Source organism: Chiloscyllium punctatum, chromosome 39 (genome assembly GCF_047496795.1).
Source record: "Chiloscyllium punctatum isolate Juve2018m chromosome 39, sChiPun1.3, whole genome shotgun sequence".
Taxonomy (NCBI): Eukaryota; Metazoa; Chordata; class Chondrichthyes; order Orectolobiformes; family Hemiscylliidae; genus Chiloscyllium; species Chiloscyllium punctatum.
In genome coordinates this window covers 7,428,530-7,692,812 of record NC_092777.1, presented here as the reverse complement: position 1 = coordinate 7,692,812, position 264,283 = coordinate 7,428,530, and the positions used below count along the sequence as shown (strand labels likewise).

The following is a 264,283-nucleotide window of genomic DNA, read 5'->3' as shown; positions in this document are numbered from 1 at the left end:
GGGCTTCAATTTAACACTGGCTTGTCCAGCTTACTGCATGGGATCAGAATCTGGCCCACCCTGGAAGTTTATCCATGTTGTGAACTCACTGTTTAAAAGGCGTGTCACCAAAAGTGACTGACAAATCCAGAAGGCACTGCTTCTCCAGTCATAGGCTGTTTCTCTCCCCGTTTGGTGCTGATAGGCTTGCTAATAGCAGCAGCAAAAACAGAAACCGTTTGCTTAATGTCTATCAATTGGGAAATGTTGGAATACATTAAAAAGGATGTAAAAGGACATTTAGAAATACATAACATGACCGAGCAGAGCCAGCATGGCTTCATGAAGGGGAAATCATGTCTGAAAAATTGCTTCGAGTTCTTAAAGGAAGTAAACAATCAGGATAAATAAAGGGGAAACGATGTAATATATTTGAATTTCCATAAAACAATAAAGTTAATGCACACAAGGCTATTTAATAAGATAACCCATGGCATTGAAGGTAGTGCATTAGCACAGATAGAAGATTGACTAATTAAAGACAGTTTGAATAAAGGGAACATGTTCAGGATGGCAACCTGTAACTAGTGGAGTGCCACAGGAATCTGTGCTGGGGCAACAATTATTTATAAAATGTATTTTATGATTTGGACGAGAAAAGTAAATGTGGTATAGCAAAGTTTATGGATGACACAAAATAAAGTGGGAAGGTAAATGGTGAAGATGACAAAAATAGTCTGCAGAGGGATATAGCGGATAAATGAGTGAGCAAAACCTTGGTGCATGGGATATAATGTGGGAAAAGGTGAGGGTAAAATCTTTTAGCAGAAAAAGAAGAGCTGAGTTTCATTTAAATTGGGAGAGCTCGCAGAAAACTGCAGCACAGAATAATTTGGAGGTCCTTGTGCATGAAACACATGTTCAGCATATCCAAGTTCAGCAGGTAATGTGGAAGACTCTTCAGAGTCATCTAGAGTCAAACATTGGCTTGCTCTCTCTCCACCAATGCTGCCTGACCAGCTGTGATTTCCAGCATTTCTTTTTGTTCTTAGTTCAAATCCTTCTCCACAGCTTTACTCAATCTCCTGCAACAGACTAGTGACAGTACTATTGAGACACAGCAGATTTGAATGAGTTCCTCATGCCTCAGAATTGGTCTCACCATCTCACTAACATGAAGTGATACTCCTGCACCATTTCACCAGCCAGACATTACCTTTTTAATCCTCCTATTCCTATATTCACTAGAATGTGGCACTAAGACCAAATATAGTCACTGTTAATTTGCCTTCCCTGCCATAGTCACTTAAATTCCTGACTGCAGGACCATAAACCTTTTCCCCTTCCTGTTTTATTAGTACTTAGGAGGCACATAGCTTCTGACTATTCCTTCTTCAAAAGTCATATACCTTGGATACTTGTTCCCACAATACAAAAAGACCTGGAGATAATGTATTGACATCAACACTATTAATGTTCACTGTTGTTAATCATTTGAAACTGATTGCCTTTTCTGGAGTCTACAGCGCAGTGCAGAAATCCAAAGGATGCTGCTGAGGGATACTATACTTGCCCGTACTTCTCTGTTTTAGGTATCTGTACAATCCTAAACCCATAATCCACACAAACATTTTAATGCTGCAATATTACTTCTATAGCGTGTGACTATTTCAGGCATTTTTGATGTGTAGTTGCGTTTATAACAGTGTCCTGTATTTTGATGACTGATGCAGGCTCTTTGACTCCGGAATTTTATTTTGTGTGAAATATCAGATGTTTCCATTATGACAAAAAGAATCCAATTTTTGAAAAATGTAACAAAACAATTGCCATGATACTTGTTCAAATAGATTTTCTATGAAGAGTTTGAAATGGCAATCAGCATTATTACAGGAAAGCTCAAGCAGGTATGACAAGCTGGATATGGTGGGTCATGTACTTAACCAGCCAACTCTGCAGTACCATGACTGATTATAATTCAGACTTGTACTTACTTGGGGTATATTCCACTGAGAGTAATGGATAACTGCTGCTGTCCTGGAAGAAAGCTGTCTAACTATCTTTATGTCATGAATTTCCTCTTTAATGTTAATTTGAATCTGAAGCAAAATCGAGATCTCCAGGCATCCTGCAACTGTAATGTGATTTAAGCATGGTAAGCAGCCAAACCAATTGATGAATCTCACATGGCAAAACCAGAAAGTAAATATCCTATATTTTTCAAAAATTCAACTGAGTAGGTAAAGATGATGCTGTTGTGTTTTTTTTTTAAAAACTGCATATTCAGAATAAGTGTTAGGTGCGTTTGATTGTTTTGATTCATAACCTCCACCATATTCTGTATGCTTCGTTCAGGAGTAATTCTCAAGATTTCATTTTGTTTGGCATTAACAGCTTTTGAATATTTAGTTGCCTCCTTTACCCAAAGACAGATCTGGTTCTTAACCTTTCAGAATCTCCCCCCGCCCCCCCCCACCACCGACCATCCCAATGTAATTTAGTGTAATACATTACCTACCACACCGAATTGACAGAAGACAATTAAACTTACCCCAGTTTGATCTCAACTATCATTACAGGGTCACTGCTCATGAATTCTAACATGCAACTTATAATAATACTCAGATTTCACAGCCTTTGAGAAATTACTGGTCTGACGCAGGATATCAATGAGAAAGGATCTTGGCTCAGAACAGAAAGTTTAGCAATAAGTCAAAGTGTTGGTGGAATAATTCATTAGTCACCTACCAGTTGTCAAATCATTGACCAAGAGAAGGCTACAGACTAATAATTGTGTAGGTTTTAAAAATATTTGTTTTAACTAATCAATCCAATTAGCAAAGATGGTTTTGAAGAATGTTTTTGTGAGACCTTCCTGGAAAAATACATTGCGCAAGCAGTTAGGCATAAAACTAATTTAGATCTCAAATTGCACAAGGATGCATTGCAAATTTGTAATCGTAAAGTAAAAGATAATCAGGGGACGGGATCTTAATGCAATGAAGTTCAAAAGCAACATTCCAGGCCACAAGATGTTAAAATTAAACAATGTCAGAAGAGCATGTGAAAATAGGATGCAGTCAGCATCAGTCAGGCAAGTGGATGAAAGGGTGATGCAGAGACAGTTCGTGCCTGATAGGAGACTGGGAGAAAGGACAATAAGCAATTGTAAATACCTAAATTAATTAAGCATCTATGTTAATTATTTTGTGATATTGTTAATTAACTCATTAAATTGGTTAGTGAGTATCACTGCTTAGGGATTGATGTTAAACTCCTGGGAGTTTCAAAAGACAAAGTAACTAATACATTGTGAAAAGTGGGTAGTTACTGTGTCTTGTGATTTGCAATAATAGGTAGTCAGTATTGGCAAGGTTTGTTGATCATAAGGACTATGGTTTTGGAAAAGCTTTGTTGGCAGAGGTAACATTAGAAGTAGTAAGTTTAATTAGTCATAAGGAGGTTATTAATTATAAATGGAAAAGTCAGGTTGTTCTAACCTTGGGCGTTCATATCCTATCTGAGCACCAAAGATGTCCATTTGTGCAGAAATTGTCAGTTGCAGCAACTTGAGCTCATTTCAAAACCTGAGCAGCAGCTGGTGTCACAGTGGTGCATCAACGATGCTGACAGCTACAGATCGAACACTTTTATTGAAACTGCTACCTCTATAAATATCGAGAGAGAGGGAATGGGTGCCCAGAATTGCCGGTCAATATTTAGACTCTGTCATAGCTTTAGAGGATCTCACAACGAAGGCTAGAAAAGCCATAGATAGGAGATTCACTAGTTAGGGAACTAGATATTTTTGTTGCTACAGACTTGAATCAAAGATGGTGTTTTGCCTCCCTGGAGACCAGGTCAAGGATGTTGCTGAGGGGCTGCAGAGCTACCCAAGTTGAGAGAATGAAACTGTCACTTTCATACAAAAGATGGGGAGGTATGGTCCAGCAGGCAGAATTCAGGGGGCTAGCTAGGGACTTAACATGAAATTACATTCTTCATGAAGGGCTTATGCCCGCTGTTGATTCTCCTCCTCAGATGCTGCCTGATCTGCTGTGCATTTCCTGTGCCACATTTTTCAACTCTTGACTCTCCAGCATCTGCAGGCCTCACTTTCTCCCAATTAACATGATCAACCTCCAGATTAGTCGTCATCAGAAGATTCAAAGGAAAATCAGGTTTGATTAGCTTGACTAAAGGTTAGCTTAACTAATCTTTTGGAATTCTATGAAGATGTTGCAAGCAAGGTGGACAACGGCGACCCAGTGGATGTCGTGTACCCAGATTTCCAAAAGGCCTTTGACGCTGTGCCACATAACAGGCTGCTGCATAATATATAGATACATGACGTTACAAAGAAAGTATTAGCATAGATAGAAGATTGGATGACCAATAGGAAGCAAAGAGTGGGGCATAAACGTATGCTAGTTCTGGTTGGCAATCAGTTTCTAATGATGTGCCTCAGGAATCAGTGTTGGGACTGCAATCGTTCACAATTTATAGAGATGATTTGGCGTTGGGGACCATGTGTAGTGTGTCAAAGTTTGCAGATGGCACTAAGCTGAGTAGCAGAGCAAAGCATGCAGAGGATTGTGAAAATTTGCAGAGGAATTTTTGTTCAAGGAGGGTTTTCTGACACAGTATGTCGACAGGCCAACAAGGGGTGATGCCATGTTGGATTTGGTACTGGAGAATCAACCCGGCCAGGTATTAGATTTGGAGGTAGGAGAGCACTTTGGTGATATTCTGATATGTTTACAATAGCAATGGGCAGGGATAGGTATATACCACAGGGAAAGAGGTATAACTGGGGGAAAGGCCATTATGATGCGATTAGGCAAGATTTAGGATGCAGAGGGTGGGGAAGGAAACTGCAGTGGATGGACACACTTGAAATGTGGAGCTTATTCAAGGAACAGCTACTGCAGGTTCTTGATAAGTATATACCTATCAGACAGGGAGCCATGTCGAGAGAGGGAGCCATGGTTTAGTAAAGAAGTTGAAGCTCTTGTCAAGAGGAAGAAGAAGGCTTATGTGAGGTTGAGGCGTGAAGGCTCAGTTAGGGAGATTGAGAGTTATAAGTTCCCAGAAAAGATCTAAAGGGAGAGCTAAGAAGAGTCAGGAGGGGACGTGAGAAGTTCTTGGTGGATGGGGTCAAGGGAAAACCCTAAGGCCTTCTAAAGGTATATCAGGAATAAAAGAATGACTGGAGTAAGATTAGGGCCAATCAAAGATAGTAGTGGAAAATTGTGTGTGGAATCTGGGGACATAGGGGAAGCACTTAATGAACTTTTCATCAGTATTCACATTGGAAAAGGGCAATGTTAGTGAGAATATGGAGATACAGGCTACGGGATGAGATGGGATTGAAGTTGACAAAGAGAAGGTTTTAGCAATTTTGGAAGATCTAAAAATAGATAAGACCCCGGGGTCGGATGGGATTTATCTTGGATTCTCTGGGAAGCCAGAGAGGAGAATTTAAGAGCCTTTGGCTTTGATCTTTATGTCATTGTCGACAGGAGTAGTGCCAAAAGACTGGAGGATAGCAAATGTTGTTCCCTTGTTTAAGAAGGGGTGTCAGGACAACTCTGGTAATTATAGGTCAGTGAACCTTACTTCAGTTGTGATAAGGTGTCAGAAAAGGTTATAAGAGATAGGATTTATAATCATCTGGAAAGGAATAATTTGATTTGGGATAGTCAACACGGTTTTGTGAAGGGTGACAAAACAGGTGAATGAAGGTAAAACAGTTGATGTGGTGTATATGGACTTTAGTAAGGTGTTTGATAAGGTTCTACACGGTAGGCTATTGCACAAAATACGTAATTTTGGCATTGAAGGTGATTTAGCGGTTTGGATCAAAAATTGGCTAGCTGAATGAAGACAGAGGTTGGTGGTTGATGGGAAATGTTCATCCTGGAGCTCACTTCCCAATGGTGTGCTGCAAGGATCTGTTTTGGGGCCGCCGGTGTTTATCATTTTTATCAATGATCTGGAGGTGGGCATAGAAGGATGGGTTAGTAAATTTGCAGATGACACTAAGGTAGGCAGATTTGTGGCTGGTGCTGAATGATGCTGTGGGTTACAGAGGGACATAGATAAGATACAGAGCTGGGCTGAGAAGTGGAAATGAATTTAATGCAGAAAAGTGTGAGGTAGTTCACTTTAAAAGAAGTATCAGGAATGCAGAGTGCTGGGCTAATGGTAAAATTCTTGGCAGTGTAGATGAACATAGAGATATCTGTTTTCTGTTGCATAAATCCCTGAAAGTTGCCACCCAGGTTGATAGGGTTGTTATAAAGGCATTATATTAATTGCAATTTAGAAGAATGGTGGGGGGGAGGGGGCGGAAATCTTATAGAAACATAAAAAATTATGAAGGGAAAAGATGTGTTGGCATTTATTGGTAGGAGGATTGGGTTTTGGAACCACGGGGTCATGTTTCAGCTGTACAAGACACCGGTAAGGCCGCACCTGGAGTATTGCATGCAGTTCTGGTCACTGCATTACAGGAAGGATTGAAAGCTTTGGAAAGGGTTCAGAGGAGATTTACTAGAATGTTGCCTGGTATGGAAGGAAGGTCTTACGAGGAAAGGCTGAGGGAACTGAGGCTGTTTTTGTTGGAGAGAAGAAGGTTGAGAGGTGGCTTAATCAGAGGGTTAGATAGGGTGGACAGTGAGAGCCTTTTTCCTCAGATGATGAAGGCTAACATGACGGGACATAGCTTTAAGTTGAGGTGTGATAAATTTAGGACAGTTATTAAGGTTAATTCTTCACTCAGAGTAGTAGGGGCATGGAACGGCCTGCCTGCAACAATAGTAGACTCGTTGACGTTAAGACATTTAAATGGGCATTGGACATATATGTGGATAATAATGTAACGGTGTTGGTTAGATGGGCATCAGATTATTTTCACAGGTCAGCGCAACATCAAGGGCTGAAGGGCCTGTACTGCACTGTAATATTCTATGTTCCATGAATATCGATACTTCAAGTGAACGGCCAAAGGTCTAGCAGATGGAATACAATTTTAATAAATGTGAAGTCATCCACTTTGGTAGGAGTAACAGTAAAAAGGATTATTACTTCAATGGTTAAAAAGTTGCAGAATGCTGCTATGCAGAGGGATCTGGGTGCCCTTGTGCATGACTCTTAGAGGGTTGGTCTGCAGGTACAACAGATAATTAGGAAGGGAGATATAATTTTGTCCTTCATTGCTAAAGGGATTGAGTTTAAAAGCAGGGAGGTTATGTTGCACTGTACAAGGTACTGGTGAGACCACACCTGGAGTACTGTGTTTTGGTCTCAAGAAAAGGTTGTACTGGCATGAGAGGGTGTGCAGAGGAAGTTCACTAGGTTGATTAGAGTTGAGAGAGTTGGCATGTGAGGAAAGACTGACTAAATTGGGATTATATTCATTACAATTTAGAAAAATGAGGGGCAATTTTATAGAAGCATAAAAAATTATGAAGGGGATAGAGAGGATGTTGCCACTGGCAGGTGAAAGACAAGAGGGCATAATCTCAGAATTAGAGGGAGCAGATTTAGGAATGAATTGAAGGAGAAAGTGAAGACTGCAGATCAGAATGGAGAGTGTGGTGCTAAAAAAGCATAGCAGGTCAGGCAGAATTCAAGGAGCAGGAGAATCGACATTTCAGGCATAAGTTCCTTATCAGGAATGAGGCTTGTGGACCGGGAGGCTGAGAGATAAATTGGAGGGGGTGGGGTCGGGGGGAGTTGGTTGAGAAAGCAATACGTGGATGAAGGTGAGGGAGAAGGTGATAGAGGGGCAGTGATGGAAGGGTCTGGAGGGCAGTGCCGAGTTGGAGACTTGGGACTGGGATAATGTGGGGGAAGGGGAAATGAGGCTGTTAAAATCCACATTTTTCCCGTGTGGTTGCAGGGTCCCAAGATAGAATATGAGGCATTCCTCGTCCAGGCGTTGGGTGGTAACAGTTTGGCAGCGGAGATGGCCCAGGACCGGCATGTCGTTGACGGAGTGGGAGGGGTTGGTGGATGCGGGTGTCCCAGAGATGTTCTCTGAAATAATCTGAAAGAAGGGGTTCTGTCTCCCCGATGTAGAGGGGACCACACCAGGTGCAACAGAGGCAGTAGATGACATTGGTAGAGGTACAGGTGAATTTCTGATGGATGTGGAAGGATTCCTTGGGGCCTTGGACAGAGGTGAGGAGAATGGTGTGGGCGCAGGTTTTGCACTTCCTGCAGTGGCAGGGAAAGGTGCCAGGAGTGGGGTGTGGGCTGGTGGGGGATGTGGACCTGATGAATGGTCTTTTTGGAATGTTGATAGGGATGGGGAGGGAAATATATCTCTGGTAGTGGGGTCCGTTTGGAGATGGCGAAAGTGGTGGAGGATGAAGCGTTGTAGGCGGAGGTTGGTGGGATGGAAGGTGAGGACTGGGGGTTCTGTCCTTGTTGTGTTGGGAGGGATGGGGTTCAAGGGCAGTGGTGCGTGAAGTGGAGGAGATGCACTGGACGGCATCGTCAACTACGTGGGAAGGGAAGTTGCAATCGTGGAGGAAGGCTACCTGGGACTTTCTGAAGTGGAATTGGTCATCCTGGGAACAGATATGGTGGAGGTGGAGAAATTGGGAATAAGGGATGGCATTTTTACAGGAGGTAGGGTGGGAAAAGGTGTAGTTTAGGTAGCTGTGGGAGTCATTGGGCTTGTAGTAGATGTCTGTTAGTTGCCAGAGATGGTGATGGAGAAGTCCAGGAAGAGAGGGAAGTTGCTGAGATGGTCCAGGTGAATTTGAGGTTGGGGTGGTAGGTGTTGGTAAAATTGATGTACTGTTCAACCTCCTCGTGGGAGAATGAGGTAGCGCTGATGCAGTCATCAATTTAGCGGAGGAACAGGTGGGGAGTGGTGACGGTGTAACTGTGGAAAATGGACTGTTCCACATATCTGACAAATAGGCAGGCATAGCTGGGGCCCATGGCTACCCCTTTGATTTGGAAGGAGATGTTGCCGAGGTTGAGGACCAGCTCAGCCAGGCAGCTGGGGGTGTCGGTGGAAGGGTACTGGTTGGGACATCGTGAGGTGAAGAAACGGAGGGCTTGGAGACCTTTGTCATGGCGCATCGATGTGTACAGCGACTGGATGTCTATGGTGAAGATGAGGCACTGGGGGCCGTGGAAATGAAAATATTGGAGGAGGTGAAGGGCATGGGTGGAGTCAAGAACATGTGTGGGGAGTTCCTGGACTAGGGGACTGGACTATGTTGATGCAGGAAGAGATGAGTTCAGTGGAACAGGCACAGGCTAAGACAATGGGTCGACAGGGGCAGTCAGGTTTGTGAATATTAGAAAGGAGGTAGAATCAGGCAGTGCGGGGTTCACGGACAATTAGACTGGAGGCTATGGATGGGAGATCCCCAGTGGTGTTGAGGTTGTGGAATATGAGGTGTTCCTCCTCCAGGTGTCAGGTGGTAATGGTTTGGCGGTGGAGGAGGCCCATGACTTGCATGTCCTTGACGGAGTGGGACAGGGAGTTGAAGTGTTCAGCCACGGGCCGGTGGGTGCGGGTATCCCAGAGATGTTCTCTGAAACAATCCGCAAGAAGACATCCTGTCTCCCTGATGTAGAGGAGACTACACCGGGTGCAACGGATGCTGTAGGTAACTTCTTCACTCAGACGATTGTAAATCTATGGAGTTCCCTGCCCAGTGAAGTACTTCAGTAAATGTTTTCAAAGCTAAGATAGACTTTTTTTAACAATAAAAGAATTAAGGGATACAGTGAGAGCGTGACTAAGTAGAGCTGAGTCCACAAAAAGATCAGCCATAATCTTATTGAATGGTGGAGCAAGCTCAAAGGGCCCAAACAGCCTATTCCTGTTCCGAGTTCTGATGTTGACTAACTTGGGAGATTTTTGGAAAGGCAATGGGGGTTGGTCAGGGCAATAATGCTCAAAAAGTGTACAGGGGCCTCCAAAAGGCAATTGCTACTACACAGACTTACAAAGGTAAAGCTTTTGGAATAAAAGGGTCAGCAGTAGCATAGCTGCCAAATTTTGCTGTGACAGGAAATAATAAAAGGGTTTCTTTCCAGCTGAGAACCAACTTGGTAGTTACCAAGGATTAGCGGTGAGACCCTTGTTTTTCCCCATAAATTAAAGCTATAGATCTTGGTGTACAATTTTTAAAAATGTAGAGGCTACAAAACATAGAAGTACTGTAAACTGAGCATAGTGTGGCAATTAAAAGGATAGACATGTTGACTGGCTGGTTGTGCATTGAACTTTGCCTGCTATCCAATGTGTGAGGGAAGAACAGGAGACAGCAAAAAGGGTAATGTCAGGGGAATAAGGCTTCATAGGATTTCACAACGAAGGGTGGAAAAGCCATAGTTAGGAGATTCAACAGCTCTAAAAGCAGTGCAGGAGCAGTCAGCTCTGCGTGTCTTGTGTGAAAGACACTAAAGGTGCAGAGGTTGAGAAGAGTCATGAAGACCATAAGAAATAAGAACACTAGGCCAAATCAACCCATCAAGCCTGATCCATCATTCAATAGAATAACGGTTGATTTGATATTCATGCCAACTTTGCTGCCCTTTCCCCTAAACCCTATCTCACGACAAGGTCTTCACTCTGTAGCGAGGAGTTTCAAAGACTTAATCCTCATTGCATTAATCAGACTAAGTTCTCATTTGTTTTCCCTGCTGGTTTTATCTATTTAATAAATCATTGTCTTGTTTCAGATACAAAACTGGTGTTGAGAAATTAATTATTCACAAAGTCCATTCATTATTGGTCATCCAAAAATCTGGTTAGGAACTACTTGAAGGTTGGGGCGTTCTTCTCTGACTAATTTTCCTGTGTTGCAAATACAGAGGGAGAAAGGTTGATTTTGTTTGGCTGTCTTCCTTTTCAGTGCCAGAGTTGAGAGTGTGATGCTGGAAAAGCACAGAAGTCAACAAGATGCTGCCTGACTTGCTGATTCCTGATGAAGGGCTTATGCCCAAAATGTAATTCATACTGTGCAGGTTTGAATTTATAAAGCTCAGTTCCCTCATCTTGACTGTCCTGGAATGGGAAATGTCTCATGACCTTTACAGGCTAGGAGAACACACAGGCTGAGAGTGGCATAGTAAGGAAGTTGCTTGAGTGAGAGAAAACTCTCTTCTGTAATTCACATTCACTGACTGAAGGGTTCAAGGGTCACGGCGCAAGAGACAGACATGACAAAAGCTGGTGGAAAGTTTAACTAATTATGGTCTGATCTGAGTGAACACTGACTTGTCATGGATTGAATGCTGTTCCCTGGAGCTCAAGATCTGGTGATGTTATAAATTTAATTTGCATTCTGGGATTTTAAAAGCAAAAGCTGTTTTGTAGGACAATGATACTGGACATGTTAGCTGAGCAAGGTTTAACTTCATGACTTTTTCCACATAAGTTTAGACTAGTCCCTCATTATGATGTACTGTTATCTAGCCAAAGCAATCAGCCATTTGGGGCCTGGCTGGATCAAACGTGTCCCATTTTGATGTGCATGTAGCTTTATTAGTCAAGTGTACACAGACCTGTCAATGTGTTTTTCTTCCTCTACAAACTTTTGCCATTTTATGGCAGCTTATCTGATTAAGGACATGTGGGGTTTTTGTAGTTTTAATACCAATTTCAATATAAAGATAGCTTGTTTGCAACAATAAGGGGAGTAGCCAGTGAGAGCTCTTAGGGATAAGAGCTGGTGCCAATACTCAGCTAATGGTTTTAGAACCTTAGCTCAAGCTAAAACATTCCATTAGTGTTCCTGATTTCTTGCTTCAGCTGTGTTCAGTTTGTTACACAATTTTCTGTAAGCACCTTTGAATTGTAGTTTTTCTCTATTTAGATAAATTCTTTTGTACTTCACATTTTCCCATCTTGAGGGAATGGAAAAGCTCAGCTTCTAGAGATGAGGAATTTCAGTTATGAAGATATACGGGAGGAGGTGGGACAATTCCACAAGTTGACAGAGATACCAGTATTCAAAATCAAGGGATGCCCAGTAGGAGACTGTGAAGGAGGCAGGTTCAACTGAAAGGTAATGAGATGGATGTTGAGAAGGAATGGTATGGAAATAATATCATGAGCTACTCATCTGGAGTCAGCACAGGCACACTGTGCTGTACATGAATGACAACTTTGTTTATGTATGCTGTCTTATAAAGATCAAAGGTATTCAATGTACAATAATGTTTCCAGATACCATTCATACTATCAGTTGGTAACAAGATCCCAACAAATCAACTCAATCTTAGAAATCAGACTGTGCTGATTCCATAGTCAGTGTACATCTGATCTATTAGTACAAGATAATGTACATCTGGATCCTGGATGTTGCCAAACTGAACAGCCACTAAGCTATGGTTGCTTTATACAGTTTTCAGTTTTGGTCATTTATTGCATTTAAAATACAGTACATTTTTACTAATAATAACAGTACAGCATTACAGCAAGCCAAAAGGTTGTGGTTTTCATGTACTTTAATGTAATTTTACAATTTTACACCAGCTCCTGTATTGAGTGTAGAACAGCATGTGATCCTTTTACTACAGTGGGCCCTTTTGGACTTCCTAATGTCATTAACAAGACACCCAACGCCGTGCAAGGAAACATCCTCCAATAGCAGAATGCTGACAGCCATCATAAATGCTGCGACAGAATGAACTTACCCTTCCAATCAAACTAATGAATTCCCCATATCAAAACAAATGGAACAGACTATTGCTTGTTCTGTGGAAACTGCACCAAGCCTCCTTTTACTAATAAGTAGACAAGAGCATCAAACGCCATGGACAGCAGATGATCCATTTGTTCACCCCAGCACAATACATATAGATCATAAATTCTCCAGAGCACACTAGATATCCAGAGCACCTTCTCTGTCAAAGTGTTCTGGGTGAGCCAATGATCCAATGTAGCACCGCTATTTTTATTTGGATGAGACTACTCGAGAAAATATGTGACACGGGAATATATATCCCTGTGACACAACTGTATTCGTACCGATGCTTGCCAAAGATCTACACTGGGTGGCCCAATCCCAAATCTTAAATGATCAAGCTAATGGGAACCCCAATTCAGCCTCCTTGGGTAAGGTAAACAGCATTGCTGCTGTGGTTACAGCGTCAGGAGGACAGAACAGCATAAACCTAGATTTGCTGAACTTAATCCTTTGGAACTAGTCTGGGTAAAGCTATTGCCTTTATCTGCTCAAATCTAATAGCAAATGCTCATTGTTGCTACCTGGCTACCAAGATGCCTTCTATCATACAGCATTGTCAGCAACACCAAGGACAGTTAAATATACCTTTGGACACCTAAACAATACTACTGCAATACACCTGGAAATGAGTCTGTGGCAGGAAAACAGACAGACAACTGCACTGTTGCAATCAAAGCAAGGCCCATGGGATATCACCAAGAACTTCATAACTCCCATATGTACAATCAGCCTCCAAGTCTAGGCAGGAAAACATCACAAAGGAGCAGCACTCCACTGTCTCCAACAATGAATGCCATTCAGTAAACTAACAGCTAAACATTCAGTTATGAGAACTGCACAGACTACTTCAATCCAGAATTCAACCTAACCCCTATCTGCATTATCCCAATGTAAAACCACTTGTTTGCATGAGAACAAAAAGCAACGAGTTCATAAACAATTTCATAAAAGATGAATCAATAACTTCCCCCCTCCCCAAAAAACAGATCAATAATGTGAAAAACAATGCATAAATAGGTACATAGCTGCCAAGCTGTATACTCCAGCTTGATGTACAAAAGATCAATGCAATTTACTCGATGTAAGACTGCATCAATTCCTCCTGAGTTACCAACGGAATGACACAATATTTAGGAAGCATTTTTCCCAGTACATTCCTTTCAGTTGACTAGTACAAAATGCTCTAGGAAAGTCTGATAGAAAACCCAAGTATAATACAAAACAAAAACTTAAGTGCTTGAGGAGCAATGGGTATCTTCCACTTGCACCTCATGCAAATAACAAGTGGAAACGCATCTGTTCCAATTTAGCTACGATGTATTTATTTGAAGATAACAGTAAGGGCTCCCCTCCCAATTTTAACCACCCACCCTATTAAACTTTAGAAAATTGAATAAAAACAGTGAATACCACATATTCCATTTGCACATTTTCACTCCTTAAAAGTCCGTATCCTGACAATATCTGTAAAATCTGCAATATTAAAAAAGGTCCCGCTGTCCATTGTTGATGGAACTAGCATGCTCCAAATTAAGCTCTTTCGCCACGTATCCTGCGAGCTAGTTGAATATCCTTTGGCATGATGGTTACTCGCTTGGCATGGATGGCGCACAGGTTCGTGTCTTCAAACAGACCAACCAGATATGCTTCACTTGCCTCCTGTTGAACAAAGGTGTGAAGTTTAAAAGAGAGTAAATGCTTTCACCTTAATATGACTATGTTACACAAACTATTTTTACACAAGTAATCATTAACTTCTGTCACCAACATAGCATCGTAATTTGAACTTATGCTTTCCATCCAAACTCTAACCTTTTCTTATTTCCCTATAAAATTATGCAAAGGATGAACACCCCAATTTGGGACAAACAGACTGATGCTATATATTTTATGCTTAAATGCATGTGGCAAGCACTACATCTCTTGCGCAAAAGGCGATTGCAGCCTCAGATATCTGTCAATAAACAAAAAACACGTGTTGCATTGGATCTCTAGGACAGAAACTCTTGACTATTGTAGGTCAACTACCAAGAGCATTTGGAATTTTAATAAAGACCACAGAAAACTTGTGAGAACACTCATTAATCCAAGATTTCCTGTATATCACCCGAACGTACATTCCCACCACTCACTGTTGTAATGGTAATAATAACTGCACACACCTGCAGGGCACCAATCGCAGCACTCTGAAATCTCAGATCAGTCTTGAAATCCTGTGCTATCTCACGCACCAGACGCTGGAAGGGCAGTTTGCGAATCAGCAACTCTGTTGATTTCTGGTATCGTCGAATTTCTCTTAGAGCAACAGTACCAGGTCTGAGACAAGATAGATTACAAAATCAGACAATGAATCAATGACCCTCAATATCCTTAATATAATTCCCTAAATCAATGGCAGATCACTGAAATCTCAAATCTCAACTGTTTGGAGGGACTACATTTCAAATCAAGACTGAAATGGTCACAACACATGCAACTCTACCCCAACACATGCAACTCTTTGTTGATGATGCTCAACAACTGAGTGTTAACTAATTCATCTCAATTCAAAAAAAGTTGACCTCAAACCCATCTTTATGGATAGCTCGAAACTAAATTAGGCATAGATGTAAAACGTCCAAGTCATTTGTTACTGCGTTTTGACTCGCACTCCCGTCAACAGGCTTACACACACCATTTTAGCCCTACGGCTGTATCAACATAACCAAGGCTCTGAAAGCACAATCAAACGACTTGTCAGGAGAAACTACAATGTTACATGAATCCCAGTGATCAAAAGTTGACCTCAAGAAAAGATGAGAAACATTCTCAGTGGATTAACCGCTGACTTACATTACACACATCTCAATACCTGTAGCGATGGGGTTTCTTCACACCGCCAGTAGATGGTGCGCTCTTTCTTGCTGCTTTAGTTGCCAGCTGTTTCCTGGGCGCTTTGCCTCCTGTGGACTTACGGGCTGTCTGTTTTGTTCGAGCCATCTTGTGTTAAGCTGGGACTAAGACAGTAAGAAGCGCATTAGAACAGTCCACCTTCTGCATCTCTCAAGCAAAACAGTAGTAAAAATTGTAGCAGAGGAAACGGTGGGTTGGAGGGAATACAGTGACGTGGACTAGAAAGAGCTGAAGGGTGAGGAAGTAATAGGATCAGGGATGGGGGGAGACAAATGTGAAATTCGAGAGCGGGAGTAGAAGAGGGAAACAGAGGGGTGGGGTGAACAAACAAGGAAATGGAAGACAAGGCAGTGCGCAGAGGGGAAGTGGGGGAGAGGGAATCAGGGGAAGTGGGGGAAGAGGGAATCAGGGGAAGCGGTTCAAGGCAGAGGTAGAGGGGAAAACGAGAGAGAAGGGTAAATGGGAGTGGGGAAGAAGCTAGGGAGGGAATCGGTCGCAGAACAAGGAAATGGGTGGGAAGAAAAAGGGAAGGGGAATCGGGGGTGGGCAAGAGGGAATCAGGGGAGAACGGAAGCCAATGGAGGTGGGGGGGGGGGGAGAGAGAAGAGAGAACGGGGGCCAATATTTTTTGGGGGGGGAGAGAGAAGAGAGAGAACGGGGGTCAATGGGGGGGGGGGGGGGTGAGAGAACGGGGGCCAATGGGGGGGGGGGGGTGAGAGAACGGGGGCCAATGGGGGGGGGGGGGGGTGAGAGAACGGGGGCCAATGGGGGGGGGGGGTGAGAGAACGGGGGCCAATTTTAGGGGGGGGGGGGGGGGGAAGAGAACGGGGGCCAATGGGGGGGGGGGGACTCAATGAGGGGGGGAACGGGGGGGGGCAACAGAGAACAACGATAGGGGAGCGGGGACAAGAGAGGAAACGGGCGAGGGAGGAAGAAATGTAACGCGGAGACTGGGGAAACAGGAGACAGATAAACGGAGGCGATGGAAGGGACGAACGTTATGGACAGTATATGGCCAGAAAGGGTAATGGGTCACTGGTGGGAAAGGAGGACGGTCTGTTACTCCGTGTTGCCGTTACCTTTGTCCCGAGCGCGTTCGGACAAAGGCTGTCACAGTCTCCCCTCCCCACCCGCCGCCATTTTGTGGCAGCCACACTACAGCCGGCCTGGCCGAAAACCCCCCGGCCCCAATCCACACATCAACCCGACAACCGAAACCACCCCCATCCCCCCGCAACACACTTCAGACAATTCCCACCCCCCCAACCCGACCGAATACCAACGACGGGAAACACATAAAAGTAGACAAGTGGATGGCACACTCCTGGACAGCCTGCCAGCCCGGGCCTTTCTCAAATAAGACTCACCCTGCTTCCCGAAACACTCCCTTCCCCTGACACTCGCTATAGTTCGCGAGCGGCCGCCCACGCCGTTATTTATATCACCACGTGTCGACGCGTTGACGTCACCTCCCCTTTCCCCTTGGGGAAACCACTCGGTTCTGATTGGTCACAATATCCGACGCTGATTGGCCTTTAAAACTCGCCATCCTATAGGCGCATTCTCTCAGAGAGAACCAATCAATTGCAAGAGCAACGGTGAGTGTCTATTGGTTTATTTCATGCGAATTTCGATCCTCCGGCTGGCATCAAGGTCGGGCACACAGAGCGCGGGAAGACATAGTTTGACCAAGCCTGGCACATATTGGAAGTGAGCATAATTTATTTAGGTTTATCAACAGAGCTTCGGATTTGCATTTAGTCAGCATTTTAACAGAGCGATGGAACTTCATATTCACTCCTCCAGCCCTATAAACCAATATGTTTCTCCTCCTATTCCAGTTTAATCCCATCATCCCTCATATCCCAGTATAAATGTCACTCCTTCCTCTTATCACGGTTTAATCTAATTGTTCCCTCAAATTCCATTATAATCCCCATTCCTCCTTCAAATTAAGGATAAACCTACTGACCCCTTTCGTCAGTATGATATCACTGCTCCTTATATCTCAATATTTAATTAGATTAGATTTCCAGTGTGGAAATAGGCCATTTGGCCCAACAAGTCCACACCGACCCTCCGAAGAATAACCCACCCAGACCCATTCCCTGACCCCATATTTCCCTCTCACTAATGCACCTTACACTACGAGCAATTTAGCATGGCCAATTCACCGGACCTGCACATCTTTGGATTGTGGGAGGAAAGCGAAGCACCCAGAGGAAACCTGCACACACACATAGGGAACATGTGCAAACTCCACAGACAGTCACCTGAGGCTGAAATTGAACTTGGGTACCTGGCGCTGTGAGGTAGCAGTGCTAACCACTGAGCCACCGTGCTGCCCTATATGATATACTCTTATTCAAAAAGGGAGGCAGACAAAATAAAAGATTTAACGTGCCATTGGGAATATTTAGCATCCATAGGATTTAATAGTGGATCATTTGGAAATACATGGTATTACCAAGTAGATGCAAACTGGCTTCATGAATGGGAAAACATGCCTAACAAATTTGTTAAAATTCTTTTCAGCAGGTAATAAGCAGGATACAAGGGAACCTGTTGATGCAATATTTCCAAACAAGGATTTCCAAATTATGCAACCAAATAAGAAAACAGTCCATGGCATGAGGGTAGCATATTAGCATGGATGGAGGATTGGCTAACATAGATGACAGATAGTCAGGGATAAGGGAGCATTTTCAGGATGTCTACCTGTAACTAGCAGAGTGCCACAGGGATCAGTGCTGAAACCATAATTATATAAAATATATTAATGACATGGATGATGGAAGTGTTTGTGCCAATATTGCAGGTAACACCAAAAAGATGAGATGTAGAAAGGATGACACAAAGAATCTATAGATAGATATAAACAGATTAAGTGAGTAGGGAAAAACTAAGCAGATAATGTGAGGTGATGCAGTTTGACAGGAAGAATAGAAGGGCTGAACATTATTTAAATGGTAAAGACTGCAGGATTCATAAAGGCTTGCCTTAAAATTCAGCAAGGGATGGTAAATAGACTGTTGGTCTTTAGTTCAAAACAAATGGAGCATAAAAATAGGGAAATCTTGCCAAAACTCGACAAGACACTAGTCAGAGCACGCCTGTGAACAGTTTTGGTTCCCTTATCTAAGGAAACATAAAATGGAATAGGTTGATCCAAGGTAAGGAGGGATTTTCTGATGAGGAGTTGTCCAGTAGGTTGTGTTTGTACTCACTGGTGTTCAAAAGATTGAGAGATGACCTTATTGAAATATAGAAGATTCTTAGCAGGTTTGAGAGGCTGCAGACTGGTAGGTTGCTTTGCCATGTGAGAAAGTCTAGGACTAAAGACTAGGGCTATGTATAGGGCTTTAAACTAAATAGAGGGTAGGGCTAGGGGTTCAGTTGCATGGAATATTATGGAAAAGGTTAAAGGAGTGCCCAGCAGAGGTTATTAAAGCTTCCAGAATAAGTAATAGGACAGTGAGTATGGAAAGTCACAGGAATCTAACTTCAAGCACAGCAGATAAAGGGACAACTATGAGAAGAGGTAATCATCATGTTCAGTACCATTCATGACTCCTCAGATACCGAAGCAGTCCATGTTCAAATCCAACAAGGTCTGGACAATATCCAGGCTTGGACTGGCAGGTAACATTCACGTCACACAAATGCTAGGCAATGACCATCTCCAAGAAGGGACAATCTAACCACCTTGGAGGATAGTCACCCGAAGGTCTGAAGCCGAATGTCCCACATCGCTGAAGTGTTCGCAGACTGGGAGGGAACACCCTTGCCTGGTGATTGTTGTGCAGTGTTCATTCATCCGTTGTCGTATCGTCTGCTCGGTCTCACAAATGTAACATTCCTCAGGGCATTCTTGCCTGCAGCTTATGAGATATACAACATTGGCCGATTCACATGAGTAACCATCACCAGGCAAGAGTATTCCCTCCCTGTCAGCGGTCCAGGACGTTCAGCCTCAATCCTTCAGGTGACCATCCTCCAAGGCAGAATTCGGGACAAGCAACAACTCAAAGTGGCCGAGCAGAGGCTGATAGCCAAGTTCGATACCCATGAGGATGGCCTCAACCAGGACCTTGGGTTCATGTTACACTACAGGTGACCCACTGCACTATACACTCTCTCTCACACACGCATACTCCTACATACTTACATATTAACACAGACCCTCTCTCATACACAAGCTCTCTCTCTCGTAAGCACACACATACACACCCTACCCTCTCACAAGCTTATACTCCATCACACTCATACGCATACTTTACCAAGCTTACACACACACTCTGTTCTCCTGCACGCACACACATATAAGTTTATGGGGTAAATCTGTATTGCAGAATTATATTTTAGTTTGCTCAAAAATGCATAACCTACAGTCAATACCTGTAAGATTCTGTAAATCCCATTTTAGAAATAGAACCAGTCTGACTGGTCTCCCTCCTATAGGAAGGATGTTTTGAAACTTGAAAAGGTTCAGAAAAGATTTACAGGGATGTCGTTAGGGTTGGAGGGCTTGAGCTATAGGGAGAGGTTGAATAGGCTGGGGCTATTTTTCTTGGGGTGTCAGAGACTGAGGGGTGACCTTATAGAGGTTTATGAAATCATGAGGGGCATGGATAGGGTAAATAGACAAAGTCTTTTACCTGAGGTGGGGGAGTCCAGAAATAGATGGCGTAGGTTTAGGGTGAGAGGGGAAAGATTTGAATGGCACCTAAGGGGCAACATTTTCAGGTAGAGTGTGGTGTGTGTATGGAATGAGCTGCCAGAGGAAGTGGTGGAGGTGGTACAATTACAACATTTAAAAGGTATCTGGATGGTACATGATTAGGAAGGGTTTATAGGGATACGGGCCAAATGCTGGCAAATGGGACTAGATCAATTTAGGATATCTGGTCGGCATGGACAAGTTGGACCGAAAGGTCTGTTTCCGTGCTGTACATGTCCGTGACTCTATAACTCTATAAGATTTGGATGCAGACAGACTTTAACCTCACATCTTTAATGCATTGCCTGAGCTGAGATAACACATTTTGCTAGAAAACCTGAAGTTATCTTGAGAATGTTACTTAAAAGAAGTTCTGGGATTTACATATTAACAAACCAAAAATTGGAAAACCATTCTAAAAGATGAAAGAGTTAATCTAAATTTGTTTAATATTTTTCAGCTGCATGACACTGTAACCTTTTGCTATAAATTCTGTGTCTTATGATCCTGCTCCACAACCACCTGCTGAAGAAGCAGCGCTTTGAAAGCTAGTGCTTACAAGTAAAACTGCTGGCCTGTAACCATTGTTGTGTGATTTTTAATTTTGTCCACCCAGTCCAACACCAGTTCTTCCAAATCAATGTATTTAACATAGATAGGTTTTTGATGAATAAGGAGATTAAGGGTAATAGGGAGAAGGCAGGAGAATGGAGTTGAGAAACCTATCAGCCAATGGTGGAGTAGACTCCTTGGGCCAAATGGCCTAATTCTGCTCCTGTATCTTATGGTCCTATAGTGATAGCAGATATAGAGGAGAAGGGGCTGCCCCTAAAGAAGGACAAGCATATACAATATTGGCAAACATGGGAACTAGGAGGGGAAGGTGGGTGCTCAGCAGTATAGTAGTTATAGGGTCAAGGGACCAGGAAGTAGGTCTGTTCGAAAGGATCAATGCACAAAAGAGAGGATAAGAGACAAACTATCAAAGATGCACTTCCAGCTAGAGTGGGTGCTTTACAAGGAGCTTGCTCAGATGGGTTCATGGAAAAGGAACAGGAAAAGGCTCTATCGATTGGGTGGTTTCAGTGTCATGATCTCACTTTAACTTTTGGAGAGGGCAGTGGAGAGGAGGCAGAATGATGGATTTAAGAAGATGGTTTGCAGTAGAGAAAAGCTAGGAGTTACCTTTAAATTCCAGATTATCCCAGAACAGTAAACAATTTTAGCAGGTGAGAGCAGAATAGAAGTCCAACTACAAATGGTGGTGATTGAATCAACCAGTTAGCCTAATACCTCTGTCATTTGGTTCCCATCATCCAGCATCTTGCAAATATTTGTTTAACATACAGATCAATGACAGAAAGATAGATTGCTTAAACTTTACCAAATGATAATCAGGAATTAATCTAGAAGGCTTTCTCTGCATTGAAGGAGACTAATTTCATCACCATCTTTAAAAAGGTTGACAGTTTGGATCTAGGTAATTATAGGTCTTTAAATTTGACATCAGTCATCAGAAGAATGCTTCAGAGAAGCATTAAGGACGTAAACAGGGAGGGAATCCAAGTTGGCAACGATCTGAGTAGATCTGCCTTTCTGAGCTCCACACCCCAGCCCAGCAGTATTTTACACCCCCCCCCCCCCCCCCCCCCCCACCCCACCTTACCTTTTCTCAGAGAAAATTGATGTTAAACGGTTGTGAAACTGTTTAAATCAATTTGCAGTGAAGCTTCGATTGTCTGAGCAAGACGGACGGGGAGTTTGGGTGGCCGGAAACAAGTGGTAATCTATGAGTGCCAGTTGTCCAAGTGTCTCTCAATCATCTGACAATTCTCCCCTTAATTATCCGGCAATGCAGGCCATAATGCCGTGTAACTGATAACTGAATGCTGGGTTGCCTGGTGCCGTTTTCTCAGGTCCTTGGGATCTTGTTCGGATGATCCAGGATTTGGATGGTTAATGTTCGGATAGTCGAAGTTCTACTGTAAATCCTTTTTGAGTGAGAGAGAATGACAAGAGGAAAGCATACAGCCAAGCTCCAACACATGGGACACTCGCCGAAGGCATTGGGCATGCCCGGGACTGTGACTGTGGATGCAGCTACAGCTCCCTCGACAGCTGAGAAAGAGGCACCTGCGCAGTAGAACGATGCTGCACAATTCGTGGCAATCCGAGGGATGATCAAGGAGTTGATGGAAGACAATCTTACTCTGTTGAGCCGATTTCAGTCATGCTACAAAAGCAAGAGAAGGAGTTGGAAGGGCTCAGGAAGCGAATTAAAGAGGTCGAGCGGCAGAACGTGGCGGAGACCGAGGTCGAGTCCTCAGCGGGGGTGGATCCAGGCCTTCGATAAACAGGTCCAGGCCTTGACTGATGATCTGGAAAATCGAGGTAGAAGGAAAAACATCTGGGTCATTGGGCTACCAGAGGGAGTGTAAGATGGGCAGCTAGCAAGTTTTTTCGAAGACTGGCTGCCACAGTTTCTTGGCTGGGATGCCAAGGCAGACCAGGTGAAAACTGACAGAGCTCACCCGGTTGCGGTGCGCAGATCCGGTCTGGATTGGCGCCCCCGCCTGGTCCTGGTATGATTTCAAAGCTACAGGGACAAGCAGAGAGTCCTGGAATCATCTAGAAGGATGGGGAAAGATTCACAGACACTGACATATCAGGGAATTAAGATAATGTTTTTCGAGGAGATTTCTGCAGCGGTGATCAGTAAAAGGAAATCATTTGATGATGTCAAGAGAAAATTAGGGGACCTTGGAATTCAAATTGGATGAGATACCCAGCGGTGCTTTACATTACTCACAATGAGTAATCTTCTCGATTCGGTGGTAACCTGTTCAGTTGGGAATATTGTCATCTCTGATCACGCAGCAGTATATTTAATGGTCGAGATTAAGGATAATGCAATGAGTTCACAGTCCTGGTGAATAGATCCCTTCATCTTCAAGGACAGCAAGTTCGTTGAGTACTTTTCTAGGGGATTTGCAGCATTTTTGGCCACCAACTCAGGTACAGCTAGTAATCTGTCCATTCTTTGGGAGACTGCTAAGGCCTATGCTAGAGGGATAATTATCTCATACTTGGCCAGTCAGAAGTAATGGAAGGGAGACCAGCAGCATCTGCTTGAGGTACGATTGAAGGTAGGTGAGATAGCATATTACAGTAGACCACCAGTGACTGAGCTGCAGCGGATCACAGCCCTTCGATCTGCCTTAAACTCCATGCTCACGCATACAGCCAGGAAGGAACTTTCCTTTGCAAAGCAAAGGTTGTTTGAGCATGTGATAGGCCGGGTAAATATTTGGCATATCTGGTTAGGAAGAAGAATGCCTCCCAATCTATTGCTTCTATTAGGGAAGGGAATCTTACTTGTAATGCTAAAAAGATCAATGTGGCATTTTGGAGGTTCTGTTCTGATCTGGTGGGGCCGAAGGTGTATACGATTATACTATATGCAGATGATGTTCTTATTTTACTTTTGACCCCGGCAGTCTCGCTGCCCTGTTTGTTATGGTGTATTAATTCATTTGGTTCTTTCTCAATTTACAGGATCAATTTTTCAAAGTCGGAGGCTATGCCTATGGGGGGTCTGAGGGGGATACCTGATGTGGAAGCTAAGTTCCCCTTTAAGTGGGCACAGGGAGGGTTTCCTTACTTGGGCTTCTCTGTTACCCCTAGTTTTGATTAGTTATTCAAGGCTAATTTTGTTCATTTGTTTAACAAGATTTTAACAAGACCTTCAAAGATGGGGGTCCTTCTAATATCAGGGTTGGGTCAAGTCGCTGTCATAAAAATGAATGTTGTTCCTCACTTATTACACCCTTTGCAGATGCTCCCTTTGTTCTTTCCTCGGCAAACATTTCGGAAATTGAGTGGCTGGTTTAGTTCTTTTATTTGGCACTATAAGTGGCCCATTATTAAGCTTGCAAAACTGCAACTGCCCCAGGCATTGGGGGCACTGGACCTCTTGGACATTAGAAGATATCAACTGAGCTCCTCCTATCTTTTGTAAGTGACTGGGCCTGTTCGGACTCAGCCTCCACATGGTCGGTCATTAAGGCCTCCCAGACGAAGTATCCTCTTATCAACCTGTTGTTTTTCAACAAAATGAGGACAGTTGTCTAACATTTCCGTAATCCAGTAGTTACTAACACGGTCAAAGCATGGAGGGCAATGAGGTAGATAGAGGGTAATATGCATAAAACATCTTTTCTTGCTCCCATAGTTGGCGTGCCGGGCTTCCAGTCAGGGACATTGGATCCGTGTTTAAACTTTGGGCAGATAGGGGAGTTTCTTGTTTGGGTGATCTATTTGGGTGATCTGTTTGAGGGTGAAACGTTGTTGTCATTTGATTAAATAACTCAGATATATGGATTGTAGAGTAGGGACCTCTTTTGTTTCTTTCAGATTAGAGATTTTATCTGAAAGGAGACCACGCTCTGAGTGTTATAGATCTGATACGGAAAAGAGGATGCTTCAGGCTGACAGCACTCTTTCAGTGAGTATCCTCTATCATTTGTTGGGGAGGGGTTCCTCGGGTGACATTGAGGCCTAAGTGAGGTCTGGGAAAGAGCATTAGGAGTTGAGATCACCTCGGAAACTTGGGAGGATATTTGTTGGAATGCAAGGAGGATTTTGATATGTAATAGGACCCATGCTATGCAGTTAAAGATTCTTCGTAGGGCTCATCTGGCCCCAGATTGTCTTGCGAAATTTCAGCAGGGAACATCTTCAATGTGCTCCAAATGTAAAATAAATACAGGTGCCCTCACTCATTGTCTGTAGTCCTGCCACAGGCTCAATGCGTATTGGAACGCTGTGGCAGGAGTAACAGAGAGGGTCTTGGGGAGCGAAATCAAGGTGGACCCGGTCTCATTGCTCCTGGGTTTGTTAATTTACTTCCCTTAGATGTACATGGGAAAAAGCTTTGTAGCATCCTCACTTTTTGTGCAAGGAAGAACATTCTGATGTGCTGGGTGTCTGAGAACCCCATGGGTCTGTCAGGGTGGCATAAGTTAATCATGGAACATATTCCTTTAGACTTTCTTACAAACATGATGCACCAGAAAACTGACAACTTTTACAAGTCATGGCAGCCCTTTTTAAATTATTTGGAAGCAGATCTGCCCACCATTTTGATTAGGACTTCTGTCTAGCCATGATGATTTGGTGTAATAAACATAATGCCATGAGAGAAAGAATTTCAAACAACTGTGGGTTTAATAATTGATGCTCTCAAAGGTTGAGAGCTATGACATTATTGCGCTGAGTGGTGTTATTTATTTATTTGTAATAAGTGTAATTTTAAATTCTTTCGTAGAGTAGTATAATAGTTGGTTTATTGTTGTTTTTGATTTTATGATACTATATTTTCATATTTTTGAAATTTCCTAATTTTGTAAGGAAGATTTTTCAATAAAAATATTTTTAAGAAAGGATATAGCTAGGGCTTTGAAAGTTTAACTATGTGAGGAACGCGTCCATGCCTAACAGAGTTTCTAAACTGAACTAGTTCTATCTGCCTGCATTTAGCCCACATCCCTCTAAACTTTTCCTATCCGTGTACCTGTCCAAATGTGTTTTAAATGTTGTAACTTTACCTGCCTCTATCACGTCCTCTGACAGCTGATTCTGCATATGCACCACGCTCCTTGTGAAAAGGTTCGCCTTCAAATCAATTTTAAATCTTTTCCTGGGGAAAAGACCTCGACTACTCATCTTGTCAATGCCCCTTATGATTTTATAAATCTCTTTAAAGGTCACCCCTCAGCCTCCCACATTCCAGGGAAAAAGTCCCAGCCTATCCAGCCTCTCCTTACAATTCAAACCTTCCAGTCTCAGTAACATTCTTGTAAATTGTTTTTTGTACCCTTTCAAAATTTAATAACATCCTTCCTATAGCAGGGCAACTAGAATTGCACGCAGTGCACCAAATGTGGCCTAGTTCCATGCTTTATGACTCCAGTTAAGAATTGGGCACAGGATTCCAAGTGAGTCTTACAATCAGTTATCCTGTGAATGCACCCACTACTCTGCATGAACGAGAACAGTCTGTAACTTCAGCATTTATCCTGGCCACACACAAAAATGGATACTGCAAATTAAACATTATCAGTTGCCAGTCAGAGATCAATCTCCAAAACTTATTAAGCATATTAAGATCAGTCTGAAGCACTCCAGCTTCGTATAAAATGTTAACACCCACACAGATCTTTGTATCATCTGTAACTTTGCAGATTCTGCCACCAACACATATCTCTACATCATTATTAAAGCAACAGTCCCAACACTGATCCCTCAGTAACACCACTGATGATCCATCATGGTCTGAATCCACCACTATTACCACTATCCATCTATCACCACTGTGTCTTCACAGCCAGTTCCCAATCCAGATCTATGTGCAATCACATTTGTAATTCTTGACTTTTTCTTATGATGCATACCAGTATTTGGTATCCCTAACCAGGCAATCACTTATTACATCTGTAATGATTCTCTTAAGCAGTTTTTCTGATAACTGATAGCAACCTAGTATTGTCACCCAGGTCCAGATTGTCACCTTTAAGATATTAGCCCCCTTTCAGTGATTGGGAACCAGTCCTGTGGGCAGTCATAAAGAAAAGGGCTAAGAGTTGGAATAGGGTGTATTCAATTTCCCAGAGAACTGTCAGATGGATATCATTATTTCAGTAACACTCAAGTGTAACTTGAACCTATACCCTCTTGATTCAGGGACAATACTGCTGAGTCACAGCAGCTGGTATGAGAACAAATACACCAGAAAGCACAGAGATAAAGGAGGTGCAAAGATTTAATTGCTAAAAATTCCAATTTACTCAATGTTTGTAGTTGGTAGAAGAGAAATTTTAACTGAGGTATGTGTCTTATTTGAGAAATAAAATCTGTCTTGTGAACAGTGATATTAATTCATCCTTAATGCATTCGACACAGAGTGTCCAGGCCTATCTATTAGTCAGATGGCTTTAGAAGGCCATTTTGGAGAACCTAGAGTCCCACCAGGGAGCCGTACCCACGAACAGTTTCCGTGTAGAAATCACAATGTATTCCCCACAATATCTTGTGTACCGGATAAGCACAGGTTACTCAGGAAGCACATATTCGTAAAGTCAACCTTAATGCATAAATAGAACTTCTACAATATGATACATTCAGAAAACCTTCCTGCCCCTTTCAGAATTGTCTCATACAATTTTGCACATAGAAGGGTCCAACAAATAGTAATGAAATACAGACAGATTTGCATTTATATAAAACCTTTCATGATCCAGAATGTCTCAAAGAGATTTACAGTCACTGAAATACTTTTGAAATATAGTCATTGTTGCAAAATTGGACAGGCAACAGTTAGGTTGCATACAAGATCCTACAAAACAGCAAAATGAGCAGATAATCTGTTTTCAGGTATTGGTCCAGGGATAAATATCATCCAGGAAACCAGGGAGAACTCTTGGTCAGAACTCATGGGAATTTTCACATTTTGTATAAAGTGTAACACTGCCAGTATTGGAGCACTTTCTGAGCATTACTGAAATTCAGCCTGAAGTTAGGTGCTCAAGGAGGACAGATTCCACTCAAGGCCAAGCTTTCATAACGTCTGGTACAGGTAGCTGTGGCAAACAAAAGCTGGAGGCAAACACAAATCTTGCATTAAAGAAAATGACAAAAACACAAACTAAACACAAACTGAAGACACTGGTAGTCTGTTGAGTTCCAAAATGGCACAACTGATATCAAATCAGTGAAAGATAACATCTTGATTGATCTCATGATCTCTGCTGGCTCTGCAAACATACAGCTGACATTCACTCTGCACACAAATGTCCTCACCAGTATAGAGTCCAGTACAAGGATCTGTGAATGCACACTTCAGGTGCCATTTCACAGATGACAACACAAAAGCAAGTGCTGACAATCCCAATTTTCACTCCATGAGTCTGAGAAATCAAAAGGAATAGCTCAAGACAAAAAGAAATCAAAGTCTTTTCAGTAAAGAAAGCAATAATAGCATGAAGCTCCAAAAATCTCACAGCAGGAGCTGATTTCACTAACACAGCAAGACTGGTGGGGAGACAGGCTAACTTGATCTGCAGACCCTCATACACACACAATGGTAAATATCTCATTCTTCTCACAATTTTCCATTAAAGCCTAATGCTAAGTTTTAGTCAGTCTCAAGCATTTGTGCATCAATGTTACAGAGCCAAAGAGATGAGGTGCCTGAAAGTCCAGTGTTTGGGATTCCTTCCAGTGTTGGGATGCAAGGTTGCAGCAACTTTTATCTTTCCTTTGACTTCCTTTCTCGTTGTCTTCGTATTTTGGCAAATGCCTGAGCATCTTTATCTCCTTTTCGTGCCTCTAATAACTTCAATATGTTGTCTTCTGCCAAGAAAATAAAGCCAGAGACACATCTCCCAGTTACAAGGCGGTTAAAAGTCTTAATAAATGTAGTGTTTCATTCCACATTCCCTAAAATCACTTTGTGCGGCAGTGTTCCCTCAAGCTCACATCATTGTTCATGCGTCACCCTCAACATATAGAGGTGCTGGGTGTGTTTGATGGAGACAGCATAAAGGAAGCTTTAATTTCAGTTTAAAGGAGTAGACAAAGCTTCATTTTTGGTTTGGGGGAATGTAGGGAGTTTTTGATTTTAGTTTAGAAGAGGAGAGGAAGCTTTAAAACAGTAAGAATAACTTCATTCATTTTGAAAAAACAGGGGCCCAGTCTAAACCACTCTTGAATCTGTCTTGAGATTGGGTTTGATGGGGTTGGTGTACAGGATGCTTTACTTTCAGTTTAAATGAGTAGATGGAGCTTTATTTTCACTTTAAAAAATTAGAGGGAGTTTTATTCTGCATTTAACCCTGTACTGTACAGTCCTGGGAGTGTTTGATAAGGCAATGTAAAGGGTGCTTTACTTTCAGTTTAAAGGAATTAGGGAGGCTTTATTTTCAGGTTAAAAGAATAGATAGAGCTTTACTTTCAATTTAAAAGAGCAGCAAAAACATTACACTATATCTGACCCCGTGGTGTCCCTATCCTGGAGTGTTTGATGAAGCTTTACCTTCAGCTTAAAAGAGTAGAGGTAGCTTCAGTTTGTCTCCAGCCCCATGCTGTACATGTCCTGATAGTGATTGAGACTTGTTAAAATATTTCAGTGCAATAAGACTGTTCCCAGATTGTTCTGTTGTTTACAGAACTCTCTCAAAATTGAAAGAAGTGGAGGATAGACTGCCTTGATGGAGCAGGGCAACAAAGAAAATGCTACCATCTGCAAATTCCCTCAAACTCTCAAATTATGCTAACTGAATATATATCACCAATCCTTCACTATATAAAATCCTAGAAGTACCTCCCTAAATGTATCCACATCAGATGACTGCAGCAGTTTAAGAAGGCAGATCACTACCCTCTTGATCAGGGCACTTGGGGATGGGTACTAATACTGAAATAGCATTGACACCCATATTGATGAAAAGAACTCAACAAATGTCTGGTAAATATAAAAAAAAGTGATGTCTTACCATTTGGTTTTGGATGGCTCAGTGCCAATCGGCTCTGAGGAACTTTGCTAATGTTGAGAGGTTCCTCAGTGTCCAGTCCTGGGATATCTTCCAGAGAGAAGTAAGCTTCCCCTTCTAGATCGTCACTGACCAATGTATCATGATCAAATACAGTAATAAATAGGCAGGCCCCCTCTCTCCGACATTGCTCTGAAGTAACATTGCTGAAAACAAAAAGAAACAGTTATTACCCCCTACTCAGGCTTCTTATAAACTACATTTAACATTTTTGCCTGTAAACTTTGTACATCTAGGACTCTGTAAATGTTCTAATTCAGAACAAGAACTTAAAGGTAACACCAAAATTGGGGGTGTAGTTGAGAGTGAAGGAGGTTACCTCAGAGTACAAAGGGATCTTGATCAGATGGGCCGATGGGCTGAGGAGTGGCATACTCCAGGCGAGTGTTGTTGAACAGAGATCTCGAGTGCAGGTTCATAATTCCTTGAAAGTGAAGTCCCAGGTAAACAGGATGGTGAAGAAGGTGTTTGGTATGTTTACCTTTATTGGTCAGTGCATTGAGTAGAGGAATTGGGAGGTCATGTACAGGACATTGGTTCGGCCACTTTTGGAATACTGCATGCAGTTCTGGTCTCCCTGCTATAGGAAGGATGTTGTGAAACCTGAAAGGGTTCAGAAAAGATTTACAAGACTGTTGCCAGGATTGGAGGGTTTGAGCTATAGAGAGAAGCTGAATAGGCTGGGGCCATTGTCCTTGGAGCATTGGAGGCTGAGGGGTGACCTTATAGAGGTTTATAGAATCATGAGGGGCATGGATAGGGTAAATAGACAAAGTCTTTCCCCAGGGTGGGGGAAACTAGAGGGCATAGGTTCAAGGTAGAGGGGAGAGATTTAAAAGGGACCTAAGGTGCAATGTTTTAACACAAAGGGTGCTGCATGTATGGAATGAGATGCCAGAGGAACTGGTATAATTACAATTTTAAAAGGAATCTGGATTGGTATATGATCAGGAAGGGTTTAGAGGGATATGGGTTGTAAATGCTGGGAAATTTAGATTGATTTAGGATATCTAGATTTATTTAGGATATCTGGTTGGCAAAGACGAGTTGGACTATGTTTGGATGAGTCTGTTTCCATGTTGTATGTCTCTGTGACTCATTGACTCTAATAGCCTCAATATCAAGCCGTCCAAGTATGTGAGAGAGAGAGAGCAAGAGTATGTGTATGTGCAGTCAAAGGCTATGCTTCTGGACTGACAGTCCAAGCTGTCAACTACGCCGTCGGTACATTGCACCTTTCGTGCAGCCCATAATCAAATGCATGCTTGACTTAGTCCTCACAATCAAGCTACTGATGGTTAATTTTGGCTGTGCAACAATGGAGGATGAGTGATAATGAATAATCTCAAATCTCTCCTGATCTTTACTTTCAAGGTTGAAGTATACAGGCCACGAAAGCCACAAGCTTAGTGCTATTCAGTACTCTATGCCCATCACAATTTTCCTTTTCACCCTTGAGTTAGAGAGTAGGCATTCAACCAGCATTACTGCCCCTGATCATCAGTCAATATAGTCTATTAAATGCATATAAATGGATATCGTTCAAAGAACAGATCAGCTTGGCTTTCATAGAGTCCCTACAGTGTGGAAACAGACCATTCAGCCAATCAACACTGAGCTTCTGGACAGCATCCCACACAGACCCACCTATTTCATTAATTTTGCGTTTCCCATTGCTAATCCACCTAGCCTGTACACACCTGGACACTAAGGGCAATTTAGCAATTTAACCTGCACAATTTTGGACTGTGGTAAAAAAAACGGAAGTGGAATCAAACCCAGGTCCCTGGTACTGTGAGGCAGCAGTGCTAACCAGTGACTCAGTGGTTAGCACTGTTGCCTCACAGCGCCAGGGACCCAGGTTCGATTCCAACCTTGGGCGACTGTTTGTGTGGAGTTTGCACACTCTCCCTGTGTCTGCGTGGGTTTCCTCTGGGTGCTCCAGTTTCCTCCAACAGTCCAAAGATGTGCATGTCAGGTGAATTGGCCATGCTAAAGTGCCCATAGTGTTAGGTCCATTCGTCAAAGGGAAACGGGTCTGGGTGGGTTACTCTTCGGAGGGTCTGTGTGGGCTTGTTGGGCCGAAGGGCCTGTTTTCACACTGTAGGGAATCTAATCTAATCAATCACCATGCTGCCCTATGTTACACTGTGGTCAAACAGCCCATCATGAAAACTGGGCAACTGACAAAAAGGATACTATGGAACTATATCCTGGCAGAATAAAGTTATGAAACAATAACAACAATTTATATGTGCTTTTAATGTAATAAAATAGCTGCAGCTCTTCACAAGAACATTATTAAACAAGCAATGGGTGAGCAAAAACTTAGTAGGTTTAAGTAGGGTGACCTTATAGAGGTTTATAAAATAATGATGGGTTTTGGATAGGAGAAATAGACAAGGTCTTTTCCCTGGAATGGGGGAGTCCAGAACTAAACGGCATAGGTTCAGGGTGAGGGGAAAAGATATAAAAAGGACCTAAGGAGCAGCTTTTTCACGCAGAGGGTGGGGTGTGTATGGAGTGAGCTGCAAGAGGAAGTGATGGAGGCTGGTAAAATTACAATATTTAAAAGGCATCTGGATGGGTATATGAATAGGAAGGGTTTGGAAGGATGTGGGCCAAGTGCTGGCAGGTGGGATTAGATTAGGTTATGATATCTGGTCAGCATGGACACGTTGGACCGAAGGATCTGTTTCCGTGCTGTGCATCTCTATGACTCTAAGTACTGTTTGTGAGGAAGACAGAGAGGTTTAGGGAGGCAACCCAATGCTCTTAGCCCAGGCAGCTGACGGCATGGCTGCCTATGATGGAGCAAATTAATCAGTATACACCGGAGGTGGAGACATCTCAAAGGACTTTGATTGGAGAAGATTACAGAGATGGGGTAAAGTCATGGGCATGTTTGAAAACATGGATCAGAATTTTGAAAAGCAAGAAGAGAGCAAGTGGAAGGGTAGCACACTTACAGATCTTAGTTGAACAGGACTTACTGCAAGTTAGGACATAAAGAGTATAGTGTAGATGAACTCCAATTTATGGGAGGTACAAGTGGGGTTGGCCAAGATGCAGGTCAAATGTTAGAGCCTGGAGATAACAAAGGCATAGACAAGGAACAAACAGTGATAGAACTTATTATATTTAATTACATGAGAGCCAATTACAATGTGGGTGAGAATAGACTTGATCCAGTTAAATTAGAATCTTTGAATCCCCTGAGATACAGTGGTAGTGCCTGAGAACTGGAATGTTGTAAACCTTACATGCTTGTTCAAAAAAGGATGCAGAGGATAGTCCAGCAACTACAGGCCAGTAAGATTAATGCTGGTGATGGGAAAGCCTTTCAAAACAATGACCTGAAACATATTCACCAGTTCCTTCGACAAATGTGGATTCATTAAGGAAATCCAGCGCTGTTGAGGGCAATGTGGTTAATGTGGTGTATGTACTACGCAATAGATATAGTGGCCTCTTGACAGGCCTCAGCAAAGTTGAATAAAAGGATCAGCTGCAGTTATGGCTGAGTGGTAGAAGACAGAATACTGGTGGTCAGTAACTGTTTGGAGTAGAGGACAATATAAAGTAGTGTTCCCCAGGGAATCAGGATGAATGTTAGGGTCAGTTTTTCTCTTTACATATTACAGTAATTCTGTAGATTTGGATGAAAAGGGCACAATTTCAAAAAGTGCAAGAGGCACAGAAGTTGAAAGTATTTGTGAGGATGACAATGATAGAGAATGTGGGAAGATTAGTGGAATGGATGGACACATGGCAGATGAAAAATAATGCAGAGAAGTCTGAAGTGATTTATTTTGGAAGCAAGAACAAGAGAAGACAATATGAATTTTTTTAAAGATTAGAAACAGTGTGGAAACAGGCCCTTTGGCCCAACCAGTCCACACCGACCCTCCAAAGAGTAACCCACCCAGACCCATTTCCCTCTGACTAATGCACCTAACACTATAGCAATTTAGCATGGACAATTCACCTGACAATTGTGGGAGGAAACCCACGCAGACACGGGGAGAATGTGCATACTCCACACAGACAGTCGCCCAAGGCTGGAATCGAACCTGGTGCTGTGAGGCAGCAGTGCTAACCACTGAGCCACCGTGCCACCCCAAATAAACAGCACAATTCTAAAAAAAGGGGTGCAAGCACAGAGGGGTCTGGGTGTATATTGTGCTTAAATCATTGAAAGTGGCTGAGAAAACAGCTACTAAGGCCAGTAAGGATCCTTTGCTTTATAGAGAGGCGAGGAGTAAAAAAACAAGGAAGTTATAGGGATGAGTCCTCTGCTTCACAGCTAAGTGTGATGGCAAGTGCATTTCCTGGTGTCTGGTCCACTGGAGCCCGGGACAAATTTTTTCAAACGATCTTTTCACATCATTAATTAAGCAACCAAGCTGTTGGGTGCATTTCTCAAGGAATCATGCAGCCAGACAGGGGCAAGCACTAGTCACTGCCAGAACTTTCTGGCTTCCATTTCTCCGGAGTCATGTTTAAAACCCAGCTGCACATCACTTTAGATTATGCAAGCCAGGAATTGGTACTCACACTGCAGTTCTCAACTCTTCAAATATTGTAGCCGAAATATAAGCTGGCTCCCGACTGCATGGATAGGGTTCTGGAGGGGTTAGTGGATGGGATGGTGAAGAGGAGGGGAGATCTTTTGTAAGTTGATCAAAGGAGTCCACTCAAACAAACTGAGCCAACCGGGATTGAGATTGCAGCACAGGCAGTGGGGCATCCTGCATTTAAAAGGAACTCACAACAGTGCCATATGAAGGTCAATGATCTCCTATACTTCTCTACAGTAAGTGTCACCATCATCTCTCAGCTCCTTTATACCCACGAGGTCACATTCACTCTGACTCTGCAACTCACTAAGGCTGGTGGACTACAATCCTCAGTATTGCACGTATCATGTTCACTCAATGGCTCTCAATCATCTCATTTTCGCAAACGACTAAACCTTCCTTGCCCTGCATATCTTAGTCATTCACTGGGGCACTTCATCCTTTCACCTGTTCAAGGTGTTAAGGACAAAAGGGTAACCAGGGAGAGAATAGGGCCCCTTAAAGATCAGCAAGGTGGCCTTTGTGTGGAGCCGCAGAAAATGGGGGAAATACTAAATGAGTATTTTGCGTCAGTATTTACTGTGGAAAAGGATATGGAAGATATAGACTGTAGGGAAATAGATGGTGACATCTTGCAAAATGTCCATATTACAGAGGAGGAAGTGCTGGATGTCTTGAAATGGGTAAAGGTGGATAAATCCCCAGGATCTGATCAGGTGTAACCTAGAACTCTGTGGGAAGCTAGAGAAGTGATTGCTGGGCCTCTTGCTGAGATATTTGTATCATCGATAGTCACAGGTGAGGTGCCGGAAGACTGGAGGTTGGCAAACATGGTGTCACTGTTTAAGAAGGGTGGTAAGGACAAGCCAGGGAACTATAGGCCAGTGAGCCTGATGTCAGTGGTGGGCAAGTTGTTGGAGGGAATCCTGAGGGACAGGATGTACACATATTTGGAAAGGCAAGGACTGATTAGGGATAGTCAACATGGCTTTATGCGTGGGAAATCATGACTCACAAACTTGATTGAGGTTTTTGAAGAAGTAACAAAGAGGATTGATGAGGGCAGAGCAGTAGATGTGATCTATATGGACTTCAGTAAGGCGTTCGACAAGGTTTCCCATGGGAGACCGACTAGCAAGGTTAGATCTCATGGAATACAGGGAGAACTAGCCATTTGGATACAGAACTGGCTCAAAGGTAGAAGACAGAGGGTGGTGGTGGAGGGTTGTTTTTCAGATTGAAGGCCTGTGACCAGTGGAGTGCCACAAGGATCGGTGCTGGGTCCTCTACTTCTTGTCATTTACATAAATGATTTGGATGCGAGCATAAGAGGTACAGTTAGTAAGTTTGCAGATGGCACCAAAATTGGAGGTGTAGTGGACAGCGAAGAGGGTTACCTCAGATTACAACAAGATCTTGACCAGATGGGCCAATGGGCTGAGATGTGGCAGATGGAATTTAATTCAGATAAATGCGAGATGCTGCATTTTGGGAAAGCAAACCTTAGCAGGACTTATACACTTAATGGTAAGAACCTGGGGAGTGTTGCTGAACAAAGAGACCTCGGAATGCAGGTTCATAGCTCCTTGAAAGTGGAGTCGCAGGTGGATAGGATAGTGAAGAAGGTGTTTGGTATGCTTTCTTTTATTGGTCAGAGTATTGAGTACAGGTGTTGGGAGGTCATGTTGTGGCTGTACAGGACATTGGTTAGGCCACTGTTGGAATATTGCATGCAATTCTGGTCTCCTTCCTATCGGAAAGATGTTGTGAAACTTGAAAGGGTTAAGAAAAGATTTACAAGGATGTTGCCAGGGTTCAAGGATTTGAGCTATAGGGAGAGGCTGAACAGGCTGGGGCTGTTTTCCTTGGAGCGTCGGAGGCTGAGGGGTGACCTTATAGAGGTTTAAAAAATTATGAGGGGCATAGATAGAGTAAATAGGCAAAGTCTTTTCCCTGGGGTCGGGGAGTCCAGAACTAGACAGCATAGGTTTAGGGTGAGAGGGGCAAGATATGTAAGAGACCTCAGGGGCAACGTTTTCACACAGAGGGTGGTACGTGTATGTAATGAGCTACCAGAGGAAGTGGTGGAGGCTCGTATAATTGCAACATTTAAGAGGCATTTGGATGGGTATATGAATAGGAAGGGTTTGGAGGGAAATGGGTTGGGTGCTGGCAGGTGGGACTAGGTTGGGTTGGAATAGCTGTTTGGCATGGACGGGTTGGACCGAAGGGTCTATTTCCGTGCTGTACATCTCTATGACTCTATAACACCTCCATCATCCATTTCATCATACTCATTCCATGATTGATGCAAAAAAGAGCTAATATACCCAGCACCCAGTCTGACCTACCTATAATCCCTGGACTGTCTGAACATGTTCTGCAGGACTGACCATGGCCAAACCCTTGCAATGCATTTAGCCAAATCCCTTGACTGACTGTGGCAGTAACCTCTGACTGTAGTCCCTCTTCACCTTTCTGACTTTCACACATTACTATTTACAATCATTATATCATAGTCATACAGCACAGAAACAGAGTCTTCAGCCCAACTTCTCCATGCCGAACTAGTTTCCTCAACTGAACTAGTCCTATTTGTTTGTGTTTGGCACATAACCCTCTGTAACTTTCCTATCCATGTGCCCATCCAAATGTCTTTTAAATGTTGTAATTGTACTCCTCTCTACCATTTCTTTTGGCAGCTCATTCCATATAAGCACCACTCTCTGTGTGAAAAGGTTATCCTTCAGGTCTCTTTTAAATCTTTCCCCTCTCACTGTAAATCTATGCCCTCCATTTTTGGATTCTGCTACCCCAGGGAAAAGACCTTGTTCACCTTAACTATGCTCCTCATGATTTTATAAACCTCTATGAGGTCACTCCTCAGCCTCCTCCACTCCAGGGAAAGAAATCCCAGTCTGTCCATCCTTTCCTATAACTCAAACCCTCCAGTCTCAGTAACATCCTTGTAAATCGTTTTTGCACCCTTTTCAGTGGAATGATATCCTTCCTTTAGCAGGGTGACCAGAAGAATTATACTTAGGACTCCAAATGTAGCTCACTAATGTCTTGTACAACCATAACATGACTCTTATACTCAGTGCTCTGACCAATTAAGGCAAATGTGCCAAATGCCTTCTTCACCACCCTGTCTATCTGTGACAAAACTTTCAAAGAACTATGTACCTGTACCACTAGGTCTCTCTGTTCAACAACATTCCCCAGGGCCCTACGATTAACTGTGCAAGTTCTGTCCTAGCTTTTCTTATCAAATTCCAACACCTCACATTTATTTAAATTAAACTCCATCTGCCATTCCTCAGCTTACTGATCCAATAAAAAAAAGACACTTTTTGTTCTCATTCTGGACTTTACACTCTGTATTCCCCTCCAACAACTTACCCAATGCTGACGTCAGGCTCACCAGTCTGTAGTTCTCTGGCTTTTCTGTGTAGCCTTTCTTAAATAATGGCACAACATTAGCCACTCTCCAGTCTTCCAGCACCTCATTCGTGCCTGTCGATGATTCAGATATCTCTGCTGGGGGCCCTACAATTTCTTCCCCAGCTTCCCACAACATCCTGGGGTACATTTGATCAAATCCTGGGAAGTTATTTATCTTTATGCATTTTAATACTTATAGTATCTCTTCTTCTACAATATGGACTATTTTCAGGACATCACAATTTATTTCCCAAAGTTCCCTCACTTCCATGTCTTTCTCCACAGTAAATACTGATGCCGAAATATTTGTTTAGGATCTCAACCATCTCTTGTGGTTTCACACATAGTTGACTTCATTGATCTTTAAGGGGCCCTATTCTCTCCCTAGTTACTCTTTTGTCCTTAATATACTTGTAGAATCTCTTTGGATTCTCCTTAACCTCATCTGCCAAAACTATCTCATATTCCCTTTCTGCCCTTCTGATTTCCCTCTTAAGGTGGGCAGCACAGTGGCTCAGTGGTTAGCACTGCTGTCTCACAGCGCGAGGGACCCGGGTTCAATTCCAGCCTCAGACAGACTGTCTGTGTGGAGTTTGCACATTCTCCCAGTGTCTGTGTGGGTTTCCTCTGGGTGCTTCGGTTTCCTCCACAATCTAAAGATGTGCAGGTTAGGTGAATTGGCCATGCTAAATTGGCCACAATGCTCAGGGATGTGTAGGTTAGGTGCATTAGTCCAGGGTAAATGTAGAGTAATAGCGTAGGGAAATGTGTTTGGGTACTCTTCGGAGGGCTTGTTGGGCCGAAGGGCCTGTTTCCACACTGTAGGGATTCTATTCTATGAAGTCTACTTCCATACTCCTCAATGGATTCACTTTATCCTAGCTGTCTATACCTGATATATGCCTACTCCTTTCTCTTGATAGAGCCTCCATATCTCTGGTCATCCAGTGTTTCCTACTCCTGCTGGCCTTGTTTTTCAAATGAACAAGAACTACCCAAGAACATTTGATACCGATCAGGAACTGAGACCTTGGAATGTCCTTTTCTGGATCAACATTTAGTTTTGAAAGAGCCTCAGTCAGTATCTCTGCCCATCAGGTACAAGGTTTTTGTTCCTGGTGTGGACCAGGGCTCAGACTGTAGGGTGGATGATCAAACTGGTCACAGCCATTCCAGAGTGGTCCAGAATGCCATTCTCAAGAGAAATGTGAAATTAGAGATAGCATTATTAAGGGAATAGATATGGTTCTCTGCAGCAAAGACACAGTGTGCCAAAGGCTGTGTTACCTACTTGGTGTCAAGGTTCAGGACATCTCTTCTGGGCTAGAGATGAACTTGGACCGGAAGGAGAAAGATCTAGTTGTTGTGGTCCACATAGGTACCAATGACATATGTAAGACTGGGAAAGAGGTTCTACTGAGAGATTATGAGCAGCTCAGGGTTAAATTAAAAAGCAGAATCACAAAGTAATAATTTCCAGATTATTACCTGAGCCACATGCAAATTGTCACAGGGTAAATAACATTAGAGAGGTAAATGCATGGCTAAAAGACTGGTGTGGGAGAAATAAGCTCTCACTCATAGGCACTGGCACCAGTCTGGGGAGTGAGCTGTTCCACTGGGGCAGCCTTCGTTTGAACCACAGTAGGACCAGTATCCTGGTGGATCATATAATAAGGGTTGTAGATAGGGCTCCAAATTAATTAGTGGGTTGGACATGGGGGTTGGTTAAGGCTGCTCAACTGGAGGGAAGTTTAAACAATGATAGAGCAGAAGTGCAGGATGTTGATGGGGTGACTGATAAAGTGTGACAAAAAGGATGGGAAGTATATAGAACAAAGAAAAAACAAAGAACAAACAAAGAACAAAGAAAATTTATAGCCCAGGAACGGGCCTTTTGGCCCTCCAAGCCTGAGCCGATCCAAATGTACTGTCTAACCTGTCGCCCAATTCCTCAGCATCTGTATCCCTCTGCTCCCCACCTACTCATGCATCTGTCCAGATGCATCTTAAATGAATCTACCATGCCTGCCTCTACCACCTCGGCTGGCAACGTTCCAAATGCCCACCATCCTCTGTGTGAAGTACTTGCCGCGTTTATCCCCCTTAAACTTTCCACCTCTCACCTTAAAAGAGTGACCTCTCGTTACTGAATCCTTCACCCTGGGAAAAAACTGGTCTCTATCCACACTGTCTGTACCCTTCATGATTCTGTAAACCTCAATAGGTCCCCCCTCAATCTCCTTTTTTCTAATGAAAATAAACCTAACCTACTCAACCTCTCTTCATAGCGAGCACCTTCCATACCAGGCAACATCCTCGTAAACCTTCTCTGCACCCTCTCCAAAGCGTCCACATCCTTTTGGTAATGTGGCGACCAGAACTGTACACAGTATTCTAAATGCAGCCAAACCAAAGTCTTGTACAATTTTAATATTACCTGCCAGCTCTTATACTCAATACCCCGTCCAATGAAGGCACGCATTCTATATGCCTTCTTGACCACTCTATCCACATGTGCAGCAACCTTCAGGATACAATGGACCTGCACTCCCAGATCTCTCTGCTCATCAGCTTTTCCCAAGGCTCTTCCGTTCATTGTATAATTCACTCTAGAATCAGTCTTGCCTAAATGCATCACCTCACATTTGCCTGGATTGAACTCCATCTGCCACTTTTCTGCCCAACTCTCCAGTCTATCTATATCCTCCTGTATTTTCTAACAGTCCCTTATGCTTTCTGCTACTCCACCAATCTTCGTGTCATCTGCAAACTTGCTGATCATACCAGCAGTGCCCGCTTCCAGATCATTTATGTATATTACAAACAACAGTGGCCCCAACACTGATCCCTGTGGAACACCACTGGTCACCTTTCTCCATTTCGAGAACCTCCCTTCAACTACTACTCTGTCTCCTGTTGCTCAACCAGTTCTTTATCTCACCTAGTTAGAACACTTTGCACACCATGTGACTTCACTTTCTCCATTAGTCTACCATGGGGAACCTTGTCAAACACCTTACTAAAGTCCATGTATATGACATCAACAGCCCTTCCTTCATCTATCAACTTGGTCACTTCCTCGAAGAACTCTATTAAGTTGATAAGGCACGATCTCCCTCACACAAAACCATGTTGCCTATCACTGATAAGCCCATTCTTTTCTAAATATAAATAGTTTCTTTTCCCTCAGTACCTTGACCAGCAACTTTCCCACCACTGACGTCAAGCTCACTGGTCTGTAGTTACCTGGAATATCCCTACTACCCTTCTTGTACAGGGATACAACATGAGCAACCCTCCAGTTCTCTGGCACCTCACCTGTGTTTAAGGATGCCACAAAGATATCTGTCAGGGCCTCAGCTATTTCCTCTCTCGCCTCCCTCAGCAACATGGGATAGATCCCATCCGGTCCTGGGGATTTGTTCCACCTTAATAACCTCTAGCCTACCCAACACATCTTCCCTACTTATGCCAACGTGATCCAGACTAATCAAACTTTTATCTCTAATCTCAACATTCATCATGTTCCTCTCCTCAGTGAACACTGATGCAAAATAATCATTCCGAATCTCACCCATTCTCTCAGGTTCGACACACAGCCTTCCTTCGTTATCCTTTAGTGGACCAATCCTTTCCCTAGTTACCCACTTGCTTCTTATATAAGAATGAAATGCTTTGGGATTCTCCTTAATTCTGCTAGCTAAAGCTATTTCATAATCCCTTTTAGCCCGCTTGATTCCTTGTTTAAGATTTGTCCTACTCTTCCGATATTCCTCCAGGGCATGTTCTGTCCTTAGCTGCCTAGACTTTATGTACGCTTCCCTTTTCCTCTTGGCTAGTTGTACAATTTCTCCTGTCATCCACAATTCACGAATCTTGCCTTTCCTATCCTTTGCTTTCAATGGGACATGCCTATCCTGCACTATCTTTAACCTATCTTTGAAAGCCTCCCACATCTCAAATGTTGACTTCCCTTCAAATAGCTGTGTCCAATCCAATATGTGCAGGAGTGTAGCAGGACTTAGGACCAGAGTAAGGTATAACAGTAAAACGTTAAAGCTTAAGGTTCTTTATCTGAAAGGATGCAATATATGTAACAAGAGGAGTTGACAACACAAATAGACCTAAGTGAATATAGGAACAGAAGTAGGCCATTCAGCCCCTTGAACCTGTTCCACCATTCAATGAGATCATGTTATGAGATGTGGCTGAAATCCATCGATTGCCTTTGGCTGACATACCTTCATACCTTTGTTTAACAAAAAATTATCGATTTCAGATTTAAAATTAACAACTGATCCAGCATCCTCTGCCATTTGTGAAAGAGAATTCCAAACATTCACACCCTGTATGTGTGGAATTGCTTCCTAAAATCTCTCCTGAACGATCTCGCTTTAATTCTCAGACTATGCCTCATAGTTTCAGAATCTCCAACCACTGGAAATAGTTTATCTTTATCTACTTTGTCTTTTCCTGTTAAGATGTAGAGGTGCCAGTGTTGGACTGGGTTGGACAAGGTCAAAAGTCACATGACACGAGGTTATAATCCGACGGATTTATTTGAAAACACTAGCTTTTGGTGCGCTACTCCTTCATCAGGTGTTAGTGAAAGAGGAAGACCTTAGACACAAAATTTATATGGAAAAGATCAAAGGGTCATACAACTCATGCACTGAATTGCTCTGATCAGCTGAAAATTTTCAAGATGTTCAGTTATCCCATTCTTGATTATAGACTGAAGAATTTCCCCACCACAGTGGTTTGTAATTCATCTGAAGCACATGCCGTGTGTTTGCTGCCTAGGCTACTCATACATATTAGAACTCTAACATTGATGTAGCCTGATGTTGTACAGTAGCGTATCGAACCTGTATCTGACTGATCACTGCTGCCCACCTCTCCCATTCTAAAAAGCAAACTAAACCGCAGAGACTGGCCACCTGTAATTCAGTGCTGAAGTCAGCAAGTATTAAGAAAGAATGCTAAGAGCTATAGGATGGGTTTGTCCATGTCTAAAACATCCTGCACTGATCAATGAAATGTACAGCCACATAGGTGTCTGTCAGCTCCACAAGGCCTGAGTTAGGTGTCAGAGTTAGTCTGAGAGCAGGCATGATGTTGTGGTGAGGCTGGTAGCATGCTGATGTAGAGTTGCGTAGTTAAAGGGTCAAGCAGGAATGTGGCCATGGAGAATGCATGGGTGCTGTCCAGAAATTTGGGAAATTAGAGATAATTTTGTTCATAATGTTGAGAATCTGATTTTTTTCATTCTTGCTTATTTTGTCACCATACTCACCACGACTTGGACCACTAACAGGTTTTGGGTGGGGGAATTCGCTCACTGCTAAATTTTATAAAACTCTGCTTTGGCCTCAGCTGGAGCAATGGGACTAATTCTGGGGCACTGCACAAAAGAAGACAGTTCTGGGGATGAGTAACTTCAGATGCAAAGATGGGCAGGAGAATCCGGAGACAAGAAGGTTGCAAGATGTGCAAGTAGCAAAATAATAAGGGGTCTGCGAAGCAGACGGAGATAGACTGTTACCATTGTCGAAGATTTGAGAACCAGATGACAGGGATTTAAAGTGCTTGACAAATGAACCAGAGGTGGTAAGAGAAAAAACCTTTAGGTAGTGAATTGTTAAGAACTGGAATTCCCTGCCTGAGAGTATGGGGGCAGATTCTGTAACCTGAAGAGAAATGGTAGAATGGATTAGAATATCCTTTATTAGGTTAGATCACATGGTATCCAGGAAGAACTAGCCAATTGGATACAAAATTGGCTTAACAATAGCAGACAGATAGTAGTTGTGGAGGGTTGTTACTCAGACTGGAGGCCTGTGACCTCCTTGTACCACAAGGATCGGCGTTGGATCCACTGTTGTTCATCATTTTATCAATGCTTTGGATGAGAATATAGCAGGCATGGTTAGGAAGTTTGCAGATGCCACCGAAATTGGTAGTGTAGTGGACGGTGAAGGTTATCTCAGAACACAACAGGATTTTGATCAACTGGGCCAGTGGGCCGAGAAATGGCAGGTAGAGTTTAATTTAACAGAAATGTGAGGTGTTGCATTTTAGTAAGACAAAACAGGGCAGGACTTACACAGTTAATGGTAGGGCCCTGGGGATGGTTGTCAAACAGAGAGAACTGGAATGATAGTTCCTTCAAAGTGGCATCATATATAGACATGGTGGTAAAGAAGGCATTTGACATGTTTATCTTCATCGGTCAGAGCACTGAGTACAGGAGTTGGGATGTCATGTTATGGCTGTACAAATGATGGTAAGGCCACATTTGGAGTAATGCATACAATTATGGTTGCCCTGCTATAAGAAGGATATCATTACAATGGAAAGGGCACAAAAAATGATTTACAAGGATGTTACTGAGACCAGAAAGTTAAATTATAAGGAGAGGTTGGAGAGACTGGGACTTTATTTTCTCTGGAGTGTAAGACATTGAGGAGTGACCTTATAGAGGTTTATAAAATTAGAAGGAGCATAGATAAGGTGAATAGTCAAGGTTTTTCCCCAGGGTAGGAGAGTCCAGTACTAAAGGACATAGGTTGAAGGTGCAAGGGGAAAGATTTTAAAAGGATCTGAGGAGTAACTTTTTCATCCAGAGGGTTGTGTGTATTATGGAATGAATGCCAGAGGAAGTGACAAAGGAAAGTACAATTACAACATTTAAAAAAACATTTGGACAAGATACATGGATAGGAAAGGTTTAGAGGGATATGGATCAAATCCAAGGAAATGGGACTCATTCAGATTAGGAAACCTGGTATCCATGGATGAGTTGGGTCAAAGGGCCTGAATCCAGGCTGTACGACTCTGTGGCTTGCAGAATAAGAGGGAAAAGGTTGGGCAACGGGACAAGCTGAGTTGTTATCACAAAGAGATGCCATGGACGAAATTGTTTGAACGGCTCATTCAGTGCTATAAATGACCAATAACTGTATGTACCTGAACTCGAAAACCTCATCAAAGAGCGGGTTGAGGTCGTTATCTATGCGTCTAGTTGTTTTGTTCTCTACCAGTGGAAAGATGTGTTTGGGTTCCAGCGTCAGTTCCACAAAAGGATCACTGGTACCTGTACAAGGAGAGATAGGATGGGAATGAGGAAGAGATTCAGAAAGTGTAATGAGACAAAAACACATCTCCTCAGCCAGCAACACCACTTTCTTTCTTACCATTGGAATCCAGTGGCATGAGATTAACAGCATTTAGGATTTCCACATGGAGCCTTTTCCCTTCAGTGTCGTAGCAGACTTTTATAGTTACAGCACCATACTTGGAATAGTCATCAGCGGTCTTAAACAAAAAAGTGGAGGTGTCATTAGGGAGAAATGCATATTTAATTATTTTTGTTATTCAATGGAAGGAACAATAAAGAAGGGAAAAAAAATCTTTTATATAGCACCATTCAGGTTCTTAGGATTTTAAAAAATTCATTTGTGGGATTCAAAGTTTGTGAGAAGATTTGTAGCTTGGGTGCTCGTTGTTGTGGTTCTGTTCGCCGAGCTGGGAATTTGTGTTGCAGACGTTTCATCCCCTGTCTAAGTGACATCCTCAGTGACATCCTCCTGTGAAGTGCTTCTGTGATCTTTCCTCCGGCATTTGTAGTGGTTTGAATCTGCCGCTTCTGGTTGTCAGTTCCAGCTGTCCGCTGCAGTGGTCGGTATATTGGGACCAGGTCGATGTACTTATTGATTGAATCTGTGGATGAGTGCAATGCCTCTAGGAATTCCCTGGCTGTTCTCTGTTTGGCTTGTCCTATAAGAGTAGTGTTGTCCCAGTCGAATTCATGTTGCTTGTCATCTGCATGTATGGCGACTAAAGATAGCTGGTCGTGTCGTTTCGTGGCTAGTTGGTGTTCATGGATGCGGATCGTTAGCTGTCTTCCTGTTTGTCCTATGTAGTGTTTTGTGCAGTCCTTGCATGGGATTGTGTACAGTACATTGGTTTTGCTCATGCTGGGTATCGGGTCCTTCATTCTGGTGAGTTGTTGTCTGAGAGTGGCTGTTGGTTTGTGTGCTGTTATGAGTCCTAGTGGTCGCAGTAGTCTGGCTGTCAGTTGGGAAATGCTCTTGATCTATGGTAGTGTGGCTAGTGCGGCATGTCCTCGTTCCGTTGTCTTTCCCTCGGCATCTGTTGATGAAATTGCGCAGGTATCCGTTTTTGGTGAATACATTGTATAGGTGTTCCTCTTCCTCTTTTTGCAGTTCTGGTGTACTGCAGTGTGTTGTGGCCCTTTTGAATAGTGTCTTGATGCAACTTTTTTTGTGTGTGTTGGGGTGGTTGCTTTCATAGTTCAGGACTTGGTCTGTGTGTGTGGCTTTCCTGTATACCTTTGTGGTGAATTCTCCGTTTGGTGTTCTCTGTACCATCACGTCTAGGAATGGGAGTTGGTTGTCCTTTTCTTCCTCTCTAGTGAATCGGATTCCTGTGAGTGTGGCGTTGATGATCCAGTGTGTGTTCTCTATTTCTGTGTTTTTAATGATTACAAATGTTTGTACCTTGTACATGTTGCTTGTCATCTGCGTGTATGGCTACAAAGGATAGCTAGTCATGTCGTGATGGTACAGAGAACACCGAACGGAGAATTCACCACAAAGGTATACAGGAAAGCTACACACACAGACCAAGTCCTGAACTACGAAAGCAACCACCCCAACACACACAAAAGAAGTTGCATCAAGACACTGTTCAAAAGGGCCACAACACACTGCAGTACAGCAGAACTGCAAAAAGAGGAAGAAGAACACCTCTACAATGTATTCGCCAAAAACGGATACCTGTGCAATTTCATCAACAGATGCCAAAGGGAAAGACAATGGAACAAGGACATGCCACAACCCAAAGGACTAGCCACACTACCATACCATACATCAAGAGCATTTCCGAACTGACAGCCAGACTACTGCGACCACTAGGACTCATAACAGCACACAAACCAACAGCCACTCTCAGACAACAACTCACTAGAATGAAGAACCCAATACCCAGCCTGAGCAAAACCAATGTAGTGTACAAAATCCCATGCAAAGACTGCACAAAACACTACATAGGACAGACAGGAAGACTGCTAACGATCCGCATCCATGAACACCAACTAGCCACAAAGCGACACGACCAGCTATCCTTAGTAGCCACACACGCAGATGACAAGCAACATGAATTCGACTGGGACAACACTACTCTTATAGGACAAGCCAAACAGAGAACAGCCATGGAATTCCTAGAGGCATGGCACTCATCCACAGATTCAATCAATAAGCACATCGACCTGGTCCCAATATACCGACCACTGCAGCGGACAGCTGGAACTGACAACCAGAAGCAGCAGATTCAAACCACTACAAATGCCGGAGGAAAGATCACAGAAGCGCTTCACAGGACGCTCCCGAGCACTGAGGATGTCACCTAGACAGGGGACGAAACGTCTACAACACAAATTCCCAGCTCGGTGAACAGAACCATCATTTATGGGATGTGGGCAGCACTGGCTAGGCCACCATTTATTTCCCTTCTCTTATTGCTCAGAGGGCAGTTAAGAGTCAAACAAATTGCTGTGGGTCTAGAGTCACATGTAGACTAGATAGGGATGGCAATTTCCTTCCCAACAGGAAATTAGTGAACCAGATGGGGTTTTCCAACAATTGACAATGGACTCATGGTCATGGTTAGACACTTAATTTCAGATTTGTATTGAATTCAAATTCCACCATTTGCCATGCTGGGACTTGAACCTGCGTCCACAGAACTTTTCCTGGATTACCAGTCCAGACATAAAAACCACTAGGCCATTCCTCCCCATAATGTCCCAAAGTGCTTCACAGAAAATTAATTATGTTTGAATATACAATTATAAAATAAAGGAAGTGGGGCAGCCAATTTGTGCATAGTGAGTACTCACCAACTGCAATCAAGGATAGATAAGTGTTAACCACAATATCAGGAATACTTCCTTCATTTTTCAATGAGGTATACTTTATAATGACAGATCAAATGGATCTCAGTTTAGTAGTACACCAGAATGTCAACCTGGAAAATGTTCCATGTACCTGGAGTGAGATTTGAACATGGAAGTTTCAGAGGAAATTCAGTACTGCATCAAACAGCCCCAGAACATCTGCTATCCCTTGAGTTCATTCAATTTCACAGAGCCTTACAGGTTTACAACACAGAAAAGAGCCCTTAGGCCCATCGGGAGTACACCAGTCAAAAACAACCACCTAACTATTCTAATATTTTCCAGCGCTTGGCCCTTAGCCTTGTGTACTTTGGCATCACAAGTGCACATCTAAATACTTCTTAATGTTGTGAGGGTTTCTGCCTGTACCACCCTTACAGGTAGTGATTACAGATTTCAACCTCCCTCTGGGTGAAAACGTTTTCCTCATTTCATCTCAACCTTCTGCCACTTACTTTAAATCTATACCCTCCCTGGTCAATGATTCTCTATCAAGGGGAAATGTTTCTTCCTATCTACCCTCTCCATGGTCCTCAATTTTATACATCTCAACCATGTCCCCTCTCAATCTCCTCTACTCTAAAGAAAACTATCCGGTCTGTCCAATCTAACTTCATAACAAACTCTCTAGCCCAGTAAGTCTCCTCTGCATCCCGTCCAGGGCTAACTACATCGCACCTAAAGTGTGGATTCCAGAACAATACACAATAATCTTGCTGTGGCCTAACCAACATTTTATACAGCTCCAACATAACCTCCCTGCTCTTAAACCCATGCACATGAAAGTCCCTCTGATCCTTGGTAATCCCCAGGGTCCTATGATTCATCATGTATTCCCTTGCCTTGTCCAGGTGCATCACCTCATTCTTATCCAGACTGAATTCCATTTGCCACTGATCAGTCCACCTGACCAGCTCATCTATATCTTCCTATAATCTATGGCTATCTTCCTAACTATTCACTACCCATCAATTTTTGTATCATCTGTGAACTTTCAAATCAACCCCCTATATTCAAGTCTAAATCATTTACAAACAACACTGATCCTTGTGGGTCTCGACTGGACACAGACTTCCAACTGGAAAAAAACCCTTCAACTGTCACCCTTTGCTTCCTCTCATTAAGCCAAATGTGGATTCAATTTACCAAGTCTCCTTGAATCACATGGGCTCTTACTTTTGCTATCAGTCTCCAATACAGGACCTTATCAAAGCCTTACTAAAGTCCATGTAGATTACAACAAAAGCATTGTCCTCATCTCAAGAAGGGGAGTAGAGACAACCCTGGAAATTATAGACCTGTGAGCCTTCCTTTGGTTGTAGGGAAAGTGTTGGAAAGCGTCATGAGAGATAGGATTTATAATCATCAAGAGAGGAATAAGTTAATTGGAGGTAGTCAACACAGTTTTGCGAAGGGTACGTCGTGCGTCGCAAACCTTATTGAGTTCTTTGAGAAGGTGACCAAACAGGTGGATGAGGTTAAAGCCGTTGATGTGGTGTACATGGATTTCAGTAAGGCGTTTGATAAAGTTCCCCACAGTTGGCTATTGCACAAAATACGGAGTCATGGGATTGAGGGTGATTTAGTGGTTTAGATCAGAAATTGGCTAGCTGAAAGGTGGTGGTTGATGGGAAATATTCATCCTAGAGTTCAGTTACTAACGGGGTACCACAAGGATCTGTTTTGGGTTCACTGTTGTTTGTCATTTATAGGAATGACCTGGATGACGGCATGGAAGGATGGGTTAGTAAATTTGTGGATAATACTAAGGTTGGTAGAGTTGTGGATAATGACAAAGGTTATAGGTCACAGAGAGACACAGATAAGCTGCAGAGCTGGGCTAAGAGGTGACAAATGGAGTTTAATGCTGAAACCTGTGAGGTGATTCACTTTGCAATGAGTAACAGGAATGCAGAGTACTGGGCTAATGGTAAGATTCTTGGTAGTGCAGAGAGATCTCGGTGTCCAAATACATAGATCCTTGAAAGTTGCCACCTAGGTTGATAAGTTTGTTAAGAAGACATACGGTGTGTTAGCTTTTATTGGTAAAGGGACTGAGTTTCGGAACCATGAAATCAAGATGTGGATGTACAAAACTCTGGTGTTGGAGTATTGTGTACAGTTCTGGTCACCACGTTATAGGAAGGATGTGGAAGTTTTGTAAAGGATTCAGAGGACATTTACTAGGATGTTGCCTGGTATGGAGGGAAGGTCTTATGAGGAAAGGCTGAGGGACTTGAGGCTGTTTTCGTTAGAAAGAGGAAGTTGAGAGGCGACTTAATTGAGACATATAGGATAATCAGAGGGTTAGATGGCAATGAAAGCCTTTTTCCTCAGATGGTAATGGCTAGTGCAAAGGGACATAGCTTTAAATTGTGGGGTGATAGATCAAGGACAGATGTCAGAGGTAGTTTCTTTACTCAGAGAATAGTAGGGGCATAGAGTGCACTGCCTGCAACAGTAGTAGACTCGGCAACTTTAAGAGCATTTAAATGGTCATTATCATAACTATAGAGATTTACAGCACAGTAGCACCTCACCCATATCCCTCCAAATGCTTCCTATTCATATACCCTTTTAAATGTGGATAGGTATATGGACAAGTGTAGGTTTGATGGGCTTCAGATTGGTTTCACAGGTTGGTGCAACATCGAGGGCCGAAGGGTCTGTACTGCACTGTCATGTTCTATGCTCTGTGTACATATCTGGCCCAATGAAGTCGGTCAGACATGATTTCCCCTTAACAAAACTATGCTGACTGTTTTTGATTAATCCCTGCCTCTCCAAATGCAGATTGATTCTTCCCAAAACACAAGAAAAATTATTTACAACTAGATTAATTTAATACATCAAAGTCAGGGCAGATTCCTGCCTACTATCCTGTCATTGTATCTCAGCTGCATTATCAGAAATGTGTCCACTCACATTTATCCTGGAACAGATTCCCAGTTGTTGCCAAATGTTTCCATGTGGATTTCTCTCCATGAGGAGTTGAGTTGAGACTACCCAAACTAACTTTATTCTATCTTGCCAAAAGGTAAGAGGATCCAAACCCACCATGTAAAAGAAGACAGTGTGTTATATGGCACAGGGGAGGGCCATTTAGCTTATCATGCCGATGCTAGCTCTTTGAAAGACCTCTCCAATCAGTTTCACTCCTCTCTCCTTTTTCCACAGTACCTACAAACTCTTTCTTTGCAAGAATTTATCCGATTACAATATGAAAGTTACCATCTGCACACCACTTCTATAAAAATGAGCATCTTCCCATTAAACCAATACAAATAATTTTTAAAATTGAAAATCTACTGAAAGGATTATTGGCATGCTAAATTTAAATTTCACATCAAAATAGAATGGATAGAGCTTCTTCAGGAAAATCATTCACTGTGGTAAAAAAGGTCAGACGTTAAAACCAAAATAATCCAGATTGAGTGACATGATCATTTTCCCAGAACATTAAAAGGGTACGAACACTGCAAATGAAATCAAAAGTCAACTGAATTGACTTAGATTATCAAGAAAGAGACATGGCAGATGGGGACAGGGGAATATGGCAGGAAATTTTTGTGGGATATGATGGGAAGTATTGAAGGGATATTTGATTAATTTCTACATCCTTGTGTTTGAATCCCTCCATGAACTAGCACCTCCCTTCTATATAGCCTCTTCAAGCTTGACAGCATTCCCTGAAACCTTCATTCCTCTGCTGCACCCACTATTTGCCTCGACATTGGCAGCCACATGTTACACCCACTTGGCTCCTTATGCTAGAATTCCTGCCCTAACCCTCTCCACCTCAACATCTCCCACCTCATCTTTTAAGGCCCTCATTATAAGTCACTTCCATGACCAAATCTGTGGTTCCTTTCCTTTTGTCTGCTTTTGATTAGTATCCATTTTCCTTCTGCTCCTGTCTCTGTGAAGTATATTCCAACATTAATGTTGTGAAGTCAATGTAAATTGTTGCCTGATTGTGATTAATGACAGTCAATGTAATGATATATAATATCAGAGAGTGCATCAACAGAACCTATTCTCAGAGCTTACATAGTCCCTGCTGTATATCAATACTATTATTGATATACAATAGGGACTACGTAAGCTCTGAGAATGGTCAGGATTCACTGAGATCGACAGGACCAACCACACATGCCAGATTCTTAATCTCATTCCAGGGGCTGGCCAGTTTTATTAAAGAGAGTTTTTGGTCTCTGCATGACTCCCTGCACTCTCAAAGGAGCCATCCAATCAGGCTCAGTAGCAGCATCATTAATGACACTGAAGGAGTTAGAATTCAATGTTCCTGTCATCTTTCAGTTTCCCGACAACATGGAACAGTTTAACCACCTGGAGGCAGGCACCCAGTGGAGAATAGTTGAGGGTAAAGCTAAAAGACACATTATTGAGGGATTTTCTGCTCACCCACCAGCCCCAATGCCCCATCCCATTCCCCCAACTACCTTATCCTAAGTTCCAATCTTCCATTCCCAATCTCTGTTTCACCTCCACCCCCACCCATCCCAATGGGGGGACCTGAATATTTCTGCTGCTTTTAAAATCATGCTTAAAAAGACTGCTAAGAGGGTACCTCCATGTTAGCTGGCTGATCCTTTCAGACTGAAGGCCACTGATTTTCCTTTAGCACCTATAATTGGATAGGGAGTTTTTTTCATGTCAATTGATGGGGTACTTCCATGAAAAGGAGAAAGTGAGGACTGCAGATGCTGGAGATCAGAGTTTAAAAATGTGTTGCTGGAAAAGCGCAGCAGGTCAGGCAGCATCAAAGGAATGACCTGAAGAAGGGCTTATGCCCGAAACGTCGATTCTCCTGCTCCTTTGATGCTGCCTAACCTGCTACACTTTTCCAGCAGCTACTTCCATGAAATTCCCATCAATAACTGTTCCTCCTGGGGGCAGGTTCAGAATCTCGAAGTTGTCCTGCTCCTGTTTCCCAGTCCCGATAAACAAAAACTCATCTCATTGTGTTTGATTACTGATCTTTAATGTCCTTTAAATCTATCTAGACTTTCCTAGAGTTTGTGATGCCTCTGCTCCATCAGTTAGACTTTCACACCTCAAATAATACTGCATTAGAAGGCAGTCTATGCTGCAGACCTGTTGCTGGATTTTCTTTGCGTAAAACTTCTGGACTAGCTCGTGAGTGCTTGCTGCATTCAGAGACAGGTGGGCCTTCAGATCCTGAAATAAATTAAAGTAAGTTTACAGCAAAGTGTAGCAGCACATGAAAGGAACTACATTAATATGGTGAGCAAAACGACAAGTCAAAAATGAGAAGTGCAAAGAATTGCAAGTAATGAAAATTTGAAATTAATATTAAAATTAAACATGAAACAGAAAATAAGTGGTTAAAATACACAGCGTGTTTAGTAGAATGTGCAGAATTAACTTTTAAGGCCCACAGAAATAGCTGGAAAAACTCAGCAGGCCTGGCAGCATTTGTGGAAAGAAAACAGATTTAACATTTTGAGTCCAGTAACCCTTCTTCAGAACATTTTTCAAATTCAGCTAGGAAATAGATGATACTTTGGAAAAGAGCAAAAGGAAATTGTTTTCCAAAGTGTTCAGTAGTTACTTCTCCTCTCCCCACACCCCACTATCCAAGAGAAAGGAGACATTGTCCACACTAATACAGGGATAATCATTCTATATCCAGAGGACTGTGAATGCTTAATCATGCAAAATTGAGATTGATAGACTTCTTGACACTGAAGAAATTAAAGGATTTGGGGACTTGCAGGAAGTTGGATTTGAGGTGTATACTGGCTAGAGAGGCACCGCATTCATTAATCAATTAACAATCTCACGTTTCTGGTGCCAGTTGGAGACTTGGCTGAAACAAGGTAGGACCAATTGATTATCCTGTACCCTCTTTGGGCGCAGCTCTCTACTGAGAACATAGGAATAGAGTGAAATTAATAGGGGACTAATGGAACTAAATTTTATACATAAGCAGTGGCACATCCCTGGCTAAAATGTTGTGTGCAAATTCAACACCAAGTGACCAAGAAGCTCCAAAACAATTTTACAGTCCTTGGTGATTCATTGATTTGAAGCTACACCTCCATTTGGGAGCAAGTCCTACCTTCAAGAGGCTATTGACAAAATAAATGGATATTAGTCCTCTAATCCCTGCAGCACCCACAGGAGCTGAAGTCATTGATCTGACTATATTCCTGCAAAATATCAACAATGGAGTTACATGAGGAGGTATGTTGGCAGGTTTCTGCTGAGGCCAGCCTAGCAGGTCTTGGTAAAGGCAGGTGGAGAACTGATGGTGAATACTGATGCCCACAGTGTTGGTGGGTCTAGATCACCATGACATTGTGCTGCAGCACAGATGTCTTTGGGTTCTCTGAGTGATACATTGGTGAATATGCTGGCAATGCCAAATAAGAACATGGACACTGGTGATATCCAACTCCTGTAGGGTATTTGCAAATGTGAAGGAATCCTTCCCTGGCTAAGTGGAAAGTCTGCTGAAAACATGTTGTGGCAATCTATTATTGTTCCAGGTATGTTGTGCCAGACCAGACATAGATAAGGCCTTAACAGACATTTCTTCTGGGTCTTGCGTGAGCTGTGAAGATGAATCAAATCATAATTAGCTCCCAGCAGCTCACTGCTCTTACGTAAGTTCAGCAAATGCTTGTTTAACTTACTTTTGAGGAAGGTTGGCTGGTCATGCTGACCGCCATGTCTAATGGGTACTCATGTGGCCCTGTTGTTAAGAACGACCTGCATTCTTTGCTACAGTCGCACCTGTTCAAGATGAATATGCCAGTCCCTATGGTTGGCTTGACTGATGTGTGTCCAATTTGGCATTGAGACCTCATGATGCTACCAGATATTCCCACTGATGTGGAAATAGGATAATTTATTCAGATTTCCACAACATGTATGTGCTAAATCAGCTCAGCACACCTTCTGTCTTCAGCGTATTTTGGTTCATGATGGGATAGCTGCAAGTAGAGGACATCAAACTCAGCAAGTATCTTTTCGGAAATATGGGATGAAGACAGCAAATTTAAACCATGTGTGAGAACAAATTTGTCATTCTTGTGAATTGTCCTGATAACTGCAAGATGAAAAGCTTTGCCAAAAAGTGCATTATATCTATGTTTCAATAACAAGTTTTGCAATCCTGAGAACTCACCTTGAAACTGGTAGTCTGTAGTTCATTAAGTGACAAACCATTTCCCTCGGCATGGAAACAGTTCAGCAGATTCTGAAAGGGAAGGAACTCAGACAGTGTCAATAACAAAGTAAGGGTCTCTGACCTTAGGTGATATCAGAGTCGTCAAATGTTATTTCCAAAGTCCAATTGACCTCCAAGTAATAGTCTCCAAGCTTTGGAAGATATAGTTAGACTGAAAGTTTGTTAATGAAGGAAAGCGAGCATAGATTTGTCAAGGGCAAAGTGTTTAATTAACTCAATTGAGTTTCTTAATGAGATAACAGAGATGGCCAACATGGTGCTCATCGACATTCAAAAGACATATCATTCAAAGCCACATGATGGGTTTGTCTGCAAATTAAAGCTCAAGGAATAAAACAGATAGCTCGAGAATGGTTACAAGTCTAGTTCAGTGACAGAAAACAGCGTCAGGGAAAATGCTTCTTTTTAAGATTAAAAACTGCTTTATACTGAACATTGAAATATTTGAGCTGGTTCATCATGCACTGAGGAAAGGTCGTAAGCAGAAATCACCAGCTTTCCTTTCTGATGAAAGGAAATACCAATATTGACAATAATAGGAGAATTTCAAAAGTTGAACCAGGTAAATTATTCACTAGGACGGGGTGAATACTTAAAATAGAAAACTGTCTGGGGAAGGGGGAATTGGAGGAATCTTATCAGCAAAAAGAATAACAACAGGTTGATCGGCTTCAGAAACAGGCAAGGACGGAGACAAACAAAAACACAAAGTGCTGGGGAAATTACACATTTCAGGCTGCATCTTAGAGAGAGGAACAGAGGTAATGTTTTGAGTCTAATGAGTCTTCTTCAGAATTAAAGAGAGAGGTGGAAAGGTAAGGGTTTTATGCTGTAGAGACAGCTAGGAGGAGCAAGAGGAACAGAAGGGAGGGGCAGGGGCTGGATTAGAGAGGGAGGGAGATTAGAGATACAGGTGTCACAGTACAAAAGGCATAGAAAATGGTTCTGGGAACAGATTTAGGTCCAGAGTCAGTGGTAATGGTAGAATATTGGTCTATTCTGCTGTAAGAAAACAGAAGGCGGCCAGACATTGGGGCAAAATTGGGAAAAACAAACTGAAGGAAAGAGTTCATGGTCTGAAGTTGAACTCAATGTTGAATCCAGAAGGCTAGAAAGTGCTCAAACAGAAAATGAGTTTGCACTGGATTTCACTGGAGCACTGCAGCAGGCCCAAGATAGTAATGTGAGCATGTGAACAGGATGTTGTATTAAAAATGGTAGATGACCAGATGGTCAGGTCATGCTTGCAGACTGAGTAGAAGTGTTTTGCAAAGCTGTTATACAGCCTGTATTTGGTCTCTGCCCCATAGTGGGAACTGCAGATCTCTGGAGGGAATAGGAAGGAACCTTTTAAAACAATAAGGAATAATACTACAAATTGTCATTACCAACCAGGAACAGATGATTTAATTTGATTTGATTTATTATTGAGAAGTATTGATTTGTGCGCTAACCAGATAAATCACACCTTACATTAGTACATCAGGGTAATAGAATAGAATGCAAAATATAGTGTTACTGCTTCAGAGAAAGATCAACTCTAATATATGAGAGGTCTGTTCGTAAATCTGATATTAGTAGGGAAGAAGCTGTTCTTAAATCTGTTGAATGTGTTTTCAAACTTTTGTATCTTCTGTCCGAAGGAAGATGGTGAAGAGAATATAACCAGGTTGGGAGAGTCTTTGATTATGTTTACTGTTTTCCCAGAGTCAATGGATGTAAGGCTGTTTTTGTGACAGACTGGGTAGCGTTGACAACTTTCTAATTTCTTGCATATTGAGCAGAGAGTTGTCATACCAATCTATGATGTATCTGGATACAACGCTTGTTATGGTGCATCTATCAAAATTAGTAAGTCATTGTGAACATCTGAATTTCCTTAGCCTTATGAGGAAGTAGAGATGTTGGTTTCTTAACTGTAACGTCAATACAGAAGAACAGGACAGATTGTTCATGATATTTACTTCTAAAACTCTTGACCATCTCCACCTCAGCACCATTGATGCAGAAAAGGGCGTGTCCTCCACTCCCCCTTGAAGTCGATGGCAAACTTTAATGTTTTGCTAACATTAAGGGAGAAATTGTTGTCTTTACAGCATTGTGTATCTCTTTCCTGAAGTCTATCTTGTTGTTTGATAATGGAGATGTAGCTGAGCAGCATCAGGATTTCGTTTTAGGACAGTGGAGCTGGTGAAATGGTAAAAACACTGGACTAATAATCCAGAGATCCAGGATATTGGCTCAAATACCACCACAGTAGTTGGTGGAATTTAATGGGGGGAAAGTAGGAACACAGCTTTGAGACAGAGGATCAGACATGATCATACTAAATGGAGCAGCAAGCTTGAATGGCGTACTCTTACTCCTACTTTCTGTGCTTGAATTCCAGCACCACTCTCTTAGCAAGTTTTTATCAGCATTATGCATGGATTCCTGCATGTATTCCCAAAGAACAGGCCTCCCTATTATGAGCATAATTTTGTAAAATTACTTCCTTCAGTCCTTTACCTCATGGGTTTGGGGGAGGTGGTGGTGGCAGTGGTGGAAGGGTACAGAGCCTCCAAGTCAGTTAGAATAAAATATGACAACAGCAGCTCTATATTGGGAAGGAATTTACAGTTTTGGGCACCAGGTATCACATCACATCTACTTCAAATTGGCCAAGTAATCTCACCTCCAAAGTATGGTTCAGCTTCAAATAAAACCTCTGAGAAACACCACCTTGATGTGACGTTGAGTAGATGATGTCAAGTATATCTGTCCAAAGGTAACCTAGAAGGCTGTGAGAATAGTCAGAAAGTCAGAGAATGGCTAATATGATGAACTGCCATATATAACAAAAAACAGAAGTTTCTGGAAAAGATCAGCAGGAGGAAGGATCACCGGATCCGAAGTGTTAACTCTGATTTCTCTTCACAGATGCTGCCAGACCTGCTGAATATTTCCAGCAAGTTTTTGTTTTTGTTTCTGATTTACAGCATCCACAGTGCTTTCGGTTTTTATGAACTGCCATTTATATGCCTCTCAAGGTAAAAACAAGGACTGCAGATGCTGGAAACCAGATTCTAGATTAGAGTGGTGCTGGAAAAGCACAGCAGTTCAGGCAGCAGCCTCTCAAGTTTAGGATCTGGTTTGGGATCCAACCAGGAATATTGGCTAACAGAATCTGAGGAGCTGGATATTTGGAACACTTTCCCTAAAAAAACTGACCAGCTAGATTAATTGAAAATTTCAAAATGAACATTAATTTTTCAGGTATATTAAGGGTGATGGAACCAAATTATCAGTGATTTAAATGAATAGCAGAACAGCTGAGATTGCTGAATGGCCTTTTGCTTCTGTAAGGTCTGGCAAGCCTTATCCATAGAGGTGACAGTGGTGGTGGCTGAAGGAACATAATTTACACTGGTGTGGATAGAAGGTCTTCCTCTACATGGGAGGTAAGGAATCACCTTGGAGTAGACTAGAGAAGCGAACTAAGTTATATTAACATTGTGAGGAAAAGATCAAAACATCTTGTTCAGTGTTCAGATTAATATTTCTGTTGAGAAAGGAGTTATCTCTGACCTGCAGTGTGCAGCAAAGCCTTGGCCCAGACAGAGGACAACACCTGGATCCTTTTTACTCTCCCCAACCTTCACAAATTAAAGCCCCTCCAATAAAGGAGGGTGAAATTAGACAACATCATATCACTGCCAGCAACAACATTCAGCATTAATACAGAAACTCCACCAATCAACATAATCATGGCTGATCATCCAACTCAGCCCCCCTGCTTTTGCCATATGCCCTTTGTTCCTTTTGGCCTCAAGAACTATATCTATCTGTCGTATATGATCTTTAGTACAGTAAAATGTAGTGTGTCAATTCACAGAGACACAGGGAAGTCAGATGAAAAGATATAGGGAAAGATGACCGAAGGCTTCATCAAAAAGGGAGATTTTTAAAGGAGGAGAGAGTAGGAGAAAGGCTGGGAGTTGTTGGAAGGGAATTCCAGAGCACTGGACCTTGGCATGTTTGAACAAGGTCAAAAAGGGATAACCTGAGGCCAGAATGGAACAAAAAGTGACGATATCTTGGGGTTGTAGGATGGAGAAGATTACAGAAAAAGGAAGACGGTGAAGCCTCAGGAGGATTTTCAAAGCAAGGATAACCTGGCCCAAATACTACCAGCTGGACTAACTATGAATCCAACATTAACTAGATAGAGTTGAAATTGGAGCTAGATAATAAGCTGTCATCAAATCAATATCCATACAGTCATACAGCACAGAACCAGACCCTTTGGTTCACTTTGTCTGTGCCGACCAGACATCCTAGTCTGATTTCGTCCCATTTGCCAGCATTTGGCCCATATCCCTCTTATTATATCCTATTGATATACTCCATTAAAACCAAATGAACAGTATACTGTATAGCCTCATCTACAATCACAGCAAGAACAGAATATTACTATGGTTTCCCAAAATATACAGAATGAGATAGTCAACTGGATGCTTCTTTAATACTAGCTCTCAGCTTTCCACAAGTTTTGTATTCACAGCACATCACTCTGGGAGCATGGGCCCCCGTCCTGAAGCCCCATTATATTTAAGGCAAGCTATTTAGACTGCATCTTTTCACCAGAACTAAAGACTGATATGATTTTCCTCTCCACAGCCTTAAAACCCGAACATCTCCTTCCACATCTTTACCCATGCCCAACTCACAGGCCAGGTCATGAAATGGGTTGCTTTCAGCAAAGCTAACCCATTTTCACCCACTCATTGTCCCCTTTATCAGATTTTCTCCTTCCCTGGCTTACTATCCATCATGCTTTTGACTGCCTAACTTTCTTTCTCACTCTCCTGTCATTCGCACACATATCACTTTTTCCGAGATAGTATCAACTCTGAAGAAGGGTCACTGGACTCGAAATGTTAACTCTGCTTTCTCAGGTGCTGTCAGATCTGCTGAGTTTCTCCAGCAGTTTCTATTTTTGTTTATGATCTTTCATTCTGTAGTTCTACTTTAGTTACACACCAAATTGAGCAAGTCAGAGAGTCATAGAGATGTACAGCATGAAAACAGACCCTTCGGTCCAACTTGTCTGTGCCAACCAGATATCCCAACCCAATCTAGTCCCACCTGCCAGCACACGGCCCATATCCCTCCAAACCCTTCCTATTCATATACCCATCCAGCTGCCTTTTAAATGTTGCAATTGTACCAGCCTCCACCACTTCCGCTGGCAGCTCATTCCACACACGCACCACCTCTGGGTGAAAACGTTGCCCCTTAGGTCTCTTTTATATCTTTCCCCTCTCACCCTAAATCTAGGCCCTTTAGTCCTGGACACCCCTACCCCAGTGAAGTGACTTTATCTATTTATCCTATCCATGCCCTTCATGATTTTATAAACCTCTATAAGGTCACCCCTCAGCCTCCGATGCTCCAGGGAAAACAGCCCTAGCTTATTCAACCTCTCCCTATAGCTCAAATCCTCCAACCCTGGCAACATCCTTGTAAATCTTTTCTGAACCATTTCAAGTTTCACAACATCTTTCCAATAGGAAGGAGACCAGAATTGCACGCAACATTCCAACAGTAGCCTAATTAATGTCCTGTACAGCCGCAACATGACCTCCCAACTTCTGTACTCAATACTCTGACCAATAAAGGAAAGCATACCAAATGCATTCTTTACTATCCTATCTACCTGCGTCTCTACTTTCAAGGAGCTATGAACCTGCACTCCAAGGTCTCTTTGTTCAGCAACACTCCCTAGGACCTTACCATTAAGTGTATAAGTCCTGATAAGATTTGCTTTCCCAAAATGCAGCACCTCACATTTATCTAAATTATACTCCATCTGCCACTTCTTAGCCCATTGGCCCATCTGATCAAGATCCTGTTGTAATTTGAGGTAACCTTCTTCGCTGTCCACTATACCTCCAATTTTGGTGTAATCTGCAAATTTACCAACTATGCCTCTCATGCTCACATCCAAATCACTTATATAAATGATGAAAAGAAGTGGACCCAACACTGATCCTTGTGGCACTCCACTGGTCACATGCCTCCAGTCTGAAAAACAACCCTCCGCCACCACCCTCTGTCTTCTCCCTTTGAGCCTGTTCTGTATCCAAATGGCTAGTCCTTCCTGTATTCCATGAGATCTAACCTTGCTAACCAGTCTTCCATGGGGAACCTTGTCAAATACCTGACTGAAATCCAAATAGATCACATCACCGCTCTGCCCTCATCAATCCTCTTTGTTACTTCTTCAAAAAACTCAAACAAGTTTGTGAGACATGATTTCCCACGCCCAAAGCCATGTTGACTGTCCCTAATCAGTCCTTGCCTTTCCAAATACATGTACATCCTGTCCCTTGGATTCCCTCCAACAACTTGACAACCACCGATGTCAGGCAACTGCTCTATAGTTCCCTGGCATGTCCTTACCACCCTTCTTAAACAGTGGCACCATGTTAACCAACCTCCAGTCTTCCAGCACCTCACCTGTGACTATCGATGATGCAAATATCTCAGCAAGAGGCCCCACAATCGCTTCCCTAACTTCCCACAGAAGTCTAGGCTATACCGGATTAGATCCTGGGGATTTATACATTTTTATGTGTTTCAAGACATCCAGCACTTCCTCCCCTGTAATATGGACATTTTCCAAGACATCACCATCTATTTCCTTACATTCTTTATCTTCTTTGTTCTTTTCCACTGTAAATACTGATGCATAATACTAATATAGTATCTCCCCCCTTTTCTACAGCTCCACTCAAAGGCCGCCTTGCTGATCTGTGAGGGGCCCTACTCTCCCCCTAGTTGCCCTTTTGTCCTTAATGTATTTGTAAAAACCCTTTGGATTCTCCTTAACTCTATTTGCCAAAGCTATCTCATGTCCCCTTTTTGCCCTCCTGATTTCCCTCTTAAGTATACTCCTACTGCCTTCATACTCTAAGGATTCACTTGATCTATCCTGTCTATACCTTAGATATGCTTCCTTCTTTTTCTTAACCCAACCCTCGATTTCTTCAGTCATCCAGCATTCCCTATACCTACCAGCCTTTCCTTTCACCCTAACAGGAATATACTTTCTCTGGATTCTTGTTATCTCATTTTTGAAGGCTTCCCATTTTCCAGCCTTCCCTTTACCTGCAAACATCTGCCCCAATCAGCTTTTGAAAGTTCTTGCCTCATGCCTTCAAAATTGGCCTTTCTTTAGTTTAGAACTTCAACTTTTAGATCTGGTCTATCCTTTTCCATCACTATTTTAAATCTAATAGAATTATGGTCGCTGGCCCCAAAGTGCTCCCCCACTGACACCTCAGTCACTGCCCTGCCTTATTTCCCAAGAATAGGTCAAGCTTTGCACCTTCTCTAGTAGGTACATCCACATACTGAATCAGAAAATTGTCTTGTACATACTTAACAAATTCCTCTCCATCTAAACCCTTAACACTATGGCAGTCCCAGTCTATGTTTGGAAAGTTAAAATCCCCCACCATAACCACCCTATTATTCTTACAGACAACTGAGATCTCCTTACAAGTTTGTTTCTCAATTTCCCTCTGACTATTAGGGGGTTTATAATACAATCCCAATAAGGTGATCATCCGTTTCTTACTTCTCAGTTCCACCCAAATAACTTCCCTGGAAGTATTTCAGAGAATATCCTCCCTCAATCCAGCTGTAATGCTATCCCTTGTTAATAATGCCACTCCCCCTCCTCTTTGCCTCCCTTTCTTTTCTCCTTCCAAATACAGTGCGTTCTGTTGTGTATTTCCAACATTTCCAGTGTTCATTTCAGATTTTAAATGATTTTCTTTCTACCGTATAGTTTATTGAATTACTGACCTCTGAAAATTTTCTTGCACTAGGTTGGTGTCCATGTACGCAAACTCATTTTCCAGGAAGCTCATTAAAGGAACAATCATCTAAAGTAGTATAAACAAATTTGTGTAAGTTAGTTTAGCACATCTAAGATGACAAAGGTTTACATTTTAAAGCAAAATTACCCTTAAACATTCTAGGAATTGGGTGCACAGAGTTGGGAGAAATGCCAGCTGTGTGAACCCAACTTTTAAAAATGGCTGCTCCTGGACACCGGATTTTCAGTCCTGGGTGTGCAGACAACATTAGACGTCAGGGTCGGTAACCTCAGAATTATTGAGGAGGACACTGGATTAAGAGACAAGCTGGCCAGAAGCCCTACCTCAGGGGTCCAGAACTGTGTTCACCTCCCTATATCCACCCATCATAACTCCCACATCCTCCAATTCCAAAGTACATCCCTGTGGCCACCTCCACAATCCCTCGTACCCTCATTTCCAAAACATGACCCTGTACACACACCCATGACACTTTATAGCCTACATGCCAACTTAGTGTGCCAACTTGGTGTTAACTCATGGCAACCCATGAAATCCACCCATCGCTGGTTTCTCTTCTATCTATGCTAACTCACCCAGTATCAACCATGGTTTAGATCAGAGTGGTGCTGGAAAAGCACAGCAGGTTAGGCAGCATCCGAGGAGCAGGAAAATCGACGTTTCGGGCAAAAGCCCTTCATCAGGAATAGGTCAAGGTCAGGAATAATGCAAAGGGCCAACATGTTCCTATAAAGGTGCAGGGTGGGACCAACAAGACCCACAGACCGCTATGTCAAGGGCTGTATATGTTTGGGGATAAGGAAAAAGGTAAGATTTTGGCAGATTCCAAGAGCCCAAACAGCTGAAGTCCAAGAGAAGCATAGAAACTCCAGGATGTTACTTAAAAAAATTAATTAGGAGAGTGATGGGGAGGATGAGAAAACACTGGTGGGGAAAATAAAGGAAAGCTCAAAACGTATTTTATAAATATATTTGGCGCCACAGAATTAGGACCATTAGGGACAAAATTAGCAATGGGTGTGGTGCCCCAAGATGTAAGCGAGGTTTTAAATGTGTACTCTGTAATCATTATAGAGAAAGACAATGTAGGACAAATCTCCAAGCCCACATGAAATGTATTCAAAGCTGCTGTGGGAGGCAAGAGAGGAGCACTAACAATCTCTATTTTCGAATTATTAGAATCCCTACAGCCCCTTCAGCCCAAGAAGTCCACACCTACCCTCCAAAGAGTAACCACCCAGACCGTTCCCCTGTCCTATCATCCTATATTTACCCCTGACTAATGCCCCTAACCTACATGTCCCTGAACATAATGGGCGGTTTACCATGGCCAATTCACCTAACCTGCACATCTTTGGATTGTGGGAAGAAACTGGAGCACCTGGAAGAAACCAACACAGACACAGGAGAATGTGCAAACTCCACACAGACTCCACCCAAGGCTGGAATTGAACCCGGGTCCATGGTGCTTCGAGGCAGCGGTGCTAACCACTGAGCCACCATATTATTAAATCCTCTCTGGGCACAGGGCTGAAGGACAGCTAATGTGGTACCATTATTCAAGAAGGGTACTAATGAAAACCAAAAAACTACAAGCCATGAGTCTAACATCAGAAATATGGAAACTACTGGAAAAGATCAAGGGACAGCATTAATTGAGGATAGTCAGTATATCTTTGACTAAAAAAATTGAATTTTTCAAGGCAGTTAGTTGTATAGATTAGGGTAGTGCAGTTGACAATCTCTTCATAAGGACTCACATGGGAGACTGATCAAGAAGGTAAGAGGCCTTGGGATCTAGGTCAATCTGGCAAATTGAATCCTAAAATCAGCTTAGTGGCAGAAAACAGGGTTTGCTTAAGGGTGCTGTTGTGGCTGAAAGTCTGTGCCCAGGGTTCAGTGCTGGGTCCTTTGCTATTTGTAGTGAATATTAATACTTTAGACATGAATGGAGCAGGTATGATCAGTAAGTTCACAAAGAAAACAAAAATTGATGGTATGGTAAATAGCAGGGAGGAAAGCTTTACACAGAAAATATAGATAGGCTGGACAGATGGGCAGAACAGACAAATGGAATTTAATCCTAAAAAGTGCAAGGTGATGCATTTTGGGAGGACTGACAATGCAAGGAGTACACAATGAATAGTAGGACCCTAGGAAGTACAGGGAATCAGAGGGACCTCTGTGTGCATGGTCAACAGGACAGGTAGATAAGATGATTAAAAAGGCATATGGGACACTTCTGAAAATGACAAATGCTGGAGAATACAGCAGTCAGGCAGCATCAATGGAGATAAAACAAGCTAACGTTTTGAGTTTAGATGACACTTCATCAGAGCGGACATGATACTTTATTAGTCAAGGCACTGAATACAAAAGCAGGGAAGTCATGATATAGCTTTCTATAATGCTAATTAGGCCACAACTGGAGTACCGTGGTTATCCCACGATAGGAAGGTTGGGATTGTACAAAAGAGGGTGTAGAGAGATTCACTAGGATGTTGCCTAGGCTGGTGCGATTCCATTGTAAGGAAAGGTTGGGCAGACTAGGTTGCTTTCCTTAGAGCTGAGAAGGCTGACGGGGATCTGACTGAGATGCATAAAGTTATGAGGGGCGGTGATAGGGTAAATGGGAAGAAACATTTCCTCATATACAGTCAGACAGGTCTGTAGCATAGAAAAATGCCCTTCAGCTCATTGCTTCTATGCCAGTCAAAAACAGCCCATTATCTAGTCCAATCTCATTTTCCAACACCTAGCTCATAGTCTTGTATACATTGGCATCACTAGTGCACATCCAAATATTTCTTAAATATTATGAGGGTTTCTGCCTGTACATCCCTTACAGATTGTGTTTCAGATTCTGTATGGACGAAAAATACTTTCCTCACATCTCCTCTAAACCTTCCGTCTCTTACCTTTAATCTATGCCCTGGTCCATGATCCTTTATAAAGAAGAAACGTTTCTTCCTGTCTAGCCTATAGATTTTATACATCTCAATAATGTCCCCTCTCATTTGACAAAGGGTCAGTTAGACTCAAAACGTCAGCTCTTTTCTCTCCTTACAGATGCTGCCAGACCTGCTGAGATTTTCCAGCATTTTCTCTTTTGGTCCCCTCTCATTCTCCCCTACTCTAAGCAAAACAACCTCAGTATCTCCAATCTGTCTTCATAACTGGAACTCTCCAGCCCAGACAGGATCCTGGTAATCTCCTCTACACCCTCTCCAGTGCTATCATGTTTTCCCCCCTAAAAAATGGATTCCTGAACTATATATACTAGCTGTGGCCCAATCAATATAGTTTAATCATGACCCACTGCTCTTAAACTCTATGCCTGACTAATAAAGATGAGTATACCATATGCCTTCTTAACCATTTTATACATCTGTTCTGATACCTTAATGGACCAGTGTACATGCACACCAAGGTTCCTCTGATTTGGTTCCTCTGACTCTTCCCAGAGTCCTGCCTGTCACCATGTATTCCATCGCCTTGTCTGTCCTGCCCAAATGATCGAATTCTATTTGCCACTGATCAGCCCATCTATATCTTCCAAAGTTCTAAGGGTTTCCAAATCAAACCGCCTGCAGTCAAGTCTAAATCATTTCTACAAACCACAGACAGCAGGGGTCCCAATACCTGGGACTCCTGTGGAACCCCACCCTCACTGGACAGACTTCCAATTGGAAAAATTACCCCTCAAACATTCCATCTGCTTCCTGACACTCAGCCAACTGTGGATCCAATTTGTCATTGGTCTTAGGCTACCATGGGCGCTTACATTTGCCATCATTCTCCCACAGAAGACCTTATCAAAAGCCTTGTTGAAGTCCAAGTAGACTACACACCAGGTCACCTCTTCAAAAATCTTCAATCAAATTGGTCAGACACACCCTCCCCTCAATAAGACCAGGCTGTCCCCCTCCAACTCTATTTTGGTTTAATCCCTGCTCTCCCCATCACTGTTTGATCACATAGCATTGCCCTTTGATGTAAAGGGCACTGCTTGTCATTGGTCACTTGGGTGTTTCTTTCCTTACTAGTGGTAGAAATTTAAATAAAGATTCGTGCACCTTGTGTCTTTCACTGAAAAAAAAATAAACAGGGGATTACAAAAAATAAAACCATGCTGACTGTTCTTGACAATCCTTAACTCTCCAAATAGACATTAATTCTATCCCTCAGAATTACTTCCAATTGTTTCCCTACCACTGACTGGTCTGTATCTCTGCTCCATTCTTCGAAATCACTCAAACACCAGGTTATAATCCAACAGGTTTATTTAAAATCACAAGCTTTCGGAGCATAGCCCTTCATCAGATGAAATGAGAGGGAAGATCACAGAATTTATGGGCAGAGAGATCAAAAGATTGTACAATTTTTGTGAGTGGAGTGTTGAATAATAAGTCTCTGCAGGTAACCAAGGGTGTCAGATGGTGTGAGTAAAGTGTCAATAGCTAAGCCACCACCAAAGGCAGGGAGATAATTACAAAATTGAGGCAGGGAGATAATTACAAAAAAACCAAAAATGGTACTGGAGGTAAACCAAATGACTGAATAACATGGAACAAAAACAGGAGTTGCTGGAAAATCCCAGTAGCATCTGTGAAGAAAAACCAGAGGAAGGGTCACCAAATCCAAAACATCAACTCTAATTTTCCTTCACAGATGCTACCAGACCTGCTGAGCACCCACAGCAACCTTTGCCCTTGCTTCTGATAAACAGCATCCATAGTTCTTTTGATTTTTATTTGACTGGAATAACATGATAGGTGTTAGAACTGCATGCCGAGGGTCCAACCCAAAGTAATAATTAAGTTGTACAGTTTTGGATTACTTAATGTAGAGAGGTCATAACAATTTACCAAGATTATGGTGTCAAAACAGGACAGTAAGGAAGATTTTATAGACACAGAACAGTGTGGTGGGGTCACATGTAGTGCAACACAAACCCAAGATCATGGTTGAGGCAGCCTTCATGGGTATGGAACTTGGCTGACAGTTTCTGCTCGGTGATTCTGTGTTGTTGCTTTTCTCGAAGGACGCTTACCCAGAAATTGGAAGCTGATTGTCCTTGACTGCTGAAGTGTTCCCCAACTTGGGGGTACCATTCCTGTCTGGTAATTGTTGTGCAGTGTCCATTGTTGTAGCATCTGCATGGTCTCACCAACATACCATGTCTCAGGACATCCTTGCCTGCAGCGTAAGAGATAGGCAACATTGGCTAAATCATGAGTATCTGTCGTGTACGTGGTGGGTGGTTTTCCCACGTGTGATGGTAGTATCCATATTGGTAATCTGACGTGTCTTGCTGAGATTGCCACAGCAGGGTTATGTGGTGTTGTGGTTGATGTTGCCCTGAAGGCTGGGTAGTTTGCTGTGAATGATGGTGTGGTTAAGATTTGGCAGTCATTTGAAGGAAAGAAGTGGAGGTGTTGGGATAATCTTGTCAGGATGTTAGTCATCATCAATGATATGTTGAAGGCTGCGAAGAACATGGCTTGGTCTCTCCAATCCAGATGGGTCTGTCTTCTGAGGAGGTCATTGCAGTTTTTCCACTGTGGCACATTGGAACTGGCAATCGATGAGCTGAGCACTGTATCGCATTCTTATTAGGGCATCCTTCAAAATCTTCAGGTGTCCATTGCATTCCTCCTCATCTGAGCAGATCCTGTCTATGCATAGGGCTTGTCCAGCTGGGATGGCTTCTTTAAATGTTCAGGGTGGAGAAGTGCAGCTTCATGAGGTTACCTGTGGGCTTGTGATAGATTGAGGTACTGAGGTGTCTGTCCTTAATGTAGATGCGTGTATCCGAGAATGATACAGATTCTGAAGAGTAGTCCATGGTCATGTGCGCCATTCTAGACGAACAGTACAGATTCCTTTCATGTCCCATTTCAGCTCCTCTAATCTCCCTTCTAAGTTCCCTCTTGCATATGCTGACCACCTCTAGGATTTCTGCTGCATTAAGGCCTTGATATCTGCCAAAAATCTTTTTCTTAATCCAATGTTGTATATTCCTTGATATCCAGGAATGACAGGATTTGATGGTTGCATCCTTTTTCTTTATTGGAACACGTTAAAGAGTCATACAGCATGGAAACAGACCCTCTAGTCCAACTCGCTCCTGCCAACCAAGTTTCCCAAACTAAACTAGTCCCACCTATCTCTCTAAACCTTTCATATTCATGTACCTGTCCAAATGTCTTTTAAAATGTTTTAATTGGGCCAGCATTTACCACTTTCTCTAGCAGTTTATTCCACATACAAACCACTACGTGTGAGAAAAAAAATTGTTCCACAGATCCCTATTAAATATTTCCCTTAGTTCTGAACTTCCCCGCACTAGGGAAAAGACCCTTGCTATTCACTATCTAGATTCCTCATGATTTTATATACTTCTATAAGAGGTCGCTCCTCAACTCCCTAGTCTCCAGTGAAATTCCCAGTTTATCCAGCCTCTCTTAAAGCTCAGGCCTTCTAGTCCTGGCAACATCCTTGTAAATCCTTTTTGAACCTTCTCCAATTTAATAATATCCTTTTTATCACAGGATGACTAGAACTGTACACAGTACTCCAAAAGTTGGCAGTGTCTCCATAGTTCTTTCTTGAAAGCATCTTCCAGATCGGACACAGATTTACCTGAAAGTATCTGCTCCTGGTCCACTCTGGTCAAATCACATCTGATTCAATTAAAATCAACCTACCCCCAATTGAGACCAATCCTTGCTCTTTTCCATAGCAGAGGGGCCAATAAATAGGGTCTATAGATTTATGATAAGGGGTATGAGGTTTAGAGGGGATTGAAGGGGAAATAAAGCCACCCAGAGGGTGGGGAGCATCTGATTCTCACTGCTTGACAAGGTGGCAAGGATGGGAACCTCATAACATTTTAGTATTTAGAAAGTGATTGCTGGTCCTCTTGCTGAGATATTTGTATCATTGATAGTCACAGGTGAGGTGCCGGAAGACTGGCGGTTGGCTAAACATGGGGTGCCACTGTTTAAGAAGGGTGGTAAGGACAAGCCAGGGAACTATAGACTGGTGAGCCTGATATCAGTGGTGGGCAAGTTGTTGGAGGGAATCCTGGGGGACAGGATGTACGTGTATTTGGAAAGGCAAGGACTGATTAGGGATAGTCAACATGGTTTTGTGCATGGGAAATCATGTCTCACAAACTTGATTGAGTTTTTTGAGGAAGTAACAAAGAGCATTGATGAGGGCAGAGTGGTAGATGTGATCTATATGGACTTCAGTAAGGCGTTCAACATGGGAGACTGATTAGCAAGGTTAGATCTCATGGAATACAGGGAGAACTAGCCATTTGGATACAGAACTGGCTCAAAGGTAGAAGACAGAGGGTGGTGGTGGAGGGTTGTTTTTCAGATTGAAGGCCTGTGACCAGTGGAGTGCCACAAGGATCGGTGCTGTGTCCTCTACTTTTTGTCATTTATATAAATGATTTGGATGTGGGCATAAGAGGTATAGTTAGTAAGTTTGCAGATGGCACCAAAATTGGAAGTGTAGTGGACAGCGAAGGAGGTTACCTCAGATGACAACAGGATCTTGATCAGATGGGCTAATGGGCTGAGGAGTGGCAGATGGAGTTTAATTCCGATAAATGCAAGGTCCTGCATTTCAGGAAAGCAAAACTTAGCAGGACGTATACATGTAATGGAAAGGACCTAGGGAGTGTTGCTGAACAAAAAGACCTTGGAGTGCAGGTTCATAGCTCCATGAAAGTGGAGTTACAAGTAGATCGGATAGAGAAGGCAGCGTTTGGTATGCTTTCCTTTATTGGTCAGAGTATTGAGTACAGGAGTCGGGAGGTCATGTCGGTTAGGCCACTGTTCGAATATTGCATGCAATTCTGGTCTCCTTCCTATCAGAAAGATGTGAAATCTGAAAGGGTTCAGAAGAGACTTACAAGGATGTTGCCAGGATTGGAGGATTGAGATAGCTTTGGGGGAGGGGGGGCGGGTGGGGGGAAAGAGGTTTAAGGAGAATCCAAAGAGATTCTACAAAACACTAAGGACATAAGAGTAACCAGGCAGAGAATAGGGACCCTCAAAGATCAACAAGGCTGTCTGTGGAACCACAGAAGGTGGGAGAGATACTATCCGAGGATTTCATGTCAGCTTTTACTGAAAGAGGATATGGAACCTAGAGAGTTTGGAGAAATAAGTAGTGATAACTTGACAACTGTCCATATTACAGAGGAGGTTGTACTGGATGTCTTATACATAAAGCTGAATAAATCGGTGGGATCTGATCAGGTGTATCCCAGATGTTTGTGGGAAGTTAAGGAAGTGATTGCTGGACCCCTCGCTGAGATATTTGTATCATCAATAGCCATAGGTGAGGTGCTGCAAGACAGGTGTCATTATTTGAGAAAGGTGGTCAGGAAAGGCCAGGGAACAATACACTGATGTGCCTGAAGTTAGTGGCAGGCAAGCTGTTGGAAGGCATTCTAAAGGACGGGATTTATATGTAATTAGAAAGGCAAGAAATGATTACGGATAGTCAGCATGGCTTTGTACATAAATCACTAACTTGGACTTAAAGACATTCAAAAAGGTTCCACATAACAGACTGGTTAGCAAGATAGACACCATGGGATACAGAGAGAACTAGCTATTTGGATACCAAATTGGCTGGAAGGTTGGAGACGGAGGGTAGTGCTTTTCGGACTGGAGGCCTGTGATGAGCAATATAGTGTAAGGATCGGTGCTAGGTCCACTGCATTTCATCATTTATATCAATGATATCTATGTGAATATATGAGGTATAAGTTAGGTTTACAGTAGACATCAAAATTGGAGGTGCACTGGACAGCGAAGAAGGTTACCTCCGAGTACAATGGAATTTCAATCAAATGGGCTGAGGATTGGCAGATCGAGTTTATTTCAGATAAATGTGAGGTGCTCCATTTTGGAAAAGCAAATGAGGGCAGGAATTATACACTTAATAGGAAGGTCCTGGGGAGTGTTGCTGAACAAAGACCTTGGAGTGCAGGTTCATAGTTCCTTGAAAATGGAATCATAGATAGGCAGAGTAGTGAAGGTGTTTGGTGTACTTGCCTTTACTGATCAGTGCATTGAGTAGTGGACTTGGGACGTCATTTTGCGGCTGCACAGCACATTGATGCAGCTACTTCTGGAATTCTGCTTTCAGTCCTGGTCTCCCCGCTATCGGGATAATATTGTGAAACTTGAAAAGGTTCAGAAAAGATGCGCAAAGAAGTTGCCAGGGTTGAGGGTTTGAGCTATATAGGGAGAGACTGAACAGGCTGGGGCTGTTTTCCCTGGAGCATCGGATGCTGGGAGGTCACCTTAGTGGTTGATATAATCGTGAGGGGCATGGATAGGGTGAAATCCCAGGGTCTTATACCCAGGATAGGTGAATCCAAAGCTTGGGGGCACAGGCTTCAGGTGTGAGGGAAATGATTTAAGAGGAATCTAAGGGACAATATTTTCCAGCTGAACATGGTAAGTGTATGGAATGAGCTGCCAGAGGAAATGTGGAGGCTGGTACAATTATGCTTTTGAAATGTTGTATGTGATTAGCAAAGGTTTAGAAGGATATAGGCCAAGTGCTGGCATATGGGACAAGATTAATTTAGGATATCTGGTCGGCATGGACAAGTTGGACCGAAGAGTCTGTTTCTCTGCTGGACATCACTATGGCGCTATGGCACATTTGAGCTATCGGCAGAGGCTGAACAGGCTGGGGCTGTTTTCCCCGGAGCATTAGAGGCTGAGGGGTGACCTTATAGAGGTTTACAAAATTATGAGGGACATGGATAGGATAAATAGACAAAGTCTTTTACCTGGGGTGGGGGAGTCCAGAACTAGAGGACATAGGTTTAGGGTGAGAGGGGAAAGATAAAGGAGGCCTCAGGGGCAACGTTTTCACAGAGGGTGAGCTGCCAGAGGAAGTGGTGGAAGCTGGTACAATTGCAACATTGAAAAGGCATTTGGATGGGTATATGAATAGGAAGGGTTTGGAGGGATATGGGCCAGGTGCTGGCAGATGGGACTAGATTGGGTTGGGATGTCTGGTCGACAGAAGGTTCTGTTTCCCTACTTTACATCTCTATGACTCTATGAGAGCAGACTGAACTTCTCCAGTCTAAATAACTGAAGTTTCCCATCCCTGGATCCATTCTTGTAAACCTTCTGTACTCTCTCCAATGCTTTCATTCTTCCTATAGTGTGGCTCCTAGAATGTACATTTCAGCTGAGCTCTAAATAGTATTCTTAATAAATTCACCTTATTCTCCCTTCTTTGGTCTTCCAAGCTCCTATAATACTGACAACTTTTTAACTGCACCCTCTACCTGTTGTACCATTTTTAATTAAAATGTACATCAGCACCCCTTTCTGCTCCTACAGAATAGTACCCTCTAAATTTATGCTGTTTCCCAAGTTCTTTTTACCGAAGTGTATCACCTTTCACGCTGAGCTTCATCTGCCTCCTATCCACCCACTCCAACTTGTCAACATGTTTTTGAAGTTCAACACCATCCTTTTCAGTTTATAACTCTTCAACATTTTGTGCTGTCACAAATTATGAAACTGTCCCCTGCACACCAAGATCTCGATCAGTAATAAATATGCGGTTTTGGAAAATGTCGGGGGTGATGGATTCTCAGGGGAACGTAGCCCGAACAGCCAAGTTTCTGGTATTGAGACTGGCTCTAATGCAAAGAGGGGTATATCGGGTTCCATGAGATCAATTGTGTTCAGGGATTCTCTAGTCCGAGGTACAGACAGACGTTTCTGTGACCAGCAGCGAAAAATCAGAATGGTGTGTTGCTTCCCCGGTGCCAGGATCAAGGATGTCTCAGAGAAGGTGCAGAATGTTCTCACGGGGGAGAGGGGCCAGCAAGAGGTCATTGTCCACATTGGAACAAACGACATTGGAAGGGAAAAGGTTGAGATTCTGAAGGGAGATTACAGAGACTTAGGCAGGAATTTAAAAAGGAGGTCCTCGAGAGTAGTAATATCTGGATTACTCCCAGTGCGACAAACTAGTGAGGGCAGGAATAGGAGGACGGAGCAGATGAATGCATGGCTGAGGAGCCGGTGTATGGGAGAAGGATTCACATTTTTGGATCATTGGAATCTCTTTTGGGGTAAAGTGACCTGTACAAGAAGGACGGTTTGCACCCAAATTGGAAGGGGACTAATACACTGGCAGGGAGATTTGCTAGAGCTGCTCAGGAGAATTTAAACTAGTTAGGTGTGGGGGGGTGGGACCCAGGGAGATAGTGAGGAAAGAGATCAATTTGGAGAGAACAGAAGTGAGTCAAACAGTCAGAGCAGACAACGACAAGGTAGGACTAATAAATTAAACTGCATTTATTTCAATGCAAAGGGACTAACAGGGAAGGCAGATGAATTCAGGGAATGGTTAGGAACATGAGACTGGGATATCATAGCCATTACAGAAACATGGCTCAGGGATGGGCAGGATTGGCAGCTTAATGTTCCAGGATACAAATGCTACAGGAAGGATAGAAAGGGAGACAAGAGAGGAGGGGAAGTGGCATTTTTGATTAGGGATAGCATTACAGCTGTGCTGAGGGAGGATATTCCCAGAAATACATCCAGGGAAGTTATTTGGGTGGAACTGAGAAATAAGAAAGGGATGATCACCTTATTGGGATTGTATTATAGACCCCCTAATAGTCAGAGGGAAATTGAGAAACAAACTTGTAAGGAGATCTCAGCTATCTGTCAGCTATAGGGCAGTTATGGTAGGGGATTTTAACTTTCCAAACATTGACTGGGACTGCCATAGTGTTAAGGGTTTAAATAGAGAGAAATTTGTTAAGTGTGTACAAGACAATTTTCTGATTCTTCTGGCACCTCACCTGTGACTATCGATGATACAAATATCTCAGCAAGAGGCCCAGCAATCACTTCTCTAGCTTCCCACAGAGTTCTAGGGTACACCTGATCAGGTCCTGGGGATTTATTCACCTTTATGCGTTTCAAGACATCCAGCACTTCCTCCTCTGTAATATGGACATTTTGCAAGATGTCACCATCTATTTCCCAACATTCTATATCTTCCATATCCTTTTCCACAGTAAATACTGATGCAAAATATTCATTTAGTATCTCCCCCATTTTCTGCGGCTCCACACAAAGGCTGCCTTGCTGATCTTTGAGGGGCCCTATTCTCTCCCTAGTTACCCTTTTGTCCTTAATGTTTGGATTCTCCTTAACTCTATTTGCCAAAGCTATCTCATGTCCCCTTTTTGCCCTCCTGATTTCCCTCTTAAATATACTTCCACTGCCTTTGTACTCTAAGGATTCCCTCGATCTATCCTGTCTATATCGGACATATGCTTCCTTCTTTTTCTTAACCAAACCCTCAATTTCTTTGGTCATCCAGCATTCCCTATACCTACCAGCCTTCCCTTTCACCCTAACAGGAATATACTTTCTCTGGATTCTCGTTATCTCATTTCTGAAGGCTTCCCATTTTCCAGCCGTCCCTTTACCTGCGAACAGAGAGTCGTAAGTCTATGGAATGAGCTGGCGGACAAAGTGGAGGAGGCTGGTACAATTGCAACATTTAAAAAGGCATTTGGATGGGTATATGAATAGGGAGGGTTGAGGGTATGGGCCAGGTGCTGGCAGGTGGGACTAGATTGGGTTGGGATATCTGGTCGGCTTGGATGTGTTGGACCAAAGGGTCTGTTTCCATGCTGTACATATCTATGACTCTATATCAGGAAAAGCAAGGCTCCCAATATTGAAAAAACAACAAATAAACATTCCATTAACTATAACCTGCTTCCTGTCTCTAGACATTTTTACATTCATGTTGCTCCTGCTGTCCCTTTTATTCCATAAACTGTAACCTTTCTCAAGTCTATTCATTTGCACTATATTGAATACCTTCCGGAAGTCTACATAAACCACATCTACAGCCTTGCCCTCAGCAACCCTCTGTCACCACTTCAAAAATCTCCATCAAGCTAGTTATCAATCATGTGGCTTTGTTAAATTATGCTTTATAACAGTACTATTCAATGATTGGTGTCTTTCACTGGAATGAAGGCACCATGTCAATGCAGTTTGCTGTTAGCTCCCTTTATTTTCCCATTAGTCCTTCCTTGCTCGCTCTTCCTTCCATCCTCTCTACCCTCCACACTTCCCTCTTCCAAATTGCACAAGCTTACAGAGAGTGTCATACAGCTTGGAAACAGGCCCTTCAGTCCAACTCATCCACACCGACCAGAATTCCAACCCAATCTAGTCCCATTTACCAGCATTTGCCCAATTACCTATTAAACTCTTCCCATTAATGTAACCATCCAGATGCCTTTTAAATGCTGTAATCATACCAGTCTCCACCACTTCCTCTGACAACTGAATCCATACACCCTCAGCTCCCTTTTAAATCTTTCCCGTTTCACTTTAAACCTATTACCCTCTAGTTTAGACCCCAGGCACCCTCACCATCTGTTCCCCTCGTGCTTACTCCCCCACTGTCTACAGTAATAATAATAATTTTCAAAAACACAGCATTTTCCACCCTTTTTCAGTTCTGAACAAAAGTTAGATCAGACTCTAGACATGAACTATTTTTCTCTCCACGCAACTTTCTGATCTGCTCACTTCTTCCAAACACATTGGATGGTCATTACCCATGCTGCCTTTCCGACCCTGCACTTGCCCAGTGATGGCCGCAGCTTGGCGTTAGACAGAGGGTGTGGTCTGCAGGGCCTGATGGGAGCTGTAGTTCAGATGGTGGCCAACACCTAGAGTTTGAGAGTGCGTGTGAGCCCCCATGCTGAGGTCACATGGTGCGGTTGGAATTGGAGGAGCACCCCTGTAAATACCAGGTCCTTGGGAAGAGGCGGAATTGATAGACCCACCAGTCCACAGCCTTCGTCCACTGACATCCTCCCTGCATAAACTCCCCTGGTCCTCTCCATCAACCCCTTTTCCTGAAGGGTGTCTCCACAGTCAATTGTGGTCATTAATCCTCATCCCCACTGTAAAGTTACAGCGATGGTGGCTGAAAAACTTCTGCATAACAACTATTCACTCAGAGATTCCCAGTTTAGAGAACTGGACCATCCCAGCTGTTCACACCCAGTTAGTGTAACCTCCCACTGCAGTCCTGCAAATAGGCAGGGAGGGGCAGATTGTCAGTTGGTGAGTAGCACTCACCTCCAATTCATCACCATCCCCAAAACTGGGGAAATAAGAGAACATGGTGGGAAACAAGAATTATCTTACATATTGGGCGGCACGGTGGCACAGTGGTTAGCACTGCTGCCTCACAGCGCCAGAGACCCGGGTTCAATTCCCACCTCAGGCGATTAACTGTGGTGTTTGCACATTCTTCTCCGGGTGCTCCGGTTTCCTCCCACAGTCCAAAAATGTGCCGGTTAGGTGAATTGGCCATGCTAAATTGCCCATAGTGTTAGGTAAGGGGTAAATGTAGGGGTATGGGTGGTTTGCGCTTCGGCGGGTCGGTGTGGACTTGTTGGGCCGAAGGGCCTGTTTCCACACTGTAAGTAATCTAATCTAATCTAATATTACAGGGAACATTGGGTACTGTGAGAATAAGGAATTTAAAGATATTGCCATAAATAAAGACAAAGTAAAACAAAATACTGGTGATGACAGAGATCTGAATTAAAAATAAAGTGCTGGTGAAGTTGAGCTGGCCTGGCAGCATCTGTGCACAGACCGGTTTAGAATTCCAAAAGGAGCCAGCTCAATTCTCTGGCAACAGGGTTTTGAATCTTAGTAGGTTTTATGATCGAATAGGAGTGTAACTTTCTCAATCATATGATGAAGAAAAAAATCTAGTTCTAGTAATGATGACTATGAAACAATCATTGAGAGACATAAAAACTAAACAGGTTCATTCATGAACTTTAAGGAGGGAAATTTGCCATCCTCACCTGGTTTGGCCTACATGTGACTCCAGCCACACAGTTACGTGATCAACTCTTTAGAATAAGATGAACAAACATTTTTCTTCTGTCTTCATGATAGAGGAAATTTAAAAAAATCTAGAAACAACTCTAAACCCTGACAATGTTGTACTTTTCCGAGAGGAAGAACAGGAGATGTTCAGACATGTTATCTTTTAGTGATATCTTGGGGAGAGTCCATATTATATTCGAGATGGTGTTGGATGTATTAGAATCTATGAAAATGGATAAATTGCCTGGTCCTGACCAGATGTATCCAAGAACGCTACAAGAGGCTAAAGAAGAAATTGCAGGGGCCCTGGCTGATATTTTTGCATCATTGTTAGCCACAGGTAAGGTCCCAGAAGACTAGAGAATAGTGAATATTGCACCATTATTCAAGAAGGGCAGCAAAGAAAAGCTTGGGAACTATAGACCAGTATGCTTAACATCTGCGGTAGGTAAGTTACTTGAGAAGATTCTGAGATAAAATATACATGCATTTGAAAAGAGAGTTTGATTATGAATAGTCAGCATGGCTCTATGCATGGGACATCATGCCTCACAAATTTATTAGAGTTCTTCGATGAAGTGACCAGCAAGATTGACAAGGGCAGGGTGGTAGACATGGTCTATAATGATTTCAGCAAGGCCTTTGATAAGGTTCCACATGGTAGGCTGCTCTGGAAGGTTAGATCGGATGGAATCCAGGGGAAGCTGGCAAATTGGATACACAATTGGCTTGAGGGAAGGAAGCAGAGGGAAAGAGTGGAAGGATGCTGTCAGACTGGAGGCCTGTGACTGGTGGAGTGCCTTAAGGGTCGGTGCTGGGCCCACTGCTGTTTGTTATCTACATCAATGATTTGAATGAGAATGTGAAAGGCACGATTAGTAAGTTTGCTGATGACACTAAAATAGCCAGTATCATGGATAGTGAGGAAGGTTGTCAGAAATTTGCAGCAGGACCTTGATCAGCTGGGGAAGTGGGTCAAGAAATGGCAGATAGATGGATAATGAGAAGTGTGTGAGGTCTTCCATTTTGGAAAGTCAAATCAAGGTAGGAGTTTCATGGTGAATGGTAGGGCCTTAAGGGGTTTTGTAGAACAGAGGGGCCTTGGAGTTCAGATTCACAGTTCTCTAAAAGTGAATTCACAGGCAGGCAGAGTAGTGAAGATGGCTTTTGGCACACTGGCCTTAAGTAAAGGGATTGATTATAGAAATTGGGAAGTTATGTTGCAGTTGTAAAGGATGTTGGCAAGGCCTTACTTGAAGTATTGTGTTCAGTTTTGTCACCTTGTTATAGGAAGGATGTTACTAAACTGGAAAGAGTGCAGAAGACATTTTCAAGGATGTTGCCTGGACTCAAGAGTCTGAGTTATAGGGAGAGACTGGACAGCCTAGGACCTTTTTCTTTCGAGTGTAGGAGACTGAGGGCGTAACTTAGAGGTGTACAAGACAGTGAAAGGCACGGATTGAGTGTATTCACTCAGTCTTTTCCCCAGGATTGGAGAATTGAAGACTTAGGGGCATCAGTTTAAGTTTAGAGGTGAAAGAATAAAAGACAACCTGATGGACAATTTTAAAAATAAAACAGAGAAGGGCTGTATGCATATGGAATGAGCTGCCAGCAGAAATGGTTGAGGCGGGTACATTAACAACATTTAAAAGGCATTTGGACAAATTCAAGGACAGGAAAGGTTTAGAAGGATATGGGCCAAGTGCAGGGAAATGGGGTTAGCGTGGATGGATGTTTTGGTCAGTATGCACCAGTTTTGAACAAAGACCCTGTCTCCGTGCTGTAAGACTATAACTCTTATTGTTCACTTGCAAGTGGGTGTCACTGGCTGGGACAGCACTTTCTTGCCTGTCCCTAGTTGCATTTGAGAAAGTGAAGATGAGCTGCCACCTTGAACTGCTGCAGTTCAACTTCTGTAGGTAGACCCACTGTGCTGTTAGGGAGGGGAGTCCAGGATACTGAGTCAATACCACTGAAGGAATGGCAATATATTTCCAAGTCAGGATGGTGAGTGGCTTGGAGGCCCCCATGGATGTGCTGCCATTATCTTTCTAGATGGAAGTGGTTGTCAGTTTGAAAGGCACTATCTGAGCAGTTTTGGCGAATTTCACACAGTGCATCTTGTAGATAATACACAGTGCTACTACTGAGCGCTGGTTGTGAACTGACTGCATGTTTCAGGATGTAGTGCCAATCAAGCGGGCTGCTTTGACCTGGATTGTGTTGTTGAAGCTGCACTCATCAAGGCAAGTGGGGAGTATTCCAACATTCTTCTGAATTGTGCATTGTATGTGGTGGACAGGTATTGGGGATTGGCGATTTATGCGATTCAGGATTCCTAACCTCTGACCTACTCTTGTAGCCATTGTACTTATATGGCTAATCCAGTTCAGTTTCTGGTCAATGGTAATCACAGGATAGTGATAGTAACAGATCAAGTGATGGGAAAAATATTAAGGGACATTGGTTAACCAGTCTCTTATTGGAGATGACCATTACCTGGCATCTGTGTGGCATAAATGTTACTTGCCACTTTTCAGCACAAGCCTGTAAATTGTCCAGGTCTTGTTGCATTTGACATGGACTGCTTCAGTATGTGAGAAGTTGTGAATGTTGCTGAATATTGTGTAATCAGTGAACTTCTCATGGAGGGACAAATTGGTTGGGCCTAGGGTAGTAACATGGGGAACTAGGCTCTTGTTATGCAGTGGTAACATCTCTACCTCTGTGTACAAGTCCCATCTGCATCATTTCTGAAGATGTTGATTAAAAACACTTACCCTGAGGAGCTCCTACAGGGATATCCTGGAACTGAGATGACAGACTTCCAACAGCCACAACCAGCTTCCTATGTACATTGTCCTCCAAACCCTGGGTATATGTTCAACTCTAACTAATATATCAATCGGATGACAATTAATCATTTGGGCAACTGCTAACGTACATAGAACAGTAAAGCACAGGAACAGGCCCTTCAGCCCACCTGTGCTGACCATGGTGCCATGCTAAATTAATCCCATCTGCATGTACATGGACTGTCTCCCTCTGTTCCCTGCTCGTTTATGTTTCTGTCTGAAAACCTCAAACTTGATGGTCAATATTCCATGTGGTGGCCTTTACATTTCAAGTATTCACTTTAGTCCCTAATGTTGTAACCCCTTCCCTCTTATTATTTCTCCTCTTTTTGTTTTTAAAAGCACACATTGAGCACCTTCTGATAACTGATCTAAGCCAGCCTTTTTAGGTTAGTCTTGACAAAAAAATAACACCAGACCATTCAACTGTGTTGCTGTGCATGATCCTATAGCTGCCTGATGCAATATACTTTCCAGCAGGTTTCACCACAAATCAATCAGAACCCTTAACTGATCTTTTTCTTTACAACATGGGGAATGAAAGTTTATTACAACATTCAAATATATTGTACCTTCCTAGACTTCAGAATGTCTCAGTAATTATAATGTAGTCTCTGGCATATTGTGGAAAATGCCATAGATAATTTGCAAGTAATCAGCTTCCACAAACAGTAATAAGATAGTGGCTGGATAACTTATTTAATGGTTTGGTTGAGGCCAGTATATAGGTATAGGTATTGGCCAGGATGCTGGCGGTACATCACTGCTTTTCTTTAAAATTGTGCTGCAGCATCTTTTGCCTCCAGAGACAATAGATAAGGTTTAATATCTCAGCTGAAAAAATGACACCTCCAATCATGCAACATATACGGAGTACTACAGTGGGAATGTCTCATTTTGCATTCACCTGTGGGACTTGAACTCTTAATCTTCTGATGTGCAGGAGCAATAAGTGCTACAACTGAGCCACAGTTGACACTTGAACTACAGCTCACTATAGACCAAGATCATACCATATGTCCAGGATCTCCAAGTTTGCAGCTCCATTTAAAAAGCAAGCAATTGGGGAGTTTACTTTTAATAGCAGTCAGTGTGTGTCCTGGCAAAACTAATCAACCTTCCGTTTTCAGTAACTGACTGCTTTGGGTGGTGTTATTGACGTATTACTTACATCATCCAATGGAATGGTATCACTGGATGCTGACAGGTTGTAGATGTGAATCTTTATGTCGGCTTGCAGCTGATAAAAGTCAAGATAAGGATAGACTTAGACTTGATAAGTTCTTTAATCATGTACTTGCATCAATTAGACATCTCCCAACTTTAATTATCATACATTTCAAACTGCAAATCGCAGACTAAAATGGCGATAGAAAAGAATTCGCTATAACAGTAACAGGTGAATAAAACATAATTGTATCAACTGGACATACAAGGAATTGAACCCAAGCCACAGGGGAAACCAAGAATTGCCATTTCTCTATTCCCAAAAATATCTATAGAACTGACTACAGTTAGTCATTCATGAAGCCAAATATTGTGTTCTTGGATTTTATGGCTCAGTCAGCCACAACTGAGGAGGTTAATTTGCTCTTTAACTTGATACCTTCGCAAGGGCTATCTTACATTGGTCTCTCCCATTGTTACTCCAGTTGAAGTAATGTTAGGAATGGCCATTTTGCAGCAGCTTCTGCTGGTCTTCAACAAAAGCAAATGAGGAAAGAACTGTGCAGAAACTCTACGTATGGATGATTAGCCATCACTTAACAATTGAACAGTGACAGAGATCAAGCATAGCATTTAGCTTTGCTACAATCCCTCCTCTGAACAGGTCATACTTTTGTTGTGGAGATGTGTAGGTAAGTAGGGCTCAGTTTGAAGAATGAAGAAAATTTCCTCATTGTTTGGAAAAGGTTCCTTCAGAGAAAACAATGACAGCACCTTTCCCCTTGGCTATCGTTGGAAATTTAAAAATAGTGCTGATACATTGCTAGTGGGGAGCTTAACCTCACTTGAGCTTAGCCAAACAGCATATGTTGAGCTTTCATGAGAGGGCATATCAGAGAACATAGGCACAAACACTACTGATTGTTATAAAAACCTAAACTGATTCAGCAATGACTTACACAGAAGGGAATTTGTCATCTCCATCTGATCTAGTCTACACTCGACACTGCGTAAAACTGTGATGCTGCACACGCTTCTGCCACTTTCCCCTGTTGTTTGGGTTCAAGAAGATTTGTCTCTCAATAACCCCAGTCTCTAGATAACTAGGCAAGAATTAAAAAGGAAATGATCTGTTTTTATACAGTGAAATATTTGCTCTCAGTCAATGAGCTATTTTTGCATAACTGTCTCGAGTCATTGATTATCCAGTAGTGAGAATATTTTCTGCATGGCAGGCTGCCTAAGGCCAGAGGACAGAGTTTAACTTGATGAATCAGTGGCTTAAAGGGGATCTGAAGAAAATGTTTTTCACTCAGGATAGTAGAAATTTGGGATTTGTTGGACGTCATAGACATGCTTGGGCCAAAGATCCTGTTTCTATCTGACCCTATGATAATTTGGAGGATGTAGCTACCTGCTCGACAACTAGAAACAGACGAACAACTCAAACTGTAACTGTGAAGCTCCAAGTCAGACCATCATCCACATATTAAAAAAAGGCAGAAGAGTAGTGTGATCTTGCACCTGCTCTGGTGTTGGAGGATTTTCTTGTAATTTTCCTGTTTTCTTAGAGCAAAAGCAAACACTTTAATTCAAAATTATTTTTGGAACTTCTTTAGTCCAATTGAAAAAGGTGAGGATGGAGGGATTGGTTTATATAGAGTTTGTGGGAGAGGCCTATTCACATGTTTGTTGAGGTGTCAATGGCTCTAGAGAGAGGTTTTTGTTTTAGTGTGCATCGATCTTGGAAGATTGACCTTTTCAACTTCTTAATTGAGAGTTTGTTAGCAGCAGTTTAAATAACGATGGAGGGGCAGGATTCCCGGATCTGTTATTTTTGTAAGACTGAATCCAGGAGGTGGAGGGAATCGACATACCTTTATTCAGAACTGGAGTTGGAGGATGTAAGGAGGAGGTGGTTTTCAGTTGCTGGGAGTTTAAACTAAGTCCTTGATTTTAAGAATTTAACTTATTTTTTTCCCCCTTCTGTATGTTTAATATTAAAAACTGAGTAAGAGAATGGAGGTTTTTTTTTAAAAAGAAGGTCATACTTAGAGTGACTTCTTTTAGGCCTTATAGAATATAGGCAGCATAGTATGTCAGCAGCAATCTACAAACACTTGATTTGAGAAAAGTGTGGATCTTCTTAGGCACATCCATGTTTGCAAATGTTTAAGGGGCAATCATTGTCATCAATGAGTCGCATGCTCCTCCTGCTGGAGGTGGGAGATTAGGGAGCTGTTTACTATCCCTGGAGACTATGACTGCAGGTAGTGTGTTTGGGTCTGTCTAGTATCAGACCACTTGGATCGGCTGGAGATGCTGGAGATGCTGGAGATACAGCTGGCACAGAGTCATGATTGGTAGATTTCAAGGGGTTCAGTCATATAGATGGGTCACTGTCCAGAAGGGGTAGGAAGGTAGTGCAGGAGTCTCTTGTGGCTATTCTTCTTTCAAACACCATTTTGGGTATAGTTTGGGGCTGCAGGGGGCAGGGATGGGAGGAACAAAGATGGCCAGAGCCCAAAATAAGAGATATTAACAGGGATAGGCAAGGAGATGATCCGGGAAAAAAAAACATCTTCTTTAGAGAAGATTAGGAGTTCCCTACATCAGCTAGAGAGAAGAACAAAAACAGCTGTGATGAAAGACTACCTTCAAAGACTTTAAAATGTGTTGTTGGAAAAGCGCAGCAGGTCAGGCAGCAACAAAGGAGAAGGAGAAGGAGAAGGCTATGCCCGAAACGTCGATTCTCCTTCTCCTTTGATGCTGCCTGACCTGCTGCACTTTTCCAGCAACACATTTTTAAGCTCGGATCCCTAGCATCTGCAGTCCTCACTTTCTCCTACCTTCAAAGACTGTATGATATCAGGGACAAATACTCCACCACTTCAAAACCACCACCCCATCTCTTTCATTGGGAGTGGAGAAACATTCTTATCTGTCATGAGCCATATATTTCCTTTTTAAATTATAATATTGTCTCATTAATAGCATATCATATCCAAACTGCTGCTTTTTAAACAAATGTTATAGCTTCCCGAACATTGCTTACAAATAGTCAACTGGGTAACTGAACACACACCCCAAAATTCAACAGTACCGCGAGATGCCTTTATTGTGGGCATTCTGGTTACATTGAATGATCTTCCATACCTTCTGTGCAAGGGTTTGGAGCACACCTTTGATCTTATTGTTGATTGAGCTATTGAATGTTTCCAGTTGAGTGTGCAGTGTGCTTTGGATCTGGTCTGCTGGAATCATATCGGCTGTGTCTTCTTTCAGGCCTTGCCAGTCTAGTTCCTCTGGAAGTTTGGAGATAACCTCCCATAGCTGCTTCATATTATTGAGAACAACACATAATTGTAGTGACCTCACTCCATGGATGTCTGACTGGAATTGAAGGTATTGGACATTTGCATCAATGGAAAGTTCTTTGCCATTCCTTCAGCCTCAACTAACACTCCAAATTGATAAAATTACCATAGTGGACCAAGATCAACACAGTTGATAAGAGTAAAGATACGACATGTTGCTTGATATGATTTTCAACCTCTCCCCTCCCCACCATATCCAAAACCCTTCAATCCACATTTCCAGCAAAAGTGCAGTGAGACTTGGATCTCTGGGGCTGGTCACATACCATGACATGGACAAATGATCATCATCCCTGCCTCATTGCTCCTGAAATTCCTACATCTGCTGTCATTGTGAAAGTTCCATCACCACTCAGCCCACAGCAGGTCTGGAAGGACATGTACCACTTTGAGGCCAATTTGGGTATGTGTAATAAATCTTGGCATTGCTAGTGGTGGCCAAATCTGGGAATTAATATGGTTTTAACTGACTAGCACATCCAATTGTTTCTATCAACAGCTATCTGCAAAGTATCATTTTGTTCATGTGAATGCTTGATAAAATGCTGATCAATGTCTACTACTGATGATACATTGCCTTGATGAGATGCAGATGTTGAAGTTTTGACTACACGTTTAATCAGGTGTGGATCCTGATGTGTTACACTCACATCACGTGTGTTTACTTGATAGTGCTTGACTGATAGCTCTTCTGCCCTCTCTTCAATCAGCCGACAGTACATCAATGCAATCTTGCACATGTCCTGCAATATAAAGAATGCATGAAGATTGTCAACTTTACAGATGTGTGTGCAGTCAAACCAAACAGGCAGAGCTTCAAAGTTATTAGAGCAATTTTTATACTAATCAGATTACCTCTACAAACAGGTGAATTTTTACCTGTCACTGATATTCAATGAGGTTTGAAGATTTGACACAGGATTGTGATTACACTGAAACAGATATTCTACAGGTGAGTAATGGCACAGTGGAGAGTGAAATCAGATTCATTCTCAATATTCTATGTGAACTACAGTTGTGCTTTTATCAAGAATTTTTGATTTTTTTTCTTGTATTTGTTCAAATCTTGTGGCTTTGAAACTCATGAGGATGCAGTTTGAGAGGGAGTGCAACTTGGTTTAACATTATATGAGCCTCTACTAATGACCCCAAGCTACCCAATTCTAAAAATTGTACTGCAGGCACTAAAAACATTGAAGGTACAACTAGGCACATCTCTATGAGGTTCTATGGTGAAAATGCCTACATCAGGATTGAGAGTTGGAGACTATCAAAATTCCCTTGAGAAATTTGTAGCTCCCTCAGTCCTCTTTGGAAGTAGTCAATTATAGAGTGTGAATTGGACCATATGTGTCTTCAGATGACTCAAACCCAGGCCTGCTGGCAACCACTTTCCACGCTCAGCACAGCTCTTTTCACCATGTGCAGCACAGCCAAAGTTACTCCAGGTTACTTGTAATGGTGAAAAAAAATCTCATGGGGGGACAAGCCTGGAAGTGACATGGCCCACCACTGAACATGGCACTGCCCATTTTCACAAGGGAGGAGGCTGACCATTTATATCGACAGCTGCCTTCGTTCAAGTTGGATTATGGTAGTTCAGGATTGTGAAACCCAAAATGCAAAGCATAGACCCGCTCAGAGCAGGACTGAACTTTTTTCCTTTCTTTGGATAGCCAGGGTTGAGAGAGTTAAGGTCCCATTGGATATTGCTGTAGAACATATTGGTACCCTTCGGAAATACTAAAAGCAGGCATGAATGTGTGTAAAAAGTTTTTAAAAAATTAATAGTCAAGCTCATTTAATCTGTCAACAGACCTGAAAAACTCAATAGTTAAAACTAAAAACTGTCAAGTGAATATTATCAAAAGTGTCTAGATGAGCTGTCAGAGGAACGTCAAAATTTAAAGACGACGTTTGAAAAGCAAGTGTCAAGGGATTTAAAAGTCCTCTCCATTAAATCCTTGAAAATATTGCCTGATAGTTTTTTTATATAATGAAACCTGATTGTTATTTCTGTCATATCTTTCTATTAATGGATTGCAGCCACTTGACTGATATCGCAATCATCCATTATTAAATCAAGGTACCTGCCATTTCAGTTTGATTGATAGCTATAAATGGCTATAGATACTTTGGAATTAATTAGAATTCCACTTTAATGCTTTCAGTTATAAGGTTTTATGCACATTAAGATTTGTTATTATTAGGCTTTATTAGTTCAAAGAACAAATTTCAATAAATGGGTTTTATGATCTAGTTTTTTTTAATACAGCAAATTCTGGAAGGCAATTTTCCCCTGGAGTTGTTGGTTGGTTCACTGAGCTGGTTGACTTTTTTTCTCAAGCATTTTGTTCCCTTTCTGGGTGCCATCTTCAGTGCTGTGGAGCCACCAGATGAAGCACTGTTTTTGTGATCTGCCCAGTGTATACAGTTTTGTCTGTCATGACTATTTCCGGTTTTGAGCTGTAGTGGTCTGTAGATCGGGACTATTTCAGTAAGTTTGTTTATGGCACCAGTGGATGAATACTAGGCCTCCAGGAATTCCTGAGCTTGCCTTTGTTTTGCTTGTCCCAGTATCGTAACATTGTCCCAGTTGAATTGGTGTCCTTCATTGTCAGTGCATATTGACATGAGGGAGAACTGATCATGTCATTTTGTTGCAAGCTGATGTTCATGTATTCTGGTGGTGAAATTTTCTGCCCGTTTGTCCGACAATGTTTCTCGCAGTTGCTGCTTGATATTTTGTAGGTGCAAGTAGTAGGTATGGGGTCTTTTGTCTTGGATAGTAGCTGGTGAAATATGGCTATTGGTTTGTGTGCTGTCATTATTCTCAGAGGACATTGGAGTCTTGTAGTCAGTTCTGAGATGTTTCTAATATAAGGTAAGGTGGTAAGTGTTTTGGGACACACAGTATCTTATATTTTGTACGATAGGCATTGGCGAATGATAGAAGGGTGAGGAAATGTTTTGTATTTTAGCGTTTTGTATTTTGGCATTTTAATTTGATTTATTCTCACATGCAGCTAAGTACAGTGAAAAGCTTTGTGAGCAGTACAGGCAGCTTATAGTAAGCAGGGACAAACAGATCATAGGGTGAAAAAGAACTTGGATAGAGTGAGGCAAACAGGTTACACCGCACAAGCCATGCAAGAGGCAAGATCAAATAATGTTAATGTTGTTAATCTTGAAGATATTTGAGGCACTAAAAGGGCAAAGCAGCAAGAGAAAAAAAAAGACTCCTCTCCTTCCCGATCCAAACAAATCACCCGAGTCACCAGTTTCAAAAGTCATGGAGCAAGGAATTCTCATGACTATTTGCGCTTGACTCATGATGAAAGTCTAGGCCAAAGTGCCAAAACAAAGTTCTGTTGGGTAGAGGGGTAATAGAGGGAACCTTACCATCATGGTAAGCCCAATGATATGAATAAAGATTACTTAATATCATAGCCCTGCTGCTTCAGAAGGTTCAAACTCACCTCTGTTAGCTTGACCATGATGACAAAAGCTTCTTCAGGTTCTGGCCAACTCAGCTCTGTCCAAGTGTGTTTGATCTTGGCAAAGCAGGTTCCAATATCCACAACAGAGGTACTGTGTTTATTCTTATCCCCCAGAGACTCCAGCTATAGAAATAATACTGACAGTTAGTTTCTGTTTGAATGTTAGAATCTCCTCAGGGTTACTAAATGTGACTGATATGTTTCTTCCTCTCTACGAATGATTGTCAGAATCATAGAATCCCTGTAGTGTGGAAGCAGGCCATTCAGTCCACCTTCATACCGAAGATGACACCATGTATGGCAACATTGTACACTTTTCACTGTACTCCTATACAGGAGTGCATGTGACAATAAAGCTTAAATCAAAATCAAAAAGAGAGTCCACACTGAACCCCTGAAGAGCATCCCACCCACACCCAGCCCCCTACGCTATAACCCCTACATTTCTCACAACTAATCCACCTAGCCTACACCCCTAGACATTGTCAATTTACCATGTCAATCCACCTAACTTGCACATCTTTGGACTGTGGGAGAAAACCAGAGCACCCGAAGGAAACCCATGCAGATGTGGGGAAAATGTGCAAACTCCACTCAGGCAGTGTCAGAAGCTGAAATCAAACTTGGATCCCTGATGCTGTGAGGTAGCAGTGTTAACCATTGACATGGCATGGTGGCGCAATTAGATCTTGGAGTATGCTGATGGTATGATATTTGAGAATCTTATGAGGAATAACAATTAAAACTAGGAATTCGGTGATGACGTAAAAAAGGTGCAATTTCAATTCTGTCAAACTGAAAGCTATAACCATAAGACATAGGAGCAGAAATAGGCCAATCGGCCCATCAATTGTGCTCCGCCATTCATTGATATCATGGCAGATCTGATAATCCTCAACTCCACTTTCCTGCCAAAGTGTATAACTTCACATTTTCCAACAATATATTCCATCAGCAAAGCTTATGCCCACTTGTTTAACCTGTCTATATCTTCTGCAGATTCTATGTGCCATCCTTAAGTTGCCTTCCCACCTATTTATATATACCACATTGATCCCTGTGGCCCTCCACTAATTACAGATCACAATCCTGAAAATTCCCTCCTTATCCCAACTATTTATCTTCCAGTAGTTAGCCAATCCTTGATCCATGGTCAGAAGTCACAACACCAAGTTATAGTCCAACAGGTTTATTTGAAATCACAAGCTTTCAGAGTATTGCTCCTTTATCAGGTGAAGACTCCTGATGAAGGAACAGAGCTTCAGAAGTTTGTGATTTCTTAGATTAGATTACTTACAGTGTGGAAACAGGCCCTTCGGGGCAACAAGTCCACCCTGACCCGCCGAAGCGCAACCCACCCATACCCCTACATTTACCCCTTACCTAACACTACAGGCAATTTAGCATGGCCAATTCACCTGACCTGCACATCTTTGGAGTGTGGGAGGAAACCCACGCAGACACAGGGAGAACGTGCAAACTCCACACAGTAAGTCGCCTGAGGTAGGAATTGAACCCGCGTCTCTGGCGCTGTGAGGCAGCAGTGCTAACCACTGTGCCACCAAACCTGTTGGACTATAACCTGGTGTTGTGACTTCTGCCTTTATCCACTCCTGTCCAATACTGGCAGCTCCATATCATGGCTTCGAACCAGGCTAATATACCTCCAACACCACGGGCTCCTCTTTCCTGCTCTCATTCAAAGACAATGAGTTGTAGACCTAAGGAGAAAGCCAGTTAATTATGCTGCTCCTGTCAAAATCCATGATGTGGGCATTAAAATTGTTAATAACTACAACTATCTTAGTGTCAAGAAATGTTGAATTGAAGGAATCAATGCACAGATGTATGCATTACATACCTGGTTATATTCAGGAATTTAAAATGTTTTTGATTAGTCTTGCAATCATGAAACTCTTTATGTAGTATGCTAGTAGTTAAACATGTTTTGCTTTGGGAATGCCTTGGCTTGGTATGCCTGTCCTGAGAATTCAAACTCTTTCAGGATAAAGAGCTTTTTGAACCAGGTAGGAAGGGGATTTGATGAGCTCATCTTCCTTGATGAAATCTGTGAGAAAATGGTGATGAAAGGCTGTCCCGAGCAACGAGAATCATCTCTTTCCTAAGGACGACTGTTACATACATTAGAGAAAGAGGCTACAATCCTGCCAATGGAGGACAAATTGGCCCCTAAGCTCACTGCATCCTTTATTCATTCAGATAAGTAACAGGAGCTGATGTAGGAATGAGAATATGCGGACACACTGACTGATTACACTGGAATAGTTTTCATTCATGATTTAGTTAAATTCAGATATCTGATGTAGAGGATCTTTTTGCTTTATTGTTATTACTTGGTTATTTTTTAACCATGTGAACAACATTCCCAAAATGAATTTCATACAGAATTTTCTGATGACAATTAAGTGAAGGTGAAGTGAAACATAATATTGCCTCAAAAATCTATATACTGTGATAGACAAGGTTGACTTGACTCAGCCCTCATTTCATAGGCTGGCTTGTGCTTACAGGACCCCAGTTGGGCTGAATGGTCTATTTCTCTGTGGCAGATTAAGTTCAGCAAATCCCACAGACAAGCACCCACAAGACATTCAGTATCAATCTCCCGACAGCCAGCCAGTCAGCAAACAGTCTTTACCTTCCCATTTACGGAGCAGTTAAACCAAGTTCTCAAAGTAGAAAACACATCAACCCCTCCTGTCCCCTTCCTGTCGTTGCTTTTCTGAAGTAGACAACAGAGGAATGCTACTGCTGAAAATGTGTTGCTGGAAAAGCGCAGGTCAGGCAGCATCCAAGGAAAGGAGAATCGACGTTTCAGGCATAAGCCCTTCTTCAGGAATGAGGAAAGTGTGTCCAGCAGGCTAAGATAAAAGGTAGGGAGGAGGGACTTGGGGGAGGGACATTGGAAATGCAATAGGTGGAAGGAGGTCAAGGTGAGGGTGATAGGCCAGAGTGGGGTGGGGGCAGAGAGGTCAGGAAGAAGACTGCAGGTTAGGAAGGCGGTGCTGAGTTCGAGGGATTTGACTGAGACAAGGTGGGGGGAGTGGAAATGAGGAAACTGGAGAAATCTGAGTTCATCCCTTGTGGTTGGAAGGTTCCTAAAGGAAGAAGAGGCGCTCTTCCTCTAACCGTCGTGTTGATATGGTCTGGCGATGGAGGAGTCCAAGGACCTGCATGTCCTTGGTGGAGTGGGAGGGGGAGTTGAAGTGTTGAGCCATGGGGTGGTTGGGTTGGTTGGTCCGGGTGTCCCAGAGGTGTTCTCTGAAACGTTCCGCAAGTAGGCGGCCTGTCTCCCCGATATAGAGGAGGCCACATCGGGTGCAGCGGATGCAATAGATGGTGTGTGTGGAGGTGCAGGTGAATTTGTGGTGGATATGGAAGTACCCCTTGGGGCCTTGGAGGGAAGTAAGGGGGTAGGTGTGGGCACAAGTTTTGCATTTCTTGCAGTTGCAGGGGAAGGTGCCGGGAGTGGAGGTTGGGTTGGTGGGGGGTGTGAACCTGACGAGGGAGTCACGGATGGAGTGGTCTTTTCAGAACGCTGATAGGGGAGGGGAGGGAAATATATCCCTGGTGGTGGGGTCCGTGTGGAGGTGGCAGAAATGACGGCGGATGATATGGAGGTTGGTGGGGTGGTAGGTGAGGACCAGTGGAGTTCTGTCCTGGTGGCGATTGGAGGGACGGGGCTCAAGGGCAGAGGGGCGGGAAGTGGAAGAGATGTGTGGAGGGCATCGTCGACCACGTCTGGGGAAAATTGCGGTCTTTGAAGAAGGAGGCCATCTGGGTTGTACGGTATTGGAACTGGTCCTCCTGGGAGCAGATGCGGTGGAGACGAAGGAATTGGGAATATGGGATGGTGTTTTTACAGGGGGCAGGGTGGGAGGAGGTGTAGTCTAGGTAGCTGTGGGAATCGGTCGGTTTATAGTAAATGTCCATGTTGATTTGGTTGCCCGAGATAGAAATGGAAAGGTCTAGGAAGGGGAGGGAGGAGTCTGAGACGGTCCAGGTGAATTTGAGGTTGGGGTGGAAGGTGTTGGTAAAGTGGATGAACTGTTCAACCTCCTCATGGGAGCATGAGGCAGCGCCGATACAGTCATCAATGTAGCAGAGGAAAAAGGTGGGGGCGGTGCCAGTGTAGCTGCAGAAGATGGACTGTTCCACGTATCCTATGAAGAGGCAGGCATAGCTGGGGCCCATGTGGGTGCCCATGGCTACTCCTTTGGTTTGGAGGAAGTGGGAGGATTGGAAAGAGAAGTTGTTCAGGGTGAGGACCAGTTCAGTCAGTCGAAGGAGGGTGTCAGTGGAAGGGTACTGGTTGGTACGGCCGGAAAGGAAGAAGTGGAGGGCTTTGAGTCCTTCGTGATGGGGGATGGAGGTGTTCAGGGACTGGATGTCCATGGTGAAGATAAGGCGTTGGGGACCGGGGAAGCGAAAATCATGGAGGAGGTGGAGGGCGTGGGTGGTGTCCTGAACGTAGGTGGGGAGTTCTTGGACTGAGGGGGATAGGACCGTGTCGAGGTATGCAGAGATGAGTTCAGTGGGGCAGGAGCAGGCTGAGACAATGGGTCGGCCGGGCCAGTCAGGTTTGTGGATTTTGGGCAGGAGGTAGAAACGGGCGGTGCGGGGTTGTGGGACTGTGAGGTTGGAGGCGGTGGTTGGGAGATCCCTGAGGTGATGAGGTTATGGATGGTCTGGGAGATGATGGTTGGCTGGTGGGAGGTGGGGTCATGGTCAAGGGGGCAGTAGGAGGAGGTGTCCATGAGCTGGCGTTTAGCCTCAGCAGTGTAAAGATCGGTGCGCCAAACTACTACCACGCCTCCCTTGTCTGCCAGTTTGATAGTGAGGTTGGGGTTGGAACGGAGGGAGTGGAGGGCTGCACGTTCCTCAGGTGAGAGGTTGGAGTGGGTGAGAGGGGTGGAGAGGTTGAGGCGGTTAATGTCGCGGCGGCAGTTGGCTATGAAGAGATTGAGGGCAGGTAAGAGGCCAGCACGGGGTGTCCAGGTGGATGGGGTGTGTTGGAGGCAGGAGAAGGGGTCGTCGGAGGGTAGGCGAGAATCCTGGTTGAAGAAGTAGGCACGGAGGCGAAGGCGGCGGAAGAATTGTTCGATGTCACGCCGCGTGTTGAACTCGTTAATCTCAGAGTGTAGGGGAATGAAGGTGAGGCCTCTGCTGAGGACTGAGAGACGGGTAGTTCTGGAGGGATGGTGAAAACACGGCAGGGCTGGGAGGTAGGACCTGGTGTGGGGCTGGAGCTGGGAATGGGGGCGGGGTTGGGCATGGGGGCGGAGTTGGGCGTGGTGACAGGGATCGGCGTGGGGGCGGGGTTAGGCATGGTGACAGAGATCGGCACAGAGGAATGCTAACCACATAGTCCTGACTGGCAGACATCATACACAAAGCAATTAGCTCACGGGTTATTCATTTCAGAGCTGTGATACCTGGTCTTTCCACACAGCCCGCTGAACCATCTCCACCGAATTCTCATATACCATCTGCAACCACTTGGGTAAAGGTTCACTGAACCATTTGTGGAAGCCATCCAATGGAAGAGGGATGTCACTGAAAAACACAGGGAACCAATCTTCAAACTGTTTGAAACACACAGTGGCTAAAGCACAGAAACAAAAGATTTGGTCACAAATCAGGAGGTTTGATAGATTTAGCAGGTTCACGCTGGTAGAGAAGATGGTGACAGTCCAGGCATTATTGTTCATGTTTCTAAAACTAGGGAAAATACTTAGCAGGTCTAGCTACAGCTGTGCATTGGCAAACTTAACACTACAGGTTGATAATCTTGCATCAGAATTGGGAAAAGCAGGAGATGCAACAGACTTAAAGAGAGTATAGAGACAGGGCAAAGGAGGGGCAAAAAACAAAATGGAAGAGCTGTGAAGACAGAAGTTGAATGAAATAAAGGATGACTGTGCAATCAAAGTAGAAGGAGAGGATAATGGGGATGTGAAGAAACAGAAGCTAAGTCTAGGGAAGGTGCAGCAGAATCATTGTCAACAACTGTCAACCAAATGATGAGAGGCTGGATTTGTGATCTAAAAATCTTAAACTGCATGTTTAGGCTGCAAGACTGTGAAGTGCCTAGTCTTGGTCTGGTTCCTTAGGCCTATACTGAGCTTTATTGAAACAGTGTAGGAAGCCAAGGAAAATTAAATTCAATTGAGATTGTGTTGGAAAATTAAAATGACTTGCTTGGGAAGCTCGGGATCATGCTTGCAGACTGGAGAAGGTGTTCTGCAAAATAGTTGTGCATTGGTCTCCTGGTGAACAGCACTCAATACAGTAAACTGAATTGAAAGAAGCACAAAAAGAACTATTTGGGAACTTGAACAAGTAAGGAAAGGGTACATGCCTCCTATAATGGCATGGGGTAGACTATCCTATGGCACATTTCCATTGCCAGAGATGTAATGTGACTTATTTTATCTCTTCACTCCCCACTATCTACAGCCCAGCATATCATCTGTATTTCTTTCATTTAGTTACTGCATTTACTGCTCACATTGTGGTCAGCATGGATGGGGTGACCACTTTGTGCTCCACAAGCACGACTCCAAGTTTCTGGTTATCTGTCATTTTAATTCTCAACTTCACTCCCACTGTGACATTCTGTCTTCAGAATCTGTTCCAGTGAAGCTCAAAGAAACAATGTCTCATCTTTTGATTTGACAAGTTATAGCCATCTGGATTTGACGCAGAGTTCATAACCAAGGCACCAAATTTTCTCCCTACAGCAGCTAGTAGTCAATTCTGCTACCTGTAGTTACCATTTCAGAATCATCCTGTTTTCTTCTCACATTGCCCTCTCTTTCCATCCTGCACTAAATTTTTTTTTATTATTCTTTAAGCTCTCCTGTCTTCCACCCGATCACAGACTTTCCCTTTTGCGCATTGGCTTCAAACTTGTTATATTGATAACTTGTCTCCTACTGGTACCAGCAAATTATTTCCAGATTTTTAAACGAGTTGGTGGAATGTGGACTCTTGTCCTCTGGATTATGATTCCAGGAACAAAATCTTTAGAGTACTATAAAGGACATTTACAATACATCTACAAGAATATCCTTGAACAGAGTTCCTGAGTGTTAGCTGCAATTTATGTGAATACATATCAGATGTACACAGTAAGAAAATGCACGTTAACAATTAACTATTTTAGTATATGATATAGAGGTATAGTAAATGTGTGTTGAACATGTACTGTGTGAGCACATGAGCATTTTGTGTACCATCAATAACTATTGTATTGCTGGCATGCATTGTGTGACCAGAGATGTATTGGAGGTATATTGCATAAATTTATACATGACAGTGGTTGACTGTGTGAGTACATGTGAATTGGTACACTAAATAAATCAGGACTGTTGGTACATGAGTTTCTTGTATCTACTAGGATATACATACATTCAGAGGTGAACTTTGGTACTTACTTTGGTACTAAGTAAATTTTTTGATGATGTAGCTGTTTGAGCTTCTGGAAGAGTTGGAATAGACCCTCAACAGTTGCCTTGGACTTGCCAGCTCCAATATTTATCACTTGCTCCTGCAGATCCTGAGAAACCTAGCAACAAGCAGATGATACTAGATGATACTACAAATCTGTGGCATCATTCAATTAAGTCATAGCTGAAAAATATCACAACTCTATATGCCTGAATGGAAGACGGATGCTGTGAGAAAATGAAGAAACACCATTTTATTTTTTTTCTCTTTTTTTCTTTCTTTTTTTTCTTTTTTTTGGTGTGTGTGTACAGGTGTGAGACACAGTGAAAGACACAAAGTACACAAATCTTTATTCAATTAGAGACACCATTTTATGCAAATAGGAAGAGGGTGCTGATTGGCTGGACAATGATTAGCCTGGAGATACACCAAAAACAATTAATTGTTGATCTTAATTCTCAGACCAGGCAGTTACACTCTGATTGGTCAGTGCACTGCCATGGGAAAAGTTGTTGTAGGGTCTTTTTTTTGCCAAGTCTGTTTCTCACATTCTTGTTTCCATAAATGCAAGATGAAAGTTTTAATATCTAATTTTTTTTGAGCAATGTTTAAGTTCTGTCCTACCAAAAATTCAGCAGGCAACTAGGTTCAGCTAGATTCCTTATTGTTTTGTGTGATCAGTCGTGGATGACTAAAAGTCAGTAGCCTGATGATAACTCTGATTAGTTCTTTGATTTGACAACTCTGTTATTGACCAGCTTATGGGTGTGAATGAAGTCTTTTGGATATCTGGAAAGGGAAGAAGTACCACCCACTCTAGTGAAAAAACCTGAAGCTAAAGAAAGCCGGTTGTTTTTCACCTACCAGTTGCTGTCAGCTGTTGCTTCTAATCCATAAGGCAGAAACTTTATCATTTGCAAATGAGTCGCTTTGTGCCTCATTTGAAGTAGTGGATCGGTGCTGGGTCCACTACTTTTTGTGACTTACTGTATACAAATGATTTGGATGTGAGCATAAGAGATATAGTTAGTAAATTTGCAGATGACACCAAAATTGGAGGTGTAGTGGACAGCGAAGAAGGTTACCTTAGATTACAACAGGATCTTGATCAGATGGGCCAATGGGCTGATGAGTGGCAGATGGAATTTAATTTAGTTAAATGCAAGGTGCTGTATTTTGGGAAAGCAAATCTTAGCAGGGCTTATACACTTAATGGTAAGGTACTAGGACAAAGAGACCTTGGAGTGCAGGTTCATAGTTCCTTGAAAGCACAGTCACAGGTAGATAGGATAGTGAAGAAGGCATTTAGTATGCTTTCCTTTATTGGTCAGAGTATGGAGTACAGGAGTTGGGAGGTCATGTTGTGGCTGTACAGGACACTGGTTAGGCCACTGTTGGAATACTGTGTGCAATTCGGAAGGATGTTGTGAAACTTGAAAGGGTTCAGAAAAGATTTACAAGGATGTTGCCAGGGTTGGAGGATTTGAGCTATAGGGAGATGTTGAATAGGCTGGGGCTGTTTTCCTGGAGCATCAGATGCTGCAGGGTGACCTTATCAAGATTTATAAAATAATAAGGGGATTGGATAGCATAAATAGACAAAGTCACTTCCCTGGAGTGAGGGAGTCTAGAACTAGAGGGCATAGGTTTAGGGTGAGAGAGGAAAGCTATTAAAGGAACCTAAGGGGCAACCTTTTCACGCAGAGGGTGGTATGTGTATGGAATGAGTTACCAGAGGAAGTGATGGAGGCTAGAACAATTGCAACTGGATGGGTATATGAGTAGGAAGGGCTTGGAGGGATATGGGCCAGGTGCTGGCAGGTGAGACTAGAATTAGGTTTGGATATCTGGTTGGCATGGACAGGTTGGACCAAAGGGTCTGTTTCCGTGTTGTACATCTCTATGACTTTATGAACTTGGGCCTGTTGCCTTCTGTCAATTTAACTCAATGGTGTCTAGGAAGTTAATCCTTTCGTTGTGGTGTATTTTGAAGCTTATTGGAGGGTTAATCATTCTTGAGAACATCAATGAATTTTTCTTTTTTCATTTCTGTGAGATTCCAAATAATCTATAATAACACAAACACTACGCATTTTACTACATGGGCCAATGGGCTGAGGAGTGGCAGATGGAGTTTTAGAATAAATGTGAGGTGAGCATTTTCAAAAGGCAAATCAGGGCAGGCATATACACTTTATGGGAAAGTCCTGGGGCATGTTGCTGAAAAAAGACCTTGGATTGCAAATTCATAGTTCCTTGAAAGTGGAGTCACAGGTAGATAAAGTAGTGAAGAAGGCGTTTGGCATGCTTGCCTCTATTGGTCAGTGCACTGGTTATAGGAGTTGGGAGGTCATGTTGCAGCTATACAGGATATCGATTAGGCCACTTTTGGAATACTATGTACAATTCTGGTCTCCCTACTAAGGATAGGAGTTATGAAATTTGAAAGGGTTCAGAAAAGGTTTACAAAGATGTTGCCAGGGTTGGAGGGTTTGTGCTATAGGGAGAGACTGAACAGGCTGGGCTGTTTTCCCTGGAGAGCTGGAGGATGACATTATTGAGGTGTATAAAATCATGAGGTGCATAATAGGATGAATAGCCAAGGTCTTTGCCCTGGGGTTGGGAAGTCCAAAATTAGACGGCATAGGTGTAGGGTGAGAGGAGGAAGATTCACAAAAGAACAACAGAGAAGTACAGCACTGGAACAGGTCCTTTGGCCCTCCAAGCCCGTGCTGATCATCATGAGCTAACTAAACTATATAAAAAAAACTTTCTGCTCTTATTTGGTCCATTATCCCTCTGTTCCCTCCCTATTCATGTAACCATCCAGATGCATCTTAAATGTCACCAATGTGCCTGCTTCTATCACCTCTTTTAGCAGTACATTCCAGGCTGCTACCACTCTCTGCATGAAAATTTTCCCTCGCATGTCTCCCTTAACCCCCCCCCCCCCACCCTGAACCTGTGCCCCCTTGTAATTGAAAAATCCTCTGACTATCCACCCTACGTACACCTCTCAAAATTTTTAAACCTCTGTCAGGTCTCTTCTCAGCCACTGTCTTTACAGTGAAAACCATCCTAGTCTTTTTAACCTTTTCTCATAGCCAATATCCTCAAGCCCAAGCAACTTTTCTGCACTCTCTCCATAGTTTCCACATCCTTCTGATCGTGTGGGGACCAAAGCTGCACACAATACTCCAAATGTGGCCTAGCAAGGGTTTTATGTAGCTGCAATATGGTTTGCCAACTCTTGTAATCCAAGCCTCAGTCAATGAAAGCAAGCATTCCATATGCCTTCTTAATCACCTTCGCCACCTGTGTTGCCATGTTTAGGGAACTGTGGGCCTGCATGTCCAGATCCATTTGAATGATAACGTTCCTAAGGGTTCTTCCATTTACAGTATAATTCACACCTAAATTTGATCTAAAAGTAATCTAATCTAATCTAATCTAATCACCTCTCATTTGTCTGGATTAAACTCCATCTGTCATTTCTGTGCCCAAGTCACCAAACTATCTACATCCTGTTGTATTCTTTCATAATTGTCAGCAATATCATCAACTCCACCAATCTTCATGTCACCTGCAAACTTACTAATCAGACAACCCACATTTTCCTCAGCTCATTTGTATGTAACACAAACAACAGGGGACCTAAGATGGATCCCTGTGGAACACCACTTTGTTACCAGTCTCCATTTTGAAAAACACCATTCCACTACTACCCTCTGTCTTCTATGTCCAAACCAGTTTTGTATTCATCTAGCCAGCCCACCCTGAATCCCACATGATTTTAGTTTTTGTACCAATCTGCTATGTGGGACTTTATCAAATGCCTTACTAAAGTCCAGATAAATTGCATCCACAGCCCTTCCCTCATCAATTATCTTTGTCACCCCTTCAAAAAATTCAATCAGGTTGGTGAGACATGACCTTTCCTGTACAAAACAATGCTGCCTGTCACTAATTAGTCAATTTTCTTCCAAATATGCATATATCTTGCTCCCCCACCAGACATCAGGCTCACCAGCCTATAATTTCCTGGATTATCCCTACTTCCTTTCTTAAACAAGGGAACAACACTGGCTCTTCTCCAGACCTCTGGAACCTTGCCTGTAGTCACAAAGGATGTGAAGATATCTGCTAATGCCCCTGCTACTGCTTCCCTTGCTTCTCGCAGTAACCTGGGATAGATCCCATTTCCCCCTGGGAACTTGTATACCTTAATGCAATTCAGGATACCCAAAACCTCCTCCTTCAATATACTGACATTCTTTAGAGTATTCACACACTCATTCCTGACCTCAACATCAGTCATGTCCTTCTCCTTGATAAATACCGGTACAAAGTACTCATTAAGGATCTCTCCCACATAACTTCCCTCTTTCGTCCTTGAATGGACCCACTCATTCCCTTGCTACCCTCTTTCTTCTGATAAATGTATAAGAAGCCTTGCGATTCTCCTTGACCCTATTTGCTAAAGACATTTCACGGCCCCTTTTAGCCTCCTAATTCCACATTTAAGTTCCTTCTAATTTCTCTATACTCCTCAAGGACGTTTCAGTTTGTATCTGCATAGACCTTTTTCCTTTTGACTCAGCTTACAATTTCTTTATCATCCATGGTTCCTGAATCCTGCTATTCCTATCCTCCAATTTTGCAAGGACATACACATCCTGTACTTTAATCAACTGGTCTTTAAGAGCCTCCCACATGCCAGATGTACATTTGCTCCCAATCTATATTCCCCAGTCCCTGTCTAATGTGAGTGTAATTGGTCTTTGCCCAATTAAGCATCCTCACCCGAGGGCCATTCTTGACCTTGTCCATGACTACTTGAAATCTTATGGAGTTATGGTCACTAAGCCCAAAATGCTCTCCTACAGAAACATTACTCACCTGTCCTGGTTTATTCCCCAATACCAAGTCTAATATGGCCTCCTCTCTGGTTGGATTGTCAACATACTGTCTCAAAAAGCCCTCTTGGACACATCTAACAAACTGCTCTCCACCTGAGCCCCTGGGTCTAAGGGAGTCCCAGTCAATAAGGGGAAAGTTGAAGTCACCCAAAACAACTACCCTGCTTTTTTCATACCTTTCCAGTATCTGATTACATATCTGCTTCTCTGCCTCCGTGGGCTGTTGGGAGGTCTATAGAAACTCCCAATATTGTGATTTCTCCCTTCCTATTCCTGAGCTCCACCCATAATGCCTCACTGCAAGATCCCTCCACTGTGCCCTCCCTCAACACAGCTGTGAGGTGATCCCTTATCAGCAAGTCAACTCTCTCACCCCTTTTGTCTGATCTAAAACAGCAATATCCTGGAATGTTAAGCTACCAGTCTGTCCCTTCTCCATAATGGCAATAACTTATGATTCTATGCTCTTAGTTCAGCTGTCTTACCTGTTATACTTGTTACATTGAAGTAAATGCACTCCAGACCTACAGTCTCTCTGAGCCCCACAACTTCCCTCTCCCTGCTCTTACTCTGCACTATGCCTTTCTCAGTCTCACTTTTGTCCCCAGTCCCTGCACTTACTGGCCTGTTGTTCTGGTTCCCACACCTCTGCCACATTAGTTTAAACCCTTCCAAAGTGTTCTAGCAAATCTCCCACCCAGGATATTGGTGCCCCTCCAGTTCAGGTGCAACTCGTTCTTCTTATACGGGTCCGACCTTCCCCAGTGATCCATATATCTAAAGCCCTCTCTCCTACATCAGCTCTGTACTTAACTGTACTCTCTCTCTGTTCCTAGCCTCACGAGACCGTGGTACAGGTAGTAATCTTGAAATTAAGAAAGACCTAAGGGGCAAGCTTTTCATGCAGAGGGTGGTACGTGTATGGAAAGGAACTGCTTGAGGAAGAGGTGGAAGCTGGTACAGTTACAACATTTAAAAGGCATCTAGATGGGTACAGGAATATGAAGGGTTTAGAGGGATATGGGGCAAAGACTGGCAACTGGGACTATATTAATTTAGGATATTTGGTTGTAATGGACTAGTTGGACTGAAGGGTCTGTTTCCATGCTGTACTATGACTTGATGACTGCATCACCTAATAACTGATTTAATGAGAATGAAAAAGGAACCCACACAACAAAAATGTAACTATCACTAAAAGCTCTCAGATAAACAAAACTGAGCCCTGCTTCATTCTGTAACCCTGAACTTACAACCTTAACAAATATCTATGTGAGAAATTACTTTCTGACAGCATCCCTGAAATTTTAGTAATTTGTTGCCTTTTTCTAGACTACTTGACTGGAGGTAACAGTTAACACCTTAACTTGACTATCACTTGCTCTTCCCTAATCAAGGGAATACAAATAATCTGTGCAACCATGCTTCATATTTGACCTGTTTAGCTCTAGTACCATTCTGGTGCATATGTAAATCGATGGACTATATTGTGCAGATAATTTAAAAGTGACACTCTATCCATTCATAAGTAATACATAAAAGTACTGCACAAAACTTCCAATCGTTTGTCCTGAGTTTTGTTAATTGAATGTTCTACCCTCCTGTTTGTAACTAAAGAAAGAAAAGCTTTGTGATGAGTTGAATTTGTGGCTGTATTGAAAAGTGAAACATTTTTGTGACTGAAATTGGAGTTTACTGAATTGCCCAAGTGGGCCAAGGAGTGGGGGATATCTTTGGATACTCTTTATTTGCCAAAGAGATTCCATTAGTACATTAAGGGCAAAAGAATAACTAGGGAGAGAATAGGGCTCCTTAAAGATCAACAAGGCTGTCTATAATGTGGAATCACAGGAGATGTGCATGATGCTAAACAGGTATTTCAGATCAGTTTTAATGTGGAGAAGGATATGAAAGCTAGAGATCTAGGGGAAATAAGTTGTGATATCATCAAAAGTCTCCGTATTACAGAAGAGGAGATGCCGCATGTCTTAAAATGGATAAAGATGGAGAAATCACCAGGACCTAATCAGCTAAAGCCCAGAATTTTGTGGGAAGTGAGGGAAGGGATTGCAGGGCCTCTTGCTGCGCTATTACTATAGTGATAGTCACAGGTGAGATTCCGGAACACTGCAGGGTGGTTAATGTGGTGCCATTATTTAAGAAAGGTGGTAAGGAAAAGGCAGGGAACTAAAGATCGGTGAGCCTGACATGAGTGGTGGTTAAATTGTTCGAGACAATTCTGAGGGACAGGATTTACATGCATTGGGAAAGGCAAGGACTAATTAGAGAGAATCAACATGGCTTTGAGTGTGAAAAATCGTGTTTCACTAACTTAATTGAGTTTTATTTGCAGAAGTGACAAAGAAGACTGAAGGCAGACATTGTCTATATGACTTCAGCAAGGTGTTCAACAAGGTTCCACACAGTCAACTCGTTACCAAGGTTAGATCACATGGAATCCAGGAGGAGCTAGCAATTGGATACAAAATTGGCTTGATGGTAGCAGACAGAGGATGGTTTTCAGGGTTGTTTTTCAGACTGGAGGCCTGTGAGCAGTGCTGTACTGCAAAGATCGATGCTGGGTCCACTGCTTTTTCTCATTTATACAAAGTGTGAATATAGGAGGTACAGTTTGCAGGCAACACCAACATTGGAGGTGTAATTGATAGTGAAGAAAATTATCTCAGTGTACAATAGGATCTTGATCAGATCAGCCGATAGGTGAAGGAGTGGCAGGTGGAGTTTAATTTAGATAAATGTGAGGTGCTGCATTTTGGTAAGGCAAATCATTAAGGTCACCCCTCAGCCTCCGACGCTCCAGGGAAAATAGCCCCAGCCCATTCAGCCTCCCCATATAGCTCAAACTCTCCAACTCTGGCAACATCCTTGTAAATCTTTTCTGAACCCTTTTAAGTTTCACAACATCCTTCCTGTAGCAGGGAGACCAGAATTACACACAGTATTCCAAAAGTGGCTTAACCAATGTCCTGTACAGCTGCAACATGACCTTCCAACTCCTACTCAATGTACTGACTAATAAAGGAAAGCGTACCAAATGCCTTCTTCACTACCCTCTGAACCTGTGCTATCTAGACAGAAATTTAATCTCCACAGTATACTAAACTACATGATTTCAGCTGAGATCCTTCAAGCAATAAGTTGAATGAGGAAAAATCATAGAATCCATACAATGTGGAAACAGGCCATTTGGCCCATTAAGTCCACACTGACCCTCCAAAGAGCATCCAACCCAGAGCCAGATCCCCCATCTCATCCCTGTAACCCTGCATTTTCCATAGTTGACCCACCTAGCCTGCCCATCCCTGAACACAATGGGCAGTTTAACATGGCCAATGTGGGAGGAAATGGGAGCATCTGGAGGAAACCCACGCACATCCGGGGAGACTGTGCAAACTCCACACAGACAGTCGCAAGGGAGTGGAATTAAGTGAAAGAGTCAATAGGGATAAACACAGTTTCCAAAGTCTTAACAACCAGTAACCAGAGGATTCGGATTGAAGATAATTGGTTAAAAAAAGCTCAGAGAAGCATTACAGAATTGTTCCAGCATCGCAGTCATCATAAACGATTTTGCACCTTAACATATCTACTTGTGATCCCAGACCCACCCCGACGCCCACGCAGAGGGTATGACAGGAACCCACCAGAATGCAAAGCTTCTGAACTCAAAGCCTCTACACAAACAAGAGACTCGAATGTGAACTGAAAATGTAGCTCTGCTCACCCACACCTGAAGCCACTATGAGAAGAAGACTCCGATTCCAAGCCAGACACCCGCCCACATGTGAATGCACCAAAAAACATTCCCGGAGTCTGCAAAACTGGTTCAATGCAGGCTCTCTGTAAGAACAATTCAACTAGTGCCACTCATTAATCTTTTCATGAGAATGAAGAGTCACCAGACTCGAAATGTTAACACTGCTCTCTTGCTACAGATTCTGCCAGACCTGTTCAGTCTGCCAGCAATTTCTGTCTTTGTTTTTGACTCTCCCTAGTTTGAATGCATTATTAAAGGATTAGTCTTCATCATTTCAGCTGTGCTCTAGCAATGGGCAAGCTCACCAATTACGAATGCTGACTCTACAAGATGAAAAATAAGACATTTTCATTTCATGGGGCTGGCAGCTGGAGGTGAAGCAGTCCTGTGGAACCTGGTTAAAAATCGCACAACAGGTTATAGTCCAACAGGTTTATTTGGAAGCACTAGCTTTCTGAGCGCTGCTCCTTCATCAGGATGCACTAGTTTTCGGAGCGCTTCATCAGCAGAGCTGATGCTGATGCTAGTGCTTCGAAATAAACTATTTGGACTATAACCTGGTGTTGTGTGATTTTTAACTTGATCCACTCCAGTCCAACACTGGCTCCTCCACATTGTGGAACCTGGAGAATTTATAAAAAGCAGGAAAGTTAACATCGTATGGCAAACATGAGGAAAGTAAATGTCGTTGGGTTTTGCCTCACATAATTTGTGATTAAATGTCTCAAAGTCATCTGCAACAGGTTAATTGTTCCCAATCCTAACAAGAAATTTCCAGTTGCTCTGATCATCACCACAACATAGAACTTGGGAAATAAATTGCTAGATAATCAAACACATCTCCTTGGATATATTACTGAACTTGATGGCATTATATGAACTCAGGAGCATTAATGCTGTGCATAATCAGTATGTGAGAGTGCTACTGCTGTTATAATTATGTGGTTTATAAGGTTATTATGTTTTGACACTATATCTTTAAATTTGGGATAAATGAAGATTATGTGACCTGTTTTGAAATCTCCATGCAAGGCAGTTTAATGATAAGATTAAAAAAAGACCAAGATTGTTTTACTGAGAAGAGGATACAAGTTATTTACATTTGCAAACAATTGTTGCAGTTCTGAGTTCACAAGGAGTGAATTTGGAGTCTCCAAAATCCCAGAAAAGTGTTAAAGGAATCAGATATTTACAGCCTCTGGTGTCCTGTCTTTCTAGATTTCCTAAGTATTGTGTGTGTGAATGCAGTAGCAAAGCAATTTCCTTGTGCTCTGGAAGGTTTATTAACATCATGTATCTTTGATTTTATCTTAAAGACATTTGCTGTGCGCTTATTTCAAAACTGGAATCTTAAAAACTATGGGCCATTCAACCCAACAAGTTCACACCAACTCTCTAAAGATCATCCCACCCAGACCCATCTGCCTACCTTATCCATGAAGCCCTGCATTTCCCATGGCTAACGCACCTAACCTACAAACCAGGGAACACTATAGGCAATTTAACAAGGCCTTTCCATCTAACTTGCACATCTTTGGACTATAGGAGGAAACCGGAGTACCTGGCCAAAACCCACACAGGCATGGGGAGAATGTGCAAATTCCCCACAGACAGCCATTGAAGGCTGGAATCGAACAGGAGTCCCTGCCGCTGTGAGGCAGCAAGTGCTAACCACATGTTCCTGTCAGGGTTGTTGATTCCAGTATTCTTACATTCACCCATGGTCTCTGAAAAGAGTGTTGTCAGAGATGATCACAGTTTAATTTACAACCTGGATTGGTGTAACTGAATTGATACTTACCAATTCCTGGAACTGCAAGTAGGTGATATTGAACAGATTCACTTTGATAGTGCTATAAAAAGAGAAATAAAACAGTCAGTACAATTTTGGCTAAACTGAGTCAGGACATGGTCTGAAGACAAGTCCAGTTAATTTCTATTTACTATTCTAACTTTCTCAGTTTTGATTTTGTCATAGTCAGCTCCGATGGCTCAACAACACAACAGCACTGAGGGCATATACAATCTAATTTACTAGAGCACAGGGAGAGAGATAACAAGGTTCTTTTGATAATAGGTAACTATTGGAAAGCACGAAGAGAAATAACAGATTAATTATTCATGAGCACCCAAGAATGATAGTGGATTAATTGCACATGAGTATAGAGATTGTTGTCAGGTTATTTACATGTGACAACACTAAGAGCATTAACGGGTTAGCTACACAAGGGTACTGCAGCCCTAAAGGGTTAATTACACAAGTCAGAGTTGTAGCTCTCTTGCCCCAATTCATTAACCAGCAGCTGAGACCAGTGAATTTCCATATCAGAAAGAGGGCCTAATATTCACAGGCTTTGGAGGACAACTGGAGTTAGACAATGACATGCCAGTGTGATTTTGAATGCAAAGAGTTTACAGGGTCCTACCCCATGAAAATCTTCATCCGCTTTTTCCGGTCATTCAATAGGTCATTATTTAGGTGGTCTATGAACGTCACCAGCGATTTCACAATTTCTTCCTCAGTCTGTGAAGATGGTAAATGATGAAGGTCAAAACCGAAAATGATCATTCATACCACACTTGAATAAAAGTAGTCTGAGATCTACATTCTATGAAATGAGCTTGTGGAAAACATAAAAACTGACTGCAAAAGCTTGCAGAGGCATATGAAGAGAAAAAGATTGGTGAAGACAAATGTAGATCCCTTGCAGTTAGAATAGGGTGAATTCATAATGGACAACCAAAAGATGACAGACCAATTGAACAAATACTTTGGATCTGTCTGCACCAAGACACCTTCCGGAAATGCTTGGTGACAGAGGGTCAAGCGTGTAGGAGGAACAGAAGGAAATCCTTATTAGTTGGGAGATGGTATTGGGGAAATTGACAGGATTAAAACCTGATAAGTCCCCAAGACCTGATATCTGTATCCCAAAGTACGTAAGGAAGTGGCCCTTGAAATAGCAGACGCATTGGTGATCATTTTCTAGCATTCTATAGACTCTGGAAGATTTCCAATGGATTGGAGGGTAGCTACGGTAACCCCACTTTTTAAAAAAGGAGGGAGAGAAAACACGGGGAATTGGAGGCCGCTTCGCCTGTCATCAGTGGTGCAGAAAATGCTGGAGTCAATTATTAAGGATGTAATAACTATGCATTTGGAAAGTGATAACAGAATTGGTTGAAGTCAGCATTGATTCACTAAAGGGAAATCATGCTTGACAAATCTTCTGGAGTTATTTGATGATGTGACCAGTCGTGTGGATAAGGGAGAATCAGAAGGTGTTGTTTATCTTGACTTTCAAAAAGCTTTTGACAAGGTTCTATATGAGATTAGTAAGGAAAATTAAAGCTCATGGTATCAGAGGTAATGTCTTGATGTGTTTAGAAAACTGGTTGGCAGAGAAGAAGCAGCGAGTTGGAATAAACAGATCCTTTTCAGAGTGGCAGGCAGTAATGAGTGGGGTGCCGCAGGGTTTAGTGCTGGAACCCCATCTGTTCACAATATACATTAACAATTTGGATGAAGGAACTGAATGCAATATCTCCAAATTTGCAGAGGACACTAAGCTGAGTTGTTGTGTCCTTCGAGGAAGATGCTAAGAGGCTGCAGGGTGACCTGGACAGGCTGGCTGAGTGGGCAAATACTTGGCAAATGCAATATAATGTGGATAAATGTGAAAAAGAAAAGACAGATTATTATCTAAATGGCATTGTAGGGAAAGGTTAGGTGCAACAAGACCCAAGTGTCATGGTGGAACATTCACTGGAAGTTGGCATACAGGTACAGCAAGCAGTGAGGAAAGCTAATGGCATACTCGCCTTCATAGCAAGAGGATTTAAGTGTAGAAGAAGTCTTGCTGCAGTTATACAGGGCCTTAGTGAGGCCAAACCTTGAGTATTGTGTGCAGTTTTGTCCTCCTAATCTGAAGAATGACATTCTTTCCATTGAGTGAGTCCAGCGAAGGACCACGAGACTGATTCCCAGGTTCGCAGGACTGACATGAAAGACAAACTAGATCGACTAGGATTGTACTTGCTGGAGTTTAGAAGAATGCAGGGAGGTCTCAGAAACATATAAAATCTTGATGGGACTGGAAAGGTTGGATGCAGGAAGAATGTTCCCAATGTTGGGGGAAGTCCAGAACTAGGGGTGACAGTCTAAGATGAAGAGGTAAGCCATTCAGGACTGAGATGAGGAGGAATATCTTCACTCAGAGTTATGAACCAGTGGAATTCTATCCCATAGAAAGCTGTTGGGGCTAGTTTGTTTGAGATAGTCAACAGGCAGCTGGACATGACCCTTGATGCCAAAGGGATCAAGGGGTATGGAGAGAAAGTGGGAATGGGATAATGAAACTACATGATCAGACATGATCATACTGAATGATGGTGTGGAATCGGAGTCAAATGGCCTACTCCTGCACCTATTTTCTATATTATTCCAGGTATTAGTCTAGGGATCCAGAATTACTAGGCATGTTGGATCTAAATATTGGCTTAGTGCTAGGAGACAGAGGATGGTGGTAGAGGCTGTTTATGTGACTGGAGCTCAGTGTGCAGTGGCATACCATGAGGATGAACACTGGGTCCTTTATTGCTTGATAATCATAAATGATGCAGATGAGAAGGTGGGAGGGATGATAATTCAGTTTGCAGATGATAAAGATTGGTCAGGTGGTTGACATTGAAGAAGAAAGTGTTAGGTTACAGGAGGATGTAAATGGATTAGTCAGATGGGAAGATTGCTAGCAGATGGAACTTAAACGTGATTCATATTGGTAGAAGAAACAAGATATCTAAGTACAGAACAACCTCGGTTATCCAAAATCAGTTATCTGAATTTTGGATTATCCAAACAAGATCTCAAGGTCACGTAAATGCTTCTTTTGTTTATGATCAGATCAGGTATCTGAACAATTAGTTATCTAAACAAAATACTCCCCGCCGTCTTGTTCAGATGATCGAGGTTGTTCTGTATTCAATAAATGGCAGGACACTAGGAAGTTCAGAGGAGTCTTGGGGTACTGTTCAGATTCTTGAAGGTGGCAGGACATGTTAAGAGGGTAGATGAGAAAGAATACAGGACACTTGCCTTTATCAGTTCTGGCGTTTTGGAGTGCTACTCCTTCAGGTGACTTCACCTGATGAAGGAGCAGTGCTCTGAAAGCCTGTGCTTTCAAATAAACCTAGTGTTATGTGTCTTCCGACTCTGTGGCATAGATTATGAGAGCAGGGAAATTATATTGGAACTGCACAGGACTTTTGTTAGGCCTTACTTAGAGTACTGTTGTAGTTCTGGTCACCACACTATAGGAAGGATGTGGTTGCACTGGACAGGATGCGGATTAGATTCACCAGGAGGTAAATTGCTCCATCCCAGGTAATCTATGAACAGAAGCTGGATAAACTTGGGTTGCTTTTCTTAGAGCAGAGAAACCTGAGAGACAGTATAAGATTCTGATGGGAATGGACAGGGTGGATAGGAAGCAGCCAATCCCCTTAGTTGAAGAGTCAATACAAGGGGATATAATTTTGAGGTAAAAGTCAGGAGGTTTAGAGGGGATTTGAGAAAACTGTTTTCACCTAGATGATGGGTGGGAATCTGGAATGCACAGGGAGGGTTGTTGAGATGGAAAATCCAAAGTCTGTGAAAAGTACATGAACATGGTGGCTCAGTGGTTAGCACTGCTGCCTCACAGCGCCATGGACCTGGGTTCAATTCTAGCCTCGGGTGACTGTGTGGAGTTTACACAATCTCCCTGTGTCTGCTTGGGGTTTCCTCTGAGTGCTCTGGTTTCCTCCCGCAATTCAAAGATGTGCAGGTTAGGTGAATTGACCATGCTAAATTGTCCATAGTGTTCAGGGTTATTTGGGTTAGGTGCAATAGTCAGGGGAAATGTAAAGTAATTAGGTAGGGGAATGGGTCTGGGATACTCTTCAAAGGGTCAGTGTGGACTTGTTGGGCCAAATGGCCTGTTTCCACATTACAGGCATTCTATGATACGATGAATAAACACTTGAAGTGTCGTAATTTTCAAAGCTATAGGCTAAGTGGTAGATAATGGTTCGAATGTAGATTTAGATTAATTTAGAGCCCCAATGGGCTGAAGGACCTCTTCTGTGCTGTATGATTCTACAAATTCTCTGAACTGTTTCCAACACCACAACATCCTGCTGTAAGCACAGTGACCAGAACTTGACACAGTTCTCTAGATGCGGTGTCACCAATGCTTTCTGTAACTGAGCATAACCTCTTTACACTTGCAGTAAAATGTAACATTAGCTCTCCTGATTATTTGCTGTACCTGCACACTAACCTTCTATGATTCATGCATGTGGACACCCAGATCTCTCTGCATCTGAGCTCTGCAATGTCTCACCATTTAGATAATCTGCTTCATTTTTATTCTTCCTGCCAAAATTGACAAATTCCTATTCTCCCACTTGGTATTCCATTTGCCAGATCTTTGCCCACTCATTTAACCTATCTAGATCATTTTGTAGGCTCTTTATTTCTTCTTCACAACTCACTTTACCTCTCTTTGTGTCATTAGCAAATTTAGCTATCATACCTTTGATCCCTTCATCCAAATCATTTCTATAAATTGTAAAGAGTTGAGGCCACAATACCAACTCCAGTGGCACACCACTTATGACATCTTGCCAGCCTGAAATAAAGACCCATTTATTCCTTTCTCTGCTTCTCTGTTAGCCAGCCAATCTTCTATCCATGATAATCTGTTACCCACTAAACTATGAGCATTTATCTTCTGCAATGTCCTTTTGATGTGGCATCTTGTAAAATGCCTTCTAGAAATCTAAACACAATATATCCACTGGTTTCCCTTTATCCACAGGACACATGACATCTTCAGAGAACTCCTATAAATCAGTTAAAATGATTTCCTTTTAACAGAATCACATTGCTTCTACCAGAATACCTTGAACTTTTTTATTAGTGCCCTGCTATAATGTCATTAATAATAGCTTCTAACATCTTCCGTATGATAGATGTTAAGCTAACTTACCTGTAGTTTCCTGCTTTCTGTCTCTCTCTCCCTTTTTGAATAAAGGAATTTAACTATTTTTCAATCTAAAGCAACCTTCCCCAAGTCTAATGAGTCTTGGAAAATTAAAACTAACCAATTAACTATCTCACTGGCTATTTCTTTTAAGTCCCTAGGGTGAAATCCATCAGGACTTGGGAGAGCACAGTGGCTCAACAGTTAGCATTGCTGTCTCATTGCTCCAGGAACCAAGTATAATTCCATCTTCGGGTGACTGCCTGTGTGGAGTTTGCATATTCTCCCCGTGCCTCTGTGGGCTTCCTCTGGTTCCTTCCCACAATTCAAGGTTAGGTGGATTGGCAATGTTAAATTGTCCATAGTGGACAGGAATGTGTAGGCTGGATGGATTAGCCATGGTGAATGCAGAGTTACAGGGATAGGGTAGGGGGTGGATCTGGGTGGGAGGTTCCTCAAAGGATTGCTGTGGAAGCAATGGGCCAAATGGCCTACTTCCACACTCTAGGGATTCTATGACTCTAGGACCTGGGGACTTACCAACTTGCAGTTCCAACAATTTACTTAGTACCACTTGCAACTTGTAATTTTTCCTGAGTTCCTCCCTCCCTTTCACAATTCCTCATTTAGTTACTTATGGGATGCTACTTGTATCATCTCAAGTGAAAACTGACAAAATATCTGTTCAATTAATCTCCAATCCCTTTATCCTCCGCTACCAAATTCCCAGACTCATTTTCTATAGGACCAATATGTACTTTCCTAACTCTTTTTTTTAAATATATCTGAAGAAACTTTTCCTATTTGTTTTTATATTTTTGGTTATCTTTCTCTTGTACTCCAACCTTTCCCTCCTCATTAATCTTGTTGTAATTCTTTGGTTTTTTAAAAATGTTCTGTCCAATCTTTTGATCTGCCATCCATTTTTGCACAACTGTACTTCTTCTGGAGTATGGTATTATTTTTGACTTTTTTTAGATAACAACAGATGGCAGGTCCATCCCTTAAAATTTATATTATTTGTTGGAATGTATCTATTCTGTGCTTTCTGAAATGACCCCTTAAATGTTTGCCTCAGCATCTCTATTGAACTACCTCTTAACCTAAATTGCCAGTTCACTTTTACTAGCTCTGCATTTAAGCCTTCCTAATTGCTCCTGTTTAAATATAAAAGTAGTAGTCTTGGACCCGCTTCTCTCCCTTAAGCTGTATGTAAAATTCAAAAGCATTACTGTTGCTACAACTCGGTGCTTTCATTATAGAGTGAGAAATTAAACTCATATCATTGTTCAAACAAGTTCTAAAATAGCCTGCTCGGTGGTTAATACCATAACAGTTTGGTCTAAAAACATTCAATGAATCCCTCATCTACACTATTCTTTTCTCATCTTATTTTTTTACACAAGATGTATGGTCTGCTTGAAATCACAATGATAATTACCAAATCTGTTACCTGTTTATTTCTTCCTTGTACTCTGTAGTTACTGTTGGGAGGCTTGTACACAACTCTAACAAATATCCTCTTGCCTTTATCATTCCTCATCTCTACTCACACTGCTTCTGATCCTGATTTCCTGAATTTAGGTCATTCCTTCCTATTGTGCTAATGTAATTTTCAATGAACAGATTCTCTATAATTCAGTAACTATTGTACCTTTATCATGGGTTCCAATAACTGTTTATGGACTTGATACCAGTCCCTGGTGCCACTCTGTAGTGGAAAAAAAAGATATTCATAACAGAATGTTCAAAACATACAATCCAATCTCACAGTCTAATTTCACATTCGTGATACGTTCCTGAGTCAATATACAGTGCAACCTCCCAGTCATGACACCAGCCCTCCAGCGTATCTCCTCCACTTCATGCACCACTGCCCTTGAACCCCATCCCTCCCAACGCAACAAGGACAGAACCCTACTGATCCTCACCTTCCACCCCACCAACCTCCACATACAACACATCATCCTCTGCCACTTCCACCACCTCCAAATGGACTGTACCACCAGAGATATATTTCCCTCCCCACCCCTATCAGCATTTCGAAAAGCCCATTCCCTCTGCAACTCTCTTATTAAGTCCATACCCCCTACCAGCCCACTTTTGGCACCTTTCCCTGCTACCGCAGGAAGTACAAAACCTACGCCCACATCACTCCCCTCACCTCAGTCCAAGGCCCCAAGGGATCCTTCCACATCTGTCAGAAATTCACCTATATCTCTACAAATGTCATCTACTGCATCCATTTTGGCTCCTCTACATCGGGGAGACAGAACACCTTCTTGCGGATCATTTCAGAGAACATCTCTGGGACACCCGCACCCCACACTAACCCCACTGTCCTGTGGCTGAACACTTCAACTTCCCCTCCCTCTCCATCAAAGACATGCAGGTCCTGGGCCTCCTCCAACGCCAAACCATTACCACTTAATGCCTGGAGGAAGAACGCCTTGGGACCCTGCAACCACATGGGATAAATGTGGATTTCAACAGCTTCCTCATTTCCCCTTCCCTCCACATTATCTCAGTTCCCAAGCCTTCAACTCAGCTCTGCCCTCTGGACCCTCCATCACTGCCTCCTCTGATCTATCACCGTCTCCCTCACCTTCATCCACCTATTGCTTTCCCAGTTATCTCCCCCCACCCCCACTCCCCTCCCATTTATCTCTCAGCCCTGACCCACAAGCCTTAGGGTTTATGCCCGAAACGTCGATTCTCCTGCTCCTCGGATGCTGTCTGACCTGCTGTGCTTTTCCAGAACCACACTCTGATCTCCAGCAATCTGCAGTCCTCATTTTCTCCCAGTCATGATAGCAACCAATTTCCCATTAACTACACAATCAAAACTCTGATTCATTGAACAATCCAATCTTCCAATCACTACACAATCCAAACTCCCATTATAATTTAACCTCCCAACAATCTAATCTCCCGTTCACAACACAATCCAATTGCCCAGTCACAATACATTCAATCTTGCAATCACTGCACAATCCAAATCCCAGTCACATTACAATCTTGTCTCTCAAATACCAAACAATTCAGTCTCATTCAATACACAATCCAATTTCCCAGTCACAGTACAATCTAATCTCACAATTCAATCTTTCATTCAATAGACAATCCAATCTCTGATTCATGAATGATTCAATCTCACAATTACTACACAATCCAAACTCCCAGTCAATCCAATTTATCATTTACATTACAATCCAGTCTCCCAGGCACTCCACAATCCAACCTCATATTCGTAACCGAATCAAATCTCCCTTCACCAGACAATGTAATTGCCAAGAATACTTATAAAGACGTAGTCATACGCCAGGGGCAGCTTTTAGGATTACTGTGAATCAAGTACTGTTTTTGCACAAAATCATGTCTATTAGTAAAAGTTGCAAGTATCTTTTTGGGGTGAACTGTACCTTAATCACTCCCACAACTCTGTCATGGAGACCTGGAACTGAAGGGCAGAGTTTCAGAAAAGCCTTCATCTTGCAGATCTGCACCAGGACCCTGTGATGGAAGGACAGATTTTGTGAAAGAAACTCAGAAGTATATATCACATTAACAAGAATATTAGGCAATGCAGATTGTCTATTCCTATCATTCACCATGGTAATTTGGGACTACATGACTGTTGCTGGGTTAAAATTCTGGAACTCTATTCCTAATAACATTGTGAGTGTGTCTTCATCACAAAGACTGCAGTGGTTGAAGAAAGTGTCTCACCAGGTCATTAAGGATGGCTAACACATACAGTCATACACCATAGAAACAGACCCTTCGGTCCAACTAGTCCATGTTGAACATAATCCCAGCCCATCTGTCTGAACATACCGGAACTGCCATTGTTGCACACATTCCAGTTACCATGATCACTACTTTGCTCCATTAACCTTTTAATCAAAATACCTCTAATCTGTTCTTCAATGTAGACCCAATTTCAACCTCAATCATTAGTCTTGGAATAAGGTTTCTCCTGCTCTCTGTTCTAACTCTTACTTTGAATCTTGAATCTATGATAACTCCTAATAAAAAATAAATAGAAACCGATTGCTTCTAGCCACACTAGCCAAGCCTTTCTTCATTTTAAACATTCTTATCATAATGCCCTGTACAGTAAGTCCTCACTTAAAGTTGTAGTTGCATTTCTGAAAGTTGTGACTTAATGCAAAATGATTTTGAGCGAATCATATGTTCTTATGGAATCAATGCTAAAGCTAGATTCCTTCAGATATTCCTCACCCAGAAAAAAATAAGTTGAAATACTGTACCACAGATGTGCAGCATTGTGCATTTTTAGCAGAAATGACTTGCAAATTAAAATATATTACCAAATATAAAATTAATACTTAAATAATAATTACAACACTACTGAAAATGGATTATCAATACTCACATGTCATTTTTGATTTTAATACCTGAGACTTCCATGTACACTGTTGACTTAAAATGGCTGCTGTGATCTCCTGACATACCCAAAAATAATACATGAAGCCAGCTGCTTCAGAATGATCAGTTTATCCAAGAGGCACTGAAACTCAATAAGGCATCAAGAAATTTGCATCTCTTGTTTCATTCGGACATGGATGCATATATTGAGGGATGAAAAGTTACCTACAACTTTCCAGCTTGGAATGAAACAACGATACAGATGCCAGTATCCATAAAGGAATGGTTATCAACAGCAGCCTTTGAGTAAGAGAGGTCTGAGATAACAACATGGACTGATAACAGCTGACAATCTTTCACTCCCTCTTGCTTTCAATCTCTTTCAAAAAGCAACAAATTGCAGGCTTCGCCACTCCCTAGGAAAGACTACAACAGGGAAACTGTTGGGACTCAGCATTCACTCTTAAAAATTTTAATCTGCAACTGCCCTGTCTGCATAGACAACCTCCTTCTCCCCACCCCCCATCTACTTTTTAATTTTATTACTTGTATTGTGCGCATGTGTTACAGTAAGCAAATTCTGCTATCTGTCACTCAAGGAAGCATTAGAATTGGCTCTCCTACATTTTTGACTTGATTTAACTAGGTTTAATTCAAGTATAATAGCTATGTGCTAAAGGAAAAATTTGATGTGATTGATCAAGGGAGATTAAAAGAAGGGGAATCAATCACTCCTTTTCAATGATCATAATATAATAGAACATACACTCACCACACTCCACTGTATGTTTACCCTGACCAGACTCTACCTAGTGGCAGATGTTGGTCAGTGCAAGTAATAGCTGGGATGACCAACATGCTGCAGCTTCTGCCATTAGATGGAGTGCAGGACGATAGAATGAGTTCAGGTGTGAAGCAAAAACCAGAAGAGCTCCAGGACTCTTTACCCAGTCTGGTTATTCTTTACCCAGAGAGTGGTGGGGGCATGGAATGCACTGCCTGTGGGAGTGGCGGAGTCAGAATCATTGGTGACCTTTAAGCATCAATTCGATAGGTACATGGATGGGTGATTAAGCTAGGACAAATGTTTGGCACAACATCGTGGGCCGAAGGGCCTGTTCTGTGCTGTATTGTTCTATGTTCTATGTAGGACTCAAGAGAGCAATGCCTGAGGGAGAGGCAAAGCCAGAGAATGAAAAACATGAAAGAACATTCACCAGGATGATGTTAGGGGAAGGCATTCTTGAAATAGCTCCACACAGGCTGGTATCCCGTCGCCAAGTTACCCTTTACTTATACATGGAAAATCATTGACACTGATCTAGCTTCCACAACATTTGAAGTCTTTCTTTGCACTTATGTTTCCTCCTAATGGACAGCATCCTACTGAGGTTGTGCTGTCCTCTCTCTCTTAGCTCAATATCTTCCTGTTGTGTGAGACTCAAAACTGCATTGTGGTCTCAATGAGGTTCTCTTTTGGCTTCTTACCACCTTTTGGTTCTCATATTCTACACCTTCTGATAAAGCTGAGAATTCCATCATCTATTTTATAGCCTTTCATGTTCTCTGAACTATTACCTACAAATCCTGCTACTCTTCATAGTAACACACCCCTGTTCCATTCAGAATATAATTACTGCTTTAGGCATTGACATGGATCTTCTCCATAGCCTATATGTGTTTCACCCTGCTGTAGATTTCCAGTCCATTAGGTTTGCTTGCACTACCTCCATACAAATGAACATGTTATAAATGCTGCCAAGTTTGATGTCCTGAGATTACTGGCAGATATACACAGTGATCCACATAATTTTGTTTCCAGAACTTCAGAACAGTTACCTGCGTCCCCAGTACGTCTCCACTAAACATTGTGGTCATTGTTAAAGTGAAGAGATTTGGGAATGGTCAGTGTGACCGCGTGTGAGGCTTGGGAATGGTCAGTGATACAGCGTGTGGGGTCTGGGAATGGACGTGCTCTCCTGTGACAGGGGACCAAAGTGCAGAACAACAGTTGGAAATAACTAACCTGAGCAGAGATTGCTGGCGTTCTGTAGACTTGTTGTCAAACATTGGAAAGACATCCCTGTACTTCTGGATAAGAGAAATTCCATAATCCAGGAATGACTTGAAAGACTCAGCTAGTTCATCTTGCTGTTAGGAAATTGGAATTCAGCATTTAATTTACTGGTCACCACAACATTTGTTAAACAACACCACACTCAAACACACAACACCATCCATGATAATCGATTGACTGTAATCTACCACCTTCAATCATGTCCAGGAGATGACTGTCAAATCTGCAGGAAAGTTACTTTTTCTTCATTATTTTTAACACTCATGGTCAGTCATTTTAACACAGGAGTATCATGCGAATCAATATTTCAAAAATCAGTGTCAGTAATAACAGGACAGCTACAGCACAGGGCTAGGTACAGATTGAAACTCCCTCTACACTGTCCCCATCAACACTCCCAGGACAGGGACAGCACGCATTTGATACAGTGTAAAGCTCTCTCTAATCTTTTAAACTGAAAGTAAAGCTTCACTGCTATTTAAAATTGCAATTAAAGATACCTCAACAATGTATCCATCAAACAATCCCAGGACAGGGACAGCATGTTAGATATTGAGTAAAGCAACCTCTACTCATTTAAACTGAAATTAAAGCTCCCTCCACACTGGGCCCCTCAATCACTCCAAGGTCAGAAACAACACAGGGGGTTGGACACTAGTAGGATTCTCACAACCCTTTTAAACTGAAAGGTATGCGTCCTCTACTCTTTTAAACTGAGAGTAAAACTCACTCAACATCCTCTCTATTAGGACAGGGACAGCATTGGGGTACGTACAGAGTAAAGCTCTCACTACCTTTTTCAGCTTCATCTATTCTTTTTTGAACTGAAATTAAACTCCCTCCACATTGTCCCAATCAAAACAGTCCCAGGACTGGATCTGCACAGTATTAAAGCAAACTCTCACAAACCAAAAGTAAAGATTCCCACGGAACTGTCCCCATCAACTCTTACTAGGACTGGTAAAGCATGGGATTAGGTACAGAGTAAAACTTGCTCTACTCTTTTAACTATAATTACAACAGCCTCCACACTACTCTCACTAAACACTAACAGGATGGACAGCATACAAAATAACTCTCCTTCTACATTGTCTTCAGAAAACACATTCAGCACATGTGCAGGATGGGGTTAAAAATGGAATAGAGCATTCTCTACTCTCTTAAACTGTAATTTAAAACACCCTTCACAATATTCTCACGATACAATCCGAGGACAGAGACAGCACGGGGTTAGATAGAATAAAGTTTCCTTAAATCCAGAGGGCCTCTAATCTTTTCACCTGCAAATAAAGCTGCCTCTACACCACCCATAAGAAAATCCCAGTACAGGGGCAGCATGTGGGTCGACACAGAGTGAAGCTCCCTCTAGACTGACCTCATCAAACACTTGCAGGACAAGCACGGCATGGGCTTAGATACAGAATAAAGGTCCCTCTACTCTTTTAAACTGAAAATAAAGCTTCCTTTATTCTTTTAAACTGAAAGCAAAATTCTCTCAACCCTTCACACGTTACCAAGTCTGAGACAGCACAGGATTAAATACAGAATAAAACTCCCTCTACTCTTTTAAACTGAAAGCAATGCTGTCTCAACACTATCTCCATCAAACTCTCCCAGGACAGGTACAACATGGATTTAGATTTATATACAGAGTGAAGTCTCTGAACATTCTCACAATCAAGTGCTATATTTTCTACAGTTTCTGACTTCTCATCCGTGACTCTTAAGGTTAGAATCTCGAGCTCAGGTTTTCCAACTCTAGTTAATGCAGAAAGGATAGTCTAGATTCATAGATCATTTCAAGTACAGAAGGTGGCCTTTTGGCCCATGCAGCCTATCCAAAGATGTGCATGTTAAGTGAATTGGCTGTGCCAAATTGCCCATAGTGTTCAGGGATGTGTAGGTTAGGGGTAAATGTAGAGTAATAGGATAGGGGAATAGGTCTGGATGAGAAACTCTTTGGAGGGTCGGTGTGGACTTGTTGGGCCGAAGGGCCTGTTTCCACACTGTACAGATTCTCTGATTATTTGATAATTCTATGTCAGGTTTCTGTAGAGCAATCCAGTGAGTGCCATCTCCCAATTGTCACTCTGTAGCCCTGCAACTTTATCGATCATGTGTCTTTTCAGATAATCATGTTAGTGCTTTCATCACTCTCTACAGTTCTAGATTATTACCATGTACTGCATAACAATGTTTATCCTTACATTCCCCCTATATATTTTGCCAAATCTTAAATCTTGACTCCACCCTTCTTGACCTTGCACCAACAGCTTATGACAACAACTTTTCTTCATCTACCTTAGCTAAACCTGATGTAATCCCGTATCCCTCAATCTTCTTGGCTGTAAGGAGAAGCCCAGTTTCTCTACCCTAACCTGTGGTTAAAGTCCCTTTTCAGTAGAAACATTCCAGAACACCACCTCTGCACTCTCTCAGGGACACATCTTTCCTAATGAATGGTAATCTCCCCATTAACAGTTTTTGTATGTTCCTTGTTCACATTCTTGGACTGTACAACTCCACCCCCATCCCCCTCCAAACTTCTGATTTACACTCTCAGTGAGTCCTCCCAGTTCACATTTCCAGATGTGCCCCCAATTTGCAGTCTCTGTGTGTCTCCTGGTTCACACTCTCCGACTGTATCCTTTAATTTATAACCTCTGTGTGTACAACTGCCACCCCACCCCATCCAGTTCACAATCTTGATCTGTATCCCCTGATTTACAGTCTCTGTGTGTCCCCCTTGAAGACCCCACAGCTTGCAGTTCATACATACGGCCTCTTGCTGCAGTGTGACCTGTGCCAATCCCCACTGGTACTCAATGCTGGTGAGATGTTGGAGCAAGGAGATGAAGCTGACTTCCACATGGCGGTACAGTTTGCTATAGGCCAACCACTTCCTGTAATGAACAAGCCAATACACTAGGGTCAGGGTACAAAAGGAAATCCAAGGTCATAACCGAGGGCTGATAGAAGGAAGCTTAGATTGCCTTAGAGGCACACTAGATAAACGCTTACTATAAATGTCCCCATCTGTACAATATAGAAGAAAGACATATATTTAACTGGTACTTTTGTCACCTCTGGAAATCCCATAGCTCTTCATAACCAACGAAATGCTTGTTGAAATGCAGTGACAAGTTCTTTCTGTCAGCAGTAGATAATATTTCAATATTTTAAAGTTGTAATGTGTTTTAATTTTTTACTCTGTTTTAGTGATTGTTAATTGTAGGGTAGGTTTTGAGTCAGGATGCTGGAAGCACTCTCTGTTCTTTCAGTAGACTCTTTTTGAGAGGGCCCTCAGCTAAAGTTTGATCCAAACAAGAGCACTTCGTGTCTCATGAGTGCTACCCCTTGTGTAATGTCCCATGGTTAATATATCAGTGCAATTTTCAGAGAAATTCTGTAAAGACAATGGATATTTTGTTTGGAATATAAACTTAAAATTGGAAGTTTAGACAGTGCTGTGTTACTCAGGACAAACCAGTTGCTCCATCTTTTCTGCTGTAATCACAATCAGATACTCACGCCAGATCTTGGTGGAAGGGTGAGAGGTCATTCTGTGTAGCATGAAGTGACAAGATGGTGACGGCTGATGTACTGAGTTCCATTTCCCCTTGGATAGCCTCGGTCTGCAAAGTAAACAGTGAACAGTCACATCAAGCCAATCGCTAATGGAAATTCAATTTTTCAGAACTGGGATGAATTTTGTAATACATTTCATTTCTATACTCCCAATAGGGCCCCCTTTCCAATTTGGCCTCTAATATTGACCCTGAGTAACCCCAGGCAGCCTTCCAAAGAGAACAGCAAATGTCCCAATCTGCCTTTCATTTCTCACTCTCAGGATAGAACCATCACCTCAAGCCTCCATTCTGAGACAGGATGAAGATTTGCATTTTCCCACTGTGTGAACTGGGTATTGTCGCTTTTACCTGATTTTCTTCTCTAGATCTATACCCATTTAGCAGTAGGCTATTCTCCTCCAGGAATGGTATGGGTATGGGGTCAGGATGTTTATATGAATAAGGATAAGCTGGACTCTGCATAGAAAGAATATTCAGGGATATCTGTGAAGATTAGTAGTGTGTTGATGTGTCTTTACACAAAGTGACAAATCTTCATCTACACAACCTGAATTAAAAATGCAATTGTTCACTTTGGCAAAAGGATTAAATTTAATCTAAAAATCAAAAAATGGAAGAATTGCGGCAGAAATTCTGTTTATGATGTGTGTCAATCTCACTGAAGGCAGACTTTTCCATTATGTTTATCAGTGTTAATATTCTGCAGGTGAATTTGGACTCCGTGGGCTAATTTTTGAATTAATTTATGGGATGGAATGGGCTGGAGACTGAGTGGTTTGAAAATTGGGAAGAAGGGTTAAAAGAGGATTTGGGGATGGACTGCCCCACTGACATGACATTCTGGACACCCTGGGAATGGAGTGAAACTGTGCCTGAAGACCTATTCCTTTCAATGCTGGCTTTTTACTAGGCTCCACATCGTGGGGAGGATGCCTTGTGAACCCTGGCAGCCTCCCTGCAAACTCAGAGTTGAGGTGGGTTGTCAGGGGGCTCGTATTCAGGCGTTATGTGGTCTCGAAAGTGCTCCCATGTAGCAGTGGCCACATCTTTGGGAACCTTCTCAACTCCATACTAACCAACCATGCACATCATCACTGTGACCTTGTTGACTGGTACCAGAAACCCCGACTCCACTTTCCATGCTGCCTGTTCTGGCTGGTGTAGTCCCAGCAGTGACCACCCCTCTTGGGGGCACTGCTGAGCATAAAGGGCTGTTGATCCTCTGATCAATTGGCAGACCTTGCTCGTTAGACCTAGTCCCATAAAGGAATGAGTGCCCAACAGCAGCTTGGGATAGAGCCTGTTTGGGGCTTTTCGGGAGGATTAACCAGGTTCATAAGCTGGCCTGAAAAAAATCCAGCCCCTTTTGTATGTTTAATTGGGATAAAAACCATCAGGTTCACAGGATTATGTCTCATGCCCTAGCAGCACTAGACAGATGCCCAATGTCAGGTAATCATATATAATTGTTCAAGGCATATGCCTGATAAATGTTTCAATCCATTCAGTAATAGATCCAACATCTGTTTCACATCAGTGGTCCACATTTTACCAGGCAGCTGTGCCAGGCCTGTTCCATTCAGCTTTTAGTTTTGTCCTTTCCTGCTCTCTGCAAACACCATTCCAGTACACACACACTCACGTTATATACTTTTCTATATGTTAGGCCACAGAAACTTAGGTCTTATTGAGACAGATAACTGAAAGTTTATTAACGACTAACTATGTTGAGTAATATGACTTGCATATGTAGTCTGGGTTATGAGCTTACTTAGGTCTTACTTACATGACATATTTAGTTGACTGACTGCCTAGCTGGTTGGCCAGCTGCTCACTGGCTTCTAATAGACTCGCTGATTGTCCAGAGAGTAAAATGGAGACCCTTTGTCCAAAATCATCACAAGTGATGGTGCTATCTAGCTGTTTTAACGATATCATGCCTTTCTGAGATCTGAGCAATAATACAATACCAGCTGCTAGGCCAACTCTACAATGACCCTCCCATTCAACTCTCTCTCCGAAATTACCCACATGCTCACTCCTACTTGTTCCATTGCCAGCCATGTACCATCTCACCCATCATCACAAATATCTGTACCTGCTTCTGCAGTCGATCATACTGTACAAACTGTTGCAGCAGATTGCGATGGATGCGGAACACTGGCTCTTGTTTGCTCAGTGAGGTGTCCCTCTGTGAACAGAAACATAGTGTATACATCCTCCTTCTGTTAGATTCTTCAGTAAGTTACGCATAGTGTGAGAATCAGCCTCCACTAAATTCACTTCACGAAAAAGACAGAGGATGAGAACCTCTTGTAGCATTTAGTTTAATGCTCTCTTTTACTCAATAGCATACTGTGTTTGTATATGGCATGGTCTATACTATCTCTACCTCTTCATGGATAAGTTTTAGCTGGAGATGGCATTTCCCGCGATCAGGATATGTCTCAGTACAAGGTCCTAGAGAATACCATTTATCTTCAGGAGTATATGGCAGATCCTGTAAAATACAACAGTAAAACATAAGCGAGAACAAACAAAACATTAAATCCATAACTTTCACACACACTATACATCCTATTCAATCCTCTCCTTCAGTTCTGGTGTTTGGGCTGAGACATTCAATCCTCAAAAAACAGCATCAATAAACAATAACTGATTAATTTAGACTCAGCTAATGGAACAAGACATTTGAATATATTTCAGCTTCTTACTAACAAATGAGATGCAAAACTGCAGATTGAGTGGTCAAATAGACTGTAAGTATCCCGTCTGAAAATATTACTATCAAAATAATACCTGCTGGAAATCATCTTTTCTTCAGTACAGCTGCATTTCATTGGCTTTAGAGCACTTTAAGTTGTCCGGTGGTCATGAAAAGTGTGATAGAAACCACTCTGCCCTGGTTTGTATAATTCTCTGCAGTGTTAAAAGGCTGCACTTTGTGCCTAGACCGGAGGGTTTTGGGGTTTTGTTATCAGTGTTTCCTGTGTTTCCTGAAACACTCTGATTGGATCTAGTAGGTCTGATTCAGCATGTGCTGGTATGGACACAGGACAATCAAGTCAGGCATCAGCCACTTGGTGTGTCTGTATAAACATCTGATGAAGACTCATGTGTGAAGCGCCTTGATCCTACCGAATAGTGGAGCAGGCTCAAGGGGCTGAATGGCCTACTCCTGTTCCTACTTCTTCTGGTCTTGTCGACTCTCAGTTAAAGTCCACCCATACTGTCTCACCTGTAGTTTAATGATCACATTTCCCAGAAAATCGTCCTGTTCATGCTTTCGAGCAGCCTTCTTCACATCTTTGAAAATCCTGTACCATGAATCATAATTGGTATTAGGCACCAAGAATCCATCAGACAGTAAGTTACAGACACATCCAGCAGCCAAATCACAGACACCAGAATCATCATTGAGTTTCAGGCTGAATAGTCAAGGCAGATACAATTGACCTGTGGTGGGATAGTGGGAGGTCCTTCATGTATGGAGTAAATGGAGAGGGTATCAGGTTGGAGACTGCTTAGAGAAGGGAATATGGATTGGCACTGAAAGAATGATGGACTAGTGATGAGATTGGGACATGTAGGGTAACGGTTAGGGGAAAATAACATTGTTGGATTGGCATAGATTATTCAGTGAAAGGTGGCATCTACGGAAGTTAGGGAGTATAGGATTTGGGAATCTGGGATATGAAGGTAGTTGTGAACTGTAGATGGGAATGATGGGGAATACTGAGCTGGAGACAAGTGTTTCACTGATGTGTGTACCCTAGAACTCTGTGGGAAGCTAGGAAAGTGATTGCTGGGCCTCTTACTGAGATATATGGATCATTGATAGTCGCATGTGAGATGCCAGAAGACTGGAGGTTGGCGAACACGCTGCCACTGTTTAAGAAAGGTGGTAAGGACAAGCCAGGGAAATATAGACCAGAGCCTGATGTCGGTGGTGGGCAAGTTTCTGGAGGGAATCTTGAGGAACAGGATGTATATGTATTTGGAAAGGCAAGGACTGATTAGGGATAGTCAACATGGCTTTATGCATGGGAAATCATGTCTCACAAACTTAATTGAGTTTTTTGAAGAAGTAACAAAGAGGATTGATGAGGGCAGAGCGGTAGACGTGATCTATCTGGACTTCAGTAAGGCGTTCGACAAGGTTCCCCATGGGAGACTGGTGAGCAAGATTAGATCTCATGGAATACAGGGAAAACTCACCATTTGGATACAGAGCTGGCTCAAAGGTAGAAGATAGAGGGTGGTGGTGGAGGGTTGTTTTTCAGAGTGGAAGCCTGTGACCACTGGAGTGCCACAAGGATTAGTGCTGGGTCCACTACTTTTCATCATTTATATAATATTCCAAGTGTGGTCTCACCAGGGATTTATAAAGCTGTAGCAAAACCTCACAGATCTTAAACTCAATCCCTCTGTTAATGAAAGCCAAAATATCATATGCTTTCTTAACAACCCTATCCACTTGGCTGGCAACTTTGAGGGACTTGACACTTGTATTTGAATTAGGGTCATAATCTGACAATTAGGGTCAGACCGTTCAGGAGAGATGTAAGAAAGCACCTCTACCCACAAAGGGTGGTAGCTGTTGAGAACTCTCTTCCATAATTGGCAGTGAATGCTGATCAGTTTATTTTAAATCCGGGATAAATAAATGTTTGTTAAGCCAAGGTATTAAGGGACACGTGGCAAGTATGTAGAGTTAGGCCACAGATCAGCCACGATCTCCCTCAATGGTAGAACAAGCTCAAAGGGGCTGAATGACTTATTCCTGGTCCTATGAAAGACAATTAAAACATGTATCTGACATGCAGGTATAGAAGTATTTGGGAAGACAATAGTTTATTAAATTCTCTTGCAGAGCGTTTGGAAGAGAACAGTAAGAAAGTATTGCTACAAAAGACTAGTGGGATCACACCTGGTGTATTGAGTATTGTTTTGATTTCTTTACTGAAGGAAGGATACAGTTGACTTAAAGGGAAACAACAAAGGTTCATTAGAATGATTCCTGGGATGATACCACTGTTTTGAAGTTAAAAATCACACAACACCAGATTTTTAACTTTGTACCCCTCAGGCCAAAAATGGCATCTCCAGATCATTGTCTTTTGAGGAGAGATAGATAAAGGGGGCCCATATTTTTTGGAGCTTAGAAGAATGTGAGGTAATCTAATTGAAACTCATTTTTAAAAAATGCGAAAGATTGACAGGGTAGATACTGGGAGGTTATTGCCCTTGGCTGAGAGATTAAATACACTGTCTCAGGAGAAGGAATTGGATATTTAAAACCTGAGATGAGGAGAAATGTCTTCATTTTTAAAAAATATTAATTTGTGGGACATTGGTGTCACTGGCATTGTCCATCCTTAATTGCCCCAGAGGGCAATTAAGAGTCAAGTACATTGCTGTGGGTCTGGGGTCACATGTAGGCCAGACCAGGTTAGGATGGTAGATTTCCTTCCTCAAAGGACCTGAGAGAACCAGGTGGGTTTTTACAACAATTAATAACGATTACATAGTCACTGTTGGGCTAGCTTTTTTATTACAGAATTGAAATTCCACTACCTGCAATGGTGCGACTTGAACTCATGCCCAGAATATTATCTTGGATTTTGGATTAGAAATCCAAGATATTTATTTCACACACATACTGTACAGACATTGAGATTAAGAGATTTCTCAACACAAAGGAAATCAAAATGGAGAGGGTGGGCAGGGTTCATGAGAGGCAGAGCAGGATCGAGGGCCTTTGTGACCTACTCCTGGCCCTACACTTGATCTTCAATAATAGGGCTTTTGAAGTGGCCCTTTGCGTATAGAACTCCTGTTTTCACACACACAGGTGAACAAGCCCTTCACCTTCCAATACCTGGCCACAGCCTCCACAGCCTCCTAACCATTACCTCCACCAACTCCTTGTGTACTTCTAGAGATGGAAGACTGTGCTCAGAGGAAAAACTGACCAAAGCAACCATTAGCAACTCATCAGCAAATCTCAAGGGAGGGTGAGCGATTGTGTGGCGAGTGCAATAAACAGAGAGACCAAAATGGGAGGTCTGCAATCAGGTGGAGAGCTGAAGTGGTTAACAACAAAAGTGATTATGAAAAAAGGAATAGTGATGGGACAAGTAAAGGTACAAGAAGATGTATCCAGGGGAGGTGTAAGTTGTTGAATCGGAACCAGTACCAGTACCTGCTGTCGAAGAATAAAGGTAGGGGACCCCATCCCAAATGGTCATCATCTAAAAATCAATGTACAGCTAAAATAACAAGAATTTCAGGCACTGTATATTCTGTGATGGATCCATCAGTATCTGTCACCATCACAAGGCAATCAGATCTCACAAATCAGACAGAAGTGAGTCACTCACTCACCTCTTCAGTCCAACAATGCCTTGGATCTCTCCCAGTCGGTGTTTCACAGATTCATCATTATCCAGGTCCCTGAAAACAAACAACCTCTTAAACAAGAGAAAAGTATTCAACATCAAACTTACAAAAACTTACATGAACATAGCATCTGCAGTGTAGAAAATTATCCTAAGGCCCCTCATAGGAATGCACATGAAGGATGAAGAGCCTTTTTCTGTGCTGTAGGTCACTATGACTCTGAGCCAAATGTGGAGATATTAGGAAGTGATACAAAAGCTTGGTCAAGGGAGTATGATTGAATTTATATCTTAAATGAGAAAGGCAGAATGGTTTAGGGAGGGAATTCCAGAAGTCAGTCAGCTGAAGGCAAGCTGCCAATGGAGGGGCAGAAAAATTCAAGGGCACTCATGGAGCCACAGATGGAGGAATGCAGGTTATTCAGAAGATCAAGAGTCTGAGAATGTTAAAGAGACAAAGAAGATTGAGACCACATACAGATTTGAGTGTAAGGTTGTGAATCTTTTAAGTTGACGAGTTCACAGGTGAGGGTAAACAGGAGCTGATATCCAGAGTAAGATATTGGATGATTGCTTGTTGGTTGATAGGTTGTGTGAACTGCAGAATCTAGAGTAATCTGTGTGTGAGACATAGTGTTTGACTCTTCTTCTGACTTCTTTAACTGGGTAACTATGAGCTCTCTGAGGTTAGACAGTATGTGCCATATATTTGATGTATAAAAGTCTCTGGAGAATGTACCCTAGCCTGTTTGGTATTTCTTCAGCCTTAGGATGTTTGTCTAGAATGTATCCCTGATCACCCATATGCTCATTGACCTAGACTAATGCCTTGTCTTAATTTTAAGATTCTTATCCTAGTTTTCAAATTTCCTCTTGCCCTCCTTCTTCCCTATCTCTGTAATCTTCACAATCCTCTGAGATATCTGCATTCCACTAGTTCTGGTCTATTGTTCATTCTGAGTTTAAGTGCGTTCAGTTGCCTAAGCCCCAAGTTCTAGAATTCCCTCCTTGAACCTCTTCCTCTCTAGCTCTCTTTCCTTGTTTTAAGATGCTCCTTAAAACCACTCTCTCCTTGACCAAGACTTTGGACACATAATCTAATATCTCCTATCTGGCTCAATATTTGTGAATATCCTTGGGACATTAGGACAAAGATGTTACATAAATGTAAACTTGTTGTTGTAGTATAGTTTTACATAGAGGAAGACTGTATATGATTTCCAGGGTGACACAACCCTGGTGTGGCAATGTTTTCCCCAGCTGCCTCTTATGGCTCTGTTTAAACCAAGATTGTCGAAGAGTGTTGTTCTGGAAAAGCACAGCCGGTCAGTCAGCATCCAAGGAGCAGGACAGTCGATGTTTCGAACATGAACTCTTCATCAGGAATGAGGGGGTGACCCAAGGGGGCTGAGATATGGAGGGAGGAAGTAGCTGGGAATACGATAGGTAGATGAAGGTGGGGGATGATGGTGATAGGTCGGAGCGCAAGGTGGAGCAAATAGGTGGGAAGGAAGATGGATAGGTAGGACAGTTCAAGAGGGCAGTGCCAAGTTGGAAGGTTGGATCTGGGATAAGATGCGGGAAAGGGAAATGAGAGGAAATCTAGAGTATATGGAAGTACAGAACTATGGAGAGACAACAGGGCAGTGAAATTAGCTTAGGATTGCTCACATGCAATGGATTAAATGACCTTCTCCTCTATTGGTTCAATGTCATTTCAGACATATTCCGAAAAGCTGACATGTCCTAGTGTACCCTCAACACCCTCCCAGCAAAACAGCACCAAGTGGGATCACTTACCACATGTCCATGTGCAATTCAGTATGATGGACATCCTTGACTTGACTGCAACAAAAGAGACAGTAATTATTAACAGAGATTTTTGGAATGAGGACAGTGATAATAGATTCCTGTCAATGCATTTGAATGAATGCTATGGCCAAGATGGTTAGTATAATGGCTTATGCTGCAGGGTTACAGCAAGTTTCTAGTGTCAGGGACGTCGATCTTTTGTCTTTTTGTAACAGAGCTGACCCCGTCCTCTGTCTGTGCCTCAATTAGCCAAAACCCGGAAGGAATATCCTGCCATTTGCTGAATCCTTCACACTGCCTCCCTAGCTGATCCTGATAATTTTGTGTCTGTCCCCAGATAGAGCAAAAGATCATACAGGTCTGACACTATTCAGATCTGACCTAATCCAGGTCAGTGCTGAATTAGCTGATGTTAGGGTTTAGGATGGAGAGGCAAGAGAAGGATTCCTTGAGGAGTTCCAAGAAAAACAAGGTGGACAGGAGAATATCGTGGCTATGAGAGCTACTCTTGGTTTTAAGGTTTTTTCAGCACTTATCTGGATTTACTCACTTCATTACAGTTTTTATAAGTTTTGCATTGTTTTTTGAACTTTTAAATAAATCAAAATCAAAGATACAGTACTTTAAAAGGAGAAAGGAGAGAGAGTCTCAGGACAGTAACCATGTAGCAAGGTCTAAAACTGAGGAATTGCATAAGACTCTGAGATCAGCTCCTTATGAAGAAGCTAACAAGTGTTGTTTCATAGCTGTCAGAGAAATTGTAACAGCTCTGGAAATCGGGTCTCACTGAAACAACAAACCAGTAGTGCAGTTTCATAGCTGACATGGGAGGTCTAATGTCCAGCTTCACATGCAGCTGCACAGGTATCTGATTTTTTTTTGTTAAAAACCACTGCCTGAAACTACAGGAGAAGAGGACAACCTTGATTTTTCAGCTTGATCAATTAAGTGTTTGATTTTTAAGACTTATAAAACTTGTGGAGTTGAAATGCCTATAAGCCATGATTGAATGGCAGAGTGGACTGGATGGGCTGAATGGCCTTACTTCCACTCCTATGTCTTATGGCTTAAACTTCTAAGTTAATCTGTTTTCATTTTGTAACTATAACAGTGAGTAAGGTGAGGGCATTTTTTTAAGATTCTGTGTGTCCTGAGATCTGTCTCTTGGTTGACTTTTAATTTTTAATGGGGGACTGGTAGCTCAGTGGTTAGCACTGCTGCCTCACGGCACCAGGGACTGCTGTTCAATTCCAGCCTTGGGCGACTGTCAGTGTGGAGTTTGCACATTTTACCCATGTCTGGGTAGGTTTGCTCTAGTTAGTCCAAAGGTGTATAAGTTAAGTGGATCAGCCATGCTCAATTGTCTATAGTGTCCAGGGATGTGCAGGCTACGTGGATTAGCCATGGTCAAAAAGTGTAAGTGCTGCAAAAGCACAGCCAGGTCAGGCAGCATCTGAGGAGCAGGAGAGTCGACGTTTCAAGCATAAGCTCTTCATCAGGAATGTGCTGCATCATCAGGAATGTAGTGGATTAACCATGGGAAATGCAAGATTTCAGGGTTGGGTAGCAGTTGGGTCTGGGTGGGATGCTCTTTGGTGGGCTGGAGTGAACCCGATGGGCCGAGTGGCCTGCTTCTATATTGTAGGATTCAATGGTCAAGGATTGGTATTATTTTGCCAGATCGGTGTATTTGAGCAGTAAGACTGTGCTAAACTGTATTTTTGTACGAAGTATGTTGTGTTTATTTTTAGATAATTTCTGTAGATTGTTAAGGAGGCAGAAATGGTTTTTAGTCGGGTTGTAGAATCAGAGATGCACAGCACGGAAACAGACCCTTTGTTCCAACTCGTCCATGCTCCTAATCTAGTCCCATTTGCCATCAGTTGGCCCATATCCCTCTAAATCCTTCCTATTCTTGTACATATCCAGATGGCTTTTAAATGTTGTAATTGTACCAGCCTCCACCACTTCCTCTGGCAGCTCATTCCATACATGCACCACCCTCTGTGTAAAAGGCTACCCTTTAGGTCGCTTTTATACCTTTCCCCTCTCACCCTAAACTTCACTATCCACCCCGACCTTAAGTTCACCTGGACCATCTTGGACACCTCCTTCCCCTTCCTGGACCTCTCCATCTCCACTAATGGTGACTGACTCAACATGGACATCTACTACAAACCCACCGACTCCCACTCTGCCTCCTGTAAAATTGCTATCTCTTATTCCCAATTCCCCTGCCTCCGCCACATCTGCTCCCAGGAAGACCAGTTCCACCACAGAACATACCAGATTACCTCCTTCGTCAAAGAAGGCAATTTCCCCTCCCACATGGTCGAAGATGCCCTCCAGCACATCTCATCCGCTTCCCATACCTTGCCTTCTAACCCCACCCCTCCAACCTCAACAAGGACAGAATCCCCTGGTCCTCACCTTCCACCCCACCCAACGTCCAGATACACCACATCATCCTCCGCCATTTCCGCCACCTACAAACAAACCCTACCACCAGGGATATATTTCCCTCCCCCCCCCCCCCCCATCCATGTTCTGTAAAGACCATTCCCTCCATGACTTTCTTGTCAGGTCCACACCAGCCACCAACCCACCCTCCTCTCCCAGCACCTTCCCCTCCTACTACAAAAATTGCAAAATCTGCACCCACACTTTCCCCCTTACCTCCGTCCAAGGCCCAAAAGGAGCCTTCCACATCCGTCAGAGATTTACCTGCACTTCCATGCATGTCATTTACTGTGTCCGTTGCTCCAGATGTGGTCCCCTCTACAGTGGGGAGTCAGGATGCCTATTTGCGGAATGCTTCAGAGAACATCTCTTGGACACACACATGAAAAATTCCTCACTGCCCTGTGGCTGAACACTTTAACACCCCCTCCCACTCCCCAAAGACATGCATATCCTGGGCCTCCTCCATCACCCAACCCTTACCACCTGACACCTGGAGGAAGAACTGCCTCATCTTCCGCCTTGGGACCCTCCAACCCCACGGCATCAACCTCGATTTCACCAGTTTCCTCATTTCCCCTCCTCGTACCTGATCCCAAATCCAATCATCCAACTTGGCACTGCCCTTTTCACTTGTCCTACCTGTCCATTTTCCTTCTCATCTATCCACTCCCCCCTCCTCTCGCCTTCACCTACCTATCTTCACCCCCACCTTCATCTACCTATCGCATTCTCATCTACTTCCCCCCCACCCCACTCCCCACCCCATTTATCTCTCAGCCCCCCAGCCCACAGCCTCATTTCTGATTAAGAGCATCCTGTTCCTTGGATGCGGCCTGACTAGCTGTGCTTTTCCAGCACCACACTCTTGACACTGATCTCCAGCATCTGCAGTCCTTACTTTCTCCCTTAAACTTATGCCCTCAAGTTCTGGATGTCCCCACCCTAGGGAAAAGAGCTTGTCTACTTATCCTATCCATGCCCCAATTCCTATACTCAATACTCTGACCAATAAAGGAAAGCATACCAAACACCTTCTTCACTATCCTATTTAACTTTCAAGGAGTCCACTTTTAAGGAACTGTGAACCTCCCCTCTTTATTCAGCAACACTCCCCACGACCTTACCATTAAGTGTATAAGTCCTGTTCTGATTTGCTTTTCCAAAATGCAGCACCTCACATTTATCTATATTAAACTCCACCTGCCACTCCTCAGCCCATTGGCCCATCTGATCAAGATCCCATTGTAATCTGAGGTATCCTTCTCTGTCCACTACACCTCCAAGTTTGGTGTCCTCTGCAAACTTACTAACTATACCTCCTATGTTCACATCCAAAACATTTATATAAAGGACGAAATATATTGGACCCAGCACCGATCCTTGTGGCACTCCACTGGTCACAGGCCTCCAGTCTGAAAAATAACCCTCCATCACCATCCTCTGTCTTCTACCTTTGAGCCAGTTCTGTATCCAAATGGCTAGTTCTCCCTGTATTCCGTGAGATCTAACCTTGCTAACCAGTCTCCCATGAAGAATTTTGTTGAACACCTTACTGAAGTCCAGATAGATCATGTCTACCGCTCTGCCCTCATCAATCATAGAACATAGAACATTACAGCGCAGTACAGGCCCTTCGGCCCTCGATGTTGCGCCGCCCTGTCATACTAATCTGAAGCCCATCCCTCCTACACTATTCCATGTATGTCCATACATGTGCCTTTACAATCCTCTTTGTTACTTCTTCAAAAAGCTCAATCAAGTTTGTAAGAAATGATTTCCCATGCATAAAGGCATGCTGACTATCCCTAATGAGTCCTTGCCTTTCCAAATACATGTAAAGTCTATCCCTCAGGATTCCCTCCAACAACTTGCCTACCACTGAGGTCAGGCTCACCGGTCTATGGTTCCCTGGCTTTTTCTTACCACTTTTCTTAAACAGTGGCACCACATTGGCCAACCTCCAGTCTTCCAGCACCTCACCTGTGACTATCAATCTTACAAATATCTCAGCAAGTGGCCCAGCAATCACTTCCCTAGCTTCCCACACAGAGTTTTTGGGTACACCTGTTCAGGTCTTGGGGATTTATCTACTTTTATGCATTTCAAGACATCCAGCACCATCTCCTCTGTAATATGGACATTTTTCAAGCTGTCACCATTTATTTCCCCACATTCTATATCTTCCATGTCCAGCTCCACAGTAACACTGATGCAAAATATTCGTTTAGTATCTCCACCATCTCCTATGGCTCCAAACAAAGGCCGTCTTGCTGCTTTTTGAGGGGCCCTATTCTCTCCCTGGTTATACTTTTGTCCTTAATGTATTTATAGAATCCCTTTGGATTCTCCTTAACCCTATTTGCCGAAGCTATCTCATGTCCTCGTTTTGCCCTCCTGATTTCCCTCTTAAGTATACTCCTACTGCCTTTACACTCTTCTAAGGATTTACTTGATCTCTCCTGTCTATACCTTACATATGCTTCCTCCTTTTTCTGAACCAAAACCTCAGTTTCTTTAGTCATCCAGCATTCCCTATACCTACCAGCTTTTCCTTTCACCTAACAGGAATATACAGTCTCTGGACTCATTATCTCATTTCTGAAGGCTTCCCATTTTCCAACTGTCCCTTTACCTGCAAACATCTACCCCCAATCACCTTTGAAAGTTCATAGGCTGAGGTGGGTACTGCAGATGCTGGAGATTAGAGTCAAGATTATAGTGCTGGAAAAGCACAGCAGGTCAGGCAGCATCTGAGGAGCAGGAAAATCGACATTTTGGGCAAAAGCCCTTCATCAGGAATGATGCCGATAACCATCAAAATTAGCTTTCCTCCAATTTAGAACTTCAACTTTTAGATCCAATCTATCCTCTTCCATTGCTGTTTTAAAACTAATTGAACTATGATTGCTGGCCCCAAAGTGCTCACCCACTGACACCTCAGTCACCCACCCTGCCATATTCCCCAAGAGTAGGTCATGTTTTGCACCTTCTCCAGTAGGAACATCCACACACTGAATCGGAAAATTTTCTTGCACACATCTAAACCCTTGACACTATGGCAGTCCCAGTCTATATTTGGAAAGTTAAAACCCCATACCATAACCACCCTATTATTCTTATAGATAACTGCAATCTTCCTACAAATTTGTTTCTCAATTTTCCGCTGACTATTAGGGGGTCTCTAATAGAATCCCAATAAGGTGATCATCCCTTTTTTATCTCTTAGCTCCACCCAAATAACTTCCCTGGATGTATTCTCCCTCAGGACAGCTGTAATGCTATCCCTTATTAAAAATGCCACTCCCCCTCCTCTCTTGCCCCCTTTCTATCCTTCCTACAGCATTTGTATCCTGGAACATTAAGCTGCCAGTCCTGTCCATCTCTGAGTCACTTTTCTATAATTGCTATTATATCCCAGTTCTAACCATGACCTGAGTTCATCTGCTTTCCCTGTCAGGCCTCTTACATTGAAGTAAATGCAGTTTAATTGATCAATCCTACCTTGTTCTCTGCAATGTCCCTGCCTGCCCTGACTGTTTGACTTGCTTCTGTTCTCAACCGTACCAGTCTCAGATTGATCTCTTTCCTCACTATCTCCCAAGCTCCCTCCCCCACCTTAATAGTTTAAATCCTCCCAAGTAGCTCTAACAAATCTCCCTGCCAGTATATTATCCCCTTACTACAGGTGCAATCCATCCTTCTTGTACAGATCACTTCTACCCCAAAAAAGATTCCAATGGTCCAAAAACGTGAACCCTTCTGCCATGCACCAGCTTCTCAGCCACGCATTCATCTGCTCTATCCTCCTATTCTTACCCTCAGTAGCTTGTAGCACCAGGAGTAATCCAGATATTACTACCCCTGAGGACTTCCTTTTTAAAATCCTGCCTAACTTTCTATATTCTCCCTTCAGAATATCATCCTTTTCCCTTCCTATGTCATTGGTTCCAATGTGTACAATGACCTCCTGGTCCCTCTCCCCTTTGAGAATATTCTGCACCCTCTGTGGGAGATGAGGTAGAATTGAATGTTCCTGGATACTATGTCTGCAGGAAGTGTTTGGTTGCAAATCCTAATGGACTGCATGGATCGACTGGAGTGTAATTGAAGCAATAAGGAGTTTACAGGAGCTAGGAGTCTGGTGGATGGCAATTTCAGGAAGTTGTACACACCGTAGATATATTCAGTTGGATGGTTGACTGCTAGGAATGGTAGGAGAGGTAGTCAGGTAGTGAGGAGTTTCCCCTGGCTATCCTCATCTCAAACAGGTATGCCATTTTAAATACTATAAGTGGGGAATGACCACTCAAGGAAATATAGCACTAACAACCAGGTTTGGTACCATGACTGGTACCATGAGGGGTATGTCATGTTCCAGCAATTGGTTATTATAGGGGACTGTATAGTCTGGGGCACGGACAAACATTTCAGCAGCCATCAGTGAGACATCAGATGGTGTGTTGCCTCCCTGGTGCCAGAGTCAAGGATGTGTCAGAGAGGATGCAGAATATTCTGAAAGGGAGAATGACCAGCAGATCATTATGGACATTGGTACCAGCGACATGGGTAGGGAAAGGGATGCAGTTCTGAAGAGACAATGTAGGAACCTAGGTAGGCAGTTGAAAAGTAGGTCCTCAAATTCGTAATATCTGGACTATTACCAATGCCACCTGCTAGTGAGTGTAGGAATAAGAGGATAGAACAGATGAACGTGAGGCTGAGGAGCTGGGCAAGGATTCATATTTTTGGACTATTGGGATCTCTCTTGGGGTAGAAATGACCTGTATAAAAAGGACGGGTTCCATCTGATTTGCAAGGAGACTTAGGATGCTTTAAACCAGTAAGGTGAGTGGGGCAGGGGGGAACCACAGCAATAGTGAGAAAAGGCTGAGGCTGGTACAGTAGACAAGGGCAGCAAGTCAAATAGTCATGGCAGACAAGAGCTCAGCAGAGAACAAGATAAGACTGATAAATTTAACTACATTTCCTTCAACGCAAGAGGTCTGATAAGAAAGAGAGGCGAACTTAGGGCATCGTTGGAAAATGGGATTGGGGTATCATAGCTATTACAGAGATGTAGCTCAGGCATGGACAGAACTGGCAGTTTTAATGTTCTGGGGTATACGTGCTACAGGAAAGATAGAAAGGGGAGCAAGAGACGAAGGCAAGTGGCATTTTTGTTTAGGGATAACATTACAGCTGTACTTAGGATATTCTTGGGAGATCATCCAGTGAAGTTATGAGTGGAACTGAGAAATAAGAAAGGGATGATCACTTTGTTGGGATTGTATTATAGGCTCCACAATAGTCAGTGGGAAATTGAGAAGCAAATATGTAAGGAGATCTCAATTAACTATCAAAACAATAGGGTTGAAATGGTAGGGGATTTTAACTGCTAGAGAAAGAGCAATATTTGACCTTCTCTTGGGAAATAAGGCAGGGCAAGTGACTGAGGTGTCAGTGAGGGAGTACTTTGTGGTAAGTGATCCTAATTCTATTAATTTTAAAATAGTTATGGAAAAAATTAGAACTGATCAGAAAGTTAAAGTTCTAAATTGGATTAAGGCCAGTTTTGACATATTAGACAGGGACTTTCAAAAGTTGATTGGGGGAGGCCATTTGTAGATAGAGAGATGGTTGGGAAGCTTTTAAAAATGAGATAATGAGAGTTCAGGGACAATATGACAATAGACAATAGGTGCAGGAGTAGGCCATTCAGCCCTTCAAGTCTGCACCGCCATTCATTATATGTTCCTGTTAATATGAAGGACAAGGCTGGTAGGTGTAAGGAAATGCTCAAAGACTGAAGAAATTGAGGCTTTGGTCAAGAAAAACATATGTCAGGTGTTTGAGTGTAAGGGTATAAGAGCAGTATGAGTATACTTTAGAGGGAAATCAGGAGGGCAAAAAAGGAACATGAGATAGCCTTGGAAAATAGAGTTAATAAAAAGAGATTCCATATATACATTAAGAGGAAATGAGTAACTATGGACAGATTATAGACCCTTAAAAATCAACATGGCCATCTTTGTGTGGAATCACAGGAGAGTGGTGAGATACTAAATGAATATTTCACGTCAGTATTTACTGTGGAGAAGGACATGAAAGCTAGGGAATTTGGGAAAATAAATAGTGATGTCTTGAAAGAGTTCATATTGCAGAATGAGAGATGCTGGAGGTGTTAAAGGTAGATAAATCCCCAGGACCTGATTAGGTGTATCTCAGAACTTTGTGAAAAGCAAGGAACAAATTGCTGGACCCCTTGCTGAGATATTTGTGTTATCGACAGCTACAGGTTAGATGCCGAAAGACTGGAGGTTGGCTAATGTGATGCCATTATTTAAGAAAGGCTATAAGGAAAAGCCAGGGAAGTATAGATCAGTGAGTTGTTGGAGGAGATTCTGAGGGAGAGGATGTACATGCCTTTGGAAAGATAAGGACTGATTAGGGTTAGCCAACATGGTTTTGTGCAAGGGAAATTATGTCTCATTAACTTGATTGATTTTGTTTTGAAGAGGTGACAGAGAAGATTGATGAAGGCAGAGTGTAAATGTTGATGAAATTCCACATGGTAGGCTGGTGAATAAGGTTATATTACGGGTTTAAACAATGACTGCAGATGCTGGAAACCAGATTCTGGATTAGTGGTGGTGGAAGAGCACAGCAGTTCAGGCAGCATCCGAGGAGCAGTAAAATCGACATTTTGGCAAAAGCCCTTCATCAGGAATACAGGCAGAGTGCCTGAAGGGTGGAGAGATAAATGAGAGGAGGGTGGGGGTGGGGGTGGGGAGAAAGTAGCATAGAGTACAATAGGTGAGTGGGGGAGGGGATGAAGGTGATAGGTCAGGGAGGAGGATGGAGTGGATAGGTGGAAAAGGAGATAGGCAGGTAGGACAAGTCATGGGGACAGTGCTGAGCTGGAAGTTTGAAACTAGGGTGAGGTGGGGGAAGGGGAAATGAGGAAACTGTTGAAGTCCACATTGATGCCCTGGGGTTGAAGTGTTCCGAGGCGGAAGATGAGGCGTTCTTCCTCCAGGCGTCGGGTGGTGAGGGAGCGGCGGTGAAGGAGGCCCAGGACCTCCATGTCCTCGGCAGAGTGGGAGGGGGAGTTGAAATGTTGGGCCACAGCACCTCTGCCCTCAGACCCCACCCCTCCAACCATAACAAGGACAGAACGCTCCTGGTGCTCACCATCCACCCTACCAACCTTCGCATAAACCAAATCATCCACTGACATTTCTGGCAACTCCAAACAGACCCAACCACCAGGGATATATTTCCCTCCCCACCCCTTTCCGCCTTCCGCAAAGACCGTTTCCTCCATGACTACCTGGTCAGGCCCACGTCCCCCTTCAATCCACCCTCTCATCCTGGCACCTTCCCTTGCCACCGCAGGAACTGTAAAACCTGCGCCCACACCTCCTCCCTCACCTCCATCCAAGGCCCTTAAGGAGTCTTCCACATCCATCAAAGTTTTACTTGCACATCCACCAATATCATTTATTGTAGCCGTTGCTCCCGATGCGGTCTCCTCTACATTGGGGAGACTGGACGCCTCCTAGCAGAGCGCTTTAGGGAACATCTCCGGGACACCCGCACCAATCAACCACACCGTCCCGTGGCCCAACATTTCAACTCCCCCTCCCACTCTGCCGAGGACATGTCCTGGGCCTCCTTCACCGCCGCTCCCTCACCACCAGACGCCTGGAGGAAGAACGCCTCATCTTCCGCCTCAGAACACTTCAACCCCAGGGCATCAATGTGGACTTCACCAGTTTCCTCATTTCCCCTTCGCCCACCTCACCCCAGTTCCAAACTTCCAGCTCAGCACTGTCCCCATGACCTGTCCTACATGCCTATCTTCTTTTCCATCTATCCACTCCACCCTCCTCTCTGACCTATCACCTTCATCCCCTCCCCCACTCACCTATTGTATTCTATACTACTTTCTCCCCACCCCCACCCTCCTCTCATTTATCTCTCCACCCTTCAGGCTCTCTACCCGTATTCCTGATGAAGGGACTTTGCCCAAAACATCAATTTTACTGCTCCTTGGATGCTGCCTGAACTGCTGTGCTTTTCCAGCACCACTAATCCAGAATAAGGTTAGATTACGGGTTTCATGGAGTTAGCCAACTAGATACAAAATTGGCTTGAAGGTAGGAGACAGAGGGTGGTAGCGGTTTGTTTTTCAGATTGGAGACCTGTGACCATTGGTGTGCCACAAGCATCAGTGCTGGGTCCACTTCTTTTTGTCACTTTTATGGATGTGAATACAGGAGGCATGGTTACTAAGTTTGCAGATGGCACCAAAGTAGGTGGTGTCGTGGACAGTGAGGAAGATTCTCTCAGAGTACAACAGAACCTTGGTTAGATGGGCCAATGGGCCAGCAAGTAGAGAGTGAAATTTGATTTCGATGAATGTGAGGTGTTGCATATTGATAAGGCAAACTAGGGTATCTGAACTGGAAGGGGATTAATGTCCTGGGTGGAAGGTTTGCTCGAGTAGTTCGAGAGGGTTTAAACTAGTATGGCAGGGGGTTGGGAACCTGAGCTGTATACCGGAGGTGAGAGTTGATGCAGATGAGGCAATAGCAAGAGGTAGACCAGCTAGTGGGGAGGATTTTCCTGGGAAGGAACCATGGGATCAGTTAAAGTGTGTTTGCTTTAACGCAAGGAGTATCAGGAATAAAAGTGATGAGCTTAGAGCATGGATCAGTACCTGGTGCTATGATGTTGTGGCCATAACAGAGACATGGGTTTCTCAGGGGCAGGAATGGTTGCTGGATGTTCCAGGGTTTAGATCATTTAAAAAGAATAGGGAGGGGGGGGGGGGGGGGGAAATAAGAGGAAGGGGTGTAGCACTACTAATCAGAGAGGGTTTCACAGATACAGAAGCTTCCATTGTCGAGGAAGATCTGCCTACCGAGTCAGTATGGGTGGAAATTAGGAACAGCAAGGGAGCAGTCACCTCGTTAGGGGTTTACTACAGGCCCCCCAATTGCAGCAGGGAGACGGAAGAAAGCATAGGTCGGCAGATTTTGGAAAAGTGTGGACGTAGTAGGGTTGTTGTAATGGGTGGCTTTAACTTTCCCAATATTGATTGGAACCTCCTTCAAGCAGAAGAATTGAATGGAACTGTTTTTTGCAAGGTGTGTTCAGAGGGTTTCCTAATTCAGTATGTTGACAGGCCGACGAGGGGAGAGGCCATTCTAGACTTTGTGCTCGGAAACGAGCCGGGGCAGGTATCAGATCTTGTGGTGGGAGAGCATTTTGGTGATAGTGACCACAACTGCCTCACATTCTACATAGCTATGGAGAAAGAGAGGATTAGGCAAAATGGGAGGATATTTAATTGGGGAAGAGGAAACTATGATGCGATTAGACATGAGTTAGGAAGCATGGACTGGGAGCAATTGTTCCATGGTAAAGGCACTATAGACATGTGGAGACTGTTTAAGGAACAGTTGTTGCGAGTGATGAATAAATATGTCCCTCTGAGACAGGCAAGAAGGGGTAAGATAAAGGAACCTTGGATGACGGGAGCGGTGGAGCTTCTCGTCAAAAGGAAGAAGGTAGCTTACATAAGGTGGAGGAAGCTAGGGTCAAGCTCAGCTCTACAGGATTACAGGCAGGCGAGGAGGAGAGCCAGGAGGGGGCACGAGAGAGGCTTGGCAGAACGGATTAGGGACAACACAAAGGCATTTTACACTTACATGAGGAATAAGAGAATGGTCAAAGGAAGAGTAGGGCCAATCAGGGATAGCATAGGGAACTTGTGGATAGAGTCTGAGGAGGTAGGGGAAGCCCTAAATGAGTTTTTTGCTTCTGTCTTTATGAAAGAAACGAACTTTGTAGTGAATGAAACCTTTGAAGAGCAGGTGTGCATGCTGGATTGGATAGAGATTGAGGAAACTGATGTGCTGAAGATTTTGTCAAACATTAAGATTGACAAGTTGCCAGGTTCGGACCAGATTTGTCCTTGGCTGCTTTGGGAAACGAGAAATGCAATTGCTTTGCGACTTGCGAAGATCTTTGCATCCTCGCACTCCACTCGAGTTGTACCTGAGGACTGGAGAGAGGCAAGTGTAATTCCTCTCTTCAAGAAAGGAAATAGGGAAATCCTCGGCAATTACAGACCAGTAAGTCTCACGTCTGTCGTCTGCAAGGTGTTAGAAAGGATTCTGAGGGATAGGATTTATGACCATCTGGAAGAGCATGGCTTGATTAAATGCAGTCAACACGGCTTTGTGAGGGGCAGGTCACGCCTCACAAACCTTATCGAGTTCTTTGAGGATGTGACTAGAAAAGTTGATGAGGGTCGAGCTGTGGATGTGGTGTATATGGACTTCAGCAAGGCATTTGATAAGGTTCCCCATGGTAGGCTCATTCAGAAGGTCAGGAGGAATGGGATACAGGGGAACTTAGCTGTCTGGATACAGAATTGGCTGGCCAACAGAAGACAGCGAGTGGTAGTAGAAGGAAAATATTCTGCCTGGAAGTCAGTGGTAAGTGGTGTTCCACAGGGCTCTGTCCTTGGGCCTCTACTCTTTGTAATTTTTATTAATGACTTGGATGAGGGGATTGAAGGATGGGTCAGCAAGTTTGCTGACGACACAAAGGTTGGAGGTGTCGTTGACAGTATAGAGGGCTGTTGTAGGCTGCAGCAGGACATTGACAGGATGCAGAGATGGGCTGAGAGGTGGCAGATGGAGTTCAACCTGGATAAGTACGAGGTGATGCATTTTGGAAGGTCAAATTTGAAAGCTGAGTACAGGATTAAGGATAGGATTCTTGGCAGTGTGGAGGAACAGAGGGATCTTGGTGTGCAGGTATATAGATCCCTTAAAATGGACGCCGAAGTGGATAGGGTTGTTAAGAAAGCATATGGTATTGTGGTTCTGTTCGCCGAGCTGGGAATTTGTGTTGCAGACGTTTCGTCCCCTCTCTAGGTGACATCCTCAGTGCTTGGGAGCCTCCTGTGAAGTGCTTCTGTGATGTTTCCTCCTGCATTTATAGTGATTTGTACCTGCCGCTTCCGGTTGTCAGTTCCAGCTGTCCGTTGCAGTGGCCGGTATATTGGGTCCAGGTCGATGTGCTTATTGATTGAATCTGTGGATGAGTGCCATGCCTCTAGGAATTCCCTGGCTGTTCTCTGTTTGGCTTGTCCTATAATAGTAGTGTTGTCCCAGTCGAACTCATGTTGCTTGTCATCTGAGTGTGTGGCTACTAAGGATAGCTGGTCGTGTCGTTTCGTGGCCAGTTGGTGTTCATGGATACGGATCGTTAGCTGTCTTCCTGTTTGTCCTATGTAGTGTTTTGTGCAGTCCTTGCATGGGAGTTTGTACACTACATTGGTTTTGCTCATGCTGGGTATCGGGTCCTTCGTCCTGGTGAGTTGTTGTCTGAGAGTGGCTGTTGGTTTGTGTGCTGTTATAAGTCCGAGTGCTGTCAGTTCAGAAATGCTCCGGATGTATGGTAGTGTGGCTAGTCCTTTGGGTTGTGGCATGTCTTCATTCCATTGTCTTTCCCTTAGGCATCTGTTGATGAAATTGCGGGGGTATCCGTTTTTGGTGAATACATTGTATAGGTGTTCTTCTTCCTCTTTTTGCAGTTCTGGTGTACTGCAGTGTGTTGTGGCCCTTTTGAATAGTGTCTTGATGCAACTTCGTTTGTGTGTGTTGGGATGGTTGCTTTCGTAGGTTAGGACTTGGTCTGTGTGTGTGGCTTTCCTGTAAACCTTTGTGGTGAATTCTCCGTTCAGTGTTCTCTTTATCATCACATCTAGGAATGGGAGTTGGTTGTCCTTTTCTTTCTCTCCCGTGAATCGGATTCCTGTGAGTGTGGCGTTGATGATCCGATGTGTGTTCTCTATTTCTGTGTTTTTAATGATTACAAAGGTGCCATCCACATATCTGACCCAGAGTTTGGGTTGAATTTGCAGTAAGATTGTTTGTTCTAATCTTTGCATTACTGCTTCTGTTATGAGTCCAGAGATGGGTGAGCCCATGGGTGTGCCGTTGATTTGTTCGTATATCTGGTTGTTGAATGTGAAGTGTTTTGTGAGGCACAGGTCCAGTAGTTTGAGTATGCCGTCTTTGTTGATAGGTTCCCCGTCTTGTTGTCTGTTCTGTATGTCCAGCAGGTTGGCTATTGTTTCTCTGGCTAGGGTTTTGTCGATAGAGGTGAACAGTGCCGTTACATCGAATGAGACCATCGTTTCTTCCTTGTCTATGTGTATATTCCTGATGATGTCCAAAGAATTCCTGTGTTGACTGTATAGAGTGTCTGGATCCGCTGATCAGGTGTTTGAGTTTCTGCTGTAGTTCTTTAGCCAGTTTGTGTGATGGTGTCCCTGGTAGTGATACTATGAGTCTGAGTGGGATGTCTGGTTTGTGCACTTTGGGTAGTCCATAGAATCTGGGGGTGTTGTTGCTTTCAGGTTTCATTCTTTGTAGGTCAGACCTGGTTATCTGTCCGTTTTTTTGTAGGTTCCTCAGTGTGTTGTTTATCTTATTGGTGAGCTGTGGGGTGGGGGTCAAATTCCCTCTTTTGGTAGGTGTTGGTATCTGCAAGTAGTTGTTGTGCTTTTTGCATGTACTCTGCTTTGTCCAGGATGACCGTCATTCTGCCTTTGTCTGCTGGTAGTATGATTATGTTCTTATCGTTTCTTAGTGCTTTTAGTGCTTCCCTCTCCTTGGTGTTGAGGTTGTGTGCTTGTTTTTTTCTTGTTATCAGTGGTACGATACTTTGTCTCACTGTTTGTTGTGTCTCTTCTGTCAGTCCATTGTTCCTGAGTGTGCATTCTAGTGCTCCTAGGAAGTCTGCTGTCTTGGCGTCCCTGTGGTTGGAGTTGAGTCCCTTGGCCAGTATTGTTCTTTCCGTGTCTGTGAGCTGTCTGTGGGAGAGGTTTCTAACCCTGGTGTGTGTTGTGGTGTCCTCTCTGTTGTGTGTTAGTTTGGCCTTTTTTTTTCAGTGCCGTTTTTTTGCGGTGTGTGGTCCTGTTCTGTCCTATGGTGATGGCCTGTTATATGGTCCGGGTCCATTCCTGATTGGTGGTTTTTGAAATTAACGATTTTGGTGTTTTGGCTTTCATTAACAAGGGTATTGAGTTTAAGAGTCGTGAGATCTTGTTGCAGCTCTATAAAACTTTGGTTAGACCTCACTTGGAATACTGCGTCCAGTTCTGGTCGCCCTTTTATAGGAAAGATGTGGATGCTTTGGAGAGGGTTCAGAGGAGGTTTACCAGGATGCTGCCTGGACTGGAGGGCTTATCTTATGAAGAGAGGTTGACTGAGCTCGAACTTTTTTCATTGGAGGAAAGGAGGAGGAGAGGGGACCTAATTGAGGTATACAAGGTAATGAGAGGCATAGATAGAGTCGATAGCCAGAGAGTATTTCCCAGGGCAGAAATGGCTAACACGAGGGGTCATAGTTTTAAGCTGGACGGAGGAGAGTATAGAGGAGATGTCAGAGGTGGGTTCTTTACACAGAGAGTTGTGAGAGCATGGAATGCGTTGCCAGTAGCAGTTATGGAAGCAAGGTCATTGGGGACATTTAAGAGACTGCTGGACATGCATATGGTCACAGAAATTTGAGGGTGCATACATGGGGATCAATGGTCGGCACAACATCGTGGGCTGAAGGGCCTGTTCTGTGCTGTACTGTTCTATGTTCTATGTTCTAGGGCAGGACTTATACGCTTAATGGTAAGGTCCTGGGGAGTATTGCTGAACAAAGCAACTTAGGGGCGCACATGCAGTTTCTGGAAAATGGAGTCGCAGGTAGACAGGGTTGTGAAGAAGGCACTTGGAACGCTTGCCTTCATTGGTCAGAATACTGAGATAGGAGTTGGGGTGTCATGTTGCAGCTGTACAAGATATTGGTGAGGCCAGTTTTAGAGTACTGCATACAATTCTGGTCGCCTTTCTATAGGAAGGATGTTGTTAAACTTGACAGTGTGCAGGAAAGATTTACAAGGACTTTGCTGGGATTGGAGGGTTTGAGTTATAGGGAGAGACTGAAAAGGCTGGGGCTTTTTCCCTGCAGCATCGAAGGCTGAGGGGTGACCTTACAGAGGTTTAAAAAATCATGAAGGGCATGGATTAGGTGAATAGTCAAGGTCATTTCCCTAGGATGGGGGAGTCCAAAACTAGACAGCATAGATTTAAGGTAAAAGGGGAAAGATTTAAAAAGGACCTGAGGGGTAACTTTGTCACATAGAGGGAGGTGTGTGTATGGAATAAGCTACCAGAGGAATTGATGGAGTTGGGTATAATTACAACATTTAAATGGCACGTGGATGCGTACATGAATAGGAAGAATTTAGAGCAATATGTACCAAATGCTGGCAAATGGGACTAGGTCGGATTAGGATGTCTGGTCAGTGCGGACGTGTTGGACTGAAGGGTCTGTTTTGATGCTGTATGACTGTGTCTATCAGCCAGGGTTGCAGATTCCCTGGATTTGCAATGAGCCAGCAAGTCTTAAGGCGGGGAGTAAGATCAGGACTAAATGCAGCAGTCAAAAAAGCTACTGACAAAGAAAAGGGTGGCCTTTGAAATATTGACACAGACCAAGCCACCCACCAGCCAAAAGAAACGAAGAAATAAACAGAAAAGCAGAGAGGGAAGAAAGAGAAAAAAATATAGAGAGAAGTAGAAGAAATGAGAAAGAAGAACAAGAGGAGAGAGTAAACCAGCAATTAAATGACATTGAACAGGGAAGACAGCGAGTATAATCTTTGACCTCCCACTTAAAACACCATGGAAGACTGACAAGGGCACTGTGCACTGACTTGATGTGGTCATTAAGGATGAGATTATGAAGTGCTTGGAAGCTGGAGGTAAAATAGGGCTAAGTAAGCATAGCTTCGTCAAGGGGAGGTCAAGCCTGTCAAATCTGTTAAGAGATTTTTGAAGAGGTAATGAACAAGTTAGACAAAGGAGAGGCAGTGTACAAGATGATTAGGGGTTTAGATAGGGTTGACCATGAGAACCTTTTTCCATGTATGGAGTCAGCTATTACGAGGGGGCATAGCTTTAAATTAAGGGGTGGTAGGTATAGGACAGATGTTAGGGGTAGATTCTTTACTCAGCGAGTCGTGAGTTCATGGAATGCCCTGCCAGTAGCAGTTGTGGACTCTCCCTCTTTATGGGCATTTAAACGGGCATTGGATAGGCATATGGAGGATAGTGGGCTTGGATCAGCGCAATATCAAAGGCCAAAGGGCCTGTACTGCGCTGTATTTTTCTATGTTCTATGTTCTATGGAAGTGATCTATTTGGATTTCCAGAAGGCCTTTAACAAGGTGCTGCATAGGACGCTGCTAAATAAGATGAACCCATGGTGTTAGGGGCAAGGTACTAGTGCGGATAGAGGCTTAGCTGATTGGCAGAAGGAAGAGAGCGGGGCTAAAGGGGGTCTTTGTCATGTTGGCAGCCAGTGACGTGGAATTCCGCAGACCAGAACTATTCGTGTTAAATATTAATGATCTAGAGGAAGGAATTGAGGGCATTGTTGCTAAGTTTGCAAATGACACAAAGATAGGTTGAGGAAGCAGGAGGCTGAACAAGAAATTGGACAGACCAGCAGAATGGGCAAAGAAGAGGCAGATGGAATACAGTGTGGGGAAAATGTGAGGCTATGTACTTCATATGAAGAAAGGAGGTGTAGACAATTGTCTAACAGGGAAGAGTTTTGGAAATCTGAAGCACAAAGGGTGTTAGGAGTCCTAGTTCAGGATTCTTTTAAAGTTAACATGCAGGAAGACAAATGCAATATTAGCATTCATTTTCAAGAGGCTGTAAATACAACAGCAGGGATATACTCCTGAGGCTGTATAAGGCTCTGGTCAAAAGGCATTTAGAATATTGTGAGCTCTTTTGGGCCATGTATCTAAGGAAGAATATACTAGCATTGGAGGGGGTTCACAAGAATGATCCTGGGGATGAAGAGCTTGTCATATGAGGAGCGGTTGAGGAATCCATGGAGCTTAGAAGAGAGCAATCTCATTTGAAACTTACAGATAGCTGAGAGGCTTGGATAGGATGATGTAAAGAATATGTTTCCACTAGTAAGACAGACAAGGACCAGAGGGCACAGCCTTGTGGTGAAGGGATGATCCTTTTAAACTGAGATGAGGATGAATCTTTTCAGCTAGAAGGCAGTTAAGCTGTGGAACTCATTGCTGCAGAAAGCTGTGGTAATCAAGATATTGACTATACTTAAGACAGAGATAGATAGGTTCTTGATTTGTAAAGGGATCAAGGTTTATGGGGAGAAGGCAGGAGAATGAGGTTGAGAAACATGTCAGTAATGATTGAATTTAGAGCAGACTCGATGAACTGAATGACCTGATTCTGCTCCTATATCTGTGGTCATATTGATACTCACAGGAGAAATGTTTCATTCCAAATGGGATTCAGGGTCTGTTTCTTGACTTCTGTTCTCTGAATTTTATCCTGAGGAATTGAATCTTTTACAATAGCTTTCTGTCGTCTCCTGGGCAGGGGACTGTCTGCTTTGCTGGCCTCTTCTTCTTGGTGCTCTTCAGGTACCATCACCCCCAACAAACAATAAGGATCACTGTAGCCTAGAGAAGAGATTGAATGAGAACACTTGTTAGAAGGGGTCAAGTACAAATTGATCATTTGTTAACTTGACACTCCAAGTGGAAAGACTGACTGCACTCCAGAATCTCCTATAATCTCATACACATACTTCTCACATGTATAAGGTAGCTGAAAAGGCTTCTCATTTAGCATGAATGGTCAACATTTACCTTTATCACCTGGTGGCAGAGGGAACTGGCTTCCTATAGCTTACTGCCTAGTTAGTGGATGTAACAATTCTCTCCCTTCACTGTCTTTCCCTCAGTCACCTTATATCATCAATCCTCTAAGCACCCTCTTTATTTGTCTGAAGACAACACCCTGCAATGATTCTCTGACTAGCATCTCATTTAGTTGAAATCAAGGGCATAATTTTACCTTTTGGGTGATCATGAACAGTATTGGACTGGTTACCTATTACACAGCTCCCCAGTTCTTCCTTCCATCTGGAGACCTGACAGGAGGTTAGGGAGATGTTATGTGACTTGAATCAGGCTTCATCGTTCAAGGGTATACTTCTGGGCAACATGTCAACAACTCCTATGTTACAGTGAAGCTGAGGCTAATTTGCACAAATAACAGATAACTGTAAGAACAAGGCAACAATCATGTTATTTGTGGCAGACACCTATTGTTAAATACTTGTAGTGCTGCTCATAAGGGTTTTTGTGTACAAGACAAGGTCCTGAAAAGGATAATGTTGAAGTTTCATTGGACTCCACCCAACTTGATGATGCCACATTTTTTTGGGTTGTGGTGAAGTTTTCAATGTGTACAAGTGTGACAAACAGCAAACCAAACTGAGAGTGTAATCTTCACAGTGGGGGGAGGGGGGGGGGGGGGGGGCGGTCACAGTGGCTCAGTGGTTAGCACTGCTACCTCACAGTGCTAGGGACCTGGGTTCGATTCCACCCTTGGGTGACTGTCTGTGTGGAGTTTGCACATTCTCTCAGCATCTGCGTGGGTTTTCCCTGGGTGCTCTGGTTTCCTCCCACAATCCAAAATTGATGACACATTTTTCTGTTAGGGATATAACTTTTGCTATAACTATAACTATTATGATATAACTATAACTATTGCTCTCATGCAATAACTTACATTTTGTTGTTACAATTAGAGCATCTTCTCATTAAGATGGTGGTTTTCAATGGTGGTTTATCCTCTACGATAGCTAATTATACAAACTCTTGCACTTAACCTAGATAGGAGGAGTGGGGCACTTATGGTATGGTGGTTATAGTGATTGTAATGAGGTCAGTCATGTGGACCTCATTGAATATGAGTTCCCTGATTAAGGCTGTTAATCTGGTCTGATTAAGAAGTCCTTGCTGACAGATCTAAACAGTTAGAGGTTCTGTTCACTCTGAGAGCTGGCTCTAAGGGAGCTGGATCAGTGTCAAGGACCCTCCACATGGAAATAAAGGGTGACTTAGTGACAGGATACCAGCCTCTGTGGCGTTATTTCAGTGGTAGTGTCACCTGGTTACAAGTCCCACTTGTTCCAGAGGTGTTTGGTAACATCACTGAAAAGATTTACTACAAAGTATCCAGGAAAGGACAATTGATGGCAGCACTCTAATTCAACCATAAGCTGCCACATAGACAAGGACAATAGAAACCACTACATGCAACAGTGTTGTACTCTTGGGTGCCTTCAATTTTCTCAAGGAATAGTCCCAGGCCACCATGAGGGAGAGATTCTGAATTCATAAAGACTGTCCACACTTCCAACTCTAAAGAGGCCAATGAGCATCACGTTGAGACATATCATTTGTTTCTGAGTAGCACCTGAAGGACTATCCTGCCGATGTCAGTTCTGTGCCTTCACATTCTTGCACACATGACAGAAGGCACCACTTTTGAAAGTATCATTTCCTCTTCAAACAGGGGGAGTGACCTTAAGATGGGCGTATGGATGGCACACAAAGGGTAAGAGCAGAAGCATATGTTGTGGAGCTGGAGTTTTAGCTGGTTTGTGGGTTTTTTTAGGTCACAGCGAATGGCATAATTTTAAATGAAAATTATTTCTATTGCAAATCAAGTTTTCTGTGATCTTTTGTGTTAGTTTCATGAAAACAGCACTAACAACAAATCCTCCCACAAAACCGGCCACCGCATTAAGATGGATTCATTGCCACTGGATGTTTCTGGCAGTTTCAGTTTTTGCAGAGGTTGGAGAAAGCTCATCACGTGAAAGGAATGACTCACTAATAGGTAACAATAGAAAAGTTTCATATAATTCTTTAACCAACATTTATTGAGTATCTAATTACTGTACACTAATACAACTGGAAAAGAATTCAGTATACTTTCTAAAATATATTCTTAGTAATTTAAAATCAGGTTACTCGCATCATGATTTGACACTGTAATTTAAAATGTGTTTTTTTGTGTGGTTTCACCATTTCAGTTGTATTATTGAAACTTTACTGACTTCTCACTCTTTGAATATATCAAGGAATACTGAAGTGATTTTCAAAAATATTTTTGTTTTAAAGTGTTTTCTGACAATGCTGGACCATGGCTATAGGCAAATAGGTTTGAACTGAAACTCCTTGTTAGTGGGAGCGGCCAAACATACACTTTTCAAAAGGACAGTATTTTGGCACCGATTTCACTCAAATCAGAGATTCCATCCATTGAGGGTGATCTTGAGACCTTTATTCAAGTGACATATCTAGCCCGTACTATGTATTAATCAGTTCCATAACAATGACTCATGTTATTGTTCCAAACATATTACTAACCTGTGTAACATGATGTTCATCAAATACCAACAGGTCAGTCCTTCAAACCTTCTTCAGAGACTTACTTTGGAGGATGACACATTATCGAACTGATTCTTTTTAGCCTGAAGATTATCACAGAACTCTTGCTGCCTATTGCAGATCACACAAAGCAATAATATATACTCACCAGTTGCATCTTTGGCCAAGATTCCCTGGGCTTCCTTCACTGTTAACTTCAGGAAGACAGTGGGTGGCTGTGGAAGTGACAATAGAAAGCAAGAGAAGTCTCAGCAATACTGCCACAGCCAAATTACCTTTGAATTACAGCAGGCAATTCCCAGTATTGTTTCTCACACAGTGTTACAATCTGGAATGCCCCAAATCTCTTATCATGATTGCATCTTCAAAAGCCCAAGTGTAAACACACCAACAATCTCACACTCCTCAGGATAAACCCACTGACATACTCTACATCTCCGACTCGCTCAACCTGATGCAGCTTGCATGTCTCACCATATCCTCCCACATTTCCCACATTGTAGACACAAAACTTTCTAGGTGCCCTTTTTGGGAAATCATAATACATGTTACAACAAACACCCCTGAAATTGTACTCCTTTCCATAAACAAAGTATTTGAGACTACTCAGCTCACCTTTAGCTGCTTGATCTGCTCCAGAATACCTCTGTGCTCTTCTTGATCCATCTGGAAAGCCTAGAAATTGAGAGAAGCAAGAAATAGTCAAGCAGGTCATTGTGGGACCATATGCTCATACATTAATAGAACATAGAACAATACGGCACATGAACTGGCCCTTTGGCCCATAATATTGTGCCAAACATGATGCCACATTAAACTAATCTCTGCAGCCTGCCCTTGGTCCATATCCCACTATTCCTTGCATATTCATGTGCTTCTCTGAAAATCTTTTAAACAGCCCTATCGTACCTGCCTCTGTCACCACCCCTGGCAGCGTGTTCCAGACTCACAGCACTCCCCGGGTAAAAAAACTTGCCCCTCATATCTCCTTTGAACTTTTCCCCTCTCACCTTAAATGCATGCTCCCTAGTATTAGATATCTCACCTCTGGAGAAAAAGATTCTGACTGTCAACTATTTATGTGTCTCATAATTTAATAAACTTCTGTCAAATCTCCCCTCAACCTCCACCACTCAAGAGAAAACAACCTGAGTTTTTCTACCATCTCCTTTATAGCTCATACCCTCTAATCCAGGCAGCATCTTGGTAAATTTTTTCTGCTCCCTCTCCAAAGCCTCCACATCCTTCCTGTAATGTGATGACTAGAATTGAATGCAATATCTAAGTGTGGCCTAATCAAAGTCTTGTGGAGGTGCAACATGACATCTTGACTCTATTCCCTGACCAATAAAGGCAAGCATGCCGTATACTTTCTTTACCACAGTTCAAGAACTAGGACAATACACCAGAAATCTGTTGCCTTATGGTATTAAGAAACAGGGTTTCCATTATGAGAAAGATGTAATTTGAATATACATTCAGTCATAGAGTCATAGAGATGTACAGCATGGAAACAGACCCTTTGGTCCAACCTTATGTCTTCTGTTATGACAAGGGACAGACAGCCATATCAAATCTGTCTCCCTATCGTATTTCATAATGCTCTAAAATTGAAAAAATCAACGACCATCAAAGATGACCCCAATGGTTCCTAAACCGACTTTTTGAATACCCAGTATCAGACTTTATAAATAATTCATACGAGGCATCAAGTTTATAGTTGAAACAAAAGAATCTTAGAACAAAGTTAAACATGGAAATCTTATTAAGTCTATGATTTAAACCCAATCCTCTTTAATCCTAGGTTCCACTTTAACATACAGATAGACAGGCAGACACAATTAAGGGATAAATGAAAAGGAAAAGAATAAATAAAATGTAACTTGACAGTTACAAAGTCATAGTCATAAAGATGTACAGTACAGAAACAGACCCTTTGATCTAACTCGTCCATGCAGACTAGATAGCTTAAATTAATCTAGTCCCATTTACTGGTATTTGCACCATACCCTCTCAACCCTTCCTATACATATACCCATCATGCTGCCTTTTAAACATAATTGTACCAGCCTCCACCACCTCCTCTGGTATCTCTTGCAATACATGCACCACCCTCTACATGAAGAAGTTGCCCTTTCGGTATCTTTTAAATCTTTCTCCTCTCACCTTACACTTATGCCCTCTAGTTCTGGACTACCCCACCCCAGGGAAAAGACTTTGTCTAAATATCCTATCAATGCCCCTCATGATTTTATAAACCTCTATAAAGTCACACCTCAGCCTCTGATGCTCCAGGGAAAATTGCCCTAGCCTATTCAGCTTCTCCCTATAGCTCAAACCTCTAATCCTGGCAACATGCTTGCAAATCTTTTCTGAATCCTTGCAAGTTTCCCAATATTTTTCCGATAGCAAGGAGACCAGATGGATTATTCCAAAAGTGGCGGAACCAATGTCCTGTACAGCCGCAACATGACCTCCCAAACTCTTATACTCAAATGCACTGACCAATAAAGGCAAGCATACCAAACACCTTCTTCACTAGCCTGCCTACCTGCAATTTCACTTTCAAGGAACTATGAAGATTAGATTAGATTCCCCTACAGTGTGGAAACTGGCCCTTCGGCCCAAACAGTCCACACTGACCCTCCGAAGAGTAACCCACCCAGACCCACTTCCCTCTGACTAAAGCACTTCACACTATGGGCAATTTAGTAGGTCACCTGACCTGCACATCTTTGGACTGTGGGAGGAAACCGGAGCACCTGGAGGAAACCCACGCAGATACAGGGTGAATGTGCAAACTCCAACAAACAGTTGCCTGAGGCCAGAATCAAACCTGGGACCCTGGTGCTGTGAGGCAACAGTGCTAACCACTGAGCTACCGCCCCACCTAATAGATGAACATGCATGAACGCGCACCCCAAGATCTCTTTGTTCAGCAATATTCCCCAGGACCCTACCATTCAGTGTATAGGTCCTGCTCTGATTTGCCCTACCAAAATGCAGTATCTCACATTATTCTGAATATGATTCTAAACTCCATCTGCCATCTGTCGGCCCAGCTGATCAAGGTCCCATTGTACTCTGAGGCAACCTTCTTCACTGTTTTCTACACCACTAATTTTGGTGTCACCTGCAAATTTACTAACCATATCTGCAATGTTCACATCCAAATTATTTATATAAATGACTAAAGTTCATTTAAGCTGTCTCCGCAATCAGTAACACAGGCACATGGGATTATATCTTGCTTGGTTTTTGAAGACACTGATGCATGCAAATATCTTCCTGTAGCCACCCAGTCATACTCACTTAATTATTGTAACTGAGGTACTATTCATAGAACTTTCAGTAAACTGATAATGACAGGAAACAATCAAACCCCTATCCTGTCACTTTCACAGAGACAATCCTTCCGACTAAACACCTTTCCAAAGAACCAGTTCAAACTTCAACCTTTCTACTCAAGTTAAAAATCACACAACACCAGGTTATAGTCCAATAACTCTGCATTGCTGCATATCCCAAAGCCCGCTGGAGAATGGTCACCTGAAGATCCAAGGCTGAATGTCCCTGACCGCTGAAGTGTTCCCTGACTGGGAGGGAACATCCCTGTCTGGTGATTGTTGTGTGGTGTCATTCATCTGTTGTTGTAGCATCTGCTTGGTCTCGCCAATATATCATGTCTTGGCCGGGTCACATGAGTATCTGCCACATGCGTGGTGGGGTGTGTACGCACATGTAATAGTAGTATCCATGTTGACATTCTGACATGTCTTGCAGTGGTTGTCATGACAGGGTTGTATGGTGTTGTGGACAATGTTGTCCTGAAGGCTGGGCAGTTTGCTGTGAACAATGGTCTGTTTAAGATTTGGCAGTTGTTTAAAGACACGAAGTGGAGATGTAGAGGAGGTCTTGGCGAGGTGCTCATCCTCATCAATAATGTGCTGCAGGCTGCGAAGAACATGGCGTTGTTTCTCTACTTCTGGGAAATACTGAATAATAAAGGGTACCCTATCGGTCATATCCCGTGTCTGCTCCTGAAGGTGTCATTACGGTGTCTCGTTGTGGCACGTCGGAACTGACGATCGATGAGTTGAGCATCATACCCTGTTCTAAAGAGGGTTTCCTTCAGCATCTTCAAGTGTCCGTCACATTCATCCTCAACTGAACAGATCCTGCATATACGTACAGCTTGTTCATTGGGGATGGCTGTTTTCATATGTTTAGGGTGAAAGCAAGAGAAGTGCAGCATTGTGAGGTTCTCCTTGGGCTTACAAACAAGCTGCTGCTCACAGTTCAAAGGTTACCTTTAGCTCTTTGCTCACAATTCCAAACCAAAAAAATGATAAATAAAATTAAATAAAGAGAAAACAATGAGAGTTCTAACACATCGGATAACAAGAGGTTACATTGAAATTGCAGTGGGCCATGAACAGGTCAGAGTTGGAAATGCAGTGTACCTGACACTAATTATAAATAAGTTGTTTCTGTGCCTTGACATTCATGTAACTGTAGTACCAATACTTTTCAGCATTGCATCCAAAATGCAAAGTGCAGTTTGTAGCGATAATGAATTTAGAGATTACCAACAGAATATTGTTCAGGGTGTAATATATACTTAATGGTAGTGTCCTGGATGCATTGCCAAACAAAGAGACCTGGGGATGCAGGTTCATAGTTCCTTTGAAGGTGGAGTTGCAGGTAGACAGGGCAGTGAAGGCAGTGTTTGGTGCACTTATCTTTATTGGTCAGTGCATTAAGTAGAAGAAAGTGATGACTGCAGACAGGTTTAAGGTGAGAGGGGAAAGATTTAAAAGGGGCCTAAGGGGCAACATTTTCAAGCAGAGGGTAGTGTGTGCATGGAATGAGCTTCCAGAGGAGGTGGTGGAGTCTGATACAATTACAACATTTAAAAGGCATCTGGATGGGTACATGATAAGAAAGGTTTAGAAGGATATGGGCCAAATGCTGGCAAATGGGACTAGATTAATTTAGTCTAGATTAATCTGATTGGTATGGACGAATTGAACCAAAGGGTCTATTTCCATGCTGGACAATCTATGATTCTCTGAGTCTAATTGATTTTCTATGCGTTCTGGGAGCCTTTGGGAATCCAATCATTGGGTCGTACACAGTGGCACGGCCCCAGGTTCGATTCCAGCCTTGAGTGATTTTTTTGTCTGGAATTTGCACATTGTCTGTGTGGGTTTCCTCCGGGTACTCTGATTTCCTCCCAGTTCAAAGATGTGCAGGTTAGGTGGATTGGCCATGGTAAATTGCCCCATAGTGTCAAGGGATATACAAGCTAGATTAATTAGTCATGGTAAACACGGGGTTACAGGGATAGGGTGGGGTGGTCAGTTTGATTGGAATGTTCTTTGTATGTTCAGTGCATGCTCAATGGGCTGAATGGCTGTCTTCATTGTAGAATTTCTATGATTCTAAGATATACTTGATCTTTGCCTTCTCTAGTGATTCACTAAGGAAGTGAAGTCTTCATCTACCTTAAATAAATTTTTTTTCGAAAAAGACTTCTCTGCTGGATAGGACCTCCAGCCAATACTATACACCAGCTACATTGATGACATTTTCTTCCTCTGGACCCATGATGAGGACTCACTGAAACAACTACGCAGTGATATCAACACGTTTCATCCCACCATCAGACTTACCACAGACTACTCTTTAGAATCAGTCCCATTCTTGGACACATGCATCTCCATCAAGGACGGTCACCTCAGTATCTCACTCTACTGCAAGCCCATGGATAATCTCACAATGCTGCACTTCTCTAGCTTCCACCCTAAACAAATTGAAACAGCCATCCTCTACAGACATGCCCTACCCACACACAAGATCTGTTCAAATGAGGAGGAACCTTACAAACACCTGAAGGTGCTGAAGGACGCCCTCATTAGAACAGGATATGATGCTCAACTTATTGTTCACCAGTTCTGACATGCCACAGCAAGAAACACCTAATGAAGGAGCAGCACTCTGAAAGCTAGTGCTTCCAAATACCCTGGAGTTGTGATTTTTAACTTTACCTTAAATAAGGTCAGTGATGTGACAGACAACACAGCTGGAGTAGGAAATTGCTTATGGTGATCATCACTCCTCATCTCATTTAATAGCTCCTGACTGGATTATTTCCACATCAGTTGGAGGTCCCTTAACCCTTTGAACCTCAGCTCAAGAAATATGTGCACCTCTTTATCCAGAAACATTTGGTTGTAAACACAAGGATCGGTGAAAGTGAACCTTTCATTTGGAGACAATTTCTGGTAATTTCATCGTTACAGTGATGGAACGTCCACTGCTAAGACAGAATTCTCTTTACCTCAAAAACAAATGTGCAAGTCTCAAAGAAAATAAACTATAATTAAGGACAACAGCCAGCCTGCCTCAGAAAATAACCCTGTCAAAATTAATGATTTTGGAAAGTTGAATTTTCAGTGTATTTGTTGTATATGTTAAGTTAAATATTTGGGAGTATTCTGAAATTGCCAGAAACCATGTTATCAAGTCCTTATTCGTTGAGTCATAGAGTCCTACAGCACAGAGACAGGTCGACCAAAATGTTCATCAACGCTAACCCCATTTCCCTGCACTTGGCCCATATCCTTCTAAACATTTCCTATCTATGTATTTGTCTAAATGCCTTTTAAATGTCGTTAATGTACCCGCCTCAACCACTTCCACTTGTAGCTCATTCCATGTGTGTAACACCCTCTGTGTAAAAAAGTTGCCCCTTAGGTTCCTTTTTATTCTTTCCCCTCTAACCTTAAACTGATGCTCTCTAGTCCTTGCTTCATCAACTGCAAATTTACTAATCATACCTTGTACGTTCTCATTCAAATCATTGATATAGATAACAAATAGCAATGGGCCGAACACTGACCCCTGAGGCACTCCACTAATTACAGGCCTCCAGTCTGATAGCATCCTTCCACTCTTACCCACTGCTTCCTACCATCAAGCCAATTGTATATCCAGTTTGCCAGCTCCCCCTGGATTCCATGTGATCTAACCTTCCAGAGCAGCCTACCATGTGGAACCTTATCAAAGACCTTACTGAAACCCATATCGACCTTGTCTACCTCCCTGCCCTTGTCAAATTTGCTGGTCACTTCATCAAAGAACTATAATAAATTTGTGAGGCATGATCTCCCACACACAAAGCCATGCTGACCATTCCTAATCAAATCCTGTCTTTACAAATGCATGTATATCTTATCTCAGAATCTTCTCTAGTAACTTCTAGTAACTGTGGTCGTTCCCCTAAAAAATAAGTATACAGCTTTGGAAACTGTTGGGGGGGACAGCCTTGCATGCGTAAGCTGCAGTGAAGGGGTCTGTGGCTCTGAGACTCAGAAGGGAAAGGGGGAGAGGAGGAGAGCGCTAGTTATAGGGGACTCTCTAGTTAGAGGGACGGACAGGCGGTTCTGTGGACATGGGCGAGACTCTCGGATGGTTTGTTGCCTCCCGGGTGCCAGGGTCCGAGACGTCTCGGACCGTGTCTTCAGAATCCTTAAGGGGGAGGGTGTGTAGCCAGAAGTCGTGGTACACATTGGCACCAACGACATAGGTAGGAAGAGGGGTGGGGAGGTCATTCAAGAGCTCAGGGAGTTAAGCTGGAAGCTAAAAGCTAGGACAGACAGAGTCATCATCTCTGGGTTGTTGCCGGTGCCACGTGACAGTGAGGCAAAGAATAGGGAGAGAGTGCAGTTGAACACGTGGCTGCAAGGATGGTGTAGGAGGGAGGGCTTCAGATATTTGGACAATTGGACTGCATTTTGGGGAAGGTGGGACCCGTACAAACAGGACGGGTTGCACCTGAACCAGAAGGGCACCAATATCCTGGGGGGTAGGTTTGCTAGCACTCTTCGGGGGGGTTTAAACTAATTTGGCAGGGGGGTGGGATCCGGACTTGTAGTCCAGCAAGTAAGCTAGCTGTGTGTCAGGATGCCCAAGACTGTAGGGAGGCTGTGGAGAAGGTAGCACTGACAGGGAATACTTGCGGACACAGAGATGGGCTCAAGTGTGTATACTTCAACGCAAGGAGTATCAGAAATAAGGTGGGTGAACTTAAGGCGTGGATCGGTACCTGGGACTACGATGTTGTGGCCATCACGGAAACGTGGATAGATGAGGGACAGGAATGGCTGTTGGAGGTTCCTGGTTACAGATGTTTCAATAAGATTAGGGAGGGTGGTAAAAAAGGAGGGGGGGTGGCATTGCTTTAGAAATGGTATAACGGCTGCAGAAAGGCAGTTCGAGGGGGATCTGCCTCTGGAGGTAGTATGGGCTGAAGTCAGAAATAGGAAAGGAGCAGTCACCTTGTTGGGTGTTTACTATAGGCCCCCCAATAGCAGCAGAGATGTGGAGAAACAGATTGGGAAACAGATTTTGGAAAGGTGCAGAAGCCACAGGGTCGTAGTCATGGGCGACTTCAACTTCCCAAATATTGATTGGAAGCTCTTTAGATCAAGTAGATTGGATGGGGCGGTGTTTGTGCAGTGTGTCCAGGAAGCTTTTCTAACGCAGTGTGTAGATTGTCCAACCAGAGGGGAGGCCATATTGGATTTGGTAATCGGTAATGAACCGGGACAAGTGATGAGCTTGTTAGTGGGGGAACATTTTGGTGATGGTGACCACAATTCTGTGACTTTCACCTTGGTTATGGAGAGAGATAGGTGTGCACAACAAGGTAGATTTTACAATTGGGGGAAGGAAATTACGATGCTGTAAGACAGGATTTGAGGAGCATAAGTTGGGAGCATAGGCTGTCAGGGAAGGATGTGGTGGAAATGTGGAACTTTTTCAAGGAGCAGATACGACGTGTCCTTGATATGTATGTACCTATCAGGCAGGAAAGAAATGGTCGTGTGAGGGAGCCTTGGTTGACGAGGGAGGTTGAATGTCTAGTAAAGAGGAAGAGGGAGGCTTACATAAGGTTGAGGAAACAGGGTTCAGACAGAGCAGTGGAGGGATACAGGATAGCCAGAAGGGACCTGAAGAAAGGGATTAGGAGAGCTAAGAGAGGGCATGAAAAATCCTTGGCAGATAGGATCAAGGATAACCCCAAGGCATTTTATGCGTATGTGAGAAACCTGAGAATGACGAGAACGAGGGTAGGTCCGATCAAGGACAGTAGTGGGAGCCTGTGTATTGAGTCGGAAGAGATAGGAGAGGTCTTGAACAAGTACTTCTCTTCAGTATTTACGAACGAGAGGGACCGTATTGTTGAAGAGGAGAGTGTGAAACGGACTGGTAAGCTAGAAGAGATACTTGTTAGGAAGGAAGATGTGTTGGACATTTTGAACAACTTGAGGATAGACAAGTCCCCCGGGCCTGACGGGATATATCCTAGGATTATGTGGGAAGCAAGAGAGGAAATTGCAGTACCGTTGGCAATGATCTTCTCGTCTTCACTGTCAATGGGGGTGGTACCAGGGGACTGGAGAGTAGCGAATGTTGTGCCCCTGTTCAAAAAAGGGAATAGGGATAACCCCGGGAATTGCAGGCCAGTTAGTCTTACTTCTGTGGTAGGCAAAGTAATGGAAAGGGTACTGCGGGATAGGATTTATGAGTATCTGGAAAGATACTGCTTGATTAGGGACAGCCAGCACGGATTTGTGAAGGGTAGGTCTTGCCTTACAAGTCTTATTGAATTCTTCGAGGAGGTGACCAAGCATGTGGATGAGGGTAGAGCAGTGGATGTAGTGTACATGGATTTTAGTAAGGCATTTGATAAGGTTCCCCATGGTAGGCTTATGCGGAAAGTCAGGAGGCATGGGATAGAGGGAAATTTGGCCAATTGGATAGAAAACTGGCTAACCGGTCGAAGTCAGAGAGTGGTGGTAGATTGTAAATATTCAACCTGGAGCCCAGTTACAAGTGGAGTTCCGCAGGGATCAGTTCTGGGTCCTCTGCTGTTTGTTTGTAATTTTTATTAATGACTTGGATGAGGGAGTCGAAGGGTGGGTCAGTAAATTTGCAGATGATACGAAGATAGGTGGAGTTGTGGACAGTGAGGAGGGCATTTGTCGTTTGCAAAGGGACTTAGATATGATGCAGAGCTGGGCTGAGGAGTGGCAGATGGAGTTCAACCCTGCCAAGTGTGAGGTTGTCCATTTTGGAAGAACAAATAAGAATGCGGAATACAGGGTTAATGGTAGGGTTCTTAGTCAGGTGGAGGAGCAGAGGGATCTTGGGGTCTATGTACATAGACCTTTGAAGGTTGCCACTCAGGTGGATAGAGTTTGTAAGAAGGCCTATGGTGTATTATCGTTCATTAGCAGAGGGATTGAATTCAAGAGTCGTGAAGTGATGTTGCAGCTGTACAGGACTTTGGTTAGGCCACAGTTGGAGTACTGTGTGCAGTTCTGGTCGCCTCACTTTAGGAAAGATGTGGAAGCTTTGGAGAGGGTGCAGAGAAGATTTACCAGGATGTTGCCTGGAATGGAGAATAGGTCGTACGAGGATAGGTTGAGAGTTCTCAGCCTTTTCTCGTTGGAACGGCGAAGGATGAGGGGTGACTTGATAGAGGTTTATAAGATGATCAGAGGAATAGATAGAGTAGACAGTCAGAAACTTTTTCCCCGGGTACAACAGAGTGTTACAAGGGGACATAAATTTAAGGTGAAGGGTGGAAGGTATAGGGGAGATGTCAGGGGTGGGTTCTTTACCCAGAGAGTGGTGGGGGCATGGAATGCCCTGCCCGTGGGAGTGGTAGAGTCAGAATCATTGGCGACCTTTAAGCGGCATTTGGATAGGTACATGGATGGGTGCTTAATCTAGGTTAGAAGTTCAGCACAACATCGTGGGCCGAAGGGCCTGTTCTGTGCTGTATTGTTCTATGTTCTATGTTCTATGTTCTATAACTTAACTACCACAGGCTTACTGGTCTATAGTTCCCAGGTTTTTCTTTGCAGCCCTTCTTGAAAAAGGATACAACATTCGCTACCCTCTAGTGTTTCGGGATCTCATCCATGGTTAATGATGATGGAAAAATATTAGCCACGGCCCCTGCAATGTCTTCTCTCAACTCTTGCAATTTCATACATTCTAAAACACACAACAGCGCTTCTCCTGTGATATGGACTGTCCCCAAGATATGATCACTAACTTCCCCAAGTTCCCAAGTCTTTACGTCTTTCTCCATGGTAAACACAGAGGAGAAACATTCATTGAGGACCTCGCCCATCCCCTGTGGTTCAATACATACATGTCCACTTTGGTCCTTGAGGGAGTCCTATTCTCTCTCTAGTTATTCTTTTGCCTTTAATATACTTAAAGAACCTCCTTACATGTTGATGTTTTCTCAGACAAGGCCAGTGAATCTGTATTGTATCCTCTCTAAAGTTGTTATGTTCTTCCTATGGTGTGGAGCCCAGTGCAGCATACAATGCTGACCTCTTCAGCATGTACATAGATGACTGGCTCTGGTGGCTTTCCAATAGATCTGCCAAACAACCCATTTAGTTTATGTTGCCCACTTCTGATCAGTGAGAAAAGCAAACATTTCTGGTGAATCTGATAAGCTGGCACCTGAGTTACAACCAAGTTTTTGGCACATGTATGTATAGTGTTGGTTCAACAGGTGTGGCTCAGGAGCTTCTCTGTGGGTAGCCCTCTCATGGAATCACTGAGGTGGTGCAAAACTGTATGAGAGGTCATCTTTCAGATGAGGCATTGATTAAGGTCTGGTCTATCCTCTCTGGTGGATGTGCATTCTCTCAGTGCTTGGCTAATATTTATTTCTCACAAAAGAACCAGCCATTTATTTCATTGCTGTTTATGGATTGCTGCTGTGTGCCATGTTTCCGAGAACAATGATGAACCTCCAATTAGCTGTAAAGTGCATGAGACATCCTGAAGTTCATGAACAGCAAAATATGAATGCAATTCTTTCTCTTTTCACCCATTGAATCTGCAGGAAACCATGTTAATGTATTTCAGTATCATTCTGCTGAGAAGGTAAAATATATTGAGTTAGTTTACTCACATTCTGCAGGTAATGAAGGAGCTCTTTCTCGTCTGCATTGTGGGATGCTGAAGCTTTACCATTGCGATGAATAAAGGTATACAAGGCTTCTTCATATAACAAATGTAACTGAATGGAACAAAAGGAAAATTACTGTCAGCTTCTGAAGAACAATCAAGCAGCAGTATTGCAAAATATCTAGTGTCCAGGGTTCTCGTGTTCAGTATTATCATGTTCAGTGCTCTCGTGCTATGTTCTCCTGTTCAGTGTCCCCATGATCAGTGTTCAGTATTTTCACGTTAAGTATTCGCCTGCCCAGTGTTCTTGTAGTCAGTGTTTTTTGTGATCGAGGTTCAATATTCTTACGCTCAGTGTTGTGTTCCTTGCACAGTGTCTTTGTGCTCAGTGCTCCACATTCAGTGGATTTTTCAGATCTTCAAACAAGCTCAGGCCAGAACTCTTGGTTACTGTTAAGCAATGTTTATGAACGCACTGTGTATGATGGTAAGGGTACAGAACAGCACACTTTGAAGTGTACAGGCTACAACCTTTTAGGAGAGTACCAGCACAGTACAGGGGTCACAGTTACATACAACTTACCTCAGAGGGTCACACCATATTTATTAAACCCTATCTCTAAACATTTAGTTGGAGAGCAGGGCAAATTCTGCAATTGGCGTATTAGAAAATCCTGGGCAAATCATTTCATCATTTAGTGGCTCTGTTGGAAGGTGATTGTGTGAATGTCTTATTTCATCAGGCCAGAAATACAACTATTACTGTTACAACTGATCAGGGAAAGTGCGGGTAAGTGGCGTTGAAATGCCCAGCAGCCATGATTGAATGGCGGGGTGGACTTAATGGGCCAATTGGCCTTACTTCCACTCCTACATCTTATGGTTTTATGGTTATTGAAAATAAACAGCAAAGATGTGGCAAGGTGGGTGGAATGCAGGTAAGCATGGGATGGGAGAAGATGATGGAATGTGAGACTTCGAGGGGACAGTAGGGATTTCCTATTCCTTCCTCCCAAAAAGCTGATATATAGAGGTGAGCTGAGACAGTGACTGTCTTTGGCATCAAGGCTGTATTTGACCAAGTGTGGCATCAAAGAGCTCTAGCAAAACTGGTATCAATGGGATTCAGGGACAAGCTTTCCGCTGTTTAGAATCATACCTCACAAATACGAAGATGGTTGTGATTGCTGGACATCAATGACCTCAGTCGAGAGTGTGGTGCTGGAAAAGCACAGGAGTGCTGGTGATTCCTGATGAAGGGCTTATGTCTGAAACATCAATTCTCCTGCCCCTCGGATGCTGTTTGACCTGCTGTGCTTTTCCAGCACCACACTTTCGACTTTGATCTCCAGCATCTGCAGTCCTCACTTTCTAGTACGTCAATGATCTCAGCTCCAGGACATCACTACAGGAGTTCTTAAGGGTATCATATCAGGCCCAACCATCTTCAGCTGCTTCATCAGTGACATTCCCATCATAAGGTCAGAGGTGTGAAAGTTCAGCATCATTAGTGACTCTTCAGCTACTCTTCACAAGCAGTCCGTGTCTATATGCCAGGCTTGAGCTGTAGAGTGGCAAGTAACAAGCACACCACATAAATGTCAGGCAATGACCATCTCCAATCAGAGACAATCTAATCACCGCCCTTGATATTCAACAGCATTAGCATCAGTGAATCCCCCACTATCAACATCCTGGGGGTCAACATTGACCAGAAATGAATCTAGATCAATGATGCAAATAATATGGATACAAGAGGAGCTTGCAACGAGTAAATCGCCTCATGACTCCCTAATGTCTGCCCACGACCTACAAAGCACAAGTGAGCGGATTTGGTGGTACTCTGGTTATGTCACTAGATTAGGTCTAACAGTCTGGGAGAGTGCGCTTGAATCATGGCAAATCTTGCAAATAGATTTCAATTTCAGAAAAAATCTAGAATTAAAAGCTACCCAGTGGTAACCATTGTGGTAAAATCCCTTATTGTATGCTAATATCTTTTAGGGAATAAAATGACTGTCTTTACCTGGTCTGACCTACAAGTGATTGCCCTCTGAAATGGCCCTAGTCAGCCACTCAGTTCAAGGGTGAATAGGGATAGGTGTCAAATGCTGGCCCAGCCAGAAATGTGCACATCCCATGAGAACATTTTTAAAACATCAGCAGTGTGATGGAATACACTCCACTTGCCTGGATGAGTGCAGCTCCAACACCACTCAAGAAGCACAACATCATCCAGGTCATGTATCACAAAATATTAGTATATAGGTACAGTAAGTAATTAGGAAGGCAAAAGGAATGGTACCACTTTGTGAGGGGAATTCAATACAAAGGAAGGACAAATTGATATGACTAGTCCAGTTCTATTTCTGGTGATTGGTAAGCCCCAAGATGTTGCCAGTATAGGTTCAATGATGGCAATGCCATTGAATGTCAAGGAGTGACAGTTTGATTCTCTTGTTGGAAATTATCATTGCCTGACATTTGTGTGGCATGAATACTCCTTGCCACTTCTCAGCCCAAACCTGGACATCCCCACTTCTGACCTTATGAAGGTGAAGCAGCTGAAGCTGGTTGGCCTAGGACACTCCACTGAAGAACTCCTGCAGAGACAGAACATAGAACAGGACAGCACAGTACAAGCCCTTCAGCCCTCAATATTGTGTCGACCTTCTATCCTACTCTAAGATCAAACTAATCTACATACCCTTAATTTTATTATCATCCATGTGCCTATCCAAGAATTGCTTAAATGTCCCTAATGTATCTGACTCTACTACCACTGCTGGCAGTGCATTCCACGCACCCACCACATCTCTATCAAGTCATCTCTTACCCTTCTTTGCTCCAATGAGAAAAGCTCTAGCTCCCTCAACCTTTCTTCATAAGACATGCCTTCCAGTTCAGGCAGCATCCTGGTAAATCTCCTCTGCCCACATCCTTCCTATAATGAGGTGACCAGAACTGAACACAATATGACAAGTATGGTCTAACCAGGGCTGTATAGAGCTGCAGCCTAACCTCTTGGCTCTTAAACTCAATCACCCTGCTAATGAAAGCCAACACACTATACGCTTTCTTAACAACCCTCTCAACTTAGGTGGCAACTTTGAGGGATCTATTGAGGGACATGGACCCCAAGATCGCTCTGTTCCTCCACACTGCCAAAAATCCTGCCTTTATCCCTATAATCTGCAATTAAATTCCACCTTCCAAAATGAATCACACTTTTCCAAGTTGAATTCCATCTGCCACTTTTCAGTTCAGCTCTGCATCCTGTCAATGTCCCATTGCAACCTACAACAGCCCTCCACACCATCCAAAACTCCACCAACCTTCATGTTATCAGCAAACTTACTAATCCACTCTTTCACATCCTCATCCAAGTCATTTATAAAAATCACAAAGAGCAGAGGTCCCAGAACAGAGGAACACCACTGGTCACTGAGCTCCAGGCTGAATACTTACCATCTAGTACCACCCTCTATGTTCTATGGATGTCTTGGAGCTGAGATGATTGACCTCCAAGAGGTCAATCATCTTCCTTTTTGTGAGGTAAGTCTCCAACCAGCAGAGAGTTTTGTCCTTGATCCACCACCCATTTCCCTGACAGTTATTAACTTTTTCCTGAAAGCTTTCCCAGCCCTGCGAATGAACTGATTGGCCTGTGACTGACATATCTGTCCTTCTTCTTCCCTTTTGATCAAGGATGTAATACATGCAATTCTCCAGTCTTCCGGCAGCACCCCTGAATCTAATTCAAATTCATTGTCCATAAATAGTAATAAATTCACTCATTCATCAAGATAATACACAAGCAACATTTGATAGTATTGTGCTGAGGAATCAATAAACAATTAAATAGTCACTTGAAAATGAAAGAAAAGAGGGTGTCTGCAAGGTTCTTAGGAAAAAGCTGGATGGTGTGTATTAAGCTGGTTGTTTTTTTTATCCAGTTTCAGAAAGTGGATTGTAAAGAAGATCTGGTTGCTGAGTTGGAACAACATGTGACCAATGTCATTTCTGGTTAAAAACTGAGACATTGGAGATGTGAAAAGATAGACGGAAGTACAGAAGTTGTCAGTGTCAGAATGCAAGCATCAGTTTAACAAAATATTTCACAGCCAAAAGCACTCCTGTGGAGACTGTTATTGCAGCCAGTCAGTAACCAGTGTTCACCCTACAATTGTGCATTATCAAAGCTAGTTGTCGCTTGACTATGAGACAAAATTGTTGCTTCAACCATTGCAAAATTGAGTCAAATAATTCATTGTGGACAGACAAAATGAGAAAGCTCAATGGAAAATGTCCTGGTGCCCTATACAGTTGAGCTACTATAATCATCTGAAAGGCACTTTCTGTAGCCACTAACCCCTCAACTCAGGGTAAGATGAAGAACCAATACCCACAAACGGAGCTGAATCAGGACATTATTTAAATGAGCCATAACACACTGCATCACCCAGGAACTACAAGAGGCTGAGGTAAAACACCTATATAACGTATTCAGGAACAGCGGGTACCCAATAAGCGCAGTCCGCTAATTCCTAAACGACAGACCTAAACAAGAATACACGACACACCCAGAGACTCTAGCTACCCTGCCATATATTAAAGACATCTTGAAGATGATGACTACTCCGGCCCTTAGGCATCATGGTAGCCCACAAACCTACCACCACACTGAAACAGCTCCTGATGAATTTAAAGGAACCCATACCCACAGCCAGAAGAACAAACGTCATATACAAAATACCCTGCAAAGACTGCAACAAACATTTCGTTGGACAGACGGACAGGAAACTAGCCACCAGGATACATGAGCACCAACTATCCACCAGAAGACATGACCAACTGTCACGTGTATCCATACACACTGACGAAGAGGGACACCAGTTCGACTGGGACAATACATTTATCCTGGGACAGGCTAAACAAAGACATGCACGGGATTTCCTAGAGGCCTAGCATTCAAACCGGAACTCCATAAATAAATGTATTGATTAGGGCCTCATTTACCAACCTCTCAAAAAAAGAACTGGAAGTTATATCACCCTCAACCTCAGAGCAAGACGCATAAACAGCAAGTGGGACAGTACACCAGCTTCATCGCAGGCTCACTGATGATGTTACTGAGCATGGTGACAAAACATCTGAAAGCAAATTACCAGCTCAGTGAGCAAACTTACAACCTGAAGGAAAAACATTTGGTGATACAATACATCCCCACATCTACTGGTGTAAGGTTTGCATCTGTTTTCTGTAGAAAATTATACAGAACAGACAACACAGATTTAGGCCATTCAGCTCATATTATTGTTAATATTCCGAACAATCTTCACCCACATCCTATATTTCAGCATATCAACATATTCCATGCCAACATTGGAAACCTCAATATCCTTTTATGACCGATGAAAAATCAGCTGATTGTATGAAAATCTTTCCATATTTTACCATTACAAACATTGTGACTTAACTTGCTGTAAGGAAAATACAGTTGTCATGCAGACCATAATGCAAGGCTGCATGCAGGTCTACAATGGCCACGGACCATACACCATATTAGATACGAGCACAGTTAGGCAATTCGGCCCATCAAGTCTACTCTACCATTCAATCATGACTGGTATATTTCTCAACCCTATTCTCCTGGATTCTCCCCATAACTAGGGTGGCATGGTGGCTCAGTGGTTAGCACTGCTGCCTCACAGCACCAGGGACCCAGGTTCGATTCCAGCCTTGGGCAACTATCTGTGTGGAATTTGCACATTCTCCCCATGTCTGCGTGGGTTTCCTCCGGGTGCTCCAGTTTCCTCTCACAATCCAAAGATGTGCAGGTTAGGTGAATTGGGCATGCTAAATTGCCCAAAGTGTTCAGGGACGTGTAGATGAGGTGCATTAGTCAGGAGTAAAAAGAGGTTGGGGATGGGTTACTCTTCGGAGGGTCGGTGTGGACTTGTTGAGCCGAAGGGCCTGTTTCCACATTGTAGGGATTCGAAAATAACCCTTGATCCCCTTACCAATCAAGAACCTATCTCTATCTTAAATACGCTCAATGACTTGGTCTCCACAGCCCTCTATGTCCATGAATTCCACAGATTAATCACTTCTGGCTGAAGAAATCTGTCCTCATCTCAGTTCTTAAGGATCATCCCTTCACTTGAGGCTGTGCCCTCAGGCCTTAGTCTCGTCTACTAGTGGAAAGATCTTCTCCACATCCAATCTATCCAGTTCTCTCAGTATTCTATAGGTTTTAATGAGATTTCCACCATCCATCCTTCTAAACTCCATCGAGTATAGACACAAAGTCCTCAACCATGTCTTATCTGACAAGCCCTTCAACTCCAGAAGCATTCTTGTAAACCTTTTCTAGACCTCCTCCCACACCAGCACATCCTTTCTTAGGTACAGGACCCAAAAGTTCAAAACCAATCTGACCAGAGCATTATACAGGCTCAGCAGTACATCTCTGCTCTTGTATTCCAGCCCTCTTGAAATGAATGCAAACATTGCATTTGCCTTCCTAACTGCCAACTAAACCTCCATGTTAATCTTCAGAGAATCCTGAGGTAGGTCTCTCAAGTCCCTTTGTGCTTCAGATTTCTTAAGTCTTTGCCCATTTAGAAAATAGTCTTTACCTTGATTCTTCCTACAAAAGTGCATAATCTCACATTTTTCCATATTGTATTCCATCTGCCACTTCTTTGCCCACACTTCTAGCCTGTCCAAGTTCTTCTGCCGCTTCCCCACTTCCTCAATACTACCTGTCCCTCCCCCTATCTTCGTGTCATCTGCAAACTCAGCAATAATGCCTTCAGTTCCTTCATCCAGATTGTCAACGTAAAACGTGAATATTCTTCCCTGTGTCTGCATGGGTTTCCTCCAGGTGCTCCAGTTTCCTTCCACAATCCAAAGATGTGCAGGTTAGGTGAATTGCCATACTACATTGCCCATAGTGTTCAGGGATGTGAGGTTAGGTGCATTAGTCAGGAGTAAATGTAGAGAAATAGGATATGGGAATGGGTCTGAAACTGTTCAGAGGGCCGTGCGGACTTGTTGGGCCAAATGGCCTGTTTCCACACCATAGGGATTTTATGATTCTATGAATAGTTGTGGTCCCAACATGGATCCCTGTAGAACTCCACTAATCACTGGTTGCCATCCTAAAAAAAAACCTTTATTCATACCATTTGCCTTCCACCAGTCAGCCAATCCTTTTTCTATCCCAGTACCTTGTCCCTAATACCATGTGCTCTCATCTTATTTAGCAGTCTCCTGTGTGGCATCAAAGGCCTTCTAGAAATCCAAATAGATCATGTCCACTGGCTCTCCTTTGTCTAACTTGTTTGTTACCTCAAAGAATTTTAACAAAGTTGTCAGGCATGACCTCTCCTTGACAAAGCTGTACTGACTCCTCTCTATCTTATCATGCACTTCCAAGTATTCCACAATCTCATTCTTAATAATGGACTCTAAAATCTTACCCATTTTAGTCTGATTACCGAAATCAGGCTAACTAATCTCCTGTCTTGTGCCTCTCTCCTTCCTAAACAGGAGGATTACATTACCTATTTTACAGTCCTCTGGGACCCTCCCTGGCTCCAGTGATTCTTGAAAGATCACCATCAATACCTCTACAATTTCTTCAGCTCTCCCCTTCAGAGCACTGGGGTATATTCCATTTGATCCAGGTGATTTATCCACCTTCAGCCCTTTCAGTTACCCCAGTACCTTCAACTTAGTGATGGCCACTACACTCACCTCTGCCCCCTGACAGTCTTAAAGTTCTGGTGTCTTCCACCTTGAAGACTGATGAAAAATACCTATTCAATTCCTCTGGCATTTCTTTGTCCCCATTACTACTTTTCCAGTCATCCAATATTTACTCTTGCCTCTCTCTTAATATTTAGATGTCTAAATAAAAACTGTTGCAATACTAGCTAGCTTAATCTTGTATTTCATCCTCTCTCTCTCTCTCCTTATTGCTTTTCAGTTATCCTCTTTTTAAAGGCTTCCCAATCCTCTGCTTCCCACCAATTGTCATCTTATTTTTTGCTTTTGTGCTGTCCCTGACTTCTGTCATCAACCACAGTTGCCTCATTCTCCCCTTAGTATGTACTTTCTTCCTTTGGATGAATTTCTGCTGTGCATCGAATTACCCCCAGAAACTCCTGCCATTGCTGCTCCACCATCTTCCCTGCTAGGCTCCCCTTTCCAATCCAATCTGGCCACTTGGTCTCTCATGTCTTTTTACCTACCTTTACTCAATTGTAATAGTATTATATTTGATTCCAGCTTCTCCCTCTCAAACTGCAGGGTAAATTCTATCATATTATGATTACTGCTCCTAGGTGTTCCTTCACCTTAAGCTCTCAAATAAAATCTGCCACATTACACATCACCATCAAATCTGGAAATGCCTATTCCCGACTGGGCTCTCCAACAATCTGCTTCATAAAACCACCTTGTAGACATTTTAAAAGTTCTTTTTCTTGAGATCTGCTACCAATTAAATTTTCCCAGTCCACCTGCGTATTGAAGACTCCCATAAGTACTGTAATATTTATATGTCTTTTCTCTCTCCTGATTTATCTTCCTCCCCACATCCTGGCTACTGCTCGGAGGACTGCCGTGCAGAGCATGTTGCAGCCCTGCACGATGGTTTACAACAGTCATGGAAAGCATAATGTAGGGCTGCATACATTTCTACAGCAATTATGCACAGCATAATGCAGGCCTGCATACAGGTCCACAATAGCCATGCACAGCATAATGCAACCCTGCAGCCAGGTCATGCAAAAGTCACACACAGCATAATGCAGTCCTGCGTGCAGATCTGATTGAGGAGGGTTTGAGATTTCGAATCAATTTGGAAATCTTGCTAAGAAGGACAAAACTTGAAACTCCAGGAATGTTTTCAGTCAGATGAGGAGACATGCAATAACCATCTGTATCATATTCCAGTGAGCTGTCCATTGCCCCATTCATTCCTGGCAGTTAATGACCACAGCTGAAAATGTTGCTGGAAAAGGTCAGGCAGGTCAGGCAGCATCTAAGAAGCAGGAGAATCGACGTTTCGGGCATGAGCCCTTCTTCAGGAATGAGGAAAGTGTGCCAAGCAGGCTAAGATAAAAGGTAAGGAGGAGGGACTTGGGGGAGGGGCGTTGGAAATGCGATAGGTGGAAGGAGGTTAAGGAGAGGGTGATAAGGTGAGGGTGATAGGCCAGAGTGGGAGTGGGGATGGGGGCGGAGAGGTCAGGAAGAAGATTGCAGGTCCACCTCAAACAAGATAGAATTGAACCATCTCCACTTCACATTCAACAGCATCACCATCACTGAATCGCTCACTATCAAAATCCTTTTGTTATTCATTCAGAGACATATGTGCTTTGCTTGAGGAGTTAGCATTTCTTTCCCTTTCCTATTTACTCCTGAGAAGGAGGTGGTGAGCTGCCTTCCTGAACCGTTGTGGTCAATGTCCTGTAGGTAGACTCATAATGCTTTTATAAACAGAGCTCTGGGATTTTGACCCAGAAGGAATGACCATATATTTTCAAGTCAGGATAATAAGTGACTTGGAAGGGAACTTGCAGGTGGTGGTGTTCCTATGTATCTGCTGATCTTGTCTTTCTTGGTGGTGTGTGGTCATGGATTTGGAAAATGCTGAGTAAGCAGACTTGGTGAAAGGGGGAGTGATTAGATGTTTATGAATGTAGCCCCAATCAACTGGGCTGCTTTGTCTTGGATGGTGTCACGCATGTCGAATGTTGTTTGAGCTGCACCCAACCAGGCAATAGGGGAATATTCTGTCACACTCCTGACTTGTGCCTTGTGGATGGTGGACAGGCTTTGGAGAGTTAGATGACTTATTCATTACAGGATTCCTCACCTCTGGCCTGGGAACTTTCCATTGACTGTAAGAAGAGGTCAGAGGCAGGGAATTCTGCAGCAAGTAGCTGACTCCCATCTCCCCCATGGCTGTATGTCACCCACAAGGCACATTAAAGGTTTGATGGATGGCTGCAGTTCCAACAGCACTTAAGAAGCTCAACATCATTCAGGATAAAGTACCCTGTTTGATTGGTATCCCATCCAGCTCTTTAAACAATCAGTTTCTATACCATCAAGGTCCATTGAGAAGGTGAACTGCAGTAATTTGCTATTGTTCCTTCAAAAGCACTTTCCAAATATGGAAAGTCCAACAATGTGAATTCCAGAAGGTCAAGGACAGCAGAGAACATCACTCCCTGCATGATACCCTTCACACACAGCCATTTCTGGGAAATATATCTCTGTCTCTCCATTATTTCTGGGTCAAAATCATTCCCTCCACCTCATCGGATGCAGTGCTTCAAGAAACCAAACCATGACTACCTTCTCAAATGCAACATTCACATCAATTGACCAATAAAAAATACATCCAGAGACTTTATCAGTACTGGAAACCATGCAAGTGTCCTTCATTTTATATTCTTTTAGTGTTTGTATGATGATCTCCAAAGAGATTCACAGCCAAGAAGGTAAATTTTCAGTGCAGTCACTATTGTAATCCAATGAAATATGACAGGTAGATTGTCCAGATCATCTGTTTTGGTGAGGTCAGTTGAGGAATCAATATTGGCCAAGACACTGGGATGCAGTCCCTCTGCTATGTTTCAAAATTACATCATGGGATGGTTTATGCCCACCCAAGAAGGCAAATAGTTGCCTCTTCTTAATAGTTCATCTAACAGCTGGTAGTGCCACCATTGCTGAACTTCCTTGGGCCTGTGTTAGGAATAGCAGCCACATTATGTGCTCAAGTCTTTGGAGTCAGACTTTGGCCAATGATTCAGAGATGGTAGTATTTACTTCAAGCCTTGGCTGACATATTAGTGTCATTTTTATCTTGCAGAAGTTTGTGAATGTTCTTCACAAGTAACAGAACATGACCCAATTCCGGTCACCAACTTCCCTGATGGTCTAATGGTTAGGATTAGGTGCTCTCACTATCATGGCCAGGCTTTGATTCTCCATCAGAGATTGGAACTTTTGTTTAATAAAGAGGTGATGGTGTCATAGTGTTGTCACTGGATTATTAATCCAGAGACCCAAGTAATGTTCTGGGGACCTGCATTTGAATCCCCCCTTCACCCCCACCACAACTATAGCAAATGGTGTAATTTCAATTTAATAAATCCTGGAATTAAAAGTCTAATGATGACAATGAAACATTTGCCATAAAAACCCATCTGGCACATCAAGAAATCTGCCATCCTCACCTGTCTGCCCTACATGGAACTCCAGACCCACAGCAACGTGGTTGAGTCTTAACTCATTCTGAAATGACCTAGCAAACCACTCAGTTGTATCAAACAATAGAAAGTCTCAAAACAAAAGAATGAAACTTGAAACAACAACAGCAGAAACAACCCTGTCAACAACTCAAAATCTTCCATACTACATCTGGGGGCCAGTGCCAAAATTTGGACAGCTGTCTCACAAACTAGTCAAGCAACATAGTCATACTCATGGAATCATACCTAGCAGACAGTGTCTCAAATACCACCATCACCATCCCCATTCCACCAGCAGGACAAACCCAGCAGAGGTGGCACCACAGTGGCATACATCTGGGAGAGAATTGCCCTGGCAATCCTCAAAATTGACTCCGGATTCCATGAAGTCTCATAGTATCAGGTCAAACACGGGCAAGGAAACCTCTTGCCGATTACCGCATACCACTAATGTCCATCACCAAGAGTGGCTCGGCAGCAGCAATTACTGATTGAGTTGGTCAGGTCCTAATGGATGTAGCTGCTAGACCCCATCTGCAGCAGATGGTGAGGAAGCCAACAAGACGGTAAAACATACTTGACTTCATCCTTACCAATCTGCCGGCTGCAGAGCTGTCTGTTTGTGGCAGCATTGGTAAAAGTGATCACCTCACAGTCCTTGTGGAAACAAAGTTCCTTCTGCACAAAACTGAAGAAGAGTCAGACCAAATTACAAATGTTAACTCTCTTTCTCTCTTCACAGATGCTGCCGGACCTGCTTTCCAGTATTATCTGTGTTTGTTCCAACTAATAAATGGCTTTCCTGTCAGGCTTGCATATACCATACACATATCAATACATGTCCACACACAGTCACCATAACTTACAAACAGGTGTCGACTCACACCCTTGAACATGTTTTTACCTCTTCCTTTGTGAACTGAGCAAGTTTGGTTTGTCCTTTCAGGGCCTGTGGCTCCATCTGTGGAATAATATTAACAACACACTTAGATCATTATTTAATCAATACCTGATTGATCGCAAGAATATATGAGCCAATATAGAATTATATTACAGATAATAGAAGACAGAAAGAAGCATTAGCAAAATCATTTGCATGCAGGTCTAAGCTCTTAATTAGTTTTGGGCCTCAGCTTAAACACTTACCTGACCTGGGCTTTTAAATACTGCCAATTAATTGCAGGATTATAACAGAATGTCTGAATTCTATACTTTATATTCAAGTAACTTTTGTGTGGAGCCGCAGGAGATGGGGGAGATACTAAATGAGTATTTTGCATCAGTGTTTACTGTGGAGTGAAATGGAAGATAGAAAATGTGGGGAAATAGATGGTGACATAGAAGAAGAAGAAGAAGAAGAAGAAGAATACAGCGCAGTACAGGCCCTTCGGCCCTCGATGTTGCGCCGATGAATGCCCACCTAACCTACACTAACCCACTATCCTCCATATACCTATCCAATGCCCGCTTAAATACCCATAAAGAGGGAGAGTCCACTACTGCTACTGGTAGGGCATTCCATGAACTTACGACTTGCTGAGTGAAGAACCTACCCCTAACATCAGTCCTATATCTACCCCCCCTTAATTTAAAGCTATGCCCCCTTGTAACAGCTGACTCCATACGTGGAAAAAGGTTCTCACTGTCAACCCTATCTAACCCCCTAATCATCTTGTACACCTCTATCAAGTCACCCCAAACCTTCTTTTCTCCAATGAAAACAACCCCAAGTGCCTCAGCCTTTCCTCATAGGATCTTCCTACCATACCAGGCAACATCCTGGTAAACGTTCTCTGCACCCGTTCCAGTGCCTCCACATCCTTCCTATAGTATGGCGACCAAAACTGCACACAATATTCCAGATGCGGCCGCACCAGAGTCCTATACAACTGCAGCATGACCTCAGGACTCCGGAACTCAATTCCTCTACCAATAAAAGCCAGTACGCCATATGCCTTCTTCACTGCACTATTTACCTGGGTGGCAACTTTCAGAGATCTGTGTACATGGACACCAAGATCCCTCTGCTCTTCCACACTACCAAGTATCCGACCATTAGCCCAGTATCCCTTCTTTTTGTTACTCTTACCAAAGTGAATCACCTCACACTTAGCTACATTGAACTCCATTTGCCACCTTTCTGCCCAGCTCTGCAGCTTCTCAATATCCCGCTGTAACCTGCCACATCCTTCCTCACTGTCTACAACTTCTCCGACTTTCGTATCATCCGCAAACTTGCTCACCCAACCTTCTAACCCTTCCTCCAGGTCATTTATAAAAATGACAAACAGCAATGGTCCCAAAACAGATCCTTGCGGAACACCGCTAGTGACGGCACTCCAAGATGAACCTTTGCCATCAACTACTACCCTCTGTCTTCTTCCAGCCAGCCAATTCCTAATCCAAACCTCCAACTCACCCTCAATGCCATATCTCTGTATTTTCTGCAGTAGCCTACCATGGGGGACCTTATCAAACGCCTTACTAAAATCCATATATACCACATCTATGAGGGCAGAGCAGTAGATGTGGCCTATATGGACTTCAGTAAGGCGTTCGACTTGGTTCCCGTGGGAGACTGGTTAGCAAGGTTAGATCTCATGGAATACAGGGAGAGCTAGCCATTTGGATACAGAACTGGCTCAAAGGTAGAAGACAGAGGGTGGTGGTGGAGGGTTGGTTTTCAGACTGGAGGCCTGCGACCCTCCTTTTGCTGTGCCACAAGGATCGGTGCTGGGACCACTACTTTTCATCATTTATATAAATGATTTGGATGTGAATATAGGAGGTAAAGTTAGTAAGTTTGCAGGAGGTGTAATGGACAGCGAAGAAAGTTCCTCAATGGGATCTTGATCAGGTGGGCCAATGGGCTGAGTAGTGGCAGATGGAGTTTAATTTAGATAAATGCAAGGTGCTGCGTTTTGAGGAAGCAAATGTTAGCAGGACTTATACACTTAATGGTAAGGTCATGGGGAGTGTTGCTGAACAAAGAGACCTTGGAGTGCAGGTTCATAACTCCTTGAAAGTAGAGTCACAGGTAGATAAGATAGAGAAGAACGTGTTTGGTATGCTTTTCTTTATTGGTCAGAATATTGAGTACAGGAGTTGGGAGGTCATGCTGTGGCTGTACAGGACGTTGGTTCAGCCACTTTTGGAATATTGTGTGCTATTCCGGTAAGCTTCCTATTGGAAGGAACTTAAGAGGGTTCAGAAAAGATTTACAAGGATGTTGCCAGGGTTGGAGGATTTGAGCTATAGAGAGATGCTGAATAGGCTGGGTGCTTTTTCCCTGGAGTGTCAGAGGCTGTGGGGTGACCTCATAGAGGTTTATAAAATCATGAGAGGTATGGATAGGATAAATAGACAAAAGTCTTTTCCCTGGGGTGGAGGAGTCCAGAACTAGAGGGCGTAGGCTTAGGGTGAGAGGGGAAAGATATAACAGGGACCTAATGAGCAACTTTTTCACACAGAGGGTGGTGTGTGTATGGAATGAGCTGCCAGAGGAAGTGGTGGAGGCTGGTACAATTGCAACATTTTAAAGGCATTTGAATGGGTATATGAATAGGAAGGGTTTAGAGGGATATGGGCCAAGTGCTGGCAAATGGGACTAGATTAGATTGGGATATCTAGTCAGCATGGACAAATTGGACCAAAGGATCTGTTTCCGTGTTGTACATCTCTATGACTCTAACTTAAATTTTGGAATGGTCGAAATCATTTGATCACATTTCCATCTTGTTCAATCTCAAACAGCTGAGACCAATCTTGTAAGATAGTGACAGGCTGAAAAGAACAGGAAAGGCAGTCGTGCATATCAGGAAGTAGTAATGTTTGGAGAGGGTTTAAACTAACTTAATAGAATTGTGTGACTGAGGAGGTAATAACAGAGAGGTGAACTGGGAGCTGGAAGAGACAGGTAGTACCAAAGTAACAAGTAGTATGTTAATTACGTGGGTTCAGTATAAGGCTGGGGTAGAATGAAGTCTAAATTAGGGTATGTGAATGTGTAGAGTGTGGTAAAAAGGATTGGTCAGTTTCAGGCCCAGATAACTGAGAAAATATGCAATGATAATGGAGACCTAGCTCAAAGAAGTGGGTTATAAATACAGAAAATAAATTGCAGAACTCTAGAGTACAGAAGGATCTGGATGCTCTGGAACATGAATCACACAACAGTGGTATGCAAGTACAGCAAATGATTAGAAAGACAAATTATACACGGACATTTATTGCTAGGGAAGGGAACATAAAAGCAGGGAAATTTTATTGCAGCTGTACAGAGCTTTGGTGAGACGACATCTGGAATAGTGCATACAGTTATGGAGTCCTCATTTCATAGAGTGCAGAGAAGACCCTTCAACCATCAAGTCTGCAGCAATATAACCACTATTAGAAGTGCGCTAATCCCAATTTCCTACACTTGTCCCATATCCTTGAATGCTATGATATTTGAAGAGCTCATCCAAATTTTTTAAAGGTTGTAAGGTTTCTGGCCTTCACTACCTTCCCAAGCACTGCATTCCAGATTCCCACCGCTTGCTGAGTGAAAAGGTTCTCTCCCAAATCCCTTATGAATTTCCCACCCCTTTCTCTTTTGGAGAGAGATATACAGGGGGTCCCCAATTTGCAAATATGTGGTTTACCAATGCCCATGTTTACAAACTTGATCCTATATGGGGATGCAATTTTAAACATCCTACATATGATTGTTTCCTGTACTTATGAATTACAATCCTGCATTGTGTTCTGAATCGACTTGCAAACAGACACAGGAACGGAACCCATTCACAACTTGGTGACTGCTTTCATTTGAAAATTGCTTTGAAAACCATTCAGAGAAGGTTCATTTGAATAATTTCTGGCACAAAGGGGTTTATCTTGAAGAAAGGTTGAACAGGCTAGGCCCAATTCATTTGGAGTTCAAAATATAAGGGGTGATCTTATTGAAACGTACAAGATCCTGAGGAGACTTGATAGTTGAATACTGGAAGGATGGTTCCTCTTGTGAGGAAGGCTAGAATTAGGGCACACATGTTAGACACAGATATATTTATAGACTATGAGAAACTGGAGGAACTGAAATTATGAAGAACTATTCTTTGGTTGAAGGAGGTGTTTCAATGATTTCTTTGAAGGTCAAAAGATTAAAAAAGGACTGTTGATTATTTGCAAGGATTTTTCAGAAAATAGTCCAGTAAAGCTTTTAAGTGGTAGAGGTAGATTTAATGGCCCTTAATTCTGGACGAACAGATTTGGAAATGCCTTATGAACTGTGCTAAGCGAAAGTGAGGACTGCAGATGTTGGAGATTAGATTCGAGAGTGAGGCGCTGGAAAAGCACAGCAGGTCAGCAGCATCCGAGGATCAGGAAAATCGACATTTCGGGCAAAAGCCCTTCATCAGGAATACTAACTGTGCTGTTCATTATCCAACAACAACTGGATTGAAGTTTGCGTGTGTTTTCACATACCTAGATGTGGGTGGTTGGAGAAGCTTACAGGGAAGAGCTCTCTAGCTCTGGCTCGCTCTCTCTGTCTCTTAGTAAGAATCAAAGTGAAACAAACTGAAAGAGTGTTCAGTGAATTATTTGTGAAACCTGTATTGGGCAAGGGATTTTCACACATTAAAACAACAGTTTGTGAACTAAGTTACCCAAGCCCCAGCTATTGTCTTGTGCTGGCCAGAACCAGTTCAAGCCAGGTCAGCTCAGAGGAATGACAGCGGGCATAAATCTTATTTGGTGGAAGAGTAATGAGACAATGTTATCAGTGTCCTTGGGCCAGAACCAATAACAAAAAGACACAGGCTCGCCAGAACAACTAGAACCAATGAGGAAAAGACACCACATGCAGGAAGAAAAGGAAATGGATAAAAGTGGAGGATTTTGGGCATTCCAGCAGTGAAAACTCAGGAGATCAACCTTTACTGAAGTAAAGGACTCTATGCTTGGAAGCATAGAGACTATATCATGACCTTGAGAGATCGCCTGGCCAGCATGAACTCTTTTCTCAGGTATTAGTCTTTAAATTCCTTGACTGTTCAGGGAACATCAGAGAAACATGGTGGCTGCGCACATAGATTATAGTCTTGTATGAATAGCATGTCTGTTTTAACACACAAAAAAGTTGGTGGTTAGATGATACAGATTTAACTTTCTTTCTCTTTGTGCCAAGCCAATAACTGTTGCCAAGGGTGGTAACCGGGCAACACCCGATATAATTTCAAATATCAGAGTTCATAGATCTGAAATCTAGTCAGAGGATCTTCCATCATTCTGTGATTGTCAACAATTTGATCTCATTGAAGAAACTGTGAAAAGTTAACCTATTCTATCTTCTGCATTCATACTTTTGATATGTTGTCTGTATAGTGTTGTGTATTTTGAGATTAAGGGAAGATTGTTTAATTCTGCATGGTAGCTCAGTTAGCCAATTTGCCATATTTTAAAGGATATATCTTGATCATAACAAAAAAGGTATTTTATTCAAGGTTGAGTTTGATAGATTTTTGATTGACAAGGGAGACAAGAGTTATGGGGTGCACACAGGAAAAATGAAACTCAGGCCACAACCAGAGATAAGCCATGATCTTATTAAATGATGAAGTCAATCTAAATGCCAAATGGCTTAAACCTATTCCCAAATTCAATGTTCCCTCCGTGATAATATCCTACCACATTGAAAATGTTCTACAACAGTGAGGCTACAACAACACAGTACAGATACTCCATCACACTCAGATGGGCACTGGTAATCAATCTCCACTATTCCATGAACTGTACCAATACGACAGCACAATATGTTAATGGTGTTAATACTTCAAAACAGTGTTACTCCAACACAATGCTCTACCACCACAAAATTCTACAACAGTGAGAATATAACATCATGGTGATATGTCAACACAATTATAGCATTCTATTACAGGGAAATTATTCCAATAGCATTAATATTCTACAATGTTATGATACTTTATTACAGTGAGAATAGGACGACATGATGATGATATTCCAATAAATCTCCACCATTTATTCAACTGGGACAACACAACGATCACAGGACAAGCTAAACAGAGGACAGCCAGGGAATTTCTAGCAGCATGGCACTCATCCATGGACTTCATCAATAAACGCATTGACCTAGACTCAATTTACCGGCCACTACAAAACTGGCAACCGAAAGTGGCAGGAATGGAACCAAGTAACTTCCAGAAAACCCAGTATAGCAGCGCTTCACTGGAGACTCCACAGCACTGAAGATGTCACCTAGACAGGGGACAAACCGTCTGCAAATCAACTTCCCAGCTTGGCGAACATATCCACAACTATGACAACCAGTATTCGAGCTACAAATCTTTATGGAAACCTTGAACACCAGTTAGAACACTCAAGTACAGTTATCATAGAGAAACATCGTGATATTATGACAACTCTATGATAATACACCGATTATGTAACTTGTACATAATTACACCAGGACAACACATTCAATAATAAGACAGCAATATTGTAGCAACACAGTAGAAAGTGATAATTCTTCAACAAACACATAAAACAATGTCTCATTACACCATTTGGCATACACCACAGTATCATTTGGCACAGACAAGGTTGACACCAATACAAGTAATAATACAAGAATAAAACACAAGGGCTAAAAAATCTACCTGTGCCATCAAAAATCTAGTGCATCTATCCATGTCAGTTTTGGTAGGAGAGACAAGGTTCCACTTTCACAGTGAAAATATCCTCTATCACGTTACATGGCATGATCACTGTGCTAAATGGGACAGATTTGAATAGATCTAGCAACTCAAGACTGAGCATCCATGAGGCACTGTTGGCCATCAGCAGCAAAATTACATTCAATCACATGAACCTCATTGCTCGGCATATACTCACTCCATCAATACCACCAAGCCAGGCGATTAATCCTGGTTCCACTGGCTAGAAACTAAAAATCAGATGCTGAACTAGAATGATGCTGTAACACAGGACTACATGCATACCATATAGTGGAATCAGCAGGTGAGCTAAGTAATGCAACATCGATGGATCAGCTCTATGCTCTGCAGTCCTGCAACATCCATGATTCAACAGAATACCCATCCTGTGACATTTGGAAATCACAAACGCTTAGGCAATCCCATGTACAGGAAATGTCACCGGTTGCAAAAGTCTGGTTTTGGAGCTGGAACAGCAGTTTGGGTAATGGGGTGCTTCCACAAAGCAGCCTATTATGTGGACTGTATGTTCAGAGATTGCCACAATGCAGGTTTGGGGAAAACAGTCAGAAAGGATTTGGGAGGCCACCAAGCAGTCCCTAAGAGAAACAGCAGCAGGTGCACGAATCCCAAGAGGTCCTGCTCACAAACTGATTTTCCATTCTGGGTATGGTAAGGAGATAGATCCTTGAAGCAAGGCTGCCCTCTCCTGTATAGTAAAAACCAGCCCATATTGCCACGGGAGGCCGAACTATAATGGAGAGGAGGGGAGAAAGCAAAGCAAAAGTAGAACACTGAAAGGCAATTCATTAGCTACAGGACAGGCAGGCATTTCTGCAGCCATCAATATGACTCCAGAATAATACCCTAACACCACCTCCCTGGTGTTAGGGTCAAGGATGTCACAGAGCAGTTACAGAATATTCTTCTGGGGAGGGTGAATGGTCATGGTCCACATTGGTTCTAATGGCACAGATAGGAAGAGGGATGTGGTCTTACAATCAGAATTCAGAGAGTAGGTAAAAAATGAACAAGAAGTAAAGTAGAAATCCCAGAATATTAGATTCATTGATAGAACTTGAAAGAAGGTTCTGGTAAAAGATTTTTTAACAGTTAGAACTAAATTAGAAAGAACCTCCAGAATGATAATCAGCTGAGTGGGCTGGATGCCTGCTTTGTGATGCTAACTGTGGGTTCAATTTGCACATCGGTTGAGGTTACCATGAAGGTCTCACCTTCTTGACCTTGCCACTTGCCTGAATAACCTTGATCCTCAGGTCAAATCACTACGAGTTATCTCTCTCGAAGGAGAGAGAGCACCCCTTTGGTCTGCTAGAACTATGACACATATTATTACTAATCTCCAGATAACTCCTAGTACCAAGTTCAAGTGAGTTCAGAAATAGGAGGATAAGGCAGATGTGGCAATCATCGTTCAACCTTACCTAGATTCTGGGATGATGTTGAAGGATTGAATAATTACAAACATTATGCCCTTATTCAAAAAAAGTAATAAAGGTAGATCTAGTGATTACAGACCAGTCACTTTCACTACAGTGGTAGGGAAACTTTGAGAAACAATTAATCAGGGTAATTTTAATATTCACATGGAAAATGGTGGGTTAATACATAAGAGTCAGCATAGATTTGCTAAGGGAAAATTATGTCTAACTAACTTGCTGAAAGAAAGGAAGTTGCATGAATTTATATAAGACACTGCTTAGACCTCAGCTAGAGTACTATATAAAGTTCCAGATGCCACACATTATTTGATTCATTTGTGGGATGTAGGCATTGCTGCTGGCCAGCATTTATAGACCATCCCTAGTTGTCCTTGACAAAGTGTTGGTGAGCTGCCTTCTTTAATCGCTGCAGTCTACCTGTTATAGGTTGACTCACAATGCCATTAGGGCGGGAATTTCAGGATTTTGACTCATCGACAGTGAAGGAATAGCAATATATTTCCAAGTCAGGAAGGTGTGTGGTTTGGGGGTGAATTTGCAGGTGGTGGTGTTCCCATGTATCCCCTGCCCTTGTCCTCCGAGTTGGAAGTGGTCGTGGATATGAAAGGTCCTATCTAAGAATCTGTGGTGAATTTCTGTAGTGCATCTTGTAGATAGTATACACTGCAGCTGCTGAGCATCAGTGGTAGAGGGAGTGGATACTTGTGGATGTGGTGCCAATCAAGTGGGCTGCTTTGTCCCCAGTAAAGTTAAGCTTCTTGAGTTTTATTGAAGCTGCATCTTTCCAGGCAAGTGGGGAGTATTCCATCACACTCCTGACTTATGCCTTGTAGATGATGGAAAGGTTTGGGAGTCAGGAGGTGAGTTACTCAGCACAGTATTCCTAGCCTCTGACTTCTTTTGTAGCCACTGTGTTTCTGTGGTGAGTTCAGTTGAATTTCTGATCAACAGTAACCTCCAGGATGTTGATAGTGAAGGATTCAGTGATGGCAATACCATTGAATGTCAAGGGCAGTGCTTAGATGGTCATAGCCTGACAATTGTGTGGCGCGAACGTTACTTAACACTTGTCAGCCCAAGCCTGGATATTGTCCAGATATTGTTGCATTTGAATATGAACTGCTTCAGTATCTGAGGAGTTGCATATGTGCTTAACATTGTGCAATCATCAGTGAACTTCCCCACTTCTGATCTGAGGATGGAGAGAAGGTTGTTGATGAAGCAGCTGAAGATGGTTGGACCTAGGACACTATCCTGAGAAACTCCTGCAGAAGTGTCCTGGAGCTGAGATGACTGACCTCCAACAATCATAATCATCTTTCTAAGTGTCAGATATGACTCCGACCAAGAGCGAGAAGTGGAGGAGATGCGGTGGAGAGCATCGTCAACCATGTCTGAGGGGAAATTGCGGTCTTTGAAGAAGGAGGCCATCTGGGTTGTTCGGTATTGGAATTGGTCCTCCTGGGAGCAGATGCGACGGAGGCAAAGGAATTGGGAATATGGGATGGTGTTTTTACGGGGTGGGAGGAGGTGTAATCTAGGTAGCTGTGGGAGTCGGTCGGTTTATAGTAAATGTCTGTGTTGAGTCGGTCGCCCGAGATAGAAATGGAGAGGTCTAGGAAGGGGAGGGAGGAGTCTGAGACGGTCCAGGTAAATTTGAGATCAGGGTGGAAGGTTTTAGTAAAGTGGATGAACTGTTCAACCTCCTCGTGGGAGCACGAGGTAGCGCCGATACAGTCATCAATGTAGCGGAGGAAAAGGTGGGGGGTGGTGCCAGTGTAGCTGCAGAAGATGGACTGTTCCACATATCCTACGAAGAGGCAGGCATAGCTGGGGCCCATGCGGGTGCCCATGGCTACTCCTTTGGTTTGGAGGAAGTGGGAGGATTGGAAAGAGAAGTTGTTCAGAGTGAGGACCAGTTCAGTCAGCCAAAGGAGGGTGTCAGTGGAAGGGTACTGGTTGGTATGGCAGGAAAGGAAGAAGCAGAGGGTTTTGAGGCCTTCGTGATGGGGAATGGAGGTGTATAGGGACTGGATGTCCATGGTGAAGATAAGGCGTTGGGGGCCGGGGAAGCAAAAATCATGGAGGAGGTGGAGGGCATGGGTGGTGTCCCGAACGTAGATGGGGAGTTCTTGGACTAAGATTTCTCCAGCTTCCTCATTTCCCTTACCCCCACCTTATCTCAGTCCCAACCCTCAGACTCACCACCGTCTTCTTGACCTGCAATCTTCTTCCCGACCTCTCCGCCCCCACCCCCTCTCTGGCCTATCACACTCACCTTAATCTCCTTCCACCTATCGCATTTCCAACACCCCTCCCCCAAGTCCCTCCTCCCTACCTTTTATCTTAGCCTGCTTGGCACACCTTCCTCATTCCTGAAGAAGGGCTTATGCCCGAAACGTCGATTCTCCTGCTCCTTGGATGCTGCCTGACCTGCTGTGCTTTTCCAGCAACACATTTTTTAGCATTATTATTTCCTAGCCTCATTCTTGAAGGGGCCTATGTTCACTTTGGCATCTCTCTTTCTTTTCATATATTTAAAGAAGCTCTTGCTGTACATCTTGACATTACTTGCAAGTTTACTCTCAAAGCTTATTTTCACCCACTTCATTATTTTTGGTCATATTTTAATGGTTTTTAGAACTTCCTTAATCTTCTAACTTACTATTAATCTTTATCACACTGTATATTTACTTTTAATGCACTCCTTAACTTGCCTGGTTAACCATGGTTGACTTATCTCTTTCCTAGAATCCTTCTTCACTGGAATATATCTTTATTGTAATGTACGAACTATTTTCTTAAACATCTACCATTGTTCCTCAACTGTGTAAACTTCTTGCTCAGTCCACTCCAGCTAGCACTGCACTAATTGCTTTGTAATCATCCTGATTTAAGCTTAGAATGGTTGAATGTGACCAAAATTACTGTCTCTCAATTGAATGCAAAATTTTGCCTTCTTATGGTTACTGTTACATGGGGAGATAGTCATACCACACAGACACAGACCCTTTAGTCCACCTCACCCACGTTGACCAGATTTCCTAAACTGAACTAGTCCCATTTGCTTGCATTTGACCTATTCCCTTTAAACATTTCCCATCCATGTATCAGTCTAAATGTCTGTTAAATGTTATAATTGTACCCACCTCTACCACTTACTCTGGCAGTTTGTTCAATTAACGGACCACCTTCTGTGTGAAAAAGTTGTCCCTCAGGTCCCTTTTAAATCTTTCCCCTCTCACCTTAAATCTATGTCCTCTAATTTTGGACTCCCCTATCCTGGGAAAAGGCCTTGGCTATTCACTGTATCTAAACTTCTATAAGGTCTCTTCTCAGCCTCCTCCTGAGTAAAAAGTCCCAAGCTATCCTTATAAATTAAGCCTTCCAGTTTCGATAACAATCTTGTAAATGTTTTGTACCCTTTCCAGTTTAATAACATTCTTCTGTAGCAGTGCAATCAGAATTGTGCACAGTACTCCAAATATGGCTTTACCAATGTTTTGTATAGCCAATAACATGATATCTCAACTGCTGCACTCAATGGTCTGATGATGAAGGCAAGCATGTCAAACGTCTTCACGACCTTGTCTACTTGTGACGCCACTTTCAAGAAGCTATGAACCTGCACTCCTAGGTCTCTCTGTTTGACAACACTCCTCAGTGCCCTACCATTAGTTGTGTAAGTTGTGCCCTGCTCTGTCTTACCAAAATGCAACATTTACCTCTCCCTGGATCTCTTGTCATCTAACCTTATTAACCAGCCTACCATGCAGTAGCATGGTGGCTCAGTGGTTAGCATTGTTGCGTCACAGCGCTAGGTTTGCCTTGGGCAACTGTCTGTGTGGAGTTTGCACATTCTCCCAGTGTCTGCTTCGGTTTCCTCCAGATGCTCCGGTTTCCTCCCACAGTCCAAAGATGTGCAAGTTAGCTGTGCAAGAATGGTTTCAGGAATGAGAAATTTCTGTAATGAGGATAGATTGAAGAAGCTGGGACTGTTCTCAGAAAGAAGAAGCCTGAGAGGCAATTTGATAAAGGTTTTCAAAATCATGACCACACCAGACAGAGTAGGAAGAAGCTCTTTCCGCTCATAAAAGGAAAAGCAAATGAGAGGGCATAGATTTGAAGTGATGTACAAACAAAGCAAGTGGGTAATGAGAAAAAACTTTTTTTTTACACAGTGAGTAGTTAGAGTATGGAATGCACTGCCTGGAAATGTGACGAATACGGCTCTACTGAAGCATTCAAGAAAGACATTGGATGAAAATTTGGATAGAAATGGTGTGCAAAGATATGGGGAAAAGACAGGAGTCTGGCATTAGAAAATAGACCCAATGCAGGCACAATGGGCTGAACAGCCTCCTTATATTACTCACCTATTGTACTCTATGCTACTTTCTCCCCACCCCCACCCTCCTCTAGCTTATCTCTCCACCCTTCAGCCTCTCTACCTTTATTCCTGATGAAGGGCTTTTGCCCGAAATGTCGATCTTACTGCTCCTCGGATGCTGCCTGAACTGCTGTGCTCTTCCAGCACCACTAATCCAGAATCAGAATCCAAGCAGCCAAGTCACTGTGGATTGCATGCATCTTAATCTTCTGGATCAGCCTGCCATGAAGAAACATAGTGAAAGCCTTACTAAAATCCATGTAGGCAACATCCATTGCTCTATCATCATCAATCACCTTTGTCACCTCCTCAAAAGTTTCAATCAAGTTAATAAGACATGACCTACCCTGCACAAAGCCATGCTGACTGTCCCTAATTAGGCCATGCTTTTCCAAATGCACTTAAATCCTATTCCAAAGAATTCTCTCCAATAGCTTCCCAACCATCAATATGAAACTTACTGGTCTATGGTTTCTTGTGGAACTTTTAAGTCAGACAACAATCACTTTTGTCTTGATGTTTATATCATTCACTTCAACTTATTGTAATTTTGTTTTTCTTTTAATCTTTTGTGTTCTATTTTGATCTGTTACTTGTTATATTTGACCATGCTATTCTGCTCCTGAATAACTTTTATTATCTTTAAAGCTATTGATAATCTGGGGTTTCGTGTTGTTTCTTTTCCTTATAGAGTCATACAGCATAGAAACAGACCCTTTGGTCCAACTCGTCCATGTTAACCATGTTCCCAAACAAAATTAGTCTCACTTGCCTGTGTTTCCCCATATTCCTCAAACCTTGCCTATTCATGTACTTATTCAAATGTCTTTTGAATGTTGTAACTGCATCTGCATCCACCACTTTCTCATTCCACACACTGACCACTCTGTAAAAATGTTGCCTTTCATGTCCTTTTTAAATCTTTCTCCTTTCACTTTAAAAATATGCCCCCTAGTTTTGAACTCCCTCACTTTAGGGAAAAGACTTTGCTATTCACCTTATCTGTGCTCTTCATGGTTTTCTTGTATGCTCCAGTGAAAAAAGTTCCAGCCTATCCAGCCTATTTTTACAACTTAAACCCTCCATTCCCAGCAACATCTTGGTAAATATTTTCTGATATTTTGGTGTCATCCACTAACTTACTCACTTAAATTCTCATTCAAATAGTTTATATAAATGACAAATTAAAGTGGGCCCAGTACTCATCCCTGTGGATCACCACTGGTCACAGGCCTCCAGTCCAAAAAACAAATCCTCCCCCACCACCCTTTTGTCACCTACCGTCAAGACAATTTTGTATCCAATTAGCAAGCTCACCCTGAATCCCATGTGATCTAAATTTACCAGTCAGTCTGCCATGCAAAACCTTATCAAAAGCTTTACTAAAGTCCAAGTACACAATGTCTACCCCTCTTCCTTCAATCTCTTTGGCTACTTCCTCCAAGAAACTCAATTAAGTTTGAGAGACATGAATTCCCTCACACAAAACCATGCTAACTAATCATTCCTTGCCTCTCCAAATGGATGTAAATCCTATCTTTCAGAATCCCCTCCAACAACTTACCCACCGCCGATGTCAGACTCACAGGTCTATAGCTCCCAGGCTTCTCCTCACAGTCTTTCTTAAGTAAAGGCACAACATCAGCCATCCTCCCATCCTCTGGCACCTTGCCCATGGCTATAGATGATACAAATATTTCTGCAAGGCACCCCACAATTTTCTCGCTAACTTCCCACAACATCTTGGGATACACTTGATCAGGTCCTGGAGATTTATCCACCTTTATGTTTTCGAAGACCTCCAGCATTTTCTCTTTTGTAATTTGAACTTTTACAAAACATCAATATTTATTTCCATGAGTTCTCTAGCCTCCATTTCTTTCTTCACAGTAAAAGCTGACACAAAACATTCATTTAATATTGTTCCCATCTCCTGAGGTTCAACACAAAGACAACTTCGTTGATCCTAAAGAGGTTGTATTCTGTCTAGTTGCTCTTTTGCTCTTAATGTACTTATAGATTCTCTTTGGATTATCCTGTACCTTAACTGTCAAGACTATCTCATAGCCCCCTCTTTGCCTTCCAGATTTCCCTCTTAAGAATGCCCCTACACTATATTCTTCGAGAGTTATATTTGATCCCAGTTGTCTACATCTAATATATGATTCCTTTGTAATATTGTGTGGAACCTCAATCCTTATTCATCCATTGTTCCCTAATTTTACCAGGCTTACCTTTCACTGTAATAGGAACATAATACCTCTGAACTTTTGAAAGCCTTTTACTTCTCAGTTGTCCCTTTACCTGCAAACAGTCCCTTCAAGTTTCCTGTTCCAGTAGTACAGGTCCTTCAAGCCTCAGTACTCTTGCCAATGTCAATAAAAAACGTAAACCCTTTCTCACATCACTCATTGTAGGAAAGTTGAATGTTTTTCAACTTATTAGAGGCAGCAAATAGACTTTGGCTGCTGCAGGTAAGCCTGTTTATCAAGACTAAGCACGACAGAAATACTACAGAAGGGCTTTGTTCCATGGGTCAGAGACTTCAGAAACTCTCTCAATGTCAATGTTAGCTACCTTTCCTTTGTTGGGAGGATATAGAATGGATTTACACTTTATATATTGTTGAAGCTCTGAGTTCAGGTTTGTCCTCAAGGATGAGTTTGACTGGTTCTCAATGGTAAGATATGCTTCCCTGACGCCCTCCCAATGAGACTAATGTTCCTTAATATAACCTTGACATACCAATCCACCTTGTGTTATTATTACTTCAATTACTAAAATCCTTGACCAATATTAAACATTTAAATGAGACTTAGTAATCATCTCATAGGCAGACATTGGCCTCTAGATGAGATACCATGCCCTGACTAATGGTGTTACTTTTATATCTTTAGCTCCTGTATTTCTAGCAATGCTGCATTACAATCAGAATACATTAGGAAGCAAGGGGCTCTCCTAGTGTAGTGGTAGCACCCCGACCAGAAGGCTAGGGTTCAAGTCCCACCTGTCCCAGAGATGTGCAATAACAGATTGATTAAATATATCTAAATTTGGAAGCACAATCCTTCTTGTGGGTGGAGTAATTCTGAACAATATTTGGTTTGGTGCCCAAACCTATCACTTGTGAGATCAAAGACTGCTCCTCTTCAGAACTCCCTCAGGTGAGAGTTCCGAGAGCACCCCAGCTTACCCTGCACGCAATGCATGTCTTGCAGTACTGTATATTCTCCACTAGCCCCACACTCTTTCACAGCTTTGTGAAGTTTAACAATCAAGATCATTCTCTTTGCAGATGAAAACACTCCTCCTGAATCATAGGTATCATTTGATTTGTAAACTGCTTATTCTGTGATAGAGTGTTTAATTCATTAATTACTCCTTCACCATTTGAAATCCCTAGCTTACCCTCTCCTAAAGCCAGCACTGCTGCCCATTCTCTATGATATTTTGATAGCAATCTCTTTGGAAAATCAGGAACAGAAGGAATAAAAACACTGGAGATATTCAACAGGTCTGGCAGTATATGTGGCAGGGAAACAGTTTAAATCTTTAAACTCCAATATGATTCATCTTCAGAATTTAAAGGAGCTGGAAAATGATACTGACAGAGGAAGTGGTTTTTATGATACTGACAGAGGAAGAGGAGTGAGTGAGTGGAACAGGTTGTGAGGGTGCCTGGAGCAAAAGACAAAGGGAATGTGAATGATAGCAAAGGCATGATAAAGATTTAAAATAGGTGAAAATATGAGGTAAGAAAAGGAGAAAATGGGTCCATTCTGCTGACAGCAAAGTCAGCAAGACACACAAGACGGCTGGAGCATATAATAAAAATGTCATACTCTGAAGTTGTGAAACTGAATATCAAATCCTAAAGGCTGTAAGGGCCTATGTGGAAAATGTGATGCTATTCCTCCAGCTTGGGTTGAGTTTCATTGGAAGATCTCAACAGGCCTAAGACAGAAACTTCTCATGGAAGTGATATGGTTTATTAAAATGGCAAGCTACTGGAAGGTTGGTGCCACACATTATCCCAACAAAACTCCACTGAAGCTGGAGCAACATGATCTCATTTTCTGTTTAGGCACTTTATAGACTCTAGAGCTCAATATTGAGTTTCACAACTCCAGACTCTATCCTCCATTTTGACCCCCTCTCCCAAAAGAACTGCACTGACCATGGTTTTGTTTGCATCATGTTGACTTTGCTTTCTGCAGAGTGGACCCATTTTCTCATTTTCATAACTATTATTTATGATTATTTTACATCTCTATCACTTCTTTACCATCATTCACACTCCCTTTGTCTTTTACTCTGGGCACTCTCACTCCTCTGTCAACAGCATGAAAACCACTATTTTCCAGTCCCTTGCAAGTTCTAAAGAAGGCATATCAGATTCAAAACATTAACCCTTTCTTTTTCCACAGATACTGCCAGAACTAACGACTTCTCCAGCACTTTCTGTCTTTATTTCAGATATCTGCCATGGTCAGTATTTTGCTTTTATAGGAACTGGAGGCCATTCAGCACCTCAGGTCTGTTCTGTCATTCAATTACTTAACTGTACTTCAGCCTCGTTTAATTGCCTTAGCTCTGAATTCAGTGATACTCTTACTTAAAGGTCTATTTACCTTAGATTTAAAAGTATTCCTCGCAATCTTTTATGGACAAGAAACACAATGGTTCGCGGTCAGCCATTACACTGAGTGATATCAACTTGTGGCACGAGTACAGAGAATATTACACCCTACCTGTTTCTCCCAGGTCAAGAGGTACTACCAGAATGAGAGAGAAAGAGACAAAGCAATTTGCTTCATTCACTTCATAACCTGGAAATTACAACAGCTCAGACACAAAGATCTAACACGTACTGAAATAAGCAACAGCCCTGAGAAACAGTGTTCAATCTAAAAACCAATCAGCTCGTTTATTACAGCGAGTGCAACGGAAGATTGTCAGTAACTTGTGACTTACAATGAGGAGATTGCGTTCTTAGAAGAGTTCTCAGAATCCACTCAATAGCCAAGCCAGATAGTCAAACTGATACCTTGGCTGATCCAGCAATGTGGGATTATTTACCGGGGTAGAAAACATGATTCATTTTCTCAAGTGACGAATGGTTCCCTTGTAGTTCTGAGCTGCAATCAGCTAGTTGAGCTCTCCAGCTTGCGACATACTTTCCAACGTCAGAGGAAACCACAAACTTATCTTTGCTTAACCATTCAACAGCACAGGAAATGTTCACTGTCCAACTCTCCTGGCCCAGCAATACAGCTAACACATCACACATTAGGCCCCAGTGATGCTGGGAGGACAAATATTATTTCCTGATGATTATAGAACTTAGAGGAGAATACCTTTATTCACTATTCCTTTCTGCTCCAACCCCCATGTACTCCCTAACTCAGGCTGCCTTGGTGCCTGCTGGGGTAAAGGTCGCTGGGTATTACCTCTTGCCTTCATGAAAATCTCTCCTATGGGAAGGTAGATCATGAATATCACCAGGTAGTTCTTCCACAATCAACATCAAGGCAGCTGGTTAATCAAAAATTGTTAGCATCACCACTTGCCTTCACCCAATATCACCCAGGAATCATTTGATTGTGATCAGGAACTTGGAACATCTTTTTCTGGATCAAAATTTAGCTTTGAAAGAGCCTCAGTGTCCAATAGGTTCTTATTCCTGTTGTGGGTAAGAGAAAAGATTGCAGGGAGGGTGAGCAAACTGACCATATCAAGATGGTCTAGAGTGCCATTCAAGTTGGAGGACAGAAGAGAAAAATAGTGGTAATTAGAGATAGTATTACTAAAGAAATAGATACAATTCTCTGCAGCAAAGACAGAATGCTAAAGACACTGTATTGCTTACCTGGTCCAAGATTCAGGACATCTCTTCTGGGCTGGAGACAAACTTAGACTGGAAGGAGAAAGATCTAGTTGTTAGGTATCAATGGCATATGTAAGACTAGCAAAGAGGTTCTTCTGAGAGATTATGAGCAGCTCGGGGCTAAATTAAAAGAGCAGAATCACAAAGGGAATAATTTCCAGACAACTACCTGAGCCATATGCAAATTGTCATAGGGTAAATAAGATTAGAGAGGTAATTGTGTGGCTCAAAGATTGGTGTGGGAGAAATCGGCTCTGACTGATGGGCACTGGCACCAGTCTAGGCAAAGAGTAAGCTGTTCCTTTGGGACGGGCTTCATTTGGACCATGATAGGACCAGTGTCTTGGTGGATCATATAATTTGGGTTATAGACAGAGCTTTAAACTAATTGGTTCGATGTGGTGGTGGTGGTGGTACAGCTCAATTATATGGAAATTTAAATGATCAGAAAGAAATGAGGTAGCAGGGGTACAGGGTAATAATGGAGTGACTGATAACATGTGACAGCAAGAGTAGAAATTATATGCACAAGTGTGCAGCAGGAATTAGAACTAGAACAAGTTATACTAATACAAGATACACTAATGCAAAATAATGGTGTGTCAGAAATCAGTACACTAGCTCATACAGGCCTTCTAAAATCAGATAAGGTTGGCAAAAAGTCAGTAGCTAGGAAAGAAACCATTACTATTCTGTTAAGATAAAGATAGCTGACAAAGTCAAATATTGCATATAATAAGCTTGAAGTATTCTTATTTTCTAAATGAACCTAGAGAGTTTAGTTTTGTTTCGGACAGCACTGTAAACTGTGTCAGGATCAAAGGTATCACCAAAGCCTGGACTAGTAGGAAATTGGTTTGGATAGCAGAATTCCTTTGAGCTAGAGCAGCCAGATCCAGCATTGTATGTTCCTCTTTCACCATTTTCAGAAAAATTAAGGTTTGTTTTGATCGTTGTGGCCGTTTTATTTCCTTGGTCACTGAATGGCTATCAGTCTCATGTCCCACATAGAGAGATTAAGGTGTTCTACCCTTAAGATATTCCATGGACTGGATTTACAAGATATTGGAGGGAGCATACTCCAGGTCAGAAAGACTGCCCCCAAATGATTCAATGTTAATAAGCTGGAGATGGGACTCGCAGTTGTCAATGGCAGGAAGTCCTGGCACAGAAAGCACTTCAGTGCTGCAGGCCACTTGAATGCTTGTAGTGCCAGTTGATAGCAGTGGCTGCTGCTGGGATTACAGGCAATCCCAAGCATAGAGGGTAAGGGAGCTCGGTTTGAAAGTGGAGGGCAGGGATAAACAGTGATGTGTGATCTTGGATGTGTAAGTGTAGTCTCTGACATACACAACAACAGTAACTAGTGCACCCTATGGTTTAGGTCAGCTATGGAAAAGGACAAGGAACAATTCAGAGTAATAGAAATGTTAACTGGGGGAGATAATGTGTCTGGGAATCAATCAGTATCAAAGGATGGCATGCAGAACGGTAGCTGACCAGTGGGCTGCCTTTAAAGAGACAGTTCAGACATAAACAGGGTATATTACCAAGAAGTGGAAAAGGCAGTACAAACACATCCAGAGTTCCCTGGATGAGAAAAGGAAGTGAAGAAGAAACTAAGTATGCTGCTGAAAGTTCTCAGGTGGACAATACAACTGAGAATAACTAAAGAGGCTGCACTTCCAGGCTAAGGACCAGTTCGCCATTTTGTCACAGACAGATTTCTGCTTTGAATGCCCATGTGTCCACTGTCCAATTAAGGACAGCAGTCTCTTCTGGTCAAATTCAGGCCTGGTAGTCCAGAGGCCTCGAGAAGAGGTGCTCAATGCTGAGGAACACAAGGGATCTTGGAAGGTAAAGTTCAATAAAAATTTTAGAAACTCACAAGGCTGAATGTCAGACATTAAACCACAGTGGGGAGATTGTTAGCACCAGGGTGATGCCTCCTGTTTTGGCTCTTCTGACCTTGGACCCACCCTGAGACTACTGCTGGAAGACTGCTTCCACTTAGCTGATAGCAGCAAATCACCTGCCATTGGCAAAAATCCAATGGCCAGTAATGTTAAGTGCCTTCACCTGCATAATTTGGCTGTCTAGCATTGTCTCTCCCTTGGTAAAATGTCCCAGTAGTGGGACTGTGCTGGGGTGTCCATTCCATCCTGAACCAGTAAATTGCAGTTCAGTTTTGCTCCAGGCTCTCCCATGGCTAGTCAGATTCCTATTAGAAAACCCTAAGTAATGAGAGGCTGATGTCCCATCTAGTAGAGGAAAAGAACTTGGGAAGAAGGGAAAATTGAGAGCAATATTCATCTTAAAACTCCAGAAAGAGATGAAATGAGAAGTGAAGAGAGAAAGGAGTGAGAAGGGATGGTAAGAAGAGGTTGTGAAAGAGGGTAAGGTGATGAAAAAGAGATGAGATGGCAGCAGGAGATAAGGGAAATACCACCCGTTACTTGATGCTTTTATTCTTTTTAGTTACTGAGAGATATTGCAGGGAGCTAGGTAGTCGATTAAAAAGCAGGACCTCTAAATCTCTGGATTACTCCCAGTGCCACTCTCAGTGAGTTTAGAAATAGGAAAATAAGACAGATGCATGTGTGGCTCAACAAGAGGGAGGGTTTTAGATTCCTGGATCACTGGGGGAAGGTGGGACATGTACAAAATGGGATGGTCTGCACCTGAACCACATTAGCACCAATACTCTTGCAGGTAGGTTTACTAGTGCTATAAGGGAAGAGTTTAAACTACTCCAACAGGGAGAGGGGGGCACAAAATATTGATGAAATGGAGACACATAATGTTACAACCAAGGAAGTAAGTCACAATAGCTTCAGCTATGTTGAGTTCAAGAGAGTAAGACAAGGCTGGATGGTCTTTACTTTAATGCTAGGAATGTAATAGGTAAGACTGATGAGTTATTGGCCTGGATTGACACATGGAATTATGGTATTGTTGCCATCACAGAAACAAGGTTGAGGGAAGGGCTGGACTGGCAACTCAACATTCCATTAGGCAAGACAGAGGAGGGTGTGAAAAGGATGGTGGTGTATTACTATTATTTAGGGAATCAATTACTGCAATAAGGAGACATGATATAGAGTCATAGAGATGTACATCACAGAAACAGATCCCTTGGTCCAACTCATCCACGCTGACCAGATATCCTAAATTATTGAAGTCCCATTTGCCAGCATTTGTCCCACATCCCTTTAAACCTTTCCTATTCACATACCCATCCAGATGCCTTTTAAATTTGCAACTGTACCAGCCTCCACCACCTCCTCTGGCAGCTTATTTCATCTATGCACCACTCTCCGCACAAAAATGTTATTTTGAAGCTGCACCTATACATGCAACTGTACAGAATTTCATCGCACACCTGACTTGTGCCTTGTGGACAAGAATTGCAGAGACAAAAGGCAAATCACTCCCACAGAACCCCTAGGCTCTGACCTGGTCTTGCAGCTACAGTATTGACAAGACTGGCCGAGTTCAGCCCCTTGACAATGGCAATCCCTAAAAGATGCATATTGTGGAGGATTCAGCGCTGGTAATACCATTGAATGGCAATGAGTTATTAGTTTCTCTCTTATTGGAGATGGTCACTGCCTGACACCAGTGCAGCACAAACGCTACTGATCGGTCACTAGCCCAAACCCGAATACTGTCCAGGTCCTGATACATACAGATACAGACTACTTTAATATCTGAGGAAACGTGAATAACACTGAATATTGTGCAATCATCAATGCACAAAACCACTACTTACCTTATGATGTTAAAAATCACACAACGCCAGGTTATAGTCTAACAGGTTTATTTGGAAGTACTAGCTTGTGGAGCGCTGCTCCTTCGTCAGAAGGCTAGTGGGGCAGGATCATAAGACTTGGTTTTGTATGATTTTTAACTTCGTTCACCTCAGTCCAATACTAGCATCTCCTCATTACGGCTACTTTATGATGGAGGGAAGTAATTTATGAAGCAGCTGAAGATGATTACGGTCTTAGAAAGATCCTCAAACAAGGTTTTGTGGGTAGAACTTAGGAATTGTTAAGGGAGCAGCTACTTTACTGGAAGGGTATTATAGGCCACTGAAGAGTCAGCAGGACATAGAGGAACAAATAAGTAAACAGTTCAGAGGTGGGCAAGAGTAATAATCAGATATTTTCTTTTTTTAAATTCATTCATGGGAAGTGGGCATCACTGACTCAGCCACAATAGAGTACAGTTCAAATTTGTTCTGGACAAGGGACAAAATGGCCTGCGAAAAACAGCCTTGGACTGGGGAAAGCTGCTTTTATTAAAATAAAACAGGATCTGGCCACAGTAGACTGGGAACAGAGAAGTCTACAGCGGAGCAACTGGGGGCATTCAAAAAGGAGCTGGGGAAAATACTGATCCAAATGTACCTTCAAAGAGAAATGCAGGAGCAATAAATTAAGGACTGGATAAAGAAGAGTAGGCTTTTAGCAAGTCCAAAGGGAGCAAGTCCTAGAGGAGTATTGGAAGTGCAGGAATGAACTTAAGAAAACAATTAGAAGAGCAAAGGCATGCAAAACAATTTGCGAACAGGATTAGGAAGAATCCTAATCCTAATCCTAATAAATACATTAAAGGAAAGAGGTTAACCAGGGAAAGAGAGGGCCCATTAGGGTCCAAGAAGGCAACCTGTGTATGAAACTGCAGGACATTGGAAAGGTATTGAATGAATATTTCTCTTCAGTCTTCACTCTGTAAAAGAAAATGTAGGTACAGAATTCAGGAACTTGCACAGTTTGACATAGGAAATGAGTAGCTATTGGAGACTCTGTCAGGCTTATAAACAGACAAATCCCCGAGCCCACATGAATTACATACCAGACTGTAGTGGGAGGTGAGGCAGAAAATTACAGGGGCTATGACACTAATTTTTAATTCTTCTCTGGTCACAAGGGAAGTGCCAGAGGACTGGAAGATGGTTAATGTGGTTTCACTTTTTAAGAAGGGTGGTAGAAATGAACCAGAAAATGACTGACCAGTAAGTCTCATATCAGTGGTAGGGAAACAATTGGAGAAAATTCTGAAGGTGCAAATTAATACCCATTTGGAAAGACATCTGTTAATTAGGGAGAGTCGGCATAGCTTTGTCAGAGGGAGATCATGCCTAACAAATCTGTTAGCACTTTTTGAAAATATGATCATGTATGGATGAGGGAAGTTCTGGTGATATAGGTTATATGGAATTTAGCAAAGCTTTTGACAAAGTCCCACATGGAAGATTGATTGAGAAGGTTAAGCACATGGAATTAAGAGAAACTTAGTGAGATGGATTAGAAACTGGTTAGTAATAAGATACAAAGGGTTGTGGTAGAAGGATGTTTGAGCGACTGGAGGCCGATCTCCAGTGTTGTATCACAAGGATCAGTACTGAGACCCTTATTGTTTGTTATATGCATAAGTAATATAAATGAAAATGAATGGGGGAGGGAATGTTAAGCAAACTTCCAGATGGCACCAAGATTGGAAAAAGTAGTTAATGGTGAAGATGGTACTTGCAGGCTACAGGAAGATATAGATGGGTTGTAGCGAGTTTTGAGAAGATTTGTAGCTCAGGTTGAGGTTTTGGATGTAGATTTGCTCGCTGAGCTGGAAGGTTCATTACCAGATGTTTCATTACCCTACTAGATATCATCTTCAGTGTGCCTTAGGCAAAGCAATGCTGAAAATTCCTGCTTTCTATTTATATGTTTGGGTTTCTTTGGGTTGGTGATGTCATTTCCGTTGGTGATGTTATTTCCTGTGGTGGAATCACTTCCTGTTCCTTTTCTCAGGGGGTGGCAGATGGGGTATAACTCGATATGTTTGTTGATAGAGTTCCGGTTGGAATGCCATGCCTCTAGGAATTCTCGTGCGTGTCTTTGTTTGGCTTGTCCTAGGATCGATGTGTTGTCCCAGTCAATGGGTTGGTCAGATGGGCAGCTCAGTGGCAGATGATATTTAATCCAGAAAAGTGCGAGGTGATACACTATGGAAGAAGAAACAAGATGAGAGAGTATTTAATGACTGGCAGGACACTGGCTAGCTTAGATAAACAGAGGATCTTGGAGCAATTATTCACAGATCCCTGAAGTCAGCAGAGCATATGAACAGGATAGTCAAAATATCATACGGGACACTTGCTTTTCATCAGTTGTGGCAGAGAGTATAACAACAAGGAGGTAACATTGGAGTTGTAGAGAGTGCTGTTCACACCACAACTGGAGTGCTGTGTGCAGTTCTGGTCACTTCACTACAGGAAGGATGTGAAAGCACTGGCTGAGATACAGAGGAGGTTCATCAGGATGTTGGCTGGGATGGAGAAATTGAGCTACAAGAAAGACTAGATAGGCTTAAATCTTTTTCAGCCATGTTCTTATTGAATAGCAGAGTAGGCCCAAGGGGCCAGTTGGCCTGCTCCTACACCTGGTTATTATGTTCTTATATTTTCCTTCAAGCAGAGAAGACTGAGGGGTGAGGGGTATGGACAGAGTGAATAGAAAACAACTGTTCCCTTTGGTTAAAGGGTTAATCACAAGGAGATACAGTTTTAGGAAAAGGGGTAGGAGATTTAGAGGGGATTTGGGAAAAGAACTTTCAATCTAGGATGCACTGCCTGGGAAAGTAGTGGAAGCTGGAAACATTACAACCCTTAAATATTTGGATGAGTACTTCAAATAACATTCAAGGATATGGGACAAGTGCAGGAAAATGGGATTAGCACACTTTTGGTGATAGTTACGTCAGTGCAGACTCGATGAGCCAAAGGGCCTTTTCTACAGTGTTTTAGTCTATGAATTAGCCACGTATTTATAATTTCTGCGTACACAACACACAGAAGGGAAGCTTATAATGGAAGCTTAGCAGAGTTCACTGAGGAAGCAAGGCCAAAGGTTTCATAGTACATAGAACTGTATAGCACAGTTTATGATGTTGTGTCAAACATGATATCAAATTAAACTAATCCCTTCTACCTGCCCCAGGTTTATATCCCTCCATTCCTTGCATAGTCATGTGCTTATCTAAAAATCTCTTGTCACCCCATTGTATCTGCGTCCACCATCCCTGGCAACGCAACCTACATCCCTCATAACTTCTTTGAACTTTTCCCCTCTCACCTTAAATGTTCACCCCATAGTATTAGACATTTCAACTCTGAAAAAAGGTTTCTGACAGTCAATCCAATCTATGCATAATTTTATACTATAGACTTGTATCAAATCTCCCCTCAGCCTCCACCACTCTAGAACATCTAGCCTCTCCTCATAGTTTATGCTCTTTAATCCAGGCAGCATCCTGGTAAACTTCTTCTGCACCCTCTCCAAAGCTTCCACATCTTCCTGTAATGTGGCGGCCAGAATTGAATGCAATACTCTTAAATGTGGCCTAACCAAAGTCTTATAAAGCTGCAACATGATATCCTGACTCTTGTACTCAATTCCCTGACCAACAAAGATAAGCGTGCCATACACCCTTTTTACCACCCAAAATACTTGCATGGCCATTTTCAGTGAGCTATGGATGAGAACCCCAATATCTCTCTGTACATTAATGTTGTTCAGGGTCCTTCCAGTAACTGTATACTTTTCCTTAACATTTGATCTCCCAAAGTGCAGCACCTCACACTTACCCGGATTAAACTCCATCTGCCATTTCTCCACCTATATCTGCAACTGATCTATATCCCACTGTATCGTTTGACATCCTGCTATACTATCCACCACTCCACCAATCTTTGTATCATCTGCAAACTTACTAACCCACCCATCTACATTTTCATCCAAGTCATTTACATACATATCACAAACAACAGTGGTCTCAGTATGGATTTCTGCAGAAGGCCACTAGTCATGGACCTTCAGACTGAAAAACAACCTTCCACCACTATCCTATACCTTCTATGAGCAAGCCAATTCTGAATCCACATAGCCAGGTCACCGTGGGTCCCATGCAGCACAATTTTCTGAATGAACTTACCATGAGGGACCTTGTCGAAAGCCTTACTAAAATCCATGTAGACAGTATCCACTCTCATTGATCTCTCATTGACCACCTTTGTCATCTCCTCGAAAAATTCAATCAAATGTAAGACATTTGTAAGTAAGACATGTCCTGCCCTGCACACAGGCATGCTGACTGACCCTAATTAGACCATGTTTTTTCAAATGTGCATAAATCCAATTCCTAAGAATTCTCTCCAATACCTTCCCAACTACCAATATCAGACTCACCAGTCTATAGTTTCCTGGATTATCCCTATTCCCCTTCTTGAATAGAGGAAGATTACCTATTCGCCAGTCTTCTGGGACCTCTCCAGTGACTAATGAAGATTCAAAGACCTTGGTCAAGGCCCCAGTAATTCTCTCTCTTGCCTCTCTCAGTAACCTGGGGTAGATACCATCAGGCCCTGGGAACTTATCCACCTTAATGTTCTTCAAGAGACCCAACACCATTTCTTTTTTCATCTCAAAATGCCATAGTATTAGCATGCTTCACACAAATTTCACTATCCTCCATATTCTTCTCCTGGGTGAATATGACACAAGTTAGGATCTTATCCACATCCTCTGCCTCCAAGTAAAAGTTTCCTCCTTTATCCTCAATTGGTCCTACCTTGTCCCGAGTTATCTTGCTGTTTGTAATATATGTAAAGAATGCCTTGGGATTCTCTGTGACTGTACTAACCAAGGTCACTTCATGGCACCTTTTTGCTCTCCTAATTCCCTGCTTGAGTTCCTTCCTGCTTTCTTTATATTCCTCATGACCACTATACGATTTTAGCTTCCTAAACCCTACATATGCTGCTTTTTCTCTTTTGACTATATTCACAACCTCCCTCATTATCCAAGGGTCCCTTACCCTGCCATCCTTGTCAGAACATGTCGGTTCTGAACTCTCTTCAGCAGGTCTTTAAACAATTCCCACATGTCAAATGTGGATTTGCCTGGCAATAGCTCCTCCCGATTAACACTCCCTCATTCTTGCCTAATACTGATGTAATTTGCCCACCCCCAATTTAGTACTTCCCACAAGGTGCTGACTTATCCTTCTTCATACCTATCTTAAAACTTAAGGAGTTGTCATCATTGTTTCCAAAATGCTGTCCCACTGAAAGGTCAGTCACCTGGGTAGGCACATTAGCCAATACAAGGTCCAGTATGACCCCTCTAGTTGGACTATCCACATACTATTTCAAGAAATCCTCTTGGATGCATTTAACAAATTCTGCCCCATCTCAGCTTCTTGCTCTCCGGAAGTCCCAGTTAATAGTGAAGAAAGTCACTTGCTATGACAAGTTCTTGGGCCTCTGCTCTTTGTAGTTTTTATAAATGACTTGAATGAGAAGGTTGAGGGCTGGGTTAGTAAATTTGCAGATGACACAAAGGTTGGAGGTGTCATCGATAGTATAGAGGACTACTGCAGGCTGCAGTGCGACATAGACAGGATGCAGAGCTGGGCTGAGAAATGGCACATGGAGTTCAACCTGGATAAATGCGAAGTGATGCATTTTGGAAGGTCAAACTCGAATGCTGAATATAGGATTAAAGACAGGATTCTTGGCAGTGTGGAGGAACAGAGAGATCTGGGTGTGCAAGTACATAGATCCGTCAAAGTGCCACCCAAGTGGACTGGAGGGTTTACCTTATGAAGAAAGGTTGAATAAGCTCGGACTTTTCTCTCTGGAGAGAAGGAGGAAGAGAGGAGACCTGATCGAGGTGTACAAAATAATGAGAGGAATAGACAGAGTCAAAAGCCAGAGACTTTTCCCCAGGGCAGAGACTGCAAGAGACTGGTATGAGAAGTCATAGTTTGAAGATATTAGGAGGAAGGTCTAAAGGAGATGTCAGAGGTAGGTTCTTTACGCAGAGTTGTGAATGCATGGAATGCGTTGCCAGCTGAGGTGGTGGAAGCAGAGTCATTGGGGACATTTAAGTGACTGCTGGACATGCACATGGATAGCAGTGAGTTGAAGGGTGTGTAGGTTACTATATTTTACATTAGGATTAAGTCTCAGCACAACATCGTGGGTCTAAGGGCCTGTTCTGTGCTGTACTTTTCTATGTTCTATGTTCTAAGTTTGCTCAATGTCTCAGTAGCTGTTGGGAGAGCCTATAGTCTAATCTTATCAGAGTGATTGCTCTCATTTTTGAACTCTACACATATTGCCTCAGTGCATGGAGTACTCTAGTACATATTCAGAAAGGATAGATGTAACATCTCCTTGATTAGTAATGCAACTCCTCCACCTCTTTTACCTTCCTCTCTATCTCGTCTAAAACAATCAAACGCGGTTACATTGTGCAGCCAGTCTTGGCCTTCTCTCAACCAAGTCTCTGTAATGGCCAAAACATCATAGTCCTATCATAGTTTCAATAAAGAATTAAAGCTGGAGATGTCAGAGAGAATATCAGGAGCTGTAGGGAGACTAAGGTGAATGGCTTGGTGAGAGTCACTCAGGTGAGAAACCTTACACAAGACTGAATATGGAAGGAAGAGGAGGGGACCTGAATGAAGATTTTCTTTATCATTTTGAAGGGTAGGGAGATCAAAATGCAGAAGATCAGTCTGATCTTCTAAGAGTCTGGTGATAGGAAAGGACAGATTGGGACCAGAAGGAAGCCGATAAATGCAGAATGGAAAATATCACCTTGTTGCATTATGGAGCAGATGATTGTTGCAAGCCTATCAAAAGAGCAGGGAAATGGCACCAGACAGCTCCACTTTGGCATCAAGCACAATTACAGATTTAATGGACTAAAGGATCTTCTGCAGTATTGTGGGGTACCTACAAAACATTGACAGCATTCATTCTAGGAAGCAACTCATTACCAGCTTAAGAGCAATCAGGAGTAGGGAACAAATGCTGGAATAGTCACATCTCATGATAAAATAAAACAATACACTTAATTTTATGGGTGATATGGACACTTTAATCCAGAAAGACACGCCTCAGATTAGGTAGAACTTGACTTGGTCATGAGTCAGGTACAGGAGTTTCCGACTGCAAGATTAGCAGATATAGAAATTCAACAGATAGTGAGAGAAATGCCTTATGTAACCAATTAGAGATAAAATGGACTTAAGATGTGGCCTTATAATGGTAGGTCTTGCGGCACAGTGGGTAGCATCCCTACTTCTGAGCTAACAATCTTTTATTCGATTTCTACTCTAGGTCTTGATGGCCACAGAATAATGTAGTCAAATTAGGTTGCTTATTAGCCAGTAAATCCTTCCAATACTCCAAAAGCTGGCACAAAGAGTGACATTGTTTCCTAGTCAGCATTCTTGATGTGGAAGCCTCTGGTGACAGACTGACAGATCTAATCCAGGTAAAACAAGTCATGGAAACAGACAGAAGGTGCTTTGCCAATTTCATGAGACACAGGAAAGCTTCAAAATGTTATGTGATGAGGCAGGATCAGTTAGTAATGCCATAGTAAAAGTTGCACTGTGAACCAGTGATTGTAAAAGAACTGAATTCCAGTTTAGATTTGAAAGAGACATGCATTAAAAATACAGATTTGAAATTTAATCAAAGTTAATTACATAAGTAGGAGGGGAGAACTCCCCAAGGCTGATTTGGGTAAATAGTCTAAAAGGTGTAATAGTATATAAATAATGGGCAATATTTAAAGCTAATATCCAACATGTTCAGCAAAAATATATCCCATTAAAAACAAGAAAAAAATCTCAGCAAACAAGATTGAGCCATGCTTAATTGGTAAATAGAGGTCAGATTAAAAGAAGAGACTTCTAATGTTAAGGAAATGGCAAGTCTGAAGACTGAGAACAATCAGAATTACAAACTGCTACAGAACGGCAGAAAGCTACCAAAACATTGATAAAAAGAAAAAGAAAATAAGAGGAAATTTGTTAGGAATATAAGCATAGACAGTAAGACCTTTCATAAGTATATAAAAAGAGACTGAACTAAACATTGAGCCCTTTGAAGCTGAGACAGGAGAAATTATTTTGGAAAATGAGGAAATCCCAGAAACATAAAACAAATATTCTATATGCAAGTTACATATAGAAATAGACAGTAAACTAGGTGCTAAAGAATGAGGAAATCAGGGTAAATAATATCAGAGTGGAAAAGTACTGAAGAAATTTAAGGGAATAAAATCCGACAAATCTGATGGGCCCACATTATAAGGTTTTAAAACAGATCACATGCAATGATAGCTAGCCAATATTTTCCAAAACTTCCTAGATTTTGAAATGGTCCCAGCAGATTCAAAGTTAGCAGATACAACACCGCTATCCAGTTAGCCAGACATCAGTCCTTGAAAAGGCACTAGAATCTATAGTTGTAAAATTAGAATGATCAGATAATGTTGGGATGGTTTTATTAAAGGAGAATTGTGTTTGACACATTTATTCCATCTTCTGAGTAGTGTAGATAATGGAGATGTATATAGATGTAGGTTTGCTCGCTGACGTGAAAGGTTCGGTTTCAAGCATTTCGTCACCATAATAGGTAACATTATCAGTGAGCCTCCAGATGAAGCACTGGTGGTATGGCCCACTTTTTATTTATATTTCTATATAAATTTCCTCGGGTTGTTGATGTCAGTTTCGGGTCTTTTTCTCAGGTAAATGGGATCCAAGTCAATGTGTTTGTTTTTAGAGTTCCAGTTGGAATGCTATGCTTCTAGGAATTCTTGCGCATGTCTCTGTTTGACTTGTCCTACGATAGATGTGTTGTTTCAGTTGAAGTGCTGTCCTTCTTCAACTGTATGTAAGAATACTAGTGAGGGGGGGGGGTCATGTCTTTTTGTGGATAGTTGATATTCACCTGGTGGCTAGTTTTCTGCCTGTTTGCCCAATGTAGTGTTTGTTTCAGTTCTTGCAAGATATTTTGCAAATGACATTAGTTTTGCTTGTTGTCTGTATAGGCTCCTTCAAGTTCATTAGCTGCTGTTTTAGTGGGTTGGTGGGTTTGTGAGCTACTATGCTGCCAAGGGGTCTGAATAGTCTGGCAGTCATTTCCAAGCTGTCATTGATGTAGGGGAGAGTGGCTCGGGTTTCTGAACGTGTTTTGTCTGCTTGTTTGGGTTTGTTGCTGAGAAATTGGTGGACTGTGTTCATCGTGTACCTGTTCTTTTAGGTGTATAGTGATTTTCCTCTGCTCTGCATAGTTCCTTTGTGCTGCAGTGTGTGGTGGCTCATTGAAATAATATTCCAGTGCAGCTTCGTTTGTGGGTGTTGGGATGATTGTTCCTATAGTTCAGTATTTGGTCCGTACGTGTTGTTTTCCTGTAGTCGCTGGTTTGAAGTTCCCCATTGGCTATTCGCTCTACTGCGACATCAAGGAATGGCAGTTTGTTGGTGTTCTCCTCCTCTTTCTCAACAGCAGCTAATCAACTTTAAGGACCCTATACAAATAACAAGCAAAAATAACGTCATTTACAAAATACCTTGCAAGAACTATAACAAATACTACATTGGACAAACAGGCAGAAAACTAGCCACCAGGATACATGAACATCAACTAGCCACAAAAAGACATGACCCACTCTCACCAGTATCTTTACATATAGATGAGGAAGGACACCACTTCGACTGGGACAACACAATCATCCTAGGACAAACAAAACAGAGACATGCACGAGAACTCTTAGAGGCATGGCATTTCAACTGGAACCCGATCAACAAACACATTGACTTGGATTCCATTTACCACCCCCTGAGAAAAAGAACAGGAAATGGCATCACCAACCCAAGGAAACCTAAACACATAAATAAAAAGCAGACCATACCACCAGTTCTTCATCTGGAGGCTCACTGATGTTGCCCAGTATGGTGATGAAACATCTGAAATCGAACTTTCCAGCTCAGCGAGGAAACCGACATCCAGAACCTCAACCTGAACTACAAATCTTCTCAAATCTCACTAAGATGTATATAGATATAGGTCTGACGAAGTCATATCAGGCTCAATCTCTCTCCAATGATACTGCCAGACTGCTGAGTTTCTCCAGCACTTTGTTTTTGTTTCAGGTTTCCATATCCTGAGGTATTATACTTTTATTCATTAATAGATGTAGTATACCTAGATTTCTAAAAGATAAACCACTGAGATATCACACAAATGTTATGGTGAAGTTGGGGGTTATCCATGGAAAGATTAATTAACAGACAAAGAGCAAACTCAAGACATAAAGACAGCATTTTTAAGTTAGCTGGCTGACCTGAGGAGTGCCACAAGGATCAGTGCTGCAGTTTCAGCAATTTAAAATCCACATTAATAACTGAGACAGAGCAATGTATCAAAGTTTGTTGGTACAAAGCTAGACGGAAATGTAAGCTGTGGGGAGGTCATAAATAGCAGAGATATACATAGGATAAATGGGGTAACAAAGGTCATGGTAACAAGGTGTTAGACTGACCACAATACATGGAAATGTGAGCTTATTCACTTTAGTTTTAATAGAAAAGGTGGGAAGGAAGATTCACAGGTGGGACAGGTCATGAGGATGGTGCTGAGCTAGAAGGTTGGAACTGAGATATGGTAGGGTGGGGATGGGGCGAAATGAGGAAACTGGTGAAGTCAACATTGATGCCCTGGGGTTGAAGTGTTCCGAGGTGGAAGATGAGGCATTCTTCCTCCAGGCGTCAGGTGGTGAGGGACGGGTGGTGGAGGAGGTCCAGGACCTGCACGTCTTCGGCAGAGTGGGAGGGGGAGTTGAAATGTTCAGCCATGGGGCAGTGGGGTCACAGGTGCGGGTCTTTGGGGCCTTGAACGGGGGGTGGGGTGGCAGAAATGTTGGCGGATAATGCGATTTATGTGGAGGTTGGTGGGGTGGAAGGCCAGGACCGGGGGATTCTGTCCTGTTGCGGTTGGAGGGGTGGGTTTCAAGGGTGGAGGTGCGGGACAAAGATAAGATGTGTTGGAGGGCATCTTCAACCACAGGAAGAATGGCAGTCTATTAAGAAGAAGGCCAGCTGGTGTGTTCTCTGGTGGAACTGGTCCTCCTGGGAGCAGATGCGGCGGTGGTGGAGGAACACAGGATAGCATTTTTGTAGGAGGCAGGGTGGGAGTCGGTGGGTTTGTAAAAAATATCAGTGTTGAGTCAGTCATTGTTAAGAGATGGAGAGGTCTAGGAAGGGTAGTGAGGTGGCAGAGATGGTCCAGATGAATTTAAGGTCAGGGTTGAATGCGTTGGTGAAGTTGATGAACTGTTCAACCTCCTCTTGGGAGCACAAGGTGGCGCTGATGCAGTCATCAATGTAGCAGAGGAAAAGGTGCGGAATGGTGCCGGTGTAACTATGGAAGAGGGACTGTTTTCCATACCGACAAAGGGAAAGGTATAGCTGGGGCCTATGTGGGTGCCCATGGATACCCCTCTCGTCTGGAGGAAGTGGGAGGATTCGAAGGAGAAATTGTTGAGGGTGAGGACCAGTTCAGCCAAACGAATAAGAGTGTCAGTGGAAGGGTACTGGTGGGGACATTGAGAGAGGAAGAAACGGAGAGCTTGGAGGCCCAGGTCATGGTGGATGGAGGTGTAGAGGAACTGGATGTCCATGGTGAAGTTGAGGAAACAGAAGTCTTGGAGGGTGTGGCTGGTGTCACGAACGTAGTTAGGGAGTCCTGGACTGTGGAGAGAGATAGGACAGTATCGAGGTAGGTGGAGATAAATTCGGTGGGGCAGGAGCAGGCTCAGATGATGGGTTGGCTGGGGTAGTCAGGCTTGTGGATCTTGGGTAGGAAGTAGAATTGGGCCGTGCGGAGTTCCCAGACAATGAGGTTGGAAGCTGTGGGTTGGAGATCCCCTGCGGAGCCCCTTGTGTATGATCTGGGGGATGGTTGAGGGGACGATAGGAGGTGGTGTCTTTGACTTGGCACCTGGCTTCGGTGGTGGAGAGGTCAGTGTACCAAACTACCACTGCACCTTCTTTGTCCGCTGGTTTGATGGTGAGTTTGGGGTTGGAGCAGAGGGAGCGGAGGGCTGCACATTGTGAGGACGAGAGGTTGGAGTGAGGGAGGGGAGTGGACAGGTTGAGTCGGTCAATGTCTTGGCAGCAGTTGGAAATAAAGAGGTCGAAGGCAGGTATTAGACCAGCATGAGATGTCCAGGTGGATGAGGTGTGTTGGAAGCGGGCGAAGGGGTCCTCGGAGAGTGGGCGGAAATCTTGATGAAAAAAGTAAGCTTAGAGGCAGAGGAAGAGATGTTCAACATCACAATATGTGTTGAATGAGCTGAATACTCTACTCCTCCTCATATTTCCTCTATTATTTTAGGAGAAAGGCAATAACCTGTAGAATGTTGTAACCTTCCTTAGAACTGGGGAGAGACATTGTCTGAGTCATGTGCACTAAATAAACATATAATAATATCTTGAACAAGAACTCTGGCTCACCAGCCTTGTTGATTTAGATTAGATTACTTACAGTGTGGAAACAGGCCCTTCGACCCAACAAGTCCACACCGACCCGCCGAAGCGTATACCACCCAGACCCATACTCCTACATTTACCCCTTCACCTAACACTACGGACAATTTAGCATGGTCAATTCACCTAACCTGCACATTTTTGGATTGTGGGAGGAAACCGGAGCACCCGGAGGAAACCCACGCAGACACTGGGAGAATGTGCAAACTCCACACAGAGTCGCCTGAGGCGGGAATTGAACCGAGGTCTCTGGCGCTGTGAGGCAGCAGTGCTAACCACTGTGCCACCGTGCTGCCCACTTGTGCCACTGTGCCGTCCACTTGGTCTTGGGCGGGTGGAGATATTAGAATATGTACAGTACAGTCGTTTTACCCAAAGTGGTCTCTATTGAGGATTTGAAGAAACATAATGTGAGAATAGGTTTACTGAAGCTGGAACACTGACCTTAATCCCCCTGTAAATCTGCTTCAGTTCCAATCGAGAGAGAGAGAGAGAGAGAGAGAGAGAGAGAGAGAGAGAGACAGCCTGTGAAGTTCATCCCTCTTCAGGCTGTGAAGCCAGATTCAATACAGCCTCTATTAGAAATAACAGGCATTTCAGTCTATTCCATTGCACTTATATATTTTATTGTGATCTAGAATATCTTCTCATAAATAAATACTGTGCAATTCATTAAATCATTGGCCTGCTATATCAGAAACTGTCCCTCAGAGGCAGGGATGCATGGTGCATGGAGCATGAAGCTGGTGACTGTAACAACTGCTAGATCAGACTTCTAACTACCTCATCTTATCTGTCCCTATGCTGTGGTAAGTATTGTCAATCAGCTAAACCAGCTTATCCCTTGCTGGAATACAGGTCACTAATAATATTTGTAGATTAGTAAGTGTTTTGAAGGGCTATGAATCCAGAGGAATTCAACATGCTCATGTGTGAACCACAATGGGTTAAAACTGTGTATGGGATCAAAATCCATGCTGTGCTTTACACAGAGACCTAGGGCCTAATTAATATAATCTGCAAGCTATGAAGTACCTATAAGCACGTCTAAAGGCAGCTTGAATAATTAAAAAGGCTCTGTCTGACTGGTTAGCACAAGCAGCAGCATGAAGCCAAGTCACATGGGTTCAACTATAACAAATGTGGTTCTAGGGGTACATTCCTCATCCTGACTTCATACAAATCTAATTTCTTTCAAACACTGCGCATAAAGGACCTTCTGTACTTTATACATTGGCAATTGCTGAATAATCAATATACTCCTTCCTGCCTGACATCGGTCGTGAAACCTGAAGGAAGTATTTGGTCCCATCAATACCGAAGTAAGTAGCTATCACCTGTTGTAGACAGTTGGTAGGGATGTCTGTAAAGTGACCCAATTCAATGCCAGAGCAGAAGCTTTTTAGGTTTCTTAGATCATCGGCTGGCAGACCTCAAAATCGGGCCTTATTGAGCATGATGTTTTTATGTAAAATTGGCACAAGGTGATGCACCTTATCCAACTAGTTCTACCATTAAAATCTGATGTTCAGCACTGTTCCGGTGCACTCAGCATTACCATAGTAGCAGCATCATAATTTAAGCCATTAAAGAATCATTCACAAAGTATTTGAATGAATAACAAATTCAAAATCCATCTACAGGGTGACTGTGGAAACACTTTTACAGACCAGCACCAAGTAAGAGGAATAGTCCCAAGGTTGAATCATTAAGATTGAATTACACAGCACAGAAAGATACCATTCAGCTCTCAATACTTTGAAAGAACAATCTAATTCATCTCACTTCCCGTTCTTTATTCCTAGTTCTGCAAGTAATTTCCCCATCAAGTACTTGTTCTATTGCACTTAAATGTTGCTTTTGAACCAGCTTCCAATAGTCTTTCAGGATAATATATTCCAGATCAAAACAATAGAAACAAATCTAATCACACGCCTCTCTTTTCCAAATTGCCTCAAATCTGTATTCTTTGGTTACTAATGATGTTGGAATATTGCGTGCAATTCTTGTCTCCTTCCTATCGGAAAGATGTTGTGAAACTTGAAAGGGTTCAGAAAAGATTTACAAGGATGTTGCCAGGGTTGGAGGATTTGAGCTACAGGGAGAGGCTGAACAGGCTGGGGCTGTTTTCCCTGGACCGTCGGAGGCTGAGGGGTGACCTTATAGAGGTTTACAAAATTATGAGGGGCATGAATAGGGTAAATAGGCAAAGTATTTTCCCTGGGGTCGGGGAGTCCAGAACTAGAGGGCATAGGTTTAGGGTGAGAGGGGAAAGATATAAAAGAGACCGAAGGGGCAACATTTTCACGCAGAGGGTGGTACATGTATGGAATGAGCTGCCAGAGGAAGTGGTGGAGGCTGGTACAATTGCAACATTTAAGAGGTATTTGAATGGGAATTTGGAGGGATATGGGCCAGGTGGGACTAGATTGGTTGGGATATCTGGTCGGCATGGACAGGTTGACCGAAGGGTCTGTTTCTATGCTATACATCTCTATGACTCTACTGGAAACAGTTTTTCCACAAAGCATCTTAAGTACTTTGTAGCTTGGAGTGTGTCAATTAAATTCTCCCTTAGCCTTTCCCACTCGAAGAATAGATTAGATTAGATTAGATTACTTACAGTGTGGAAACTGGCCCTTCGGCCCAACAAGTCCACACCGCCCCGCTGAAGCGCAACCCACCCATACCCCTACATCTACCCCTTACCTAACACTACGGGCAATTTAGCATGGCCAATCCACCTGACCTGCACATCTTTGGACTGTGGGAGGAAACCGGAGCACCCGGAGGAAACCCACGCAGACACGGGGAGAATGTGCAAACTCCACACAGTCAGTCGCCTGAGGCGGGAATTGAACCCAGGTCTCTGGCGCTGTGAGGCAGCAGTGCTAACCACTGTGCCACCCACAAATAACTTCAGTCTCCCTATGAAGACTGATGTTCCTAATGTGAGTGCAACAAATTCTCACACAATTATGATCTTTTCTGTTGAATTGATAAATGCCCTAACATATTGAAGACTTCCTTCTGAAGGAAACCCTTGCTTTCAAGCCTTGTGAACCATCCCTGGTCACGCTTCATGGCTTTAATATTCTTCCTTTAATGTGATACCGAGGATTCCAATACAGGCTTAAGTGATGCTGAGAACATGTTTACCATATTGTCCCTCTCTTTGCAATCAATGGCTTCTTAAAACAGACCAGACTGACATTTGTTTCCTGTATCTACACACCATTCCAATAGTAATAGCTGGAAGATAAAGCATAAAGCTTCATCATTTGTACTCAACATGGTACAGATACTGAGCATCCCACAACAGTCATTGTAGATCCAGGTTGAGCAGAGGATCTGTTGCACATAATGCCATGAGAAGGGAATTAACACAAATCCATTGCCCTGATACACAGTCTGGACGAGTAGTACTTCACCCAATCAGTGGATGAGAAGTTAGACTGAACTTCTCTCTCAGGCAGAAATAAGAGATCCCACAGCATCATTCAAATAAATTAGCAGGGAGTTCTGGGTGAACCGGCCAATATTTATAACTCAATTAACTTCATTAAAACAGATTATCTGGTCAGTCTTTTTTGTACACAAATTGGCTGCTCCATTTCCTACAATGTAACAGAATTTCAAATGTCTCCTTGGCTGTGTAATGTAAATATAAATGTTAAGTCAGTCTTTGCTATGGCAATTTTCAGGTACTGAAAGTATCAAGGGGAAGATGATGATATTTTGTTAGTGTTACTGGATAAGTAATCTATAGACAAGCATGCTGTAGGGACATGGATTTGAATCCAAGTATGGCAGCTGGTAATTGAATTTGCATTTAAGATATCTAGAATTGATAACTAGTTTCCATTATGATAACTAAGAAACTATCAACTGACATAAGGACTTGTTTCACTACAGTGCTGAAGGGTAAGTAATCTGCCATCCTTACTCTGTCTGACCTATATGTGACTTCAGATTCTTGGTAACATGGTTAACCTTCAATGGTTCTCTGAAGCAGTCTAGTAGTCATTTCACTAAAAGTCAATTCGAATAGGGTTACAAATTGCCAGTGATGCTCAAATCCAATGAAAGAAATGTTTAATTTTGGGCTTACACCATAATGTGGTGAAGTCATCAGTGGACAGGTAAATAAGTGACCTGGAGATAACAATAACTGCACCAGCTTTTACTGAGCATTCCAAATATCCCATGCAGATTTATATGCTAATTAACAAATAGCCCATGACAAACGGGATGCTGCTGCTAGTCCTTTAACAAGGTTATGGTGTCCTTAATTTCTTTTATCCCCCCCAAGAGAGGTCAGAAAGACAGAGGTGCCAAGAGGTCTAGGTTTGAGGACCAGTTTGATGATAGCTAGCAGATACTACCTCAGGCAAAAGGCTTTCATGTTTTAAAAAAAAAATGAAAGGAGAGTGGCCAGTTCTCCCAGCTCAGTTTTTTCTCTGGTTTGGTTTGGTTTTAGCAGGCAGTCAGTTGTGAAGCTGCTGGACTCAGAAGCAGGTCCAGACTGATCCTCCCTATCTCTAACATTCCTCCTGTAAGATCCTATGTTTGATTTTGCCTTTTGTGCCAAGGGGTGGTTATAGGGATTGTTGCAAGTATTTGGAACAGTATCATTAAGTTGAGATAATCCGTTGGGTTTTCGGACAGGTCAGGCTATTCTACATTCGGTTTTCTTTTGTTTGTGTTTCATTTGGTAACCTTGCAAATAAATTCTGTGTTGTTTAAAAACTAAGTGGTTGGGCCAGCTGCATCACTCCTGAAATATTCACTATACACCTGCTTAAAACAACTGGCAAAGCTAGGGTCTGGGCTACTTTCTTGAAATATTTTGGAGGGGGTCTGGCCTGGTCCATAACACAAAAGTACAAGAGCTGAATGACAGCATTCATTTGCTTGTTATCTCACCAGAGTCACTAAGCCATTCTAAATAAATAGGCAATGTTACTGGTAAAATAAAGGAAAACTGCACCTGAAGGTGAACTGTTGGAGATGGATATCTAAAGAAGCCATCGGTGTGCTTCAAATCTGAATATCTTAATGTTTGGATGTCAGGTTCCTTTGTCCTGCACGTGTGATAATAGATGAATTTTAGATAGTCTCCAATGGGGAGCTTAGTAGGGAAGAATATTGATGGGTTCAGATGGGTGTATCCAAGCAATGAAACTTAGCAGGAGAGAGAAAACAAAATATTGACCCCTTGCTGAAGGAAAACAAATCTACAGTTTCTTAAGTAAATTTGCTGTCTGCTGCCATTCACTTTGCTTGGCTTCCATTGCCCGAGGGAAGAAGTGGGGGGGAGGGGAAGGGGGAAAGAGGCAAAAAAAAAAAGAGGATGGGGATGCAATGCATGATGTCCTACGGAGGTGCTACAGCCAAACGACAAAGTTGAGCTGCGGTGAGTCGGTGTCACTTTCTACAGCAGGAAAACAGGTCTTCAATTCACCAGTTATTGAGAGGAGGCAGGAGCAGTGTAGAAGGGTGATGCATGCTGTGGCTGCTGGCCCCAACCACCAAGGGGCTGGGGGATTGTGTTCCCAAGCTGGTCACTCTGCTGCCCTTGGCTCTCATCACGTGGAGTGTAAGGAGGGGGCTGCTCCTGTTTGGAAGGACAGAGAATGGGAAATCAGTAACATCAAATATTTACAGAAACAGTTTCAAAAATGAAGTAGCAGATAATATAGGAGACCTGGGTCTAATTATAAATTCCTGATCATGTACCCCTATCCTTCAGGTTGGTGTAATAATAGGTTATAACAGGGTGGAGCAACAGTTAAAGCAAGGTCAGTCACTTAGCAACTCTCACCTAATCTTAACCTGCTCTTTCCATCAGGTAGGGGTGTCACCACAGGATAGCATGACTGGGTCAGAGCTTGGAGTAGGGTAACAGTGAAGATTTACCCCTAGGGTGGACTTACTGGGAGAATTAAAGTAGGTCAAAAAGAACTCCAAGCAGATGGTCCTGAAAAAAAAAAATGCAACTTTAGGTTTCCTTGTTGGCCAAATGTTCCATGGCCAACGGAACTCCACAACAATCCTCAAAATTCAGGGTCAGAAACCCTTGAAATCACTCAGCCTTCCACAGCTGATCAAAGGATCACCGTTGTGGCTTTCTCACTGGCTATGCAGTGGAATCAGAGAAGTCTTCAGGTTTTCTTTCACCAGCTATCAATGTTATTCCGAACCAACAGTGCAGGTTTGATTTCCATTCTCGTTGAGGTAGACTTGAGGTAACCTGCCACCTTGTCCTGATCTGGAGTTGAAGGCAATGGCAAACCACACTGAAATTGCCAAGATGGATGGCTCACAGAATTTACATTAGCATGTAAAAATACCTAGGCTCCAGGGAAGACATTGATAGATAGTTCAGTCTCTGATGTCAACTGCAATGTTCACTCACATAAGATTAAGCGGTAGAGATATCAAGTGCTTACAGTTTCTACTATTGAGGATATAAAAAGGATGTAAATGAGTTATTACCCTGTTGTTATAAAGGACTTGAACATAGTCAAAAGTATGAACCAGTTGCATTTTTTGAAAGCTTTGAAATTATCCTATTGTGTGTAGGATGAATTGGTTCTACACAGTATGTAATGGGTGAATAGGCATTGATATGGCAAAGGAATGTTGGGGGGGGGGGGGTGGGGGCATGGGTTTACTGCTTCCATTCCAAATGGAATAAAGCTTTAAAGCTCTGAGGCAGATATTTTTATTCACTCCCTACCAGGCACCAAGCATTCCTTGTAGCTATCGCTGATCTCTTTCCCAGGTTGGCTGGACAGTCTGCAGACCAAACCAGCAAAGGCTGTTTCTGACAGCAGACGACCCAAGGCAAGGAAGCTACGAACTTTCCCTAATCCCATTACAGCAGCCTTGAAGATGAAGATCCAGGCTCTGATTACTGTTCCTTCATCCTTGCTGGATTGATACCTTACAACTCCTTAGTGAACACTGTGGGTGTGCCTTTATACTGCAGACACTGAAATGGAGGTTCAAGACCACATTCCCAAGAGACTGGCATTATAGGGTAAGAGGGCATCAGATACAGGAGCACACCATCTTGGAGGTTTCACTCCAAGCCACACAATATACTGACTACATTGCTGTTCCTTCACTGTTGTGGGTAGATATTCCAGAACACCCATCCCAGCAGCACTACAGCTGTACCTTCAGAAAAACTGCAGAGGTCCAAGATAACAGCTCACCTCCAGTTTAAAGGCAATTAGGAATGAACAAATACTGGCCTTACCAGGAATTACACAAGAAAAATGTTCATGTACTGAGAGCAACCAAAGGAAAATCTCATTGCCTTAAATAAACTGGTCTCAGCATTGACTCAGCTGCAGCAGTCATTCCTAAATCACGAGCCTTGGAATCAAGACCCATGCTAGACACTGGAGGCCATAACTGAAACAGAAGACACTAGTGCAATATTGATGGTCTGCCTTAGCTAGGATGAGATATTAAACTGTGATTCTCTCTGCTGTCACAGGTGTACATAAAAGATCCCACAACATTTTAATAAGAGTGGGGATTTCCTCCTACATCTGTTAACCAAAAATCAGGAACAGATTATCCAGTTATTGATAATATTTATGGGATTTTGCTGTGCAGAAATGTATTGCCAGCTTTGCTGAGAGATTACACTTCTAAAGGACATCACTGGATGTGAAGCATGTGGGACATGCCTGAGATCATGAAAGCACAGTAGAAATGCAAATCTGCTTTTCTTCACTGATGGCCATATATTACAATTGGAGCAAAGCTGTTTTGGGGCAATGCGTAGAATCACTTTTTAAACTGAGAAGTAGAAATCTGGAACAGTTTCACCTAGAAACCGGATGAGCGGGATTTGGGGGATATAAATTGATGATTTCAAAATGAAGATTATTAAATATGTCTAACAAATAAAATGTTACATAACCAAGGTGGTAAAATAATCTACACTGCACTCGTGATCAAATGGAATTGCAATGCAGCAGTTGTTGAACAGCCTTCTCCTGTCTTTTTGAACTGGTTAATGCAAAAATGTAAAAGGAATTTTTAGTTCAGCTAAGATGAGTGCTCAATGCATATCTACCCAAAAACCACCCAATCATAATATGCCTGTCACAGCTCCAACTCAGCTAGTTTCCTGCTTAAATCCTCATTTTCACCACCTCCAGATTCAGCTATTCCATTGTATTCTTAGCCAACCTCCCAACTTCCACCTTCTACAAGTCTCCATTCCACTCTAACCCTATTGCCTGTATCCTTATTCACTAAATTCCATGCATAGTAACCTACACTAGCTCCTCGCCTGCAATGCTTCAATTTTAAAATTTTCATCCTTCATTTCAAATCTTATCATGCCCTCTCTTATACAACTTTCAGAGATGATGCACTGCTTCAACTCTGGTTCTCAAGCACTCTAATTTTAAATAATTCCTTCAGCCTTCCTTCCCCAAACTTTCCACTTATTGGTCACCTGATCTTACATTTCTTTGTGGTTCAACATTAATTTTGTTTCTGATATTCCTGTAAAGTGCTCTGGAATGCATATTTAAGTGAAGGTGTTGTATAAATGCTGATATTGTTTCTGATTCGTTGTTCTGATTATCCTGGGATTGTTTGATGGGGAAAATGTGGACAGCGCTTTATTCTGCATCTAACCCCATGTATTGGACACACTTAACTCTATTATTATTTCCCTAACATTCCAACAGATTCCGGGCAGTAAAGATAGATTAGCAACATCCTAAATTAAAAAATAAATACATTTTTTCTTCCTTGTCCTTACCATGGGCACACTGAGAGGGACTGACTGACTGCTCTGAGTATTTTCAGCCTGTTCTGCAGGCCTTGCTTCACCTGCATAGAAAGAAGTATTTTACTACACATGTACCAATGGTACAAACCTCCAATGCAATGGGACACAATATTGCACCCCAACCAAATGACCGTTCCATCTTCCATGTCCTAAGTGATGTTGGCAGTCATGGACATCCAATGAATTGGTGCACTGATGGGAAAAAAAAATTGCCATTGCTTTCTTCAGGATGGCCGACTAGGAAACTCCTACTCTTACCCATTGCCACCAAGTGTAATGGAAGGTCAGTCAGTTGGTTGGTCAGTCTTCTCTCTATCAAGGTTCTGTCAGAATGGGATACCAGTGTTAGCTAGAACTTCTGCTCTCACCCAGATAGCACACATCCCAGCCAAGAGGACTGTCAAGTCACAGAGAGTAGCTGCCTGGTATTCCTTCCTTCTAACAGATTGTGCTGGCTGTGATGCCCAGTTGAGATCACCTAGCTCACCAAACCAGAGGTTTCCTACTTTGTTCAGGAGGTGTCACCTTGCTAAGTGGGTATCACACACACTTTTGCATGTCAGAAAATCGCAAGTTCAAGTTCCACTCCAGAGCCCTGAACAAAAGGAGAATGCTCTACAGTGCAGTATTAATGAGTGCTGCACTATTGGAGGTCAGGTCTTTTGGGACAGACTCAGCAGAAGTAATGTCTGGGCAGGATGTAAATGATCCCATAGCATTATTTCAAAGAAGAATGAGGAGCTTTTAAACATCCTAAACCGATATTCATCCCTCCACCAACATCATTAAGACAAATTTATATCACCTGACTGTATTGGTTTTCTGAAAATTGGTTGCAGCGTTTCCTACATTACAATGATCACACTCGGAAAAAGTGCTTCACTGACTCAAGTTAGAATTATACAATACCAAGAGGCCTTCAGTCTATCAAGTCCATATTGCCAAAAACATATTACACTACTCCCATTTTCCAGCATGAGGCCTACAGTCATGGATGTTATATAACTTCAAATGCTCACCCAAGTACCTTTTCTTAAAAAAAAGGCTGAGGTTTTCTGCTTCCCCTACCCTCCCAAGCAGGGAAATCCAGACCCCATCACCTGCTGGGTGAAAATATTTTTCCTAAAATCCCTTTTAACCTTTTGCCTATTAAAGGCACTATGAAATGCAATCTGCATTATGAGTCATTTAATGAAGGGTTTAATGTGTGAAGTTACATAGCTGCATGAGATTACATGCTTTACTTAGTCTTGCTGAACTTTTAGAAATGAATTAGAACAGTCTGATTAGGGAGAGAATCACCAGATATCTGCAACAGTAAATTAAAGACATTAAAACAAAGTCAGTGAAACAGTAAGGTTAGATGGACTAGCACATTGCATTCAGTTCACACAGAGCAAGGTCTCACAATATTAACAAGACAACACCCAGAATCTGTTGGGCAGAAACCCTTTGTCAGGACTTCCAACTTCACATCTATTGACTCGGGCTTCCAGCATCGGGAGTCCTTATTGTCTCCAAAATCAGAATCTGTTTTAGTGCTGTCAGTGGAGTAGTAAGTATTGGCCAGGACACCATGAATAACTCTCCAGCTACTCAAACAATTCCTTGGAATCTTTCACATCCGGTTTAATGTATCATCCAAGAGAGGACACTTCCAATAATAGACAAGGACGACACGGTGGCTCAGTGGTTAGCAATGCTGCCTCACAGCACAAGGGTCCCAGGTTTGATTCCAGCCTCGGGTGACTGTCTGTGTGGAGTTTGCACATTCTCCCCGTGTCTGCGTGAGTTTCCTCCGGGTGCTCTGGTTTCCTCCCACAGTCCAAAGACGTGCAGGTCAGGTGAATTGGCCATGCTAAAGTGCCCATTGTGTTAGGTCAATTAGTCAGAGGGAAATGGGTCTGGGTGGGTTACACTTCAGAGGGTCGGTGTGGACTGGTTGGGCCAAAGGGCCAGTTTCCACACTGTAGGGAATCTAATCTAATCTAATTTGGACCTCAGCTTATATCCAAGGACAGGTTTAAAAAATATGTTTGGCATCCTCCATCCAGCTGAAGGCCTCTGATAGGAATGCTGGACAACAGGGCATGGTGAGTCTGTCCTCAGTGATACTTTCAAAGTTCAAGGCAGAAAATTCATGTTAAGTGTGATTGGCTGCAGAGGGGCTTACTTACAATCCTGTGTCTGAGACAGTAACGCATTACCTCCTGGAAGAGTCATGGGCCCCGGGTAAGGAGGAGGTGCCATGTAGTTCATTGTACCCTCTGTGGGAGGTGGTCCAGGGTAAAATCCAGCTACAAGAATAATAACAGCAGGTAAATAATTTGACAAAAGATATAGGCAAACTTCAGTACTGATCCGTGATCACAGCTGGAATAGAAACAAAGAATTGGTCTCAGTGCGCCAGGGGTTTTGCCTGACTACCGAATCTTGTCAGACACACACACACAAATTGAATGAGGACAAGATCAGGATTAGTTGTGATATCATAGAATCCCTATAGTGTAGAAACAGACCATTTTGGCCCAACAAGTCCACACTGACCCTCCAAAGAGTATCCAACTCAGACTAATTCCCCTACCCTATTACTGTACAGTTCTCCGGACTAATGCACCCAACCTATACATCCCTGAACACTATGGGCAATTTAGCATGGCCAATTCACCGAACCTGTACATCTTTGGACTGTTAATTAAGCATTTTGAAGAATGACTACTTCAGGAGAAAATCCAGTTCCTGTTAAACTTTGAGAATAAGGAAGAGGGGTGCAATTGGGGGAAAACAAAAAAAAAAAAGAGAGCCACTGGTGCCTATTTTTCACTTTGATATTTGACCACACAAACACCATATGTACTGGTATTATATTGAGGTGGCAGAGGGAACAATTACTAGTACAATACATGAGACATATTTAGAAAGCTAAGCTTTTCAAAAACAAGCTCCTCAAAGGGGGTTGAAGAATAAAGTTGATAATGAACTTTTGTGGGAGGTAATATTTACTGCATAAAACAACTAGAAGCATTCATGTGAACAGCTTGTTTTTAAAAAGACTCAGCTACAGAAAAGACAAGGTCTTAACAGATAGAGAGTCAGAGTAATATAGCATGGATTACCAGCCCAAACTGGTCCATACTGACCATGGTGGCCACTCAGCTAGTTCCAATTGTCTGCATTTGATCCATATTGCTCTAAGCCCTTCCCATCCATGTACCTCATCCAAAGTGTTTAAACTGTTGCTATTGTACCTGCCTCAACCTCTTTCACTGCCAGCCCATTCCACATATGCATCACTCTCTGCAAGATGATGTTGCCTCTCAGGTCTTTCTTAAATCTTTCCTCTCTCACCTCACACGCCCTCTAATTTTCAATTCCCCATCCCTGGGAAAAAGACTATATGCATTCCTGGCCAACCTCTCCCAATAATTTAGGCCTACTAGTCCTAGAAATATCCTCTAAAATAGTCTTTGCACTCTTTCCAATTTTACTATTTCTTTCTTATAACAGGGCGACAAAAACTGTACACAATATTCCAAGTGTGACATATCTTGCTGCCTCGTGTAAAAAGCGCACACGGTTGGCGTCCATAGTATTTGAAAAGCTTGAAAGATAGATTGTATCAAAATATGCTGCAGCTAGACTGGTCATTTATGCTGTATTGAAATGTAAACCTGTTTCATTTCTTCCATTACCGAGCTGCTTTTGTATTTTTTTAAAACACAAACTAGAAGCATAGAAGGAAGGAAACACAACCATAGTGTTAGGTGAAGGGGTAAATTTAGGGGAATGGGTCTGGGTGGGTTGTGGACTTGTTGGGCTGAAGGGCCTGTTTCCACACTGTAAGTAATCTAATCTAAGGATCGGTGTTGAGTCCACTACTTTGTCATTTATGGAAGTGATTTGGATGTGAGCATAAGAGTATAGTTAGCAAGTTTGCAGATGACAAGGTTACCTCTGACTACAACGGGATCTTGATCAGATAAGCAATGGGCTGAGAAGTGGCAAATTAGATTAGATTAGATTACTTACAGTGTGGAAACAGGACCTTCAGCCCAACAAGTCCACAACCCACCCAGACCCATTCCCCTAAATTTACCCCTTCACCTAACACTATGGGCAATTCAGTTTTGGACTGTGGGAGGAAACCAGAGCACCCAGAGGAAACCCACCGGGGAGAATGACTGTGTGGAGAGGGGGGAATTGAACCCGGGTCTCTGGCGCTGTGAGGAAGCAGTGCTAACTGCTGTGCCACCGTGCCGCCCTTAGGGGAGTGTAATTTAGATAAATGTGAGGTGCTGCATTTTGGGAAAGCAAATCTTAGCAGGACTTATACACTTAATGGTAAGGTCCTGGGGACTGTTGCTGAATAAAGAGACCTTGGAGTGCAGGTTCATAGCTCCTTGAAAATAGAATCGCAGGTAGATAGGATAGTGAAGGTGGCATTTGGGATGTTTTCCTTTATTGGTCAGAGTATTGAGTACAGGAGTTGGGAGGTCATGTTGCAGCTGTACAGGACATTAGTTAGGCCATTTTTGGAATATTGCGTGCAATTCAGATTGTGAAACTTGAAAGGGTTCACAAAAGATTACAAGGATGTTACAAGGATTTGAGCTATAGGGAGAGGCTGAACAGGCTGGGGCTGTTTTCCCTGGAGCCCGAGGTTGAGGGGTGACCTTAGAGGTTTATAAAATTATGAGGGATGTGGATAGGATAAATAGACAAAGTCTTTTCCCTTGGGTGGGGGAGTCCAGAACTAGAGGACATAGGTTTAGGGTGAGAGGGGAAAGATATAAAAGAGACCGAAGGGGCTACTTTTTCCACGCAGAGAGTGGTATGTGTGGGGAATGGGCTGCCAGAGGAAGTGGTGCAGGCTGGTACAATTGCAACATTTAAAGTGCATCTGGATGGTACATGAATAAGAAGGGTTTGAAGGGATATGGGCCAGGTGCTGGCAGGTGGGACATCTGGTCAGCATGGACAGGTTGGACCAAAGGGTCTGTTTCTGTGCTGTACATCTCTATGACTCTCAGTGGGAGACACTAACAGAGTAAGCAATGTCTACCATTACCAGTAACAAGTAGATAATCTGTGATCTTCCCAACACGTAAAGGTGAATCACCTGGAAGTGGGGGAGGGTAGGCAAAGGTTGCAGATGTTGGCAAGTTGTATGCTGCGACTCCCACAGGTATTGTATTTCCACATGCACTGTTTAGCATGTAGGTGTAGCCGAATCCTCCAGCTGGGACTTCACCCCTAGAGGCTGAAGAAGAAGGAGAGATCGAGTGCTTAGTAAATGAGACCTCAATTAGATTCAAAGTTGATTCTAAACCTAATGTTGGCGACTGCGTTAACAAGGAGAAAGTGAGGACTGCAGATGCTGGAGATCAGAGCTGAAAATGTGTTGCTGGAAAAGCGCAGCAGGTCAGGCAGCATCCAAGGAGCAGGAGAATCGATGTTTTGGGCATAGGCCCTGAAGGGCTTATGCCTGAAACATCGATTCTCCTGTTCCTTGATTGCATTACAAACCTTTTATAACAAGGAACCCGTCCAGACCCCTTAGCTACCTTCACCAATCTCACATCGCCCATTAATCTTCTCACTCACTCAGTGTTTAAAAGCAACAGATCTGTCCCACCAGTACTGCAGTATTATACAGTGACACACTTGTCGACACCATTATTATGCACAGTATCTACAATGACAGCCTGTACCTGCATTGAATTAGGAAACAACTATAGATTTCATTTTGATTAGGCAACAGTAGAAATGATCAAATGCCAAAAGGAAATTGGGTCACATCATTGATACCAGACATGCAGTCAGTCTGAGACCAATAACTTAGTAGGCTAAATCTGACCATATCATCCAAAGATTCTTGCCTCATCAACATATGAACAGTAATGGTGTGGGGGGGGGGAGAGAAGAGGGGGGACTAGATAGTACAAGGGTTCCAGGTTCATCAGTAACCATAAACCAAAAAATCTAAAAATCACTGACTTTGAAGCCCAAGTACCATTAACCAAGTAATTCCACAGGATAATGCTCTTAAGATGAGCAAGGATGCATTTGTTCAGTAATGCTCAAAATCCCAGGAATATCTCAATGTATTTCAATCAATGACCAGTAATCAGTAATAAAGTAGGGAACATTGTAGCCAATCTACAATGAAGTCCACTGCAAAATGATAAATAATTTGATGATCCCTTTTAGTGATGATGGTTAAGCGACAAAGATTGCTGAGGAGCCAAAAATATTAACCCTGCTCTGCTTAGAAATAGTGCCATAACATCCCTTTACAGCCACAAAGGACAGAAGACAGGACATCTATTTCATGTCTCATGTGAAAGACGGCATCTCTTCCAATCTGAACCGTCAGTCTGGATTATCTCTATGGCCTGTCCCACTAATTTCTCTCAGATACCTCAACTGACTACTCTCACAACTGGGACCAGAATCTCAGTCATTTACTTAGAGAAAGGAACGTGGACAAATTATAAAAGGAAAGCAAGTAGGACCGGTACTTGTGGAGTCAGGAAAGACTGAACCGAGACCCACAGAGCAAGTGAGTGAAACCCTACCCTGTGATGCTGTACGTAACATCAACTGTCCAAATTCAATGGCACCTCCACTGGTGAAGGAAAGCTTAAATGTTGCAGAACCTTCCCATCCTCCTGTGGAATAGAATGATGATTAGAATGCAAGGGAAAAACAGATATTCTTAAAAGCTTCTCCGATTCCTCAAAACTAATGCACAAACCTTTGCTTTCATCCAACCCAGAAATAAAATAAATTTAGCAATCAAAACTGACATCACTTCAAGGACTATTTGACCATAGCCCTCACGCCAATCCTGTCCCACTGCCACCCCAGTATCTCCCCAAATCTTTTATCCCCAGCCACCCACACCCTTAATACATTCTCTTGTCCAAATTCCATCAGCACCATCTGATCAGAAGCACTGCAGGCTAACATATCAGCATTTAATTAATCTAAAGTAAATGCTGCAAATACTCCCATTGTCTCATCTGGACTGATATTATGGGGTATTTACTCTATTTTAGAAACAGATTTCCTTCCATTGCTTCACAGTATTCATCAAGAACTCTAGAAGCCATTTAACTACTGCTTGTCACACAATCAATACAGTCATCGTATATCCATTCTGCACGATCCAGTTTCTTCTTTCAACCTCTTTGCAGCCTGCACCACCGTTCCTTACGCAGCCAATTGAAACTGCACAAAACTCCTGTTTTAATCTATCTAGACAAAGAACAAAGAAAATTACAGCACAGGAACAGGCCCTTCGGCCCTCCAAGCCTGCGCTCTTATCTACATCTGTCACCTATTTAAGGATTTGTATCCCTTTGCTCCCTGCCCATTCATGTATCTGTCTAGCCTCTACCACCTCTGCTGGCAACATGTCCCAGGCACTCACCACCCTCTGTGTAAAGAACTTTCCACGCATATCTCCCTTACATTTTTCCCCTCTCACCTTGAACTCCTGACCCCTAATAATCAAGTCCCCTACTCTGGGAAAAACCTTGCTATCCACCCTGTCTATACCTCTCGATTTTGTAGATGTCAATCAGGTCACCCTTCAACATCGGTCTTTTTAATGAAAATAATCCACATCTACTAAACCTCTCTTCATAGCTAGTGCCCTCCATACCAGGCAAGATCATGGTGAATAGTCTCTTGAGAAAGTCTATAGTCTTAAAACTTGTCCTTAAACATTAAGGCCAAAACAATGTTAAATTATAGAACACATTTCCTGCACAGTAGAAAATAGACAGACAGAGGGGGTCAGGCCATGGGAAAAAAGGGGGAACCCAAGCTATATGGAAGAGAAAGACATCTGTTCTCACCAGAGAAGGGGATGTACAGAGATATGGAGGGGGGGGGGGGGGTTGCACACAGACAATGTTAGTGCTGAGACTGCTGAAGCCAGTAGAAAATTAACTCTTTGTGCTTACTTGCTACGATTTGAATTTAATTGCATTTTGAGACTTTATGATAAATTTGAGTCGCCATTTCTGGTTATGAAATGCAAACTCTGTAAAAAAGGTAATACTGATGAAGCTTTAAGTTACTTGCTGTTTTATAGACTAAGACTGCCCCACTGTCAATTCGAACTAGTTAGATCTTGTGTCTTATTTGAATTTGCACCACAACCTTGAAAAGAAGGCATGTTTAATTCGAGACTAATTAATCATTTTAAATACAACCTTGCAGTAACATTTCAGCTTCAGGTACAGAGTGATTCTGTGCTTAAAAGCAGAAGTCTGCTCCTAGTTTAAAATTATTCTAAACCTAACATTGAAGAGATTCGATTTTATGGTCAAAAATAGTTTGCCCTCCTTGCTAAGAAGCCATTTCATAAAACAATGGTATCAGACATGCGAGCTGTGCAAGGTTACTCTTTATGACATCTCCCACTTCACTTAGACTCATTTCCTTATTGGAACTTATCTCGTTAGCAGATGCCTAACTCAGCTGGATTTGTTTTTCCCACCTGATGGATAGCTCAAGACCTGTAGGCGTGATCAGTCAAGCGCACACAGATCTGTCAATTCTCTTCCTTACGAATTATTGTCTTTCACTGATCTGTTTAATTAAGAACATGCAGTGTTTTTTGTAAACATTTTGTATAAAGGAAGCCTGTTTGTGACAGTACAGCAGAGTAGCCTGCGAGGGCTCTTAAAGGAAGAGCTATTTCCTATTCTCTTGGGTTATCAGAACCTCGTTAGTTTAGATTATAGGTGTCAGTATTATGATGTAACAGTGATGCTACTGGTAAATAAAGGGGTGACTAAAATTAAACTAATCTGTAAGAGTTTTATTTTATTCCAGACTACCAACGAGTATGATCTCCAGGAAAAAATCAAGAGAGGTTTACTGGTTGAGTCCACAAAAGATTCCCTGGGCCATCTCAAATCTGTACTTTAACACTGACCCTCTCCAAAGCATCCACATCCTTTTGATAATTTTTGCAACAGAACTGTACACAATATTCCAAATGTAGCTGAATTAAAGTCCTATACAACTGTAACATGACCTGCCAACTCTAGTACTCAATACCCCATCTGATGAAGGAAAGCATGCCGTACGCCTTCTTAACCACTATCAACCTGCATTGCCACCTTCAGGGTATAGTGGAAATGAACACCCAGGTCTCTTTACATCGATTTTCCCCAGGGCTTTTCATTTACCGTAAAGTTTGCTCTTGAATTGGATCTTCCAAAATGCAACACCTCGCATTTGCTCAGGTTGAACTCCATCTGCCACTTCTCCACCCAACTCTCCAACTATATATTCTGCTGCATTCTCAGACAGTCCTCTTCAACGTCTGCTACTCCACCAACCTTAGTGCCATCTGCAAATTTGCTAATCAAACCACCGAAACCTTCCTCCAGATCATTTATGAATATCACAAACAACAGAGGTCCCAGCACAGATTCCTGTGGAACACTGCTGGTCAGTTCTCCATTTTGAGAAACCCCCTTCCACTACTTCAGTCTCCTGCTGCCCAGCCAGTTCTCTATTCCCTAGCACATACACTCTGGACACCATGCAACTTTACTTTCTCCATCAGCCTACCATGGAGAACCTTATCGAATGCCTTACTGAAGTCCGTGTATATGACATCTACAGCCGTCCCCTCACCAAAATCAACTTTGTCACTTCCTCAAAGAATTATATTAAGTTGGTAAGACATGATCTTCTCTGCACAGAACCATGCTGCCACTCACTGATCAGCCCCTTTTCTTCCAAACGTAAATAGATCCTATCCCTCAGTACATTCTCCAGCAGCTTCCCTACCATTGACATCAGGCTCACCGGTCTCGAATTACCTGAATTATCCCCGTTACCCTTCTTAAACAAGGGGACAACATTAGCAATTCTCTAGTCCTCCAGAACTTCACCCATGTACAAGAATGCTGCAAAGATATGTTAAGGCCCCAGCTATTTCTGCTCTCACTTCCCTCAGTAACCTGGGATAGGTCCCATTTGGACCTGGGGACTTGTCCACTTTAATACCTTTTAGAATACCCAACACTTCCTCCCTCCTTATGCCTCCTTGAACTACAGTAATCAAACATCTATCCTGAATCTCAACAGTCATGTTCCTCTCCTCTGTCAATATTGACACAAAGTACTCATTAAGAATCTCATCCATTTTTTGATTCCACCCATAACTTTCCTCCTTTGGCCCTTTCCTCGAGTGGGCCAACCCTTTCTTTAGTTACCCTCTTGCTCCTTATATACGAACAAAAGGCTTTGAGACTTTTCTTCACCCTGTTTGCTAAAAGATATTTCATGACCCCTTTTGACCCTCTTAATTCCTCATTTCAGATTGGTCCTACTTTCCTGATATTCTTCCAAAGCTTCACCTGTTTTCAGTCACTGAGACCTTGTGTACGCTTCCTTTTTCCTCTGAGCTAGTTTCACAATTTCACTTGTCATCCCTGGTTCCCTATTCTCGCCATTTCTATCCCTCGTTTTCACAGCGACATCTGTCCTGCATTCTGATCAACCTTTCTGAAAGCCTCCCACATACCAAATGTGGATTTACCTTCAAACAGCTGCTCCCAATCCACATTCCCCAGCTCCTGTCAAATTTTGCTATAATTGACCCCCGCAACCAAATTTGGCACTCTGCCTTTAGGACTACTCTTGGACAAAGACGAGAGTGTTCTAAAAGATACAGAATTGTGATCACTATTCCCAAAGTTATCCCCTACCAAAACTTCAACCACCTGCGTGGCCTCTTCCAGAATTGGACTATTTACATACTGCTCTAAAAGCCTCCTGGATGCTCCTTACAGATTCTGCTCCATCTAAACCTCTAACACTAAGTGAATCCCAGTCAATGTTGGGAAAATTGAAATCTCCCAACACCACCACCCTGTGCTCCTACATCTTTCCATAATCTGTTTACATATTTGTACCTCTATCTCACACTTGCTGTTGGGAGGCCTGTAGTACAGCCCCAACATTGTTACCACACCCTTCCTATTTCTGAGCTCTGCCCATATTGCCTCACTGTTCAAGTCCTCCATAGTGCTCTCCTTCAGCACAGCGGTGATATCTAGGCACTCTCGACAATGGCTTCCCATCCCTGTATATTATCTTTAATGTAATTACATATCAATCCCCCTCTTCTTTATATGCATACCGTATCTTGGAAACATCCAAAGACATATGCTTAGATTCCACATGAATGCTACTGATAACCATTTGGTACAGCTCAGAATTGAGTATTGTTAAAAAGGAAAAAGGATATTTTTCTAAGCTTTTCATCTTGCATTCATCAGGATAATGAACAATGGTCATAGTGTTAATATGCAGCTTCCAAAACAAATAATTGTGTCACATCAATTTAATCACATACAGAACCTGCTAAAAACCAGGCATGAGGCTTTCAGATCAGGACACCTACTCAAATATGAGGAATCCAAGTATGACCTTCACAGAGCCATTAAGACAGCTAAGGATCAATACCGATCCAAACTAGAGACTCAGACAGACACCTAGTGATTATGGCAAGGACTGAATGACATCACAGGTTCTAAAAAGAGACAGTGCAAGATAGCAGACGATGACATATCCCTCACAGATCTTTTCAATGCCTTCATTTTGAGCAGAACATTCGCTTTGAGCAGAACTTCAGTGGAGCGGTAACACCTATTCTGACAAGTCCTGACAAATAAAGCTGTGCACTCAGCATATGCAAATCAACTAGCAGAGGTCTTCTCAGACACCTTCAACCTCTCCCTGCAGCAGGTCCTGCCCCTGTCTGTTTCAAGAGGGCCAACATCATCCCTGTGGCTAAGAAGGCTCATGCAGCATGTCTCAATGACTACCGCCCAGTGGCCCTAACTTCGGTGGGCATGAAATGGTTTGAAAGGCTGGCATTAATCAACTCCAGCCTCCCCACTACTCTTAACCCACTCCAATTTGCTTATAAGACCAACAGATCCACGTCAGATGCCAAATCACTTGCCCTTCACTCCTCCCTAAAACAGCTTGACACCAAGAACAGCTACGTAAGAATCCTACTCATTGACTACAGTTCGGCCTTCAACACTATTATCCCCTTGAGACTGATTACTAAACTTAGTGATCTCAGACTAAGTCCTTTCCTGACCCACAGGCCACAATCAGTGAAGACTGGGGACAATATTTCATCCTCACTAACACTCAACACAGAAGCGCCCCCCCCCCCCACCCCCAGGGGTGCATACTCAGCCCCCTACTCTACTTGCTGTATACCCATGACTGTGTCACCAAATACCAAACTAATGCCATTTACAAGTTCGCTGCTGACACCATAGTCAGTTGAATCTCAGATGGTGACGAAACAGACTACAGACGGGAGGTGGAAGCCCTAGAAAAATAGTGCACTGAGAACAACCTAGCTCTCAATGCCAGCAAAACCAAGGAACTCATTGACTTTTGACCCCCTACACATTAACAGCACAGAGATGGAACGAGTGGAGAGTGTCAAGCTGCTGGGAGTGGTCATCCACAACAAGCTTTCTTGGACTCTTCATATGGGCACACTGGTTACAAAAGCCCAACATCTCCTCCTCAGGCAGCTGAGGAAATTTGGCATGACAGCGAATACCCTTGCCAAATTTTATAGGTGCACCATTGGGAGCATTCTTTCTGGATGTATCACTACCTGGTATGGCAACTGTACCATTCGAGATCAGAGACGGTTACAGAGAGTGGTGAACTCGGCCCAGACAATCACAAAGGTCAACCTCCCATCTATGGAATCCATCTACCAGGCCCACTGTCAAGGAAAGGCTGCCAGCATTCTCAAAGATCCATCCCACCCTGGCAATGTTTTTTTCCAACCTCTACCATCGGGGAGAAGATACAGAAGCCTGAACACACGCACCAGCCTGTTTCGCAACAGTTTCTACCCTACTGTTGTTAGAATACTGAACGGACTCAAAGTCTTAATGTTCGCCTGTACCTGTGTTTTTGTTTTTGCTGCTGTTTACCTATTATTTACTTATCTATGCTACTGAACTGTGTGGATCTGCCTGCTCACAAGACAAAGCTTTTCACTGTGCCTCAGTACACATGACAAATTCAATTCCATTCAACTTCAGCCAGACTGACAATACTAAACTGTTTTTTTAGCACAGTTATCTGCACACTCGGGATTATTGAGCAAATATTAACTGATCATAAAATTACATCTAATGTTAGACTCCATGCATGTTTTGCCAGCATCCAGATAGTGGTGAACACCATTCATTGCTAGTTTAGCAGCAGAAAACAGTTTCACCTGCTGCTCAATTTTTGTGACATTACTCTTCCAGGGTAATTGGAAACATTTTAGGGATCAAAGTGACAGCCGTAGGAACGTTCACAAGTTTGCACAATATGCAGTATTGTATCAGAAAATCGATCAACTGCATAGTTGACTGTAATGGAAGCTACATATACTAATACTTGGGACTTATTCTTTTCAGACAGAAAGAACAATGTATACACCACGCCTGTTTCAACTTAAAATAAGTGACAACTATTCACTGGTTCACTTCTCAAGGCAATGCCTTGACAAATTACAGTTAACCTATTTGGTTTAAACTTTAAGCAAAGCCTAGCAGTTAACTGTTAGTTATCATCTAACCGGTGCATTCTCCATGGTAACACCACTACCAATTAGAGCCCACTTACCAACCAATCAGCAGTTTCTTCTCATGTAGTAAATTGGTTTCCCATTAATGGTATTCTTGTGAATTGTCCTGATGAGTGCAAGATGAAAAGCTTCAACAAAATGTCGTTTCTCAGTGATAGTCAATGTTAAATGATATCCAGCTCTCCCTCTCCAACTCTGCTGAACCATCCATTGCCTTTATGTTGTCAGCCTGTTTTCTATTATCTGGTCTTGGAGGAGATACAATTATGTCCACTCAGTGGAAACATTCTAACCCAATGCAAGAATCAGTGAGCAGTATTAACTTACTACTCTCCATATAGTAAGGCAATGCAAGATGTAGGGCAAGTAGAGCACGTTAATCCACTGCTAGTCCTAGAAAGAATACAGCATGTTGACCCTGCTCCAAATCTAGCGAGACCACTGTGCTAATGTGCAGAATCCAATGAGATGGCAGTGAGCTGGATTTGGTGACAGTTCAATGTAATAACAGTCCTGAATCTCATTATTCATTCCTACCTCTAACTGAAGCAAATAAAAGAAGATGGACTATTTGAGAAGTTTCTCATAATATTTACACAGGACCACTGCTAAAATATTCTTTCTCCCACGTACCATTTGGCTCAGCTTTGATAGTTCCTTTGATGTAATTTGGCCCAAGCACTGGCTGTTTGATCTCACAGCCTTTCATCAGGTAAAATGGCATTGTGAAGGATTTCAGTGCATCTCTGCTATCTTTTGCCACAAATACAACCTGGAAAGCAGAGAAACAGGAAAGCAGTGCAGCATAGGGTATGAAAAACAAAATTTAATCCAAGTGAAGCTGTACAGCTCTGACATTGCTGAGGGCACAGATACAGGATGATATGTTCACCCTGACTGGTGATCACACAAGCAATGGAGTAGCAACTAGTGAATACAGGCTCGGTCACATGAGTACAGTATTGGTGGGCAGAGGTATGTCACTAAATATAGCATTTTGTGCTGATTTGGGTCCAGTTTCAAACCAAAAGACTTTGACGCCATTAAATCTAGGCAGGCTCTAAATCCTGATACATAAAGTACATTTTCTATTTTAAGTTGTACACTGATAGGTGGTGACTGTCAGTGATATGTGACTAAATGGACTGGCTTTTTGTCAAATAGGAACAAGCACAAATGCTGATCACCATTTCAGACATTTGGTAGGTGCAATGTTACTTACTTGGTATGGCATCAGGTAAACAGTTCCCTTCTTTGAACCTTTGAAAGCCTCCAATGTGTTGTCAGCAAATGACAGCTCTACATGGTCATAAAACATCAGCACACTGCAAGAACAAAAAAAACAGTGATGTGTGTCACATTCAAACAGTCACCTATCTCTTACGCTACTGCAAACAGAATTATCGAATTATTCTGAAAATACTTCAGTGGGGAGGGTAAAAGCACACTTCGCCAGAGTTGTGGGACAGAGCTCAGCAGGGCAGACCTTTCAGATAGTTACTATCTTGGATCCCCCCTCAAATAATGTTAACCTTGCTGACGTTGATCCTGCTTTGTGCACTGCCTGTGCAGTGATAACTTTGTATGCCTTGCTCTGTCTAAGCACCCTATGATCTGTATGTCCTTGTTGGACATGGTCTGCCTGCACTGCTTGCAAAATAAAAAACTTTTCACTCTACAATAAATCAAGTTAAATATGAGAATGGTGCAAACCAGGAGAAGAATAAACTTGTCAGTCAGTTAAACATCCAAACATCTAAAACTTAGAATAATGCAGGCAAAATTAATTAGGATTTTGGAAAATGTAGGGTTGTAACTGAAAATCAGCACAATTAGTTGAAGGAAAATCCTGCTTGATTAACTTGATCAAATTCTTTGAAATAACAGAATGTGAACAGTAGCAATATGGTTGACAAGCAAATAACTTGCAAAAGGTATGACAGATTATTCATGAGCAAGTTTAAACCCATGAGATGAAATGGACTATAGCAAAAACACAAAAGTGCTTAAGAGACAAAAAATACAGAGTAGGTGACATTTATTTTTCAGTCTGGAAAGTGCTGCTGTAGCTCCCGTGTCTCCTTGCCCCAGGGGGTCAGCTGCCTGCTACATCTGCTTCAGCTCTACCTTGAGCAGTTCAAGACGATCATCCTGTGGGTGGTCACCAACCTCCAGGCCTGGGAGGCCACCAAGATCCTTGCCTGGAAGCTCACCATTAAGCAGTGTTACCTGGTGCAGCCTGATGAACAGGAGCTCTGCCCGCTGGAGGCTATGGGGGCTGGCCTCAACCTGGGCAAGATGATGATGAATGCCATGGCTGCCAGCCACAAATCCACCATTTCCTTCTGACAGCTGAGGGACAAGGTCTTCGGAGAGTTGGCCAACATCGAGCAGGTCTCCAGAATTAAGTGACAACGCTTCCTGACCTGAACAAACTCCTCATGGGCCATCACAAAGGCAAGCCAATGGTTTTCACAGGTAAATAAAAAACAAAAACACAAAAAGAATTACGGACACTGCAGTTCTGAGACAAAAACAGAAACTGCTGGAAAATCTCTGCAGGTCAGCAACATTTAAAAAACAATTTTGGAATTATTGGTGTAATGTACAGTCAAGAAGATTACCTCAGAGTACAATGGAACCTTGTTTTGATGGGCTGAGAATTGGCAGATGGAGTTTAATTTAGATAAATGAGAGGTGCTGCATTTTGGAAAGACAAATCAGGGCAGGACTTATACACTTAATGGTAAGGTCCTGGGGAGTGTTGCCCTTCTATAGAAAGAGGTGTTAAATCTTTTCTGAATCTTTTCAAGTTTATCAGGATGTTGCCAGGGTTGGAGGGTTTGAGTTAAGGACTGAATAGACTGGGGCTATTTTCCCTGGAGCATCAGAAACGGAGGGGTGACCTTAGAGAGGCTTATAAAATCACGAGGGGCATGGATAGGATAAATAGATAACGTCTTTTCCCTGGAGTGGGCGGCACGGTGGCACAGTGGTTAGCACTGCTGCCTCACAGCACCAGAGACCCGGGTTCAATTCCCGCCTCAGGCGACTGACTGTGTGCAGTTTGCACGTTCTCCCCGTGTCTGCGTGGGTTTCCTCCGGGTGCTCCGGTTTCCTCCCACAGTCCAAAGATGTGCAGGTCAGGTGAATTGGCCATGCTAAATTGCCCGTAGTGTTAGGTAAGGGGTAGATGTAGATGTAGGGGTATGGGTGGGTTACGCTTCGGCAGGGCGGTGTGGTTTTGTTGGGCTGAAGGGCCTGTTTCCACACTGTAAGTAATCTAATCTAAAACTAGAGGGCAAAGATTTAGGGTGAGAGGGAAAGATTTAATAAAGATCTGAGGGGTAGCTTTTTCACACAAAGGGTGCTGTATGTGTGGAACGAGCTGCCAGAGGAAGTGGAGGAGGCAGGTACAACTACAGCATTGAAAGGGCATCTGGATGGGTTATAAATAGAGGGATTAGAGGGATATGGGCCAAGTGCTGGCTATTGGATTTCGGTCAGATAGGGATGCCTGGTCAGCATAGACTAGTTGAACCTAAGGGTCTGTTATATGACTCTAGGTACGTGAATAGAAAAGGTTTAGAGGGATATGGGCCAAACACAGGCAAATGGGATTTGTTTAGTTTGGGAAACTTGGTCAGCATGGACAAGTTGCCCCAAAGAGTCTGTTCAATACTGTATGATTATGACTATTTGAGATAAGGACACTTGTTCGTTGTTATTTATTAATAACTTAGATACAGAGCATATTTCCAAAGTTTGCAGATGAAACAAAATTCAATTGCAGTGAGCAGAGATAGATAACAGATCTCTGGATTCACAGGTGGAAAAGGGTAAATCCATTGTCAATGGATTTTAAAGCAGAGAAGTGTGAAGTGACAATTTTTAAGAACCAGGAGAGGCAAGTTCAACCAAATGGTACAAATTGAAAGTGAATTAGGACCAGAGGCATTTAGGATGTACAAACAAACATTGAAGGTACCCCCACAAGTTAAGATGAGCACTAAAGGAAGGTGGGATCTTGACATTATATACATACAGAGCACAAAAGCAACAAAGTCAGACTAAACCTTTGTAAATGAGTGGTTAGATGTCAGCATGATTTGGAGATGCCAGTGTTGGACTGGGATGTACAAAGTTAAAAATCATACAACACCATGTTATAGTCCAACAAGTTTAATTGGAAGCACTAGCTATCGGAGCGCCGCTCCTTCATCAGGTGGTTGTGGAGTATAAATAGCAAAAGTTTACAGTGGGATGTAACTGAAAAATACCTTGATTGTTTGTTGAGTCTCATCTGTTGGAATGACCATGATGGTTTCACTTCTTCCATATGTAAATCACAAAACTTTCTTTAAAAAGTTACATTCTCAGGTTAACTAGCAATTGGTGTCAGCTCAAATAATACGTTAAGATGTTGAAGGTGTTAGCCCTGTGTGTTCCGTCTGTGCCATAACGTTTAGACTGATTCTAATCTAAAAAGTGACTTAACAGAGTCTTACATGGATTCATGCAGTTTTTGAGCAAAAATACAATGTACCTCTGCAAGTACAAATTCACCCCACAAATTTTGTGTGTGTGTGTCTGTCTGCCTGGGGTGAGGGGTTGTGAGTGTATTTTTCAATGTATAATTTCAGTTACATCACACTAAATTTTTGCTATAAATTCTGTGTCTTACAACTGCGTACTCTACAACCACCTGATGAAGGAGCAGCGCTCCAAAAGCTAGTGCTTCCAATTAAACCTGTTGGACTATAACCTGGTGTTGTGTGATTTTTAACATAGATGTCAGCAGTGATCACTTCAGGGCTTCCGCATTTCTGTCAATACCACAGAGCAAAGGGATTTACTAGAACAACACCAGGGATGAGGGATTACAGTTAGGCAGAGAGACTAGAAAAGCTAGAGCAGGGCCTTACAGAGATTTTATAGTTTTTAAGTAGTAATCTTGGATCCAGACATCACCTTTCACAATAGCAGCTCATCCCAAATAGTTTAGAAGTAAACATAGTTCCTGTTACATCACAGGAGAAAGTGAGGACTACAGATGCTGGAGTATGTGTTAAAAAGTGTGGTGCTGGAAAATCTCAGCAGGTCAGGCAGCATCCGAGGAGCAGGAGAGTCGACATTTCTAGCAATATGGAGGGGAAAGGGGCTGAGAGAAAAATAGGGGGTGTGGAGGTGGGATGTAATTGTGATCGGTTAGTAGGGATGGTAGAGTGGACAGGTGGGAAGGAAGATGGCAGGTAAGACAGGTCAAGAGGGTGGTGCTGGGTTGGAGGGTTGGATCTGGGATGAGGTGGGGGGAGGGGAGATTTGGAAACTGATGAAGTCAATATTGATGCTGTGTAGTTGTAGGGTCCCAAGGCAAAAAACGAGGCATTCCTGTTATCAGTTGGCTTTGATTTGGAGGTGGAGAAGGCCCAGGATTTGCATGTCCTTGTGGGAAATGAGAGGGGAGTTGAAGTAGTTGGCCAGAGGCAATGGGGTTGTTTGGTGCATGCAGAGATGTTCCTGAACCACTTCACGAGTTGGCATCCTGTCTCCCTGATGTAGAGAAGAGCAAACAACCCCACTATCCTGAGGCCAACCACTTCAACTCCCCATCATACCCCTCCAACGACCTGCCTCCTCCACCGTCAAATCAAAGTCACCTGCCATCTGCAGGAAGAATGCCTCATCTGCCACCTTGGAACCCTACAACCACACGGCAAAAACACTGACTTCACCGGTTTCCAAACCGTGCTTCCCTTCACCTCATCCCAGATCCAACCCGGCCCCACCCTCTTGGCTTGTCCTGTTATGAAGTCAAAAAGGCATATGTCCACTTTTAGATAGAAAGTATTTGCTGAATTTTTAAATTAAATTTAAAAGACAGCCACGTCTGCCGAACAGAACAGCCAAAAGACAGGCTGATACAGGTAACAACTGGCTGTTTAATGGATATCTGAGTTTTGGTTGCTGTTTTGACAATTCAAATTTAACCAATTACTTTAAATTTTGCTCAGGATACTAAAACCCAATTGAGTTTGAATTTACTGTATTGACAATATTGGACCAACGAGAAAGTATGATGTCGGGGGATCTAAAACCATGGCATTTTGAAAATTTGGTCAGAGCAACTGCCATAGAGCCAGAGAGCTAACTGCCCCTAACGTCTTGCTCTCAAAGAAATAGGGCGGCACTAGAAAGAGCAGCAAAAAGGAGAAAGATGAAGCAGGGAGAAGACAGCAGAGTGGGGACGAAGAGGAAGGCAAGCTGAAGGGAGAGAAGACCATCTATATAGACTTTGAGAAATTAAGTTAACAATGTTTAATAATTGGGTCGGGTACATTTTGGCGCGGCCCTTTTGGCGCTGATCATTTGGCCCTGCTGTTTTGGCTCTAAACTGCTTTGGCACCAATTCAGAATTTTAAAAGTCTTGTTTGGTTAAAAAAAGAGAGGATGACTAATGACCTGATGTAATTTTCTCAACTAGCAAGAGTTGATAGTCAAAGCTGTAATGACCCGCTGTAGAGTCAAATCTCGTTTTGTAATCATTTTCTCATTGAACAATTGTTAATAGTAATCCACTGCCTTGATGATACTTAAGCCCTTCTGTCTTCATGTTGGAAAGCTGTAATACAATTTTCTTTCTATTTTCTTGTAGAGCCCATACCAGGAATGTCTGAAAACATTCTAAGCAAGAGAGACAAACCAAAATTTTCACATGATGGGTTATCTATGTGTATTGGCACCAAAACAGCTCCGTGCCAAAGTAATGAGCTCCAAAACCATCTAGAGCCAAAACGACGGGGCCAAATGATCGAAGCCAAAAGGGCGGCACCAAATAGTCCCATTCCATTAATAATTGTGTTATTGCAGCAGCATTTTTTTTGAGTTGAGGACAGATAGTAATTAGTTAAGAAAAAGGGCTTGGATTTGTTTAGTGTTCACTATTCGAGTTAGGAAAATAAATTGTTATTTTTCTTTAAATAGTCTTTAAATAACTGAAGTTAGGAGTTCTCTTTCATTCACTCACTTAACAGATTACGAGGAGAGGCAGGCTTTTCTGGGTGTTTGGTTTTAATTGCCAGAAGGGCTCAACCTCTGCGTCGTAAAGCTATCTGTCAGTCTTCCTTCCCACCTATCCATTCCACCATCCCCAATCACAATTACCTCCCACCTGCATCCACCTATCACCATCCCACCTATCTTCCCCTCCAGCCCCACCCCCTACTCATTTCTCAGCCCCTTCCCCCTCCATGCTCCCAAAACATCAACCCTCCTGCTCCTTGATTGCTACCTGACCTGCTGTGGTTTTCCAGCACCACAAGTTTTGACTCTGTTGCAATATAGGAAACAGCACCAAATTTTTGGACACGGTAAGCTTCCACAAACACCAACGTGGCCAGCTTTCAATGATGTGGATAAAGGAATACCTAAATTTCAGCAAGGACACTGGGGTAAAGTCTACTGCTTTGCTTCAAACCACACCCATGATTTTATTCAACCATCTGAGAAATCAATAGGACCCAGGTTTAGTATCTCCCTCAGTGGAAAGTTAGGCTTAAGTTTCTCGAGTGGGATTTGAGAACACAAACTTCGAACTCGTGTGACACCAAATGAACCACAATTGAATTATGGGAAGCTCCACACGTCAACTGGCATGTCAATGGAATGACTTTCAACTTTCACAAGCAGCTGTCAATGTCCATGCAGCAGCTTAAGAAGTTACCAGAACGTTTTGTTATGAGGAGTAAAGTCATTATCGTAGAAAACGGACAGCACAAAAGTAGACCATTCAACTATCATGCCTATTCCAGCTGATGAAGAGTTGCCCAGCTTAATCCTGCCTTAGGTCTGTAACCATAGCCTTTCAAGCAGACACCCAATGTTTTTTCCCCCAAACATTGTAAAAGGTTCTGCCTCTGCCAGCCTTTCAGGGAGAATGTTCCAGGTGCCTTTCACCCTCTAGTCATAGAGTCAGATGTACAGCATAGAAACAGAGCCTTTGGTCCAACCTGACTAGATACCCCAATCCAATCTAGTCCCACCTGCTAGCACCTGGCCCATATCCCTCCATGCTCTTCCTATTCATATACCCATCCAAATGCCTCTTAATTGTTGCAAGTGTACCAGCCTCCACCACAACCTCTGGCAGCTCGTTCCATACCCGTACCACCCTCTGCATGAAAAAGTTGCCCTGTAGGTCTCTTTTATATCTTTCCCCTCTCACCCTTAACCTATGCCCTCTAGTTCTGGACTCCCCAACCCCAGGGAAAAGACCTTGTCTATTTATCCTATCCATGCCCCTCATGATTTTATGAACCTCTAAGGTCACCCCTCAATCTCTGATGCTCCAGGGAAAACAGCCCCAGCCTATTCAGCCTCTCCCTATAGCTCAAACCCTCAAACCCTGGCAACATCCTTGCAAATCTTTTCTGAACCCTTTCAAGTTTCACAACCAGAATTCCACACAATATTCCAAAAGTAGCCTAACCAATGTCCTGTACAGCCGCAACATGACCTCCCAACTCCTGTACTCAATACTCTGACCAATAAAGGAAAGCATACCAAACGCCTTCTTCACTATCCTATCTACCTGTGACTCCACTTTCAAGGAGCTGTGAACGTGCACTCTTTGGTCTCTTTGCTCAGCAACATTCCTTAGGACCATTGTGTGTATAACTTCTGCTAAGATTTACTTTCTCAAATTGCAGCACCTCGCATTTATCTGAAGTAAACTCCATCTGCCACTTCTCAGCCCACTGGCCCATCTGATCAAGATCCCATTGTAATCAGAGGGAACTTTCTTCACTGGCCACTACACCTCCAATTTTGGTGTCATCTGTAAACTTTTAACTGTACCTCTTACGCTCACATCCAAATCTTTTATATGAAATGATGAGAAGTAGAGGACCCAGCACAGATTCTTGTGGCACTCCACTGGTCACAGGCCTCCAGTCTGAAAAACTACCCTCCACCACCACCCTCTGTCTTCTACCTTTGAGCCAGTTCTGTATCCAAATGGCTAGCTTTTCCTGTATTCCATGAGATCTAACACTGCTAACCAGTGCCCGTGGAGACCCTTGTCGAACGCCTTACTGAAGTTCATACAGATCACGTCTACCACTCTGCCCTCACCAATCTTTGTTACTTCTTCAAAAAACTCAATCAAGATTGACAGACATGATTTCCCCAGCACAAAGCCATGTTGACTATCCTTAATCAGTCCTTGCCTTACCAAATACATGTACATCTTGTCCCTCAGGATTCCCTCCAACAGCTTGCCCACCATCGACATCAGGCTCACTGGGCTATAGTTCCCTGGCTTCTCCTTACCATCCTTCTTAAACAGTGGCACCACGTTAGCCATCTCCAGTCTTCTGGAACCTCACCTGTGACAATCGATGATACAAATATCTCAGCAAGGGACCCAGCAATCACTTTCCTAGCTTCCCACAGAGTTCTAGAGTACACCTGATCAGGTCCTGAGAATTTATCCACTTTAATGCATTTCAAGACATCCAGCACTTCCTTCTCTGTAATACGGACATTTTTCAAGATGTCACCATCTATTTCTCTACATTCAATATCTTCCATGGCCTTTTCCACAGTAAACACCAATGCAAAATACTCATTTAGTACGTCTGCCATCTCCTGTGGCTCCACACAAAGGCCGCCTTGCTGATCTTTGAGGGGCCTTATTCACTCCCTAACTACCCTTTTGTCCTTAATGTATTTGGATTCTCCTAGCTCTATTTGCCAAAGCTATCTCTTGTCCCTGTTTTGCCCTCCTGATTTCCCCTCTTAAGTATTCCAGCATTCCCTATGCCTGTCAGCCATTCCTCTCATCCTAACAGGAATATACTGTCTCTGGACTCTCGTTATCTCATTTCTGAAGGCTTCCCATTTTCCAGCCGTCCCTTTATCTGCAAAGATCTGCCCCCAATCAGCTTTTGAAAGTTCTTGCCTAATACAGTCAAAATTAGCCTTCCTCCAATTTAGAACTTCAACTTTTAAATCTGGTTTATCCTTTTCCATCACCTATTTTAAAACTAAGAATTATGGTCGCTGGCCCCAAAGTGCTCCCCCCACTGACACCTCAGTCACATGCCCTGCCTTATTTTCAAAGAGTAGGTCAGGCGTTTTACCTTCTCTATTAGATATGTCCACATACTGAATCAGAAAACTTTCTTGTACATGCTTAACAAATTCCTCTCCATCTAAACCCTTAACATTATGGCAGTCCCAGTCAATGTTTGGAAAGTTAAAAACCCCTACCTTAACCACCTTATTATTCTGACATAACTGGGATCTCCTTACAAATCTATTTCTCAATTTCCCTCTGACTATTAGGGGGTCTATAATACAATCCCAATAATGTGACCATCACTTTCTGATTTCTCAGTTCCACCCAAATAACTTCCCTGGATGCATTCCCTGGAATACCCTCCCTTGGCACAGCTGTAATGCTCTCCCTTATCAAAAACGCCACTCCCCCTCCTCTCTTGCCTCCCTTTCTATCCTTCCTGTAGCATTTGTATCCTGGAACATTAAGCTGCCAGTCCTGTCCATCCCTGAGCCACATTTCTGTAATTGCTATGATAACCCAGTCCCATGTTCCTAACCATGCCCTGAGTTCATCTGCCTGCTCTGTTAGGCTTCTTGCACTGAAATAAATGCAGTTTAATTTCAGTCTTATCTTGTTCTCTACCTTGTCCCTGCCTACCCTGACTGTTTGATTCACTTCTTTTCTCAACTGTACCAGTCTCAGATTGATCTCTTTCCTCACTGTCTCCCTGAATCCTGATGAAGGGCTTTTACCCAAAACGTCGATTTTCCTGCTCCTTGGATCCTGTCTGACCTGCTGTACTTTTCCAGCACCACTCTAACCTAGACTCTGATCTCCAGCATCTGCAGTCCTCACCTTTGCCTACAATGACCTCCTGCTGACCCCTCTCCCCCATGAGAACATTCTGCACCCTCTGAGACATCCTTAATCCTCACACCAGGGAGGTGACACAACATTCTGATTTTTCGCTGCTGGCCACAGAAACATCTGTCTGTGCCTAGGCAGTCCCCTAAAACAATCGATCTCTTGGAATCTGACATACCTTCAATACCAGAAACTTGGCTGTTCATGCTACTTGGCTAGAGTCCATCACCTCTATATTTTCCAAAACAGCATACTTGTTTGAAATGGAGATAGCCACAGAAGACTCTTGCACTACCTGCCTACCTCTTACCTTTCCTGGAGTTAACCCATCTATGTGACTGTATCTGAGACTTTCCCCCCTTCTTATAACTGCCATCCATCATACCCCCTTGCTCTTGTAAATTCCTCATTGCCTCCAACTGTCGCTCCAACTGATCCATTCAATCTGACAGGATTTGCAACCAACGGCATTTATTGCAGATATAATCCTCAATAACACGTAAACCCGCCCTGAACTCCCACATCCGACAAGAGGAGCACATCACTCTACCAAGGGCCATTTTTGCTTCTTCCAATCTGCAGACCCAGAAAATAGCTGTCTTACTCTTCTACAAAACATTGCTCCAGGCTAATTTAATATTTGTAGCTTATATTTTTAAATTTAATCAAGAGACATAGTTCAATAAAACATATAATCAAGAAATAACCCAACCTACTCACTACTGCAGACTTACTGCAAGGCCACACTTAAAACTATTTAAGTATCTGTTTCTGTGCTGTGACCCCTCCCAAACAGGTTCCTCCAAGATCAGTTATGAATTTCACTGTTGGTTCATTTTCCCAGATGTACGCCAATGTCCAGTGATACATGAGTTCAAACAGCAAAGGCAGTAACTGCGCAGTTTCACTGCTGTGTCAGTTAAAACTTTCCAATATTGACAAGATTCTCAAAGTTAGAAGTCAGAAGTGACTTCACCTGACAAAGCAGCAGCACTCCATAAGCTTGTGATTTCAAATAAACCTGTTAAACTATAACTTGGTGTTTAGAGACTTCCAGCTTTGTCCACCCCAAGCTAACACCAGCACCTCCGTATCTGAATATTCTCCTCTGCATCTTCTCCAATGCAATCACATCCTTCCTATAGAAAAGTGACCAAATGTGCACAATTTGAGCGCTCTGGTTTAACAAATCTAGCATAAAGTCACAGTCTTACCAGTTATCATACCACAGATGACAGCAACAGTTTGACAAGGAACATCCTTCACAGTAACCTCAGGTGGCACAAGAATCTTATTCACTTGTGGAATTTTATTCACTGGCTAACATTTATGTCCATCCCTTGTTGCCCTTAAGAACCTGGTGATTGAACCCACAGTTGGCATCACATTCAGTTGACCTCCCAGCTATAGAATCCCTCTCCCAGGCCCACTGTCAAGGAAAGGCTGCGAGCATTTGTAAAGATCCATCCCACTATCTTTTCTACAACCTCTATTAGATTAGATTTCCTACAGTGTGGAAACAGGCGCTTCGGCCCAACAAGTCCACACCAACCCTCTGAAGAGTAAGCCACCCAAACCCCTTTTCCCTCTGACTAATGCACCTAACACCATGGGCAATTTAACATGGCCAATTCACCTGACCTGCACATCTTTGGACAGAGAGGAAACTAGAGCACCCAGAGGGGAAGAATGTGCAAACTCCACACAGACAGTCGCCTGAGGTTGGAATTGAACCTGGGACCCTGGTGCTGTGAGGCAGCAGTGCTAACCACTGAGCAAATGTGCTGTACCGGGAGAAGGTACAGAAGCCTGAACACGCACCGACCGGTTTTGAAACATGCTCTCTCCTACTGTTGTTGGAATTCTGAATGGACTCAAACTCTTAACATTTGCCTGTACTTGTGTTTTTGTTTTTGCGGAGAAAGTGAGGACTGCAGATGCTGGAGATCAGAGCTGAAAATGTGTTGCTGGAAAAGCGCAGGTCAGGCAGCATCAAAGGAGCAGGAGAATCGATGCTTCGGGCATAAGCCCTTTTTGTTTTTGCCACTGTTTACCTTTTGTTTACCATCTATGCAACTTAACTCTGGGATCTGTCTGTATTGCTCACAAGACAAAGCTTTTCGCTATGCCTTAGGTACACATGACAATAAATTCAATTTAATTCAACTGAGTTAGATGACCCCCTCAGTCTAACATAATTTTACATAAACACCTTGACAATCTAGTTTCAGTTTATGAAGACAACCTTCCTGTACATTAGCTTACCCATATTCCAAGGTCGCCCTGTTCTTCCACACAATTAAGTGTACTCTGTCTGCAGGGATTTGTTGCAGAGAACCTGTCTGCTCTGAGGGGAGGGGTGAGTGAGCAGGGAGCACAGATCCCACAGCACAGCCACAGGTTCATGTTATATACTGTCACAGTGCGGGAGGTTCACAGGACTGCGGCCTCAGCACAAAGGAGGTGACTGACTGCTGGAGAGTTCAACCTGAGGGTCCCCACACCTCAGGGGAGAGGAAGAGGGGGGTCAGGAGAGGGGGGGGGGGGGGTCAGGAGGGGGGGGGGGGGTCAGGAGAGGGGGGGGGGGGTCAGGAGAGGGGGGGGGGGGTCAGGAGAGGGGGGGGGGGTCAGGAGAGGGGGGGGGGGTCAGGAGAGGGGGGGGGGGGTCAGGAGAGGGGGGGGGGGTCAGGAGAGGGGGGGGGGGGTCAGGAGAGGGGGGGGGGGGGTCAGGAGAGGGGGGGGGGGTCAGGAGAGGGGGGGGGGGGTCAGGAGAGGGGGGGGGGGTCAGGAGAGGGGGGGGGGGTCAGGAGAGGGGGGGGGGGTCAGGAGAGGGGGGGGGGGTCAGGAGAGGGGGGGGGGGTCAGGAGAGGGGGGGGGGGTCAGGAGAGGGGGGGGGGGGTCAGGAGAGGGGGGGGGGGTCAGGAGAGGGGGGGGGGGTCAGGAGAGGGGGGGGGGGTCAGGAGAGGGGGGGGGTCAGGAGAGGGGGGGGGGGGGTCAGGAGAGGGGGGGGGGGTCAGGAGAGGGGGGGGGTCAGGAGAGGGGGGGGGTCAGGAGAGGGGGGGGGGTCAGGAGAGGGGGGGGGGTCAGGAGAGGGGGGGGGGTCAGGAGAGGGGGGGGGTCAGGAGAGGGGGGGGGTCAGGAGAGGGGGGGGGGTCAGGAGAGGGGGGGGGGTCAGGAGAGGGGGGGGGGGTCAGGAGAGGGGGGGGGGGTCAGGAGAGGGGGGGGGGGTCAGGAGAGGGGGGGGGGGTCAGGAGAGGGGGGGGGGGTCAGGAGAGGGGGGGGGGGTCAGGAGAGGGGGGGGGGGTCAGGAGAGGGGGGGGGGGTCAGGAGAGGGGGGGGGGGTCAGGAGAGGGGGGGGGGGTCAGGAGAGGGGGGGGGGGTCAGGAGAGGGGGGGGGGGTCAGGAGAGGGGGGGGGGGTCAGGAGAGGGGGGGGGGGGTCAGGAGAGGGGGGGGGGGTCAGGAGAGGGGGGGGGGGTCAGGAGAGGGGGGGGGGGTCAGGAGAGGGGGGGGGGGGTCAGGAGAGGGGGGGGGGTCAGGAGAGGGGGGGGGGGGTCAGGAGAGGGGGGGGGGTCAGGAGAGGGGGGGGGGGTCAGGAGAGGGGGGGGGGGGTCAGGAGAGGGGGGGGGGTCAGGAGAGGGGGGGGTCTGCATGGTGACCTCAGCCAGTGCAGGGGTTAAACCCAAACCGCCGACAGTGTGGCCAGGCCACCCCTCGGGGGCCACACCCACTAACCCCCCCCCTCCCCTCTCCCCTCTCCCCTCTCCTTGGGGTGTACCTCCGTTACCTCTGGTTACCGGGCTCCCCCGGTCTGTTGATCGCCATCTCTCCGCCGGACTGAGGGACAGAAACATCGAGAAACCGATCGGCCCCGCCCCCTTTTACAGGGACACGCCCCTCCCCCTCCTCCCCGCCCCGCCTCTTAAAGGGACACTCACCCTGCCAGCGCACTGATCAACACATCCCCAGGCTCCACTCCATCACATCAACAGGGTCAATGACTACTAACAAAGGCCTCAAACACTACAGACCTTGGATGAGGATTGTCCGACTGTGAAAATTCAATTTGCCTCAAGATAAAATGATATAAAAGGCTTCAGGTGGTCAGCACATTTATTTTTTAACCGTGGGTCATGGAGCAGACTTGTGGGGTTTCAATCAGATCAGCCCTGATCTTATTAAATAGTAGAGCAGGGTCGAGGGGCTGAATAGCCTACTCCTATTCCCTGTTCATTTGTTAGCACCCTCTTCTGGAGATCCTGAGCTGCAAGAAATTCAGAACACACTGGAGACAGCACACCTGTCTGCTCTCTTCTGTTTATTTATTTTGGGTGTTGCCAGCAGGGCTGATATTTATTGCATGCAACTAGTCCTAAGAAGTTTGGGCATCTCAGTGGCACAGTACTTGGCACTGCTACCTGACAGTCCCAGGGGCCCAGGTTTGATACCACCCTCTGGACTGAAGGGTCTGTTTCCATTCTGTACGTCTCTAAATTTCTATGACTTTATGTGCAGATTAGGTGGGTTGGCCATGTTACATTGCCAATAGTGTCCACAGAAGTGCAGGCTTAGCAGGTTAGGCAAGGGAAATGGAGGGCTACAGGGATAGGGTGGATCCAGGTGGGATGGACTTGGAAGGGTAGGGATGAACTTGATGGCCTGCTTCCACAGGGATTCTGTGGTTCTAAGTTACTGTGGTACTTGGTTTCAAATTGTTTCTTCGACAAATTCAGAGTCACCATTTAAGTTTGTCCATTGGAATCACACATCCATTAAAGTCATGAGGAGTAGTGGGCTGACTTCCCAAGTTAGTTTTTCTTCTAACAACAGTCAATTTCAGAAGGAGTGCCAACCAGTTTTCAATTCCTTATTGTAGTGATTGTAACAAGGTCAGCTAGATGGACCTAATATAGAATATGAGTTCCCTGATTGATTGGATGAGATTAACAGTCCCAGAGAGCCCTAGCTAACAGGGAAAAAAAAACAGGAGTGTTTGATTTAATCCCTGCCCTCTCCTTCACTGGGTTGCCGAGCGGCAGAGGGGAGGAAGGTGTTATCCTCGCTCCTCCCTCCCAGACTGTTTTTCCGGGGGCCTTGGCCCTGGGGAATGACCTTTTCCTGGGGGAATGACTTTTTCCCCGAGGAGCCAGGCATCCTTGTGTCGGGAGAGGAGCGGGGCCCCGAGCCTCCTCCGCCGCCCGACGACCAGAACTCGGGGCGTTCCGGGATGGGGTGCGCCGACCGGAACTCGGGGCGTTCCGGGATGGGGTGCGCCGAGGAAGATACCGCCGGTGACCCTGGGGGTGGGGTCGCCAGGGGTTCGAGGCCGGTTGGCGGTGCCGGACCAGCCCCCATCCTCTTGGTGGGGGAGGGGTCGGTGACCTCCCAGAGGAGGGTTCGGGATCAGTGGCAGACACCGGGGACGATGTGGACTCTGTCTGCAGTGAGATTTTCGAGTCCCACGTGCTCCCCACTGATCTCCCCCTCATCCCCCTCGAGGAACTCCGGGAATTTGTCGAGGAAACTCGGGGTCGCCGCAATAGAGCCCAACTGGCGCTCGACCGCTGGACCTCTTTTGAAAGAATCTACTGGTCGGCCCACGCTGCTCGCCAGGCGCCTGGGCTCAATGCGAATGAGTGAAAGCGAGTCAGGAACTTCCTGGGGGCACTCCTGGTGAGGGCGAGGGACTTCTGTGCCCCTCCCCCGTCCTCCCAGTAAATGTACATATTGGTTTTTAACTGTACTGGTGGTGGTTGCACAACGCTTCTGACATGGAGACAACTATAGCCAGCCTCAACATCAACGGCAGGAGGGAGTCACGGTGCAGATTCCAGACCCTCTCGGTCCTTTGGGACGGGAGGTATGCGGTGTGCTTCCTGCAAGAAACCCACACTACCCCGGGAGACGAAGCCACCTGGCTCCTGGAATGGCGAGGGGGGGGGGGTCTACATGAGTCACCTCACCCGCAGATCTGGCAGGGTGGCTATTCTGTTGGCCCCGCATTTTCAGCCAGAGATCTTGGGGGTCAGGGAGCCTGTGCCAGGCCGTTTGCTTCACCTGACGGTTCGGCTGGGGGGCGCGGTGCTTCAGTTGGTGAACGTCTACGCTCCCCTGGCCGGGCCGAGGCAAGCGAGCTTCTTTGAAGAAGTGTCCGCTCATCTCGCTTCTATCGATGAGAACCAGTGCGTCGTCCTCGGGGGAGATTTTAACTGCGTCCTCGAGGGCAGGGTCCACGGCGGTGCCCGCACTGGCTGGGCGTCGGGGAAGAGGTTGGGGGACTTGGTCAAGTCCTTCGACCTGGTGGACGTCTGGCGGAATCTCCATTCCGACTCCATCATCTTCACCTTCATGAGGCCTGGGGTCGGAGCGTCCAGAATCAACCGCCTGTACGTTTCGCGGGCGTACGCCTCCTGTTTTCCAAAGGCCTCCACACGGCAGGTGTCTTGCACGGACCATCACCTGGTGTGGGCGGAACTCCTTCCGTTCGGCGCCAGGCTCGGCTCCACGTACTGGCACTTTAACAACCTGCTGCTGGAGGACGAGCGGTTCCGGGACTCGTTTCGTCGTTTCTGGGCCAGCTGGAGAAGGAAGCGGGGAAGCTTCCCCTCCCTGAGGCTATGGTGGGACGTGGGCAAGGCTAATGTCCGCGTCTTCTGTCAGGGGTATGTGAGGGGGTCAGCAAAAAAGTGGAAATCCAGGATCGGGGAGTTGGAGAGGGAGATGCTCGACCTGGAGTCACGCCTCGGTCAGCCCGGCGCGGACCCGGCCCTGCGCGGGGTGTACGAAGAGAAGAAGGCCGCGCTCCAGGAGCTGCAGCTCGTCGGGGCTCGGGGCGCGTACGTGAGGTCGCGGATCCAGCTCCTGCAGGACCTGGACCGTGGCTCCCCCTTCTTCTACTCGCTGGAAAAAAGGCGTGGCACCCGTCAGCAGCTCCTTGTGCTGCTGGCCGACGACGGGTCCTTCGTCTCAGATCTGGAGGGCGTCAGGGCCCACGTCCGAAACTATTACACGGCTCTGTTCTCTCCGGATCCGTCCAGCGAGAATGCTCGCAGAGTTCTGTGGGAGGACCTGCCGCAGCTCAGCCCGGAGGATGCCGGAAGGCTCGATGCTCCCGTCACTTTAGAGGAGCTGACCGGTGCCCTCGACCGGCTCTCGAGGGGCAAAACCCCGGGGCTGGACGGGCTGACTGTGGAGTTCTTCAGGGCGTTCTGGGACGTCCTGGCGAGCGACTACGCACAGCTCCTGGGGGAGTGTCTAAATGCCAGACAGCTGCCCCTTTCTTGGCGCAGGGCAGTCATCGTTCCTTAAAAGAACTGGCGTCTGGTCTCCGTCCTCAGCACGGACTACAAAATCTTCACCAGGGTGTTGTCTTCTCGCCTGGCTTCCGTGCTGGCCCACATGATTCATCCGGACCAGTCCTACACGGTCCCGGGCCGGAGGATACACGACAACGTCCACCTGGTCCGGGACCTGATCCATTTCTGTCGACTGGCTGGTCTGCCGAGCGCCTTCCTGTCTCTCGACCAGGAGAAGGCGTTCGACAGGGTCGATCACGAGTACCTGCTCGGGACTCTGCGGGCATTCGGGTTCGGGACGCGGTTCGTCGCCCAGATCCGACTTTTCTATGCCGCCACAGAGTGTCTAGTTAAAGTTAGCGGGTCCCTGACGGCGCCCCTTCGCTTCGGGAGAGGAGTGCGTCAAGGCTGCCCCCTGTCCGGCCAGCTGTATTCCCTGTGCGTGGAGCCTTTCCTGCGCCTCTTGCGGAGGAGGTTTTCGGGGCTGGTTCTGCGCGGCGCAGGCACGGGGGTGGTCCTCTCGGCCTACGCCGATGACGTGCTCCTCACTTTCACCGACCCGGCTGACCTGGGGAGGATGCGCGAGTGCCAGGCCGTGTACGCGGCAGCTTCTTCCGCCAGGATCAACTGGGCCAAATGTTCCGGACTACTGGTCGGTCCGTGGCGGGTGGACTCTCTGCTGGAGGAGTTACGGGGGTTCAGCTGGAGTACCACCCATCTCTCCCTGGGGTCTACCTCAGCCCCGCTGAGGAATCCTGGCCGGCCAACTGGCAGGAGCTGGAGGCCAAAGTCTCGGCTAGCCTAGGCCGCTGGACGGGACTGCTCCGAGTGCTATCTTACAGGAGTCAAATGCTGGTCATAAACCAGCTGGTGGCCGCCATGTTGTGGTACCGGCTGGTCACTTTGGTCCCTCCCCCCTGGCTTTGTCGCTGACATCCAGAGAACATTGGTCGACTTCTTCTGGGACAAAAAGTCGCCGCGCAGGTTCTGAGTCTCCCTATTGAGGAGGGCGGTCAGTCGCTGGTGTGCGTCCGCACCCAGGTCGCGACGTTCCGCCTTCAGACCTTGCGGCGATACCTTTACGTCGAGCCTCCTCCGAGGTGGTGCGCCCTGGCGACGTATTTTTTCCGCCAGGTGCATAACCTCAACTACGACACGCAGCTCCTGTTCGTCGACCGTGACGGTTTGGAGGTCGCCCTCAAGATGCTACCTGTCTTTTACCAGGACCTGATCACTGTCTGGAACATGGTCGAATCTCGTCCCGCCTACCCTCCGGCTGGAGTAGCGGCTGTCGTCAGGGAGCCGCTGCTCAGGAATCCGCACCTCCGTACTCGCGGGTTCGAGTGGCTGTCGGAGGGGAGGGCCGTGGCGGCGAGGGCGACCAGGGTCGGGAACGTGCTGGGTGCCGGGGGCCTGGGCTGGACGCTGCCGCAGGACATAGCTAGCAGGGCAGCGGTAGACATCCGGTACGTGGCCACCGCCATCCGACGCCTTAAAACGGCGGTGCTCGGACCTGACGTAGTGCACCAGTTGGAGGACGCTCAGGTGTGTGGTGGGATCCTGTCCGCGCTCACCCCAGCCCGGACGGAATTTCACATTGGCCCCAAGGTCCCGTACTTCCCGCGGGAGCCTGTGCCCCACAACCTGAGCTGCCTCCGGAATTTTAATTTTGTTCCTTTTCAGGGACATAAAAAGGAAGGCCCTGTATCGACTGCTGCTGCACACCGTCCACCTCTTCTCCCTCATCCACCGTCCGGACACGCCTTGGCGTGCCCATTTGCCACCGGGCGGTGGGGATCCCCAGTGGAGGGCTCTCAATGCGGGAGTCCTCCCCCTTTCTCTCGGGGATCTGGGGTGGAGGGTGCTGCACGCAGCAGTCCCCTGCAACCGCAGGTTGCGGTGGTTCACGGACTCCCAGCCCAACTGCTTGTTCTGTGGCACTGTGGAGTCCGTGGACCATGTATATATTGGGTGTGGGTGTTTGCACTCTTTTTAACCTTCTTAAAAACCTTCTCCTCTGCTTTTGGCTGTACTTCAGTCCCACACTCCTGATCTTCGGGCACCCGGTACGGAGGAGGGAGGGCAGGTCCGAAGACTTCCTCGTGGGTCTGCTCCTGGGCCTGGCCAAACTGGCCATCAACAGGTCCAGGCAGCGGGCCGTGGAGGGGGGTCGTTAGGGCCGACTGCCTGCCCCTCTTCCGCGGTTAGGTTAGAGCCCGGGTGTCCTTGGAGAAGGAGCACGCGGTGTCCACCAACACCCTGGAGTTGTTCAGGGAGAGGTGGGCGCCGCAGGGAGTGGAGTGCATTATTTCTCCCTCCAACTCTATTTTGATTTAGTCCCTACCCTTCACTGTTTTGACCACACAGCATTGCCCTTTGGTGTGAAGGGCAGTGCTTGTCACTGGCCACTCGGGTGTTTTCCTATCTTCCTGGTGGTGGAAATTGAATAATGATTCGTGCACTTTGTCTCTCACTGTGTCTCACACCTGCACACACACACACCATGGGTGCTGGGGAAAATATAAGCACTACCGCAGTTAGGCGGGAGTGTGGGGGGGAGAAAAGAGGAAGAAAAAAAAAGAGCAAGAATGTGTGAAGGGCTGTGCTTGTCACACTCGGGTGTTTTCCCCCTTTTGAGAGTTGGATCAGTGTGCGTGTACGTGCAAGGACTCTCCTCCTTAAAGGGGACTGTCTCTGGACTAGCTGCCCCATAGAGAGAGAGGAAGGAAGAAGCAGAGGAGGCAGAAGGAGGTGAGAGCTTTTGAGTCTGGGGCCTACTTTTGGAGCTGCAGCCTGGGCCTCACCCAGGTCAAGGCAGTGTTGCTGCTGACCTGGGGCCCACTCCCACTGCTGGTCTCAGAGACCCTGCCTGGACCTGCCTCAGCTGTTGCTACTTGGGGCCTGTCTCACTGCTGCTGCCTAGGACTTGCCTTGGGGCCCCTCCCAGGACCTCCACCACTGCTGCTGTTATTAGAGGCCCACCTCCACTGCTGCTGCCTGGGACTCAATTTTGGGGCTGCCTGGGACTTGCCTTGGGGACCCTCCCCAACAGGTCTACCCCCACCGTTGCGAACAAGAGCCTGCCTAGGACTTGCCTGAGGCCTACCTCCACTGCTGCCTGGGACTTGCCTTGTCCCCTCTCCAGGACCTCCGCCACCGCTGCCTTGGACTCAATTTTGGGGCTGCCTGGGACTCGCCTTGGGCACCTCCCCGGGACCTCCGCCACTGCTGCTGCCAGAGGCCCACCTCCACCATTGCTGCCTGGGGCCTACCAATATCCAGCAGCAGAGTATGACGAGTCCGAAGGTCGCGGGGCCCAGCCGCACCTATGCTGGAGTAGCCGCTGCCTTAAGCTCGGCTGTCCCAACCCCAGCCGCAAACCAAACCCCCTTCAGGCACCTAACTAAATGCCTGGGGGTCAAGGCCTATCCCCACCCCAACATGTCCATCAAGGCCTGCAGCAAGGCCATGGCTAGTCTGGTCGGCCCACTGGCCAACGTCGCTGCAGCCCGGATGTATGGGAAGGCTGTCTTTTTCCTGAAGACCGAGCAGGTGGTCCACCTGACCGTGGAGAGGGGGCTCACTGTGGGCGGGACACATTTGACCGTCGACCCTCTGGAGGTTATGGCCCAGAGGGTTGTGATCTCCAATGTCCCGCCCTTCACTGACAGCGAGCTCCTTCTCCCCCACCTCACACCCTGGGGGAGATCTGGTCAGGTGTCCAACCGCTCCTGCTCGGTCTTAAGGACCCCGTCCTCCCACACGTACACTCCTTCCGACAGGTGTTCATTTGTCTGGCCTGGGAGGAGATCACCAAGTACTCTTTCACCCTCCTCCACGAGGGCGCAGCCTACCGTGCCTTCTGGACAGCGTGCGGTGCCACCTGTGCTGTGAGGTGGGGCAGATTAGAAAAAACTGCCCCAGCCAGAAGGCTGCCCAGCCCACGCCAACAGCTGATGGTGGCACCGCCGTACCCACTCTCCCTCCCCCGAAGTCAACACCACAAGCCCCGGCACCGGGGGCTAAGCCGGAGGCTTCCAATGCTTCAGCCTCTGGCAGGGAGGGGGGTGAGCATCCAGCTGGACGGAAAGTGCCCAGGAAGGCCCAACGCGTCAGGCCCGCCCATGGGGAGACCACCCTATCCCCTTCCCCTACACCTAGCCCATGACCTGCCCCGCCCCAGCATGACAATGCCCCCGCGGCCGTGCCAGCGTCACCCCGGCGCAGGAACCCTGACCCCCAACACTGTACCTGATCCTAGCCCCACTGACCCCACACCCGACCCCCACCCCAATACAGAAACCCCTTGAGCCCGAGCCCGAGCCCGAGCCCGGCCACACCCTGGCACTAACCTGGGGGGATCCACCGCTGCCTCACTCCTGCAGCAACTGTGTCTCTGGGCCCCGGAGAGGGAACTGGGCCCCTACCCCGCACACCATCAACTGATAAACCAGGGGTGGGGCAGGAAGTGACATGGCTGATCTGCCCCACTCTGGTCACACCCCCTGTCTTCCCCAATAGTGTTCCGGGAAAGGCTGGGGGGGGGGAACCTCGGGGCCCCATGACCACCAAGGCGGACGGGGAGGGTAAGGCCCATACATCTCCCCCTGTCTTGCTGGGGTAGAGGCATTGGCCCTTGGGGGGGGAGACATCCTAGCAGTGCGCTGGCAGCGCTGCCCCCCTCCAGGCGACGAGCCAATGGTGTTTCCTGCATGTCCTGCACTGTGGCCTGACCTGCCTGAACCCCACCCCCCCCCCCCCCCCCCCCCCACCCCAGGGCTACAGTGGGACCTTCTGCTGCCATAACTCCTGCGGCCCCTGGGGAGGACTTAAATAACCACACGGGCTGTGGTGCGGGCGACAACGGGGAACCCTTTGCTGGGTTGTTGAGCGGCGGAGGGGAGGAAAGTGTTATCCTCGCTCCTCCCTCCCAGACTGTTTTTCTGGGGGCCTTGGCCCTGGTGGAGGACGTTTCTCCCTGAGGAGCCGGGCGTCCTAGTTTCGGGAGAGGAGTGGGGCCCTGAGCCTCTGCCGCCTGATGACCAGAATGTGGGGTGTTCTGGGAAGGGGTGCGCCGAGAAAGGTACCGCTGGTGACCCTGGGGGTGGGGTTGCAGGGGGTTTGAGGCCAGTTGGCGGTGCTGGAGTAGCCCCCATTCTCTCAGTGGGGGAGGGGCTGGTGACAGAGGGTGACCTCCCGGAGGAGCGTTCGGGGTCGGTGGCGGACACCGGGGACGACGCGGAATCTGTCTGCAGCAACCTTTTCAAGTCCCAGGTGCCCTCCACCAATCTCCCCCTCATCCTCCTCGCGGAACTCCGGGAGTTTGCCGAGGAAACTCTGAGTTGCCGGAATAGAGCCCAACTGGCGCTTGACCGCTGGAGCTCCTTCGAAAGAATCTACTGGTCGGCCCACGCTGCTCGCCAGGCGCCTGGGCTCAACGTGAACGAGCGAAAGTGAGTCAGGAACTTCCTGGGGGCACTCAGGGTGAGGGACTCCTGTGCCCCTCCCTCGTCCTCCCAGTAATTGGTTTTTTAACTGTACTGGTGGTGGTTGCACAACGCTTCTGACATGGAGACAACTATAGCCAGCCTCAACATCAACGGCAGCAGGGAGTCACAGCGCAGATTCCAGACCCTCTCGGTCCTTCGGGACGGGAGGTATGCGGTGTGCTTCCTGCTAGAAACCCACACTACCCCGGGAGATGAAGCCACCTGGCTCCTGGAGTGGCGAGGGGGGGTCTACATGAGTCACCTCACCCGCAGATCTGGCGGGGTGGCTATCTTGTTGGCCCCACATTTTCAGCCAGAGATCTTGGGGGTCAGGGAGCCCATGCCAGGCCATTTGCTTCACCTGATGGTTCGGCTGGGGGGGCGCGGTGCTTCAGTTGGTGAATGTCTATGCTCCCCTGGCCGGGCCGAGGCAAGCGAGCTTCTTTGAAGAAGTGTCCGCTCATCTCGCCTCCATCGATGAGAGCCCGTGCGTAGTCCTCTAGGACAGGGACCACGGCAGTGCCCGCATTGGCTGGGCGTCGGGGAAGAGGTTGGGGGACTTGGTCAAGTCCTTCGACCTGGTGGACGTCTGGCGGAATCTCCATCCCGACTCCATCGCCTTCACGTTCGTGAGGCCTGGGGTCGGAGCATCCAGAATCGACCGCCTGTACGTTTCGCGGGCGTACGCCTCCTGTTTTCCGAAGGCCTCCACGCGGCAGATGTCGTGCACGGACCATCACCTGGTGTGGGCAGAACTCCTTCCGTTCGGCGCCAGGCTCGGCTCCGCGTAATGGCACTTTAACAACCTGCTGCTGGAGGACGAGCGGTTCTGGGACTCGTTTCGTCGTTTCTGGGGCGGCTGGAGAAGGAAGCGGGAAGCTTCCCCTCCCTGAGGCTATGGTGGGACGTGGGCAAGGCTCACGTCCGCGTCTTCTGTCAGAAGTACGCGAGGGGGTGGATGGAGAGGCGGAAATCCAGGACCCGGGAATTGGAGAAGGAGATGCTCGACCTGGAGTCACGCCTCGGTCAGCCCGACGCGGACCCGGCCCTGCACGGGGCGTACGAAGAGAAGAAGGCCGCGCTCCGGGACCTGCAGCTCGTCTGGACTAGGGGCGCGTACGTGAGGTCGCGGATCCAGCTCCTCCAGGACCTGGACCGTGGCTCCCCCTTCTTCTACTCGCTGGAAAAAAGGCGTGGCACCCGTCAGCAGCTCCTTGTGCTGCTGGCCGACGACGGGTCCCTCGTCTCGGACCCGGAGGGCATCAGGGCCCACGTCCGAAACTATTACACGGCTCTGTTCTCTCTGGATCCGTCCAGCGAGGATGTTCACAGAGTTCTGTGGGAGGACCTGCTGCAGCTCAGCCCAGAGGATCCCGGAAGGCTGAACGCTCCTGTCACCTTTAGAGGAGCTGACCAGCGCCCTCGAGGGGTAAAACCCCGGGGCTGGACAGGCTGACTGTGGAGTTCTTCAGGGCGTTCTGGGACGTCCTGGCGAGCGACTACGCACAGGTCCTGGGGGAGTGTCTAAATGCCAGACAGCTGCCCCTTTCTTGGCGCAGGGCAGTCATCGTCCTGCTGCCAAAGAAGGGGGACCTTCGTTCTTTGAAGAACTGGCGTCCGGTCTACCACCTCCTTGTGAGGAGTGGTTGAGAGCCAGAAGGTGCTTTGGAGCAGGTAGAGATTCAGAAGGCTTGCTGGCTGCCCTGCGCGGCGGTGTCCCAGTGTGGGGGACGGGCTGTCCTAGAGTTGGCTGGAAGGTGTGTCAGGGCAGTCCATGGAGTGAACGATGTGTCGGGATGGGCGAGAGCTAGATGGCACAAAGGGGCACACCAAGAGCCAGAAGGCAGGTAAGCCATTCTCAGCGCTGTCACTCTGGGCAGGTACTGGGCTGGGCTGTCCTAGAGGTGGCTGGAAGGTATGAGAGGGTGGCTAAGGAAGCCAGAAGGTGGGTAGGCCGTCCTGATCGCAGTTGTCCTTGGCGGGGGGGGGGGATAACAGGCTGTCCTCGAGGTGGCCTGAAGCTGTGTCAGGGTGGACAGTGAGCTGGAAGGGACACTGGGTGGACCAACAACCAGAGGGGCAATGAGGCAAGCTGCCTTTGAGTGGCCGGGTGGTTTGCTGGGTTGCCAGGGGTGTCGCTGATATATGCACCATTTTATTGGTTGGTTTATTGGACTGTCTGTACATGATTTATGTTTACTGTTTCCTCCTTGATTGATGTAAGGTGGGATTCGAGATTCGTCCTCCTTTCTTTTTTCTTCCCCTTCTCCCCCCCCCCCGCCTAAATGAATTGGTTGTATGGTGAGGTTTACAGGTTCCCCTGTAAATTGCTGTTTTCTTGTATACAGGTGTTTAATGTTAACTATTTGTAATTTGTACTTTTCAAAAAAATATACATTATTTAAAAAAATAGATTTTTAAATTTTACAACAAATACAAAACAATACAATTCAAAACAGTACAAAAAAGACCCTACCCACCCTCATGTACAAATCTATAAATATATAGAAATATACAGAACAAAACAAAGGCAAACTAACTATTAAACTAAATAAATAATAACCAGCAACAAACTCATAAATAGTAATAATTCAACTCAGCCAAACAAGACATTCACTCATACTTTCATAGTTCCTCCTCCCCGGATACTGAACTCGTAAAACGCAATTGTTACAGCCATATAAAAGCCTTTGTTAGTGTGGCAGATAAATCTGTGTCCAGGTATTCCAAAAAGGGCTGCCAAGTCTTGTAAAAATTCTCTGTTTTGTGGTGTATGATATTTGTGAGAAAATCCAGGGGAATATGCTCCATAACAATCTTCCGCCAACCAACAGGCCTGGGGGGGAGTTTTCTGATACCTAACCTAGCAAGATATTCTTTCTTGTGCAGAAAGTGAGGATGTTGAAAAGTGTTTTCTTAAGCGCATCTACAGAGAACACACTGGGCAGGACAAGAAGAGGAGAGATCAGGTCCTTCTCCACCCTTACACCCAAAATCCCCTCCATTGCACCCACCACATCGCTCAAGTATGTTTGAAGCCTACCACAGGACCAGATACAATGGTAAGAGTGCCGGTACAGACCTTGCACTTTGGGACGTGTTGAAGATACCCCTGGGTTAAATTTTGACAAACAATCTGGAGCCAAGTAGACCCTGTGGAGAATCTTCACCTGTAAGGCATGGGTCCTATTGCAAATTGATATGTTTCTTGCATTTCCCAAATATCTTCTCATGCCTCATACCTAGCTCCCTCTCCTACACCCTGCAGAGTCAATCGAACTCCTCTGAGAGGGCACCCCGAAATTGATGACATAAAGTACTGAAAGACAGTGTTCTCTTAGTACTGAGCATCCTCCTCTCTATTTCATTCCTGATGAAGGGCTTTTGCCCGAAATGTCAATTTTATTGCTCCTTGGATGCTGCCTGAACTGCTGTGCTCTTCCAGCACCACTAATCCAGAATCTGGTTTCCAGCATCTGCAGTCATTGTTTTTACCAATCCTCCTATCTATGTTGGATTTGTAGGGATCAGTCAAAAGAGTAGTCTTGTTTTTAAATAAAATCCCTAACTTGAAAATAACAAAAGGGTCCCTGTTAGATAACTTGTATTTCCATGCTAACTGATCAAAGGACATCATTGTGTCTCCCTCAAAAAAATCGCCCATGCAAGACACCCCCTAGCTGCCCAATGTTTGAATCCCAAATCTATCATCCCTGGTTGAAAACCCAGCATACTCACTAAAGGTATAAAAGAGGATGTTTTGCCTTCCCTCTGGTGAATTTCCCTCCATGTTTTAACAGTATTGATAACTATTGGGTTATGACAATATTCCCTAACTGTCCTCATTTTGTCCAAAAAGAGCAAGCTAGTAAGGGTGCACCCTGCCTGGGAGGCTTCGATATTTAACCATCTTGAAAGAGGCCCAATCACTCACGTGAGATAAAAGCGAGCTTAGTTGGTAGCTTTTAATGTCCGGTCGGTCCACACCCCCCAGTCTGTGAGACAGTTGCAGTTTAGCTAATTTAATGAGTTTCTGATGCCAAATAAAGGAGCTGAACCAGCTGTTCAGTCTCCTGAATATTTGCTTATTGAAAATCAGGGAAGCATCCATATAGAATACAGCAAACGGGGGAGAATATTCATCTTAATAAGTGCTATCTGACCCAACCACGAGACCAGGAGTGCCAGAACTGGAGTAATGAATATGCCCAAATATACAAAACCCCCTCTATGACCACTTAAATGTGAATCAGTATTCACCCTCAAGACCTTTCGTAAGACCACCCATAGGCATAGCCTTGGATTTAGCAAAATTAATCTTGTACCCTGAAAAGGCGCCAAACGTGTGAATGCATTGTATCAGGTGAGGCAGTGAAACTGCTGGATTTGATTTTTTTTAAAATTAGGACATCGTTCCCTCATACAACAAAATCTTATGTAATTTTGATCCCATTTCTGGAGCTGAAAATGTGTCGCTGGAAAAGTACAGCAGGTCAGGCAGCACGAAAGGAGAAGGAGAATCGACGATTCGGGCATAAGCCCTTCTTGTGGAGCTGATATATTGGGGTTCCTATGAATGGCCTCTGCCAATGGTTCAATCACCAATGTAAAAAACAGTGGTGAAAGGGGACGGGCCTGCCAGCTGCCCCTAAAAATGTTAAAATTATTTGATTGTACCCCATTGGTAATAACCGCAGCGAGAGGTCCACCTTTACCCATTTTATAAAGATTTTGCCCAAACCAAACTGCACCAGAGTATAGAAAAGGTACAGCCACTCAACTCGGTCAAATGCCTTCTCTATCTAAAGAAATCACCAATCCCTCTATTGACTGTTGTTGACATGCTTGAATTACATTAAGAAGCCTCCTTACATTATTGGAAGATCTGCGGCCTTTTATGAAACCTGTCTGATCCTCTTTAACAATAGTGGGTACCACAGTCTCCAGCCTTAATGCAAGAGTCTTAGAGAGGATTCTAAAGTCCACATTTAGGAGTGAAATGGGCCTGTATGAAGCACGGTCCTCCAGGACCTTCCTGTTTTTTAGAATAAGTGAAATATTGGCGTCTCTTAGAGATGGTGGGAGATAATTATGGCTGTATGAGTCATTAAACATATTAAGCATCAGGCCTGATAGTATATTTATAAATTCCTTTATAGAATTCACTGGGAAGTCCATCAGGACTGGATGCCTTTCCACTCTGAAGCTGCCTCACTGCTTCCTGCACCTCTTGCTCTGATAAGGGAGCATTGAAAAAAGACTTGTTCGAGGGTCATGCCCGGGAGCTCCAGATCCTTTAAAAAAAATTCCATTTTGGCCTACGCTTCCACACAACCCTCAGTTTGGTATAACTTAAGAGTAAAATCTCTGGAATGCCACATTAATCTTTTAGGAGTTGCACGTTAAGTTCATAGACCCCCCTCCAATCGCCATAATGGCTTGTGAGGCATTCCTTTTCCTGGCAAGATATGCTAAGTGTTTGCCTGGCCTGTCACCATGCTCATATAACCTTTACTTTGCAAAAGCAAGCTCCTCCTTTGCTGTCTGTGTGAGCATGGAGTTCAATGCAGACCGCAGCGCCGTAATCCTCTGTAGTTTGACCAACGAGAGCCTGTCAAAGTAAGCCTTCTCGGCTGCCTTCAACCGCGCTTCGAGGAGAGGTTGCTGCTCACCCTTCTGCTGCTTCTTACTGGCAGGGTAGGATATAATTAACCCCCTGGCATGATGGACTACTAACCAAGCCTAAGTTAATGTCTAGGAACGCCCGAAATTCCCGAGAGAAATAGTCCACAAATTTGTTATCCTTGAGGATAAAGGGATCCATTCACTAGTGTCTTGAACTACCTGTAACATCCTTAATCTTTACCAACAAGTACACTGGAGTGTGATCAGAGATGGTCATATTACCAATCATACAAGATGCCACCAAATCCAGTCCTGTCACAGGGGTCGGAAAAAAATCAATCCTGGTGTGGCACCTATGTGGATTGGAAAAAAATGTAAAATCCCAGCCTGTAGAGTGCAGGCGCCTCCAGACGTCCACCAACCTTAATTCCACACACACGTTCACTACTTGTTTAGTTTGTGCAGAGGGTATCAAGGGGTTTTCGGGAAACCTGTCTCCCCTTATAATGATATGCTGGGACTCCAGACTGATCAGTTTAGAGAACGTATCTACCAGAAATTTGAGGGGATGGGCCGGAAGACAATAAACATTTAAAACACCATATTCTTCCCCATTTATCACGGCTCTAAGAACGACAAACCTCCCGTGTGTGTCTTAACATGCTCTAGTAACTTAAATGGGAGATTTATCCTAACCAACATAGTTACTCCCCAACTGGTATTAAATAATAAAAAGTAAAGCCGATCAAAGCCATTTTGCTGAACTTTCAAATGCTCCCTATCATCCAAGTGTATCTCCTGTAACAAAGCAATATCCACTTTCTCCTTTTTAAGATTCAAAAGTACCTTCTTCCTCTTAATTGGTGAGTGACTTCCCTTGATATTCCAGGTATACCATTTCATCAAGTCACTAGCCATAACTACCTGCCATTCAAATTCCAGATAGGAGGAACTCAAACCACAAATCACTGAGCCTTAGTGTCACGTGAACCATCAAACATAAAGACTACATAAACTAAAACCACTACGTTTAACAAACTTACAAAAATAAAA

The 264,283-nt window shown here is 43.7% G+C and overlaps 3 protein-coding genes across 12 annotated transcripts; all 3 read right to left on the bottom strand.

The window, feature by feature from the left end:
* Positions 1–12,450: 12,450 nt before the first annotated feature.
* On the bottom strand, positions 12,451–17,074 carry LOC140463792 (histone H3.3A). The gene is made up of 4 exons (XM_072558116.1): positions 16,970–17,074; positions 15,562–15,706; positions 14,873–15,026; positions 12,451–14,369 (listed from the first exon to the last, which is right to left on the bottom strand). Exons 2-4 carry the CDS (start codon positions 15,687–15,689, stop codon positions 14,241–14,243), a joined length of 411 nt encoding a protein of 136 aa, XP_072414217.1. The 5' UTR covers positions 15,690–15,706; positions 16,970–17,074; the 3' UTR covers positions 12,451–14,240.
* Positions 17,075–26,934: 9,860 nt separating this feature from the next.
* On the bottom strand, positions 26,935–194,274 carry unc13d (unc-13 homolog D (C. elegans)). 2 transcript variants are annotated; one of them, XM_072558113.1, is made up of 32 exons: positions 194,186–194,274; positions 176,437–176,493; positions 164,258–164,365; positions 152,860–152,919; positions 152,393–152,459; positions 149,259–149,457; positions 130,389–130,433; positions 128,575–128,643; positions 125,426–125,504; positions 124,580–124,687; positions 124,286–124,378; positions 122,129–122,232; positions 121,377–121,500; positions 118,547–118,671; positions 115,551–115,641; positions 113,783–113,839; positions 107,530–107,627; positions 106,905–106,956; positions 96,394–96,524; positions 94,390–94,510; positions 88,913–89,056; positions 86,084–86,176; positions 85,213–85,449; positions 82,061–82,129; positions 63,031–63,110; positions 57,851–57,956; positions 55,114–55,185; positions 53,055–53,138; positions 45,154–45,274; positions 44,927–45,053; positions 29,874–30,076; positions 26,935–28,731 (listed from the first exon to the last, which is right to left on the bottom strand). In XM_072558113.1, exons 1-32 carry the CDS (start codon positions 194,198–194,200, stop codon positions 28,628–28,630), a joined length of 3,243 nt encoding a protein of 1,080 aa, XP_072414214.1. In that variant the 5' UTR covers positions 194,201–194,274; the 3' UTR covers positions 26,935–28,627. The 2 variants fall into 2 exon arrangements, with proteins under 2 accessions (XP_072414214.1, XP_072414216.1); XM_072558115.1 differs by having other exon boundaries at positions 194,081–194,238.
* A 5,812-nt stretch (positions 194,275–200,086) lies between these two features.
* LOC140463790 (WW domain-binding protein 2-like) lies at positions 200,087–248,694 on the bottom strand. Of its 9 annotated transcripts, none has more exons than XM_072558106.1 (9): positions 248,609–248,694; positions 235,119–235,221; positions 234,530–234,668; positions 226,815–226,907; positions 225,305–225,496; positions 222,414–222,533; positions 220,207–220,277; positions 216,874–217,026; positions 205,931–208,390 (listed from the first exon to the last, which is right to left on the bottom strand). In XM_072558106.1, the coding sequence occupies exons 1-8, from the start codon at positions 248,644–248,646 to the stop codon at positions 216,877–216,879; spliced, it is 906 nt and encodes a 301-aa protein (XP_072414207.1). In that variant the 5' UTR covers positions 248,647–248,694; the 3' UTR covers positions 205,931–208,390; positions 216,874–216,876. The 9 variants fall into 9 exon arrangements, with proteins under 9 accessions (XP_072414204.1, XP_072414206.1, XP_072414213.1 ...); XM_072558108.1 differs by having other exon boundaries at positions 222,444–222,533; XM_072558109.1 differs by having other exon boundaries at positions 222,444–222,533; positions 225,356–225,496.
* Positions 248,695–264,283: the final 15,589 nt, after the last annotated feature.

Coding starts and splice junctions, on each gene's coding strand:
- LOC140463792 (XM_072558116.1), bottom strand. CDS start 15,689: ATGGCTCGAACAAAACAGACAGCCCGTAAGTCCACAGGAGGCAAAGCG. Junction 15,027..15,561: donor AAGAAACCCCATCGCTACAG/GTATTGAGATGT, acceptor ATCTTGTCTCAG/ACCTGGTACTGTTGCTCTAA. Junction 14,370..14,872: donor CTGCGATTGGTGCCCTGCAG/GTGTGTGCAGTT, acceptor TTTGTTCAACAG/GAGGCAAGTGAAGCATATCT.
- unc13d (XM_072558113.1), bottom strand. Junction 115,642..118,546: donor CGCCAGCAATCTCTGCTCAG/GTTAGTTATTTC, acceptor CTTCCATCACAG/GGTCCTGGTGCAGATCTGCA. Junction 57,957..63,030: donor GTGCAAGAAAATTTTCAGAG/GTCAGTAATTCA, acceptor CTATTCTCACAG/CCTTCTAGGTTACCTTTGGA.
- LOC140463790 (XM_072558103.1), bottom strand. CDS start 248,646: ATGGCGATCAACAGACCGGGGGAGCCCGGTAACCAGAG. Junction 235,222..248,608: donor GGGGAGCCCGGTAACCAGAG/GTAACGGAGGTA, acceptor TTGTTCTTGCAG/TGTGCTGATGTTTTATGACC. Junction 225,497..226,814: donor GTTACGTACAGCATCACAGG/GTAGGGTTTCAC, acceptor CTTCTTCTTCAG/CCTCTAGGGGTGAAGTCCCA.